Below are 288,358 nucleotides of genomic sequence, written 5' to 3' on the forward strand. Positions count from 1 at the left end.
GATTATTAAATAGAGAATACCAATATAAGAAAATTTATCTAAAAGTTTAAATGAAATCTTATACTAATACAAAAGATCTCTTAATATTACAAATCTACACTATGTACATCTTATTATTGTGAAAACAGACAGAGAAGCAAAGAGAAAGTAAATTTTGTTCAGCTACCAAGATGTGACGATACTTGTGTTTTTGTGCAGTATGAATTGAAATTTTTACGTGAAAATCCACATCAGAACTATTATTCGAATCCGTTTGACATGGGTAGGGTCCGGGAGGAAAGGAGAAAAGTTTAAAAGGTGATTTTAGACATAAATACAGGACAGAAATGTAAATTTAAACATGTTAGTACCTCGTAACCGAGATAAAGCTAGCGGTAGTTTCAAATGAATTGTCACCTTAAAATTTTAATAAACTACTTCTCAAAACTTTAAATTTATTAATTTATAATTTGTATACTATTAACTTTATCTCCATAAATTTTCTTAGAACTAAATTCTCTACAATTTTATGCCATGGACTTAATGCATTTGATAGCCATGTAATGAAATTATAGTACCTGAAACGTAAACAACTTGTTTTAGATATTGAATAGAATAAAATCTAAATTCCAATCTAAAATAGAATCTAGAAAAAAACCTAGAATCTAGAATAGAACCTAGAACTAGAATAGAACCTAGAATATAGATTAGAACATAGACTCTAGAATATAACCTAAAATCTAGAATAGAACCTACATCTATAATATAACCTAAAATCAATAATAGAACATAGATAAAATCTAGAATAATTAGAATCTATGATAGAGTTCACTTAGTTTTACAGCTTTTCACGTATTAAAAATCCCTCAAGGCAAGTGCTACCATTGGTATTGGATCTCAGGTAATGTTTGTGTCAAAGCTTGGAAGCATACGGAGTCCATGATAAATTGTACACTCCATGTGTCGTAAACGTAGGGAAACTGCAGGTCATTCCATACAAGCTACAAATGAGGTACTTCATCAAACTATGCAAACTAGTATATAAGACTATGTTAGATTACTGAACTAACCATTTTTAATAATTACGTAGATTTCATTTACATTTTGTCTTTTTTAGTCTGATAATATAAACATTTATTTATAAATACCTTTTACTAGCTACCCTTTAAAATCGAAGTCCATAGTATTCTTAGTGAATGACTTATGATGAAATAAGATAAAGCCCAAAAAGTTAATAAGATTATTTTCATGCGTAAGTAGTCATACTTAAGGTACACATTATATCACTGTTCATCGTTGAGGATCAGATGCTAAGCTCAACTTTGACGGACATGTCAGAATTTGTGCGTGTAGAGCATCTTTGTTTTAAATGGGTTATAATTTTTATGAAAAAGCTGAGTTTCACTGGTTGCTATAGAGAACAATACTTTTACACAAAAGCGCGTACTTCCAGCAGCATAAATATTTCCGGTCTAATGTCAAATCAAATCAAATCAAATTCTTTTATTGCAAGGACAAACATGTATGAGTTGCATAGCAAACGTCAATAATTGTATGAGTCTATTCTAAAATTTTAAACATTCATACCACATTACCTCATTCAAACATACAGTTTTACAATCCCGCATCTTTCATTCCTGGCCAATGAAACCCACTTCAAACATTGGAGTCAGTCATTCCAATTGTGTGGTCTCCCAGTCGAATTCAAAAAACTCATCTGCATTATAAAATGTATGCGACACCAAAAGGCGTTTGAGACGAGCTTTGAAACGCCTTGGGCGTTGGGGTAGTTTTTATAGAGTTGGGCAGTCTGTTGAGGAAATTAACACCTGCTTGCGAAGGCAAGCGTTCACAAAAACTACCGTTCTGTGTCTTCCCGTACGGTAGTTTTCTCTGCCTCGTGTCTCATACATGTGTATGTCCCGGCCTCTGGTTAAGGCACATTTGTACATACAAAACATGGTTGTTTCTAAAATGTAGAGACACGGCAAACGTCAACAGCTGCAATTTCTTGAAAACCGGCCTGCACGACTCTCTGTAATTTGATTTTTGCGATGATTCGAATCGATTTTTTTTGAAGTCTGAAACTCTCTGGAAGAGAGTGTTTGCACACGCTCCCCACAGAACCAGACCGTAGGACAAATGGGGATAAATCAAGCCGTTAATACGCCGGTTATCAGTACCTGACTCGGGCAGTATTTTGCTAAAGACCTCAGAACGAAAATTCCTGAGGAAATTTTGGCACAAACGTGGTCAATATGATCATTCCAAGTCAACCCTCTATCAAGGTGTATTCCCAGGAAATTTTTGAAGAGCAGACTTCGTCCAGTGTGTAGTCCCCCAAGAAAAACTACGGGTTCACCAAGGTTTTCCACCACACGCAAAGAAAAATTCAAAACATTTGATTTTGATGAGTTTGCTGTGAGATTGAGGCTGTTGAAAGTGTTGGACACAGTTGTTGATGTCAACAAAAAGCCTGTTGTTCCAAAACTTCACTGGATTTCCCACTGAAACAGAGAGTCGTATCATCAGCATACTGCACTAGTTTTCCATGCCGAAGTGATGATCCTATGTCGTTGATATAGAGCAGGAAAAGCACAGGACTGAGTATGGATCCCTGTGGGACACCATATTTCAGTTTTATTGGCCTGGACAGTTGATTTGAAATTTGGACAACTTGGGATCTGTGGCTTAGGAATGAGCTAAGCCATTCAAGGGGCACGCCTCGAATGCCATGAGACTCAAGTTTGTCTAGCAGTGTGTTATGGTCAACGCAGTCGATGCTTTGGACAGGTCAAGAAAACACACTCATTGTGTGTTTCCGATTTTCTATCCCCTCCACAATCATATCAAACAAGACTAACAACTGCGTCAGTTGTCGATTTGCCCTTTCTGAACCCAAATTGTTCATCAGAGAGCTGATTGTATTTGTCCAAAAAAGAAAGCATTCTTATGAGAAAAAGTTTTTTCAAATATTTTGCTCAATACTGGCAAAATTGAGACAGGCCTATAATTATTGATAGACAGCGGATCGTCTTTCTTAAATATTGGGACAACTTTAGCGACTTTCAGGAGGGAGGGGAAAACTCCACTTTGGAATGAAGAATTTATCAGTTGGGTTAATGGCCTCACTAAGTGCTTGAAGACACTTTTAATGAGCCATGTTGACATCAGATTTAGATCGTTTGATTTTTTGGCTGGGAGCTGCTGAATAATTCGTTTAAGCTCATCCTCAACAACAGGCGCCAACACCATGGAGTGTGTGGGGCTCTGTCTTCGCGAGGGGCGTACTTGAGGTTCAGATGGTCGAGGACTCAGTCCCACCAGCAACGGTTGCGAAAAAACCCGTTAAACTGGTTAGCAATCTCAGTTGCATCTTCCTCAAGTTTGTCCCCCAATTTTAATTTTGATTTGCTTGTGAACTTGTGATTTATTGTTAATGATGCTCCAAGTTGTTTTTGAAATGTTTTTGGAAGAGAGAATTGATTTGGAGACATCATATGCTTTTGCAGCTTGGATCACTTTTCTGTAAATGCTTTTATATTTCCTAACAAAAATTTTGAAGTTATCATTTGAAGTATTTTTATAAATTTCCGAGAAAAACTTTAATTTTTCTCTAGAAACCAAAATGCCTTTAGTGATCCAATGTTTGTTGTTTGATTTTTTTCGCAAACACTAATTTTTCTGGTAGGGCAGCAGAGATGTTAAAATGAAAATTTTAGAGTGTCGTTAAACGTTTGAATTGCTGCTCTACAGGATCAGATGAATTTAGAAAATTCCATGTCTCTTTAGACAGGGAAAAGGGGTGTTGAGGTGAGCGATGTTTTCTGGCCTTACGTCTCTTACTGTTTGTGTACTTTTGGGCTCCTTTCTAATTTTATTCCACTTATTATGACCTCTTGGCCATAGTGGTCGGAAAATCGCTGTGTTTACCACAGACACTGCGAACACTTGAGTGATTGGAGAGATGACGTTGTCGATAGCCGATTTAGTTGTAGCCGTAACTCTCGTCGGAGTGTTGACAAGCAACTCAAGGTTGAATGACCTCAATAAATCGACTAGTCGAATGGTGGACTGATGAATTTTGTCCAACGCGTCAATGTTAAAATCCCCATTACGACGAATTTTCTGACGTTGGTTAGTCAGTTTCGTAAGTAATTGTTCGAATTTTGAAAAGAAAGTGTCCTTACATCCGCTGGGAGACCTGTAAATTCGATCACTAACAATTTAGATTTGTTTGTTTGCAAATTGATTTCCTACTGCTTCAAAGTCTTTTTCGGCTAAATCTTGGATCGGAAAGGGGGATCGAAAATGTACTGTATATACAGTGATACTGTAAATGTAAAAATATGTGTAATCCTCCTTGACCAACTTAAGCTGAAATCATCACTTTGTTTTCGAATTTAATTAAATTTGTTCTATAAAAGTCTACCGGGAAACCTTTTTGACTGTCATCTTCTTATAATCTTTCTCCGATTTCAACGAGCATTGCAAAAAAAGAGAAATAAGCACAATTCCAGCGGTTCTCGATATTAGCAAATAACAACACATATTGTTTTATAACATTTCATTTACTACTTAACTAAAGTCAAGTATTCGTTTTCAAATTAAAGCGTTCTTAAATAAATAAAGTAATAAATTGAAATTAATTAATGTATATCCTGTACAGGAAACACAACATTGTCACCGCTTACACCGGACAGTTCATCACTGTCAGGAAGGCATTATCATACATATTGGCGACTGAGGTGCTCCTGTGTTCCCAGGACTGAGATGCGATGTGCCATCTCTGTAAAAGAAACATCACATCGCCACCACTTACACCTGACAGTTCATCACTGTCAGGAAGACATTATCATACATATTGGCAACTGAGGTGTTCCTGTGTTCCCAGGACTGAGGTGTGATGTGCCATCTCTGTAGAAGAAACATCACATCGCCACCACTTACACCGGACAGTTCATCACTGTCAGGAAGACATTATCATACATATTGGTAACTGAGGTGTTCCTGTGTTCCCAGGACTGAGGTGTGATGTGCCATCACTGTAGAAGAAACATCACATCGCCACCACTTACACCGGACAGTTCATCACTGTCAGGAAGACATTATCATACATATTGGCAACTAAGGTGCTCCTGTGTTCCCAGGACTGAGGAGCGATGTGCCATCACTGTAGAAGAAACACTACATCGCCACCACTTACACCGGACAGTTCATCACTGTCAGGAAGGCATTATCATACATATTGGCAACTGAGGTGCTCCTGTGTTCCCAGGACTGAGGTGCGATGTGCCATCACTGTAGAAGAAACACCACATCGCCACCACTTACACCGGACAGTTCATCACTGTCAGGAAGGCATTATCATACATATTGGCAACTGAGGTGCTCCTGTGTTCCCAGGACTGAGGTGCGATGTGCCATCACTGTAGAAGAAACACCACATCGCCACCACTTACACCGGACAGTTCATCACTGTCAGGAAGACATTATCATACATATTGGCAACTGAGGTGCTCCTGTGTTCCCAGGACTGAGGTGCGATGTGCCATCACTGTAGAAGAAACACCACATCGCCACCACTTACACCGGACAATTCATCACTGTCAGGAAGGCATTATCATACATATTGGCAACTGAGGTGCTCCTGTGTTCCCAGGACTGAGGTGCGATGTGCCATCACTGTAGAAGAAACACCACATCGCCACCACTTACACCGGACAGTTCATCACTGTCAGGAAGACATTATCATACATATTGGCAACTGAGGTGCTCCTGTGTTCCCAGGACTGAGGTGCGATGTGCCATCACTGTAGAAGAAACACCACATCGCCACCACTTACACCGGACAGTTCATCACTGTCAGGAAGACATTATCATACATATTGGCAACTGAGGTGCTCCTGTGTTCCCAGGACTGAGGTGCGATGTGCCATCACTGTAGAAGAAACACTACATCGCCACCACTTACACCGGACATTTCATCACTGTCAGGAAGGACATTATCATACATATTGGCAACTGAGGTGCTCCTGTGTTCCCAGGACTGAGGTGCGATGTGCCATCACTGTAGAAGAAACACCACATCGCCACCACTTACACCGGACAGTTCATCACTGTCAGGAAGGACATTATCATACATATTGGCAACTGAGGTGCTCCTGTGTTCCCAGGACTGAGGTGCGATGTGCCATCACTGTAGAAGAAACACCACATCGCCACCACTTACACCGGACAGTTCATCACTGTCAGGAAGACATTATCATACATATTGGCAACTGAGGTGCTCCTGTGTTCCCAGGACTGAGGTGCGATGTGCCATCACTGTAGAAGAAACACCACATCGCCACCACTTACACCGGACAGTTCATCACTGTCAGGAAGGCATTATCATACATATTGGCAACTGAGGTGCTCCTGTGTTCCCAGGACTGAGGTGCGATGTGCCATCACTGTAGAAGAAACACCACATCGCCACCACTTACACCGGACAGTTCATCACTGTCAGGAAGACATTATCATACATATTGGCAACTGAGGTGCTTCTGTGTTCCCAGGACTGAGGTGCGATGTGCCATCACTGTAGAAGAAACACTACATCGCCACCACTTACACCGGACAATTCATCACTGTCAGGAAGGCATTATCATACATATTGGCAACTGAGGTGCTCCTGTGTTCCCAGGACTGAGGTGCGATGTGCCATCACTGTAGAAGAAACACCACATCGCCACCACTTACACCGGACAGTTCATCACTGTCAGGAAGACATTATCATACATATTGGCAACTGAGGTGTTCCTGTGTTCCCAGGACTGAGGTGCGATGTGCCATCACTGTAGAAGAAACATCACATCGCCACCACTTACACCGGACAGTTCATCACTGTCAGGAAGACATTATCATACATATTGGCAACTGAGGTGCTCCTGTGTTCCCAGGACTGAGGTGCGATGTGCCATCACTGTAGAAGAAACACCACATCGCCACCACTTACACCGTACAATTCATCACTGTCAGGAAGACATTATCATACATATTGGCAACTGAGGTGCTCCTGTGTTCCCAGGACTGAGGTGCGATGTGCCATCACTGTAGAAGAAACACCACATCGCCACCACTTACACCGGACAATTCATCACTGTCAGGAAGACATTATCATACATATTGGCAACTGAGGTGCTCCTGTGTTCCCAGGACTGAGGTGCGATGTGCCATCACTGTAGAAGAAACACTACATCGTCACCACTTACACCGGACAGTTCATCACTGTCAGGAAGACATTATCATACATATTGGCAACTGAGGTGCTCCTGTGTTCCCAGGACTGAGGTGCGATGTGCCATCACTGTAGAAGAAACATCACATCGCCACCACTTACACCGGACAGTTCATCACTGTCAGGAAGACATTATCATACATATTGGCAACTGAGGTATTCCTGTGTTCCCAGGTCTGAGGTGTGATGTGCCATCACTGTAGAAGAAACACCACATCGCCACTACTTACACCGGACAGTTCATCACTGTCATGAAGACATTACCATACATATTGGCAACTGAGGTGTTCCTGTGTTCCCAGGACTGAGGTGTGATGTGCCATCACTGTAGAAGAAACATCACATCGCCACCACTTACACCGGACAGTTCATCACTGTCAGGAAGACATTATCATACATATTGGCAACTGAGGTGCTCCTGTGTTCCCAGGACTGAGGTGCGATGTGCCATCACTGTAGAAGAAACACCACAATCGCCACCACTTACACCGGACAATTCATCACTGTCAGGAAGACATTATCATACATATTGGCAACTGAGGTGCTCCTGTGTTCCCAGGACTGAGGTGCGATGTGCCATCACTGTAGAAGAAACACCACATCGCCACCACTTACACCGGACAATTCATCACTGTCAGGAAGACATTATCATACATATTGGCAACTGAGGTGTTCCTGTGTTCCCAGGTCTTAGAGGTGCGATGTGCCATCACTGTAGAAGAAACACCACATCGCCACCACTTACACCGGACAATTCATCACTGTCAGGAAGGCATTATCATACATATTGGCAACTGAGGTGCTCCTGTGTTCCCAGGACTGAGGTGCGATGTGCCATCACTGTAGAAGAAACAACACATCGCCACCACTTACACCGGACAATTCATCACTGTCAGGAAGACATTATCATACATATTGGCAACTGAGGTGTTCCTGTGTTCCCAGGACTGAGGTGCGATGTGCCATCACTGTAGAAGAAACACAACATCGCCACCACTTACACCGGACAGTTCATCACTGTCAGGAAGACATTATCATACATATTGGCAACTGAGGTGCTCCTGTGTTCCCAGGACTGAGGTGCGATGTGCCATCACTGTAGAAGAAACACCACATCGTCACCACTTACACCGGACAGTTCATCACTGTCAGGAAGGCATTATCATACATATTGGCAACTGAGGTGTTCCTGTGTTCCCAGGACTGAGGTGCGATGTGCCATCACTCAGATGTGTCTGTTCATAATATTCTGCTTCGTTCCGTAGAACACCGCCCTCCCTATGCATTCGAAATGTGTCTTATTTATCATCTTATTGTGTATTACAAATACTGTATACTACTTGTATTATCTTCGTTGGTATATTCTTTAATTTAGTACAGGTAACTCTCATACATCCATAAGCTGATGACGTATTTAAATTATCTGTCAGAGACTTCTGTGAGGTACTTATTAACAATAATTGTATGAATTCTGAGTTTAAATTAAAATATAATTATGCATAAGATGCTATTTATCAATAAGCACATAAGTCTTCTAACTGCCAGTGGTCTGTTTATGTGTAAAATATATAGCAGTATTATCAACCCAATATACATGTATATGCAGCTGTGTAAAATATGAATTTTTACTAGTAAATTAAAAAACTTTTTAACCTATTACAGCAGGTCATCATTTCTAAAGTGATTTAAATTACTGTGTTATTCATTAAAATATAACAAACCTTTGAATACGCTTTGTCTAAATTTTTGTCTGGCTTCCTTCACGATTAAGTAACCAAAAACACCGAAATGGGTTGGTTTATGTGTAATTTTTTTTAAACACGCTCTTTGCCTAGGTTTATTTAAACCTAAGTGACTGAAGTAAAGGTTATGATAGAATACCTCATAGAAAAGATCCTCATATCTTGCGTATCGCAAGCAAAGTATCCGTATTTATGGAAACAGCATAATATTTGAAGCTAAGCCTAAGGTCGAGATGAAAGTAATATCTTTTGTAGTAATCAAAATTTAATGATATGAATATGGGTTTTTTGAGGGCAAATTTGTTATTGTTTTTAAACTTATGTGATTTATTTTCTTTGCATGTTCGTTGTTCTAGTCAAAGTTGTTCCATTGTTCGAGTTGTTCACTTTGGCCTTGTTATTTGTTATACTGTTATTTATTATAGATATATTTATGGGGTATATAATATTTATTTTTGTGTAGGCTACTTGAGGAAGTTTATTGTTGTTGTTATTATTTGTTGCACTATTGATAAATATATATTTGTTGTTAAACCTTATTGTTATTTGTTATCGATTATGAAGTTTATAATTGCTGTTACCGTGTTATATATTTTATATCATATAATAATTATTTGTATATCTTGCTATAGCTGTTATAAATCACGTAATTACTGTCGTAAGGACATTGTATAAATTAATAGTTTATATAGTACATGTATAATAATTACTTCAATCCCACGCGCAACCTATGAGTTGCATGGGAAAAATAGAAAAATGTATTGCATGTTATTCCTGAATAAAGATGATTTGAACTTGAACTTGAACTTGAATGGCAATGGGCTAACAGACGTTTAAAGTTAAACCAAAATTAAACTTTGTATTTCCCAGGAACGTGTATTCTTGCTACTATTATTTTCTTAATAAGTATTAATAAACTAATTTAAATAAAAAATACATATATTAATAAGTAAATTATTTAATTAAGCTTATGGATGACATTAACATTTTTAAAGTTTTAAAAACCTGTCCGTCATGAACTGATTTTTTTTATTACAATTTCCTTTTTTAAATGATTTATATAGGTTTTCATGTACACCACGTAATGAATTTTTTAATGTAATATTTCACGTTTTTTATTTTTATTTCAGTAACTCTTATTTAAATTTCATTGTTAATCAAACGTAGAATTTCTGTTCTAGGGTATTAGGCTATAAAACCTACAGAATATGGCATATAATATAAGCGTCGGTATACACCCTTCCTGTCGTGGCATTACCGTTAGCAACACTTTACGTAGAATGTGTATCGCATGAGAAAGCTGTAGATTATTCCTCGATAATCACAACATCATAAATAATGATGTATGCAAAGAACACGATTCAAACAAATGTTAATATCTGTTTACGAATAGATAGGCAAATTCGTTACGACGTAAAAAAATAAATATATATTTCATCACGGAGTTAAAAAAAATTTTCTTACACAAAATATGATGAGGTAAATATAAAACAGTTAACCCAGTATTATGAGCAAACCAATTAACGTTTTGGTTCATAAACATGAATTATTATTCATTCATTTGATAACGAAAGAGTTATCCAATGAGATGAGTAAAAAGGCCAATCAAAAGCAGCCTGAAATGCATTAATGACTGAAACAACAATAGCTTCCGCTTTTTGTTTCGTTAGTTTCCGTTTCCACCCGCGCGACTGGGTTTCCCGCTCTTCCTCACAACTAGACTGCTGCATTTGAACCGCTTCTCCTCATGTTCCTTTATTCGAGTAAGTTTGATATTACTGATTATCCATAGATATTAGTCAATGTTCACTTGCAGATTTTTGACAAAATGGTACCGTACGCTGCATCTCATCCTTCGTGTGCTGCGTTTAAAAAGCGTCGGTTTCCATTATATTTTAACGGATTGCAAATTGGTATTTTTTTTACAGAAAACTACAGAAATTTTAATTTTTTTGGAAAGAATTTGTGAGTTTATACAGTATATGACAAAATAACATCGTAATAAAATACAGCTTACTATCTTTCAGGAATCAGATTTATTACAAGTTACGATTACATCACATCACGTACTTATATTGATTTTTCACTCTTTTTCTTTATACTACTAAAATAAAACTTACAAGTAGAAATTAAAATTTTGAGATTCAGTTTATCTACACATTTATTCTTTCAATAAGATCAACTTTAAAGATATTCGCTAAAGCTTATTCAAACCCATGGAGTAGCATGCACCATTATCGACCTCTGTTTTAGAGAAACATACAAAAAGGTTACAATTGTACAGACCCAAGAGTGACAGACTTTTCCTAAAGCTCAGCCAACTAATATTGTTGCCATAATATTATTATATTCTCTGTGCTTTCCGCAACATTAGAAAGTAATACTCGACCATATCTGTGATTTTTCTGGTTGTACTTAGTTTAATACCACTTAAGTACAAATTTAACTGATTCCTAATTGAAAGTGTTCTTGTTATCCTCATTATAAATAATACACTAAGTTTAAAATTCATCATCTGTGCAAAGATCAAAACTAAAATATAACTTTTTAGTGTTGAAGTATAAACCCTGACGTTTGGTTAAGTGTCACAATAGTTGTGTAGTCTTTTTACGTACATTTCATAAAGATGTTAAGCTTATATTCCAAATAAAATTTCGTAAAAACATTTATTAGTATCCTAAATATCACTTACATTTAAAACTTTATGTTTCTGAAAAACAAAAATTAATTAAACACAACCTAAGTTAAAATTAAGGGAAATGTGTACAAGATTAAATACTTGAACATTATATAATTACAAGAAGAAAAATTAATAAAAAAGCCATAATTAATAAATTATGTTCAATTAAGAAAGACACTTACACTTTTTTTAATGCATTGTCTTCTCCTTTACAATTTAATAGATTAAGAAATAAATTAATATATAAAATATATACAAGAACAAAAAGTAATGAAAGAAGCTATTATCTTCAATTAAGTGTGAAATTGTATAAAAAAACTGTCATATCCTTTACAGTTTATAAGTTTAAGAAATGAATAAAGATATAAATAGTTTACATAGTGTAACCCAATTATAGGATGCATTAAAATAATACTGTATATAATGATCTTAATTAATTTTTTAAATATTTTACCGTGTATTACGTGACCTGATTTAATGCAGATTTGTATAAACATTCCTTTGAATATTGCCTGAATAACATAATCTAGGACAGAAGTTCATACACATTTGATTCACTGCACCTTAATGGTTCCCTTGGCCTTTGAACAGGGAGTCTGGTCATATCTAGGCCATTAAGTATCAGCGCCATTTCATTAACATGGCTTTGGGTCACTGATTGGCTTCACGAGTAAAGGATAAATACTTTGCTTGTTTTCGCCCACTAAGTAAATATCGAATTTGAAACATTTTCTGAGTTACAGTGCTCAATACATTCCCAATTCAAAATTCAATGTTCTTTTGTTATATTATCAACCATTTTTATACTCAAAACACAATTATAAAAAGTGTAAATTTAAATAACAATGCGTATAAGTCGTATTGCATAATACGGACTATAATAATTAATTGCAAAACAAATGTAAATAAATGATAAAAGAATTTCCCACTCTATTCTTTTTATGAAATCTGATAGCAGACAGAATTTTCGTTGATATTTCGATGCAGTACGTTGACATAAACTGTAGAGTATATGTAATACATCCTAAAGATAGACGCATACATAAAGTGTTACAGTTATACGACACTACAACACGCTATGATATAACCGTACCATATCCTCTTTATCACTGGTTAGTGAGCATTAGACCAACAGTTTGATCAGTGATACATGAGCACAATTTTGTTCCGGTAGAATGAAGTAATTTCCGTGTCGTTTACGTTGCATTCTTCCTTGTTCCTGGCTTGGAGGACGTTGTTGTAATAATGAGATCACACTACAAATCCAATACAAAATTTAACCCAATAGTAATAATGTAATGTATTGTAAAACAATTTAAAATCTCAAACCTTTAATTGTAAAATATTGACTACGTTATAACTATAGAGGTTTTGTCTGTGTATTTTTGAAAGAACAAAAAAAAACGTAAAACAATTCAAGTACATATCCATGGACAGGATTAATAAACTGGCTTTGGTGAAGACCTACGGGAAACTGTCCTAACAATAAACTTCTAAAGTTAAGAGTCTTGCAACATTGTAACCATTGCATGCGGGGCTACACTAAGTTGTGGTGCTGTAATATTCAACACATCGCTGCAGCTTGCCGCAGTCCATTATTGGTTACCTTCATACTTACTGGCGTTTCTCCTTCACCCAAATTCACACGACAGTTTCTCTCAGAAGTATTGCAAACACAGTCATGTGGAGTTTTCTCAAAGAAATGCAAAGGGTTCTTGGGTTAAAGTAAGAGTAATGCGAGTTATTAGTCACACTGTTGTAGTATGACTTTATCGGTGGTCAGATTTAAATTTTATAATTCAAATGCAAACATTTTGGGTAGGTTACGATAAGCGGACCCGGTTTTTTTATATCGAAGAATATAGTCCTCAATAACAATCATATGTTTTAAATTAAAATACGAATTTAATATTTACAGCGATCAAACAAATTATTATAACCAAATTTAGGAAAACTAAAGACGCCCATATTATTTACTCCTGTCACAGTCACAGTTGTTTCTTTCCCAAAATTTCACATAATGGGTTTATCGGTACGAGTCCAACATGCTGAAGCCACGAAGCAACGTCGTGTAGTTTATAAAATCGACTGTCATTTTTAATAATCAGAATTACTTATGTAAAATTGAAATATTATCCTACGTGTATTATTTTAGAGTGTTTACTGCTGTTGATATATATTTAAGTTAATAGTTCAAAATAATTAATGAGTATCGATTGATTATATCGATGGTTATGATTAAGTAATATCGTTTGCCAATTTCGATATAAAAAAACCGGGTCCGCTTGTCGTACCCTACCCAAAAAAATTAATAATGAATGCGGTTTTGGATCAATTTATTATCTTACTATCAAAGTAACTCACCTATTAAAAAGAAGAATAATACTCAGCCTTTAACTAAGGACATCAACAAATATTTATTTACTCATGAGCACAATAATTCGAGAACAGTCTTAACAGTTTCAGCAATATTCAGTTTAATCTCCCGCCATTAAAAACAGGTTAACCTGACAGTTTAATTCAACCCACCTGAATATCAGGTACTCGGATTAAAAATCTTACTTTCCGGATAAGTCGGAAGTAAGATTTTATGTGAATCCCTCATATAGAAATGTATCATCAACTGAAAATGCATCATTCGTTACAAATTGGAACTTTACAATAATCATAACACCTTCAAGTCGAAAATATTGAAACCTTACAATAAAATAGTTGTATAACCATTTACAGCTTTATTTTAAAATTTGGACTTGATTTGGTTTCATTTCATCCAAAATTATAGTTGTAAACACATTAAACTATAACGGTCCAATCCTACAACTGTTATACATTTAAAAGGCCGCCATCATGAAATTTTAATTACAATAAAATAATGAACAAGGAATAAATGTTTATTCGATTTTTTTGGTGGGGGAAATTAATTTAGAATTGAATATATCTAATCATACTGTAATGAATAGTGATGTAGTACTAATAATAATGCGTACAATGAGACTAAGGTATTCTTTGCGTAATAAACTTACAAAATATAATAAGAAACTTATGTTAAAACAACCATAAGTTTTGTTGATTCAATACCTAGATGTGATTTGTTACTGTCGTATTCAACACATTGTGAATTTTGACAATATTACTACAAAATCTTTTATATATCTGACTGAAAATCTATGTAGTGAAAAATTTTTATTTGCCTATATCAAAGTTGTGTTCATAAAAATATTACATTAGAAATAATATTTTATAAAAGTTAGATGCACTTATTATAGGAAAACATAATTAACAATTAACTTTTTGTGGCAGCAACGCCATGCAGTTTTACTTTTTGCATAATGGAAAATCTCTTTTAACAATTCTAACAACACATGAATACTTTAATTAAATGTTATTGTTTGCGCTCCCGCGGTGTGTGCAGAGCTTTGCCAGGAAATACTGAACTCAACATTTTATATTCTGTTTTAATTAAAAGACACATTACCAGTAGCTTTATCCTGCATTTCATGCAAAAAGATGAAATGAAAGTAAAACGAAAATATAATATGTGAGGCTGGTTATATTCAGTACTAGTGCCAATATGTACAGAGTGTGGTACAATATACACATATTGTCCAGACCTGTTAAAGGTCCAGTTCCTGGTAGATCAATGATTGACCAAAATGGGATATGTTAGATATATGTTTTCAAACCAAAAATAAAGTAACAAATATTAAATTTAAGTTGCATCTGGTTTCATTTATTTTCTGAATTGATAGTATTAAAAATTCTTTCATTAATTTTACTAAACATGAATTATTTAAAAGGATAAGAGGATTCTTATGTTTTTAGGACAACAATCCTTACTTATGGATAAGAAGTTCTAGTTTAAAAATTGTTTAGTGTAAAATTAAGTATACTATATTCTTGAACTTTTATTTCTTTTATTTCCTGTTTACACAAAAATTATATACATTTTGGAAGCATACTACGTTTTTACTATTGCACAACGGAAATATACTCCGGTAATGAAATTGTTTACTTGATTTTATCACATTCTGTAATTTTACTATCTCGATTTTGCCTGTTAGCTTTTATGTGTTAACGCATTTTTCAGTTTTACTATACGTAAAATAATGACAGTATGAGATTTTCCTTTAATATTAACTAAAATTAGCTAATTGAATTAATTATTCACATATATTTTGATATTATTATTAGCACCTTGAGCATATTTATTTTAGATTATATTTTTAAGTCTCCTGACACATTTAGTATTCACTAAACGATACCAAAGTGCATTATTCACTTGGGATTTGAATTTACAGGACAGTTTTTTGGACTCTCAATTGGGAGAATGAAACAGATCTTACAAGTTCCTGTTAGACGACTCAAATTTCTTTCTAATATTCTTTGGTATTTTATTAAAATAAATATAAAAATAACTTCAGTAACAAATAAGCTTTAATATCCAGTTTGGAGGAATCCTAATGTATTCCTTATCCTTTCAGTTAATGCACTAATTATGTAAAAGACTGTTGAACGATATGTAAATTTAGTTTCAATTTATTACATATTTAAAATCCTGATATGATGTGGGAAATCTCGTCTGATTTATATTTGAGGCTTTTCACGTGGGTGGTTCGAATTATTTATTCCCGACGACATAGTTTAGTTTGCCTTGTACCCTTGATCATGAAAATATATACGTAGTACTGCAAAACTTAGATGGGCCAAAAGAGTATGTATTTATGGAATAAACATGACAAGTTATAATTAAACTTATGAACATATGCGTCACTAAGGGTCTTACTTTTGAGAAAATGTAACTTTCAAACAGCCCTTCGAGCTGTGTGCGTGTGTTCGTGCGTGCATGCGTACGGGTGTGTGTGTGCGTGCGAGCGTGCGTGTAATCTTATTGATGGAAGAAACTTGTAACTGATTTATTAAGAAGCGTTATAATAAGTTTCCAAAATATAAATTTATGTATCCACATAAAATAACTGTAATCTTATCACCAATTTTAAAAAGTTTTCTACAACGTTTATTTCATTATGTTTACGAGATTTTACTAAACATGGTTTATAGGTAGGGAGAATGTAGCAACTTATAAAGATGTTTTGGTTTTATAATACAAGAGTTTATTTGGATGGAGGACTGAGAAGTTCTGAAACTTTGAAGAGCGGTAACAGAAACTGACTGAAAGGTTATGTAAACTATTAGAAATTCTCTTTTGTACCGTAAAAATTAGCTTTAAAATATGTTTAGGATATTCAAATAAAATGTGATGCAATGATAATTACATCATGCAGTAATTACTTAGTGATTTATAACTACGCAATAATTACTATACAAAAATATAATCATCTTTTCGTGTAAACCTTTCAGGATGATTTATCATCTTGCGCATTTATTATAAAAATATTCTCGAATCATTAATTCTATAATGAAACATGTATAAGTTATATCTCGTGAATAAAAATTAAATAAATTTTAACATACTTTGCATGTAAACTATGATTAATAATACTAAAATGTTGCTATCAAGACTATATTCAGAACCATAAGAGCAACATAATCCCATTACTGTGATCATCGCACTAAATGTGTCAACACTAGAATTAAGTATGACCGTAAACCTTATTCTGACGTTGAATAATAACTCATCGTTATCAAAACTACTATTGCCTTCAATCAGGTCTTGACTGCAAATATGACATATTAAAAAGCTCTAAGCACTTAATATTTACAACAAAATAAGCTGCTGCTTATTAACGAAAGATTACATAATTGTTTTTAATTTTTCTTTAGTTTGTTGTCACTATAATTATGTTGTTGTGGTATTCATAATTATATCAAAGGAGAATAATAAAGAAGGAAAGTAGGTACAGAAACCCAAATTAATTATTATTTTTATATCAACTTTTTCATATACCAATTATTTATATGAACATGAGCTTTTGTATTTAGGAAATAGTTCTCAAAAATTTTAATTGTGAATTTCATACAGAGGTACTTTCAAAAAACCTGAACTGTTTAGTTTAAACTGGACGTAAGTAATCGAGATCGCCATTTACTTATCGAATGAAAGCAGAGTTAGTTAAAGCTGGGACACCCACTTTTACATTAGTACAAGGATAACTTTCTAACTGAACAGAGCACAACAGCGTTAGAACACATGCTTCTAAAGTTGGTGTTTAAACTAATTAATAAAATCTCTGAAGGTATTGAACATCTCAAATATCCTAAACAGTTTATACCGTAACAGAAATGATTCATGCTAACGTATGCGCTCATTAAATGTCGCTGTAGAAGAAATAATTGAAAATGTTTTATTGATAGAGAATCATCGCAGATACTGTATTTTAAATAACATTGTTAGTTATATTGTCATTACTTACTTTGTTGTCTTTGCATTATTTCACAAACTGCAAAATATGTTTAATATGCAAGTATTAGAATGGGTGTCTGTTATGAAAAACAACTATCGTTATAACGTTTTGTTACTTAGGAACCGATAAAAACGAATTAAGGTCTATTAGTACAGAAATTCAATTACGTTTTATTACTGCTTATGAATTAAAATATACAACATTTGAAACAAATAGTAAAACGATACAACGGAACATTAAAGGATCCAACATCACGCAACGAACGATTTTTGTAATTACAGATTAACTGTAGTTTCCTTGTAACCTCAAAATCAGTAGAGCGTCCTTGGATCAATAGCAACCTGTTTACCAAGTTTTATGTCTATATAACCTTATCTATATAATCTATTAAGGGGTGAAAAATAACGGGATTTCGGATTTTTTCCATCGTTATAAATTATAAAATTTATAACACAACGTTTCGAAATTGGGATCTATCCTCTTCGTCAGGTGGGAGAGGTAATAAAAAGAATAAAGAACAGAAATAATTAAATAATGGAAATAAAAGCGATCAAACGTACACATAAGCTGCATGGAGTCCAGTCCAGGCGTTGTACTGCACATGAATAGAATTTCAAGAGTTTACGCACACAAGGATAAAAATGCGAACAGACAAACAGACAATTGAAATAAAAAAGCACAGCTCAAAGACCGATAATATTTTCCATGCAACTAACCTGCTCTAATTCTAATCCATATGATTGAACAAACATTGACATATTCATGTGAGGGTGGAACTTAAACTTAGAACTAAGTTTGGAGCTATTGTGGCATAACCCCTGGGGTACCTTGCTTCACATAGAACTATCGTGGACCATAGTTTCATAACTGAGAGTTCGAGGGAACAAATATCCTCGATATTTCATGGAGACCTCAGAGGACGGAAAATGTTACGTTGAGATTCTAAAGGGCACTCGAGAAGCTTACTTATGCAGATAGCTCTTATAAAGGTTGTGAATCTCCTGAAGCTATAATTGTATACTACTAACTTTTAGTATGGAGAATGTTTGAAACTGAAAAATAATTTAAATAAGTATTATGTCCTTAATATTAGTGTGGAATGTTTTATTACAATATAATTAAAAGTATTGTTATAATTTATAACATTCATAGTAGGGGTATTCTAATAAAGTTATTATATTAATTTGAAGATCTCTTAAACATGAAATACTTTACAAGTTAACTCAACATCTCGAATACTATATTAATTACTAATTAATTTGTATGTTCTATCCTTACATTATTTGGAGTAAAAATTTAATATCAACCCTTATTGCCCATTTCTTAAAACAGATAGTATTAAAACGTTACAGATTATTTAAACTAAACATTTTCTATATTATGGACGAAATTGAGAGATTAATGAAGATAACCATTTCCCAGATAAGGCCAATTTACGGCCAACCCCATTTACATAGATGTCTCCCTCGAACAATGGTAAGGGTCTTTCCACGATTATCTGCATAAGTCCTTGATGTAGATTAGCTCACTATACTTGACAATAGACGTTGTCTCTTCAAATGAATTAACTTCCGTTTTTCTGGTATCTAGTAATTCGTGATTCCAACGGTATCATACAACACTTATTACAGTGGATCAATACTGTTTGTATTGATTGGCAACAATGACTTATTGAAGGTTGATAACTATTTGTTTCCCAATCAAACCTCAAAATACTATAGTCAAAATACAGCATCTGTTGCAATATCAGTAACATATCCTATATTTACATGGTAGGGGTACACCACACCACATGTAGCGTAACAGGCTTGGCGTGTTATAACGTAACATTTCAGGACTGTAACCAGATGGTTTATTATGAGACACGACGCTCTACCATTTACTGGGTTAGATTAAAAATTTATTTATTGTCCGATTTTATTATTGCCATGATGGTTATACATAAGAAAAATGTAACAATGTTCACTAAATCTCAGCAAACCCCAGGAGCATTCACTTTTGGCTAGTTTATACTTCTAGTTAAATCTACACTGGACTCAGCAGAAGCAGATGTGTCACTGAAAACTGGGCAAACTAATGACTTTCCAGGAGCGGCACATCACTAAACGCAAATTTCCAGGGTCTGGAGTATGAGATTATATCGATAGGTCTATCTAGTGCGGGAGATAGCTGTTAGAGTTGGTGGTGCTCCCAAAGTGTCAAAGGTTCTTGCTAGACTAGAGCTAAGGGCGTGCCACCTCCAGCTTGCTTAGACTGGAGAGGCTGGTTCAGAGCTGGCTTACTCTTTTCTATGGAGACATCACTGAGCTTAATACCCTAAATCCTCCGTCATGGATCTTGAAAACAGGCGGACACTACATCGATAATTATCCACCCAGAATACCCTGTCACTCCAGAAGCTGCGCAAAGGCTTTTTTAGAATAACGTGAAATTTGTAAGCTTCTTGTTGTAAGAGAACAACAACAACTTTCAGTTATAGCTATGGAGTGAAGTGTACCATTTTCAAATTCGGGTTTTATCGTATAAAAATTAAGCATGCCAGTTTTCCAGTCAATACGTCAGTTCGCTCTCATTATATCGTGCGGAATGGTTGACATGCTGAAATAAAAGAAAGTTTTTTAAGGCCCTCAAGTAATAGGTATTGCTCACTCTAGGCTACAAAATATTGGCAGCTACATTCAATCTGGCAACTATTCCCAAAAATTCAGTATCACTTAATGGAGTAATATAAAGATAGACAGAAACAAAAATACAATTTTTCAGCACTTCGAGTGATAGCCTTCGCGGAAGTAGAGCCAATAACTCATACTACTCAATGTACAACATACGAATCGTTTGTTTTTGACAGGCTGCATAAGATATAGGTTTATCGGAATGATAACGTTTCCCATAGTTTTAGATGTGATTTCCAAGTGAATAATAGGTACGTAACAGGAAATTTCCTTTTTAAATTACGTAAGAAACGCTGCAAAAATCCAGTGATGCTAAGTAAAAGATATTCCAGACTCCGGACCCACTTCAGGCCATTCAAAACAGGCACTTGGATTTTACACGGTTACTTGTGTCATGTTGAACGATTAAAGAAGCATTTCTGGTTTACACATAATATTAAAAGTGATGAAATTTTTTTTTAGAAAACATTAATATTAAAAATTTCCAAAAAAAACATTGAAAGCGGGTACAGTAAAGGTATAATCTACTTTTTCATATTATTAATACGAATTTTACGAAATTCTATAAGTCTAATCTTTTGTTATAGTAATTATAAAAATTAAGGAAATAAAGATGGCCTCATACGTTGAACCCTTAAGCGATGGATTTGAGAATCGCTACAACTTCATCTACAAAGTTCCAAAGTGTGATACGTTCGATTTTGAACCATTGAATGCAAATGATCTCTAATAGTAAATTGTATACCATTGAGTTGGTACACAAACACTCTCCTGTCTCACCAAAACAAGCCTTGAAACTCAAGAATAGTTACTCATTTAAGTGTTATAATGTACATAAATTATTTACAATATGTTTGAATTAAAGTCAATTTTTAAACAAACTATAATTCTGGTATTTAAAATTATAAAATGCACAGTGAAAAGGTGGTTTTTACGTTTTCTTACTTAATGCTATTTTGAGAAATAGAAAATACTCATTTAAAAGTTGTCAATGTTGTAGCGAAAAAGAGAATAAGTTTTATTAAAATTGAAAAAGACGTTCAACAGATTGAAAATCATGTTTTTTATAGACTTTTATTTAATTATTTTCCTTAGTTATGGATTTTTAGTCATAATTTTCTTTTATTATTATTTCTACGAAAATGCAAAGCAAAACCAACATTTCTAGAGGTTGTGTTCAATAATCCAACCCCCGAGGGTTATATAAAATAAAAGTCTGCGTTTCGCGTGTAAAATAGTAGGCTAGATACTTACTTAACCGCTGGTTATGTTTGCTACAAAAGCATTTATTTACAAATGAGTCTGTTTTAGCGGTAGTTAATTAATTAAAGGTCCCATTTGCACTAAGATCCACCCAAAAGGTTAGGTTTAATTACGTTCCCAGTGATTTGCTGTCGTCTGGTGAAACTTAATTTAACTTGGGATACTCGGTTAGTCGCCATAAAATGGAATGGTTATTGTTGCAATCATTTAACCAGGATTTGCAATATCCGTTGCCATTTTCCTCCTTATTGTCAGTTTTTCAAAACTAATATACAACACAGTGATTTTGTCGTAACTAAAGAAAAAAACCTTTATTAATTCTATTAATAATTCAATAAAACCTCATTTTAGACTCTTTTTTAGTGCTTATTCATGGGGAAGGGTTTTTATAGACCTCTTCCATCTTGATGGTGAAACTTTTACGGCCACTATAGAATTTAAACTTCATTTACAACAGGATCCATATACTACTGTATTGAATTTTGTAAAAGTTTTAATATAAATGTCTGCCCTAAAATAATCAGTATAATTTTAAGTGTGCATTAAGGTTTTTAACATGACCTTAAGAGCTTTGACTTATTGACTTATGAATCAGGTGAGTTTGACTTATCTTCCCCCACCACTACCCCTCCCACCACCTTATATGGTGGGTGCCATTGAATACTTCATAGAAAAGGCTTTAATTTCTTCAAGCAAAGTCTCACATAATGGCCCGCATTAATCAGTATGGATTTTTGAAAACTGTGTTTATTTTCCTTACCACACTTATCATTTGTGCTACTAAAATGAAGCAGAAAATTATTCCTGCATATATTTCCAACAATAGCCAACCCTAAATGTTTAGTTCTATTATGAATCGCACTAAGCTAGCTTTTATTTTTTCCGTGATAAGTAAAATAAAATTCTAGTGGCCATTGCAAAAATGATAAAATTAAAAGTTACGTATTCATATCTTCCTTGGCCACAAGCACATAGTGAGTGTTTTTTTATGTTCAGTGCTGAAGCTTAAAGAATACAATATCCCAAATTTAACTAACAAACCAATATATAAATAGTTAGAATATAAAATGAGTTATTCTTGTATGGCCAATGATGTTTTTAAAAACTTCTAAAAGGTTTTTAACATTGAGTGAAATTTGATTAATAAATTTTTCTTAATGTACTCTCTGCTATTACATTTTGCTTTGGAGTTGATTGACAAGTTTATTTAGAGAGATCTCAACGTGAATTTATAAAAGTATTTTCCAAAATATTTATCAGATAAAATTAGTTAAAGTTTCCTCGAACTCTAAAGAATAACGGGTTAAATACCTATTGAGTTTAAGAATTTCGTTATTACACTAAGGAATTTTATGAAATTTTTATTATACTATTTATTTTATTCAATACTTTCTCTCTAATTTCGGGACGAATTAACCATTTCTCACAATGAAAGTTATTAAAAATATACTTGTGAAAATATCGATTCATACAGTGAACAAACAATGTTACAAAATTGTCAAACTATAATTATTGGAAGTAAAATAAATAATCAATAATATAACTTTGCTTTAACCTACTTCGTATATAAAAAAGGTGCTTTGTGCTTCTGTATACTGTATATTGCTGTATATATTCTGTATACCGTTTCTGTATACACCAAGAAGTAAAATACAGTTGTTTTAACCTTACAGACCATTTGTAACTTTTTAGAACCATTAAAGTATATCAATAATGTTAGCTTAATCCCTACAGATTAACTGTATTTTTAATCAATGATATAAAAGATACCTCATTACCATCTCGATATACATGAAGATTGAACAAATCCATAAACAGCTTTAGCTTAATAATTAAAAATCTAAAAACAGAGAGGTTCGTTACCTGATTTGCGTCAATTTTATTTCTACCTTCACTATAATATTTCACAATATTTAAATGCAATTTGTATGGTTTTTTAAATGTGGGATGAAACGAAAACAAATTTATTTTAAAAACCAAATTTTGGTCAGGTCCTAAAAAGGTAAGATATTGGTTTTTTTTTCAAAAGAGCAAGAGCATGAAATATTAAATTGTTATTTTCCTTAATGGCCTCATAGTTATAACCTAAAAAAGTACAACTTCTTCATCTTCAAACTGAGGTTAAAGCTAAAAGTAATGTATCCCACGTGTTTTCATTTAAAGATTATAAACAGCCGTACGGGGTATACGAAGTAACTCGACTATAAAACTGAAATGGGGTGAATAAAGGGGAATGTTGTACACGGCTCGTTTATATTGAAATATGGCTACAATGAAATAGCTGCAATCTCTGCCAGTGTTCTGTACGGCAACAGTAGGACCCATGTAGGAACTTCTATAAACCGTGTGTGTTGCAGCAATATTGCATTACGACACAAAAAGCTATATTAATTGAGTTTTTTAAAAAGAACTGAAAATTTTAAATTATAATAAAACAATTCTTTTTCATTATACTTGCTATAGCGCATTGTTTTCAGCGATGTCGGGCTTTTTGTTCTCTCAGGACAGGACGCTTAGAAAATTGCACCTAGTCCTATAAGGTTTTTTACGTTGCTTCCGGAGTGACAGGGTATTCTGGATGGGTAAGGTTGGGAGTAGAGGCTGCCTCCTGTCAAAATTCATGAGGAAAAGTTTAGGGCACTTGTCATGTTCGCTCGAAAGAAGTAGAAGCAAGCTTTGAACCAGCCTCTCCAGTGAAAGCAGGCAGGGGGTGGCACACCCTTATGTCTATGCTGGCCAGAACGTTTGACTATTAGGGAACAAATGCACCAACTCTAACAGTTATCTCCCGCAGTAGACTAGACCTATAGAATTACCCTTGCACCCCAGAGTTTTGACATTTGCGGTGAGTGATGTCCCGCTCCTAGACATCCATAAGGTTGCCCAGATTGAGTGACACATCGTTTGTGGCTGTATCCAGTGTGGGTTCAAATCGAAGGTATAAACCAGCTAGAAACAAACCCTGCTGGGCTTAAGTTTCGTTAAAATCGTTTATTGCTTATGACTGGGATTTTCTGAGCACTATAACTACACAAAGCAGACATAAAAAGGAAAGATCTATATTCCATGTGCTTTTAAAGAGACCGCTTCAAAATGTGGACAGAATTTAAAATTATATTAAAAAATTAAGTTTTAGAGAAATATTATAAAACATTATTTTAAACTTTTAAGGATTTGTGAAGTCACTATGAAGCCGCATTGAAAACCCACAAGTAGTTTTTGTGTAAAATGAGCATTTGAATCGTTTAAGAATCAGAACTAAGTCTTATTCAGTTAGAGATAATGATGATCACTACCGAAATTTATGCTTCTCATAAGTCTTACCCTGTATTGGTCGGACACTGAATAAGTAATTAAAACAATTTTATCACTGTTTTGCTTTATTCTGTTGCACAAAATTAATTGCACTATAATAGTTTTTAAATACCATAGCATGTAATATTTCTTCAGTAAGAAAAAGATGAATGAATGAGCGAGGAAAAATGAATATGGAATAATTTACAATTCTGATACTTGTTTTACTACAGAGTTTTACAACTAAGCAGTGTTTTGGGTATTGCCATACACAAACAGGTTTTTTGGGAGACGAAAAGGATATTTTGTCAAATAAACAATATTGGCGTGCGATTAGTTATATTTATGTTACAATTTAGCTAAAAATTAACAAAATAAAATACCTGAATTAAGAACTAGAATAATGAATTTTATTGCGTGTCTACAGTATTGGCACACATCATTCCAAAAAATATGAGTTCAGTATACAATTTAGTTGCAATAGGGAAAACATAGGGGAGAAAAAAGAAAATTACGCTTAAAAATTAAAGAACACAAAAGACGCCCAAAAATCTGCTAACACAAAAGTAAAATATTGCACATCATTGTTGGTCCAAAGATCATCGTATGAATTGGTATAAAGTTAACATAATACATCGGGAACTTCATTTCTTCAGAGGGAAATTAATTGAGACTTCACGAATTACATTAAACTCACAAACCAAGCGATTAGTCGCCATCAGTTGAAATTAGGTCAATTCGGTTGTCAATACAGAAAAATTAACAAAACCTAAAGTATCGAAAATATTAGAAAAAAACCAATGCAGAGTCACAGTATAGTTTTAAAAAATTCAGCTAGCATTAACCAATAATAAAAAAGGGTCTTTCCTGTTCCTTCCTACTCCCCTCATTTTGTTTCTGTCTTGACGATCACCTTTTACTATTGGCCTTTACAAGGCCGTTATGGTTAGTGATTTATGCGTGTCGCAACGCTCTAGTATGTTTTTTTAATAATTTTAATCTATATTGCAGTTATGCACTAGTTTAGCTGAAAAATAGATCAGAATACAGATCTAAAATCGTAGTGTTAATGATTGCATTCTATCACTGAACAATGAAAAATGTCTGGACAAGTCCTGTTTCTTTTGGTAATGAGGTATTTAACATGCAAAGTAGTATTGTCATTTGCATTTCCGCTATAGGATCCTTTGATCGAATATCGTATCATCTTGGGGTGAACCTTGCATATCGGGCTAGTATTTAATCTTTTTTGGGGGTGGGGCATATTTAATAATAAGCGTAAATTATTCCAAGACAAAGATCATGATCAAGAAAAAACAACATTAATCTTATGTTTTTGTAAAATAAAAATTTATAATAAATATTAATAATTCTCACTTAAGAATATTAGAAGATATAGTGTAAGAATATAGTAAATTAGCCGTTTACGCGTTACTCATTAAAGTTAAATTACAATCAATTAAATATCTTTAGTTCGGTCTGTAATATTAAAACCTACAACGGTAAAAAACAGTAACACTATAATAAAATGACCGCAAAAGCATTAGAGTAAACAAAGTTGACTATGAAGAGTTGCTTGGTAACATTTCAGTTTAATATAAACTTTACTGTTCTTGTGAGGGTCTTACAGACCCCAAGTTTGGATTGGATTATCTGATAATGTTGTTGTAAACTCTAACCTTGACCACTTCTCCATCATTTCTTTATTTTCAGGAAAGTCTTATTTCGCATCTGTATAGGAGATAGTTTTCTCCTACCAAATATACAGTCTTGTTACTCATTTCTATTCAGCTAGGTCTTGTCTCTATTTACATAAATCATAGACCAATGCTAATTCTCGAGTTTAATTTTAAAGAAACATCCAACAGATATTTCCAAACTAATATTACAAGATGAAGTTTAATGCTAAAAAATCTTGACAGGTCTAACTCTGTCTGTTTAATAATTTAAATTAAATTTGAAATTTTTAAAGATCATATCACGCCAAAGAACAGGATCTTTCAGTTTGGAACAAAATGTCTTTTTTGTGACACCTGTAGGCCAGTTCGCCTAATATTATCCAATTTCTGAAGTTATGTACCTACAAATCCATATTAGTTATTAAGTACGCATGTTATTTATGAAATATTATTTTGTCCATCCTTTTTATGAATATTTATGAACGGCTTTACTCTGAAACTACTTACTTCAAATATTATATGAGGGTTTTTGTCAAAACGTGAACTGAATAAGTAATTTCGGGGTCAAAATATCAAATCTTAGTACGTATGTCTGTCCGTCTGACCATCTGTGGTACAACATTTGATAGAAAAACCTTAGAGACTTGAAACATAAGACTTAGGTTCTTCTAAGTCTAAGAAAGAACCCTATTGATTTTGTGGCCTTTCAGTAAGACAGTTAATTTTTAGTCTGTGAGATATGAAGCCCATAAATTTCATACATAGTAAACTGTGTATCACGTAATAAGGACTAGGGGTAATAATACATACTATTGAAAGTTTTGACGGATTTGTTACCATCATATCATATTAGTGGTCATTTAAAAATGTTTTTAATTTAACGTTTTGTAGAACTTGGCGAAACAGAATTCTTGATTGAAGAATCTTACATACTAATTCTTGCTCATTCCTTTGTTACCACTGTTCTAAAATGTCATGCTCTAATAAAATATTGGTTTTTGATAACGCATTCACTTAGTGAGATTTAGTGGTCTGTACGTATATATATATATATATATATATATATATATATATATATATATATATATATATATATATATATATATATATATAAGTCTTCAGAAGATTAGTAACTGCTGAGTCTGTTCAGATCACACGGACCTCTCATAATAAGGGATTTGGAGAGAATGCCGAGAAAAATAAGTAACTATTGTACTATATTTTACAATCATTCGTACACTTGTTCAAAAAACTATTATTACGTTCTGTTATTTAGAAACTTTATATATTATGAATTATGGAGTAAATTACAGAATACAGGGAAGCTATCATACAATATGTTACGTGTGTAACAAATGACGTCTGTAATGGAACAGTGATTGCGGCCAGATTAGCGCCATATATCAAGCTGGTAATCACACAAATATATGTGGCGAGATAAATACCGCTTTGTTGTGTCCGGTATTATTCAGGCGTTTGTCTTTAATTCAAAACATTTTTACTAAAAACCACCTTTGAAATTGTTAGTACAAATCACTATATAGATTACAGGTTCTAAAGGTCGCATAGCATAGCATATAAATATGTAGATATGTAAAGCACATAATATTCTGTATTTGATGGATCTAAACATCACAGTCTGTCACAAATAAAATAAGATCTGTTTAATCAAAGTATTTTTCCGCAAGATATATCCAAAACTAACATAATTATAAATCCAAAATTTCACATTAAACCTCATGAATAAACATTTTGCATCGAATACGATGGTGGTACATGACCCACTTAAATGTTTGGCTGAACGTTAGCAAAGGCTGTAACGAAAGATGATGATCAAGATTCAATTGAGCTGAGACTACAACATTTTTATATTTTTCTTAGCTATGACTCTATAACTCTTAAAAACTTCTCTTCTGTCCGTATATATACCATGTTCCGCTGGGAATTTCAAGGAAGATTTGTGCTTTGGAGTTAAAATATTGCATGTAACGTCAATTTTGTATTAAGTTCATGATTGATACTTTAGCTGAACCTTCTTTACATAGCTGTAACTATACATACTATATCTTGAGTAGACTTTAAATGCAGCATGAAACATTTTTGCGTTTCTTAATAGAAAATAATCAGTCCAATAAAGGTGGATTCATTGAATTGACTGAGCGTAACATTCATTAGACCAGCAGATTTTCTTTTGTTTTTGCCTGTGGGCTGAAAATTCCTAATGTCTTTGATTTACTATAAGTTGCCTGCCGCATGGCAAATTAAGAACGAATTGAGTTGTAGATAAGGGCAAAGCCTGTTAGATGGTGTGTCCATTCATACTTTCTACTTTAATGGTCTACATGTAACTGTGGATTCAATGTTTTAAGATGGTTAATAAATTGTCAATGAAATAACGTAAATAGTATTTATTCAAAATTACACAAAACCAATCAAATATTAATCGCAACCATTTTTACAGAATAAAGTTTTACTACATTAAAACATAGAGTATTGAAAGATTTTATGTGCAGACATGCAGCTATCTAATTATATTGAGGTTAAAGCTCTTTTTTATTACCGATTTGGATGCAGAAATCATACTTAAACTGTCTTACGCATTTTATATACTAGTCGATATAATACTCAAATATTTTCATGGCATGTATTATTCTAAATTTAATGTATTATTCATGTATTGTACCATATATAAAGTTGATCAAATTGCTCTGGTCTGGTCAGTCAGTATGCTCCCCACAGGAAATGCTTTTTGAAGTGAATTGAAGTAAAAGCAATTGTTACGTCGACAGCTGATAATTGATTAAGGTCGTTAACGTAAACCACTGACCACTCAGGACGTGAGCGGGGTTTAAAGGAGATTTCCCAGCTTTCCTGCAGGAACTGCCTTGAGAGTTGTAACCATTTCAGTGCTCTTGGTAATAGGCTAAGATAGCCTAACCAATTCTAATTCTCTCTAATCCCTATGTGTTCCTTAATTTTCAAAATTCTACAGATTTTTCTCTCCTAATAATTATAGCTTTAAGAGATTAACCAAATTGAAGAAATACGAATAATAAATATTTAATTTAAATCGTATAATTCTCATACTATAGGATAGGCATTTTTATAATCGATTCCTAAAAACATATAACCTCAAAGGGAAGAAGTAAGAGTAGTAACTTACGCGTGATTCATTATCCAATATATAACTGTAGATGGTATATAAAACACTAATAGTATAATTTTAACACAATTATTTCTTCAACAACATTATTAAATAAACACAACTTTAAATGTTTATATTTTTAAGTAAATTAATATTGCGTTTATATTAGAATAATTTCGAGTAGTGTTTATTACAACATATTTTAAACAACCACCATTCTGAATAGAGAATTTATAAAACTTCAGTTCAATTTATACGGGGTTAAAACATCGTTTAGAGTAGATTAAACTAAATTAATTCAGCTATTATTGCAATCTGATCGAGGTTTTAGAACCAATCGCGTTTATCGATAATGATACTTCTTTATATTTCTATGAACTGTACAGATACTATTTTAAGCACTTTTAAACGGTTTGAGATTAGAATTTGATTAAAATTACAATACACTCTCAAATAATGTTTTAATTTTTCATTGTGTATATTAAAACTGTATTTAAATATTGTCTTACTTAACTTATTTACTTACTTGTTAACTTTAAACCTGAAAAATAATGTCCTAAATTTAATGAATATAAAATAAATTTATTTTAATTATGCAATAGCAGAGGTAAGAACTTCCATGGGAGGAAATGTTTATTTATTTATATTTCATCGCAACCTATGACCATACTAACACATTTTGTTCTGAGCAAGTAAATATTTAAATGTATGTAACATGATTTATACATATTAGCACTCTAAAGTTTGGGTATTATATCTCATAATAGCTCTGTTATTGGATACTTATCTAAATATTATAACGGTCACCGCTTTGAAACTTTACTACATATAACTCAAACATACGTGACATAAAGTTTTACATAAGCTAAGATTTCTAAATCTAGCTTATTTATAAAAGGCAATTGAAAAATGTACTGCTAAGCGCTAATCTCGAGAATGGTTGGATCAAATTCTTTTTTATGTTACTTTAAATCCGAGAACGTTTACGTAGAAATTTAGATAAGACAAAATGCCTGTAATATTTTTAAATACTTTAAAATGGTACTAATTTTATTTTATGGTCCAAATTTAACGACCTTCCTTTACCGGACGTCCAAAAAATGGCTGAAACATCTGTTTACATTTAATTGTTATAAAATATTAGTTCTTCATTGTTTGATCGGTAGTCTGAGGCATGTTGTAGAGTTAATTTTTACTAAAGATAGAACAAATGTCAAATTTAACCTTCTAATGTATTGGAAATATTATTTACACACTGTTATAAAACCAACCTTAATCAAAAAAGCCGTAAATGTGTTCGCATACGGCACTCGAAACCGGTGTCTTTTCCTGACATTGCGACTTGGAATTGAAACAGTGGGACAAGGAAACACTGAACAATTAGCCCTAACATACCTCAAAAAACCATTCTTTTCCAGACAGAAACCATAAAAATAACAAGATTTCACAATGGAAACTTTATAAGTAGTTTTTTTTAGAAAGTTGAATTATCGATACAAATGTCCACCTTTACCAAAAGTGGAAATGAAGTTGATAGAATTTACCTATTGACTGAAATACACTTCTCAGTCCTACGTATGTATGCATATTGTTTTCATCAGGAAAACTATTTGTAAAAATAATGTTGTTTGGAACGATATTTGTAATAGAAAACATTAATATTTTCCTCATGAAACATTATTTTCCTACTGTTCGATATATACCGTACTGTATATTCGATATGAGTAACGCATGTTATTCACTCATAACATATATCATGAGAAGACCCTGCGTTGGGCAAATATATAAGTATTACCATAAGCTAGGCTTACCTTCAAGATATACTTTAGGGAAGCATTAATGCACTGCATGCTGTAACAGCTTTTCTTACTGAAGAAAATATTATACACCGACTTTGATGCGTAATATTTATCACTGCAGTACTAAAAGAAACGAGTGATCATAAAGGCACATTTATTTAGCTTACGTAAAACTCTTAGGTTACTGAAAACACGCATTGAGTTTTTTTCACATCTGCAACGTTTTTATACACGAGGAATAACATGAGACATATGTTTATGGAAGTTCAAGTTATGTTTATATCCTGAATAAAACCTAGAGTTCAATTCTTAACACACTATTAACTTTATAATTAAGTGAAAATTCCAAACCTAATCATTTAGAGGCCCTTCTATAAGACGTAAGTCTGTGTGACGTAATGCACTCTTGAAAAAATTACTTTCTCACTGATAACTAAATTAAATATAATTCCAAACATGTCTGAATTAATTTCATCAATAGCTATTTCCTTTTAGCATAGCTCATATAATATATACTGTAAGAATAATCTGAAAAATAGTGAGCAGTCCACATTTTCAGGCGTACTAGACAATCATTATGAGCAAAATTAACTGAGTTGATATTGAACAACTGCCTCGAAGAACACCTCTTTTATGACGTAAGTAATCTGTTTAGTAGCAGAAAAATAAGCTGAAATATTTAAGGAAATTAAATTTGTAAGTGAATTTTCGTTGCGTTGTGAAACAGAAACCTTGTATTATGACATCGTTCTTATAATACTAGTAAAATATTTTTCTATTAAACCTTTTTTATTCTTAGAAATGAGTTCAATTATGGATTGCAGTGAGAAATATTATTATGATATTATAAATGTATAGTAAAAGAAATAAGAAGCAAATCGTTATTTTGAACTTTATTGTTATAATTACTATATTTTTAATTATTTTCTTAAAATAATAATATTTGCTTCTTGCGACACGAACTACTCTTCAGAAATCCTTGGTTAATAATGAGAAGAAAGAGATATTGGTATTGAGCAACACAGCGTGCTTCACGGAAGGTTTTTAACTCTAATGAGCTGTCCGTCATTAGTTCATATCTACTGTTAAATGGTTGTTATTATAATGAGAACCAATACTACATATTTTTATATACTCAAATTCATTAATACTAAAATTATAAAAACTCCTTAAAAAGTATTCAAAATTAAATAGTTTTATTCTGAGATGGTTTGGAGTAATTATACTATTGTCCATAAACATTATTATACATTAGTGGCTTTGAGGACATTTATAGCCTTATATTTTAAACATGCTATATGTAAACATTCAATACAATTTTTTACATAAAAACCCGTTTGCTACTTAGGATCCTGTGTGGTGTAAATGAATTATTGCGTGTAGAAATTCTTATGAGGGTAAAAATATACTTAAAGCTTTACGTTATTACAGTATTAGGAAATTAATCAATATTAACTATATTACCTTTTACCAAATTTCGATTTATTTCAGAGAGTGAAAACGCCCTATTTTATATAAAATATGAGCTGTCATTCCCTTCGTTAGTAATTAACAGAAAATCAAGCGTCAAAGAAGAAATTTCCGGAGTAAAAACGTAATATAAAATGAGGTTTATTTTATGTACAGCAATACACGTACAGTGGGATACATTGTGTCATCGTCATAAGATGAGTAATGACAATATTAGAGCGAGATTAGTTCACGTAGTATCCGGGCGCAGCATTATCATCGCAGCTGCAATATATATGGTAATATTGCAGTTGACTGCGATAAAAGAAGCTAAAATCAATTTTTAATCGATCAATTTTAATTAGCCCTGTTACCAAAAAACTGTAAACTGAAAACTGTCAGATTTGGAAACAATCTTATAATTATTATACAGCTGATTTATGGAGTTATACTATTTATGTTGGTAATGCATAAGACAATTTAGGAACTTATATTTTCCATTAAATTTAAACTTTAGTATTTATGTTTAGGGATTAATTTTAAAAAGTTAAAGAATCTTCAACAATTTTTATTCTAAGACAGATAAACTGTAGTCTCTGCTTTAGATGTTGCCAAAAATGTTTGAGCATTTTGGGTTTTATGAGCAATGAATTAAACAACTTATAATTAGTGTAAAAAGTCTTCAAGTACTGCAACTATAAGGGAAATTTCTATTTTAGCGGGGTGGGGGGGTTGTATGAATAATGTTAGGTAAAAGATAACAGTAATTAGTTACGAGGCTGACCCCTTGGTTTTGTGAGCACCTTGTTTCAATGAATGATTTAAAACCACAAATTTAGAAGTAAGAGGTTATTTAATAAATAATTTTAATTTTATTAACACCTTGAATGAACAACCTTCCAATTTGGCATTATTAGCTTCAATTAAACTTGTAGTACAATGAAATATGATGGAAATAGTCAACATTCTATCTAATATTATATATGTACGTTATATTTTATTCCTCAAAGGTAATACAAAGTGGATTACTTTTATATCTTCCAAAATGTTTTACTGTTGTTACATAATAGTACTATAACTTCTATGGAAATATTATAACTACTTCTCTGAAACTCTTCTACAGTGCGTCACACGGATAAATTGTCCTTGGACCGTATATGTAACTTATAATTTGGGTATTCTTTGGTTGCTTCAAGTTTATAAATATTCTAGGTCTGCATAGACGTATTGTATTAGAAATTTCCTAAATACTTTTCAGAGGAGGAATTAAATTTAAATCATAGAAAATATAGAAAACCTATTGCAGACCACCTAGTTCACATAATTGTGCAATGTTATGAACCAGAAAAGGACTGTTAGACTCCAAAGAAGAGTATTAAAAATGTAGGTATATTATGAATTAAAATAATCCATCACTGTTGAACATTAGCAAAAATGACATATCCTGCAAACGTCAATCCATGTTAGCTCTTAAGAAATGTTACATTCTTTACTAAGTCTTGCTTATTAAGGGTCTATGAAATCGTGTCATTTTCGACCCGCTGTCTATTTTCCCGACTACCCGTATATGTAATAGCTTGTTATAGAAAGTTTCTGAGGACTTGAAACTTATTATCTTATCTTGTTTCAAAGTAAAGCTTTGTTGGTTTTAGGTCGAAAAGGCAAATTCAAGTCGTTCTATCTATGCAACAACTTATTCATCATATTTTATTGGGTCCTTGAGTATTCAAATATATTGGTTAATTACATTTGTGGTTTTAGTAATACATGTTGTTAATGTTGAGAGTAAAAACTTCTATTCCATGGTACAATATTTGCAAAGATATGCATAAGTATGTTAATCCATGCTGATGAATTAAATATGGACTGGAAATATCCCATAATCTCTGACCGAATGCTTGGCAGATGACAGTTAATTGACTTGCTGTAATGTTATTATCCTCTAGTTGTTCCAACAGTTTCCCGTTTAAAATTATGTGGGAAACGCATTGCCAGGATTTAAATATTGAAACAAAAGAAAATTAACTGCGCTATGGTAATACTATATGTGAAACTAATTGACATGACTCGGATCTAATTGTGTTGAGAAGAGAATTGACTGGGCTCAGACCAGAGTGGTTGAAAAGAATAATATGAGAAGCCAATAAATAGCAGACTTTAATAATACTAAGTGTAAAAGTACCTGTAAAAAATTATGTTTACAAAAATATTTTTAGGATTAAACTGATGGTTTTTTATTATTCGTAATATTTTTTTATCAATTAAATACTTAATTGAAGCAAAAAAGGATAAATATTATTAGTTAAACCAATTAAAAGCTCTATAAAACATACATGAGCAAAAAAGGATAATTGTTTCCTTTTTATTTAATCTTTTAAAAACAAAGTTAAGAGAAAATAAGCTATGTAATGTAATATTGTTAATTCTGTAGAGCTTTCATCAAATCTACTTTTTGTCGTTCAACATTTATCAAATTAAACGCCAGACGTCCAGTTTCTTTTTCATTATTGATATTTTAACGTAAACGTATTTAGTTATATGGGATTAAATGTCACATATAGTGATTGCGCACTAATAATTTTCAATGATTTATTAATTTTATTGTTTATTAAGTATTGCAAAGGTGTCTTAATTATTTATTAGGCGAAAAAAATACACTTTATAAAATTGTACTGTCTGATCACAATACAAAAATAATGTTCAGGCAATAATATGTGTTTCCCTAACCTTGAAAATATCTAAATATAGCCTAAATAAAATAACCGCAAAGAAAAAGTTTTTTCCAATATAAGTCTCATGGTTGCTTTTAACGATATAATTAAAATCACTTTTAAAACGTTATATTTATTTTATTACAATACAACTTTAATATGCCATAACTTTTCAGGTATGCAATTTTAACAACATTTTTAATTGCAAGAATAGTTTTATATTTACATTTTTTGATTAGGTCAACTTATACTATACAATTTTAGAAATTTTCAGAGGTAAAAAATACTAAATATTCATGTATCAATGTATGAAGATTGACATATACAAGGTACACCATATACAAGGATTGTATGTAAAACATAGATTTATTTTTTGAAAACTTTAATAAACAATTCTACAAAGCTTTGTTGTTAGTTGTAGCTTTTACTGTATATTATTTTAAATTGATGAATTTAGATCGTTTAACTTTAGTCTTAATGTTTGAAAAGTATTTTAAACTTGGGAGGTAAGCTGACTATAGTATTAACAATTATAGGGAGCCATATTGATAGCCTATATTGATCACGAGATATGGTACGTCTGCCTCATCTAATATTCCAGGAGCGGTATGGAGATGGCGGATCAATGTCAATTTGTACAAATTTATTGAGGGTAACCATTCTACCTAATACACCTTAGATATGGATACGAAGTAATCCAGTGTTATGCTGTTATCTTTACATTTTACATTTATAGTTAGTCATTTTTATTTCCCAGCTATTTATCATAATTTGTCATTTACGAGAATATTTGTTCAGTTTAGACAATATTTGTTTACAGAGGTATTTAAGTAAGATTAGAAATTATATACAAATCTAGTGCATAAACAATTGCATATATTTGCTTCAATGTAAAACACAATAAAAAATCCTTAACGATCTAATTAAGCTCTAGCCATCAACTCAATGTCAGGTGATTCTCTAGAAAGACAGCTCATTACAGTCAGGTTCTGGCGTGCAGCACGCTATGGTACTCAATATCAATTTTCCTTCTTCGACGTTGTTGTAACTGGCATTTACTGAAGGTTAATATCAATAAAAAATGTAAACGTATCACACGTTAAAGAGTAAGGATATTGAAAATCTACAGTAGATATTTATATCTATATCTTTTTACTCATCTTGTCATAAATATCGGGGAGTCATTAAAATTGCTATTTTAATTTTCAAAAATTTTTAATTATAAACTAAAATTACTCTATATTCCCTGCACCAGACTTATATTTTGTTAATGTTTACAAATTTGAAAAAGAACATTTGCCAGGGACAAGTGTAAAAATAAAAAAAAATGTATAGTAAATGGTTTAGATTTATACATAGGCTGTATATATTTTAGGCAGATTTAGATTTTGTGATTCTGTTTAACTCGCTGTCGTTATGTATAATTTAGGTAAAAAGGTAAAATCTTAAATAAGCTTGAACAGCAATACAAAATGGATAATTGAAAAGGATCTTTCGTTGTTATGTTTGGTCCGTATATTTCGGAAAAAAAATGGGTTATTGGTGCAAGTTTGTGTTTTCATATGTCATATGTTTTTAAGCCACTGTAAAATGAGTTTTGAATACATATATGCAGTTTCACAGCTTATGGGAAAACATTCACAGTTATCTTCTTTCTCGTTTTTAACAGCGTTTTAGTAGTGTTTCCAATGCGTTAGATGTATTTAATTCATCAATAGCACTATATATGGTAAAAATACATAATGAAGATCTACATACCTTTGTTATAGTACTTTTCAAAAACTCGTCTAGTGATTCTTGAGTACCAAGAGTGCTTCTCTTACCTGAAATTATGAACAACCATTTATTGTCAGTGTAATTCGGATTATGAAACGAAACTATTACCATTATGTATTAAAATTCTAAAGCGTTCCGGAAAACTGTTCCGATCCTTCTCTTCGTGGGCATTTCCTTCTAGTTCAACCGAATAATTTAGAAACAAAATTATCTAAAATGGTAAGTCTATTTTTGAAATTAGCGCTTAGAAACATTTAGGATTTTATGAAAAAGAAATAAATGTTGTGAAATTTAGAATGATGTTCTATTTATAAAAAAAGTTTTAATAAACTTGCAATATTTTAATGGGCAAGGGAATGGATATTATTAAATTTTAAGCTACCTTCAGAACATATGTACAATGGAAATCGTAGTTTTATTTTTAGTCTTATGCATTATGTGGAAATCACTACAGCAATGAACATCGTATCATTTATGAGCAACAGCGCCTTGCCAATAGCTTTGTGAAAACAAAGTTCAGTGCTCAAATAGCAGATTATCCGAGGTTAGGTGTAAAATTGCATTGTTAAAATAGATCTAGTTTTAGAAACATTTTACCATAACAGTAAAAAATACATTTCTAAACAGTACTTTCCGTTCATATTAAGCTTACTTTAAACGAGATGCTAGAATAACTTTGCTTACAGAGTCAGTAGCACAAATCCTTTGTATTTCTGCAAGGAAATATTTCAAAACGTTTATTTCAGAACATAGCTATAACAATAAGTTTCATACTACAGACTTTCTTTTCAAATTTTAACAGCTATTCAAGCCTAATTAGAGACAGCTGTAAGTTTTATTACATAAAAGGATCAATACATTTTTAACGCATATTACTCAAAAACTTGTATTATATTAATACATCGTTCTTATTCAGTAGCAAACTTAAAACTACAAAATTATATATGTCTGTAAAAATGCATTGTTTACAGCAAAATTTATCTCAAATTTATGCAACGAGAGTACTAGTTTAATCATTGCACATACCTTTACTAACTATTAGAAAGGAAACCTAAGAAAGATAGAAAGAGTTCCTTAGGATGCACTGGACACTTACTCATTCAATTTATCGAAAGGAGTTCCCGTCTCCCATAAAGTAAATATTGGGTTCCGCTTGCAGATTTCGTGAGCGTTCTCATTTCTTGACAGTCAATAAAGTGTAAGTTGGTAACTCATCGTCCTTTTTTATTTTCAATCTCCTAACTAACGATGCTGTATCATTGTACCTTTATTATACAACATAGTCTAACAGCTCTATATAAACGACAAGCATAGGCGTAGTGTGATGGGTATTATCTATTGCCTGCTATTATAAACCAATTGACTTGATAACAAGTGGATTTATGTGAGAGAAACCATTGTAGACATACACTAATGAACCACTAGCCTTTCACTAATTACGCAAGCTGAAAATCATGTGCATACTAGACTGTTACTATTTGATCCAGCACAAACAGCTGACATTATTCAATGTCGTGGCATTTAATCTAGATGATTGAATATGTAATGTGTATATCCTTCCACTTTCATGTAGGTCTGGATATTGAAAAAACTGATTCGACTGGATTATTCATATTTATTATGCACATATACTATTTGAATACTATTTCTTGTTTTACACATTTCTGAAAGATGGTCAAGGAGTAGTCAGAAGAAAACTATGTTAACCAAACAGACACACCAACACAAGCACGCACGTCACTCTAGTATGTATGCAGAAAATTTAGTACTGTATTCTCAAGTGTTAAAGTAAAGTTAATTTATAATTATTTATATAACTAAAAATATTGATTACTTTTTCATTTTTAAGCACATTTCTGATTATTCATCTTTTATTTCATATTTCTGGTTAAATGTTCTTACTTTTAATATGGTTGTTTGCTTCTTATTACATATCCAAAATGTATTAATTTTGAGATTTTGACATTTAATTACTTATTACAGTCATTGCCTATTTATTATTGTTTTGCTGATTGTTTGTTATTTAACTTTAATTTTATACTCATTCTTTGTTTTGTTGATCATTTATTTTTAACGCTGATGTTTATATCAGTAAATATAGTGTTTTTACTATAATATTAAACATTCTTTTTTTAACATATTTTATTTTACTACTGGTATATTTTCGTTAGAAGAATAAATAAATAAATAGATTTATTTTTGTCTTAAATATATAAAGACAGGGTGCGTACAATCCACTGTAGATTTTAGAATTGTAAAAACAAATTTCGACAGTAACTTCATTGCAAAGACACAATTATAGTGTTATTAATTGTTTACTTCATATAATTACAAGGAAATATCGAGTGCGTTAAATTATGTGGCAATTCTAAATTACACACGAGCACTGCAAAACTAACAACTTTATAGGTGATTTAAATTGTCAGTTCCACAACTGTTACTCATTTCCCTGTACCATAACTCTCTGTTGCGGTGTTTTATTTATCCCTGGAGACAGTTTGCGCTCTCGCTCTACTCTCCCAACATGTCAGTCGTTTCATAACTGTTAATATTTTAATACAAACGAAATTTAAATAACAAGAATATTAGATCTTCAATTAACTTTTTATAGTACTCAATAATGTGTTTGTGTAGAATTACACATTACTTAAACTACCCTATATATATATATATATATATATATATATATATATATATATATATATATATATCAAATCAAACTTTATTAGAAGGGCATCGAGCAAATCCCATAATAAACAAATTTGTAAAAAAACTGAGGGTTATTGAAGCCTATTACCTGGGGAAATAGAGAAATATCATGTATGCCTGCAGGATATCTTGAAAACGGAATAAAGTATATTGATAATTTATATGAGGCTTCTTTTCTATAAAAGCAACTCTGACGTCGATGGTGTTGCATCTGTCTCCGTGCAAAATTTAAATTACATTTTAAGAGAAAATTTCAATGACATAGTGTCCCGAGCAATGAAATGTATAACTTCAGTACGATTGAAAACTTAGTCAGGTTCAAAAGAGTCAGTCACGACGGATTAAATTCAATTCTGTTCTAATGCATTTAACGTTCGACAGTTGAGTGTGCTGCACTGACCATGAAAATAACAACGTGATATGCGGGTTTTAAATCCAACTTAAAATGAGACTCGTTTATTTCCTCTCTGCCATGATTGTATCTGGTGCGGTAAGTAATATTAATCTTTACCCCGACTAAGAAAATATGAGTATACATAACCTTCAAAAGTATATTTCAGTCAAAATGCATCTACTTCTGTCCCTTAAATTCTGTCTCTGATGTAAAGGGAAAACTTGTGCTATCACTTTGCTTTTCCTTTACCTACAGTAAAAGTATTAAGAGAGACAAACAGTTGCGATATCCTTATAGTAAAACATACACAGTTATGTACATTATGGTTGGTTTTGAAACACTGTTTAAATATTATTTTGAATGCATCAGATGGTTCACTCGTTAATAGTACAAGCTAAAAAAAATTTTGATAGTAAATGTTTCTTTACAACCTGCGTAACATTAATGGTAAAGCACTGTTTAACTACTCAATATGTTTTACACTTCAAATTGAAACAAATATTTCTTCTAAATTGGTGAATTTCAGCTGAACGTCTTAGCACTTGTTTGGGGTCATTTAACTTTGAATTACATGTCCAATATATTACAATTATTTTTTAATATTATTTAATATTCTGAGAAACCTTTATAATGTTTATCATCTTCTAAACCTTTCTTGGAGTTCTACAAATATTTCAAAACCAAAATTAGCCAAATCGGTCCAGCTTATCAGTTTTACAGAGACTAAAAAACTCATTTCACTTTAATACATAAATAGAGTCATTTCATACTAAATATATGCAGCATACTACTTCTACAACAGTCCAAGTAAGTAAATCCATTCAATTTGTTCTTGCAGTCAAACACAATTCCCTTTGTTCAATTACAGCTGAACCATTAAACTCGCGCTCCTCCGGGACTGACCACCCTTCCTTGTCACTACAAATCCCTTTGTGTACTTGTGGACCGCTAGTAAGATCTTTAGCAGCATTACCATTCTATAAGATATACGGAAGGCTATTATTTATATAGCTTAGGTTAATTATACTTGTTTTATACAACCATATATAGAAAGCTGCATAAACAATGTTTATAGTTTGCTAAAAATCTCAGCTTAAATGTGACAAACATCCCGTAATACGTATAAAATTTTAAAAATCTGCTTGATTTTGGTAATTTCTTTGTGAATATTTATATGTTTTAATTTTCTGTGTGAGCCACATATCTACGTTTTTTCTACCAAAGAATAGAATATATACAAATCCTAGAGAGTACTATTATAGTATAGTATAGTGCTATACACTAACGAACAGGAATGATAACTTTAACTTGTACGTGAGATGCAAGGGGTTACAATCATATAAACTTAGAATGTTTAATGAAATGTGATTCAACTCAAAAAAGCATAAGTACAGGAGGAAACTTCAGGGGTACCGCTGTACTAGGTTTAGAGGATAGTGATATCATGAAAACATCCACGTTGATAATATTATAAGAAGGGGTTGTAATGGTCGAATTATTTGTAAAGGAACCGTCCTGGTGAATGAAATATTATTTTTATTTATTATTTTTTTCTATTGTATATGATGGGTCACGTGATGACAATTTTAAGACATGAGATATTTTGACTAATATAAGATATTCTTTAAAATGAGATTCGTTGACTAAAATGAGATATTCTTTGAAATTAATATGCATGTCTTAACAGTTGGGCATAGTGAATATGATGCATAGAATGATATCTATAAATCATAGAAGTAATGGACGTACAGGCTGAAGAAAAGCAAACGTTACAGGACAAACTTCATTTGGTAAATGAAAATGTAAATTTCATACTAAAATACCAGTTTTTTCTAATAAGAACTGTAATTTAATTAGACCACGAGGTATTATACTAATTTTTATATTACCGTGATAAAACTCACCCAAGAAGTGATAAACAATGATAATTATTTTCTATGATAGCATATTATCATAACTCATGACTTGAGTCATTAAGAAAGCATTAAGCTCCCTGAAACTTTTTCTCTTCTTTAGGCCCATTCTTTATTGATATTTTTACATCCATTTGACAAATTTTCATCATATATTACACTTTAGGTTTATAAACAATTTTGTACAAAAATCTCATATTTAAACAACATTGTGTATAGTAGCAGTTACCCAGGACTTTGCACGTGATTTCCTATTGAATAACAAGAATAATTAGACTTTAAGTTTAAAGAGTAATGCTTGGATTATTTAAGTCCGTGAGGGAAAATATTGTATAAATACTAGTGACATGTCTCCACAATATCCCGTAATATTTTTATGAATAACTTGTAATATCTTATGATGCAGTAGAGTAATATATTTGTAAAATACTTCCGCTATAAGGTACTTCTGGTGCCCTAATGGCGTTTGCATTGTTGCCCCGATCAATAAAATATATACAAACGTGGATCTTAAAAGTCTAAATTGGTAAAAACCTGTAAACATCCGCGACAATAGTAATATACATCCGGTCTTTGTTATATCCGGTTCCTTAGTAACGTTTGCATTGTTGCAATTGTCAAGAAATATATACATACATAGTATAGACATCGGGAAGTTTGAAAAACATAAATATAGTTCTTCTACTCGTATTGTTTGGCATTAATATAAATCCCTATGGGTAGTAAACCTTCAAAAAATAGTATACCTTCATCTTTTATTCGTATTTTGGAAGAATAAGAGACGAGTGTATTACTTTTAATCTGTTGGGAACATAAGAAACGAGTGTTTTAAGTAATTTGATCTTTTGTGAGCATAAGAGATGTGTTTCACACATTCAATATTTTGGGAGCATAAGAGACGTGTGTGTCACATTTAATATATTAGGAGGATAAGAAACAGGTATGTGACATTTTACATTTTTGGATCATAATAGACGTGCGTGTGTGTGTGTCAGGGTTAATATTTTTGGAGCATAAGAGACGTGTGTGTCACATTTAATATATTAGGAGGATAAGAGACAAGTGTGTCGCATATAATATATTAGGAGAATAAGAGACTAGTGTGTCTCATTTTTTATTTTGGGATCATTAGAGATGAATGTGTCACATTTAATCTTTTGAAGCGTAAGAGATGTGTGTCACATATTTAATATTTTGGGAGCATAAGAGACGTTGTGTCACATTTAATATTTTGGGAGCATAAGAGACGTGTGTGTCACATTTAATATATTAGGAGGATAAGAATCAGGTGTGTCACATTTTACAATTTTTGATCATAATAGACGTGCGTGTGTGTGTCAGGGTTTATATTTTTGGAGCATACGAGACGTGTGTGTCACATTTAATATATTAGGAGGATAAGAGACAAGTGTGTCACATATAATATATTAGGAGGATAAGAGACGAGTGTGTCTCATTTTATATTTTGGGATTATTAGAGATGAATGTGTCACATTTAACCTTTTGAAGCGTAAGAGACGTGTGTGTCATACTTAATATTTCTAGGTCATCGATAAGTTTTAAAAAGAAAAATATAGTTTTTTGTAGGGGTTACAACACCATTTGTATTCAATAGGTAGCAGATCATATCGAATAAAGTTTTATCTATCTGTTGAGTTCATACGACACGTACGAGGCTCGTTTAATTTAATTTGATTATAGCACCATTTAACAACATGTACATTTGATCATTGTGGAAATGCTTTGGCTTTTCTGTTCATGCCAGGAAGCATAGAAGTGTAAAATATTAACTAGTGAGATACTGGAGAGTTTGAGAATTAATTAATAATTTGTGTACGTTTCATAATACATATACTTTAAACATAACACTATTACACCATTTCAAGTAAAGGTTCATAAGAATAATAGAAATTATTTTTACTACTCCCATCTCCCCCCATGAACTTCCTTCAATACTGCATAGATTTAATTCCAATATATTAATAAATAATGCTGCTACATATAAACTACTACTTGTGTTACAAATTTACTTATGAACTATACTTATACGAATAACAGATTAGGATTTGTGTCAATGTTATAAAATTTACCAAATGACACTGTTGACCCTAAAACAAAGCCGGGTCCAGAGACCGGCTCTCTCATTGTCTTTACGGGTCAGTGAACTGTTTAGTTTCCGGGCAATCGCACCCAGTTGTCGGCTGTGACGTTGACAATGTGACGCTCGACGGACGGTCACTCTATTCTTCGTGGATCAATCCGATTAACTAATTGTTAAAACCATTTTATCAAATGACTAGAAAGATCTATTTATGATGAATTTATTTATAATTACTATTAAGTTTTTAATTGAATCCATCTTACAAAATTAATGTTTTGTTGTATATGCTAAGTTTGAGTATAAAGTATATTAAAAAATATTCGAGTGTGTAAAAGAACTGCCGTGAGCAGAAATAAATAAGTGAAACATAAGGAGATTAAAATACTAAAAGTAAAATTTTCATATAATTTAATTAAGTTTTGGCCTTTGTAACTATTATACTTTAGATCAAGAAATATTATTTATATAAACAGTGAAATATTTGGACGGCCATGTTTTTAACTAGTCTGAGAAATTTCATAATTTATAAAACAAGTACAGTACTGCTATAGTATAAATAACTTTGAGATAATAGATTAATCTTTGCTTTATTTATGAAGAATTTGCGATAAGAGAATCTTTACATTTGCATAGGACAAATTAAAACTGAATAGTTTATAGTTACGTTCAACTGATATTTAACGATGTTTTATAGATATTTACTGTCGTTTAATATGTTAAATATATTTTATCTACATTTAATTATTAATTTCAGTAACAAATAATAAATTTTTAAGTCCTACTGATTTTAATACATGTGGTAATCCTAAATTTATGTTTATAAATAAAAAAACCTCTGATTTCTTTAAAGGAATATTTAAGGGAACTATATATGTATAAATTTAACTTTAACTAATTTTTCAATTTTATTATTGGGACGAGGTGAAGTAATTACACCTATTCGTAAGAGTTTGTTTAGATTTATAGATGTTATAAAATATACATTTACAGTAAATTAATACTACTGTTTTTTTAGATTATTTGCAGGTTCAGTAGTTTGGTTAACATTGAAAGAATACATTAAGCCATCTTTTCACATATATAATATTACAAAGAGTAAAAATATTGATAACTAACTGTTACCCGCTGCTTCGCAGGCAATTTTTAGAACCGAAGTCCTTATAAAAAGCAATTATGATGTAATATGATGGGAATCCTACAAACATTTTAAAACGTAAGTAGGCATATATAAGGTACATTTTATTAAGTTCATGGTAAATAGTATCAGAGTTCTAAATTAATTATATACATAACGTCCCAGCTGAATCTGCCTTGTAATCACGATCAAGAAAACACAAATCTTGGATCACACAGGTCTCGGAAACTTACTTTGGTAAAAAAGCGTATATTTCCAGTCCTTGTCATATATTTCAGATCTAAGATATTTCCAGTACCATAGTAGAGTTTGCCTTGTTGTTCTGACGAAGAAAAAATATATATACTTACATAGGACAGAGATGCCTACTTCGGTTAAAAAGTGCCTACTTAATACCGTTTAAATTCACTTACCTACTATGTCACAGGTTAGCTTGCCATATTGCATCGATTAAAATACTATATACTTTCGATTATATAGTTCTCGGAAAATCTATTTTGGTCAAAGTCGTGTTGGCATAGTTGAGTTTGCTAGGACTGAAAAGCCTATTACGACCTGGGGGGAAGTCCTATCTACTTCTTATGTACTTCCGGTATAAGGGGAATTCCTTATTCAGGTTAAGCAACATTCCAAAATAATCGTTATTAAAGTTTTGCGTAACACTAGTTTTTTTGGACTGTAGCCAGGAAAAGAATGAATCGTTAAGGTATGTTAGTATTCATTTCTCTGTTTTTTCGTAAGCCATTGTTAAAATGTAATATCATAATGTCAAGGAAGCCCACCAGTTTAAAGTAACTTATGTGAAAACATTTATAACTTTGTTCGTTAAGGTTAGTTTTATAACAGCATTTAATGCATTGATGATTTTAATTCGTCACTGGCGCAATCTGGAGTAAAATTTCTATATTAATGTATTATTTACTATCTGCATTACACTACCGATCAAGCACTGTTTACTTATTAAATAAAAGAATTTAAATATAAACAGATGTTTCAGAAAGTTTGTCGAATTGTAGCTGTCAACAGCTGTTTAGTGCCAGTTTCAATTGAATTATGAAACTTTAATACGTTTAGTTCTTATCATAACATTCGAATGTAAACAAACTAATTTTTCAATTTGAATTCGACTTTATTTGGTGATATGAATGAGTTATTGGTGGTAAAAAGCACTCTAAGTGTTAATTAACACCAAAAGCTACACCTGTTCCAAATTTCAGCACAATCCGTATAGCAGTTTCGGCGTTCAGCGTGATTCGAGGACAAACCCCCAAACATATAAACATACAAACATCCGAATATCCAAACATGCAAACTTTCGCATTTATAATATTAGTAGGATTGTAGTTTAGTTAAAGATCTAAAGTATTTCTAAAAATGATTTAACGTAGGACTTTCATTATAATAAGTTTAATTTGTGATTAAAAGCTGAAAAATGAATCATTGTCAGCATAGACTCAGTAATTAACTTGTGAAAAACAAAAATTGTTTATTAAAATAATTCTCACAATTACAGGTTGCTGTTATATAGGAGCATGTTTTACAATACGTCTTGATGAAATTTTTAACGCATCTTATTATTAATAAAATATTATGAAACCTATTTTCGTATAATTAAGTGGAGATTGAGTCCTTGTTTATAATATAAGCAAAATTTTGAAAGACGTTATAGGCAAGGTGTTTAGTGATTATATAATTACGTAATGAAGCTTCAATCAGTTTTAGGTTTATTTATAAGTATTTATACGTCAAAGAAATTACCTTTAAATTAACTGCACTAGGTTGAGAGAAAAAAAAACTTTTTTGGCTAATCAACAAAGAATTATAGAAGTTTAATGTAGCAATTTTATATATATGTGGTGGAAATATAAAAATGGTGGAATATGTGGGTGTGATAAGTTTATGTCATATATTTCAGTTATGACTTCAAATGTTACACGTTTTTAACTAATTAATATTTGAAGAAATATTCGTAATAGTTTGTCAATTCTTTCAGTTAAATTAAGTAATTTTCATTTTTGTTCACTTTCGCCTTGGGTAGCTAAGTACAAGATACTGTCAACCCTTTTAATCTTGCAACTCTTAAATAAGTCGTTAGAAGATGCAACTAAAAATCTATTTGCAATTAAATGTTTAAACACCCAATTACATATTGATTCACCATGGGGACTCTTTATAGCTGACTTGTAGTTTTTGTCAAGTTTTATTTCTAGCCATCAATTAGACATTAAAGGTAATTTTGATAGTAAACAGTAATGAGTCAGTTTATTTACCAAGATATAGTTATAGATGTTAAAACTACAAGGATTCTGAGTTAAATGAATCAATGTTGCAAAATGATAGTAGTTTAAACGTAATTGTACAATCTAATATAGCAATATTTGAAAGAAATACAATTAATATTTTATGTGGTCGTTACGAGTTCACGTAGGAAACAAGATAAAGCGTATAATCATGAGATATAATGTAACGTGTTATACAATGGACGTAATCACCATTAGGGATGAATATTGACCACAGAGAGGTCATGGACTTGGTAATCTCACTTTGCACTGATGATGTCACAGGAATGGAGTCATAACTATCTCACAAATATTGAAACACGTTAGTACACACAGTAACTTATAAAATTTAAACATAAATTTATCATATCAAAGTTGGATCTCACATAAAGTAATATCATGCGTACAATTCCCTTACTGTTAATTATAAACTATTTATCAGTTATATTTAAGTACACATTGAATTTTAATTGAATAACAACAAAACGTTTACTTACAAAATATTTTGTTAACAAAGAAAATTAACGGACATCTACGAAACATGTTTCCTAGCCAATACTGAACAGCTGTTCCTTCATAAGATCACAACCATACGTTTCGTTTTAAAATAATGAGCAACACAGACCTAATATACAGTAGTTCCAGCATATCAAGAAATTGACTTCATCTCTATTGGAGTAGCAGTGTGAATCACTCTGTTATGATGGAATGCGGTTCTGTTGTTATATGAGCAATAACAGCCAAATAGAACACAAGCTTCATTGCTTAGATACTCATTAAATACACTCCACAGATTTAAAGAGTAACACATTCCATTATTATTTATTGTAAATAACATTTAAGAAAATAATAATGGATACTCTTAGAAATTGTAGGTACGGACTCTCCACCAAGGAAGAGCTAGAAGGATACAAAAGTTCACTTGTTTCCCTCTTGGTAATCTATCTTGGAATTTCAATAGCATAGTAAGTCTGAGTGACATAAGATGACTCAAGTCTTGCTCCAAATGTTCATTTAATTTAATATTACAACGTTAATATTTATGTATACAAAAATTTATTTTCCGAGTCAGAGCTACCATTTGTAAATATATTCTATTCGATGAACTTAACCACTTTTACTGTCATAAAATAATTTTATTCAAGAACTTTGTATCGATTTTCCATCACGTTCAGGTCATCGCTTCATTTATGTACCGTATATATCTCAAGATGTCCTCTTTTAGTGTTGAATAACATATTTGGCACAATAAATCAATTATAAAGATATTAAATCGTATCTAATAAGTAATATATAGGATCATGACTTATCACCATATGGAAACGTTTTATCACACGGAAGAAAGTCCTGAACCTTAGATATTATATTCACAAACATACATTATGCTACACTTGCTGTACTAACCTTTGCGTTAAAATAAGTTAATTTGGATGTAAAGGAGTTAAGAATAAGACTCACAAAGGATTATAAGTGAAGTACCTACAAACTCCGTAATTTTCCGCAACAAAGATCATTTTAAAAACTACTCATAATACTTGTTCCAGTTGAAAGCCTTTGAAATCTTTGTGGTCAGAAAAGTGTGAAACTAGAGAATAAGGAAATCAAAAAAAGACTCACTTGCATCGCGTAAACTAGTGTGAGTGTCATGCCCTATTAATAGGCCATACATTAAAACAATAGCAATGTTTATGGGTTAATATGATAGTATAGTATCTATAATTGATTAGCATACATATAGGTTACCAGTGTGAAGCGATATAGGATTTCAATTTGAATAAATTCCTGTTAAAACTTTGTTGTTAAATGCAAAGAACTATTTATCAATGTACGTAATGTCGTCTCTATTACATATACCAAATTCTAAGCTTCAAGGTCGAATATTATATTTTAAACTCTATTATGAATACGATTCCTATGTTTATTAAACGTTACCATATGAGTGGAGGTGAACTGATAATGACATTTCTGTTGCTGCACAAGAATGAGGAGTCAATATTTACAAAACCGGGTTTAGTTGTACAACTGTTTACACAGTTTACAACTAGAACAAGTGTGACACAGTGCTGATGCGGGGAAGTCAGTTGCCATGCAGAGGTCACCGTAGCAGTGGTTTTACAACAGACAAGGGGGCCCTTGCTTGTTGACATATCTATTGCTGGGTTTGATTGAAGAGTCAATATTTACGAAACCGTGGTTAGTTGTACAACTGTGAACACAGTTTACAACTAGAACAAGTGTGACACAGTGCTGATGCGGGGAGGTCAGTTGCCATGCAGAGGCCACCGTAGCAGTGGTTTTACAACAGACAAGGGGGCCCTTGCTTGTTGACGTATATATTGCTGGGTTTGATTGAAGAGTCAATATTTATGAAACCGTGGTTAGTTGTACAACTGTGAACACAGTTTACAACTAGAACAAGTGTGACACAAAGCTGATGCGGGGAGGTCAGTTGCCATGCAACGGTGACAGTAGCAGTAGTTTTACAGCATGTGGGACCTTGCTTGTGAACAAACACAATAATAATGAAAACAATTTGTAGAGCTGCAGGGATGGTACGGAAATATAGTTGTAAGTAGATGTAAAGGAATAGTAATAAATCGAAATGACAAGACAAATGACACTAAAGTTTTGAATATTAAAATTAAAATACATGTTAAGTAAAGCGACTTAAGAAATTATGCTTTATTTTTATTTCCAAATTGAACATTTGAACAGTATGTATACCAATAGGAGGTTTTTAACGATAAATTCATATGCAGTGTACGCTAAAGTCTCCTCTAAACAATGGTATATCATATTTAATTTACTGCCTGTTGGTCTACAAGTGTTTATATAAGTAGTTAATAATTTTTAATCAATCATAGATCTCTATCAAAATCGTAGTAAACGCTTAAACCGAAACTGTATGTAAAAGACTGGTTGAATCTGATAATTTAATTTTAAAATGGCATTGATTTAAATGTTCATACTGAAATATGTTGAAAAGTAATAGTCTTTTTTTTATTCCTTTTTGTAGAAAATGTATCACGAATTAAAATCACAAATATTAATGCTGTAATTTGGTGAGACATAACTGATATTTTTCAGTTATAGTTCTACCATGTATATCCCATATCGAGTATTTTCATAATAAGCTAGCAATAGAAGAAAACTGAACAGTGTAAATAAATTATTAAATGTTAAAAATAATTTCTTAGTCGATATTTGTTGAATTCTTTAATTGTTATTTTATTATTAAGCAACGTGTGATAGAACTTATTGAATGTTGGTGAATTTGTATGATTAAGTTTCACAACATTTTATCAACTGGACGAATGGTGTAATTTCTTATGTCTCATGAAATAAATAACATAAGTCTCATATTTATTTATTGAAGAGTGATACAAACATTGCACTGAATTGATTTTGACCAAAGATATAAATAAAAGATATATAAATTTAATATAAAGATATAATAATATAAAGATATATAATGTGTTAGTTTAAATGCCACAAAATAGAAATTATTGTTTCCTCTACCATAAACTGTTCTATTATTTTTTTTTAGTAATGCAAACATGATAACTGTTTTATGTGGATAAAATTTATTTCCGTTTTGGCTTAACAAACAATAGAGAAGTCAGTATTTGTTTAATTTTTGATGTGTCTACAATGGCCGCGTAATGGGTGTTGTTTTGTTGTGGCCCTTGATTAAAAGAGATGACAAGTACAAAGCACTCACAGGATTATTGTTGATTTCTCTCAGCGGAATTTTACAATTAAAGTAAAAAAAAAATGTAATAAACATTATTTGCATTGCAGCTTATCGTATCAGATTGTGTAAGCCTCGTAAAATATTGGCTTTAATTACTCTCAGCAAAATTCTACACTTAGTCATGGCCACACAGAAGTCATCATTGTATATTTAGAGATATTCCACTGTTACAGAAGAAACCTTTCTCTACATTCTTTGCTCAATTTTACATACACATTCTATTTCATAGGCTAGGTAGTAAATAAAACAAAGTCAAAGTAAGGTATCACTTTAACCATACTTCGTATAACCACTTATGTTTCAAGACCACAGTGAAAAATAAACCTTTCACTAATGGTGAATTTCTTAAGAGGTTTTCATTTAGTGCCAATTGAGATCTGCCTTGTTAGAAGGTTATTAATACGTTTTAATTAGCTGTAATTAGAGTTGTATTGGACGTTTATTTTTATTACGAGTAATTCATATGATTTCTCTTTAGTAATACTAAACTATTTTTCAATAGTTGTTTGATAAACAGCATAAGAAGCTTTAGTATTAAACGTTATAGAATAATTTTAAAGTACTATCTCTGGTTAGGGATAAAAAGGGGGTTTTTACTAAAATTACTAATATTGTTACACGCTTTAAAAATGCTTTCTTGGTTCGTCTCAATAGTTTTCATGATCCGATTTGAAGGTGAGTAATGTTATACGTAATAAGGTTTCAGAAAACAACTTATTTACTAAGGTTTCACTGTAATACACTGTGCTGAACTAAATTCATTATAGAGACAACAAAGAGTAATACAGTTTAAACTTTTATTATAATGTTTTCTATTGAAAGTTTAAAGTGAGTAAAATCAAATTCCAGCCCGTTAAACGCAATTTTCAAAGGAGATAATCAATTACAATAAACTTTGATCAACAAGGAAAAATCTGTACGAGAGAACTCACATGAGTAAGGATTAGCCTAATATCGCATGCCGACACAACAGTCTTCAAGTAATTTCGCAAGAGAAAGGCACAACTTTCGACCTTACTCGATATAACATTCCTACCTTTCCTAGCTCTATTGTTTTTAATATAAGTTAATAATAGAAACTGTCATATATTATATAAAATTGAACGAACTATACGAAATCCAGTAACGTAATGTATTAATATATTAGGGGCAAATAGTGATAATATGGTTTCAAATACCTAATAATATAAATTATTATTAAAAACATCGTTTGATTCCTTTAGATTTTTGAAAAGCAAAGTTCATAAAACTATACAATATTTCAATCCTTTTTACCCATTTCCAATAAAATACGATTTATAAATTGGTACATTCATACAATGTAAGTGGTCACATTATTAAGTATCTTATTTATATTTAAGGATTAATATTGTGAAAAATACTATATTATCTCTATTTGCAGTACGTATAAATACACTTAATTACATTACAGTAATTCTTAACAACATTATAACACAAAAATAACATTGTGTCAGAATTGATTTACAGTGGTTGTTGTTTTAATACGTGGTTTTAGGACTTTCTGTATCATCAGACTGTTTAAAAAAAGTGAATTACCTTTTTATTTAACAAATTATATAATATGTTATGAGTATTATAATAGTAGTTTATTTTTAAGATAATATATTTTTAACATAATGCATATTTATATGAATTGGTAATACAAACGTCTGTACCCTATATCAGGACAGATGTAAAGATAAAGAAAAATAATTTGAAATCAGAAGTGGGTTTATAATAAATTGATTTTTAAGTAGAGTTGACTTCTGACCGAAACTAAATGTATGTACAAAAGAATCTTGTTTTTTTATAAATGCATGATTTTTAAGGACTGATATGACGTTGAGAAAAAAGTCTGTTACAACTATCTACCATTTAACTTAGTTTTTACAATCCTAGTCTTGCAACAGTTGACTTCCAATCTGTATTGTTACAGTATTCATACGCTACTCAAGATATTGTAGTCACCATCTAGAAACCCAAACAAATACAACAGTTTCCATGATCTCTAATGTTAAAAAAAGCCGTATCAGGATTTTCTTTGTACTAGGCTATATCGAATAATGTAAACACTTTGAACAAAATGAAACGGCCTTGCAGTTGAATGATTAGTAGTAATTTAATATAATGTTTTCGCAAACACTTACTTAATAAAGTACATTACAATTAGTTAAATATGTTTAGTACAGTCTGTAATATTAAAACCTACAACAGTAAAAACAGTAACCCTATATAAAAATGACCGCAAAAGGCTTAGAGTAAACAAAGTTGACTATGAAGAGTTGCTATGGTAGCAATTCAGTTTAATATAAACTTTACTGTTCTTTTGAGGGTCTTACAGACCCCAAGTTTGGATTGGATTATCTGATAATGTTGCTGTAAACTCACTTCTCCGCCATTTCGTTATTTTCAGGCAAGTCTCATATCGCATCTGTATAAAGTATCTCTTTGGTATTTATCAAACATCTAGCCTTGTTACACATTTTTATTCTCTATTTACATAACTCATAGACCAATTCTAATTGTAGAGTTTAATTTTAAATAAACATTCAACAGATATTTCCAAACTAATATTACAAGATGAAGTTTAATGGTAAAAAAGCTTGACAGGCCTAAGTCTGTGTCTGTTCAATAATTTCAATTAAATTTGAAGATTTTAAAGATCATATCACGCCAAAGAACAGGATCTTTCAGTTTGAATTAAAGTTTGTCTGCTGTGGCACCTGTAGGCCAGTTCACTTAATATTATACAATTTATGAGGATTTGTACATACAAAGCCATATTAGTATTAATTGCACATGTTATTAACATTTATGAAATACTTTTTTTCCATCCTTTTTATGACAATTTATGAACGGCTTTACTACGAAACTACTTACTTACTTCAAATATGATATAAGGGGTTTTTTTAACCGTGAAAGAAATAAATAATTTCAGGGTCAAAATATCAAAGCGTAGTACGTCTGTCTGTCCGTCTGACCATCTGTGATACAACTTTTGATAGAAAAACCTTAGAGACTTGAAACACGAGCCTTAGGTTCCTCTAAGTCTAAGAAAGAACCCTATTGATTTTGTGGCCTTTCAGTAACATAGTTCATCGTCTATCTTTCAGTATGTGGATATGATGCCCATCAATTTCATACATGGTAAACTGTGTATCACGGAATAAGGACAAGGGGTAATAATACATACAATTGAAAGTTTTGACAGATTTTAATTGTCATATCATATTAGTGGTCATTTGATCATTTTTTAAATTTAAGGTTTTGTAGAAATTTTCGAAACAGAATTCTTGAATAAAGCATTACATGCTAATTCTTGCTAATTCTTATGTTACCACTGTTCGATAATGTCATGCTCTAATAAAGTATTGGTTTTCGATAACGCATTCCATTATTTAGATTTAAAGGTCTGTCGATATATGTCTTCAGGAGCTTAGTAACCGCTGAGTCTGTTCAGATCACACGGACCTCTCATAATAAAGGATTTGGAGAAAATGCCGAGAAAAATAACTATTTTGCTAGATTTTACAATCACTCGTACACTTGTTCATAAACTATTATTACGTTATGTTATTTAAAAAGTGTACATAGTACAATTTTTGGAGTAAATTACAGAATATAGGGAAGCTATCATACAATATGTTACGTGTGTCACAAATGACGTCTGTAATGGAACAGTGATTGCGACCAGATTAGCGCCATACATCAAGCTGGTAATCACACATATAATGTATGTGGCGAGATAAATACCGCTTTATTGCGTTCGGTATTATTCAGGGATTTCTCTTAATTCAAACCATTTTTACTACAAATCACCTTTGAAATTTTTAGTACGAATCACTATATGCATTACAGTTTCAAAATGTCGCAAAGCATAGCACATTATAGGTAGATATTAAAAGCACATAAAATTCTATATTCGATGGATCTAAACATCATAGCCTGTCGCAAATAAATAACACATGTTTAATCAAAGTATTTTTCCGCAACATACATCCAAAACTAACATAACTATGAATTGAAAATTTCAGATTAAACCTCATTAATAAACATTTGATGTCGACTATGATGGTGGTATATGACCCACCAAACTGTTTGGCTGAACGTTAGCAAAGGCTGCAACGAAAGATTATGATCAAGATTGAAATGAGTTGAGACTACAACATTTTTATATTTTTCTTAGCGATGAGTAAGAGTTAAAAAACTTCTCTCCTGTCCGTATATCTGCCGTGTTCAACTGGGAATTTCAAGGAAGATGTGTGCTATGGATTAAAATATTGCATATAACGTCAATTTCGTATTAAGTTCATGACTGATACTGTAGCTGAACCTTCTTTACATAGCTATGACTAGTCATAGTATATCTTGAGTACAATATAATTAGTAGACTTTAAATGCAGCAGGACACTTTTTGCGTTTCTAAACAAAAAATAATCAGTCCAATGAAGGTGGATTCATTGAATTGACTGAGCGTAACACACATTAAACCACCAATTTTCTTTTTTTTTGCCTGTGGGCTGAAAATTCCTATTCTCTTTGATTTACTATAAGTTGCCTACCGTAGGGCAAATTAAGAATAAATTTGGTTGTAGATAAAGCCAAAGCCTGTTAGATGGTGTGTCCATTCATACTTTGTACTTTAATGGTCTACATGTAACTGTGAATTCAATGTTTTAATTAAGGTGGTTAATAATTTGTCAATGAAATAACGTAAATAGTATTTATTCCAAACTAAACAAAACCAATCAAATATTAATCGCAGCCATTTTTACAGAATACAGTTTTACTACACTAAAACAGAGAGTATTGAAATATTTTATGTGCAGACATGCAGCTATTTTATTAAATTGAAGTTAAAGCTCTTTTTATACCGATTTGGATGCAGAAATCCTACTTAAACTGTCTTACGCATTTTATATACTAGTCGATATAATACTCAAACATTTTCATGGCATGTATTATTCTAAATGTTATGTATTATTCATGTATTGTACCATATATAAAGTTGATCAAATTGCTCTGGTCTGGTCGGTCAGTATGCTCCCCACAGTAAATGCTTTTTGAAGTGAATTGAAATAAAAACAATTGTTACATCGACAGCTGATAATTGATTAGGGTCGTTAACGTAAACCACTGACCACTCAGGACGTGAGCGGGGTTTACAGGAGATTTCCCAGCTTTCCTGCAGGAACTGCCTGGAGAGTTATAACCATTTCAGTGCTCTTGGTAATAGGCAAAGATAGCCTAACCAATTCTAATTCTCTCTAATCACTATGTGTTCCTTAATTTTCACCACTCAACGGATATTTCTCTCCTAATAATTATAGCCTTAAGACGTTAACCAAATTAAAGAAATACGAATAATAAATATTTAATTTAAATCCTATACCTATCATGGTATAGGATAGGTATTTTAATAATCAAGTCCATAAAACAGATAACCTCAAAGTTCAGAAGTAAGAGTAGTAACTTATGCGTTATTCATTATCCAATTTATAACTGTAGACGGTATATAAAACACTAATAGTATAATTTTAACACAATCATTTCTTCGACGAAATTATTAAATAAATACAAATTTAATGACTGTAAGTGTTCACATTTTTAAGTAAATTAATATTGCGTTTGCATTAGAATAATTTCGAGTAGTATTTATCACAAAATAATTTAAACGACCACCATTCTGAACACACAATATATGACACTTCAATAGAATTTATACGGGGTTAAAACATCATTTAGAGTAGATTAAACTCAATTAATTCAGCTATTATTGCAATCGGTTTGGTTTTAATACCAATCGCGTTTATTTATACTGATACCTCATCATATATCTATGAATTATACGGTTACTATATTGAGCACATTGAAAATGATTAAAATTACAATGAGCTGTAAAATAATGTTTTTAATTTTCTTTGTGTATATTAAAACTGTATTTAAATATTATCTTAGCTAACTTATTGACTTACTTTTTACCTTAAAACCTGAAAAATTAATGTTCTAAATGTGATGAATATAAAACAAATTTAGTTGCATTATGCAATAGCAGAGGTAAAAACTTCCATGGGAGTAAATGTTTATTTATATTTATTTTAAAGTAACCTATGGCCATACTAACACATTTTGTTCTGAGCAGGAAAATTTAAATGTATGTAATATGATTTATACGTATTGGCTCTCTTTAGTTGGGGTATTATATCTCGAAATGGCTCTGTTATTGGATACTTATCTAAACATTATAACGGTAACCGCTTTGAAACTTTATGACATATAACTCAAACATACGAGAGATAAAGTTCTTTTACATTACCTAGGATTTCTAAATCTAACTTATTAATGAAAATGAATTGAAAAATATGTTGCAACGCGCTAAAAGAACAGTTGGATCGATTTCTTTTTTATGTTACTTTAAATCCGAGGACGGTTTACGTAAAAATGTAGATTAGAAAAAATACATGAAATATATTTTTAAATACTTTAAAAAGGTATTATTTTTATTTTATGGTTTTTATTATAAGGGGCAAAAAACGCTGCGGTTATCATCGCCCTCAAGCAAGAATTGACACCTGCTCGTATTTGGTGGTGTCAAGTATGTAAATAAAGATTACATTGTATATAACAAAAGAAATTGGAATCACAAGTAGTTGGGTAAATATTTTATACTTAAAACTAGATAACAATAAATGTAACAAGGGAAAGACTGTAGAGAGGTCATAACCCATATAAAGGCTAAAAGGATAAATAGAACATAAATAAGGACAAGGTACATAACATTAATTGAATAAACTATAAAAACTTAACAAATTTTACTGCCACCATGGTAGCTGTAAAGGGGCTAATTTGGCAGCTGTAATGAAAAATAAAAATAAAATACTAAAATTAATAAATATTAACAACAATGGATAATCAGAATAAATAAACTTAACACAATACTATATTTTATTAATCAGCGACGTTTTATTTAGAAAACATAGTAGTCTTTGAGTTGCCGTCTCGTCATCACAGAGAATATCGTTCAACGAAGCCGGCAGATTCGAGTTGCGCCTATGTACCGAGTAGCGAGGGCAGTCAACAAGCACATGTTTGGCAGTAATGACAGTGTCACATGTGTCGCAGACCGGGGGATCATCTCTACTCATGAGGAAGCCATGTGTGAGAAGCGTGTGGCCTAGCCGCAGGCGACACAACACAACCTCCTCACGACGACTCGGGCGGTTCGCTGTCTCCCAGAGTCCAACGCAGTCTTTAATACGTCGTAACTTGTTGTTAACGACTGCCTGCCACTCGGTATTCCATTTCGCTTTCAGTTTGCCCTTCACCACCGGGATAATATCGGAAGAAACCATCCGTGCGGTGTAAGGCTGGAGTTTCAATGCTTCTTTGGCTCCTCTTTCTGCCAGCTCGTTTCCGGATACTCCAATGTGACCAGGTACCCAGACAAGAAAGACAGCAACACCTTCGGACTGAAGGGAAGACAAAGAGTGCCATATTTTGCGGATGATAATGTGTTTTGAAAACATGTCGCTGATGGCTTGTAAACCACTAAGGGAGTCGCTGCAGATAACCAATTTTTTAGTCATAGGAAACGTTATATTTAGGGCCTTTTTGATGGCTGTTAATTCGGCCGTGAAAATGGAAGAGTCGTTGGGTAGACGAAATCCGTATCGTTTAACCCCAGTGACGAAAGCACATCCAGTTCTACAACGTTCCTTTGACCCGTCAATATAGACAACGTCGCAAGGTGCGAGGCTGCCTAGTATTTGACGGAATTCTTGTTGGTAGACTGTTTCTGGAGTGGAGACTTTTTTAAACCTAGAAAGATTTAAAATAATTTTTGGCAATGAGACACTCCAGGGTGGGATATCACATTGATGAACGACTTTAAACTCGTAATCGTTCAGGCCTATTTCATAGGCGTAGGATTTGGCCCTAACGCCTAAGGGTGAAGGATGATTTGGTCTCGCTAGGAAAGAATTATGAAGTGGGTTTCGCAGGACCGGTTCAAATGCAGGGTTGTCTGGCTTTCCTGAAAGAGCGTGAACATAGTTTAGGGACAGTTGTTGTCGTCTATGCGAAAGACGGGGTTCTCCCGTTTCTGCGAGAAGACTGTTAATAGGAGAAGAACGAAAAGCTCCAGTGGCCAGTCTTAAAGCAGAATTATGGACTGGGTCAAGCATTTTGAGAGCACTGGGTCTTGTGGACCCATATGCTTGACATCCATAATCTAGACAGGAACGGATAGTGGCTTTGTAAAATCTGAGCATACATGTCCTATCAGCCCCCCATTTCGTTCCGCTTAAAGCTCTCAGTATTTTCAAGCGCTTAACGCATCGATCTTTTAGGTTTCTCAGGTGAGGCACCCAAGTTAGCCGGGTATCAAATGTGAGACCCAGGAATCTGATATTGTCACAAGTAGAGATTCTCTGACCCAGCAAAGAGAGCGTTAGCTGCTCAACATTACGCATTCTGGAGAAAACGATGGCTTTTGTTTTAGGTGGCGAGAATGAAAAACCCGTAACTCCGCACCACTGCTCAAGCCTGTTGATGGTAAGCTGTAAAGCTCTCTCCCCCACCGCTAACCTCTTTGTAGAGATGTAAATAGAGAAATCATCTACAAACAAAGAACAGCGCACAGGAGGGGTAACGCAGGATGATATTTTATTGATTGCAATGGCAAACAGAGTGCAGCTTAGTACGCTACCTTTTGGAATACCATTTTCCAGCGTGAATGAATCGGAAATGGTTGTCCCAAGTTTGACCTGTATGATTCTTTCCGACAAGAAGCCCTGTATGAAAGAAACCATGTGGCCCCCTACACCCCAAGATATTAAAGCATTTAATATCCCCCTTCTCCAAGCCTTGTCATAAGCCTTGGAAATGTCGAAGAATACCGCGATCATCTGTTTTCTTTCAATAAAGGAATTCAGGATTGCCGATTCCAATGCAAGTAGATGGTCACTTGTAGACCGGCCTTGTGGGAATCCGCACTGGGAAGGTAAAAGAAGGTTATTTTTCTCCAGAAACCAGACAAGACGTCTGTTGACCATCCTTTCGAGTACTTTGCAGAGACTGCTAGTAAGCGAAATTGTTCTATAGCTTTCTGGAGAAGTTCTATCTTGGCCCAGTTTATGGAGAGCAATAACGTGTGAACGACGCCAAGAATTAGGGAATGTGTTTTATAAATAGATTCTATTATATAAATTTAGAAAATCTTGTTTTCCATCCTCCGTCAGGTTCCGCAACATGGCATAATGTATGCTATCGGGACCTGAGCTGAATTTGATGTCGCCTTTAGTGATGAATCGAGTTCATCAATGGTAAAGGGAAGGTTTAGAGGAGAGTTGTTATTAATATTTAAATCTAGAGGATGTCTGTCTGTATTTATTTTGAAATTTTGAAACTCCCTATTGTAAGATGACGTTTTTGAAATTTCCGCAAAATGTGAGACGAGTAAATTGGAAACTGTCAAGGGATCAGTTACCACATCGGTACCATTTTTCAGAGCAATAAGAGAAGGTGGGGAGGTCTTACAGCAAACAGATCGAAGCTTCCTCCAAACATCAGATGCAGGAGTAGTTCGTTTTATTCGATCTGTGTAATCCAGCCAGGACTGCCACCGTCTCTGTCTAAATACCTGTCTTGCTTTTGCCCGTGCTCTTCTGTACCTACTTAAATTTTCTTCAGTCGGTGATCTGTTGAACTGTCTTAAACATTTTCGACGTTCCTTTAGAGCCGCCCAACATTCTTCAGACCACCAAGATACCTGGCGTTTGTTTGGTGAACCCGAGGATTTTGGAATGCTCCGCTCTGCGGATGTTATAATATTGGATGTAAATAGTATAGTGGCTGTATTTATGTCGTTTGATTGGATATTAATAGTTTGAGAAATTATGTTCTTTTTGTACTCGTTCCAGTCAGCCCTCTTCATTTTCCACCTGGGACACCTGCCTGTCGACGACGGAAAGGATTGAAAAGCCACGGCAATGGGCGCATGGTCACTCCCTGACAGGTCGGGAAGTACGAACTAATGCACTCGAGTTGCCACGACCGGACTGCAGATTGACAGGTCAATTGCCGACCATATGCCAGTACTAGGGCACATGTAAGTTGCCGACTCGTCATTGAGAACGACCGCTGCCACTTCATCCCACAATACCGCAACCATGCTACCCCTCCGATCAGAATGGCTGGAACCCCAAGAGCGATGGTGTGCATTTAAATCACCAACCATCAGGAAAGGAGACGGGAGTTGGCTGTAGAGATCACGTAGATCATCAAGAGATAAATCAAAAGGGGAAGGTGGAATATATATGGAGCAGATGGTTAATTTAAAAGGAACGTCTATTGAAACTGCCACTGCCTGGAGGTTTGTGACGATGCTCAAGGCTCTAGCATTAACAGAAGAATCTGCTAGAATAGCCACACCTCCACAGCAATTTGTTGGTGATGATCTAGGCGAAAGATGTCATAACCATTTTGTTTGAAATGAGTATGAGGAGAGAATTTAGTCTCTTGTAGGCAAATATATTTAGGGTTTCTCTATTTAGGGTAAGTCTTCAAAGTGGCTTCTCAAACCATTAATATTCCATTGTAACAGCATTTTATATTATATTATATATTTTATTTTGTGCTAGTTCATCGTAATTTTTTTCTTTGTTTAGATACAGGACGGAAGTTACCATGAACAGTTTGGAACTCGGTCTGCATCCCCAAAGGGTCCTCAACCATATCATCATCAAGTGATAATTGGGAGGATCTGGACGAGGATGAGTTAGTCTTTTTTACTAGGGATTTGGATCTATTTTCTGATTTTGTTTCTATGTTCTTTTTTAGTTTGTCGGCGAGTTTTTTCCTCTCTTCCAAAGATAAGGTGGGTTTCGTATTTTGTTGCACCTTATCTCTGAATGTAGAAGTAGCTGTTGGGCGAGCTTGAGTCTGTGTGTTGGACTTAAAATGGGGCGTGTGGACTGCTTGGGAAGGCTTACTGGTGGATGCCAACGGATGTTGTCCGGTACCGGCTGCAAGCTGTTTAACCAAAGCGGCAACCTGCTCTGTTAAATTGAGTACCATACCCTCTAGAGCAGTACATGACGGGCACTGTGCGGATTGGACTGGGGCTGAAGCAGCTTCGGAGTACGAGACTCCCTTTTTAGGGGTTGGAGCGATTCTTCTCCTATACTCTTTACGGGCTTCGTTAAAGGAAAGTTTGTCTAGATTAACTATCTTCAAAACTTCCTTTTCCTCTAAGTAAACTCTGCATTCCTTAGAGGTCGCCGCGTGTTTACCCTTGCAGTTCACGCATCTGACGTCGTTCTTGCATCCGTCTTCTTGGTGGCCTTCATCGCAGCAACGGGAACATGTCTCCGGTCCCGAGCACGTCTTAGTAGAGTGCCAGAATCTCTGACAACGGAAACACCGCTGCGGATTTTTGAAGTAAGGCCGTACCGTCAAGGATAAGTATCCAGCCTTAATAGTTTTTGGGGGTTGGGGAAATGAAAAGGTCAGAATTAGACCGGGAGTAGTGACCTTTCTCCCATACTCCGTCCGAAGCATCCTGACCACATCGGTTACCATTTCACACTGCAGCTCGTCCTTGATTTCTTCCTCACTACATTCCATCAGGTCACGGCAGAAGACGATCCCCTTGGAGGTGTTCAGTGAGGAGTGCGGTTGAACGACGACTTCCACCTGATCGAAAAAACTCGTCATCTGAAGGAATTTTTTGACTTGGATGTGGTTCGCAGCCTCCACCAAGATAGTTCCATTCCTTAATTTGCTCACAGCTTTAGGTTGACCACCTGAGGAAACAAACGCTTTGTTAATAAGGAAAGGACTAACCTTCGTTAGAGTTTTGCCCTCATCCTTATGACTAACGATTAGATATAGTGGAGTTGGAACGTTCATATTTTCAGCTCTTACTTTTTCTTCCACTTTCCTTTGTTTGATATACGATTCATTTTCAGAATCTGACAACTGTCGCTTTTTCTCTGGATCGTTGTATCTTACTCCGAATTCTTGCCCTAAGGGTGGGGTGGTTTGAGTTTCCATAGATTAGGTCACCAGCGCATCGTGTTTAGTAGTGCGGGCCGATTCACCGGGAGCGGGCATGCCCTCGGGTGTCCCACAAACCATAGCTTGGGGGACAACCCTACCTCAGTTCCCCGAGGCCCGGTTTCCATCGATTACCAAGTCGGGAACTTGGACTCGCACGTGGCAGCAGGGGCTCCGACACCCCTGCCTACTGAACACTTCCTGACCAAGGACCGAAGTGGCTGGCTTCTGAACGAATACAGGACTTACGCCTCGGCAGAAACAAGCTCACATCAGCTCTCACTCACACCAGATAGGGCATCTAGTGCCGGCTTAAGCACTCCCAGCGAGCCATGCACTGGAACGGTCAGAGGACGGGTACTTAAAAGACACTGGAAGGGGGTTTGGTAGGAATGAGGGAATGGTTAGGTGGGAAGAGGCAGTTTAACGTCATACCCAGGACGGCTTTATTTTATGGTCCAAATTTAACGACCTTCCTTTACCGGACGTCCAAATAATGGCTGAAACATCTGTTTGCATTTCATTGTTAAAAAATATTAGTTCTTCAGTGTTTGATCCGTTATGTGACGCACGTTATAGTTAATTTTTACTACTGAAAGAACAAATGTGAAATCTAACCATCTAATTTTATTGCAAATATTATTTAAAACTGTGATAAAACAAACCTTAATCAACAAAGCTGTGAATGTTTTCGCATACGGCACTCGAAACCGGTGTCTTCTCCTGACATTGCGACTTGGAATTTAAACAGTGGGACAAGAGAACACTGAACAATTAGCCCTAACATACCTCAAAAATCCATTCTTTTCCAGACTAAAATCATAAAAATAACAAGATTTCACATTGGACAACTTTATAAGTAGTTGTTTTGGCAAATTGCGTTACCGATAAAAATGTCCACCTTTACCAAAAGTGGAAATGAAGCAGATAAAATTTACCCATTGACCGTAATAGACTTCTAAGACCTAAATTTGTATGTACATTGTCGTTATCATGAAAACAATTTGTAAAAATAATGTTATTTGGAACAGTATTTGTAATAGAAAACATTAATATTTTCCTCATGAAACACTATTTTCCTACTGTTAGAAGTATATTCGATAAGAGTAAAGTGTTTTATTCACTCATAACATATCTCATGAGAAGACCCTGCGTTAGGCAAATATATAAGTATTATCATAAGCTAGGCTTACCTTCAAGATATACTTTATAGAAGCATTAATGCACTGTATGCTGTAACAGCTTTTCTTACGAAAGAAAATATTATACACCGACTTTGATGTGTAATATTTATGACTGCAGTACTATAAGAAACGAATGATCATATAGGCACATTTCTTTAGTTTGCGTAAAACTCCTAGGTTATTGAAAAAACGTATTGAGTTTGTTTCACATCTGCAACGTTTTTATTCACGAGGGAATAACATGAGAAATTTGTATTTGGAAGTTAAAGTTATGTTTATATCCTGAATAAAACCTAGAGTTTAATTCCTAACCAACTCTATTAACTTTTCCATTAAGTGAAAATTCCAAACCTTATCATTTAGAGGCCTTATATAAGACGTAAGGCTGTATGATGTACTGCACTCTTGCAAATTTTTAATTTTTCATTGATAAATAAATGAAATATATTTCCAAAGATGTTTGAATTAATTTCATCAATAGCTATTTCCTTTTATCATGGCTAATGTAATATATACTGTAAGAATAATCTGATAATAAGTGAGCAGTCCACATATTCAGGCGTACTAGACAATCATTATGAGCAAAGTTAACTGAGTTGGTACTAATCAACTGCCTCGAAGAACACCTCTTTTATGACGTACATAATCTGTTTAGTAGCAGGAAAAGAAGCGAAAATTAAATTAGTAAGCAATTTTTCGTCGCGTTGTGAAAGAGAAGCCTTGTGTTATGACACCGTTCTTATAATACTAGTAAAATATTCTTCTAACAAACCTTTTTTATTCTTTGAAATGAGTTAAATTATGGATTGGAGTGAGAGATATTATTATGATATAAATGTATAGTAAAAGAAATAAGAATCAAATCGTTATTTTGAACTTTATTGCTATAATTAATGTATTTTAAATTATTTTCTTAAATTAATAGTATTTGCTCTTTGCGACACAAACTACTCTTCAGAAATCCTTGGTTAATAATGAGAAGAAAGAGAGATTGGTATTGAGCAACACAGCGTGCTGCACGGAAGGATTTTAACTCTAATGAGCTGTCCGTCATTAGTTCATATCTATTGTTAAATGGTTGTTAAATATAATGAGAACCAATACTACATATTTTTCTATACTCAAATTCATTAATACTAAATTAGAAAAACTCCTTAAAAAGTATTCAAAATTAAATAATTTTATTCTGAGATGGTTTGGAGTAATTATAATATTGTCCATAAACATTATTATATATTAGTGGCTTTGAGGACATTTATAGCCTTATATTTTAAACATGCTCTATGTAAACATTCAATACAATTTTTTGAAATAAAAAAACCCCGTTTGCTACTTGGGATCCTGTGTGGTGTAAATGAATTATTGCGTGTAGAAATTCTTATGAGGGTAAAAATATAATTAAAGCTTTACGTTATTACAGTATTAGGAAACTAATCAATAATAGTCTATACTACATTTTACCAAATTTCTATTTATTTCTGAAACTGAAAATTACGTTTTTAACATATAATATGAGTTGCAATTCCATTCGTTAGTAATTAACAGAAAATCAAGCGTCTAAGAAGGATGTTTCAGAGTAAAAACGTGATAGGAAATGAGGATGATTTGACGTACAGTGGGACAAATTGCGTCAACGTCATAAGATGAGTAATGACAATATTAGACCAAGATTAGTTCACGTAGTATTCGGGCGCAGCATTATCGTCACGGCTGCAATATATATGGTAATGTTGCAGCTGACTGCGATAAATGGAGCTAAAATCAATTTTTAATTGATAAATTTTAATTAGCCCTGTTACCAAAAATCTTTAAACTAAAAGTTTTGGAAACAATCTTATATTTATTATACAGCTGATTTATGGAGTTATAATATTAATTGAATTAATGCATAAGACAATTTAGGAACTTATATTACTTTTAAAATTTAAACGTTAGTATTTATTATTAGGGTACAATTAAAAAAATTTTAAGAACGTTTAACTATTTTTATTCTAATACAGATAAACTTTAGACTCTGCTTTAAATGTTTTCAAAAATGGTAGAGCTATTTAAATTTTATCAGCGAAGAATTGAACAACTTATAATTAGTGTAAGATGTTTTCAAGTACTGCAACTATAAGGGAAAATAGAGGGGGGGGGTCGTGTCAGTAATGTTTGGTAAAAGAAAACAGTAATTATTTACGATCCTGGCCCCCCGGTTTTGTGAGCACCTTGTTTCATTGAGTTATTAAAACCACAATTTTAGATGTAAGACGTTATTTAATAAGTAATTTTAATTGTATTAACACCTTGAATGAACATCCTTCAAATTTGGCATTATTACCTTCAATTAACAAAGAAATATGATGGATTCTTTAGTTACTTCAAGTTTAGAAATATTCCAGGTCTGCATAGACGTATTGTATTAGGAATTTCCTAAACACTTTTCAGAGGAGGAATTAAATTTAAATCATAGAAAATATAGAAAACGTATTGCAGATCACCTAGTTCACATAATTTTGCAATGGTATGAACCAGAAAAGTACTGTTAGACTCCAAAGGAGAGTATTAAAAATGTAGGTATATTATGAATTAAAATAATCTATCACTGTCAAAAATTAACAATAATGACATATCCTGCAAACGTCAATTAGCTCTTAAAAAATGTTACATTCTTTACTAAGTCTTGCTTATTAAGGGTAAATGATATAATGTCACTTTCGACCCGCTGTCTATTTTCCCGACTACCCGTATATGTGCTTGTATACTTGTGATGGAAATTTTCTGAGGACTTATTATATTATCTTGTTTAAAAGTAAAGCTTTATTGATTTTAGGTCGAAAATACAAATTCGTCTTTCTATCTATGCAGCAACTTATTCATTTATTCACTTATTCTATTGGGTCCTTGAATATTCCAATATATTGGTTAATTAAATATGCCGTTTTTAGTAATACATATTATTAATGTTGAGAGTACACACTTCTGTTCCATGGTGCGGTATTTGCAAAGGATATGCCTAAGTATATTAATCCATGCTGATGAATTAAATTTGGACTCGAAATATCCCATAATCTCTGACTGAATGCTTGGCATACGACAGTTAATTAACTTGCTGTAATGTTATTATCACCTAGTTGTTCCAACAGTTTCCCGTTTAAAATTGTGTAGGAAAAGCATTGCCAGGATTTAAACCATATTGAATCATTTATTATTCATTATACTTTTATATCGATTTAATATTTATTAAGTAAAAAAGGATAAATATTATTAGTTAAACAAATATAAAGCTCTATAAAACATACATCAGCAAAAAAGGATAATTGCTTCCTTTTTATTTAATCTTCTAAAAACAATGTTAAGATAAAATAAGCTATGGAATGTAATATTGTGAATTCTGTCGAGCTTTCATCAAAGCTACTTTTATGTCCTTCAACATTTATCAAATTAAACGCCAGACGTCCAGTTTCTTTTTCATTATTTATATTTTAAACGTAAACGTATTTAGTTATATTGGATTAAATGTCACATATAGTGATTGGACACTAATTTTTTCAATGATTTATTAATTTTATTATCTGTTAAGAATTGCAAAGGTATCTTTATTATTTATTAGGCGAGAAAAATACACTTATAATATTTTATAGTCTGATCACAATACAAAAATAATGTTGAGGCAGTAATATTTGTTTCAATAACCTTGAAAATATCTCACTATGGCCCATATGAAATAACCGCAAAGAAAAAATTGTTTCAAATATAAGTCTCATGGTTGCTTTGAAAGATATGATTAAAATCCCTTATAAAATGTTATAAGGAAAAATGTTGTCCTTTATTACAATACAACTTTAATATGCCATAACTTTTTACAGGTATGCAATTTTAACAAAATTGTTAATTGCAAGAATAGTTTTATATTTACATTTTTTTTATTAGGTCAACTTATCTATACAATTTTAGAAATTTTCAGGGATAAAAAAAATACTAAATATTCATGTATCAGTGTATGAAGATTGTTATATATAAGGTACACCATATACAAGGATTGTATGTATAACATATATTTATTTATAGAAAACTTTAATAACAATTCTACAAAGTTTTGTTGTTGGTTGTAGCTTTTACTGTATATTATATTAAATTGACCAATTTATATAGTTTCCTTTGTTAGTCTTAATGTTTGAAAAGACTTTTATACTTGGGAGGTAAGCTGACTATAGTATTACAATTATAGGGAGCCATATTGTTAGCCTATATTGATCACGAGAGAGGGTACGTCTGCCTCATCTAATATTCCTGGAGCGGTATGAAGATGACGGATCAATGTCAATTTGTACAAATTTATTGAAGATAAGCACTCTACCTAATACACCTAAGATATAGATACGAGATAATCCAGTGTTATGCTGTTATTTTTACATTTTACATTTATAGTTATTCATTTGTATTTCCCAGCTATTTATCATAATTTGTCATTTACGAAAATTATAAGATATTAATGTATATGTTGAACACGTATAGTTCATTCATTTCCATCACCTGAAGACTTGAGAAAATTACAATATAAATTATTTAAAATGCGATAGGACTTGAAATAGTATTCTATAAAGGTTATAAGCTATAAAGCTCATAGTCTTTCTAATTCCATATCCTACAAAGTAGTTACCCCTTTTGAGATACCATTTATTAGGGAACTTTTTGTTACGTAGGAATCCCTAAATTAAAGGTCAATTTTTATTTATGTTTCATATTTACCATAGCTGTCTGTTATAATTTTGTCTTTGAATCTGTGCGCTTTTGTGAATGTTCCATTCAGTATAGACAATATTTGTTTATAGTGGTATTTAAGTAAGATTAAAAATTATATACGAATCTAGTGCATAAACAGTTGCATATATTTTCTTCAATATAAAACACAATAAAAAATCGTTAACGATCTCATTAAGCTCTAGCCATCAACTCACTGTCAGGTGATTCTCTAGAAAGACAGCTCATTACAGTCAGGTCCTGACGTGCAGCACGCTATGTTACTCAATATCAATTTTCCTTCTTGGTCGCTGTTATAACTGGCATTTACTGAAGGTTAAGATAAATAAAACATTTAAACGAATCATATGTTAAAGAGCATGAATATTGAAAAGCTACGGTATATATTTATATCTATATCTTTTTATTCATCTCGTCATAAATATCTGGGAATCGTTCAATTTGCCATTTTAATTTTCAAAACTTTTTAAATATAAACTAAAAATTACTCTATATTACCTGCATCAGACGTATATTTTGTTAATGTTTACAAAATTGAAAAAGAACATTTGCCAGGGAGAAGTGTAAAAATAAACAAATTTTATAGTGAATGGTTTAGATTTATACATAGGCTGTATATATTTTAGGCAGATTTAGATTTTGTTGATTTTGTTTAACTCGCTGTAGTTATGTATAAATATGTAAAAAGGGGAAATCTTAAATAACATTACAAAATGGATAATTGAAAAGCATCTTTGTTGTTATGTTTGGTCCGTACATTCGGAAAAAATGAGTCATTGATGTCAGTAAGTGTACTCATCTGTTTTTTAAGCCACTTTAAAATGAGTTTTGAATACATATATGCAGTTTCACAGCTTATGGGAAAACATTCACAGTTATCTTCTTTCTCGTTTTTAACAGCGTTTTAGTAGTGTTTCCAATGCGTTAGATGTATTTAATTCATCAATAGCACTATATGTGGTAAAAATACATAATGACGATCTACATACCTTTGTTATAGTACTTATCAAAAACTCGTCTAGTGATTCTTGAGTACCAAGAGTGCTTATCATACCTGAAAGTATGAACAAACATTTATTGCCAGTGTAATTCGGATTATGAAACAAAACTATTACCATTATGTATTCAAGTTCTAAAGCGCTCCGGAAAACTGTTCCGATCCTTCTCTTGATGGAAATAGTTCAACCGAATAATTTACAAAAAAAATTATCTGAACTAGTAGATCCATTTTTGAAATTAGCGCTTAGAAAAATTTAGGATTTTATGAAAAAAAATGTGAAATTTAGAATGATGTTCCATTTATAAACAAAGTTTTAATATACATGTACTTGAATATTTTAATGAGCAAGAAAATGGATATAATAAAATTATAAGCTACCTTCAGAACATATGTACACTGGAAATTGTAGCTTTAATGTCATTCAGTATGTGGAAATAACTACATCAATGAACATCGTATCATTTATGAGCAAGAGCGCCTTGCCAATATCTTTGTGAAAACAAAGTTCAGTGCTCAAATAGCAGATTATCTGAGGTAAAGTGTGAATCTAGATTGTTTAAAATAGATCTTTTGTTACAAACATTATAGCATAACAGTACAAAAATATATTTCTCAACAGTACTTTCCGTTCATATTATGCTTACTTTAAACGAGACGCTAGAATAACTTTGCTTAGAGAGTCAGTAGCACACATCCTTTGTATTTCTGCAAGGTAACATTTTAAAATTTTTATTTGACAACGTATCTATAACAATAAGTTTCATACTACAGACTTTCTTTTTAAATTTTAATAGCTATTCAAGCCTAATTAGACACAGCCGTAAGTTTTAATATATAAAAGGATCAATAAATCTTGTAATATATATTACTCAAAAACTTGTTTTATATTAATACATCGTTCTTATTTAGTAGCAAACATAAAACAAAAAAATTATATATTTCTGTAAAAATACATTGTTTACAGCGATATGTAGCTCGAATTTACGCAACGGGAATACTAGTTTAATCATTGCACACAGTGTTACTAACCTATTAGAAAGGAAACCTAAGAAAGATAGAAAACTTTCCTTAGGAAGGACTGGACAATTACTCATTCAATTTAACGAAAGGAGGTCCCGTCTCACATAAAGTAAATATTGGGTTCCGATTGTAGATTTCGTGAGCGTTCTCATTTAGTGACTGTCATTAAAGCATAAGTCAGAAATTCATCGTCCTTTTTTATTTTCAATTTCCTTAGTAACAATGCTGTATCATTGTACCTTTATTATAAAAAATAGTCTAACAGCTCTATATAAACTCCAAGTATAGGCATAGTGTGATGGGTATTATCTATTGCCTGCTATTATAAACCAATTAACTTGATAGCAAGGGGATCTATGGGAGAGAAACCACTCTACACACACACTAATGAACCACTAGCCTTTCACTAATTACGCAAGCTGAAAATCATGTGTATATTAGATTGTTACTATTTGATCCAGCACAAACAGCTGACATTATTCAATGTAGTGGCATGTAATCTAGATGATTGAATATGTCATGTGTATATCCTTCCACTTTCATGTAGGTCTGGATATCGAAAAAACTGATTCAACTGGATTATTCATATTTATTATGCACATATACTATTAGAATACTATCTCTTGTTTTACACATTTCTGAAAGATGGTCAAGGAGTAGTCAGAAGAAAACTATTTAACCAAACAGACACACCAACACAAGCACGCACATCACTCTAGTATGTATGTAGAAAATTTAGTACTGCATTCTCAAATGTTAAAGTAAAGTTAATTTATAATTATTTATATAACTAAAAATATTGATTACTTTTTCATTTTTAAGCACATTTCTGATTATTCATCTTTTCTTTCATATTTCTGGTTAAATGTTCTTACTTTTAATATGGTTGTTTGCTTCTTATTACACATCCAAAATGTATTAATTTTGAGATTTTGACATTTACTTACTTATTAAAGTCATTGCCTATTTATTATTGTTTTGCTGATTGTTTGTTATCCAACTTTAATTTCTTACTCATTCTTTGTTTTGTTGATCATTTATTTTTAACACTGATGTTTATATCAGTAAATATAGTGTTTTTACTATAATCTTTAATATTATTTTTTTAACATATTTAATTTTACTACTGGTATATTTTTGTTAAAATAATAAATAAATAAATAGATTTATTTATGTCTTAAATATATAAAGACAGGGTGCATACAATTCACTATAGATTTTACAATTGTAAAAACAAATTTCGACAGTTACGTCATTGCAAAGACACAATTATAGTTTTATTCATTGTTTACTTCATATAATTACAAGGAAATAACGAGTGCGTTATAATATGTAGCAATTCTAAATTACACACGAGCACTGCAAACCTAACGACTTTAAAGGGGATTTCTATTGTACTGTCAGTTCCACAGCTGTTACTCATTTCCCTGTACCATAACTCTCTGTTGCGGTGTTTTATTTATCCCTGGAGACAGTTTGCGCTCTCGCTCTACTCTCCTAACCTATCGGTCATGAAATGTTTCATAACTGTTAATATGTTAATACAAACTACATTTAAATAACAAGAATATTAGATCTTCAATAACAACTACCCTATATATATATATATATTATATATATATATATATATATATATATCAAATCAAACTTTATTAGAAGGGCATCGATCAAATCCCATAATAAACAAATTTGTAAAAAAACTGAGGCTTATTGAAGCCTATTACCTGGGTAAATAGAGAAATATCATGTATGCCTGCAGGATATCTTGAAAACGGAATAACATATCTTGAGAATGTACATGAAGCTTATTTTCTATGTAAGCAACACTGACGTCGAAGGTGTTGCATTTGTTTCCGTGCAAATTTTTAATAACATTTTAAGAGACCATTGCAATTACATAGTGTCCCGATGAAGGAAATGTTTAACTTCAGTACGATTTAAAACTTACTCGGGTTCAAAAGAGTCAGTTACGACGGATAAGATTTAATTCCTTTCTAATGTATTCAACGTTCAACACTTGAGTTTATGTTGTTCCATTGACCAAGAAAATAAAAACGTCATATGTGGGTTTTAAATCCAAATTATAATTAAACCCGTTTATTTGCTGTCTCCCATGTATCTGGTGCTGTAACATTGATTTTTACCCCGACCGAGGAAATAAGAGCATACATAAGCTTAAAGTCTATTTTAGTCAAAATCCATATACTTCCGTCGCTTGAATTCTGACTCTATTATAAAGGTAAACGTGTGCTATTACTTTGCTTTTTCTTTACTACTGTAACAGTATTAAAAGACACAACCATTTGTGACAACCTTGTGTAAAATCATTCACAGCTTTGTTCATCAAAGTGGATTTTAACCACAGTTTAAATATTTTTCAATTTATTAGATGTTTAGTTCGTCAATAGTGCCAACTAATATTAAATTTTGATAAAAATGTTGTCCTTGTAATCTGAATAATACTGCTAACTAAGCACTGCATAATTATTAAATATTAAAAAATTTAAATGTAACAAAGTCTCCGTCACTTGGGTGAACCGTCAGTTTTTTCGATTTCGTAAATATTATAAACATCTTCTAGAACTTAGAAACCTTTCCAATCTTTCTCATCTTCTAAACCTTTATTGGAGTTCTACAAATATTTCAAAACCAAAATTAGCCAAATCGGTTCAGCTTATCAGTTTTTATAGAGACTAAAAAACTCATTTCACTTTAATAGATAAATAGAGGCATTTCATACTAAATATATGCAGCGTACTACTTCTATAACGCTATAACTTTTTGAAAAATTAATCCGTTCCCGCCTGATTTCTGCCGTGGTAGCTGTCGGGGACCTTTGCCCTCGTCAGTACGGCTTCAGAAAGGGACGATCAACAATCGACGCGATTACGGAAGTACAGAAAGCAGTTGAAAGAGCCGAGAGCCACAACCATTTCTACCGCCGAGTAGTACTTCTTGTTACGCTTGATTTCAAGAATGCCTTCAACTCGCCGAGATGGGTCGATATGTTGGATGCACTTCGTGACACCTTCCGAATTCCAACGTATCTGTTGCGGCTCATCGAGGACTACCTCCGTTCTAGGCGTCTGATATATGACACTCGAGACGGAGCGGGGACGGTGGAAGTCACCTCTGGTGCCGCGCAGGGTTCAATACTCGGCCCGGATCTCTGGAATATCGCTTATGACAGCCTCCTGAGATCCGAGATGCCAGAGGAAACCGTCTTAGTTGGGTACGCCGATGACGTTGCGGCTCTCATCGCCGCACGCAACGTTGAGCTGGCCCAGCTAAAGTTGAACCAGGTCATGCGAGTGGTCAACGCCTGGATGTCCGATCACGGTCTTTCGCTTGCTCTGAGCAAGACGGAGATCGTGATTCTCACAAAGAAGAGAATTGACACCGTCGTCCCGCTGCGAGTGGGAAGGGAAGTGGTCCAGTCAACGCGTGCCGCCAAGTACCTCGGAGTCATGATGGACAATAAGTTAAGCTGGAGAGACCAGATCTTCCGTTCGGCGGACAAGGCTGCTAAGGTGGTCTCTTATCTTAGTAAGCTGATGGCCAATGTTGGGGGTCCTCGGTCCAGCAAAAGACGGTTATTGATGTCCGCAGTCCAGTCTGTACTCCTTTATGGGGCAGAGGTGTGGGCAGACGCCCTTAACAAGGAATGTTATAGGTTGCGACTTGCCCGGGTTCAGCGTCAAGCTGCGCTCCGGGTGTGTTCCGCCTATCGGACAGTATCCGAGCCTGCCGTCCTGGTGGTTGCCGGAGTCATCCCTGTCAAGCTCTTGGCAGGGAAGAGGAAGGCGATTTATCAGAGACAAGGCGAGATCGGCAAGGACGCAGCAAGATCCGAAGAGCGTGCCCGAACCTTCCAGCAGTGGCAACACAGCTGGGAGCACGAAACCCGAGGACGATGGACTGCGCGACTCATCGAGCAGGTTCAACCATGGGTCGAAAGGCGGCATGGCGAGGTGGATTACTAACTCACGCAGTTTCCTGACAGGTCACGGCTATTTCAAGTCGTACCTGAACTGGATGGGCAAGACCGATTCACCGGATTGCACCTACTGCCCGGGCGTTCCCGACGACGCGGAACACACCTTCTTCCGCTGTCCGCGTTGGGAAAGGCCCCGACTTGAGGCCACAAGAAAACTCGGGGTTTTTTCGGTGGATACGGTCTGCGAAAAGATAATTGAGGATGAGGGGAACTGGGATTGTTTGTCACAGTTTCGTCCGGGGCATCCTCCTGGAAAAGAAACCCGATCTGGACCACGAAGTGGCCCAGATCCCTTGACCGAGCGGCTGGATAAGGAGCGAGCCCCACGGGCTTAAGCCAAATTTAGGCCTAGCCTGAAGTAATGTGATAAACAATCCCAGGTTAGAATCCTAAAGAGTAGAGGAGGTCTTTTAGTGGGTAAACCCGTTTTTATGGGAGTCCCACACTACAGGCTGGCCACCTGTGTGCGTAATTGCATTTTTCATGCCTCTCCCTAAAAAAAAAAAAAAAAAAAAAAAAAAAAAAAAAAAAAAAAAAAAAACTTCTATAACAGTCCAAGTAAGTAAATCCATTAAATTTTTTCTTGCAGTCAAACACAATTCCCTGTGTTCAATTACAGCTGAACCATTAACCTCGTCCTCCTCCGGGACTGACCACCCTTCCTTGTCACTAGCAAATCCCTTTGTGTGCTTGTGGACCGCTAGTAACATCTTTAGCAGCATTACCATTCTATAAGATATACGGAAGTCTATTATTTATATAGCTTAGGTTAGTTATTCTTGTTATATACAACCGTATTTTGAAAGCAGCATACACAATGTTTATAGTTTGTTAAAAATCTCAGCTTAAATGTATAATACGTATCAAACTTGAAAAATCTGATTGATTTTGGTGATTTCTTTGTGAATATTTATAAGTTTTAATTTTGTGTGTGAGCCACATCTATCTATCCTTTTTCTAACAAAGAATATATCATGTACCGATCCTAGAGAGTACTATTGTAACGGACAGGAATGATAACTTTAACTTGTACGTGAGATGTAAGGAGTTACAATCATATAAACTTAGAATGTTTAATAAATGTGATGCAATTTAAAAAAGCGTAAGTACAGGAGGAAACTTCAAGAGTACCGAAGTACTATGTGTAGAGGATAGTGACTTCATGAAAACATCCACGTTTATAATATAAGAAGGGGTTGTAATGGTCGAATTATATTTAAAGGAACCGTCTTGGTGAATGAAATATTATTTTTATTGTATAATTTTCTTCTAGTGTATATGAGGGATCACGTGATGACAATTTTAAGACATGAGACATTTTGACTAATATGAGATATTCTTTGAAATGAGATTCGTTGACTAAAATGAGCTATTCTTTGAAATGTAAATGCATGTCTTAACAGCTGGGCATAGTGAATATGACGCATAGAATGTTAATATCATAATATATAAATTATAGAATGTGACGAGTACTGGACGTACAGGCTGAAGAAAAGGCAAACGTTACACGACAACTTTCTTTTGGGAAATTAAAATATAAATTTAATATTAAAATACCAGTTCTTTCTAATAAGAACTGTAATTTAATTAGACTACATGGTATATGGTACTTTTTAACCTATTAATTTTAGAAAAGGCAAACGCTGAAGGACAACTTTCATTTGGTAAATTGAAATATAAATTTCATATTAAAATACCAGTTCTTTCTAATAAGGACTGTAATTTAATTAGACTACATGGTATATGGTACTTTTTAACCTATTACTTTTAGAAAAGGCAAACGCTAAAGGACAAATTTCATTTGGTAAATTGAAATATAAATTTCATATTAAAATACCAGTTCTTTCTAATAAGGACTGTAATTTAATTAGACTATATGGTATATGGTACTTTTTAACCTATTACTTTTATATTACCAAGATTAAACCCACCCAAGAGGTGATAAATAATGATTATTATTTTCTATGATAGCAGAGTATCATAACTCATCACTTGAGTCAACTTTCATCAAATATTACACTTTAGGCTCATAAATAACTTTTACAAAAATCTCGGATTAAAAGAACAGTATCGTTTGAAGTCCCATGTGTACCGTATATACTAGCAATTAGCCTTGGCTTTCCACTTGATTTCCAATTAAATAACAAGGATAATTGGACTTTAAGTTTAAAGATTAATGCTTGGATTATTGAAGTCCGTGAGGGGAAATATTTTATAAATTCTAGTAGTTACGGACATTTTTCTACAATATTTCGTAATAATTTTATGACAAGCCTAACGATTTCATTAATAATAACTTTTAATATCTTATTATACAGTAGAATAATACGATTGTAATATACTTCCGGTATAACGAATTTCTGGAGCCCTAGTGGTGATTGTTGCCCCGATCAAAAAAAAGATCTTGAAGGAGCTAACCAATTCAACTCATATTATTAGTTGAAGATTCCAAAAGTCTGCACTTCTATACGTAGTTATTTATTTACGTTAGTATGTATTTAGAACTTACATATTTGTATTCTAAAATAATTTGTAAAGTTTACAAATTAAAAAAATCCTTGGATTTTAAACCGTATGTTTTCATATTCATGAATATTCTTTTATTTTTATAGTTCTTTAATAGAGAATATTTGTGAGTGTGAAAATATTTGAAAGCAATAAGTTTAACAATAATAATTTAATTGTTTTAACAGTAGCAACACTATTTAAGTCCCTATGTGTAGTTGATATTTATAAATATGTTTTTATTTTTTATTTCTGTGACGAGGCACGTGTTTGTCAAAATTCATCTTGCTACGACATCGCGAAGTTAGAAAAACATAAATTTAGTTCTTATATTGTTTGGCAATAATATAAAGCCATATGGATAGTAAACCTTCATAAGTAGCATACCTTCATCGTTTATTCAAATTTTGTGAGCATAATAGACGAGTGTATCACTTTGAAACTGTTGAAAACATAAGAAACGAGTGTTTAAACGTAGTTTGATATTTTCGGAGCATAAGAAATGTGTGTCACACATTCAATATTGTGGGAGCATAAGAGACGAGTGTCACTTTTAATATGTTTGGAGCATAAGAGACGTGTCATATTTCATATTTTGGGAGCATAAGAGACTAGTGTCGATGTCAGATTTAATTTTTTGAGCATAAGAGACGAAATTCACTCTTAATATGTTTGGAGCATAAGATACATATCACATTTAATATTTTAGTAGCATAAGAGACGAATGTGTCACATTTAAAATTTTTCCATTGTAAGAGACGTGCGTGTGTATGTCAGATATAATAGTTTTCGAGCTTAAGAGACTAGTGTGTCGCGTTTTATATTTTGGGATCATTAGAGATGAATGTGTCACATTTAAACTTTTGGAGCTTAAGAGACGTGTGTGTCATATTTAATATTTCTAGGACCTCGATAGGTTTTAAAAATAAAAATTAGTTTTTTTTGGGGGGTTGCAACACCCTTTGTATTCAATAGGTAACAGATCCTTTTGAATGAATTTTTATCTATCTGTTGAGTTCATATGACACGTACGAGGCTCATTTAATTTAATTATAGCTCCATTCTAACACCATGCACATTTGAACATTATGGAAATGCTTTGGGTTTTCTGTTCATGGCCGAAACCATAGATCAGTAAAATATTAACTTATTGGATACTGAACAGTTTGAGAATTAATTAATAATTTGTGTGCAGTTCACAATACATATACTAAACGCAACACCATTTCAAGTACAGATTTATACGAATAATAGAAATTATTTTTACTTTTCCTATCTTCCCCCATGAATTTCCTTCAATATTATATAGACATTATATTAATGCTAATACATGTGATACAATTTTACTTATGAACGTTACTTATATGAATAACAGATTAGGATTTTGTGTTAACGTTATAAAATTTACCAGATGACCCTGTTGTCTGTCACACAAAGCCGGGTCCAGAGACCGGCTCTCTCATTGTCTTTACGGGTCAGTGAACTGTTTAGTTTCCGGAAAATCGCACCCAGTTGTCGGCTGTGACGTTGATATTGTGACACTCGACAGTCACTCTTTTCTTCGTGGGTTAATCCACGATAATTGATAATGTTTTATTTGCAGAGAGTTATAGATGATAAGGTATTTTAAATTAACATTGTTATTATTATTCTTATCATTACTTACTTTTTTGTCTTTTATTGACTCATAAAAGGCAAAAGATAAAAAAATCTGCATTATTATTATTGATTTATAACGTGTTGGAATGGTTGATTGTTCTAAAATTATAAATGTATTGAAATAACATTGAAAAAATAACAATTAAACCAATAAAACAAATAAAAATCAATTAACAAAGAAATAAATTATGATTTAATACTGCTTACGAATTGTAACATACTATATTTGAAACTAATAATAAAACAATACAACGAAGTGTAAAGGATCTGACAGAACGTAGGGAAAGATTTATTGCAAAGACGGATTATCTGCCTTTTCCTTGTCTTTTATTTCAAAAGACATTTGAAATAAAAGAGCAAAGCTCAAAGAACAAAAATATCCTCCATGCAACTACCCGGCTCTAATTCTAACCCATATGATTGAACCAACATTGACATATTCATGTGAGGGTGGAACTTTAACTTAGAACTAAGTTTGCAGTGTAAGACTTATGTAATTATTAGTAATATAAAATTCATAGAATCAATGTACAGATAGTTGCTGGAAAGGAAGTCTTGTATTACAATTCGATACAAACATCCTCCGGATGTAACTAGATACGCACATCCGCCCAGACGCCGATGGTGAACAAACAGGAAATGCTTATTTGTAAAAACCGTGCGACAATGTAAGGGACAGCCATGCTGATATGGAAAATTGTTACTCACCAATTATGATGGAGAGATTTGGCAGAGGCGTGGTCAATGAGCTGGCGGGAGAAGAACATCAAAACTGAAGAACAAGGAGGAGAGGAGGAAGTCGAGGCCGGGAATTCGAAAAGTGAAGTTCGGGAGTGTTTGTGTTCGTGTGCGGAAAAATATCTCTAGGCGTAATAAGTGTGATGTGAAATAAAATGTAAGTAATTTTAAGAACTTAGTATATTTTAGGGTTCATTAATCATTTTCAATTCCATATCTATTTAAATCTTCACAATTTCGAAAATGTAAATTCATGTAAATGTTTAGCTATTTTAAAGAAAGTTTCTCATGTTAGTCCATGAACTCATTATTATTGCAACACTACAAAATTACTAGTAAATGTTATAATGAATTAAATTCAAAATAAATTGTAATGAATAATTTAATATCAAACATGTTTTCAAAGTATTAAGGTATTAAGGTTTGTGCTTAATATGTCGATTGACGCAATCAATTAATCAATTTAATGAAATGTTGTCACAAATAAATGTGTTGGTTCATTTGAGGGTATTTGTACTGCCAATCTAACCTATTATTAAATCCTCTCACAGCAACCCTTGCTCAAAATATGTCACAACCTTAATCTTAAACTAAACCAAACTACAAAACCTTACATGGTGGAGGCGCTAAAACTCGATTGGCATTCAAATTCCTCACATGGGTAAGCACATAGTTTCATAGGCTAGGTATAAATTAGAACTAAATAATATTCATAAGAAAGTATTTAACTAAAATAGCTTACTTCAGTGACAAACCACTCATTTACCTAAAAGACAAATTAAATTTCCAATAACTCAAAAATATTTTCAAACCCGTAATTAGAGTAAACGCCAAGTAAACTAACGAGGTACGTCAATGGACATGTATAATTAAATCGAAACCATACTACATGAAGATTTAATACCATAAGACACAGTACATAACCCTGAGGCGGACATCAAGACACAAGCACCCCCAACCTTAGCACAACATTACGAGCCACTCACACTACCTGACAGACCTAACACAGCAGCCATGGGGGAAAACATACCGCTAATATCAGCTGGGACTTACACAGGTCTCCAGAGCGAAAATCCACAAGAGTTTTTAGACAAATTCTTAGTTGCAGCAACTTCAAACAGATGGACAGATAACACTAAAGTTAATTTATTCCCAGCCCATTTATCAGCCACAGCACTAACTTGGTTCAAATACTACAAGCAAAAACAACGAGGGGAAGCCATACAATGGGACCAACTTGCTAAAAGTTTCATAGAGGCTTTCACTCCATTAGCACAAACCCAGAGTCTACAAATTATTTTAGAACACAAAATACAGGGAGAGAACGAGCCAACACTAACCTATTTTTTAGATATATTAACAACATGCCGAAGATATGACCCCACAATACAGGACAAGCAAATTATACATTTTATCATACAGGGACTAAAACCAGAAATCTGTGAACGAGTTATAGGCCTGAAAAACGACACCTTAAGTGATCTAGAGAATAATTTAAAAATTACAGAACAGCTAGTTCTAACACAAATGAAAAACAAAGAAAGGTACAATAGGGTTGCAGCAAACAGACCCTATAGTACACCCTTATATGAACAAAACATCATCCATAAACTACAAGCAGAAGTTAACACCCTAACCAATTTAGTAGCTACCCTAACTACAAACCAAATTTCAAATCATAACCACAGGTACGAAAGGTCTCCATCCCCGTATGAAAACTCAAAATATAAGCCAAGATATGATAGAACACCTAGCCCTCACCAGAATAGACATATGGAAAGCCCAAACTACCCCAAACAAACCCAAAGGCCACCTATGATTAAACACGTTACTTTCAGTGATAGGAGAAGACAAAACCATTCCCAAACACAACCTGCTAGACAAAATAGGTATTGCACTATTTGCCGTAAAGACAACCATAATACTGAACAATGTTGGTTCAAGCAACGTTCATTAACTTCTCAACCCCAAAGTAACCGCTTAGCACCTAAAACCAACAATACACAAGAGCTGTTCTGCAGGTACTGCAAGCGAACAAACCACAATATCGAATAATGTTACAAGTCTAATTATTATAAACAGAATCAACAAAAAAAACGGGAAATAGGGGGAGGTTATACTAACCCTTACCGAACTTCCCCCTTATCAAAAGCGAAAACAAATAACACCATAGATCTTAACCAAAGGAATCGACAAACTTACAAATGTATAAAGTCTATGACATTTACTCCAACTAACCCCAAAGTACTACCACTATCAACCCCTGGAAAGACCAGTTCAGAAGTGATATTTAAAGCCATAGATTATAATCAAGAATTCCCACCCTTATAGAAGATGCAAGAAATTGAACAACCTATTATGCAGAAGCCTATAGACACCATGAAACTTCAATCTGCGTTCAATCCAACCCCAACCCTAAGTGAACCAAACCCCTCGGGGACAACAAATATAAATAAACCCAGCTTTACAAGAAACCTTGCAGTCTCAGAAAATTTCACACGGCAGATAAAACCTAGTGTATTAAAGGGGGTAGCGCACGTAAAACAGGACCCAGATTGTAGTATGGGGGAGGTAAACACACATACTGGATTGGAAGAAACCATTGAGATAGACACTATACAGATTTTAAATCACATAGAGCAACAGAAGAAACAGAATATGATAGATTGTACTAACTTGCAAGAAATAACGCAAGACAGGATACACAGACCGAGGAAAAATAAAACATTATTATTAGAGGATATTTATGAACTCATATTTAATTGCGAAAATAAAACCAAGAAGAAGATACCTGTCCTAACAATAGACGTAGCCTTGACCACAAACCCTCGACATCCAGTACCCTGCATTATAGATACAGGATGTAACATAAACATTATTAGAGCAGACCTAGTTTGTGAAACAAAATTAAATACTAGCAACATACCCTCGTTGATATCGGCTAACGGTATATACCATTAACAGTTTTGGGTTCAACAAAGATCGCCATAAAAATTGGCAAAGTAATACTTGAAGACACGTTTTATGTGACACCTGATCTAAACAGCCCTATATTGGTAGGAAACATATTCCTCTTTCAGAACTGCGTGGAGTTAAACTATAAAAATAAAACAATAAAAATTACCAAATATCAGATTGAACATATAATACCTATGAATGAACAGTGGCAGTTAGACATCAAGAATTTTAAAAACACACAGGAATTAGAAGTACAGCAAGTAACAGAGGTAACAGCCCCACAAGACATAATTATAGCACCACATCAGCACATTAGGATTAGCTCTTTAAAAGGTATAGAGTCTCGAACAGCCATCGAAACAGATAGGAATCTAAGAATAAAAAGAAATGTCATGCATATCTTACAGAAGGGGAAGATGGTAGAGATACAATTGTAAATATTTATAATGCATCAAATTTCCCAAAAAGGATACCCGCACATACTACGATAGGACATATACATTACCCAACTCTTGAAGCACAGCCTACCCTGGAACACCATCCCACTAAAAGTGACACAGGAAAAGCAATATTGACAGATAAGGACGGCATAGTATTTGATATCTCACCACATTTAACCCTCCAAGAACACAAACAAGTCCTTGACGTTTTACAAAAATACAGACACATATTTACAACAAAGGTAATCGATTTAACTCCTGCAAACATACCTCCTGTTCAACTCGAATTAAAACCAAATACGAAACCTGTAAACTCACCACCGTATAGGCAGAGTAAAACAGAAAGGGAAAAATTAAACAAATTATTGGACGATTTAGTACAAGCAAAAATATTAGAGGAATGTCAGGATTACACAGAATATGCAAGCCCAGTATTTTTAGTGAAAAATAAAGATGGAAGCGACAGAATGGTAGCTGATCTCAGGAAGGTTAATGCACAGTTGAAAACAGATGCCCACCCCATTCCTTCAGTAAACCTGGTTTTAAGCTCTTTGAACAAAGCGCACACATTTACAAAATTAGACCTTAAAAATGCATTTTATTCCATGGAGGTTAGGAAAGAAGATAGGCACATCCTAGCCATAAAAACACCTGATAGACTTCTACAGTTTTGCCGACTGCCGATGGGACTTTCAACTTCAACCACATTATTTAGTAAAGCCTTGAATGCGATATTAAACCGTCACCTTTATAATAAAGTCATCTGTTACGTAGATGACCTAATTTGTTATGGTGACTCATTTGAAAATGACTTACATAATCTAGAAACTATATTAGAGGAACTAGAAAAAGCTAATTTGAAGCTAAATACAAAAAAGTGTAAATTTCTCTACAAAAGTGTAAACATTTTAGGACACGAGGTATCAGGGGAAGGCATTTTACCCCAAAAACAGTCATTAGAAGCTATCACCGAATTTAAAAGACCAACTTGTGTAAGGCAAGTGAGACAATTTTTAGGATGCTCAGGATTCTTCCGCAGATTCATCCAAAATTATGCCAAAATAGCACAACCCCTTACTGAGATAATAAAAGATTCAAATAAAAACATGGCATTTAAATGGACGGATCTATGTGAACAGGCTTTTATAAAAATCAAACAAATTTTGACAAACCCACCATTACTATCACATTGGAAGGACAACAGGGAAGCACACATTTATGTAGATAGCAGTTTGATTGGATGCGGAGCAGCGTTAGTACAGTTAGATGAAGAAAATAATAGAATGTACCCAATTTATTACATGTCAAAAAAATATTCAAATACCCAAATGCGTTACAGCAATGCTGAACGTGAAATGCTAGCGCTAACCTATGCTGTGAACTACTTCAGAGAATTCACGCTTGGTAGACAAACAACAGTTTATACGGACTGTGCCGCATTACAGTTTTATAAAAATTTTAAGCACACTTCCACTAGATTAAACAGATTAGCACTGTCATTAACAGACTACGACATTGTAGTAAAAACATAAACGTGGTGCTACAAACGTGTTAGCAGACGCCTTAAGCAGAAATCCTTTAGAACAACCTTTGGATGAAGAATTTACGGACGTGTGTTTAGCTGTCAATACTTTAATACAGACAAATCTACCCCTACTACAAGCTCAAGACAGTTATTTGAAACAAATACGCCTTGCGATGACCTCACCTGAGGCGGTAAATAAAAAAATCAGACGGGCTTCAAGACATTACGAAGAAATAGATGGATTGTTATATTTCAAAACTTTCAACGGACAAGAAACTAGAAACTTATTGGCTATACCCCAAAAACAAACACAAGAAATATTAAAAATATTCCATGACAACCCCTACACGGGTGGACATTTATCACATTACAAAACAGCTTCAAAAATAAAATTACGATATCACTGGCCGAATATGTACCGTGATATCCTCCAATATACAAAATCTTGTGAAGAATGTCAACTACGTAGGCCAAAAACGAACAAAAATTACGGCCTACTACAACCTATTCCACCCTCCATAAAACCCTTTGACAGAATAACAATAGACTTTGTAGGTAATATTACACAAAGTAATGGTTACAAATATATCCTAGTTGCAAACCGATGCCTGCACTAGAATGGCATTTGCAACCCCTTGTAGAAATGCAGATGCGAACACAGTAGCGCAAAAATTATTAAATCTATTCTGCACATTTGGATTTCCTAGAATTATTAATCATGACAGAGGAACGCACTTTATGAATTCTGTAATTTCACAGTTACTAAATGCACTCGGGATTGAACAAAGGCCAGGCGCTGATTATATGTCACAAGTACAAGGTGCGGTTGAAAAATACAACCACACGCTAATCAAGGCAATATCTCATTACGTTGTGGAAAAACCCCAAACTTGGTCAAAATACGTACAAATAGTTACCTTTGCCTACAACACGTCTGTAAACATTTCAACAGGATACACACCGCACTACCTCATGTTTGGTTACGAAGCTAACTTACCGTCTGATTGTATATATTTACAGGTTAATCCCGAAAAAATGGTGTTGGAAAAATATAGAAATTTTAGAGCAAATACGCAAAGATATGCCGAAAATCATGAAAAAAGCCCAGGAAGCGCAAAAGAAATACTTTGACCGTGACAAAACTCATTTGGATTTAAACCCCGGCGATGAAGTCTTGGTCCATTTCCCGAAAGACCACACAAAAAAATATAGTAAATTTCAAACACCATTTAGAGGTCCTTTCGTTGTCAAGAAAAAAATTAACGAAGTGACATATGCAGTAGAAATTTACCACAGGGGAAGGTTAACAGAACAACCAATACATGTTGCTAGAATGAAATTATTCTATAAGAGAATATAAAACAAATATGAAGGGACTTGAGCAATAATAAAATATTCAAGAATAATATATGCAATATTTCTCATGAACATCACTATGCACTCACTGCCTTGTAGAAAAAATTTGAAGAGAGTGAAAAGTATCTTCGCAATACTTTCATAATATATGAGGTTAAAAAGCTACCACATAGTCACGCAAGAATCGCTTTAAAGAATAGGTATTATACTCCAGGAGTTGAGAGACCGGTTAACTTGATTACGGTTTGAATGATTCATTATAACGTTATATAACCTTGAGAGTCACTGAAGTAAGTCTAACAGAAATAAAAATGTATATTAAAATCTCGATGTTGTGTCGGGAAAACGATAGAGAATAAAGACATAAAAGTTTTAGAAAATTAAAACGCCTAACTTTGTATTTTAATGTGAGGTTTACTGTAATGTAGTGATTAAGTGATAGGTTACACGTACCAAAGATATTGGTATAGATAATCCCAATACACAGGACACTAACACAGCACACACGACACGATACGAGCAGAGCCTGTAACCCACGGTAACCGTACTTAGACTGGCTAGTAAGACTTGACCGTGACTCTGGTATGTCTCCCAGGCAGATAAGTTTTCTGCTAACTCAACTAACTTCCCACGCTATACTACACCGACTGTGTTGTGACTATGACTAGGGGGCATTGCCTTGTACCAGCGGTCTGGGTCGCCAAGGGCCCTGGTGGTTCAGACAGCTTAGTATGCAAGTAATGTTTCCCACGTACTCGTTTACTACAGTAACAAAGCGTACTCTAACTTGACACAACGTACATATTATACTTACCTGAGGGATACGTGTATACATAGCCTAGTAATAAAGAATATAAAATATGATAAAGTGTACTACATATACCATATTTATTTAAGTTAGTAGATAGCAGTGTTAACATAATATATCCTACAAGGACTCAATTTTCCTGAGATGCATCTCAAAGAAAGAGACATAGATTTTCTATATTATATAATCCTAGGATAAACAAATACTTCAATATATGACATGTAAATGACTCAACTGACATGTTTAAATATTACATAGTTAATATACCATTGAAGGAAAGTAACATATATCTAAATAGCATGTATTAACACGGCAATATTGCTCATTAACAAACTATACAGCCTTCATTTGGCAACATATATTATGATCATAATAATGACTATAGACATTAAGCACAAAGAAGGGATATTACACATTCCTCAGAAACAAAGGTGCGTAGTATCGTTTTGTAATATAATAAATTAACATAATATCGAACCTTATTTAAGAACACTAGAGATCAAGATGCTTAGTAAATATTATTACATAGAGCTAGGGAAATACGACACACCATCGAGAGGTCATTCAAAGATTTCTGTAAATAAAAACCTTAGGCATAAATATGTATTAATTATAAAATATTAAACTAAAATGTATATGTAACCTGTAGATATTAAGTTTTAGAATTATGACACCAGAAAAACCAACCACAACCTGAGAAACCAGTCTACAAGACACCAATCTACAAGACACCAGTCTACAGCACTCTAACCGTCCCGACCACCCACGAGACAGATGAAGTCCTTACAGCACTTCCTACTACTACTACTGACAGCACTTGCCATGCCTCTTTTGACCACCTTTGCCAGCACATCAACCCACAACATAGAAGAACCCAATAAGCCTCTAGTACAAATCTTCACAGGAGCGTACTTTACTCCAATGCCTCAGACACTACCTTATATCAGTTCCATCCCTATTACATAAAAAATTCCTTTCAACACACAGCAAAATTTACCTAAAAACGAACCCTCTTTAAATTTCTGCCCTAAAAACCTCAACAACTCCCAAACCTATTTCAAGATACAGAACAACCTTTCCACATTACAAACCCTCATACATCAACAAATGGTAGCACAACACCTCCCATTCATCCAAAGACAGCAACCAGATAGAAACAGAAGATCGCTCACGTTCGTCGGAGATTTCTTCGAATGGTGTTGTGACATTGCGACATAACACCAAATACATGACTTGGCAGACAACAAGGAAGATGTCTACACAGCATTCTCAACACAACAACACTACCTACTCTCCGAGCTACCTGCGCATTCACCTGCTTTGTTCACAATCTACAAAGACAACACCACTTCCAGCTAAAGCACGACGACAAAAACATAGTAAACAACATGGAACTCATTTTGTACATTTTATTAGCCTGGACTTCTATAATAACACTACTTCTTTTTATAGACCTCTACTTCATCCACATTAACAACATCAAAATAAAATTCCTGAAGCCTACAGTACATGAACGTGACTACCCAATGGATAACCTAAATTAGACAATAAGTACGATTCGTAGGTAGAATCGTCATTAAGCCAGGGGAATGTAAGACTTATGTAATTATTAGTAATATAAAATTCATAGAATCAATGTACAGATAGTTGCTGGAAAGGAAGTCTTGTATTACAATTCGATACAAACATCCTCCGGATGTAACTAGATACGCACATCCGCCCAGACGCCGATGGTGAACAAACAGGAAATGCTTATTTGTAAAAACCGTGCGACAATGTAAGGGACAGCCATGCTGATATGGAAAATTGTTACTCACCAATTATGATGGAGAGATTTGGCAGAGGCGTGGTCAATGAGCTGGCGGGAGAAGAACATCAAAACTGAAGAACAAGGAGGAGAGGAGGAAGTCGAGGCCGGGAATTCGAAAAGTGAAGTTCGGGAGTGTTTGTGTTCGTGTGCGGAAAAATATCTCTAGGCGTAATAAGTGTGATGTGAAATAAAATGTAAGTAATTTTAAGAACTTAGTATATTTTAGGGTTCATTAATCATTTTCAATTCCATATCTATTTAAATGTTCACAATTTCGAAAATGTAAATTCATGTAAATGTTTAGCTATTTTAAAGAAAGTTTCTCATGTTAGTCCATGAACTCATTATTATTGCAACACTACAAAATTACTAGTAAATGTTATAATGAATTAAATTCAAAATAAATTGTAATGAATAATTTAATATCAAACATGTTTTCAAAGTATTAAGGTATTAAGGTTTGTGCTTAATATGTCGATTGACGCAATCAATTAATCAATTTAATGAAATGTTGTCACAAATAAATGTGTTGGTTCATTTGAGGGTATTTGTACTGCCAATCTAACCTATTATTAAATCCTCTCACAGCAACCCTTGCTCAAAATATGTCACAACCTTAATCTTAAACTAAACCAAACTACAAAACCTTACAGCAGCTATTGTGGCATAACCCCTGGGATACCTTGCTTTATATAGAACTATCGTGGACCATAGTTTCATAACTGAAACTTCCAGGGAAATCCTCAAAATGCCTGAAGACCTCAGAGAACGGGAGATTGTACGTTGAGATTCCAAAGGGCACTACAGAAGCTTCCTTATGCTGATAGCTCTTATAATGTTTGTGAATCTCTTTTTGCTTTAATTGACTACTAGCTTTTTTATGGAGAATGTTTAAAGTTGAAAAATAATCCAATTAAGTATTATGAAATGTTTCATAAGAATAAAATTAAAGTTTCCAATTATTTTACAACATTCATAATACGGGTATTCTTATAGAATATATTATTTTGCATATCCCTTAAACAAGAGATATTTTACAAGTTAACTGACAAATTTTTATACTATATTAATTTTTAATTCACTTGGGTTTAATATTTTTAAATTATATGGAATAAAAATCAAAAATACAACACACATAGTATTAGAAAAGTTACAGATTATTTAAAATAACCCTTTACTACATCGGAACTAAAATTAAGAGAGTAATGGTGAGAACCATTTCCCAGATAAGCCCAATTTACGGCCAACCCCATTTACATAGAGGTCTCCCTCTAACAATGGCAAGGGTGTTTCCACGATTATCTGCATAATTCGTTGATGTAGATTACCCCTCTATATCTGACAATAGATTTTGTCTCTTCAAATGAATTATCTTCCGTTTTTCTGGTATCCAGTAACTCGTGATTCTAATGGTATCATACAACACTTATTACAATGGATCAATACCGTTGATAATGCTTGGCAACAATGAATTATTGAAGCTTGATGAATATTTGTTTCCCAATCAAACCTCAAGATACTAAAGGCAAAACAAAGTATTTGTTACAATATCAGTAATATATCTTATATCTACCTGGTAGGAGTACACCACACCACATTTAGCATAACAGGCTTGGCAGGTATGGCAGGTGACTGTATCTAAATGGTTTATTATGAGACACGTTAATACGCTCTACCATTTACTGAGTTAGATTAAAAATTTACTTATTGTCCGATTTTATTATTGCCATGATGGTTATACATAAGAAAAATGTAACAATGTGCACTAAATCCCAGCAAACACCAGGAGGATTAAATTTTGGCTGGTTTATACTTCTAGTTAAATCTACACCGGACACAGCAAAAGCAGATGTGTCACTGAAAACTGGGCAAACTAATGAATGTCCAGGAGCGGCACATCACTAAACGCAACTTTCGAGGGTCTGGAGTATAAGGGTATATCGTTAGGTCTGTCTTGTGCGGGAGATGGCTGTTGGTGGAGCTCCCAAGTGTCAAAGGCTCTTGCTAGACTAGAGCCAAAGGCGTGCCACCTCCAGCTTGCTTAGACTGGAGAGGCTGGTTCAGAGCTGGCTTTCTCTTTTCTATGGAGACATTACTGAGCTTAATACCCTAAATCCTCCGTCATGGATCTTAAAAAAAACAGGCGGACACTACATTGAAAATTATCCACCCAGAATATCCACTTCAGAAGCTGCGCAAAGGCTTTTTTAGAATAACGTGAAATTTGTAAGCTTCTTGTTGTAAGAGAACAACAACAACTTTTAGTTATAGCTATGGAGTGAAGTGTACCATTTTCAAATTTGGGGTTTCTCGTATAAAAATTAAGCATGCCAGTTTTCCAGTCAATACGTCAGTTCGCTCTCATTATATCGTGCGGAATGGTTGACATGCTGACATAAAAGAAAGTTTTTCAATAATAGGTATTGCTCAATCTAGGCTACAAAATATTGGCAACTACATTCAATCTGGCAACTATTCCCAAAAATTCAGTATCACTTAACGGAGTAATATAAAGATAGACAGAAACAAAAATACAATTTTTCAGCACTTCGAGTGATAGCCTTCGCGGAAGTAGAGCCAATAACTCATACTACTTAATGTACAACATACGAATCGTTTGCTTTTGACAGGCTGCATAAGATATAGGCTTATCGGAATGATAACGTTTCCCATAGTTTTAGATGTGATTTCCAAGTGAATAATAGGTACGTAACAGGAAATTTCCTTTTTAAATTACGTAAGAAAACGCTGCAAAAATCCAGTGATGCTAAGTAATAGATATTCCAGGCTCCGGACCCACTTCAGGCCATTCAAAAAAGGCACTTGGATTTTACACGGTTCCTTGTGTCATGTTGAACGATTAAAGAAGCATTTCTGGTTTACATACAATATTAAAAGTTATGAAAATTCGTTTTTGGAGAAAACATTTATTATTACAAAGTTACAAAATAAAACATTGAAAGCGGATACAGTAAAGGTATAATCTACTTTTTCATATTATTAATACGAATTTTACAAAATTCTGTGTCTAAGCTTTTGCTATGGTAAATATAAATAAAGGAAAAAAAGTCGGCTTCAAGCGTTGAACCCTAGAGCGATGGGTTTGAGCATCGGTTTAACTTAATCTACAAAGTTCCAAAGAGTGATACATTCGATTTTGAACCATTGAATGGAAATTATCTCTACTACTAAGTTTTATACCATTGAGTTGGTACTCAAACACTCTCCTGTCTCACCAAAACAAGCCTTGTAACTCAAGAATAGTTACTCATTTAAGAGTTATAATATGCTTAAGTATTCACAATATATTTGATATTATAATTAAAGTAAATTTTTAAATAAACTATGATTCTGGTATTTAAAATTATAAAATACACAGGGAAAAGGTGATTTTTACATTTTCTTAGTTAATGCAGTTTTTACAAATAGAAAATACTCATTTTAAAATTGGGAATGTTGTAGCGAAGAAGAGAATATGTTTTATTAAAATGAAAAAGACGTTCAACAGATTGAAAATCATGTGTTGTATAGACTTTTCTTTAATTATTTCCCTTAGTTATGGATTTTTAGTCATAATTACATTTATTTTATTATTTCTATGAAAATTCAACGCAAAACCAACATTTTTAGAGGTTGTGTACAATGATTCAACCCCCGAGGGTTATATAAAATAAAAGTCTGCTTTACGCGTGTAAAATTGTAGATACTTCCGTAACCACTGGTTATATTTGCCAAAAAAGCATTTATTTACAAATGAGTCTGTTTTTGCAGTAGTTAATTAATTGAAGGTCCCATTTGCACTAAGTACCACCCAAAAGGTCAGGTTTAATTACGTTCCCAGTGATTTGCTGTCGACTGGTGAAACTTAATTTGACTTGGGATACTCGGTTAGTCGCCACAAAAATGGAATGGTTATTGTTGCAATCATTTAACCAGGATTTGCAATATCCGTTGTCATTTTCTCCTTATTGTCAGTTTTTCAAAACTAATATACTACACAGTGATTTTGTAGTGCCTAAAGAAAAAAACATGCTTAATTCTAGTAATAATCTATTAAAACCTCAATTTAGACTCGTTTTTACAGCTTATTCATAGGGAAGGGTTTTTATAGTCCTCTTCCATCTTGATGGTAAAACTTTTACGGCCACTCTAGAATTTAAACTTCATTTGCAACTGAATCCATATACCACTGTATTGAATTTTGTACAATTTTTAATATAAATGTCTGTCCTAAAAATAGTATAATTTTAAATGTCCATTAAGTTTTTTAACATCACCTTAACAGCATTGAATCTGAAGAGTTTGAATTATCTCCCCCTCACTTCCCCTCCCGACAACTTCAATGGTACGTGCCATTGAATACTTCACTGAAAAGGCTTTAATTTGCCCTAGCAAAGTTTCACATAATAGCTCGCACTAATCACTATAGATTATACAAACTGTATTTATTATCCTTACCACCCTCACCATTTGTGCTACAAAAAGAACCAGAAAATGATTCCTGTAAATATTTCCAACAATAACAAACACTAAATGTTTAGTTCTATTATGAATCTCACTAAGCTAGTATTTATATTTTTTCCGTGATAAGTGAAATAAAATTCTAATGGCCATAGCAAACATTATGAAATTAAAAGTAAAGTATTCATGTCTTCCTTGGCCACAAGCACATAGTGAGTGTTTTTTTAATCTTCAGTGCTGAAGCTTAAAGAATACAATATCCCAAATAAACCAAACAAACCAATATATAAATAGTTAGATTATCAAATGAGTTATTCTCGTTTGGCCAATGTTGTTTTTAAAAACTTCTAGGAAATTTTTAAAATTGCGTAAAATTTGATTAATAAATTTTTTTAAAAGCACTCTCTGCCATTACATTTTACTTTGGAGTTCATTGACAAGTTTATTCAGAGAGTTCTTAACTTGAATTTATACAGGTATTTTTCCAAAATATATTTCAGATTAAAATAGCTGAAGTTTCCTCGAACTATAAAGAATAACGGGTTAAATACCTATTGAGTTTAAGAATTTCCTTATTAAACTAAGGACTATTATGCAATTTTGCATTATGCTATTTATTTTATTCAAAACTTTCTCAAAGTTTGGGACGAATTTACCATTTCTCACAATGAAAGTTATTAAAAATACACTTGTGAAAATATCGATTCATACAGTAAACAAACAATGTTACATATTTGTCAAACAATAATTATTGGAAGTAAAATAAAATCATTAATATAACTTGGCTTTAACCTACTTCGTACATAAAAAAGGTGCTTTGTGGTTCTATATACAACGAGAAGTAAAATACAGTTGTTTTAACCTTACAGACCATTTGTAACTTTTTAGAACCATTGAAATATATCAATATTGTTAGCTTAATCCCTACAGATTAACTGTGTTTTAATCAATGATATGAAAGATACCTCATTACCGTTTCGATATACAAGAAGTTTGAACGAATCCATAAATAGCTTTAGCTTAATAATTCAAAATCTAAAAACAGAGAGGTTCGTTACCTGATTTGCGTCAATTTTATTTCTACCTTCACTATAATATTTCACAATATTTAAATGCAATTTGTATGGTTTTTTAAATGTGGGTTGAAACGAAAACAAATTTATTTTAAAAACCAAATTTTGGTCAGGTCCTAAAAAGGTAAGATATTGGTTTTTTTTCAAAAGATCAAGAGCATGAAATATTAAATTGTTATTTTCCTTAATGGCCTCATAGTTATAACCTAAAAAAGTACAACTTCTTCATCTTCAAACTGAGGTTAAAGCTAAAAGTAATGTATCCCACGTGTTTTCATTTAAAGATTATTAACAGCCGTACGGGGTATACGAAGTAACTCGACTATAAAACTGAAATGGGGTGAATAAAGGGGAATGTTGTGCACGGCTCGTTTATATTGAAATATGGCTACAATGAAATATCTGCAATCTCTGCCAGTGTTCAGTACGGCAATAGTAGGACCCATGTAGGAACTTCTATAACCGTGTGTGTTGCAGCAATATTGCATTACGACAAAAAACTTTATATAAATTGCCTTTTTTTAAAACACAACATTTAAAACTTTATTAAAACCATTTTTTTTCTTTTTTCTTGCTATAGCGCATTGTTTACAGCGATTTCTGGCTTTTTGTTATCACAGGACAGAAAGCTTAGAAAATAGCACCTAGTCCTATAAGGTTTTTTTACGTTGCTTCCGAAGTGACAGAATATTCTGGATGGGTAAGGTTGGGAGTAGAGGCTGCCTCCTGTCAAATTTCATGAGGAAAAGCTTAGGGCACTAGCAATGAATACAAAACCTTATAAGAAGCGCAAAGCTTATGGAGAATAGTCTGCCAAGTTGGTTTCCCGCCAAAACGAGCTTAGCGCGTCCGCCGCTAGGAGCGCTTGTTTCCCCCTCATTCCCTCTCGCTCTAGCTTGTTCTCTCTCTCTGTCTAACTGGCCGCGCGCTGTCTTCCCATTCGCTCCCGCTCTGTCTTCTGTCTCACTCTAGCTCGCCACGCCACGAGCGCCCTTCACGCTGCCTAGCGGTGGACGCGCTAAGCTTGCCAAATTCAAATAAAAATTGGCAGACTTTTTAACATTGGCTTTGCGCTTCTTATAAGGTTTGTATTCATTGGCACTAGTCATGTTCGCTCGGAAGAAGTAGAAGCCAGCTCTGAACCAACCTCTCAAGTGAAAGCTGGCAGGGGGTGGCACACCCTTATGTCTTGGCTGGCAAGAACGCTTGGCTATTAGGGAACAAATGCACCAACTCTAACAGTTATCTCCCGCAGTAGACTAGACCTATAGAATTACCCTTGCACCCCAGAGTTTTGACATTTGCGGTGAGTGATGTGCCGCTCCTGGACATCCATAAGGTTGCAATGATTTAAGTGACACATCGGTTTTGGCTGTACCCAGCGCTGGTTCAACTGCAAGGTATAAAACCAGCCAGAAGTGAATCATTCAAGGGGTGAATTTTGGTTGAATAGTTTATTGGTTATGACCACTAATTTTGCCAATGGCGTAGTGTAGCGGGTACGGCGGTTATCGCAAGATAACCAGATCAAGCAACGTCGAGCGTGGCTGCTGCTTGGATGGGTGATTGCTGAGCGATCCTGTCCTTGCAAGCAGCCTGCCTGCCCGGCCATTGGTGGTGGTTCGGAAGTCACCTCTAAGTGGTCCCCAGGTTAAGTGTTAGAGAGGGCTTCTTAGCCCTAACTTCGCCTGGTAAAATAAGACATTCTTTACTTTACATTTTTCACTAATTTTATGAACACTATGAGTACAAACCAGACATAAACAAAAAAGGAAAAATATTCACTCTATTAGTTTTTTTAAGTGATCGCTTCTAAATATGTACACAACTTTAAACTGTATTAATAAATTAGTTTTTGAGGCCATATTACAACGTTTATTTTAGACGTTTAAGGATTTTTAAAGCAACTATCCAGCTGCATTGAACAAGCACAACTATATTAATCTAAAACAAAAATTGTCATCTCCTTAGATTCTCTGAACCACTTTTTATTCAATTACAGATAATGATGAACCCTATCAATAATACTTCAGATGATCATAATTCTGTAATGTTCGGAAATTGAATAAGTAATAAAAACTATTTTATCACTCTTCTGCTACATTCTGTGGCACAAAAGTTCGTAGTTGCACTACAGTAATTTTTAAACCTAGCATAATTTTTATTTCAACACAAAAACCAAAGAATGAATGAGAGTGCAATAATGAATATGGAATAACTTACAATTCTGATACTTGTTTTACTAAAGAGTTTTACAACCTAGCAGTGTTTTGGGTATTTCCATACACAAACAGCTTTTTTGGAGGCATAAAAAATATTTTCAAATACACAATATTGGCGTGTGAATGGTTATATTTTAGTTTAAATTTACCTAAAAATTAACAAATTCGAATACCTCAATTAAAAACTGGAATAATTATTTTTATTGCGTGTCTACAGGATTGGCACACATTATTCCAAAACAATGACTGCAGTATATAATATATTTGCATTAGGGAATACATATGGGAGGAAAGAAACAGAAAATTATATTTCAGGGTAAAAGAACACAAAGCAAACCGAAAAAATGTGCTAACAAGAAAGTAAAAAATTGCACATCATTGTTGGTCCGAAGACCATCGTGTGAATTGGTATAAAGCTAACATAATAAATAGGGAATTTCATTTCTTCAGAAGGAAAATTAATTGAGACCTCATACATTTAACTCACAAACCAACCGATTAGTCAGCCATCAGTTGAAATTAGGCCAATTTGGTTGAGAATTCTGAAAATTAACAAAACCTAAAGTATCAAAATTATTAGAAATTACCGATGCTGAGTCACAGAATAGTTTTAAGACATTCATCTAGCATGAACCAATAATAAAAGAGGGTCCTTCCTGTTCCTTCCTACTTCCCCCAATTTTGTTTCTGTCTTGACGATCATCTTTTACTATCGGCCTTTACAACGCCGTAACTGATTTATGGTTACTGATTTATGCCTGTCGCAACGCTCTGGAATGTTTTTTTGTTATAATTTTAATCTATATTGCAGTTATGCACAAGTTTAGCAGTTTACCTGAAAAATAGGTTAGAATACAGATCTCAAAACTGTTACTGATTGCATTGTACCACTAAAACAATGAAAAATGTCCGGAAAAGTCATATTTCTTTTGTTAATAAGATGTTTAACATGCAAAATGTTATTGTTATTTGTTTTTCCGCTATACAATCTTTTGATCGAATATATATTTCTATATTGGTTGAACCTTGCATATCGGGCTAGTATTTAATCTTTTTTGGGTTGGGGCATATTTGATAATAAGAATAAATTTCTGCAAACAAAAACCAAGATCAATAAAAAAACTCTATTAATCTTATGTTTCTGTAAAATAAAAATTAATAATAAATATTATTACTTCTCAGTTAACAATATTATAAAATATAGTATAAGAATATTTATTACAAGATGTAGTAAATTAGCCGTTTACGCGTTACTTAATATAGTAAATTACAATTAAGTTAATATGTTTAGTACAGTCTATAATATTAAAACCTTCAACAGTAAAAAACAGTAACCCTATAAAAAAATGACCGCAAAGGCCTTAGAGTAAACAAATTTGACTATGAAGAGTTGCAGTGGTAACAATTCAGTTTAATATAAACTTTACTGCTCTTATGAGGGTCTTACAGACCCCAAGTTTATATTGGATTATCTGATAATGTTGCTGTAAACTCTAACTTTGACCACTTCTCCACCATTTCGTTATTTTCAGGAAAGTCTCATATCGCATCTGTATAAAGGATCTCTCTGACATTTATCAAACATCTAGCCGTTACTCATTTCTATTCAACTAGGTCTTGTCTCTACTTACATAACTCATAGACCAATTCTAATTGTCGAGAACAGATATTTACAAACTAATATTAAAAGATGAAGTTTAGTGGTAAAAAAGCTTCACAGACCTAACTCTGCCTGTTTAATAATTTCAATTAAATTTGAAGATTTTAAAGATCATATCACTGCAAAGAACAGGATCTTATAGTTTGAAATAAAATTTCCCTGTTGTGACAACTGTAGACCAGTTCGCCTATTATTATCCAATTTATGATGATTTTTACCTACAAATCCATAGTAGTTATTTACATATTACACATGTTATTTACCATTATTAAACAATGTTTGGTCCATCCTTTTTATGACGATTTATGAACGGCCTTACTCTGAAACTACTTACTTCAAATATGACATGAGAGGGTTTTTGTTAAGCCGTGAAAGGAATAAATAATTTCGGGGTCAAAATATCAAAGCGTAGTACATCTGCCTGTCCTTCTGACCATCTATGATACAAATTTTGATAGAAAAGCCTTACAGACTTGAAACATGAGACTTAGGTTCCTCTAAGTCTAAGTAAGAAACCTTATTGATTTTGTGGCCTTTCAGTAAGTCAGTCCATCGTCAGTCTGTCAGATATGATATCCATCAATTTCATACCTTTTAAACAGTGTTTCACGGTTTTTTGACTGTCATATATTAGTGGTCATTTGATAAATGTTTTTTAATTTAAGGTTTTTTAGAACGTTGCGAAACAGAATTGTCGATTAAAGAATCTTACATACTAATTCTTGCTCATTCCATTGTTACCACTGTTCGATAATGTCATGCTCTAATAAAATATTAGTTTTTAATAACGCATTCAGTTAGTGAGATATAGAGGTCTGATTATATCTCATATATATATATATATATATATATATATATATATATATATATATATATATATATATATATATATATATCATATTTGAAGTAAGTAGTTTCAGAGTAAACCCGTTCATAAATCGTCATAAAATGGATGGACAAAATGTATTTCATAATGTATATTTATATAAATTTATTGAAATTATATATATATATATATATATATATATACATGTGGTTTTCAGGAGCTTAGTAACTGCTGAGTCTGTCCAGATTACACGGACCTCTCATAATAAGGGATTTGGAGAGAATGCCGGGAAAAATAAGTAACTATTTTACTAGATTTTGCAGTCACACGTACACTTGTTCAAAAACTATTATTACGTTCTGTTATCTAAAAACTTTACATCGTACGAATTATGGAGTAAATTACAGAATACACGGAAGCTATCATACAATATGTTACGTGTGTAACAAATGACGTCTGTAATGGAACAGTGATTGCGGCCATATTAGCGCCATACATCAAGCTGGTAATCACACAAATATATGTGGCGAGATAAATACCGCTTTAGTGTGTCCGGTATTATTCAGGGGTTTCTCTTTAATTCAAAAAATTTCTACTGCAAACCACCTATGAAATTTTTGTTACAAATATAGTTTCAAAATGTCACAAAGCATAGCACAAAAATAGGTAGATATGTAAAGAACATAATATTCTGTATTTGAAGGATCTAAACATCACAGCCTGTCGCAAATAAATAACATATGTTTAATCAAAGTATTTTTCCGCAACATATAACCAAAACTAGTAAAACTAAACTTTTCACATTTAATCTCAATAACAAAAATTTGACATCGAATACGATGGTGGTGCATGACTAACCAAAATGTTTGGCTGAACGTTAGTAAAGGCTGCAACGGAAGATTATGATCAAGATTCTATTGAGTTGAGACTACAACATTTTTATATTTTTCTTAGCTATGACTAAGAGTTAAAAAACTTCTCTCCTGTCCGTATATCTGCCGTGTTTAACTGGGAATTTCAAGGCAGATGTGTGCTATGGACTTAAAATATTGTATGTAACGTCAATTTCGTATTAAATTCATGATTGATACTGTAGCTAAACCTTCTTTACATAGCTATAACTTATACATACTATATCTTGTGTAAGATATCATTAGTAGACTTTAAATGCAGAATGAAACTTTTGGCCTTTTTTAAATAGAAAATAATTTCTCCAATAAAGGTGGATTTATGGAATTGACAGAGCTTCACAGTCATTAGACCAGAAGATTCAGTTTTGTTTTTTGAATGTGGGCTGAAAATTCCTATTCTCTTTGATTTAATATAAGTTGCCTGCCGCAGGGCAATTTAAGAATGAATTGAGTTGTAGATAAGGGCAGAGCCTGTTAGATGGTGTGTCCATTAATACTTTGTAATTTAATGGTCCACATGTAACTGTGGATTCAACGTTTTAAGATGGTTATTAAATTGTCAATGAAATAACGTAAATATTATTTATTCAAAATGCCGAAAAACCAATCAAATATTAATCGCAACCATTTTTACTGGATAAAGTTTCACTACTTATTAAAACAGAGAGTATTGAAAATGTGCAGACATGCAGATATCCAATTATATTGAGGTTAAAGCTCTTTTATACCGATTTGGATGCAGAAATCATACTTAAACTGTTTTAAACATTTGATATAATAGTCGATATAATACTCTCAAACATTTTCATGGAATGTATTATTCATGTATTTTACCATATATAAAGTTGAATATATTACTCTGGTCTGGCCAGTCAGTATGCTCCCCACAGGAAATGCTTTTTGAAGTGAATTGAAGTAAAAGCAATTGTTACGTCGACAGCTGATAATTGATTAAGGTCGTTAACGTAAACCACTGACCACTCAGGACGTGAGCGGGGTTTAAAGGAGATTTCCCAGCTTTCCTGCAGGAACTGCTTAGAGAGTTCTAACCATTTCAGTGCCCTTGGTATTAGGCTAAGATAGCCTAAGCAATTCTAATTCTCTCTAATCCCTACGTGTTCCTTAATTTTCACCATTCAACGGATATTTCTCTCCTAATAATTATAGCCTTAAGACATTAACCAAATTAGAGAAATACGAATAATAAATATTTAATTTAAATCCTATACTTATCGTGGTATAGGATAGGTATTTTAATAATCAATTCCTTAAAACAGATAATTAAGGTCAGATGTAAGAGTAGTAACTTATGCGTTATTCATTATCCAATTTATAACTGTAGATAGTATATAAAACACTAATAGTATAATTTTAACACAATCATTTCTTCAACAAAATTATTTAATAAATATTAATTAAAATGACTGTAAGTGTTAACATTTATAAATAAATTAATATTGCGTTTCCATTAGTATTTAGTATTATATTATTAATAATTTATTAATAAGTAGTATTTATCACAAAATAATTGAAATGAACACCATTCTGAACACACATTATATGACACTTCAATAGAATTTATACGGGGTTAAAACATCATTTAGAATAAATTAAACTCAATTAATTCAGCTATTATTGCAATCAGTTTTGTTTTAATACCAATCGCGTTTATTGATACTGATACCTCGTCATATATCTATGAATTAGGCGGTTACTATATTGAGCACATTGAAAATGATTAAAATTACAATGAACTGTAAAATAATGTTTTTAATTTTCTTTGTGTATATTAAAACTGTATTTAAATATTGTCTTACCTAACTTATTGACTTACTTTTACCTTCAAACCTGAATAATTAATGTTCTAAATGTGATGAATATAAAACAAATTTAGTTGCATTATGCAATAGCAGAGGTAAGAACTTCCATGGGAGTAAATGTTTATTCTTATTTATTTTATCGTAACCTATGACCATACTAACACATTTTGTTCTGAGCAAAAAAATTTAAATGTATGTAATATGATTTATACGTATTGGCTCTCTTTAGTTGGGGTATTATATCTCGAAATGGCTCTGTTATTGGATACTTATCTAAACATTATAACGGTAAACGCTTTGAAAATTTATGACATATAACTCAAAGATACGAGAGATAAAGTTTCTTTTACATTACCTAGGATTTCTAAATCTAACTTATTAATGAAAATCAATTGAAAAATATGTTGCAACGCGCTAATCTCAAGAACGGTTGGATCGATTTCTTTTTTATGTTACTTTAAATCCGAGGACTGTTTACGTAAAAATGTAGATTAGAAAAAATACGTGAAATATATTTTGAAATACTTTAAAATGGTAGTATTTTTATTTTATGGTCCAAATTTAACGACCTTCCTTTACCGGACGTCCAAATAATGGCTGAAACATCTGTTTGCATTTCATTGTTAAAAAATATTAGTACTTCAGTGTTTGATCCGTTGTGTGACGCATGTTTATAGTTAATTTTTACTACTGAAAGAACAAATGTGAAATCTAACCATATAATTTTATTGCAAATATTATTTAAAAACTGTGATAAAACCAACCTTAATCAACAAAGCTGTGAATGTTTGCATACGGCACTCGAACCGGTGTCTTTTCCTGACATTGCGTCTTGGAATTTAATCATTGGGACAAAGGAACACCGAAAAATTGACCCTAACATACCTCAAAAATCCATTCTTTTCCAGACTAAAATCATAAAAATAACAAGATTTCACAATGGATAACATTATAAGCAGTTGTTTGGGAAAGTTGCATTATGGATTAAAAATGTCCACCTTTACCAAAAGTTGAAATGATGGTGATAGGATTTACCCAATGACAGTAAGAGACTTCTCAGTCCTAAATTTGTGTGTATATTGTGTTCATAAGGAAAACTATTTGTAAAAATAGTGTTATTTGGAAGGATACTTGTATTAGAAAACCTTCAAATTCTCCTCATGAAACACTATTTTCCTACTGTTATAAGTATATTCGATATGAGTAACGCATTTTATTCACTCATAACATATATCATGATAAGACCCGGCGTTGGGCAAATATATGGGTATTACAATAAGTTAGGCTTACCTTCAAGATATACTTTATAGAAGCATTGATGCACTGCATGCTGTAACAGCTTTTCTTACGGGAGAAAATATTACAGACCGACTTTGATGTCTAATATTTTTTACTGCAGTACTATAAGAAATGAGTGATCAAAAAGGCACATTTCTTCAGTTTACGTAAAACTCTTATGTTATTGAAAAAACGTATTGAGTTTGTTTCACATCTGAAACGTTTTTATACTTGAGGGAATAACATGAGACATATGTTTATGGAAGTTATAGTTAAGTTTCTATCCTGAATATAACCAAGAGTTCAATTCCTAACACACTCTATTAACTTTTCCATTAAGTGAAAATTCCAAACCTTATCATTTAGGGGCCTTCTATAAGACGTAAGGCTGTGTGTACTGCACTCTTGCAAATTTTTAATTTCTCACTGATAACTAAATGAAATATAGTTTCCAAAGATGTCTGAATTCATTTCACCAATAGCCATTTCCTTTAAGCATGGCTCATGTAATATATACTGTAAGAATAATCTAAAAATAAGTGAGCAGTCCACATATTCAGGCGTACGAGACAATCATTAGGAGCAAAGTTAACACACCTCTTTTATGACGTACATAATCTGTTTAGTAGCAGGAAAAGAAGCGAGAATATTTAAGGAAATTAAATTAGTAAGCAATTTTTCGTCGCGTTGTGAAAGAGAAGCCTTGTGAGATGACACCGTTCTTATAATACTAGTAAAATATTCTTCTATCAAACCTTTTTTATTCTTTGAAATGAGTTCAATTATGGATTGCAGTGAGAAATATTATTATGATATTATAAATGTATAGTAAAAGAAATAAGAAGCAAATCGTTATTTTGAACTTTATTGTTATAATTACTATATTTTTAATTATTTTCTTAAAATAATAATATTTGCTTCTTGCGACACGAACTACTCTTCAGAAATCCTTTGTTAATAATGAGAAGAAATAGATATTGGTATTGAGCAACACAGCGTGCTTCACGGAAGGTTTTTAACTCTAATGAGCTGTCCGTCATTAGTTCATATCTACTGTGAAATGGTTGTTAATTATAATGAGAACCAATACTACATATTTTTATATACTCAAATTCATTAATACTAAAATTAGAAAAACTCCTTAAAAAGTATTCAAAATTAAATAGTTTTATTCTGAGATGGTTTGGAGTAATTATACTATTGTCCATAAACATTATTATATATTAGTGGCTTTGAGGACATTTATAGCCTTATATTTTAAACATGCTCTATGTAAACATTCAATACAATTTTTTTACATAAAAAACCCGTTTGGTACTTAGGATCCTGTGTGGTGTAAATGAATTATTGCGTGTAGAAATTCTTATGAGGGTAAAAATATACTTAAAGCTTTACGTTATTACAGTATTAGGAAATTAATCAATATTAACCTATTACCTTTTACCAAATTTCGATTTATTTCAGAAACTGAAAAACGCACTATTTTATATAAAATAGAGCTGTCATTCCCTTCGTTAGTAATTAACAGAAAATCAAGCGTCAAAGAAGAAATTTCCGGAGTAAAAACGTAATATAAAATGAGGTTTATTATATGTACAGCAATACACGTACAGTGGGATACATTGCGTCATCATCATAAGATGAGTAATGACAATATTAGAGCGAGATTAGTTCACGTAGTATCCGGGCGCAGCATTATCATCGCAGCTGCAATATATATGGTAATGTTGCAGTTGACTGCGATAAAAGAAGCTAAAATAAATTTTAAATCGATCAATTTTAATTAGCCCTGTTACCAAAAAACTTTAAACTGAAAACTGTCAGATTTGGAAACAATCTTATAATTATTATACAGCTGATTTATGGAGTTATACTATTTATGTTGGTAATGCATAAGACAATTTAGGAATTTATTTTGCCTTTTATTTAAACTTTAGTATTTATGTTTAGGGATTAATTTTAGAAAGTTAAAGAATCTTCAACAATTTTTATTCTAAGACAGATAAACTGTAGTCTCTACTTTAGATGTTGCCAAAAATGTTTGAGCATTTTAGGTTTTATGAGTAATAAATTAAACAACTTATAATTAGTGTAAAAAGTCTTCAAGTACTGCAACTATAAGGGAACTATTTCTATTTTAGTAGGGGGGGGGGGGGGGGTTGTATGAATAATGTTAGGTAAAAGATAACAGTAATTAGTTACGAGGCTGACCCCTTGGTTTTTTGAGCACCTTGTTTCAATGAATGATTATTAAAACCACACATTTTGATGTAAGAGGTTATTTAATAAATAATTTTAATTTTATTAACACCTTGAATGAACAACCTTCCAATTTGGCATTATTAGCTTCAATTAAACTTGTAGTACAATGAAATATGATGGAAATAGTCAATATTCTATCTAATATTATATATGTACGTTATATTTTATTCCTCAAAGGTAATACAAAGTGGATTACTTTTATATCTTCCAAAATGTTTTACTGTTGTTACATAATATTACTATAACTTCTATGGAAATATTATAACTACTTCTCTGAAACTCTTCTACAGTCACACGGATAAATTGTCCTTGGACCGTATATGTAACTTATAATTTGGGTATTCTTTGGTTGCTTCAAGTTTAGAAATATTCCAGGTCTGCATAGACGTATTGTATTAGGAATTTCCTAAACACTTTTCAGAGGAGAAATTAAATTTAAATCATAGAAAAATATAGAAAACGTATTGCAGATCACCTAGTTCACATAAATTTTGCAATGTTATGAACCAGAAAAGGACTGTTAGACTCCAAAGAAGAGTATTAAAAATGTAGGTATAGTATGAATTAAAATAAACTATCACTGTCGAACATTAGCAAAAATGACATATCCTGCAAACGTCAACCCATTAGCTCTTAATAAATGCTACATTCTTTACTAAGTTTTGCTTCGTTCAAAACGTTCAATGAAATCGTGTCATTTTCGACCCGCTGTCTATTTTCCCGACTACCTGTATATGTTAATAAGCTGTGATAGAAAGTTTCTGAGGACTTGAAACTTATTATCTTATCTTGTTTCAAAGTAAAGCTTTGTTGGTTTTAGGTCGAAAAGACAAATTCAAGTCGTTCTATCTATGCAACCACTTATTCATCATATTTTATTAGGTCCTTGAGTATTCAAATATATTGGTTAATTACATTTGTGGTTTCAGTAATACACATTGTCAATTTTAGAGCACACACTTCTGTTCCATGGTACAATATTTTCAAAGGATATGCCTAAGTATGTTAATCCATGCTGATGAATTAAATTTGGTGTGGAAATATCCCATAATCTCTGATCGAATGCTTGGCAGATGACAGTTAATTGACTTGCTGTAATGTTATTATCCTCTAGTTGTTCCAACAGTTTCCCGTTTAAAATTATGTGGGAAACGCATTGCCAGGATTTAATATTGAAACAAAAGAAAATTAACTGCGCTATGGCAATAAAAATATGTTGACTAATTGACATGACTCGGATCTAATTGTTTCGAGAAGAGAATTGACTGGGCTCACGCGAAATTGGTTTGAGAAGAAAATTTACTGGGCCTCAGACCAGAGTGGTTGAAAGAATAATATGAGAAAACCTATAAAATGGCAGATTTCGTTATTACTAAGTTTAAAATTACTTGTAAAAAAGTCTGTCTTAAAAAAATAGTTTTAAGATTAAAGTGATGTTTATTTATTATTCATAATATTTTTATTTCAATTAAATACCTAAATGAAGCAAAAAAGGATAAATATTATTAGTTAAACCAATATAAATCTCTATAAAACATACATGAGCAAAAAAGGAATAATTTGTTTCCTTTTTATATAATCTTCTAAAAACAAAGTTAAGAGAAAATAAGCTGTGGAATGTAATATTGTAAAGTTTGTCGAGCTTTCATCAAAGCTACTTTTTTGTCCTTAAACATTTATCAAATTAAACGCCAGACGTCCAGTTTATTTTTCATTATTTATATTTTAACGTAAACGTATTTAGTTATATGGGATTAAATGTCACATATAGTGATTTCGCACTAATAATTTTCAATGATTTATTAATTTTATTGTCTATTAAGTATTAAAAAAGTATCTTAATTAATTATTAGGCGAAAAAATACACTTTAAAAAATTTTATAGTCTGATCACAATACAAAAATAATGTTCAGGCAATAATATTTGTTTCAATAACCTTGAAAATATCTCAATATGGCCCATATGAAATAACCGCAAAGAAAAAATTGTTTCCAATATAAGTCTCATGGTTGCTTTGAAAGTCATGATTAAAATCCCTTATAAAATGTTATAAGGAAAAATGTTGTCCTTTATTACAATACAACTTTAATATGCCATAACTTTTTACAGGTATGCAATAAAAAAAAAAATTGCAAGAACAGTTTTATATTTCAATTTTTTTATTAGGTCAACTTATACTATACATTTTTAGACATTTTCCGAGATGAAAAATACTAAATATCCATGAATCAGTGTAAGGAGATTTCTTTATATATAAGGTGTACGATATACAAGGATTGTATGTAAAACATAGATTTATTTTGAGAAAACTTTAATGACAATTCTAAAATGTTTTGTTGTTGGTTTTACTGTACATTATTTTAAATTGATGCATTTATATAGTTTCCTTTATTAGTCTTAATGTTTGAAAAGTATTTTAAACTTGGGAAGTAAGCTGACTATAGTATTACAATTACAGGGAACCATATTGATAGCCTATATTGATCACGATATAAGGTACGTCTGCCTCATCTAATATTCCAGGAGCGGTATGGAGATGGCGGATCAATGTCAATTTGTACAAATTTATTGAGGATAAGCATTTTACCTAATACACATGAGATATGGATATGAGGTAATCCAGTGTTATGCTGTTATTTTTACATTTTACATTTATACTTAGTCATTTTTATTTCCCCGCCATTTATCATAGTTTGTCATTTACAAGAATTATTAGACATTACATGTATAGATAATATGTTGAACACTATTGTTTATTCATTCCCACCACCTGAAGACTTGAGGAAATTACAATATTAATTTAGAATGCAATAGGACTTGAGGTAGTATTCTATAAAGGTTACAAGATATAAAGTTGGTAACCAACAAGTCTTTGGTATTGCCAATAAGTCTTTCTAATTCCATATCCTACAAAGTAGTTACCCCTTTCGAGGTACGATTTAATAGGGAACTTTGTGTTACATATGAATCCCTAAATTAAAGCTCATTTTTATTTTGTATGTATGTTTCATATTTACCAAAGCTGTCTGTTGTAGTTTTTGTCGTCGAATCTGTGCGCTTTTGTGAATGTTCCATTCAGTATAGACAATATTTGATTACAGAGGTATTTCAGTAAGGTTAAAAATTAAATACAAATCTAGTGCATAAACAGTAAAGTTGCATATATTTGCTTCAGTATAAAACACAATAAAAAAATCGTTAACGATCTCATTAGGCTCCAGCCATCTAATCACTGTCAGGTGATTCTCTAGAGAGACAGCTCATTACAGTCAGGTCCTGGCGTGCAGCACGCTATGGTACTCAATATAAATTTTTCCTTCTTGGTCGCTGTTATAACAGGCATTTACTGAAGGTTAAGATAAATAAAACCATTTTAAAACGAATCACGTGTTAAAGAGTAAGAATATTGAAAAGCCACAGTAAATATGTATATATATATCTTTTTATTCATCTCGTCATAAATATCGGGGAGTCGTTCAAATTGCTATTTTAATTTTCAAACTTGTTTAATTTAAACTAAAATTACTCTATATTGCCTGCACCAGACGTATATTTTGTTGATGTTTACAAAATTGAAAAAGAACATTTGCCAGGTAGAAGTGTAAAAATAAACAAATTTTATAGTGAATGGTTTAGATTTATAAATAAGCTGTACATATTTTAGGCAGATTTAGATTTAGTTGATTTTGTTGAACTCGCTGTCGTTATGTATAATTTAGGTAAAAAGGTGAAATCTTAAATAAGCTTGAACAACAATACAAAATAGATAGTTGAAAAGGATCTTCGTTGTTATGTTTGGACCTATATTCGGAAAAAAATGGGTCATTGAAGCAAGTAAGTTTTCTCATATGAGTTTTTAATACATATATGCAGTTTCAAAGCTTATGTGAAAACATTCACAATTTTCTAATTTCTCGTTATTAGCAGTGTTTTAGTAGTGTTTACAATGAGTTAGATGTATTTAATACATCACTAGCACAATATGTGATAAAAATATATAATGATGAACTACATAACCTTTGTTATAGTACTTTTCAAAGACTCTTCTAGTAATTCTTGAGTATCAAGAATGCTTCTCTTACCTGAAAGTATGAACAACCATTTATTGCCAGTGTAATTCGGATTATGAAACAAAACTATTACCATTATGCATTCAAATTCTAAAGCGCTCCGGAAAAACTGTTCCGATCCTTCCCTTGATGGATATTTTCTTCTAGTTCAACAACCGAAAATTTACAAACAAACTTTTCTAAAATGGTAGATCTATTTTTGAAGTTAGCACTTAGAAACGTTTAGTAATTTATGAAAAACAAATAAACTTAGTGAAATTTAGAATGATGTTCCATTTATAAACAAAGTATTAATATACTTGCAATATTCTAATTAGCAAGAAAATGGATATTATTAAATTTTTAAGCTACCTTCAGAACATATTTACACTGGAAATCGTAGCTTTAGAGTCATGCAGTATGAGGAAATCACTAAATCAATGAATATCGTATCATTTATGAGCGACAGCGCCTTGCCAATATCTTTGTGAAAACAAAGGTTCAGTGCTCTAATAGCAGATTATCCGAGGTAAGGTGTGAATCTGCATTGTTTAAAATAGATCTATTGTTAGAAAAATTATAGCATGACAGTAAAACAATATATTTCCAAACAGAACTTTCCGTTTATATTAAGCTTACATTAAACGAGATGTTAGAATAACTTTGCTTAGAGAGTCAGTAGCACAAATCCTTTGTATTTCTGCGAGGTAATATTTTAAAACGTTTATTTGAGAACGTAGCTATAACAATAAGTTTCATTCTACAGACTTTCTTTTCAAATTTTAACAGCTATTCATGGCTAAATTAGAGACAGCCGTAAGTTTTACTATTTAAAAGGATCAATACATTTTTTAACACATATTACTCAAAAACTTGTATTTTATATTAATACATCGTTCTTATTCGGTAGCAAAACTTAAAACTACAAAATTATATATTTCTGTAAAAAATTCATTGTTTACAGAAAATGTATCTCAAATTTATGCAACGAGAGTACTGGTTTAATCATTGCACATACCTTTACTAAACTATTAGAAAGGAAACCTAAGAAAGATAGAAAGAGTTCCTTAGGATGGACTGGACACTTACTCATTCAATTTATCGAAAGGAGTTCCCGTCTCCCATAAAGTAAATGTTGGGTTCCGCTTGTAGATTTCGTGAGCATTCTCATTTCTTGACAGTCAATAAAGTGTAAGTTGGTAATTCATTGTCCTTTTTTATTTTCAATTTCCTTAGTAACGATGCTGTATAATTGAATCTTTATTATACAACATAGTCTAACAGCTCTATATAAACGCCAAGCATAGGCGTATTGTAATGGATACTATCTATTGCCTGCTATTATAAACCGATTAACTTGACAACAAGGGGATCTATGGGAGAGAAACCACTCTACACACACACTAATGAACCACTAGCCTTCCACTAATTACGCAAGCTGAAAATCATGTGTATACTAGATTGTTACTATTTGATCCAGCACAAACAGCTGACATTATTCAATTTCGTGGCATTTAATCAAGATGATTTAATATGTAATGTGTATATCCTTCCACTTTCATGTAGGTCTGGACATTGGAAAAACTGATTGAACTGGATTATTCATATTTATTATGTACATATACTACTTGAATATTATCTCTTGTTGTTTCTGTTTTTTTGCTATTTCTGAAAGATGGCCAAGGAGTAGTCATAAGAAACCTATGTTAACCAAATAGACACAACAAACACAAGCACGCACGTCACTCTAGTATTTATGTAGCAAATTTAGTAATGTATGCTCAAGAGTTAACGTTAATTTATAATTATTTAGATACTTAACAATATTTATTACTTTTTTATTTCCAAACACATTTCTGATTATTCATCTTTTATTTAATAATTTCTGGTTAAATGTTCTTACTTTTACATATGATTGTTTGCTTCTTATTACACATACAAAATGTATTACTTTTGAGATTTTGACATTTCATTACTTATTACAGGCATTGTCTATTTATTATTGTTTTGCTCATTGTTTGTTATCAACTTTATATTTCATACTTATTCTTTGTTTTTTTTTTTGGTAATTTATTTTTAACACTGTTGGTTATATCAGTAAATATAGTGTTTTTTACTATAATCTTTAATTACTCTTTTTTCTAGACATATTTAATATTTTTAATACTGATGTAATTTCGTCAGAAGAATAAATAAGTAAATAGATTTATTTATGTCTTAAATATATAGAAAGAGAGGGTGTATGCAACACACTGTAGATTGTAGAATTTGTAGATAACAAATTTTAACAGTAACGTCATTACAAAAATACAATTATAGTTTTATTCATTGTTTACTTCATATAATTACAAGGAAATAACGAGTGCGTTATAATATGTGGCAATTCTAAATTACACACGAGCACTGCAAAACTAACGACTTTAAAGGGGATTTCTATTGTACTGTCAGTTCCACAGCTGTTACTCATTTCCCTGTACCATAACTCTCTGTTGCGGTGTTTTATTTATCCCTGGAGACAGTTTGCGCTCTCGCTCTACTCTCCTAACCTGTCGGTCGTGAAATGTTTTCATAACGGTTAATACAAACGAAATTTAAATAACAAGAATATTAGGTCTTCAATTATCTTTTTATAGTAACTGAATAATGTGTTTGTGTAGAATTACACATTACTTAAACTACCCTATATATGTATATATATATAAATCAAACATTTTTATAGAAGGTCATCGAGAAAATCCCATAATAAAATAAATTTGTAAAAAACTAAGGCTTATCGAAGCCTATTACCTGGGGGACTAGAAAAATATCATCTTGAAAACGGAATAAAATATCTTGAGGATTTATATGAGGCTTATTTTATTATATAAGCAACTCTGACGTCGATGGTGTTGCATGTGTCTCCGTGCAAAATTTAAATTACATTTTAAGAGAAAATTTCAGTGACGCAGAGTCCCGATGAAGGAAATGTATAACTTCAGTACGATTAAAAACTTACTCAGGTTCAAAAGAATCAGTTACGACGGATGAAATTCAATTACTTTCTAATGTATTCAACGTTCAACACTTGGGTTTATATTGTTCCCTTGATCAAGAAATTAAAAACGTCATATGTGGGTTTTTAAATCCAAAATTATAATTAAACCCGTTTATTTGCTGTCTCCCATGTATCTGGTGCAGTAACATTAATTTTTACCCCGACTGAGGAAATAAGAGCATACATAAGCTTAAAGTATATTTTAGTCAAAATACATATACTTCCGTCGCTTGAATTCTAGCTCTATTGTAAAGGGAAACGTGTGCTATTACTTTGCTTTTTCCTTACTACAGTAAAAGTATTAAAATACACAACAATTTGTGACAACCTTGTGTAAAATCATTCGCAGCTTTGTTCATCAAAGTGGATTTTAAACAAGGTTTAAATATTTTTTTAATGTGTTAGATGTTTTATTCGTCGATGGTGCTACTAAAGTAAAATTTTCATATAACTTTTGTCTTTGCAATATGCATAATACTACTAATTAAGCACTGCATTATTAATAGATATTAAAAACATTTTAATGCAAAAAAAGCCTCTGCCACTTTGGTGCACTGTCAGTTTTTAAGATGTCATAAATATTATAAACCAAATTGCAGAAATGGAGAAAACCATTTTCCAATCTTTCATCTTCTCCTTTCTTGGAAGATTTTTATAAATATTTCAAAATTACCAAAATTAGCCAAATCGTTCCAGCTGTTTTCGAGTTTAAGTTCGTCATTTCACTTTAATGTAAGAGTCATTTCGTACTAAGTATATGCAGCATACTACTTCTATAACACTCCAAGTAAGTAAATCCATTCAATTTGTTCTAGCAGTCAAACACAATTCCCTTTGTTCAATTACAGCTGAACCATTAAACTCGCTCTCCTCCGGGACTGACCACCCTTCCTTGTCACTTGTAAATCCCTTTGTGGGCTTGTGGACCGCTAAGTAAGATCTACTTTAGCAGCATTACCATTCTATAAGATATACGCAAGTCTATCATTTATATAGCTTAGGTTAGTTATTCTTGTTTTATACAACAATATTTTGAAAGCAGCATACACAATGTTTATAGTTTGTTAGAACATCTCAGCTTAAATGTACGGATAATACGTATCAAACTTTAAAATCTGCATGATTTGATGATTTCTTTGTGAATATTTATAAGTTTTAATTTTATATGTGAGCCACATCTATCTATCCTTTTTCTACCAAAGAATACAATCATGTACCGATCCTAGAGTGTACTATTGTAACGGAACAGGAATGATAACTTTAACTTGTACGTGAGATGCAAGGAGTTACAAACCATATAAACTTAGAATGTTTAATTAAATGTGATGCAATTTAAAAAAGTATAAGTACAGGAGGAAAACTTCAGGAGTACCGCGTGTACTAGGTGAAGAGGATAGTGATGTCATGAAAACATCTACATTTATAATATAAGAAGGGGTTGGTAATGGTCGAATTATTTGTAAAGGAAAACTGTCCTGGTAAATGAAATATTATTTTTATTTATTATTTTTCTTCTAGTTTATATGAGGGATCACGTGATGACAATTTTAAGACATGAGATATTTTGATTAATACCCCCCCCCCCCCCCACCCCCCCCCCCCCCCACCCCCCCCCCCCCCCACCCCCCCCCCCCCCCACCCCCCCCCCCCCCCACCCCCCCCCCCCCCCACCATTTTTTTTGTATTGTGTTGATATTGCCTACTGTTGTTTTCAGTGGACTTGTTCTGTGGAAGCTACATCCGACACAGCCCCGGGCAGTACTTTGTCACTGTCCAACAACCACATCAGTAGTATACTTTGGCCGTTGCTGGGGACAACGCACACCCGAGACCGGTTCTGGGACAAACCGTGTGAGACCGAATCTGGGACAGAAAATTGTTAGAGAGCGACTAAGAGTGTGAGTACGGGTAGTCAGAACCGCGCCCGCGCGAATCACCACGCATGTCATCGCTGTCCCGCCACCGACACCACGCTCAAATTACGTTTATACTTAAACGTCAAATTACGTTTATTACTTAAACGTTAAATTACGTTTATGAACGTTTAAATTACGTTTATGAACGTTAAATTACGTTTATGAACGTCAAATTACTTTATACTTAAACGTCAAATTAGGTTTATACTTAAACGTCAAATTAAGTTTATACTTAAACGTCAAATTACGTTTATACTTAAACGTCAAATTACGTTTATGAACGTTAAATTACGTTTATACTTAAACGTCAAATTACGTTTATGAACGTTAAAATTACGTTTATACTTAAACGTCAAATTACGTTTATGAACGTTAAATTACGTTATATACTTAAACGTCAAATTACGTTTATGAACGTTAAATTACGTTTATACTTAAACGTCAAATTACGTTTATGAACGTCAAATTACGTTTATACTTAAACGTCAAATTTACGTTTATACTTGAACGTCAAATTACGTTTATACTTAAACGTCACAAATTACGTTTATGAACGTCAAATTACGTTTTAAACTTAAACGTCAAATTACGTTTATACTGGTACGTTTTACAACGAAGTATTATTCAACACTTAGTTTCCTTTTTTAAATTGCACATATATTTCCTTTCTTGTGGTTTAGCTGTAGTATTAATAGATATGAATCCATGAGGTGTTTTCCAGCACTCAAAACAGAGAGCCTCAAATTGGTTGAAAAAGTCATGTCAGAACCTACAAAAGTCTGGAACACTCTCTTTGTATAGTACTTGTTCATTGTAAACAGACCACAACAGATTAACATTGTTTCGTATGACCTGCATATCAAACTCGACCATAGCTCTGACTCAGGTAGACACAAGAAATCCCTTTATGACGTCCTCTAATGAAATAGTCTTTGATTTTAGTTTGCTCTTCTAGGAGGCAGTCATCAAATACCACAAAGTGAGTTTGGTTTGCAGTCATCGATAGAAATGAGATCTTGACAGGACGAATAGAAAAACGCTATTTGTCTTCTAAGGTTTTTTTCTAATCTACTGTATTGTTCACGCAGATCTACATATGCAGGTTGTTCTATTGAACGACTGAACACGTAATAGATTCTTGAACGGAACTCCATCTTTGTTGTAAATGAAATTCAATAACAAGTTCGTTTTAACCACTCCCAGACGGTCCTACAATAAGACACCGTAACGGTCTAGGTAAAAATTGGTCTTCGAATTTATCTTTGCAATACACTTGAATTTCCATAGTATGTTCTCTTACATACATTTACAATTTAACAGTTTTCGCATATTCTATAATGACCCCATGCTAGGGTTTCGGATATTGTCTTCGAGTACGAATCGCTTGTCGTCCTTTGATGAAAGTACCACTTTATGGTGTTTCTACGCTGTAGAGATTGTGTGCTTGACTCCGAATTGTATTCATCGTTTTGTAGTGCTCGATGTTACTAAAACAAACAGTCTTTATAGTTGCTAAAGGTAATTTCATTTTCAACTACAGCTTTTTTCACGCCCTTAGACCTCTTTATGTAATGGTTGTCTTCTATATTGCTCGCATACATCTTGGATCGTAGTCCTACAAATTCTCGCATGATTCGACCATTAAGTTTCATCTTTCATTTTACCCAGAACTTTTTTGTTTACGTGGGGGAGCCCATATTGGTTGGGGTTGGGGTAGTCACTTGTATCAAATAATCCAATTATATGTTTCATGTCTTCGTAGAAAGTTTTTTTTTAGTTTTGATGTCATATATCAGGGAATCGGTATCGGTGTACACCATTTTTATATTAGATCCATACTTCTCTTTCATTACATTGTAGTGGAAATCATACATCAGTGTCTTTGATATGTCTAGAATACTCATACCTACGTAAATAGGTTTATTTAACAAAAGTTTTTTCTTACTAAAATGTACAGCAACTAGGTTTTTCTGTAAAGATGGTTCGACTCTTAAAGTTCGGTTTGCTAACCCATCTTTCCACTAATTTGGACTTAGTACCCAAACGAATGTCCACACGATTTCTCATATTTTCCATAGTTTTTCCAAAAAACTGAGTTGTTCATAAGTTTGAAAAAGTCTTTCTCTCAAAATCATTTTTCGCCTTTTTTGTACGCTCCATGGTATTCAGATTAATGTACGGTTGCAACCAATTGCTTTGACTGAAACTAAGAACTCTATGAACATGTTTTAGTTTCATACCCAGACTCAAATAAAGCTTTAAATTTTTGTAGTGTACGACATACTTTTCTTTGCCATAGAGAGTTGTCAGAAGCTTTGCCATTTTCGATCCTGGTGGGACTCTACGTTCTGGAGCGAGAGGTAGATCAGAGTGTACGTCGTGTAGTTCTTCAGGATATTCCAAATCAACTTCTAATATGTAGCCTGTGGGTGAATCGTCACTAACTTTCATTACATCGATGTCTGTACTGCTCCACTGAAAGTTTGCATATGGTAGTTTTTTACAGACATTGCCCACCCATACAGGTTGTTTGCATCCAAGTACATGAGGTAGTTGTTTTTGGTTTCGATTTGTCGTAGTCTTTCATGTAGGGATTGTTTGCCTTCGCATATCGATGAGAACACTGTGAAATACCACCACGAATACCTTTTTCAACCATGAGTACCATATCGATGTCAGTCAATAGGGACAGTTCAACTTTTGTAATTTTTAGCATTGCGTTCCAAGCCAACCCAGGTGCTGTGAAATACCATGCAGGATCTAATTTGTATGTATTGAGACATACATCCCTGAAGTTTTCCATAACATCTGCAAGCAGCAAGACATCGGTTTCGTTATATAGCATTGTATATTCTTTCATGTTCTGAATGTTAAAGGCGGTCCATACATCGCACGCATGTTTGTAATCTTCATTTGTTATGTGTTGTTTATTCAGTCTATTGTAAAATTCTTCTTGACTAGGTAGTGATGTTTTCACTATATTTTTCTATACTGTCCATGTAGTCGTAAGGGTACACTCCTTTTCGTAGCAATAAAATTGAGGTCCTTACCATTGTAATATGTTGAGATGTGTTTTGAATTGAGATCTAGTCAGATTCTTTGCCAACCTATCGAGACTTTGTGACATGAACTTGAATGAATCGATGAATCGTAGTTCAATTCCACCTTCCACACTGACCGTAAAGGAAATGTACCGCTCCTCGGTTGTTGGGTATCAATGATATGCGATTTTTGGAACTTACCAAACTCTTTAATGAATAGGTGAGTGTCGTAACCTGCTAAATTTATGAATGAAAACAGGAATGAACCTAGGTTTTTTGAAAATTGATGTTACACTTGTTGTGAGCTGCTCCTCTAAACAAAACCCGTCAAATGGTTATGGTCTCTAACACGATCATCCACCAAGAAAATTTCCACAGATATGACACGTAGTAGTAGATTCAAACATTTCCTGTTGCTTCTTTTGTCATCAACTGCATGGGGACTATTGCTTCACTCTTGTAAAGTTCATTAATCCTTATCGACTCCTCAATCAATGATTTTACAAATACATGTGCAGCATCGTCTCCAAAGTATTTAATCGGTGGTTTGGAAAAGCCGTCTTCTGACACCCCATACATACAGAAGGAAATGGCATTATGTTTCTGATATTTAATAGTGAACGATTGGTGATTACCATTACAATCCACTTTACACGGTTGACATGTTGAAATAGGTGCTAGACAGCATTCAAAGTCTGCGTAATACACAAAGGGCACTCTCATTGAGCAATTGAAATCTTTAAATCTAATTACAGTTCCTGGCTCTGGTAGTTCCAATTTCACAGCATCGTGTGTGTTACAGTCTTCTCTATGCTTGATGAGTAAATCCTCTCTCGTAAAGTGTTGCAAACACCTATTGCATATTCCACATCTTATGTCCATTTCGTGAGATCTGTGAACTAACCAAACGGGACATATTCTTTGATCCAGCAGTAGTGGAGTGTTTTGTTTTTTTTCTCTGATAAACAGTAGATTAACATGTTTTTCCATCTCGTTATCAGTTATTCTCAGCGGGAATATATCGAACTTGTCATCATAAGCATAGACATTAACAGAAATGCCACTAAGTCTTTCAAAACTTTGCTATATCATCAAGTTTCATGGGGCATTCGCAAGTTGCTAGTGCATGAAGCAGCTCTCGTTTGAAAGGTTCGTAATTGCTGATTCTTTCTGGATGAACCTTAACTGGATGTAAAGCTGCCAGAATAGACCACATAAAACATTTCCTGATCTTCGTTTTTTACATTAATAACAGCCTTTTTGGATTGAATCTGTTTTGGTAGAAACCACATAGCTGGATCCGTGAAAAGGAACGTATCGGTTGACTCTGATCTCCAAGTCTTTCACACTTTTTAGTGACCATTGAGAACCGTTTGCCTCAAACTCCTCCATCTCAACCAACATCTTAAGTTTTGCTGAGTTATAATAGTCAGACAGAGACGTTGTCGAGTAAAGAATTTCATTTTTCGTTTTAAAGTTCATGACTTGAGTCACCTCCACATCGTTTATTATTTTTTTGAATTCAGCATGATAAACCATGTTTTACCTTAAGATTTTTTTCTTTTACACCTTCCTGAAGTTTTTCAACAACGAGTGGTTTGCATATCTCAAGAAACATTTTTGGATCTTTGATCCCACGTTTGTTCATAATCACATACGTTTTCAATCTTCCGTGAATGCCGACTGGACTTCTGATATTTCATCAAGTATTGTCTGTGACTCCTCTGGAGTACGTACCGGAACCAGATGAGGTGTTGAAGGTGATTCTGTTTCAGACAGAAGCTGTCTCTCTTCCATGGTAGGGCTAATCGAATTCTCACTATTAATTGTACTAGTCGGTGTCTCACTAATAATCTTTTTCACACCTGTAGGAATCTTTTTGTGGTCTAGTCGGTTTTCGGATCATCGCTTCAAGAGCTATATCGTTTGTATTGACCTTCGGTACTTGTTTGACTTCCCTTGGTCGTTTTGGGTATTTCTTTACCAGCATGTTGATGTCTGGAGTGGGTGCCGGCAGTCTTGGTGTCAGTCTCGTAATGGGTAATATTTCACTCCTGTATCGAGGACCTTCATGAAGTGCTGACAAGCGGATATGGCGTTTCGATTGTTTGTGACGGTTCCAGTTGGATGACTCTATTGGTGTTTCACAAATCCAACACATTTTACTTTTAGGAGCTGGTTTGATTTCCATCTTTTTCAGACGTTCGTTATATGTCATACCATGCTGGTTTTTGGCACATTTCTGAGATTTTTGGTGCCGAGCCATGTTGGAAACCGTTATTTCCTTACTGCATTTTGGACATGGTTTCTTCTGGGGTTTTATTTGAGCACGTACATCGGTCGGACTAAGCACGTTGTATGTTGGACTCTCTGGGATATGTAGTGGTGAATTGTATACAGGACTATATGGTATATGCAGTGAATAGTCGGACTCATCCGGAACTTCAAATGGTGGTGGACCAAGTATTGATATAATTTTCGATGAATCGGGGTGTATCCTTTTTACTGGTGGTTTCAAACTTTTGGAGCGTCAGCTTTAGATGGACCAATTATAGCTCTAATTTTGGAATAGAAATCTGGAGTGTCTAACATAGACAAATCAAAATCAGCAATCGCGTCTTGTTCTTCAGGTCTGAGATTTGAATAGGACTCTGGCAACATAGACATATCAAAATCAGCAATCACGTCTTGTTCTTCAGGTCTGAGATTTGAATAGGACTCTGGCAACATAGACATATCAAAATCAGCAATCGCGTTCTGGAATTGATTGTCACTCACAGCATCAGCGTAGTTTTTCCAACATAGACATATCAAAATCCGGAGTTTGTCTGTCTAACGTAGACATGCATTTCTTTGTTTTTTTATGGCGGGACATGGAGGAGTTCCTGACTTCAGCACCACACACCTTGAACATACTTGTTTCATCGAAGGAGGTTTTTCATTGAATCCGTTGGAAGAAGCGTAAGCTGGTGGATTTGACGCTGACATACACTTCTTTGTTTTTTTGTGGCGGGATAGGTTAGATGCAGTAACCTCTGCTCCACAAATTCGGACATTTCTTCATTGATGATCTTCGAAGACCATCCGTAGCATTGAGAAATGCTGTTTGGTTGCTAGCAGGAGAAAACGCCATTATTACAGAGCTGGCTACTCTCTTACTGTATGGGCGATTGACGATGGAAAAGGATGAGGTATGGATACACTTCTTTGTTTTTTGGTGGCGGGATAGGTTAGATGCAGTAACCTCTTCTCCACAATTCGGACATTTCTTGACTGATGATCTTCGAAGACCATCCGTAGCATTGAGAAATGCTGTTTGCTTGCTAGCAGGAGAAAACGCCATTATTATAGAGCTGGCTACTCTCTTATTGTATGGGTGATTGACGATGGAAAAGGATGAGGTATGGATGGATGAGAATAGGAAGAGGAGTAGGAAGAGGGTGGGATGAGTGGAAGGAGGGATGAGAGCATTATTAATACATTTGACTCTCAAAGGAAGAGGAGTAGGAAGAAGGTGGGTGAGTGGGATGAGTAAGGTGCGGTGTCTCGCGGCGCGGCGGTGACTGGACAGTGACGAGGCGCGTACCGATTGTTTTGTATACTTATAGAAACAACACGCAGTGTCTCACACGGCGCGGTGGTGGTGACGGTTCAGCAGTCGCTCGGCGCGGTGATGACGAGGCGCGTGCCAATTGCTTGGCGGTGACGGTTCAGCAGTCGCGCGGCGCGGTGCTGACGAGGCGCGTGCCGATTGCTTGTACACTTACAGTAACAACGCGTGGTGTCGGTGGCGGGACAGCGATGACATGCGTGGTGATTTCGCGCGGCGCGGTTTCTGACTACCCGTACTCACACTCTTTAGTCGCTCTCTAACAATTTTCTGTCCCAGATTCGGTTCTCACACGGTTTGTCCCAGAAACCGGTCTCGGGTTGCGTTGTCCCAGCAACGGCCAAAGTATACTACTCACATCCTTGCTGTTCACCGCTCAGAGCCAGCGCTGTGCTCATTGTAGTTGATATTGCCTTACTGTTGTTGTCAGTGGACTTGTTTTGTGAAGCTACATCCGACAGCCCCGGACAGTACATTACCACTGTCCACAACCATTGTTCGACACCTCAATAACTAATTGTGTACGTCAGAGTTTTGAACATAGATCGTGGTTATTGAAATGTTGAACATTACGAAGTTCTGTGTTGTTATCAGTGGACTTGTTTTGTAATGTTACATCCGACAGCTCGAGGCAGTACTTTGTCACTGTCCACAACCACATCCTTGCTGTTCACCGCTCAGTACCCAGCGCTGTGCTCATTGTAGTTGATATTGCCTACTGTTGTTCTCAGTGGACTTGTTCTGTGAAGCTACATCCGACAGCCCCGGGCAGTACTTTGTCACTGTCCACAGCCACATCCTTGCTGTTCACTGCTCAGTACCAGCGCTGTGCTCATTGTAGTTGATATTGCCTTACTGTCGTTGTCAGTGGACTTGTTTTTTGAAGCTACATCCGACAGCCCCGGGCAGTACTTTGTCACTGTCCACAACCACATCCTTGCTGTTCACTGCTCATTACCAGCGCTGTGCTCATTGTAGTTGATATTGCCTTATTGTTGTTTGCTCAGTAGCTACATTTTATACTCCGTATTTTCAACTTGTAGAAACTGGATCAAACCACAACCGGAATATAAAATGTACACGCTGAAACACCAGATACGATTAAATTTTCGATTTAATTATTCTTTTCTTAACGCCTAAAATAAAAAAGTTTTTTATGGTGAATAGCATCACCTTTTAACGATCAATTTATGCCACTTTTAATTCGTTATGTCTATATTACCGTTTAGATAAAATAGACAAAAGTAAGTCCTCGTTTGTTTTATGAACCTTCGATTTTAATATATGGAAATATGAAATTAAGTCATGCTTTGATAAGTAGTTGTAATTGTGTTACTTCAATTTTCACATAACAAGCTCGCTGAAGTTGCGTGTAAACTGTCAAATGTAGAGCAACACATGTTACTACATCATATGTTAAAATGCCATAATATGCACTCACTTTGTTTAAAAGTCAAATAAGTTCTACGCCATCGTGGTAACAAATTTAAAATCTTCACTAACGCTGAGCTGAACCTATGGAGTAACATGCACTACTATCAAACTTAATGTCTATAAACCGGTTCTCGAGATATCTTGCGGAAAGATAGATAGAATCATTAAAAAAATGCAATTATTATATACCCTCGAGTGATAGGCTTGTGTAACACTTACTCAATTATATACCAAATGATCTCATACTAATAGTTACTTCATGATGACGTAAGTCATTAGTATAACTGAAACAAAATTCACGTTGCAAGGCACATCTTGTTTTTTTAGATATAGTCTTTTAAGTATAATAATAAATACCTTACAATTAATATAGATTTGATTAAGTTGAGTAAACAAAAGGATTTCAAGAGTAAGTATGCATAAACGAACTAAATTCAGCATTTTTTTTATTAAAAAAAGGCAAACAGCTCCCCAGTTTATTCGGTCAGGTAATGGAGTAGGGCAAATTTTTTATATCTTGTAGATGATTTCTTGAGGAACTCCCGTAGATGGAACATTTGAGATAAATTAACAGGATGTTAGTTTTAAGGCTTTTGTTGGACCTTTTTTTAGTGAAAACAAAAGGCATCAAACATAAGTAAATACAGAATGTAAATTTTTTTTGTACTTTTTGTCATTTACGTACCTTAAACAGTCAATGTTTAGTGTAATTAAAATGTGCAGGAGATGAAAGAGTGATGAGAGTGATTGTAATTGAGAAATTTACAGATTCTGGATGAATACAATTGAAAGAAATATATTTACATATTTCATTATGTATTTAAATTAATGCTACGTAAACGTAACTGTGATTTCGCTACAATTGAAATTAGATTATAAAAGTGTAAAGCTATTAAAAAAAGCTGTAAATAAACAAATTCAGCAATGTTTTAAATGTAGAAACCTTGTGTTACAAGTTGGGGTCCAGGTGTGCGAGGTTCGCCCTCTGATCTTATCACTACGTCATTGTGAAGGCCTCTGTCAAGCCTTGTCAAGAAGTCATATAAACATAACATGCAGACCTAACATTGCTTGTTAAAGCCACTGGTTGTATAAATTCTCCTTATAATGTGTATAAATCTGTTTCAAAACTTATGTAATAAACTTTAAAAATATTTTTAATGAACGTGCATAAATACTCCTAGAAGAGGATGTATTGTAAATTTTTAATAAACGAGGTTCTTTAGTATCTGCATTCATGTAATGCAATAAATGCGTAATAAAGTGTATTTTTTTGGAATATTATAGTTAATGATGGATAATCGAGTAAGCGATAGTATACTTTATGACTGAAATATTACAACTAATAAACAATGTCTATGATAGAGCTTGTATTAGCTATTCTTAAATTAATCACTAAATTGAAAACACACTAACCTATAATAGTAAATTTTTATTTAATTAACCAATTAAAGTCAACAGAAAATGAAAATTGGTCGTCGCACACCACTGTAATTAATACTGAACACGCTACATGAAAAGAAAACCTAAAATTATTAAAACACATTAAAACACCTAATTTAAATGCATGCGATCCTTTAAAGTAAATCAAGCATATAAAGAAAATGTCAAGAAGATGGACCAATACAAAACTCAATATTATCGTACTTTCACAAAGAGTACAAAAATAAATTTAAAACTTTATATAGTATAATTCAAGTAACTATATAATCTTGTTTTACCCTCTGCGCTACAACGGACAAATTAATATTAAAATCACATATGTTTAACTATTATTAAAAAAAAAAATACTTTTTGTATTTACTTTAGTGATGTGTCTGATGAAGATAGGCTTGCTATCAAAAAAGATCTCACAAAATAAAAAGTTATTAGTATTGATAGGTGTGTTTTTCAATGTAGTAATTACATTAAAAGTAAACTATTAAAGCTATAACATTAAAGCTATTCTTAAATTAATCACTAAATTGAAAACACACTAACCTATAATAGTAAATTTTTATTTAATTAACCAATTAAAGTCAACAGAAAATGAAAATTGGTCGTCGCACACCACTGTATTAATACTGAACACGTTACATGAAAAGAAAACCTAAAATTATTAAAACACATTAAAACACCTAATTTAAATGCATGCGATCCTTTAAAGTAAATCAAGCATATAAAGAAAATGTCAAGAAGATGGACCAATACAAAACTCAATATTATCGTACTTTCACAAAGAGTACAAAAATAAATTTAAAACTTTATATAGTATAATTCAAGTAACTATATAATCTTGTTTTACCCTCTACGCTACAACGGACAAATTAAATATTAAAATCACATATGTTTAACTATTATTAAAAAAAAAATACTTTTTGTATTTACTTTAGTGATGTGTCTGATGAAGATAGGCTTGCTATCAAAAGATCTCACAAAATAAAAAGTTATTAGTATTGATAGGTGTGTTTTCAATGTAGTAATTACATTAATAGTAAACAGTGAGTTTGAAAAATATATTACTATATAGAACAATAATTAGTCAATTTCAACTATTGCAAAAATCCATTTATACGAGTAGTAAAGGATATGCATATGAGATATATCAATTATAGAAAGCAAATTCCTGGGATTCTCAAAGCGTTTCAAGAGCTGAGTATGAATGTGAAATAAAGCGGAGGATTCCGTTCAGAGAAAATAACCAGGGATTGTTCATCTGAATAAAAAATACTTATTACTTGGATAAATATATTTTTATAAGCTATTGTAGAAAATGTGGGACAAAGTATTTTGCTGTATGTTTAATATTCCATATACAAAATGAATTATATCTGAGTAAGTAACTCTCTTACTATTTGTTTTATACATGTTATTTATTATATAGCTGCTAATAATTTATTATTGAAAGCATTGCATAACTGAATACATAGCTGCCAGTAAATAACTCTAATATGCCTAGTTTTTTATCCTACATACGTGGTATTTTAAAAGTAAAAAGCAAAAATACAACAAAGAGTAATGAACAGATAATAGTAATGACTTATAAGTGGTATTATAATATTTAAAGAACATTATTAAAATAACTTGTGTAATAACGTGAAAAACCGAAAGCAGTCTGAAACAAGAGAAGGGACCCCTCACCTCTCTGAGCCACACTCCACTGTAATATCTCGTATGTTTTCATTATGGAGATAAAGGGTCATGATGGAAGTAGAGGTAAGCTCTCTTAAGCTCCACTCCCCTCCCTTTGGCCCTACAATGGCCCTCGTCAACCGCTTACCATTTACCGCGTATCCGTATACAAAGTAATTTTATGCATACCTTGTAATCCTTTATGTTAATTCCAATTATTCCGGTAAAGCCTTTACCCACTAATAACTGAAATTTATTATAAGAATGTACACACTCTTTGGAAGATGGTATTATACATATTTTAGTATATTTCCATGCAAAATAAATTAAATTTTTTTATATTTAAATTTGAGAGTTTTTTGGAAAATTAAATGGATTTAGAAATTTTTTAAAAGAAATGTAGCTTTATTAAATGTGCGTTTTGTATAATTTTACACTTATTTTGACATCTGATAATAATTTTAAAATGAATACGCCAAAATCATTTTTAGTCCTGTATCAATACAATGTCAGTATAAATACCGGATTGTATATTATTGTGGGTTGTCTTACATTTGTAAGCCTACATTTAAAGGAAATTTGGAAAATATATATAGAGTGTGCCGTAACGCTATGGACATAGGTACACCACGCTATAGCTCAGTTGAAGGTAAACATATTTCACGATATGGTCTCTGATGCTTAGTTTTCTCATCTCTCTGCCTGTATGTGTTTATTAGAAAAGAAGTTTAAATATACAAAATTCAGTTTAAATACATTCTTGAATCTCTTTTCTTATTGGAAATTAGATATTAATTTCAAACAAACATTCCAATAATATAGGTTTTTATTTTTGTGAAACCTTTCGTACTCAATGAGAACATCTTCAGACCCACATAACTGAATTGGTTTTTTAAAATATTAAAATACAAGGCCAAATACAAAAAAAATTATTATGAAATTATTTTTAGTATATCAAAAATGGCGGCCATTAAAACTTTTAAACTTTGAATATCTTTTGATTCTTGAAAGCAGTTTTTCTCAAGAGTTATATGAATAGCAGATTTTATGGGCTATTGTCGCAAATCTAATGACATCACATTTATTTAAACCTAATAATAAATAACTGATTTACAACAAATGTACTGTGACAAGACATGAACCACATTGAGGTTCTCAGCGAATAGCTAACAAAACAAAAACTGGATAAATTGCAACTCTAAAGTGGTATACCTTTGTCCAGAGCGTTATGCAGGGCACCTTGATAAGTTTTGAGGGCTACGTCTGGACACATAACACGTTTTTTCATTGCCACCGGAAACTGGATAGTTTTATTACAAAACTAGCAGTAACCCACGGTTTTGCACCTAATATCCAAGGTCGATGGGTGTAGCTTCCAAATCTAAAGAATTTATGATGTATTATTTTGGAGCTTTATTATATTTTAAAATGTAAATAGGCAATATTAGGCACGTACTATTTCATGGTGTATGGATAGGAGAACGAGAGAGTACGCGACATTATGATCGAATCTTATATCAGATGTGGCCCTTTTAAGAGCATATTGGCTTGGAATGAACTGTATGCGACACCACAGCAGAAAATGTCCTTTTTATCCCAAACAAGAAGATAAATACTTAGGCCTCTGAAACCCTCTTAGGACAAATAGAAATCATTTCCTCTTAATCTACTCCCGGTATGAGGTATTTCTACTGCCATAGTTTATTTACCTTAATGTTCTGATAAAAAATACGTAACTTATATGTAGGAAAAGTACTTATTTAAAAAAAATGGTCTGCTTCAAACTTTTTAGATTTATTAACTGTATTGTACTTGAATTTGAATTAATGTCCCAATTAAAACAATATATACATTTGTGACACCTCGGTGTTAACGCCCCAAAATTTCAACAAATAAATTAGTTTAACCTAATACTACTACGGAAAATGTCTTATTGCTACTTTATTGATTATTTTAACCACCTTTATACTGGTAAAACCTCCACAATATGTAACAATGCTGCCGTACACATCAAGTGCCATCCGGATTAATATAGGAAAATATAGGCGTTAAGGCCACTTCAGAAGAAAGGAACAGGAGTTCTGCCACAGCCTGTATATGCATTAAATTGAAGCCCGCGGTGATGCGACAACACCGGTGTTGTCGCAGCCACGTTTACGGAATGCGCTGAAATCAGCAATAGTTGTGTTGTACGCAGGCCTTGAGCAGTCTAAAAGCACCATGTACTTTGTTAATTACTAAATGAATCGCCTAGGCGGGCGGCAGCACCTCTCAGAGTACCATCCTAAGACGAAACGCGCTCTGATTGGTCTGGAGCCTTGGAAACGGGAGGATCGGGCGATGTTGAGGGCATGCTCGGGGAGTCGGATAACTTGTGCGGAGGAACGCGACAGACGTTAACTTAGGCCCTCTCACCCTCTCTCTTTCTCTATCCATATTTTAACTTTCCGAAGCCAAATTCTAAATTCTTAATTATGTATTAATCAAACCTAATTATTTTATTAATCTAATCCAAAGAGTGTGCTAATTTTAATAAACCATATATTAGTTCGACTCCGTTGTTTTATATTTTGAAAAGTTTATACAACCTTCCTCGCTACGAACCCAAGAGAAGATCTTTCGCCTCCCACTGGGCAAACGGAGGCACCTACCACACATATACATGTATCGAAAACCTCCTTTGCCCAAAAACGTTTATTTTTCGGTCTAACATATTTCCAGTGCATTAGTTCAGTTAGATTTGCCATTATGAGGAAAATATACTGTGTAATTGAAACTAAAATTCCTACTTCGGTTATGAAGAATCTGCTTTCTGTAAATGGGGATATCCGGACCATCTTTATGCAACATTTCTAAATAATCGTTTATAGGGTTTGGGTATTGAAAGTATTTTTTCGGACGGTAGTCTGGTAATGGATAGCTCGGTATGATAGGTTTAGTGTTAATTATAAAAGAGCTTTACCACGGTGTCAAGAAAGTCAGCCAGCTTCTAGCGGTATAATTGGTTTTATTTTTTACTCCAGTGCATTATGTAAACTTGAATCAACCACTTAGGTCCGAAAGATCTAATTATGTTGCTTGTGTTCTACTCCCAGTATAAGTGAAAGAGTATGCCGTCCCTTGTTTTACCTTAAGCTACAGTAAAAATGTCATACGCAATGTCAAGGGAGCCAGTTAATTATATTTTAAAATTTGTGAGTGGTGCAGTATGCGATAAAGTCTTAGATAGTAACGTCGTCTGTGTGTAATACAACTGATCAAGATTGTACATTTAATATTTCCTAAAATTTAAATGTAAGCATAGGTTTCTGCCACTTGAATGGACTTCAGCTGAATGTATCAACAGCAGTTAAGGTCTCTCAATTTTAGAAAAAATTCTATAAATATTATAATTATTTAACCAATTTATAAAATATTTCGGAAAACATTTTACGGTTTTTCTCCTCATCAAAACCTACTTCGTTTACAATGAATACTCATAGAATTAGCCGACTAGGTCGAATCGTTCTCAAAATTAGCGCTTTTTCAACATGTTTAGTGATTATTTTTAGTTAAAAAATGTATTAATTAGTATCCTGAATCCTCATTTTCTACAAAACGCATCAATTAAATCCTTGTCTACTAACTGTACAAAAAACCGTAAAATACTTATAGCATAGTAAACTTATAATATAGTAAAGTATAACATAGGAGGTGTAAGTTTACTGGGGTTTTGGCTCTGAACTAGACGGTGGCTTTTCTAGAAATAAGAAGAGAAAGACAAAAAGGTCTGAAAAACAAGCTAAGGCTGTTGTCTGAATAAATTGGGCTAATCTAGGGTGACTCCGAGTCGCCCACCCTCCCAACCACCCTTTCCATTGTGCATTGGCAGAGGGTGCTCTTGTTTTGTCGATATCCTAAAGTAAAGCAAATAACTTCTGGATGACAAAGGTTTCCTAAAAGTTTATAAATACAATTAAAGCAAATGATTTATAATCTAACAATCTGTATTTTGGTATGATGGTTTTACTGCATTGCCGATTGTTGTAATCTTATTGGGTAAGAATTTTAATTTAACTATATTTTATTAGAGTATTAAGCAAAATACACATGTATTCCTAAGACAAATTCAGGAAAACTCAAAATATACATTAAAATAATAATTAATGCAGGCGTACAAAGATATATTCCTTAATTGTGCAATTTATAATACCAAAAGTTTTTTTCAAAGAGAGGTTTATGTTATTTTTAGTAAAGTTATTCCAGAATTATTGACAAGGTTTGAAAACACACATTGCTTTTTAAATCAAGTATCTCTTATGGACACTTAAAGCGTATAGGAATCTAATTACTGATAAAAATTAAACGTTATTCATAAAATAAAGTATAAATACTGTTGCTGTAAATACGTAGAACGTTTACAACTACAAAATTTACTCGTCTGACGAATAAACACTCATTTAGAAAAGTATTTTCGTTATGTGAGGCAATATAATCTACGTATTTATTGTAGTATCACTAATATAAAGGAATACAAACATTTTCCAATATGATATTTTCTTTTGTGCAAGGCCTTTCTGACTCAAAGATTCCATCATCAGGCACTTCACAAATTACTAAAATCTAAAATAAAATATTATATTGGGAAATGTTGTATTCCTGTATAATAGTGATACTACAATAAACCGTTTTTCCAATGCTCCAAGATTCTACATACATAATCTACGTACATTAGGTGGCATATGAACCAAAGTCTTGGTCTGAAATCCAAAAGGTTCGTACACGCAGGGGTATACGTTTAATGAAAATGCTTTCCCCCAAAAAATTCAGACCACCTGCGAGTTATTGACGTAAGAAATTGAGTTAAAATGTTACAAAATTTAAAATATATACAAATTCGTACATGTACATTATATATTACATAAATGGACATTTTTTATTTATGAAAATTTTACTAATTGTTGTATATAAAGTTAATAAAAGTTATGCCAATATAGCTTTATCTAAATAGCGTTTCCCAAAATTACTCTGCAATACATTGCATTTAAAATTCCGTTTATAATAAAAAAGTTCCAACGATTTTAATAGGTCTGGAACTATTTTACACCAATGTCAAGAAACCTTTATGTCGATTTTCTTAATTCTTAGTGAACGCATTTATGTCATAATATGATAGAGTGAAAATGGCCGCAGTGTCTTTCGTAGATTTTATATCACTCAGAAATTGCGTTTAGTGTTAGTCTTTTGATTCAAATTGCAGCTATCAGCGGCTTAACACATAATTTCCTAGGCTTTTCACGTGTATCAGCACTCCGGGGTTGACTGATTTTTTATTTCCGACGCCAATTTTTAGTTTGCCATGTTACAAATATTAAGGGAATCTGTCAAAAGTTTATATTTAAGCCCATTGTAATTTACTCAGGTCTCGTATTCTCAGGTCTAAAAAGCCTAATTCTGTCAAAAGGCACCCAAGATGGGGTTTATAACATTCTTTAAATCTGTATTAAAAGTAAAATAGCTTTTAAATATGTATTTTATTATAGATCAAGCTTCTCTTACTATTTGCTCAACTATACGGTTAAAAGTATATGTTTTTACTAATACTAATTTTATTTTGTACACGTTGTCTTACTCTGTGCTCAACAGCTTTTGAAGAAAAGGTTAAAATAAGAATTGTCGTTACTGTCAAGCTTACTCTATTGCTTTCTCACTATATGTTGAAACAAATAGGATATAGTGGTTAAATTAATTAAACACGTGGTTGTGGTGTCATAAACATTGTTTACGCAGAACAGTTCATTACATTTAACAGGCTATTTCAATTACTAATATTTGCCAGCTGTAATGCAACAGCAGAGACTAAGATGGAATTTATTTGCTGTTTTAGACACTAGTGGAGCATAGTCCGGAGAGGTTTCCGAAGTAGGATTAGACCTTTATCCTAAACAGATACACTAAGAATATCAATTAACAATTTCAGTACAATCGGTTGAATAGTTCATGTGTGAAAGTGTACCAAGAACAAATTCACTTTAAATTTTTTATTATAAAATTATCAATATAGATTGGTAAAGTAATTTAATAATGCTGAGTGATTATGTATTGTAAATATCAGGTTTTTATTATTACCTTAGTTTTCTTTTACTAAATATCGGTAACTTTTTAGCCTTTTTATTAAAATGTTATTTCAATTACTGGATAATTAAAGTAAGAATTAAAAAAACACTTTTAACCAAAACTCTTAAAAAAACCCTTACACCAATGTCAATAATTAGAATCCTTGTCAACCTAGCAATTATATTTGCACTAAATAATTAGTCTCCAATGAAAATTGTATAAACATTTCTCTGTAACATATATTTTGAATTTCATCGATTTTCATGTGATTTAACATATTTAATTCATAGAATTTAAAAATCTGCAACACTTCTTATGATTTCTTAGGTTATATATATGTTTCGACTTATACAGGGTGACCATACAGTCTTAGGACGACTTTATAACTTTTAAACGACAGGAGATATCGCAACTAAATTTGGTATACCGTTACTAGAAATTTTAAGCTACTTTTGTGTGTACATGGTGGTCAGATTTCACCTTTGGGGGATGGACCGTCGGGGGTTACAACAAAATCTTTAATGACAGCCTATGTTGATTTGTACATCATTTTTAATGTCTACTTGACTTAAAAACAATGCCGCAAACTGGACTTCAAAAGGTTGATCCAGTCGAAAGAAATCGCTGTTCAAAGTTTAAAAAATGTTTAATACCATTATTACATAAGAAATAACTACTTACTGAAAGTCTTTCAAAGTAGGTGTGTACCGTTAGTTAGTTAAATTTTATATAATGTACATTTCACAACCTAGTCAGCCAGTATAATTTAATATTATTTTTTTATCCAATGTTCCGGGACTAAATTATCGGTGGAGTAACTACCTAATTGGCACGCGTATGTCCGTAAGTAAAATTTATATTTTCGTATTATTAAATTAGCCCTTTGATGCCAAACATATAAGAATGTATGTAACGTAAAGTAAAGTTGTAAATAGTAAAGTAACTTACCATTAAAGATCTTTTATTTGCTTGATTGAAATAGATACAAGTTGTGACGTCGTCCTTCTGACGACCACGTTGTTGTAATAAGTTTTTTGTCTCATTAATTTTTTGTCTAATACCGTCGCGAATCTGTTTTAGGCGAGCTCACATATCTCACGTATTATTTGAGTAGATGGCTACCAGTTTCATAACTTCTACTCCTCTTCTAGTAATTACCGACTAGAAATAACCCTTCTTAGACTACAACTTCAACGTCTCGTGCCAAGACGCCGACGCCCGGGTTGTGAGTCTACATATTGCGAAGGGAAGTGAAATCTTAATGTTTTATAAAGTAAAACAGGTAGGCATAATTCCATAGAACGGGATATTTTAGGCCCACCTATCAGATATACCTTTTTAGTTCTTGTACTCTAATTGGCAGCAACGTGGCAAGTCATACATTTAATTTACCAACTAAAAGTGGTGCTTGTAAGTTTCACTGATTAAATTGAACTTATAAGTAAACTTTTGCAATTCGAGTATTTATTACTACGACCTCAGAAGTCACCACCCCCATGTGTTATCGTCATTCGGTACAGGTGTTCAAAATGTTCACCATCGGTCGTCTGGCAATGTGTTTAACCGGTTATAAAAGCCGGCTACTGCATTTTGTATGTATTCTCGTAGAATAGCTTGAGCTTCATGTGATATCCTATGTCTGAGTTCGTTCAGATATGTAGGCTGAGTTCGATACACTTTGTCCTTGATGTAGCCCCATAGGAAGTAGTCAAGCGGAGTTAGGTCAGGGGAACGAGCCGGCCACTCAATCGCACCACGTCTTCCAATCCACCAGTGTAGGAATACTGCATCTAAGTATTGCCTTACCTGAACACCATAGTGTGGCGGTGCTCCGTCTTGTTGGAAAAAACATGTTTGGAAGTCAGCGCCCAGAGTAGCTTGTAAAGTAGGAACAATCTCATTTTGGAGCGTATCATGATACTTGTTGGCATTTAAATTTCCATCGATGAAAAATGGTCCTATAATTGAATTATGTACGATAACTGCCCATACGTTTAATTTTTTGGGGATGTTGTGTGTGACACTCAATCATCCAGTGTGGGTTAAAATTATACCAATACCAGCAGTTATGCCTGTTAACATGGCCATTCAACATTAAAGTCGACTCATCTGAGAATACAATACCGTCTAAAAGTATTTGGTTTTGGTCAATTTTATTCACTGAATTCCATCCGGCGACCAAAATCACCTTCGCTTAGTTCCTGCAACAGGGTAACACTGTATGCTTTGAAACCAGATTTCTTTAATAATTTGCGAGCTGATTCACAACCTATTCAATGAGATTGTGCTGCTAATCTAACTGATTCGTTTGGATTTTTCAAGGAAAGACTGAAGAATGTCCCAATGAGCCGTCTTCGTCTGTCACAGTACTTGGTCGTCTAGATTTGGCTCGATCCTGAACACTACCAGTGTCTACAAAGCGAGCAACTGTTGTACTGTGTTGTGGGTTTAGAAATAGGAGCTCTATCAGGAAAAGTAGCATTGAATAAATGTGTTACTTCTGTAAACGGTCTTACATTATCACCCCAGCCGCGCATCATTAAGAAGTGTAATTCATTCACGCTCACTAAGCGACATCTCTTAAAACTTATAACTTACAGTAACAGGATATGGCTGCAAAAAGTACTCTAAGCTTGAGTGGAACTTATAAAGTGAACTGATAGACAGATAACAGCCATTATGGGGAAGTCCAGTGGATGGGAAACCCTGACCTAGAGGCACTGCTTTCACTTTTTTCATTGTAATTCTTAATGCAGCAGGTTTTTCTGATTACACGTAGCACATTGTCAGATGGCAGAAAGGAAACATTTTGAACATCTAATTTTAAATGAGTTCACTAAGTATTCCCCTTAACTTGTAACATCTACAGTATTAGTTAATTTCTTATGTAATAATGGTATTAAACATTTTTTTTTAATTTGAACTGCGATTTCTTCCGACTGGATCAACCTTTTGAAGTACGGTTTGCGGCATTGTTTTCAATTCAAGTAGACATTTAACATTATAATTTACAACTCAACATAGGCTGTCATTAAAGATTTTGTTATAACCACCGACGGGCCGTCCCCCAAAGGTGAAATCCGACCACCATGTACACAGAAAAGTAGCTTAAAACTTTCAGTAACGGTATACCAAATTTTGTTATGATATCTCTTGTCGTTTAAAAGTTATAAAGTCGTCCTAAGACTTAATGGTCACCCTGTATAATGTTTTTAACTGATTCATCGTCCAGACTTTGGTTTTGGATACAAACTGAGATTTTTCTTTTCTGTCTCATAAGTGTTTTTTAAATTTTATCTTCGTGACGTAAAAGACTTATTTCAATACTTGAAATTTAATCTTGTACTTATAAGTTTCCTCTTTATATCAAGAATCTAGATTAATGATCAATGTCTAATTAGTAATTAAGTGCACAAAATTTCAAATTCTTCAACTAAAAAATTTACACTTATTCCTTACTAACGCTCATCCTATCAATGCGATCACGCAACTATTCATCAAGTTTTATTTTTATATAAGCGATATTAACTTCAATTATGGTGCATTCACAGGAGTTGATGTTTGTAGCCTCGTTTTGTCTGCCTGTCTACAGAACAAATCGTGAAAGAAATTAGCTAGAGGCCTGAGTATAGCCGGCTACTCGACTTATGTGCCCAGATGCGTCTTCATACCCTTATTATAATGTAGCAAGAAATAATAGAATGGATAAGAATAATAATGGTCATGTTGGAAAGAGTACTTTTTAAATAGTTTATTTTTTAAATCGTCAAATCTCAAAGACCTATTCAAGAAAATTATAACATAATAGTGCTTTTACGGTCCACAGTGAGATTTAATTGAAGTCCACTAGTACAGAACAAGACTCAAGATAACGTCGTATATAATACACAGCAGCTTAGTAGCATCTACATTTATTTTACCTTAAATTGTGGACTTTCTAGATATATTAATAAAACATAAATTTAAGTATGACGCTACCTTTGATAAAGTGCTCTCAGATGGCTAATTCTTCCGAATCGATTGGCGAGTTAATTTAAAGCCACTAAACAGTTTAATTGGAATTGATTTTAACTGCCACTTACTTCCGTTACGCAAACAAACTCAAGTACTCATGTCGTGTTACCCACGGCACAGCAGCACTAGGATTCACGGTCGCCACGGACTAAAATTTGAGAACTTTAAAAAAATGTTCAACATCAGAAAAGATCTCATTTTCTGCCCGAGCAATCTTAGTAAAGAATATAACTCCTGTTCCTTTTGAACAATAACTCGTTTGACATCATTCCACTCACACGCTGTGTTGCAAACTAAATCTACTCCGGACTTGTAGAAAAATCCGCTAAACCTACAAAATCTCTTTATATAATATTTTGATTAGATTATTTAAAATTGTGTGTTTCCAGTTTTAAAATTATTTAATGATACTTATTGGAGAATATTAGGCAGGAGACTACTTTGTCGAATTACTGAGGTACTGAACGTTTTATATAATACAACAGTTCATTGAAACTTCTAAAATAAAATATGTATTACAAAAATGTCTAATAACGTTTTCTCAGTTCAGATTTTCTTACAAAATAATTTAAATCAGAGCTAACTTATTGGGAAAAATGAAGATTAAGCATTTTTTTTTTTATTTAAATAAATAAAATTTTCAAGTTTAGTTCAGAATTAAATTCAATTACTCCCTTTTGCAAGCGGATTTGAATAAAACAGATTGAATACTTTGCAGAAAACGTGTATTTACCATGTGTATCACTTCCTGCTACAGTTGGCACAAATCTGAAGTGAAAATTATTGTTAAATTATATTTTCCACATATTATTTACTAAAAACTTGATGAAATTTTGATGTATCACCATTATTTTCACTGTTGAATAATAAATTTCAATTGCAATCAATCCTTAACTAATACGAAAGTTGAAGCGTTCAATTAAAAAACATCATGCTTTATGAACATACAATCTTGCGTAATCAATTAAATATTCCTACAATTTCTTTCTTAATATAGTTATATAAAGATAATAAAATATTCTCTGTAAAAGTGAGCTAAGAACACCATTTCATAGAAAAATCGGATTTCGAATATGGCCAAATTGCCTCTTAGGATCATGATAAAATATTTGTTACGTCAACAATGTATAAATATTTTTAAAACATCTGTTACTTGATTCTCAATGTAAGTAATGTAGATCAAACTTCATGTCTAAAGGATTACAAATCCTTCTCTAGATTGATTCAAGTCCATAGGAACGGTTGTTTTATATATATATAAATTGGCTTTAGAGTCACAGAGTACCTTGATTAGTTAGGATTTTCATCTTTAATATCAGAACAACAAGAAAACGCTGTTTACCATAAAATGAAGCAATAAAATCACGAATATAGCGTATGTTACTAAATAAGTTTTGAAATGTGCTGTAGTAATTACAGTATTTTCATTACTTTTCACACTAAAGTCAATTGTCTTGTATATCAAACATAATCGTAGCTTAAGAGTAAATGTGGAAATAGCTCTGTGTTGTATTTTCCACCAAACACTTTTAGATTCTACTCAGCGCAGAAAGCTTGTTTTATTGGACATTACATCTCCCTTGATGTGTTACGTTATATTAGTAGACGCGTCGTAAAACAGGAAACAGCTTTTACCATGATGTTACATTTGGTCGTGAAGAGTACATTACTGCAGCACAGCGTGTGGGTTAAGTCTGTGGCTCAGTTTTATGCTGTATGTCACTTAACCAAATGTATAATATATAATAAAGTTTCATATCATCTCTTAAAACTTAAGTGTTCGAAGAGAATATTCCTTAATACAGGTTTTCTCTGTATTTCATGTTTCGTTGATCCGAATTAATACCAAATGTTTGATTTAGCATGCGAAACAACGAAAATAAATCGAAGTAAGTAATAATTACTGCTTTTTGATTTATTATTTTAATAATGCACCTTGATTCATTAGGAAAATCAATTTATAGTCGTGTAAACGATCATTTAACTAGAACATAAATTTCATTTAATAATTAGTATGTGGCAACTATAATTTTATATGTCTTCTTACTTTGATTATTATTGCATAATTGAATTTTTTAATTTTGAAACCTGTGCAGGTCCCCATACTAGTAAGTAAGCGTGAATCGCTATAATTTTTTTATTTCATTAATTCACTTGAATTTATGCTGAATTAATTAGAAAATTTCTTATAAAACTTAGGAATGCCTAACGGTAAACTGTTAAAATAGTATCCAATTTTTCTTTACAGTTATCCTGATATAGCAATTAGATGGAGGCAATGATTCTAATAATCTGTGATCATACACGTTTATAGAGTTACTGTCTGTTTACATTTGTTGAATTAGGAAATTGTACAAACAGTTCCACAACTTATTATTATAAAAGTTACATGTATCCTATTTCAGAAATGACACAGATCTGTTATAATAAGGAAATAATTTCCATAAATCTTTCTATGGTCTGCCTGCACACTTGCGGTATGCGAGCGGAAACTTTAGGGCACCAAATGTCGTGTTTCTGTGGAAGAACAACTGCAATATCCACAAGCCGCAGTTGGAGGAACACATTATACCTCACATTATGGGTGTTCCTGAATGTGTCAAGCAATTCCATGTGTCCTTGCGATTGTGACTACCAGCTTATACCATTTAGATGGTCATAAAAACGTTATGTTGAAATGACTAGATTGGAATGAATTATATTATATAATTATCAATGACTGTGAGTAATTTTTGTAACATACACAGCCATATTATTTAATATAAAAACGCATTAACTATTGACACACGGATAGAACAATAATTATGTTACATACTGCTTTTAAATTAAAATCGTACTAAAATATTACACACAAAATTTTAGTTTGAATATTATGTGAGTTATAATATTATAATCAGCATAATTATTTAGCTGGTTTAAAAGGCAGTTCATGTATAGGTTTATTTTTATAATCGTTATTATTTTGTAAATTGTATCGATGACTATAATTCAGAAGGTCTACTCACCTTGTTTAAAAATATAATATAATACAAATAGAATACAAACAAACTTCCCAGTATTCCTTAAACTGTTACAACAAAGTATGATGCAATGTGAGAAGTCATTTATGCATAGAATGATTAATCCTGGTGATATTGAATGCTGTAAATATAAGAACGTATATTTAAACTTTAACAAACAGTTATTCTAAGGATATGAAATAAAGATATCACATATTATATTTACTACATAATCTTGTTTATAGAAAGAAAAGTTTATTCAAGACTCCATGTGCCATGGTTGTTTTGTATTTAAACCTCATGTACAATTATTTAGAAGGAAATCAAACCAAAAATATTTAAAACTATTCTTATAACATATTCTTGTTATATACATAAACGTTTATTTACGAATTCCATACCCTATGAATTATATTTTTTCATTATTTTTATCAATTATATATTGGATATTTTGCAGCGAAATAATGAGTAGTGTTTCTATGTTCGGGAAGTGGTTACGAGTATATATTAAAAGGAGTGGTTGAAAATATTTAATAGTTCCAATCGTAAAAGGCAATTTATTTAAACGTCTAACTGAAACAAATAAATGTATTTTTAGAGGAAGTTATTTCTCAGTAGGTGTGAAAATAAGAGTCCAGCGTGTTAGGGGTTGACCCACTGTTTGGTTGCGTGTAATACAACGAGGGTAACTTATCACATCACAAATCTAGATACCATCTACCCTCGCTGACTTATAACCATAGCTAGTTAATGGTTCAGTGGAACCGTAAACTTGTTGTCGTGGGAGATATTTAAATATGTATATAATATTGATTAAACTACTATGTTTAATGGTGAAAGCTTTTGTAATATATGAGTATTAATTATTAATAATATGGCGGATCGTAGCTAAACAGTACAATGTGATTGTTTTGTTTTGTATATACAAAAGGTTTATTGAAGGAACTATTTTATGGCGATACTATTTTCGGCCACAATTCTTTTTGAACGTTAGCGAAGCCTGTAACGTGTGGGGCTTGGAAAGATTTCATTTCTTCTTGCTCCCTGTCCTGCTGGTAAGACCACAACACAGGAACCATTGTATTATAGAGAGACTCCAAGTATAAGGAACCGCAGAACAAGAACAAAAATCACTGACAAGAAAAGAACAAGAAAAAAGAACAATAATTAAGATTATACTGGTAAGCCTACAATAACGGAAGAGTTTTATTAAAATGGCATGCTAATCTATTACGAACAAGAAACCTGACCAAGAGCAGGATCAAGGACAATAACAAGAAATTATGAACAAGAACAAGAAAAGCCCCACCTCCCCGAAGGTTAGGGACGGGCAACGAATACCAGGCTACCCACTGTCAGAGGGCAATAAGAATCCAGAGAACGGCCAAGAGGGTACAAAATAACAAGTAATAAACAAGATAGTATGAATAAAGCTGCAAGAAATTTTATATATATACTTGTCCAAACACTTAACACTTGGCCAAAACAAAAAACCCGATAATGACATAATACTGAGCAGAACAAAGTGAGAGAGAGACTGTATAATTGATCGAGAAAAGCAAATGAAAGAGACTGAGAATAACAAGAAAAATAAATCTACGAACGAAGACGGAGAAGAAAGAAGAAAAGACGAGAAGATCAAGAAGAGGAAGAGAGAAGATTAAGAAGAAAACTAAATTGTAAAAAGAAGAAAGAAGATTGACAAAGATAATTGTAAAGGACCATATATTTAAATATTGAATTTGCCACTCTGGTATGCCGCAAGGCTGGTACAGGGTTTAAGTCTTGTGTTGGTCAATGAAAAAAATGCTCCCTGTCTATCTCTTTACGAGATAACTCAATATCAAACTAACGAACGGACCTTATATACTTGACTCTGCAAAGTTATATTTATATTAGTAACTATGGGTTTAATGAATTATCAACGCTATCATATTCAACAAACCCTATTAGTCAGATTGGTTTTATATTGGGAATCACGTGTTTTTAATTGTACTGTAAAGTAATCTCTACAAAAATTATAAAAATATTCTAAAAACATAAACTTAACGCAAGGTGTAATTTAATATCAATATAGTATCTTGGAATCCAGTAATAAATTTTACAATTGTAGGGATTCAATTTAATTGTATAAGTTCTCAAATTCCTATGCATGGTAATGTAATGATTCAGAACTAATTCCGAATACGAGTAATCATTATAACGGTTATTTTTTTTTTTATAAAGCGTTTATAAATGTTTTTATAGAGATTGCACTGTCCTTATATAACTTACTTAAAAAACGCTGGTGGCGAATTCTGCAAATATTATTTATATGGTTGACTAGAGTAGGGAGTGGCTAAATTATATAAAAATGTACGAGTATAATAAGGATGTACACCAGATGTGCTGATAACAAAGATATCTTGTGTAAACTTTGCGCAATTGATGTCACGCTGTTAGGAATGTCTTAATGCCAAGCCAGTAATTTACTGTCACTTAGGGAACAATGTTTTAGTTTACAGATATAACTTAGTTAATTCTGATAATTATACATATGTGTCGGTATATATTGTTTACTAATCAAGTAAAATTAATATGTACTCTTGCAGTTTCTTAAGTTTGTAACATATTATTAAATATTGAAGACAGGAATGTATAGGATTATTTTAAAGTACGTTCTCTTTTACGGTAATCGTTGACACAGACCTCGAGTCTTTCTCAACTGCCTTTCCTTATGTTGAAGCCACAAACTCGTTGCGGTGTAACAGTGTATGTTGGTTGTACTTTGGATGGGTATACATATTGTAACATATAATTCAATCTACAGAAAGATCTACTAACCTATATTAGTACAGACGAAAACAGCACCGAAGTACTATAACACGTTCACCAATAACATTATTGGTGAGTTAACAATTACAATTTGAATAGTGAAAACAATTTCACTAGAAGGTGCAGTTGTGTCATATCACGTATAAACTGTTATAACCAATCGAACAACATGATTGTTTCAATAAAACACTACATGGCAGTAGAGTATGAATGTTGAGTATTTATTGAGGGGCACTTCTACATTATTGAATAGCATGTTGAACTATGAACAAAATTACTCTTTGTTATATTCGTATCAACATCGATACTTTATTAGAAATACTAATAGCATTGATAGCCTCTCATATGTAGCTTTTTAATTATTATTTAATTTGATTTTAGAAGTTCAGTAATAAAAGCAAAACAATTAAGATACTGTACACAATGTTATCAGCTTTTTAATTTTAAAATTTTAATAAAATTATTTATATAAATATGGTTTATAGAATCCATAATTTTATGGGTGCTCTAGGAATTTTTAGTATTATAAGATCAAAGGGAGCGATTAAAAATCTTAGCCAGTATCTTATTTCAATTCTCTAAGGAATCTAAATTAATGCTTATATGGCATTGTTATAAGAAGACCGACACCTACATTTCCTATATTATTTTAAATTTAAACAGTTATTGTACAACTAACTCTCAGAATATCCTAACTACTGAGTGTACTGAAAAAATAATATGTTTTGAGACTTGCTAGAAGTTATTACTTCGACTACATTACGTGCATCATTAAAAAATAATTGGCTTCATACTGATGTTCCTGGAAACGCTAGGGAAACAATTAATTCGTTTAAATGAACACCGATTTTGATAGTAATGTGTAGAGGTCTATAGTTCCCTATTCTTCAGTTTACAAAATATCAAAAGAAATCATTGTATGGTTATGAAAAGCTAGTCTGTTTCACGTGATGAACTTATAAATTACATTTTTATTTTCTTTTATTTTTTCTACATTTTTTTTATTTTTAACGGCTCTTATATTATTAACTAAATAAGTGTTTATAGTCTTCAGAAAGTTATGGTGTAACTGGAGATAATTACCGTGCGCGAACAAATATTATTGTAATTCTCGATATAGCCCCACACATGTTTTGTCTAATAAATGAATAAGGAAATTAAAAAAGTTTAAAATGCAGGCAATATGTATGACAGGCTGATAACGTTGCTTAAACAATGATATCAATGCCACGTGTGGTGCGCGACCACACGCAACAGAACTTTTTGACTGTGATAGTTTCGAATCTCTGGAGGGGGTGGTGGGGCGGTATCTGTAACATACAGGCTAGCTATACATAGTTAGTTCTGCTGTGATTTCAGAATGAGCAACAGTGCCTGTTTCCTCGTCAAGCGAATTACAATAACCCCACTGTCGAGTGAGTGGATCTTTCAGGAATATATGGTATCATAAATTTGTATGGTAACTTTAAATAATTATTCGTCCAATATCAAACTTAAATAATTTAAAATAAAAACTTGGTGGCTAAAATATGCAAAATATCTCCTTGATAAATTGAGATGTTTAAAGTTAGACATCTTAAAAAGTTAATGATTGATTTCTTATTAGTTGTATTTGGAAACAATTTGAAATAAAAAAGCAATGACTACGTTGTGCAAGTTTGATCTAAAACAAGTTATAAATGTTCTCTTGCAAGCTAGGTAGAATTACCACGACTCTATAATTAACGCCGACACACAATCTTTGTTATATAATACAAAACAACTAAACGTGATAGTGGTAGCTTTGAAAATGTAAATAACACGAGTAATACTCTAGCGTCAGTATACCGGTGATTAATCAGTTACCCTGCTGAGTGACCAATCTCAAGACTGTAAGACTGTGGCTTGTTTTCTGTGAGTGATAACATAGTTCTTAAATATGCTAAACCCCATTTCAACCCCAGGAATTTATTAAATGTTTATGATTACTTGAGTTCTTCTGTGTCAGTCCATGAGGTCGATGTGTGCTAATTAAAAACTTTCTGAGATATAGGGAAGTTGAAGAAAGTGATGAATGAGTCAGACATTGAATGCTTTGTATTTTATATATAGATATTTAGTAAACATATAGTGTATATATATGTGTGTGTGTGCTTGTGTGTGTGTGTGTGTGTGTGTGTGTGTGTGTGTGTGTGTGTGTGTGTGTGTGTGTGTGGTGTGTGTGTGTGTGTGTGTGTGTGTGTGTGTGGTGTGCGTGTGTGTGCGCGCGTGTGTGTGTATTTACTTTCGTCTGTACTGTTTTATTTTATATTTTATACAATTTATGCACCTGAAGACGGTTTTCACCGAAATATGGTGCCAATGTTTTAAAAACACTTTATTTTATTTGTACAGTAATTTCTAAGAATAATATATATATATATATATATATATATACTAATCTTCAATAAGAATTCTTCAAAATGTATTAAACAGTTTTTATATTTCGGCTTAAGCCGTCTTCAGGAAATTACAAAAATATAAATAGGGCTATGACAGAATAAACATAAACCATTAACACAGAACATGAAAATTAAGAATCTTTATTTTCATATTAACAATTAATATATTATATATATATATATATATATATATATATATATATATATATATATATATATATATATAATATATTTAGAACATGATAATATGGAATATGTGTAAGTGGCAATCAGTGTTAACCATTCCCATGTTTATAATATAATATAGTATTGTATATATTTGTGCAACATTCCAGTGTAAAGGTTTTACAGTTTAAGATAGAAAACTGGCTTTATATTTATATTAAGAACGACCAGCACGTGAATTGCGCAATAGTTTCGATAACTTTGACATGTTAGCGGCAGCAAAACACTGTTTGTACCCAGGATTCCGCGCTGATTCTCTTGAACTATCCCTTCCAGTTTATGTGGGCACATTTTCTTATTTAGATATGCTTCTCTCCATGGCAAAAAATAATGTGTAAGGTCAATCTTTGGAAGTGGCTCTAAAGTAAATTAAATTATATATATATATATATATATATATATATATATATATATATATATATATATATAATATATATATATAATATATATATATATTAATTTTAATTATAGAAGTAATAATTATTTAGTAATAATTATTAAATAATTATTACTTCTCCCGTGGCCGATAACCTTTTTTTTTGGTTTGTAGAATTCCAGAAATATAAGATTATATTACTATCAGCACAGTCGTACATGTTAGGGCTTGTCACATACAGGAACACCCGTAATGTGAGGTGTAATGTGTTTCTCCAACAGCGGCTTGTGGAAATTGCAGTTGTTCTTGAACACAAAACATGACATTTGTTGGATCACTGTCTCCGCTTCCCTCTCATCACAGTGAACAAAGCCTCGCCATGTTCATACCATTGTACGAGTATTTCGTAATCATCTCTGACTATTCTACCTTTAATTATTTTCCAATTTAAATAAAATTTGATATTAGCATTAATATCCACAAATTTACTATAATATTTTAATTTAATGGACATTCTCTTAGGAAATAAATGATGTAATAATTTTATGAGTATCCAAAAAAGATATATCTTTTATATCTTATATATATAAAAATCTTGAGTCACGATGTATGTTGCCAATAAACTCCAAAACGACTGAACCAATTTCAATCAAATTCACATGTATCCGTAATTTAGTATAACTTAGAAGATAGGATAGTTATTATCTGAATTATTCGCTTATGTCGTGAATATAAACGAATAAAATGAAGAAAGGTTTTCAAAGCGCCTGCACATTATAACCTGCAATTACGAGATAGATACGTATATTAAACAGTGAAACACTATTTGAAGGCGCTAAGTTATGATGTATAATTGTCTAAAACAAATTTTTGTTGAACTTAAAGGTTGAGTGGTAGACCACTTTGTAATAAAATACATTATGCATGTACAATACATTTTTGACATATTTTCTTGATCGTGACATCAAGGTAAAATCTACATCGGGGTTGGAAATATAAATTTACTTCAACCAGAAATGCTCATACGCGGGCAAAACTTACGAAAAGCGTGCGAAGCCGCGGGAAACAGATATAATCTTTTATATATATATATATATATATATACACACACATAATATAATATATATACATATATATATATATATATATATATATATATATATATAATATATATATATATATATATATATATATATGCACTTATGCATTTACTATGAACAATATTAAAACAATCATTTTTATTTCGATATTTTTTGTGTTAAAAATTTAAAGAATTGTGACTATTATGGCAATAAAAGTTTACACAGGTCTTGAATTTGGTTTCCTTGTAATTGATATATTAATTAAATTTATTTTGAGTGGTTTACAAAAATTAGAATTTTCGTTATCGGGGGTTTATGTATGATAATTACTTGTACAGTTAGCCTAAATAGTAATCTATACACATATATGTTAAATTGTCGAAATAATGAAGAATATAGCGTACAATTCTTGGAAACAAGTGTTAGAAGCAAAATTATACTAAGTTTTGCAAATTGTATTCCAATAGAACAGTCTCTACAGCATGTTGTATTAATTTGAAAAGTATTGTTTCTTTGTACTAGCACTTATTGCTTCATTTGATATCAACAATAGTCAATACTACTTAAAGGTACAGGTATTGAATTAAATATTTCATTAATACTACAATAGTGCATTTATAGAGCGTTATAAAATAATCTTAATCTATGGTTTAAAATATTGTAATTTATTGCAATTAACATAATTTAATTTCAATTACGTCATTACGTTGTATAAATTTTTTCCACTGTTTGGAAATAACAAACTGATTACAATCAATTCATAATATATACAGTTTCCATCTCTGATTTTACTATATTCGGGAAGGAACTTAGTGCAAGGGAGGAAGCAATGCTTTACCAGATAAGCCCTATTAATGTCCAACTACAATAACATTTCAGTCTACTTCCAACAATGGTGAGGATCTTATCGTAATAATCTGCACAGTTCTTTGTATAAAAAGATTTTGCAAATTCATGGCTATATTATCCTAGATGAAACCTTTACAATTGTCAATATTATACTTAGTTTAAATTTCTAATCTAATTTTTATAAGTAAGGGTTCAGACCAATTAAAACATAAATAAGAGTTAAATTATTTGCTTATTGAGATGTAATAGCCCAAAATCATTTGTGTTCACTACTTTATTACACCACAGACATGTTTAGTAATAGCTTTTGCACGTAAGTATTCACTTAAGCAAGTCATAAAGTACAATGAAATTCTCATATCATACAAAAACATAAACCGAATGAATGCAATCTAATGGGATAATGAGAGTACTCCACCATCTAAACTACACAATATTTCATAGTCTACATGTTTCTGATGTCGGGGCAATGTGAAGTATTCATTTAGAGCTTCTTCGTCACCGAATTTTGAGGAACTCTTTATAAAATCATAATACGGGATTCCAAGAGTCAGTATGTGACATTGTCCCTTTCGAGCGCTAAAGGTGAACTGTAGCTGAATTCAACATTCACAAATACCAGCTACCATCATAGTGTGTAACAAACAATAGTATTATCTAATCAATATTAAATAGTATTATCTATATTGTACATTGCAGCAATAACCAATTCAAAATAGTTTGCAATCGCTGCAATAGGCTGCAATCGCAAAGCCCAACGAGCCAGACGTCCTGTCGGGTCCTTCAAGTTACTTAGCCAAAGAAAACTATAGTGGTCTGTCACGACCGTGAACCTGGTTCCTTCTACGTAAGGCCGGAATTTCTCCACAGCAAAGATCACCGCATGGCACTCCCTTTCAGTGGCCGAGAAGTTCTGCTCTTGCCGAGTTAATGTGCGGCTGGCATAAGCAACAACACCTTCTCCTTGCTCACTGTCTTGGCTAAGAACAGCGCCGATCCCCACGCCCGAGGCGTCACAGGAGATTGTGAAAGGCTTCGAAAAGTCTGGACAGGATAATATCGGAGCGCTAATCAGGCAGGACTTTATGTCCTGGAAGGCCATCTCGGCTTCTGGAGTCCCATTCGAACTGATTTCTCCGTTTCAGTAAGGAAGTCAAAGGAGTCATACGTGACGCGAAGTTGGGAATGAAGCGTCTGTACCACGAGGCCATTCCGGTAAATTGACGAACCTCCTTTTGGTTCCGGGGTATTGGGATATCCACAATCGCCTTTACTTTTTCAGGGTCGACTCGCAAACCCTCCCCCACTGACAATGTAGCCCAGGTACTTCAGTTCTCTCCTGCAAAACTTGCACTTTTCTCTATTGAGGGTGAGCTTTGCTTCACGAACTCTTCTAAATATCTATTTCAAGGTTTTAAGATGGGACTCAAATGTAGATGTCACAACTATAATGTCGTCTAGACAGACGAAGACATTCGGCTCCAGCTCTGGTCCCAAGACTGTGTCAACGAAGCGCTGCCATGTTGCGGGAGCTCCGCACAGACCAAAAGGCATCGTGACGAACTGGTATAAGCCACGACCCGGTATTGCAAACGCGGTCTTCTCCTTACTTGCCTCGTCTAGTTCAATTTGCTAATAGGCGCTCTTAATGTCCAGGCTAGATAAGAATCGAGCGTCCCTCAGTCCATCCAGGATAGCGGTCACCTGTGGTAGAGGGTAGGCGTCCTTTCGGCTCACTGCATTCACCGCCCTGAAGTCCACAACAAAACCTTTTACTGCCATCAGGTTTATCCAGTAACATAATTGGCGAGGACCAGGCGCTTTGTGAAGGCTCTACAACCCCTAACTGCAACATGCGGTCTAGCTCCTCATTGATGAGTTTTTGACGAGCAGGGGATACATTGTAGTACCGCTGTTTGATTGGTGGCACACCCCCAGTGTCGATGACGTGCTTCACACGGTCTGTTCTACCCAATGTTGATGGCTCATCCTCGAAATGCTCCTCGAGAAGATCTTGTAGCCGTTTTCTCTCTGCTAGAGTTAGATTGTCTTCCGATGTGATTCCCCTCAACATAACTACAAAATAAATCCACACTCTTCGTTGCAAAGTCCCACTTCCGATTGCGCTTATCCGCAATAATGTGCATTATTTCCCAGAAGTCGATGCCTAGGATTAAGGTATGCTGCAGTGATGGTTTAGACCAACGCAAACCTTTAGACTTTTAGTACGGCCCTGTAAAGTTATGGGTAGATTGACAAAGCCCTGGACCTCATGGCGTGTTGTGTCGGCTGTTTCTACAAAACGTTCACTGGCCACCTGAAGGCGAGCGGGAAACTTATTCAAAATCCACATTCCATGTCCACCTAAAAAACGTTTGGGAAGCTCCCGAGTCTAAGAGAGCGGTAACTTCACGGCCAAACACCCTCCTCACTTTCAAATAAGGCCTATGGTCTTCTTGTTGGCTATGAATGACATAGTTTATGGCCGGGATGGTCTCAGTATCCATGGAGCCAGAACCACCTACTTCCTTTCTGACCCCTTGCCTTGCCCGTTTTTTTGAGCTGCATTTTACACAGTCTCGTTTAAATACGTCCTCCTTTCCACAACCAAAACAAAACCTTCGTTTTTGGTTTACTACAAAACCTGAAGCGGTGGCCCTTATCTCCACAATTCCAGCAGACAGGGTCTCGGCGGTCTGAATTTGAAGACTGTACGCTGGCCACACGTCCGGATGAAGGTTTTCGTGGGTGGTTCTGATCGTGATAGGCAAGGTCCGGTTCAAGGGTATTTTTCCCTTGTAGTTGCGGGCCTTATTCTAACCATACTGAGTCCGGCCCGCTTCGGCTCTACGTCCCATGGATCGCAGCTGTTCAAGAGTTTGAATGCTGCAAAGTGCCAATCGATCTTGCAGCTGAGGGTGCAGGTTATTATAGATCTGTGCTAAGCGAGTAGGTTCAGGAACAGCTACTGCTAATCTTCCATATAAGCCCTCCATAGCGGCTATATACAGATCTATCGGCTCATTATCTCCCTGCAGCCGGTTAAAGATTTCCTGATGAAGTCTTATGTAATAATCCGCAGGCTGAAAGACTTCTTTGAGCTCCCTCGTCAACTGATGCCATGACTGAATCCGAATAGACGCAGCACGGTACCAGACAAGCGCTGATCCGGCAAATAAATCAACCGCAGACTCATATAGCTCTTGATGTGTGGACTCCTCTTGCCCGACGAAAGTTCTTCTACTCTCTCAAGAAATGCAGCGATACTTGGTCCGGAATTGTCAAACTTTAGCCCCCACTTGTAGACTGGGACATATCTGGGCCGGGAACCAGCGCTTGTGTCGTTTCGAGTTAGTGAAAATCTGGGAAGGTAGTCGTCCTCTGGAGGTCCTCTTCTTTCTTGACCTCTCAAATCCTCTTGCGGGTATTCTTTCTTTTGTTCTCTGCTGAGGTCCTCGAAGTCGCACTTCTTCCAATTTCCATTTCTCTTCTTGCTGTCTTCGGGCTTCTTGCAGTCGTCCTTCTTCTTGTTTTCCATCTTGCCTCCTGTTTTCTTCTTTCTTCTTGTAGTTTTCTCTCTTCCTTTTGGAGCCATTCCTCTTGGTGATGCCTTTCCTGTTGCAGTTTTCTTTCTTCCCTATTCCGCCATTCCTCTAGAAGTTTCCTTTCTGTCGCCAGGTTCTCGTCGTCTTCAGTGGTTTTATTTGGTTTAAATGCCAACTCTAAAAGTTTTGGGCAGTTCAAAATTAGTTTTCTTGCGCTCCATCCTTTGGTCGTTGAAGCTGTTGGAAATCACCTGCTGATGTCCTGGGATCCCGGTTGGTTCTTCAAATCAGAAGTCCCTCTAAAAGAATCCAATAGCTCCTTACTTCTACTCAGCAACTTTTCCTTACTTTCCGCTTGCTCACTATCGGAAGATGCCCCAATCGGAATTCTCTCCACTCGGAGATACAGATGCCAAAGACGAGCCACAATACGGGGAAACTCGTTGTCATTATTCGTGCCTTCTTAATCACTTACTAGCGAAGATAAGTCCTGGTACTTCCCTTCGCATTCCTCCAATTCCGCATCAGCATCAAAAGAGTTTACAAACGGTTTCATCAACCTGGGTATCAGCCGAAAAACATTGAGTCAGACGCTTCCTCAGTTCATTAGCGTTGCCATCGGTATCAACATTCCTAATTTTAAGTTCGTAGATAACCTCAGTCTTACGAAGATGATACGCATTCATCGTGAGGTAGGATACTAAATTCACCAGATGACCAGAATAATTCATACAGCCCACATGGAAAATATCACCTCGCACTAATTTTAGCCAATCCTAAAAATGCAGTTCTTACCAACCAAATAACAACACTAGAATGCAAACCAACGATTATGTGAGTTCACATCATCCTCAGTTTGTCATACCGGGGAAAGTTCAAATCCAAAACAAAATTATTTATTTTTATGTTTTGCAAAGAGATTTTTTTCCAATATTTAACTTAAGATCATGAACACTAGCAAAATTTAACACATAACCATTAACAAGACATTACCAGTGTTTCCTAATACTAAACAAACTACAAAAATACTAAATACTATCTTTCAAAAATATTTACACCACAAGTTCAATAAAATTTTATATTCTGTGAAAGTCAGGTGCTAACACAAGGCCCCACGTTGGATCGCCAGTTTGCCACCCCTCCTCGAGGGTTAGCAATATTGTCGGCCTCGCTCAGTGGAGAAGGGCGTGAGTATTGGTAGAGCGCCGGGACAACCAAGTTCTTGAGCAGTGATAGAGGACTACTAAGATTGAAGGATACCCAGATGGGTACGGTTTTGCTCGGTAATAAGGGCGCCACCTTGTTGATGGGGTGTGATAGTTGCAGGTCTCCAACAAGGAACAGTTTCCATGCCCTCAGGTATGCTCAATCGAGACCACTACCATGCACGCAAGAACTATTATGTTTACGACACTAAGCCTTAGGTACTTAAATTAGCCACAGATTTCGGTTGATTATTTTCTAATAGTAAGTTGCAAGGTCTCTAAGTAAATATCAGGCAATTAGAAATTAAAACCAATATTTCACGTATTTCAATCTGTATTGCCTATTTATCTCACAGAGCTAAGGTCTTAAACTAAATATTTAGTAAGCGTAGTTAGTATCAGCACCTATAGTGCTTTAGCAATGAATAAACAAATAATTATGCAAACTTAAACATAACTCGTTGGCCAAGTTGAAATAAAAATACGAAAAATTTATTACGGTAGGAGCGCTCCAATTATTAATACAAAATTACAGTGGCCAAAATCATGATGACCACATTCCTGAACTACAAAATTACAAAACAATAATACACATGAATACAGAATGGCTAGACATTAAATTAAAGTTGAGCCACATTTGTTAAAGTTCGGAACTGGATCCACACTAATGTAGTTATTCAGGCCTAGTCCGATAGGTAGAGGCTCCACAATGACATTGACGGAGTTAGTCCGACCTCCCAGGGGAGCACGATCGAATAAGTAGTGTAAAGTCTACTCACCAACTGGGCGGACACAAAAACACACACACGAGCCGTCGATTGTGTCGTCCGTGCGATCCACGCTCGAATCACGGCGCGTATGGAATTCGCGCAGAATGTCCGGTAGGCGCGAGTGAGACACAGGGCGCGAGTGAGACACAGGGCGCGAGTGAGACACAGGGCGCGAGCACTCGCCGTAGACCACCAAGTAATTGGGCCGGTCCTGCAGAAAAGTCGACTCGTGGGTCAGCAGGACTACCAGTGCTGAGTGACAGGTCCAGTAAAAGCCCTTAAACATAATCACTCCGAAATAGTCTTCACTCCAACAATATCGTATAAACTAAATGCATTTGTGATATACAGTTCCATATAACATAGCCTATTCATATATTTTAATCTCTAGATTACCTAATATTTATTACAATTAGTTTACATTAGTCGGCCCATTTTTGTTTTGTTTTTATTATTTTATTATTTTTTTTTGTACAAAGTAAGCACTAGCTTTGTAGTTTTCAACAGTAACATATTTGCAATACAATAACCTAGAAACTTTTCTTTAAAGGCTAATATAATAACAATCATTAGTATGATTATTATGGGTATAAAATACGTTGTTAAAATTTTTACAACCACAAGGACATTACCTACTCACAGGCAATAAAGATAATACATAAATGTATACATGTTTACAGAATGTCTGTATAAACTTCCAAGATTAACACAAGAAATTGTTTTCATTCGGAAAACGTTATTATTTACGCAGATAAACCCGTAATAAACTATGAAACAGACAAAAGCATCTCCACGCTAAAATTTAAATTTATTGTGCTATACATATTTATTACGTGCACTATGAGCAGACTATAAGTTCAAATAATCAGCAGGACGAGTATTTGTTTACTAACGTAAATGCATCTTTAAATACATTTCTAGGTCCGATGTAAGCCTGGAACAATAATACCACCAGCCTAATAATAGTAGGTTTCAAACGGGCGTTGAGAAATAACTTAGTTACCCTAATCAGGAAAATGCCGATATGGTCGGTTGTACGGAAAATAATTGAACAGGTCTTGGAACATTTAGCTTGGATATAAAATATTGGTCTTAAACACAAAGCATACTTATTCTGACACAGGAAAAAATTAATTACGTTTGTTCTTACTTAAACTAATTAATTACAATAATTATAGTAAAGTGTATTGAAGTATTAACATTATGTATTAATGTATGCACTTACACGGCAATGGTGGGTATAAATTTCATGACAACTGCCTTTAAATTATTCTGACTAAAAATAAATAATATACAAACATTAGGACATAAAGTTACTGATTCAATTATTTATAGAACAGTTAAACAAGTTTAGTAAGGAAATTTATGAGAGACGATGCAATTGTTACGAGATAATATCTCGGCCTAATTATGTACAATTTACAGAAACAATTTGTGGTTACAGTATTTGACACTATTAACACGTATTTACAACTATTTTATCTCCGTGAATTATTAAAAGACTAGATTAGTATTAATTTATAACAGATAACTTATTAATTTCCTACGTTTATCGACAGGACTAGACAATCTTACTACGAGGCCCAAGGCTTAGTTTACCGCAGATATTTAATTCTGTAAAAACAAAATTATTAAACTGAAAATTTTACTAACTGACATACGCAAGCGATAAAATATTAATGGCATGGTAATGGCTCACCTCGGCCTAACTCCTTTATCCAGGCTCTCAAAATCCAGCGATGCTGAAGGGCTTGATGTCGGATTCACCACGCACTAGCACAGCCAAATCCAGAACTGAAATCCAGTCCGTTGCCGACTTGTCGCACGGCACGAGTTCCACAGAACAGCTGTCGGTGATCAACGATCATGTCGTTGGCGTCCTTATCGCTTACCGTAGCAGCAGTCGAACCTTTATTTGAACAGCTGATTGGCGTCTAATCAGTGACCGTTCTGTTATTGCAGCAACAATGAATGCGCGCTTCTTCATTTGGATGTAAAATTACGTTATGTAGAGTGATCAGTTCTACATAACAATTGCTCAGGTAAAACAGAAAAGTACACGTTTTTTTTCATTTTTTTATTTCAATACGAATAAAACATATTTTAAATCGATTTATTCTTAAATACACCGGGAGATTATCATATCCCCGTGTGACCATCACTTATCAATGTTCTTTGTTATGCCATCTAAAGAAGTACATGGCTATTACATCCCTAATATTTAACAGAACATTACATGCCAATCCGTGGTTAACCGTTCATAAATTATAAAATAATAATATAAACCAGTCTAATTATATCTTATGATTTAAATAGTAACGGAACTATACTACTATGTTTATTCTGTTTAAGTATTTTAAAATTAAGTATACAATTTCAAATAATGTATAATTAAAATAATGTTTTCTAATACGTCACTTTAGAGTTTAGAGAGAAATTTTCAGCTTTATATGTCTGCCTGTTCCAGCGTAAATGCCATGATGGAACTGAGTATGTCCATGGCAGGTCACATGTTTGTGGTATAAATCTTTCTCAGTCACAAAATGACATTTAAAATCACGTATTTCCGCGGGTTTCCGTTACTACCGTGCAAAGCCCACCTCCGCCAGTTTGTTAAGGCCACTCTCCTGCACAGGTACACGTGACCACTCAGTACCTGGTTGGGTAGGTTGGCCTATCCTTACATACGGATAGAGGACACGGTGAGTTGTCCGATACCTCCCTTGAGGCCGCAGTGCAACTACACTCTATGTGTACTATCTATAGTCTATGTGTAGCAAGCCAGTGCGTCTAGCCCACTCTCCTGCACAGGTACACGTAACCACTCAGTACCTGGTTGGGTAGGTTGGCCTATCCTTACATACGGATAGAGGACACGGTAAGTTGTCCGATACCTCCCTTGAGGCCGCAGTGCAACTACACTCTATGTGTACTATCTATAGTCTATGTGTAGCAAGCCAGTGCGTCTAGCCCCACTCTCCTGCACAGGTACACGTAACCACTCAGTACCTGGTTGGGTAGGTTGGGTAGGTTGGTACAAAGATACATTCCTTAATTGAGCAATTTATAATACCAAACGTTTTGTTCAAAGAGAGGTTTATGTTATTTTTAGTAAAATCAATTCAGAATAATTGACAAGGTTAGAAAAACACACATTGTTTTTTAAATCAAGTATCTCTTATGGACACTCAAATCGTATGGGAACCTAATTACTGATAAAAATTAAAGGTTATTGATAAACTAAAGTATAAATACTGTAGCTATACATACGTAGGACGTTTATGACTACAAAGTTTACTCATCTGAGGATAAAACACTCATTTTACAAAAGTATCTTCGGTATGCGAGTCAATATAACCTATGTACATTAGGTGGTACAGGAACCAAAGTATTGGTCTGAAACCAAAAAAGTTCGTACACGCAGCGGTATACGTTTAATGAAAATGCTTTTCTCCAAAATAATTCAGACCATCTGCGAGTTCTTGACGTAAGAAATTGAGTTAAAATGTTACGAACATATAGAGCATTTAAATACACACAAATTCGTACATTTACATCACTTTTTACATTTAATGGGCATTTTTTATTCATCTAAATTTTGCAAATTGTTGTATGTAAAGTTAATAAAATTTAAGCCAATAGAGCTTTATCTAAATAGCGTTACCCGGATTACTCTGCACTCAATAGCATTTAAAATTCCTTTTATTTTATTGAAAAGTTCCAACGAATTTAAAAGGTCTGGAACTGTTTTTAGACCATTGTCAATAAACCCTTATGTCGAATTTTTTTTATTCTTAGTGAACGCATTTATGTCATAATACGATGGAGTGAAAATGGACGCAGTGTCCTTCGTAGATTTTTATATCATTCAGAAATTGCGTTTAGTGTTAGTCTTTTCATTCAAATTGCAGCTACCCCCGGCTTTACACATACTTTCCTAGGCTTTTCAAGTGTATGAGCTCTCCGGGTTTGACTGATTTTTTATTTCCGGACGCCAGTTTTTAGTTTGCCATGTTACAAATATTAAGGAAATCTGTCAAAAGTTTATATTTAAGCCCATTGTAATTTACTCAGGTCTCGTATTCTCAGGTCTAAAAAGCCTACTTCTGTCAAAAGGCACCCAAGATGGGGTTTATAACAGTCTTTAAATCTGTATTAAAAGTAAAATAGCTTTTAAATATGTATTTTATTATATATCAAGCTACTCATACTATTTGCTCAACTATACGGTTAAAAGTATATGTTTTACTAATACTAATTTTATTATCTACATGTTTTCTTACTCTATGCTCAACAGCTTTTGTAGAAAAGGTTAAAATAAGAAATTTTCGTTACTGTCAAGCTTACTCTATTGCTTTCTCACTATATGTTGAAACAAATAGGATATAGTGGTTAAATTAATTAAACACGTGGTTGTGGTGTCATAAACATTGTTTACGCAGAACAGTTCATTACATTTAACAGGCTCTTTCAATTACTAATATTTTGCTGGCTGTAATGCAACAGCAGAGACAAAGAAGAAATTTTTTGATGTTTTAGAGACCAGTGGATCATAGTCCAGAGAGGTTTTCGAAATAGGAGTAGACCTATATCCTAAATAGAGACACTTACAATATAAATGTACAATTTCAGTACAATCGGTTGAATAGTTTATGTGTGAAAGTGTACAAAAAACAAATTCAATTTCACATTTTTATTAGAAGATGACCCATATAGATTGCTAAAGTAATTTAATAATGCTGAGTGATTATGTATTGTAAATATCAGTTTTTTTGTATTATTACATTAGTTTTGTTTTTTACTAAATATCGGTCATTAAATGTAAGAGAGAGTTTTTTAGACTTTTTATTACAATGTTATTTTAATTACTGGATAATTAAAGTAAGAGTTTAAAACACACTTTTTAAACAAAATCTCTTAAGAAACCCTTAAACCAATGTCAATAATTAGAGTCCTCGTCAACCTAGCAATTATATTTGCACTAAATAATTTAGACTCCAGTGACAATTCTATAAACATTTCTCTGTAAGATATATTTCGAATTTCATTGATTTTCATGTTATTTAATAAGTTTAATTCATAGAATTTAAAAATCCGCATCACTCCTTATGATTTCTTAGTTGATATATATGTTTCAACTTATGTAATGTTTTTAACTGAATAATCTTCAGACTTTGGTTGGGATACAAACTGACATTTTTCTTTTCTGTCTCATAAGTGTTTTACCTTTTATCTTCGTGACTTAAAGGACTTATTTCAATACTTGAAATTAAATCTTCTACTTATAAGTTTCCTCTTTATATCAAGAATCTAGATTAATGATCAATGTCTGAGTAGTAATTAAGTGTACAAAGATTAAAATTCCTCAAATAAAAATGTACATTTATATCTCACTAACGCTCAGCCTATCAATGCAAACGCGCAATTATTCATCAGTTTTTTATTTTTATATAAGCGATATTAAGTTCAATTATGGTGCGTTGACGGGAGTTGATGTTTGTAGCCTCGTTTGTCTGCCTGTCTGCAGAACAAATCGTGAAAGAAATTAGCGAGAGGCTTGAGTAAAGCCGGCTACTGGGCTTATGTCCCCAGATGCGTCTTCATACCCTGGATAATAATGTAGCAAGAAATACTAGAATGGATAAGATATTTATGGTCATGTTGGAAAGAGTACTTTTTAAATAGTTATTTTTTAAATCGTCAAATCTCAAAGACCTATTCAGGTAAATTACAACAAAATAGTGCATCGACGGACAACGTGAGATTTAATTGAAGTCCACTAGTACAGAACAAGACTCAAGATAACGTCGTATATAATACACCGCAGCTTAGTAGCATCTACATTTATTTGATCTTAAATTGTGGCCTTTGTAGATATATTAATAAAACATAAATTTAAGTATGAGGCAACCTTTGATAAAGTGCTCTCAGATGGCTAATTCTTCCGAATCGACTGGCGAGTTAATTTAAAGCCACTAAACAGTTAATTGGAATTGATTTTAACTGCCAATTATTTCCGTTACGTAAACAAACTCAAGTACTCATGTCGTGTTACCCACGGCACAGCAGCACTAGGATTCACGGTCGCCACGGACTAAAATTTGAGAACTTTAAAAAAATGTTCAACATCAGAAAAGATCTCATTTTCTACCCGAGCAATCTTAGTAAATAATATAACTCCTGTTCCTTTTGAACAATAACTCGTTTGACATCATTCCACTCACACGCTGTGTTGCAAACGAAATCTACTCCGGACTTGTAGAAAAATCCGCTAAACCTACAAATTCTCTTTATATAATATTTTGATTAGATTATTTTGAAATTGTGTTTCCAGTTTTAAAATTATTTAATTATATTGGAGAATATTAGGCAGGAGACTACTTTTTCCAATTACTGAGGTAGTGAAGGTTTTATATAATACAACAGTTCATTGAAACTTTTAAAAATACAATATGTATTACAAAAATGTCTAATAACGTTTTCTCAGTTCAGATTTTCTTATAAAATAATTTAAATCAAAGCTAACTTATTGGGCAAAATTAAGATTAAGCATTTTTTTATTTAAATAAAATAAAATTTTCAAGTTTAGTTCAGAATTAAATTCAATTACTCCCTTTTGCAAGCGGATTTGAATAAAACAGATTGAATACTTTGCAGAAAACGTGTATTTACCATGTGTTATCACTTCCTGTTACAGTTGGCACAAATCTGAAGTGAAAATTATTGTTAAATTATATTTTTCACATATTATTTACTAAAAACTTGATGAAATTTTGATGTATCACCATTATTTTCACTGTTGAATAATAAATTTCAATTGCAATCAATCCTTAACTAATACGAAAGTTGAAGCGTTCACTTAAAAACATCTTGCTTTATGAACATACAATCTTGCGTAATCAAAAAAAATATTCCTACAATTTCTTTCTTAATATAGTTATATAAAGATAATAAAATATTCTCTGTAAAAGTGAGCTAACAACAACATCTCATAGAAAAATCGGATTTCGATTAATGGCCAAACTGCCTTTTAGGATCATGATAAAATATTTGTTACGTCAACAATGTATAATATATTTTTAAAACATCTGTTACTTGATTCTCAATGTAAGTAATGTAGATCAAACTTCATGTCTAAAGGATTACAAATCCTTCTCTAGATTGATTCAAGTCCATAGGAACGGTTGTTTTATATATAGATTGGCTTTAGAGTCACAAAGTACCTTGATTAGTTAGGATTGGCATCTTTAATGTCAGAACTACAAGAAACGCTGTTTACCATAAAATGAAGCAAACTATTTAAAAAAATCACGAATATAGCGTATGTTACTAAAAAACTTTTTAAATTTGCTATAGTAATTACAGTATTTTCATTACTTTTCACACTAAAGTCAATTGTCTTGTATATCAAACATAATCGTAGTTTAAGAGTAAATGTGGAAATAGCTCTGTGTTGTATTTTCTACCAAACACTTTTAGATTCTACTCAGCGCAGAATACTTGTTTTATTGGACATTACGTCTCCCTTGATGTGTTACGTTATATTAGTAGACGCGTCGTAAAACAGGAAACAGCTTTTACCTTGATGTTACATTTAGTCGTGAAGAGTACATTACTGCAGCACAACATGTGGCCGTGTGGGCTAAATCTGTGGCTCAGTTTAATGTTGTATGTCACTTAACCAAATGTATAATATATAATAAAGTTTCATATCATCTCTTAAAACTTAAGTGTTCGAAGAGAATATTCCTTTATACGGGTTTTCTCTGTATTTCATGTTTCGTTGATCCGATTTAATACCAAATGTTTGATTTAGCATGCGAAACAACGAAAATTAATCGAAGTAAGTAATAATTACTGCTTTTGATTTATTGTTTTAATAATTCACCTTGATTCATTAGGAAAATCAATTTATAGTCGTGTAAACGATTATTTAACTATAACATAAATTTCATTTAATAATTAGTATGTGGTAACTATAATTTTATATGTCTTCTTACTTTGATTATTATTGCATAATTGAATTTTTTCATTTTGAAACCTGTGCAGGTCCCCATACTAGTAAGTAAGCGTGAATCGCTATAATTTTTCAATTTCATTAATTCACTTGAATTTATGCTGAATTAATTAGAAAAATTTCTTATAAAACTTAGGAATGCCTAACGGTAAACTGTTAAAATAGTAACCAATTTTTCTTTACAGTTATCCTGATATAGCAATTAGATGGAGGCAATGATTCTAATAATCTGTGATCATACACGTTTATATAGTTACTGTCTGTTTACATTTGTTGAATTAGGAAATTGTACAAACAGTTTCCACAACTTATTATTATAAAAGTTATATATGTATCCTATTTCAGAAATGACACAGATCTGTTATAATAAGGAAATAAGTTCCATAAAGCTTTCCATGGTCTGCCTGCACACTTGCGGTATGCGAGCGGAAACTTTAGGGCAACAAATGTCGTGTTTCTGTGGTAGAACAACTGCAATATCCACAAGCCGCAGTTGAAGGAAGACATTACACCTCACATTATGTGTGTTCCTGAATGTGTCAAGCAATTCCATGTGTCCTTGCGATTGTGTCGACCAGCTTATACCATTTAGATGGTCATAAAACGTTATGTTGAAAATGACTAGATTGGAATGAATTATATTATATAATTATCAATGACTGTAAGTAATTTTTGTAACATACACAGTCATATTATTTAATATAAAAACGCATTAACTATTGACACACGGATAGAACAATAATTATGTTACATACTGCTTTTAAATTAAAATCGTACTAAAATATTACACACAAAATTTTAGTTTGAATATTATGTGAGTTATAATAATATAATCAGCATAATTATTTAGCTGGTTTAAAAGGCATTTCATGTATAGGTTTATTTTTATAATCGTTATTATTTTGTAAATTGCATCAATGACTATAATTCAGAAAGGTCTACTCACCTTGTTTAAAAATATAATACAAATAGAATACAACAAACTTCCCAGTATTCCCTAAACTGTTACAACAAAGTATGATGCAATGTGAGAAGTCATTTATGCATAGAACGATTAATCCTGGTGATATCGAATGCTGTAAATATAAGAACGTATATTTAAACTTTAATAAACAGTTATTCTAAGAAAATGGAATGAAGATATCACATATTATATTTACTACATAATCTTGTTATAGAAAGAAAAGTTTATTCAAGACTCAATGTGCCATGGTTGTTTTGTATTTAAACCTTATGCACAATTATTTAGAAGGAAATCAAACCAAAAATATTGAAAACTATTCTTATAACATATTCTTGTTGTATACAATAAACGTTTATTTACGAATTCCATACCCTAGGAATTATATTTTTCATAATTTTTATCAATTATATATTGGATATTTTGCAGCGAAACAATGAGTAGTGTTTTTATGTTCGGGAAGGTGGGTTACGAGTATATATTAAAAGGAGTGGTTGGAAATATTTAATAGTTCCAATCTTAAAAGGCAATTTATTTAAACGTCTAACTGAAACAAAATAAATGTATTTTTAGAGGAAGTTATTTCTCAGTAGGTGTGAAAATAAGAGTCCAGCGTGTTAGGGGTTGACCCACTGTTTGGTTGCGTGTAGTAGTACAACGAGGGTAACTTATCACATCACAAATCTAGATACCATCTACCCTCGCTGACTTATAACCATAGCTAGTTAATGGTTGAGTGGAACCGTAAACTTGTTGTCGTGGGAGATATTTAAATATGTATATAATATTGATTAAACTACTATGTTTAATGGTGAAAGCTTTTGTAATATATGAGTATTAATTATTAATAATATGGCGGATCGTAGCTAAACAGTACAATGTGATTGTTTTATTTTGTATATACAAAAGCTTTATTGAAGAAACTATTTTATGGCGATACTATTTTCGGCGATAATTCTTTTTGAACGTTAGCGAAGCCTGTAACGTGTGGGGCTGGAAAGATTTCATTTCTTCTTGCTCCCTGTCCTGCTGGTAAGACCACAACACAGGAACCGTTTTATTATAGAGACACTCCAAGTATAAGGAACCGCAGAACAAGAAAAAAAATCAATGACAAGAAAAGAACAAGAAACAAGAACAATAATTAAGATTATACTGGTAAGCCTACAATAACGGAAGAGTTTTATTAAAATGACATGCTATCTATTACGAACAAGAAACCTGATCAAGAGCAGGAACAAGGACAATAACAAGAAATTATGAACAAGAACAAGAAAAGCCCCAACTCCCCGAAGGTTAGGGACGGGCAACGAATACCTGGCTACCCACTGTCAGAGTAGTGATGAAAGTATTTTTTTCGGACGGTAGTCTGGTAATGAATAGTTCGGTAAGACAGGTTAGTGTTCGTTATAAAAGAGCTTTATCACGGTGTCAAGAAAGTCAGCCAGCTTCTAGCGGTATAACTGGTTTTATTTTTTACTCCAGTGCATTATGTAAATTTGAATGAACTACTTAGGTCCGAAAGATCTATTTACGTTGCTTGTTTTCCACTCCTAGTATAAGTGAAAGAGTATGCCATCCCTTGTTTTGACTTAAGCTACAGTAAAAATGTCATACGCAATGTCAAGGGAGCCAGTTAATTATATTTTAAAAATTTGTAAATGGTACAGTATGCAATAAAGTCTTAGATGGTAACGTCGTCTGTGTGTAATGCAACTGATCAAGATTGTACATTTAATATTTCCTAAAATTTAAATGTAAGCATAGGTTTCTGCCACTTGAATGGACTTCAGCTGAATGTATCAACAGCAGTTAAGGTCTCTCAATTTTAGAAAAGATTCCATAAATATTATAATTATTTAACCAATTTATAAAATATTTCCGAAAAATTTTACGGTTTTTCTCCTCATCAAAACCTACTTCATATACAATGAATACTCATAGAATTAGCCGACTAGGTCGAATCGTTCTCAAAATTAGCGCTTTTAAACATGTTTAGTGATTCATTTTTAGTTATAAAATTTATTAATTAGTAGCATGAATCCTCATTTTCTACAAAACGCATCAATTAAATCCTTGTCTACTAACTGTACAAAATACCTATAGTAAACTTATAATAAGTAAAGTGTAATATAGGAGGTGTAAGTTTACTGGGGTTTTGGATCTGAAATTGACGGTGGCTTTTCTAGAAATAAGAAGTGAAAGACAAAAAGGTCTGAAAAACAAGCTAAGGCTGTTGTCTGAATAAATTGGGCTAATCTAGGGTGACTCCGAGTCGCCCACCCTCCCAACCACCCTTTCCATTGTGCTTTGGCAGAGGGTGCTCTTGTTTTGTCGATATCCTAAAGTAAAGCAAATAACTTCAGGATGACAAAGGTTTCCTAAACGTTTATAAATACAATTAAAGAAATTGACTTATAATTTAATAATCTGTATTTTGTATGATGGTTTACTGCATTACCGAGTGTTGTAATCTTATTGGGTAAGAATTTTAATAAACTATATTTCATTAGAGTATTAAGCAAAATACACATGTATTTATTATTCATAAGTCAAATTCAGGTAAACTCGAAATAGATATTAAAAATAATAATTAAAGCAGTTACAAAGTTATATTCCTTAATTGAGCAATTTATAATAGCAAAAATTTGGTTCAAAGAGAGGTTTATGTTATTTTTAGTAAAATTATTTCAGAATCGTTGACAAGGTTAGAAAAACACACATAGCTTTTTAAATCAAGTATCTCTTATGGCCACTCGAAGCGTATGAGAATCTAATTACTGATGAAAATTAAAGGTTACTGTTAAACTAAGGTATAAATACTGTTGCTGTAAATACGTAGGACGTTTATAACTACAAAATTTACTCATCTGGGGATAAAAGACTCATTTACAAAAGTATCTTCGTTATGCGAGGCAATATAATCTAGTACATTAGGTGGTATAGGAACCAAAGTATTAGTCTGAAACCAAAAAAAGTTCGTACACGCAGGGGTATACGTTTAATGAAAATGCTTTCCCCCAAAAGAATTCAGACCATCTGCGAGTTATTGATGTAAGAAATTGAGTTAAAATGTTACAAACATTAAAATATATACAAATTCGTACATGTACATCATTTATTACATAAATGGACATTTTTTATTTATGTAAATTTTACTAATTGTTGTATATAAAGTTAATAAAAAGTTATGCCAATATAGCTTTATCTAAATAGCGTTTCCCAAAATTACTCTGCAATACATTGCACTTAAAATTCCGTTTATTTATTAAAAAAAGTTCCAACGATTTTAATAGATCTAGAACGGTTTTAGACCAATGTCAAGAAAACCTTATGTCGTATTTCTTAATTCTTAGTGAACGCATTTATGTCATAATATGATGGAGTGAAAATGGACGCAGTGTCTTTCGTCGATTTTATATCACTCAGAAATTCGTTTAGTGTTAGTCTTTTGATTCAAATTGCAGCTATCAGCGGCTTAACACATAATTTCCTAGGCTTTTCACGTGTATCAGCACTCCGGGTTTGACTGATTTTTTATTTCCGACGCCAATTTTTAGTTTGCCATGTTACAAATATTAAGGGAATCTGTCAAAAGTTTATATTTAAGCCCATTGTAATTTACTCAGGTCTCGTATTCTCAGGTCTAAAAAGCCTAATTCTGTCAAAAGGCACCCAAGATGGGGTTTATAACATTCTTTAAATCTGTATTAAAAGTAAAATAGCTTAAATATGTATTTTATTATAGATCAAGCTTCTCATACTATTTGCTCAACTATACGGTTAAAAGTATATGTTTTACTAATACTAATTTTATTTTGTACACGTTGTCTTACTCTGTGCTGAACAGCTTTTGTAGAAAAGGTTAAAATAAGAATTTTCGTTACTGTCTAGCTCACTCTATTGATTTCACCTTATATATTGAAACAAATTGGGTTATAGTGGTTAAATTAATTAAACACGTGGTTGTGGTGCCATAAACAATGTTTACACAGAACAGTTCATTACATTTAACAGGCTCTTTTAATTACTAATATTTGCTTGCTGTAATGCAACAGCAGAGACTAAGATGGAATTTTTTGCTGTTTTAGAGACCAGTGGATCATAGTCCGGAGAGGTTTTCGAAATAGGAGTAGACCTATATCCTAAAAAGAGACACAGAATATAAATGTACAATTTCAGTACAATCGGTTCAATAGTTTATGTGTGAAAGTGTACCAAAAACAAATTCACTTTCACATTTTTATTAGAAGATGACCCATATAGATTGCTAAAGTAATTTAATAATGCTGAGTGATTATGTATTGTAAATATCAGTTTTTGTATTATTACCTTAGTTTTGTTTTTTACTAAATATCGGTCATTAAATGTAAGAGAGAGAGTTTTTAGACTTTTTATTACAATGTTATTTTAATTACTGGATAATTAAAGTAAGAATTTAAAAAAACACTTTTTAAACCAAAACTCTTTACACACCCTTAAAGCAATCTCAATAATTAGAATCCTGGTAAACCTAGCAAATATATTTGCAACTAAATAATTAGTCTCCAGTGAAAATTCTATAATCATTTCTCTGTAAGATATATTTCGAATTTCATTGATTTTCATGTTATTTAACAAGTTTAATTCATAGAATTTAAAAATCTGCAACACTCCTTATGATTTCTTAGGTGATATATATGTTTCGACTTTATGTAATGTTTTTAACTGAATCATCGTCAGACTTTGGTTTGGATACAAACTGAGATTACCTTTTCTGTCTCATAAGTGTTTTACCTTTTATCTACGTGACTTAAAGGACTTATTTAAATACTAGAAAGTAAATCTTGTACTTTGAGTTTCCTCTTTACATCAAGAATCTAGATTAATGATCAATGTCTAAGTAGTAATTAAGTGCACAAAATTTAAAATTCCTCAACTAAAATATGTACATTTATTCCTCACTAACGCGCAGCTTATCAATGCAATCGCACTTTATTTTTATATAAGCGATATTAAGTTCAATTATGGTGCATTTGACGGGAGTTGATGTTTGTAGCCCCGTTTGTCTGTCTGTCTGCAGAGGAAATCGTGAAAGAAATGAGCGAGAGGCTTGAGTATAGCCGGCTGCTGGGTTTATGTGCCCAAATGCGTCCTTGTACCCTGAATAATGTTGTAGCAAGAAATACTAGAATGGATAAGATAATAATGGTCATGTTGGAAATAGTACTTTTTAAATAGTTATTTCTTCAATCGTCAAATCTCAAAGACCTATTCAGGAAAATTATAACATAACAGTGCTTTGACAGTCACAGTGAGATTTAATTGAAGTCCACTAGTACAGAACAAGACTCCAGATAACGTCGTATATAATACACAGCAGCTTAGTAGCATCTACATTTATTTGATCTTAAATTGTGGCCTTTCTAGATATATTAATAAAACATAAATTTTAAGTATGAGGCAACCTTTGATAAAGTGCTCTCAGATGGCTAATTCTTCCGAATCGATTGGCGAGTTAATTTAAAGCCACTAAACAGTTAATTGGAATTGATTTTAACTGCCAATTATTTCCGTTACGCAAACAAACTCAAGTACTCATGTCGTGTTACCCACGGCACAGCAGCACTAGGATTCACGGTCGCCACGGACTAAAATTAGAGAACGTACTTTAAAAAAATGTTCAACATCAGAAAAGATCTCATTTTCCAGCCCGACCAATATTAGTAAAGAATATAACTCCTGTTCCTTTTGAACAATAACTCGTTTGACTTCATTCCACTCACACGCTGTGTTGCAAACGAAATCTACTCCGGACTTGTAGAAAAATCCGCTAAACCTACAAAATCTCTTTATATAATATTTTGATTAGATTATTTGAAATTGTGTTTCCAGTTTTAAAATTATTTAATGATACTTTATTGGAGAATATTAGGCAGGAGACTACTTTGTCGAATTACTGAGGTACTGAAGGTTTTATATAATACAACAGTTCATTGAAACTTCTAAAATAAAATATGTATTACAAAAAGGTCTAATAAACGTTTTCTCAGTTCAGATTTTCTTATAAAATAATTTAAATCAAAGCTAACTTATTGGGCAAAATTAAGATTAAGCATTTTTTTATTTAAATAAAATAACATTTTCATGTTTAGTTCAGAATTAAATTCAATTACTCCCCTTTTGCACGCGTATTTGAATAAAACAGATTGAATACTTTGCAGAAAACGTGTGTATTTACCATGTGTATAACTTCCTGTTACAGTTGGCACAAATCTGAAGTGAAAATTATTGTAAAATTATATTTTCCACATATTATTTACTAAAATCTTGATGAAATTTTGATGTATCACCATTATTTTCACTGTTGAATAATAAATTTAAATTGCAATCAATCCTTAACTAATACGAAAGTTGAAGCGTTCATTTAAAAACATCTTGCTTTATGAACATACAATCTTGCGTAATTAATTAAATATTCCTACAATTTCTTTCTTAATATAGTTATATAAAGATAATAAAATATTCTCTGTAAAAGTGAGCTAACAATAACATCTCATAGAAAAATCGGATTTCGATTATGGCCAAACTGCCTTTTAGGATCATGATAAAATATTTGTTACGTCAACAATGTATAATATATTTTTAAAACATCTGTTACTTGATTCTCAATGTAAGTAATGTAGATCAAACTTCATGTCTAAAGGATTACAAATCCTTCTCTAGATCGATTCAAGTCCATAGGAACGGTTGTTTTATATATAGATTGGCTTTAGAGTCACAGAGTACCTTGATTAGTTAGGATTGGCATCTTTAATGTCAGAACTACAAGAAACTCTGTTTACCATAAAATGAAGCAAACTATTTAAAAAAAATCACGAATATAGCGTATGTTACTAAATAACTTTTGAAATTTGCTATAGTAATTACAGTATGTTCATTACTTTTCACACTAAAGTCAATTGTCTTGTATATCAAACATAATCGTAGCTTAAGAGTAAATGTGGAAATAGCTCTGTGTTGTATTTTCCACAAAACACTTTTAGATTGTACTCTGCGCAGAATGCTTGTTTTATTGGACATTACATCTCCCTTGATGTGTTACGTTATATTAGTAGACGCGTCGTAAAACAGGAAACAGCTTTTACCATGATGTTAAATTTAGTCGTGAAGAGTACATTACTGCAGCACAGCGTGTGGGTTAAGTCTGTGGCTCAGTTTTATGCTGTATGTCACTTAACCAAATGTAATACATTTAATATATAATAAAGTTTCATATCATCTCTTAAAACGTGTTCGAAGAGAATATTCCTTTATACGGGTTTTCTCTGTATTTCATGTTTCGTTGATCCGATTTAATACCAAATGTTTGATTTAGCATGCGAAACAACGAAAATTAATCGAAGTAAGTAATAATTACTGCTTTTGATTTATTGTTTTAATAATTCACCTTGATTCATTAGGAAAATCAATTTATAGTCGTGTAAACGATTATTTAACTATAATATAAATTTCATTTAATAAATTAGTATGTGGTAACTATAATTTTATATGTCTTCTTACTTTGATTATTATTGCATAATTGAATTTTTTCATTTTGAAACCTGTGCAGGTCCCCATACTAGTAAGTAAGCGTGAATCGCTATAATTTTTCAATTTCATTAATTCACTTGAATTTATGCTGAATTAATTAGAAAATTTCTTATAAAACTTAGGAATGCCTAACGGTAAACTGTTAAAATAGTAACCAATTTTTTCTTTACAGTTATCCTGATATAGCAATTAGATGGAGGCAATGATTCTAATAATCTGTGATCATACACGTTTATATAGTTACTGTCTGTTTTACATTTGTTGAATTAGGAAATTGTACAAACAGTTCCACAACTTATTATTATAAAAGTTATATGTATCCTATTTCAGAAATGACACAGATCTGTTATAATAAGGAAATAAGTTCCATAAAGCTTTCCATGGTCTGCCTGCACACTTGCGGTATGCGAGCGGAAACTTTAGGGCAACAAATGTCGTGTTTCTGTGGTAGAACAACTGCAATATCCACAAGCCGCAGTTGAAGGAAGACATTACACCTCACATTATGTGTGTTCCTGAATGTGTCAAGCAATTCCATGTGTCCTTGCGATTGTGTCGACCAGCTTATACCATTTAGATGGTCATAAAACGTTATGTTGAAATGACTAGATTGGAATGAATTATATTATATAATTATCAATGACTGTAAGTAATTTTTTGTAACATACACAGCCATATTATTTAATATAAAAACGCATTAACTATTGACACACGGATAGAACAATAATTATGTTACATACTGCTTTTAAATTAAAATCGTACTAAAATATTACACACAAAATTTTAGTTTGAATATTATGTGAGTTATAATAATATAATCAGCATAATTATTTAGCTGGTTTAAAAGGCATTTCATGTATAGGTTTATTTTTATAATCGTTATTATTTTGTAAATTGCATCAATGACTATAATTCAGAAGGTCTACTCACCTTGTTTAAAAATATAATACAAATAGAATACAACAAACTTCCCAGTATTCCCTAAACTGTTACAACAAAGTGTGATGCAATGTGAGAAGTCATTTATGCATAGAACGATTAATCCTGGTGATATCGAATGCTGTAAATATAAGAACGTATATTTAAACTTTAATAAACAGTTATTCTAAGAAAATGGAATGAAGATATCACATATTATATTTACTACATATAATAATAATAATAATAATAATAATAATAATAATAATAACCTTTATTGCGTCAAACAATTATTACATTGCATGCATGCGTCAAGTACATTCATAATAATATACAGTTCCATTGCAGTTATTTCTATTTAATTGTATAACAGAACTGGGGGTTTATTTTTATTCGTGTTTTCAATAGTTTTCAATAATTTTAATCCCAGCAACTCAACATGAACTCTTCAACGGAGTAAAACGCCTTTGACACCAGGAGGTGTTTTAATCGAGATTTGAATAGTTTAGAATCAATGAGATGTTTTATTCCCTCAGGCAGCTTGTTTATCAGTTTCACACCAACTTGGGACGGCAAGTGTTCAAATGCACTCGTTCTATGTTGAACAATCCGAAAGTTGTCCCTGCCTCTTGTCTCGTATTGGTAGACGTCACTGCCTTGGATCAACTCGCATTTAAGTCGACAGTATAGAACGACGTCGAGAATATAGAGACAGGGTAAAGTTAACAATCCAAGCTCTCTGAAGGCATCTTTGCACGACTCTCTGAAATTCAATTTGTAAATAATTCTGATAGCTTTCTTTTGACCTCTAAATACTCTTTCGAATTTGTATTTAGAACAGCTGCCCCACAATCTTAAGCCGTAAGACAAATATGGATGTATCAGGCCAAAGTAGGCAGTTTTTAATACATCAATAGAACAGAATTTTGCAAGGTTACGCAAAACATAAATGCCAGAAGCAACCTTGGAGCAGATGCTGTCAATGTGAAAGTCCCATGTCAGTCCTCGATCAAATTACATTCCAAGGAACTTAACGGATTCGGCCTCTTCCAAGAGAACATCGTCCATCATTACTGCGGGACGATACTCCTGTTCTTGTCGATGCCGAAGGCAAAAATTTATTGAGTTTGATTTTGAGCTGTTTGTTTTCAGATTGAGTCTTGAGAAATGTTCGATGCATGAATTTAAATCGATAAATGATTTCACTTCAAGATCAGTTTTATATTTCGATTTAATACAGAGAGTCGTGTCATCAGCATATTGAATCACCTTTCCATTCTGGATTGATGTATTCAACTTGTTGACATAAATAAGGAAGAGAACTGGCCCTAATATTGATCCCTGAGGGACACCATAGGGCATTTTGATCCTATTAGACAGAGCATTCGCAATCCGTACGCATTGTTCTCTATCTTTAAGATACGACGAGAGCCAATCGTACGGCAAACCCCTAATACCACTAGTCCATAACTGGTGCAGCAGTGTCGCATGATGCACACAGTCAAAGGCTTTGGAGAGGTCGAGAAATATGCTCATAACACGTTCTCTTTTCTCCAGGCCATCGACAACATTATGAATAAGTTCAGTTACGGCATCGATGGTTGATTTGTCTTTCCTAAACCCGAACTGTTCGGGACAGAGAATTTCGAAGCGGTCATGGAATTTTTCAAGCTGATTGAGGAAAGCTTTCTCAAAAACTTTGCTAAGAACTGGGAGGATAGAAATTGGACGATAGTTGCTAGAGGAGCAAGGATCATCTTTTTTGTAAACTGGAATCACAGTGGATATCTTCAGTACGGACGGAAAGACACCCTGTGCAAACGAGAGATTGATTAATTTTGTGAGTGGTGTCAAAATATGCTTAAAGCACTTTTTGATTAACCACACAGACATTCCATTAATGTCACAAGATCTCTTAGGTTTGAGATCCTGCATGATACGGGCCACCTCCACCTCACTCACAGGACGAAGGAACATGGACGAGGCCGATCTAGTCAATAACCCTCCGCAGGGTATATTCTGATTCAAAGAACTGTCTGTTCCAGCAACAGTTGAAACATAATCTTGTTATAGAAAGAAAAGTTTATTCAAGACTCAATGTGCCATGGTTGTTTTGTATTTAAACCTTATGCACAATTATTTAGAAGGAAATCAAACCAAAAATATTGAAAACTATTCTTATAACATATTCTTGTTGTATACATAAACGTTTATTTACGAATTCCATACCCTAGGAATTATATTTTTCATAATTTTTATCAATTATATATTGGATATTTTGCAGCGAAACAATGAGTAGTGTTTTTATGTTCGGGAAGTGGTTACGAGTATATATTAAAAGGAGTGGTTGGAAATATTTAATAGTTCCAATCTTAAAAGGCAATTTATTTAAACGTCTAACTGAAACAAATAAATGTATTTTTAGAGGAAGTTATTTCTCAGTAGGTGTGAAAATAAGAGTCCAGCGTGTTAGGGGTTGACCCACTGTTTGGTTGCGTGTAGTACAACGAGGGTAACTTATCACATCACAAATCTAGATACCATCTACCCTCGCTGACTTATAACCATAGCTAGTTAATGGTTGAGTGGAACCGTAAACTTGTTGTCGTGGGAGATATTTAAATATGTATATAATATTGATTAAACTACTATGTTCAATGGTGAAAGCTTTTGTAATATATGAGTATTAATTATTAATAATATGGCGGATCGTAGCTAAACAGTACAATGTGATTGTTTTATTTTGTATATACAAAAGCTTTATTGAAGAAACTATTTTATGGCGATACTATTTTCGGCGATAATTCTTTTTGAACGTTAGCGAAGCCTGTAACGTGTGGGGCTGGAAAGATTTCATTTCTTCTTGCTCCCTGTCCTGCTGGTAAGACCACAACACAGGAACCGTTTTATTATAGAGACACTCCAAGTATAAGGAACCGCAGAACAAGAAAAAAAATCAATGACAAGAAAAGAACAAGAAACAAGAACAATAATTAAGATTATACTGGTAAGCCTACAATAACGGAAGAGTTTTATTAAAATGACATGCTATCTATTACGAACAAGAAACCTGATCAAGAGCAGGAACAAGGACAATAACAAGAAATTATGAACAAGAACAAGAAAAGCCCCAACTCCCCGAAGGTTAGGGACGGGCAACGAATACCTGGCTACCCACTGTCAGAGTAGTGATGAAAGTATTTTTTCGGACGGTAGTCTGGTAATGAATAGTTCGGTAAGACAGGTTAGTGTTCGTTATAAAAGAGCTTTATCACGGTGTCAAGAAAGTCAGCCAGCTTCTAGCGGTATAACTGGTTTTATTTTTTACTCCAGTGCATTATGTAAATTTGAATGAACTACTTAGGTCCGAAAGATCTATTTACGTTGCTTGTTTTCCACTCCTAGTATAAGTGAAAGAGTATGCCATCCCTTGTTTTGACTTAAGCTACAGTAAAAATGTCATACGCAATGTCAAGGGAGCCAGTTAATTATATTTTAAAATTTGTAAATGGTACAGTATGCAATAAAGTCTTAGATGGTAACGTCGTCTGTGTGTAATGCAACTGATCAAGATTGTACATTTAATATTTCCTAAAATTTAAATGTAAGCATAGGTTTCTGCCACTTGAATGGACTTCAGCTGAATGTATCAACAGCAGTTAAGGTCTCTCAATTTTAGAAAAGATTCCATAAATATTATAATTATTTAACCAATTTATAAAATATTTCCGAAAAATTTTACGGTTTTTCTCCTCATCAAAACCTACTTCATATACAATGAATACTCATAGAATTAGCCGACTAGGTCGAATCGTTCTCAAAATTAGCGCTTTTAAACATGTTTAGTGATTCATTTTTAGTTATAAAATTTATTAATTAGTAGCATGAATCCTCATTTTCTACAAAACGCATCAATTAAATCCTTGTCTACTAACTGTACAAAATACCTATAGTAAACTTATAATAAGTAAAGTGTAATATAGGAGGTGTAAGTTTACTGGGGTTTTGGATCTGAAATTGACGGTGGCTTTTCTAGAAATAAGAAGTGAAAGACAAAAAGGTCTGAAAAACAAGCTAAGGCTGTTGTCTGAATAAATTGGGCTAATCTAGGGTGACTCCGAGTCGCCCACCCTCCCAACCACCCTTTCCATTGTGCTTTGGCAGAGGGTGCTCTTGTTTTGTCGATATCCTAAAGTAAAGCAAATAACTTCAGGATGACAAAGGTTTCCTAAACGTTTATAAATACAATTAAAGAAATTGACTTATAATTTAATAATCTGTATTTTGTATGATGGTTTACTGCATTACCGAGTGTTGTAATCTTATTGGGTAAGAATTTTAATAAACTATATTTCATTAGAGTATTAAGCAAAATACACATGTATTTATTATTCATAAGTCAAATTCAGGTAAACTCGAAATAGATATTAAAATAATAATTAAAGCAGTTACAAAGTTATATTCCTTAATTGAGCAATTTATAATAGCAAAAATTTGGTTCAAAGAGAGGTTTATGTTATTTTTAGTAAAATTATTTCAGAATCGTTGACAAGGTTAGAAAAACACACATAGCTTTTTAAATCAAGTATCTCTTATGGCCACTCGAAGCGTATGAGAATCTAATTACTGATGAAAATTAAAGGTTACTGTTAAACTAAGGTATAAATACTGTTGCTGTAAATACGTAGGACGTTTATAACTACAAAATTTACTCATCTGGGGATAAAAGACTCATTTACAAAAGTATCTTCGTTATGCGAGGCAATATAATCTAGTACATTAGGTGGTATAGGAACCAAAGTATTAGTCTGAAACCAAAAAAAAGTTCGTACACGCAGGGGTATACGTTTAATGAAAATGCTTTCCCCCAAAAGAATTCAGACCATCTGCGAGTTATTGATGTAAGAAATTGAGTTAAAATGTTACAAACATTAAAATATATACAAATTCGTACATGTACATCATTTATTACATAAATGGACATTTTTTATTTATGTAAATTTTACTAATTGTTGTATATAAAGTTAATAAAAGTTATGCCAATATAGCTTTATCTAAATAGCGTTTCCCAAAATTACTCTGCAATACATTGCACTTAAAATTCCGTTTATTTATTAAAAAAGTTCCAACGATTTTAATAGATCTAGAACGGTTTTTAGACCAATGTCAAGAAAACCTTATGTCGTATTTCTTAATTCTTAGTGAACGCATTTATGTCATAATATGATGGAGTGAAAATGGACGCAGTGTCTTTCGTCGATTTTATATCACTCAGAAATTCGTTTAGTGTTAGTCTTTTGATTCAAATTGCAGCTATCAGCGGCTTAACACATAATTTCCTAGGCTTTTCACGTGTATCAGCACTCCGGGTTTGACTGATTTTTTATTTCCGACGCCAATTTTTAGTTTGCCATGTTACAAATATTAAGGGAATCTGTCAAAAGTTTATATTTAAGCCCATTGTAATTTACTCAGGTCTCGTATTCTCAGGTCTAAAAAGCCTAATTCTGTCAAAAGGCACCCAAGATGGGGTTTATAACATTCTTTAAATCTGTATTAAAAGTAAAATAGCTTAAATATGTATTTTATTATAGATCAAGCTTCTCATACTATTTGCTCAACTATACGGTTAAAAGTATATGTTTTACTAATACTAATTTTATTTTGTACACGTTGTCTTACTCTGTGCTGAACAGCTTTTGTAGAAAAGGTTAAAATAAGAATTTTCGTTACTGTCTAGCTCACTCTATTGATTTCACCTTATATATTGAAACAAATTGGGTTATAGTGGTTAAATTAATTAAACACGTGGTTGTGGTGCCATAAACAATGTTTACACAGAACAGTTCATTACATTTAACAGGCTCTTTTAATTACTAATATTTGCTTGCTGTAATGCAACAGCAGAGACTAAGATGGAATTTTTTGCTGTTTTAGAGACCAGTGGATCATAGTCCGGAGAGGTTTTCGAAATAGGAGTAGACCTATATCCTAAAAAGAGACACAGAATATAAAATGTACAATTTCAGTACAATCGGTTCAATAGTTTATGTGTGAAAGTGTACCAAAAACAAATTCACTTTCACATTTTTATTAGAAGATGACCCATATAGATTGCTAAAGTAATTTAATAATGCTGAGTGATTATGTATTGTAAATATCAGTTTTTGTATTATTACCTTAGTTTTGTTTTTACTAAATATCGGTCATTAAATGTAAGAGAGAGTTTTTAGACTTTTTATTACAATGTTATTTTAATTACTGGATAATTAAAGTAAGAATTTAAAAAACACTTTTTAAACCAAAACTCTTTACACACCCTTAAAGCAATCTCAATAATTAGAATCCTGGTAAACCTAGCAAATATATTTGCACTAAATAATTAGTCTCCAGTGAAAATTCTATAATCATTTCTCTGTAAGATATATTTCGAATTTCATTGATTTTCATGTTATTTAACAAGTTTAATTCATAGAATTTAAAAATCTGCAACACTCCTTATGATTTCTTAGGTGATATATATGTTTCGACTTATGTAATGTTTTTAACTGAATCATCGTCAGACTTTGGTTTGGATACAAACTGAGATTACCTTTTCTGTCTCATAAGTGTTTTACCTTTTATCTACGTGACTTAAAGGACTTATTTAAATACTAGAAAGTAAATCTTGTACTTTGAGTTTCCTCTTTACATCAAGAATCTAGATTAATGATCAATGTCTAAGTGCATCTAGTAATTAAGTGCACAAAATTTAAAATTCCTCAACTAAAATATGTACATTTATTCCTCACTAACGCGCAGCTTATCAGTGCAATCGCACTTTATTTTTATATAAGCGATATTAAGTTCAATTATGGTGCATTTGACGGGAGTTGATGTTTGTAGCCCCGTTTGTCTGTCTGTCTGCAGAGGAAATCGTGAAAGAAATGAGCGAGAGGCTTGAGTATAGCCGGCTGCTGGGTTTATGTGCCCAAATGCGTCCTTGTACCCTGAATAATGTTGTAGCAAGAAATACTAGAATGGATAAGATAATAATGGTCATGTTGGAAATAGTACTTTTTAAATAGTTATTTCTTCAATCGTCAAATCTCAAAGACCTATTCAGGAAAATTATAACATAACAGTGCTTTGACAGTCACAGTGAGATTTAATTGAAGTCCACTAGTACAGAACAAGACTCCAGATAACGCCGTATATAATACACAGCAGCTTAGTAGCATCTACATTTATTTGATCTTAAATTGTGGCCTTTCTAGATATATTAATAAAACATAAATTTAAGTATGAGGCAACCTTTGATAAAGTGCTCTCAGATGGCTAATTCTTCCGAATCGATTGGCGAGTTAATTTAAAGCCACTAAACAGTTAATTGGAATTGATTTTAACTGCCAATTATTTCCGTTACGCAAACAAACTCAAGTACTCATGTCGTGTTACCCACGGCACAGCAGCACTAGGATTCACGGTCGCCACGGACTAAAATTAGAGAACGTACTTTAAAAAAATGTTCAACATCAGAAAAGATCTCATTTTCCAGCCCGACCAATATTAGTAAAGAATATAACTCCTGTTCCTTTTGAACAATAACTCGTTTGACTTCATTCCACTCACACGCTGTGTTGCAAACGAAATCTACTCCGGACTTGTAGAAAAATCCGCTAAACCTACAAAATCTCTTTATATAATATTTTGATTAGATTATTTGAAATTGTGTTTCCAGTTTTAAAAATTATTTAATGATACTTATTGGAGAATATTAGGCAGGAGACTACTTTTGTCGAATTACTGAGGTACTGAAGGTTTTATATAATACAACAGTTCATTGAAAACTTCTAAAATAAAATATGTATTACAAAAAGGTCTAATAACGTTTTCTCAGTTCAGATTTTCTTATAAAATAATTTAAATCAAAGCTAACTTATTGGGCAAAATTAAGATTAAGCATTTTTTTATTTAAATAAAATAACATTTTCATGTTTAGTTCAGAATTAAATTCAATTACTCCCTTTTGCACGCGTATTTGAATAAAACAGATTGAATACTTTGCAGAAAACGTGTATTTACCATGTGTATAACTTCCTGTTACAGTTGGCACAAATCTGAAGTGAAAATTATTGTAAAATTATATTTTCCACATATTATTTACTAAAATCTTGATGAAATTTTGATGTATCACCATTATTTTCACTGTTGAATAATAAATTTAAATTGCAATCAATCCTTAACTAATACGAAAGTTGAAGCGTTCATTTAAAAACATCTTGCTTTATGAACATACAATCTTGCGTAATTAATTAAATATTCCTACAATTTCTTTCTTAATATAGTTATATAAAGATAATAAAATATTCTCTGTAAAAGTGAGCTAACAATAACATCTCATAGAAAAATCGGATTTCGATTATGGCCAAACTGCCTTTTAGGATCATGATAAAATATTTGTTACGTCAACAATGTATAATATATTTTTAAAACATCTGTTACTTGATTCTCAATGTAAGTAATGTAGATCAAACTTCATGTCTAAAGGATTACAAATCCTTCTCTAGATCGATTCAAGTCCATAGGAACGGTTGTTTTATATATAGATTGGCTTTAGAGTCACAGAGTACCTTGATTAGTTAGGATTGGCATCTTTAATGTCAGAACTACAAGAAACTCTGTTTACCATAAAATGAAGCAAACTATTTAAAAAAAATCACGAATATAGCGTATGTTACTAAATAACTTTTGAAATTTGCTATAGTAATTACAGTATGTTCATTACTTTTCACACTAAAGTCAATTGTCTTGTATATCAAACATAATCGTAGCTTAAGAGTAAATGTGGAAATAGCTCTGTGTTGTATTTTCCACAAAACACTTTTAGATTGTACTCTGCGCAGAATGCTTGTTTTATTGGACATTACATCTCCCTTGATGTGTTACGTTATATTAGTAGACGCGTCGTAAAACAGGAAACAGCTTTTACCATGATGTTAAATTTAGTCGTGAAGAGTACATTACTGCAGCACAGCGTGTGGGTTAAGTCTGTGGCTCAGTTTTATGCTGTATGTCACTTAACCAAATGTAATACATTTAATATATAATAAAGTTTCATATCATCTCTTAAAACGTGTTCGAAGAGAATATTCCTTTATACGGGTTTTCTCTGTATTTCATGTTTCGTTGATCCGATTTAATACCAAATGTTTGATTTAGCATGCGAAACAACGAAAATTAATCGAAGTAAGTAATAATTACTGCTTTTGATTTATTGTTTTAATAATTCACCTTGATTCATTAGGAAAATCAATTTATAGTCGTGTAAACGATCATTTAACTAGAACATAAATTTCATTTAATAATTAGTATGTGGCAACTATAATTTTATATGTCTTCTTACTTTGATTATTATTGCATAATTGAATTTTTTAATTTTTAAACCTGTGCAGGTCCCCATACTAGTAAGTAAGCGGGAATCGCTATAATTTTTCTATTTCATTAATTCACTTGAATGTATGCTGAATTAATTAGAAAATTTCTTATAAAACTTAGGAATGCCTAACGGTAAACTGTTAAAATAGTATCCAATTTTTCTTTACAGTTATCCTGATATAGCAATTAGATGGAGGCAATGATTCTAATAATCTGTGATCATACACGTTTATAGAGTTACTGTCTGTTTACATTAATTTGTTGAATTAGGAAATTGTACAAACAGTTCCACAACTTATTATTATAAAAGTTACATGTTTCCTATTTCAGAAATGACACAGATCTGTTATAATAAGGAAATAATTTCCATAAAGCTTTCCATGGTCTGCCTGCACACTTGCGGTATGCGAGCGGAAACTTTAGGGCAACAAATGTAGTGTTTCTGTGGAAGAACAACTGCAATATCCACAAGCCGCAGTTGGAGGAACACATTATACCTCACATTAGGTTTGTTCCTGAATGTGTCAAGCACTTCCATGTGTCCCTGCGATTGTGTCGACCAGCTTATACCATTTAGATGGTCATAAAACGTTATGTTGAAATTACTAGATTGCAATGAATTATATTATATAATTATCAATGACTGTAAGTAATTTTTGTAACATACACAGCCATATTATTTAATATAAAAACGCGTTAACTATTGACACATGGATAGAACAATAATTATGTTACATACTGCTTTTAAATTAAAATCGTACTAAAATATTACACTCAAAATTTTAGTTTAAATATTATGTGAGTTATAATATTATAATCAGCATAATGCTTAGCTGGTTTAAAAGGCAGTTCATGTATAGGTTTATTTTTATAATCGTTATTATTTTGTAAATTGCATCAATGACTATAATTCAGAAGGTCTACTCACCTTGTTTAAAAATATAATATAATACAAATAGAATACAAACAAACTTCCCAGTATTCCCTAAACTGTTACAACAAAGTATGATGCAGTGTGAGAAGTCATTTATGCATAGAACGATTAATCCTGGTGATATTGAATGCTGTAAATATAAGAACGTATATTTAAACTTTAACATACAGTTATTCTAAGGATATGAAATAAAGATATCACATATTATATTTATTACATAATATTGTTATAGACAGAAAAATTTATTCAAGACTCCATGTGCCATGGTTGTTTTGTATTTAAACCTTATGCACAATTATTTAGAAGGAAATCAAACCAAAAATATTTAAAACTATTCTTATAACATATTCTTGTTGTATACATAAACGTTTATTTACGAATTCCATACCCTATGAATTATATTTTTCATTATTTTTTATCAATTATATATTGGATATTTTGCAGCGAAACAATGAGTAGTGTTTATATGTTCGGGAAGTGGTTACGAGTATGTATTAAAAGGAGCGGTTGGAAATATTTAATAGTTCCAATCGTAAAAGGCAATTTATTTAAACGTATAACTGAAACAAATAAATGTATTTTTAGAGGAAGTTATTTCTCAGTAGGTGTGAAAATAAGAGTCCAGCGTGTTAAGGGTTGACCCACTGTTTGGTTGCGTGTAGTACAACGAGGGTAACTTATCACATCACAAATCTAGATACCATCTACCCTCGCTGACTTATAACCATAGCTAGTTAATGGGTCAGTGGAACCGTAAACTTGTTGTCGTGGGAGATATTTAAATATGTATATAATATTGATTAAACTACTATGTTTAATGGTGAAAGCTTTTGTAATATATGAGTATTAATTATTAATAATATGGCGGATCGTAGCTAAACAGTACAATGTGATTGTTTTATTTTGTATATACAAAAGCGGTATTGAAGAAACAATTTTATGACGATACTTTTTTCGGTCTCAATTCTTTTTGAACGTTAGCGAAGCCTGTAACGTGTGGGGCTGGAAAGATTTCATTTCTTCTTGCTCCCTGTCCTGCTGGTAAGACCACAACACAGGAACCATTTTATTATAGAGATATTCAAAGTATAAGGAACCGCAGAACAAGAACAAAAATCAATGACAAGAAAAGAACAAAAAACAAGAACAATAATTAAGATTATACTAGTAAGCCTACAATAACGGAAGAGTTTTATTAAAATGACATGCTATCTATTACGAACAAGAAACCTGATCAAGAGCAGGAACAAGGACAAGAACAAGAAATTATGAACAAGAAAAAGAAAAGCCCCACCACCCCGAAAGTTAGGGACGGGTACCGAAGACCTGGCTACTCACTGTCAGAGGGCAATAAGAATCCAGAGAACGGCCAAGACGGTACAAAATAACGAGAAAAAAAACAAGATAGTATAAATAAAGCTGCAAGAAATTTTATATAAAGACTTGACCAAACACTCAACACTTGACCAAAAGAAAAAAACCCGATAATGACATAATACTGAGCAGAAGAAAGTGAGAGAGAGGCTGTATAATTGATCGAGAAAAGCAAATGAAAGAGACTGAGATAACAAGAAAAATAAATCTACGAACGAAGACGGAGAAGAAAGAAGAAAAGACGAGAAGATCAAGAAGAGGAAGAAAGAAGACGAAGAGAGAAGATTAAGAAGAAAACTAAATTGTAACAAGAAGAAAGAAGATTGACAAAGATAATTGTAAAGTACCATATATTTAAATATTGAATTTGCCACTCTGGTATGCCGCAAGGCTGGTACAGGGTTTAAGTCTTGCGTTGGTCAATGAAAAAATGCTCCCTGTCTATCTCTTTACGAGATAACTCAATATCAAACTAACGAACGGACCTTATAATACTTGACTTTGCAAAGTTTCATTTATATTAGCAACTATGGGTTTAATGAATTATCAACGCTATCATATTCAACAAACCCTATTACTCAGATTGGTTTTATATTGGGAATTACGTGTTTTTAATTGTACTGTAAAGTAATCTCTACAACAATTATAAACATATTCTAAAAACATAAACTTAACGTAAGGTGTAATTTAATATCCATATAGTATCTTGGAATCCAGTAATAAATTTTATCATTGTAGGGATTCAATTTAATTGTATAAGTTCTCAAATTCCTATGCATGGTAATGTAATGATTCAGGACTAATCCCGAATACAAGTAATCATTATAACGGTTATTTTTATTTTATAAAGCGTTTATTAAATGTTTTTATAGAGATTGCACTGCCCTTATAAAACTTACTTAAAAACGCTGGTGACGAATTCTGAAAATATTATTTATATGGTTGACTAGAGTAGGGAGTGGCTAAATTATTACTAAGAACAACTTTTACTCGGATAAACTGATTAGCTGTAACGGAGATTCATCCAAACAATGGAAAATAATAAATAACTTGACTGGTGGGAATTCCAATAAACACGTGGAGAATATTGAGTTGATAGACGGAACAGTTATCGGTGAGCCGAGTGAAGTAGCTGATAAGATCAATGACTATCTTATCTCTGTACAGGCCTGACCGGCCCAGAGCGGTGCCGTCTTGTGAACTTGCCACCGTTACCTGCTTACCCACATTCTTTCTTTATAACACCTACAACTGAAAATGAAGTAAAAAAAACATTGTAAAAGGCCTCAAAAATAAAAAATCTACTGGCTTTGACAACATAAGCGTGCAACTGTTAAAATTTATTGTCAATGAAATTGCACCTGCATTAGTATACATTGTTAATAATAGTTTTAGTAAGGGAATTTTCCCTGAAAAGTCTAAAACTAAGCTCTGTAGTGCCAATCTTAAAAAGCAGTAATTCTATAAAAATTAGATTCACTTAGACCAATAAGCCTATTGTCAGTTTTTTTCTAAGTTAATTGAAACTATTATGTTGGTTAGATTACAAAAATATCTTGATAGGTTAAATTTCTATAGTGCTTACCAATTTGGCTTTATAAAAAGGTAAATCCACTGAAGACGCTTTAATAGCAGTAACGGAAAAAAATATATAATAGCCTTAATTGCAAATTTAAAAACCGCTGGACTCTTTGTTGACTTTAAAAAGGCCTTCGATCTAGTGGATCATGACATTCTATTAAATAAACTAGAAACTATTGGAATAAGAGGAATTGCATTTAAATTGGTTTAGGAGTTTCCTTGTGGGTAGAGAACAGCGGGTAAAAATAGCAAATGTTTATAGTGCTCCAAAATTAGTAGAATCTGGTGTGCCACAAGGCTCAGTTAACCTCTGCAGTTTTATTTCTAATTTTCATTAATGATTTGCTTAATCTCAATTTCAAGGTAAAATCAGTGCTTTTGCCGATGATATTGCTCTTTTTTATTCCCACAGCGATTCTCTTGGAATTGGTGAACTAATAAATAATGATCTGTTGCTGTTAAGAGGGTGGTGTTTAGCAAACCGAATGCAGGTCAATGTAGACAAGACCAAATACATATTTTTTGATTTTTATGGTTTAACATACCTGTTCCTTTAAAATTTCATTCAAGATTTTGTAATTTATTAAATTGTAAAACTGTAAAGCTTTAGAAAAAGTAAGCAATATTAAATACTTAGGAATTATATTGATGAAAAAAATTTACATTTGAATCTCATATTACGAATCTGCATAGTAAAATAAGATTATCAATTAGAAAGTTTTATTTTTTAAGAAATTTTTTTGTAGCATTAGTCTTCTGAGAACACTTTACTTTGCACTGGTAAACTCAAGACTGCAGTATGGGCTGGTATGTTGGGGAGGTACATATAAATACTTAATAGAAAAAATTACGAACAACTCAAAAACTACTACTTAAGAATAATTTTAAACAAACGTAAAATAGAAAGTTCCATTTCCCCCTTTTTCAACAACTGCACATTTTACCAATTCAACATCTTTTCATTTTTAAAGTTCTTAGGATTTTTTTTTATCAGAAGTGGAAATATGGGAACTGACAACTTGTATTATAACACCCGATATGTTTTAAATAAGAATTTTCGGCTTCCTAAGGTAAATAAGTCAATTTTTCGTCACTGTTTTCTTTATTTGGGGCCCTAAATTATACAATCAACTTCCATCCAGTGTAAAAAAAATAGCTGTTCCTTAAGGGCATTCTGCAAGGATACAATTACCTGGCTTTCTTCTATTCATGATGTTAACTTCCTATTTAACGTTATTGCATAAATGTATCCTTTCTGTAACTTCTAGGAATAATTTAAGTATTTTATTATTATATTATTATTATATTATATTATATTATTATATTATTTATTCTTCATGGCCATCTTTTGTTCTTCTTTTTTGCTTATGTTATGTACTTGTCCTTAGTTGTCTTTATTGTCTTTTACTGTCCATGATTTGTCCTTATATAGAAGCCTACATAGAATAAAAAATAATCAGTTTTCGCTTCTTACTTTATATAAATAAACCATAGATGTAAGTTTATACAGATACTGCAGATGTAAGCGACATGTATTTTTTCTTGAGACGCTAGACTCAACGTTTTAGTTTTGTTATTCAGTGGTACTTTATTTTTATTTTAGCTGGTCACATTACTTGTACAAGTGACCAGTAATATTTCCAAAAACGATTTACAAGTATTGTATTTTATTATATTATTATTATATAAAAAAACTGGAAATAAATCATTTTATTCATTTAATTCAATTATATAAAAATGTACGAGTATAATAAAGATGTCACCAGATGTGCTGATAACAAAGATATCTTGTGTAAACTTTGCGCAATTGATGTCACGCTGGTAGGAATGTCTTAATGTCAAGCCAGTATTTACTGTCACTTAGGGAACAATGTTTTAGTTTACAGATATAACTTAGTTAATTCTGAAAAGTATACATATGTGTCGGTATATATTGTTTACTAATCAAGTAAATTAATATGTACTCTTGCAGTTTCTTAAGTTTGTAACATATTATTAAATATTGAAGATCCTGTCGTCCTGAATAATCCTGTTTAATGTATAGGATTATTTTAAAGTACGTTCTCTTTTACGGTAATCGTTGACACAGACCTCGAGTCTTTCTCAACTGCCTTTCCTTATGTTGAAGCCACAAACTCGTTGCGGTGTAACAGTGTATGTTGGTTGTACTTTGGATGGGTATACATATTGTAACATATAATTCAATCTACAGAAAGATCTACTAACCTATATTAGTACACGAAAACAGCACCGAAGTACTATAACACATTCACCAATAACATTATTGGTGAGTTAACAATTACAATTTGAATAGTGAAACAATTTCACTAGAAGGTGCAGTTGTGTCATATCACGTATAAACTGTTATAACCAATCGAAGAACATGATTGTTTCAATAAAACACTACATGGCAGTATAGTATGAATGTTGAGTATTTATTGAGGGGCACTTCTACATTATTGAATAGCATGTTGAACTATGAACAAAATTACTCTTTGTTATATGCGTATCAACATCGATACTTTATTAGAAATACTAATAGCATTGATAGCCTCTCATATGTAGCTTTTTAATTATTATTTTAATTTGATTTTTAGAAGTTTAGTAATAAAAGCAAAACAACTAAGATACTGTACACAATGTTATCAGTTTTTTAATTTAAAAATTTTAATAAAATTATTTATATAAATATGGTTTATAAAATCCATAATTTTATGGGTGCTCTAGGAATTTTCAGTATTATAAGAACAAGGGGAGCGATTAAAAACCTTAATCAGTATCTTATTTCAATTCTTTAAGGAATCAAAATTAATGCTTATATAGCATTGTTATAAAAATACCGACACCTACATTCCTACATTATTTTTAATTTAAACAGTTATTGTACAACTCTCAGAATATCCTAACTACTGAGTGTACTGAAAAAAATACTATGTTTTAAGACTTGCTAGAAGTTATTAGTTCGACTACATTACGTGCATCATTAAAAAATATATTGGCTTCATACTGATGTTCCTGGAAACGCTAGGGAAACAATTAATTCGTTAAATGAACACAGATTTTGATAGTAATGTGTAGAGGTCTATATTTCCCTATTCTTCAGTTACAAAAAATCAAAACAAATTATTGTATGGTTATGAAAAGCTAGTCTGTTTCACGTAATGAACTTATAAATTACATTTCTATTTTCTTTATTTTTTCTAGAATTTTTAACGGCTCTTATATTATTAACTAAATAAGTGTTATAGTCTTCAGAAAGTTATGGTGTAACTGGAGATAATTACCGTGCGCGAACAAAAATTATTGTAATTCTCGATGCAGCCCCACACATGTTTTGTGTAATAAATGAATAAAGAAATTAAAAAAGTTTAAAATGCAGGCAATAAGTATGACAGGCTGATAACGTTGCTTAAACAATGATATCAATGCCACGTGTGGTGCGCGACCACACGCAACAGAACTTTTTGACTGTGATAGTTTCGAATGGCTGGAGGGGGTGGTGGGGCGGTATCTGTAAAATACAGGCTAGCTATACATAGTTAGTTCTACTGTGATTTCAGAATGAGCAACAGTGCCTGTTTCCTTGTCAAGCGAATTACAATAGCCCCACTGTCGAGTGAGTGAATCTTTCAGGAATATATGGAATCATAAATTTGTATGGTAACTTTAAATAATTATTCGTCCAATATCAAACTTAAATAATTTAAGATAAAAACTTGGTGACAAAAAAATGCAAAATATCTCCTTGATAAATTGAGATGTTTAAAGTTAGACAACTTAAAAAGTTAATGATTGATTTCTTATTAGTTGTATTTGGAAACAATTTGAAATAAAAAAGCAATGACTACGTTGTGCAAGTTTGATCTAAAACAAGTTATAAATGTTCTCTTGCAAGCTTGGTAGAATTACCACGACTCTATAATTAACGACGACACACAATCTTTGTTATATAATACAAATCAAATAAACGTGATAGTGGTAGCTTTGAAAATGTAAATAGCACGAGTAATACTCTAACGTCGGTATACCGTTGATTAATCAGTTACCCTGCTGAGTGACCAATCTCAAGACTGTAAGACTGTGCCTTGTTTTCTGTGAGTGATAACATAGTTCTTAAATATGCTAAACCCCATTTCAACCCCAGGAATTATTTAAATGTTTATGATTATTTGAGTTATTCCGTGTCAGTCATGAGGTCGATGTGTGCTTATTAAAAACTTTCTGAGATATAGGGAAGTTGAAGAAAGTGATGAATGAGTGAGATATTGAATGCACTGTATTTTATAATATATAGAATTTAGTAAACATATAGTATATATATATATATATATATATATATATATATATATATATATATTAATCTTCAATAAGAATTCTTCAAATGTATTAAACAGTTTCTATATTTCGGCTTGAGCCGTCTCCAGGAAATTAAAAAAATATAAATAGGGCTATATAAATATAAATAAGAACAGAATAAACATCAACACAGAAAATGAAAATTAAGAATCTTTTATTTTCATATTTAGCATTTATATATATATATATATATATATATATATATATATATATATATATATATATATATATATATATAATATATATATATATATATATATATTTAGAACATGATAATATGGAATACGTGTGAGTGGCAATCAGTGTTAACCATGCCCATGTTATAATATGATATGTGTTACTCTCAGGCACCTCGCTGACTTAGTCTAATTTATAGTATTGTATATATTTGTGCAACATTCCAGTGTACAGTTTTTACAGTTTAAGTTTTGAATAGGTTAATAATTAAAACCTTTTTACATATTATAAATTTTCCTGTATTTCCCCAAGGCTCGAGATATTCACAAATCAAAAGTCATATGTAAGCTATTATAAAATCAAATTTTTATTTTTCATTTTGTTAGATCTACTTTACGTAATAAAAAACATCATTTTGTCTTTCATGTCTTAGATCAATAATTTTCTCTAATTTCAGACATTAGCTCTGAAATTGTAATCACAGACTCTTCGACTTACTGAAAAATATCAAATGTATAAAATAATGTTTCAGATAATAATTATAGATCACTATAACGCGGTTTTGTTACAATATATGTATGAAACCCAAAATTACACAACGAAAGGTAGAACTTTTTAAATAACATTCAACTTATTGGATTTCTTATACATAAATATTTAATAATCGCCGAGCGTTTTTGCGCAATATACATGCAGTGGACGTCAATCACTCAGCGACGGTAAAAAAACACAAAATTATTAAGTTCGCGTCTCCAAATTTGTGTAGTTAAACAGCAGATATATCCTCTATAGATTTACATGTTAATTTGTATTAATATTTTTATCACAGGTAGCATGTTTTGAAAAAAAAAATTAAAAATACAATTTATTTAGGTAATATAATTACACGGCCATATTTTCAAGTAAAATACATGTATCCTGGGAGCCCATTTTAGAATGTATGAATTCTGGGTAAAAGTTGGAGGATGTGTTTCGTAGTTCTTTAGAAAAAGTCATATTTCTCAGCCTCTATTATTCTATAAAACAAATACATTATCTTAAAAATTCCTTTGTGGTATCGGGCAGAATTTTAAACTGATTTCTATCAGTTAAAAACACTATAAAACCTATAAAACCATTCTTGTAAAACATATAGTGAGCCTTTTCAGACGACATTCAGGAGTTACAGAGGAAGTGCCTTGAAGTGAGTTTAATACAAATGTAAAATAAAACGTACAAGTGGACGGAAAGATTATTGACATCTAATTTAAATCTTTATTTTTCAAACGTTAATTTTTGTGACGAAGAAAAGGAATTCATAATTTTATACGGGTGTTTACCAGCACTAAACATGATGCAGTTTTCCAAGTCTCAATGTTGTTTTACGAATCAAACAAAACCATAATTTTAAAACTATTATTGAAAGGTACTTAAGATTTCAAATAAATTCTGCACAAGGATAGTAAATCCGCAGCTACAGGTTGATAACCATACGGAAAGGTTCTGTGCCCTTTGAGCCGCAAACGTTAGGGAGGTTTTACAGAAAGGGACATCATTACCCTCAGGCGCAATAACGCATTGATGCATATAATAAAATCACACGTTCTACGAAATTCCTTTAAATTAATGCATCTTAATTTTCCATGGCATCAAATATGGGTAGGCTATAATTCTTTTGGCGTAATGTAAAGAACTGAAAAACTTGCTCTGTCAGAGGCTCTGTTTGCATCATGGATAGGAGTGGCGGAAACTTATCATATAGGCCATGACAGTAGAATAAATGAAATATTGTCTAATATTTGTATACTGTAATAGCTTACCAATGACTTTTAAATTATTTTCTATTCTAATGTTTTCATGGTTAACATGGATTCCAATACAGTAAGATAGACACAATCTAGAAATGTTTGCGTAATCCCAGGAACATTGAGTACATTTCTGAAATATTTATATCGCTAACCTATTTTCGCAGGTGAGACTTGTTATGATTTCAACAATATAGTGATTCGATGTGACGTGAAAATTCAATATGCTTAAATGATGCAATAATGTTTAACTTTAGAGTTCAACGCTGTTTGGAATTTCATTATTTTGTTGCGTAGTTGTTCGGAAGTCACCTATTCGTTGGTTAAGTGTCTGAAAGGGCTCGTTGGTCCTAATTTTGCCTGATAATATAAGACATTTCCTTACTTTATTCATATTGCTTATTTGTCGGACTACTTTCAGGTCAAATAACTGAATAATATATTATATATTTATTAGTATATTATAAAAAGGGTTCAGTACGGCCTATCTTTGTAATGCTAATAATTATGAAATATTGTGTACCATTTTCTAAGGAAAACTCCTGGCCTATCACAGAAATACTTTAGGAAATTATTATTTGGGGATTTCTTAACAGTTAAGTGTGGAAACAATGTTTTTATATATGCATATATACATATATATAATATTATATTATAATACGTTATAGATAATTTTTGACAAAACAATAGTTTTTTACAAAAAGTTGTAATTTTTTAATGCCTTAGGTTCTAAATGTGTGTAATAGTTTAAAGTGTCAAATTTAAATTTTTTGTCATAGCCTAATAAGTATCTCCTGAGAAAAACGTACATATGTGGGGAAAAATTTAAATTTCGGGAAATCGCTGATAAAAACATACGTTTATACGTGAGTTCACTAACCTGCAAGATAACATAATGACATCCAACTCCATAACCAGGTTATCAGGATCCTCTAACTCTACCCACTGGTCTTTCAATATTTTTTAGTACTTGCCTAGCGTTTTGGGTTACATCGGTAACGATGCGCTGGGCTTGGTTTCAGATGTATCTAAAGTTATGGCCACCTATCATTCATTACTGAGTGTTTTAAAACCGTGTATCTTGCAATATTTCCTTTTTTGAGGACATGTATGGCATCAAACACTCATAGGTGTAGATTATGTATGCTTACGAAGACGGATTTTGAAAAGCAACCAATTTATTTGGTTTGCAGACTCATTTGAATTCTGCGATCTACCGTGGACATATTTACCAAATTCTTTTCCATCAGTTCGTTTTGCTTTTCCTTCTTTCTGCTGCAAATTCTTTAGACGGGATCCTTTGTGCTTCTGCAACTGTCCCTTGCACTTTAATTTCTTCACTGTCCTGTATAGCTTACCTTCCACAACATTAGTACTATAATAAATAATTAAAATAAGTTTCCCTGGTTACCTAACATTTTCAAAGTTTAGTATATTAATAAATACAGGGTGTCAATTAAGTCTGGAACCTCTTTTTTTAATTTTTGAACCATAATAGAAAGAAATACCAAAGTTCACACATGCTTACTGGTGATAGTAACGCACACATATGCCCAATTACCGACCGGATAATCCCTTTGGCGGACGGTCCACAAGGAGTCAGACAAAATTCTTAAATATCAGCATAGGTCAAGTTTGGTATCAAATTAAATATCTTACTTAGCAGAGTACAATACCGCAAACCGGACTTCAAAATGTGGATTCATTCAGTAGTTATAGCTATTTGAATTTTAAAACAATTGAACAATGTAAATTATTCAAACTTATACCAAACTTGACCTATGCTGCTATTTAAGAATTTTGTCTAACTCCTTGTGGACCGCCCCCCAAAGGGATTATCGGGTCGGTAATTGGGCAGATATGTGCGGTACTATCACCAGTAAGCACGTGTGAACTTTGGTATTTTTTTATATTGTGGTTTAAAAATTAAAAAAAAGAGGTTCCAGACTTATTGACACCCTGTATAATTTAAACTAATATGCAATTAAATTAAATTAGTTCCGTACATCGGATTGTAATAAATTTTGCAACAAACTCTTCATAAAATAAACTAAAATATAAAATGTAAATAAATTAAAATTGAACTTTTTATATTTTTCCGTACTAGACCTCATTAACAAAATATTCCTTTTCAAAACTGAAGTTAGCATGTAATTAGATATCAAAGTTATTTTAGATAACCTTATTTATTTGTGACATACTAAAACCACCGTTGCCCTTGATGCTCCCTACTTATAGTACTCGGCCATCCACCGCTTCCTGAATGTACAAAATCCGTAACTTTTCCTTTCCGTGGCTCCTTGAGTCACTCACTGGTGGGTTTTCTTGATCAAAAACTGGACCAAAACGTACGGTGATGCTTCTGACTGACGCGAATGTGGGTCAAAAACTGATATTGCAGGTGGTACTCCATCTAGGACGAGGTAGTTGTGCAGTTTATTGGCAAATTTACACGTACAGAAAAAAAAGTTTCCACTTTTTAGTTTTTGTTATAATATTGTATAAATTACATAGCTATTTACAATCATGGTGTTTATAGTTACGTAGAATACAGACTATTTCAACGGCATTCCTAATTCCTGTGTCTGTGAAGTGAATGGGCCTATAAAAATTTCGCCATTTATATTAATGTGTCATCCGGTGTTTTTCAAACCACTTTATACTCGTCTCAAGGTCAACCGTAAAGTTTTGGAAGGACGAGTTAAAGCGAGCTATATTCCTATCTGGGATAGAAGTGAAATGGCTGCCATCGTGTGACAGACGACCTGTTAGGGTTCTAGAGCTTAATATTCATTATATTTATGAACACTTACTTTGATCACAGGTACTTAAAAATTGGTGTTTTACTTGTAATACTTAATAATTTACATTATTCAATTGTTTTAAAAATTCAAATAGCTATATCTACTGAATAAATCCACCTTTTGAAGTCCGGTTTGCGTTATTGTACTCTGCTAAGTAAGACCTTTAATTTGATACCAAACTTGACCTATGCTGCTATTTTAGAATTTTGTCTGACTCCTTGTGGACCGTCCCCCAAAGAGATTATCCGGTCGGTAATTGGGCATATGTGTGCGTTACTATCACCAGTAAGCACGTGTGAACTTTGGTATTTCTTTCTATTGTAGTTGAAAAATTAAAAAAGAGGTTCCAGAATTAATTCTCACCCTGTATATCAACTAAATGTATAAGTATGTAGTAACATGCTATAACAAATTGGTTTGTTGGTTATAATATAATCGGACGACTTGTTACAATTCAAACATTATTAATTCTAGAAATATCTTCAGCACTAGATTATTTTGAATTAAAACCCATATTAAGGTCTTCTGTGTGGCTTTATATTTATATTAATGACGGCCAGCACGTGAATTGAACAATAGTGGCGATAACTTTCGCATGTTGGCGGCAGCAAAACACTGTTTGTACCCAGGATTCCGCTGATTCTCTTGAACTATCCCTTCCAGTTTATGTGGCCACATTTTCTTATTTAGATCTGCTTCTCCATGACAAAAAATAATGTGTAAGGTCAATCTTTGGAAGTGGCTCAAAAGTAGATTAAATAAATATTACTTCTCCCATGGCCGATAACCTTTCTTTGTTTGTAGAATTCCAGAAATATAAGATTATATTATTACTATCAGCACAGTCGTACATGTTAGGGCTTGTCACATACAGGAACACCCGTAATGTGAGGTGTAATGTGTTTCTCCAACAGCGGCTTGTGGAAATTGCAGTTGTTCTTGAACACAAAACATGACATTTGTTGGCTCACTGTCTCCGCTTCCCTCTCATCACAGTGAACATAGCCTCGCCATGTTCATATCATTGTACGAACATTTCGTAATCAACTGTGACTCTTATAATTATTTAACATTTTCCAATTGAAATAAAATTTGAGAAATGCCACCCGTATTAGCATAAATACCCACAAATTTACAATGATATTTTAATATAATGGACAAACTCATAGGAAATAAATAATGTAATAATTTTATGAGTATCCAAAAAGTTACTTATTGCATTTAACTATAAACAAAATTAAAACAAAATTTTATAATCACAATATTATTTGTGTTAAAAAAACAAAGATATTGTGACTATTATAGCCAGGATAAAAGTTTACACAGGACTTTAATTTGGTTTTCTTACACATTTAAAAGGAAGAAAATGGAATTATTAAAATAATTTATATATTATTTAAATTTATTTTGAGTCGTTTACAAAAATTAGAATTTCTGTTATCGGGGGTTTATGTATGATAACTACTTGTACAGTTAGCCTAAATAGTAATCTATCGCTACACAAATATGTTAAATTGTCGAAATAATGAAGAAGATAGCGTATAATTCTTGGAAACAAGTTTTAGAAGCAAAATTATACTAAGTGTTACAAATTGCATTCCAATAAAACATCTCTACAGCATGTTGTATTAATTGGAAAAAGATTCTTTCTTTGTACTCGCAGCAAATATTGCTTCATTTGATATCAACAATAGTCAATACTACTTAAAGGTACAGGTATTGAATTATACATTTCATTAATACTACAATAGTGCATTTCTAGAGCGTTATAAAATAACCTTAATCTATGGTTTAAAATATTGTAATTTATTGTAATTAACATAATTTAATTTCAATTAGGTCATTACGTTGTATAAATTTTTTCCACTGTTTGGAAATAACAAACTGATTAAAATCGATACATAATATATCCTGTTTCCATCTCTGATTTTACTATATTCAGGAAGGAACTTAGTGCAAGGGAGGAAGCAATGCTTTACCAGATAAGCCCTATTAATGTCCAACTACAATAACATTTCAGTCTACTTCCAACAATGGTGAGGGTCTTATCGTAATAATCTGCACAGTTCTTTGTATAAAAAGATTTTGAAAATTCATGGCTATATTATCCTAGATGAAACCTTTACAACTGTCAGTATTATACTTAGTTTAAGTTTATAATTTAATTTTTAAAAGTAATGGTTCAGATCAATTAAAATATACATAAAAGTTAACTAATTTGCTTATTAAGATGTATTAGCCCAAATTCCTATGTGTTCAGTATTTTATTACACTACAGACATCTTTAGTAATAGCGTTTATATACATAAACATTCACGTAAGCAAGTCACAAAGTACAACGAAATTGTCGTACCGTACAAAAGGTAAAACGAATGGATACATTATAATGGGATAATGAGAGTACTTTTTCACCTAAACTACACAATAATTCATAGTCTACGTGTTTTCTGATGTCGGGAAAATGTAAATTATTCATTTTGAGCTTCTTCGTCACCGAATTTTGAGGAACTCTTTATAAAACCATAAAACCAAATTCCAGGAGTCAGTATGTGACATTGTACCTTTCGAGCGCTAAAGGTGAACTGTAGCTGAACTCAACATTCACAAATACCAGCTACCATCATAGTGTGTAACAAACAATAGTATTATCTAATCAATATTAAATAGTATTATCTATTATACATTGCAGCAATAACCAATTCAAAATAGTTAGTTTATTCTGGATATATATATTTTTTACAAAATATTGCTGTAACATTCAACTCAATAAGCAAAATTATTGTGAATTTGTACATGCAAGGTTTGCTCGATGGCTACAATTTAAGGGAACAAATGAGTAAAGTGAACATAAATGGCAGAAAATCGTCGAGAGGACTGGGCGTCCGTTTTAACTGATGAGAGACACGATACTAGCAAGCCATATAAAAAAAGTGTACATTGAATAACCCAAGGAAATAGGATGATATAGCATATAGATATTGAAAAGGAAAGGCATACTATGTACTGTATCAGGGCTACGTACATTTATACTTTGAAGAACTAATACCGATGTTAAATACAAAGAAAGAGCGCCAGGAAAGTAGTCGTTTATTTCAGTGGTTAAGCAACTTTTTTAATATTATAAGTCGAAATGGACTAAAAGGTCTTTTCTCTGCGAGCGCGCGCGCCCGTGTGTGTGTGTGTGTGTGTGTGTGTGTGTTTGTGTTTGTGTGTGTGTGTGTGTGTGTGTGTGTGTGTGTGTGTACGCACAGGATCTCAAGAACAGTTTGATATAAACTGGAGAGATTCGGTTTCACTGTTGGTGTATTGAAGAATAAGACACAACCAGAAGTTTCGATTTTCACTCTTTCCCTTATAACGGAAATAGATGCTTTTTGAACGAATGAAAATTCCCATGCCTCGTACATGCTTTTTTGATCAGAGCCAAATGCAAACCCAACTAGGCTATCTAAATACATTAGCCCACAAATAGAATATAGAGGCCGGGAGTAAACGTTTTCATACTGAATTTGACTACCGAGACCTATTTATATTCTTACGATTCAGGCAAAAAGGCAAACTCCACTGTATAATTATAAATATAGTATATTTGAACCAAAATTGTGCTCCAAACGTGCAAATATGAAGTAAGATCCAGTCACAATATCGTGAAACTTCTGATCCCCTTATCCAGTTGCCATGAAATAATCTATGTATAATCTGTTTTAATATAATAAGGCAATAGTAACGCAATAATATGTGGCATTTGAATCTTTTACTCATTTGAGGTAAATATCCAAGAGGCACAAAACATCTCTTGCAAGTATGTCACTATAATTATGTTAAAGTTACCTCTTCATTTCAAACTTATCTACCTTCTCTATTGCTTGTTTTGTTCCAGCAGTTTACATTTAAAAATATTTTATGTTACTATTTTTACACAATGCAGTACCACAGCTTTATTAACAATATGTACCTAATGTATGTTTTTAATACCTGCCGCCTTTCAAAAATTATTACAGTGCTCCATTTTACTACATCAGAAGTGTTCCTCTAAAAAGCTAAGCCAATAATACTTATTTACACTGGCCTTAAATAGCTTTATTGTTATTAAAATAGTTGTAACTTTTCAAGCTAATTTCATGGAATGTAGAAGAACACTTTTGTTTTGTACAAATCTATTTATGCCAAAGGTAGTTACAAAACTGGCTTCACTATTCAAATTTCCCTAACCCCCATTATTTGTTTATTTAAATACGAATAAAACATATTCAAAATCGATTTATTCTTCAATAAACCAAGAGATTATAATATCCCCCAGGGACCATTACTTTCACTGTTATTTGTTATGCCAGCTAAGAAGTATATGGCTATTACATCCCTAATATTTAACAAAACATTACGTGAAAATCCGTGGTTAACCATTCATAAATTGTAAAATAATAATATAAACCAGACTAATTATATCTTATGAATATAAATAGTAACGGAACTATAATACTATGTTTATTCTATTTGAGTATTTTAAAATTAAGTATACAATTTCAAATAATGTATAATTAAAATAATGTTTTCTAATATGTCACTCAAGAAGCGTGTATTAAAACCATCTAATTAGGTTTAGGAAATCAAGTTTAGAGATAAATTTTCAGCTTTATATGTCTGCTTGTTCTAGTGTAAACGTCATGATGGAACTGAGTAGGTCCATGGCAGGTCACATGTTTGTGCTATAAATCTTTCTCAGCCACAAAATGACATTTAAAATCACGTATTTCCGCGGTTTTCCGTTACTACCGTGCAGAGCTCACTCCCGCCAGTGTGTCACGGCCACTTCTCTGCACAGGTACACATGACCACTAAGTAACTGTATAGTTGGCCTGTCCATACATACGGATAGAGGACACGGTGAGTTGTCCGATACCTCCCTTGAGGCCGCACTGTGACAACATGTTCTCTATGTGTACTATCATTAGTCTATGTGTAGCAAGCCAGTGTGTCCCTTGCCCTACTCTCCAGCACAGGTAACAGATCGTAACCACTCAGTACCTGTAAGGTTGGCCTATCCATACGTACGGATAGAGGACAACGGTGAAGTTTTGTCCGATACCATCCCTAAAAGACCGCAGGGTGACAACATGTTACTCACATGTGTACTATCATTAGTCTATGTGAGGGCAAAGCCAGTGTAATATCGTGGATTGTAAAATAAGATTAGACTTTTTGAACTAAGCCAATACCATCATCTATTCAGTAGATATTAAATACATTATTTTAACTTATTTCAATGAATGGTAAGGATTAACAAATTATCCGTCAAACTTTTAAAAACTTGGAAACGAAGTATGCTTTATATGGAATATTCAATAGTCCCGATTTATTTTAAATTATTCTTCCTTAGGTGTAAATTGAAGACTATAATTTACAATTTAATACATTATGTAGTACAATGTACGTATTCACAAAGTAATTGGTGATATAGCGGTGCAAACAATGCCCTCTACAGAAACTACAGGAATTTGTTCATTTGGTAAAATGAAGCAAGAGTCTTGTTCAACCAATTAGTCAATCTCTTTCCGTTTAGCCTCTCTCTGTGTTGTCTGTTTAAAAAATAAAATTATTAAATTTATAAACCGGAACTTTACCTACCTTTGCATAAATTGGCAACGTATGTCAATAAAAAAATGTTTAGCCAAAATTTGCGAAATAAGTTTTATGATGGCTGCCAACATATTGAAACTGAAGAATCTTAATAGTACTATAATACAAGAAAATGAGAAATTTAACTTTTAGTAGTACATGTCCTGCCCAATCCACACTTTGATTGTTGAAATCGGTATACAAATAACTGACCTAATTAATTTATACATTATTAGAAAACTGTGATAACCGTGGTAACTAATACATTTTGGATACTATTCAGGGAAGTATTCAAAATAATTCTATCAACATATAAATGTATTATTACTCATAAAGTGTCTTTATTTCATCTAAACAAAACACTCCCCTCATTCTACAATTTTACCTTTATTGGATGGAGATCAAAGTGTTTATATTTGAAGTAGGCCATAACTTTTTTCAAGTATTCAATCTATATTCCAGGAAAGCATCATGATTGTTATACCATAATAACTAAACAGGAGAATCCACTGCAAAGGTTTACCTCGCAGTCAAAATAATGGGGAGGATTTAGTTAACAATCAGGGTAGTTAGGTAGAGCACACCGCATCGTTAATATCGCCTCTAGCCATTAGCTTCCTAACCCCTGGGTCAGCTTTACGTATTTACCCCGGACAGCTGTGTGGCTGCTTGTTTCACATGTAAACGTACGTTCCACCCGTGCATTCTAAAGTTCTTCGCATTAACATTCATATGACCTTTACGACGCAAACAACAGAAATGTACAGTAAATGATTTAATTTAAAATTTGTCAGTAATAGAATGTTTTTTTTTTTAGCTAAATTCTTTTCAAAATTTAAATTATCATTGCTTTCAATAGATATTGCCTTTTTACACAACACACTTATACGATATATAGCATAAGCACAGGCTTTTAACTAAAATTGATTATGAATAGTGTACGAGAAATCAGACACTGTACGTGAAAATCCCATTATTGGCTCACTTATTTTTTGTAGATAGAAGCGAGTTTACAATTTTACTAAAATTTCATCACTACCTGTCTGATACCTATGTCTGTCCACATTATATCTCCAAAACAAATATACCAAATTACAGAACATTACTTGAAGCTTAATTTCTATATAGACAACACTGGTTACAATAATAGCTAATGCGTCTCCATTGAGTTTGTATGTGCGTTAGCGAATACTATCAGGATATAATATTTTTAGTAAAGTGTTCTTAAAGGGCTTAATGATAAGGAAAAGGAAATAATAAAGAACATCTAACAATGAACCTAATCTCTCATACCCTATGGCACATGCTTCACCTATACTTATAAAAAGGTTTCTAGCTTTTAGGTTTAAGGCATCCCATATTTTCCAAACCTATCACATAAGGCGTTCTAGAATTGTTCAGTAACTTTTTTAATTCTTACATTTTAATATAATTTAAAAAAGTACAATTTTGAAATCTATAAAATTTGTAATTTAACCCATGTTTAGTAATATTATTATGAAATATTATTGTATAATTATAAAACAGGCTAAAATGATGCGTATTTGTATTGTTTTTTTTCATACTTTCGATAGGTTTATATAAACCAACTAAAGGTAGGACGTGTTTGATGGCAGAGGAAAGCCAAGTGTAAATTGTACAGTAAGCCCTGTTAAGGACAGACGTAGGGCCGAGGGAAAAATTTGCCCTCACCTGCATCATAACCCTTCATCCCTCTAATGAAAACAGGCGAGACATTACAGTGGTGTGTGGCCAAGGGAGGTAAGTGTCCCACCTCACTTTCTGTAATATCTCTTTATTTTATAGGATGTTTTATTTTATCATACTTTACATATTGAGCGTAGTAAATATGAGAATCGATTTATAATTTTCTTGCCTACTAAGTTACAGGCTAAAGCAAAATTAATCAACAGTATATTCGGTAGATTTAATAAAAGTTTGTAGATTCAATCGCCCTCATGATGGAATTTCCACGAGAAATTTTGTATTTTATACGATCACGACCCCAGATTCCAGAATAACAATAGTCCGATGATTTACATCCGAAATTACACTGATAATGTAATACACTAAAAAATATTTACTTAACAAGGCATTGTATTGTAAGGTAATGTATAATTAGAAAATTTCTAATAATTATTGGTTAAAAGTGTGACGATAGAAGTTATAAAATCAAAATAGGATTTCGGACATTTTCTAACTCTTTATGTTACAAAGCGTATAATAATTTCTTCGAAATATGCAATCTGGTCTCTTCCTCCGGTGAATAACGAACCTAATACGTACCTTTAATCTAAGTTAAAATAAACATACTGTACCAGAGCTGCTTGTAGTCCAGTCTAGACGATGTTACTGCGCAGGATGCAAGTCGCGAGCACAAGTCACAAGCACGAGAAGTCAAGCTCACAATCACACAACACACCAGCACAGGCGAAAGCACTGAAGTGTTGTACATTTTGTAACATTATAACGATGGTAAATGTTCGAAATCCTATTATCCATTTGTAGTAATCTACTTATTGACTACAATACTAAAACAAATATTCCTACACAAACCGTTTAGTCATTGTAAGTTGTAACTATCACTCTAGTTCTAAAAATAACATCATATAAGTATAATACTTCTTGAGCGCAAAACTTAGGATAAATTACGTTAGTATCAGATATTATTAAGGATTATCTTTACTCCCGTAAGAAGCAAACCAATAAAAATTACTTCAAGGAACCTCTTACCTACAGAAGCAAGAAAACTCTGTCTACATCTTGGTTAAAATTTAAATATGTGCAGTACTGATAATATTACATGAACAAATATTTATTTCATCATAGATTATATGATGTAAATTATGAGTAAACTTGGCTGCAACTTCAGGTTTAAATTAATGCAATTAATATTAAATACCAACATTTGAACTTTAACAAAATTACGATTTCTAATGTAGTTACTAAATAAAACTGATCAACAAATTATATCACACTAGCTGAAGTTCTTTAAATGTTATTTAAATAATGATTTAAAATTACATTTTATACGTACTCTGGATGTTGGAAAAATAAATGTTCAAAAGTAAAGTTTTACATAGAAGATTAAATTTAGGATAATTCGTGTTTGTCAACCATCACAAAACTTGAAATTAATTAATTATGAATCACACACATCGTTCCAGCTTAAAATTACGTTGGAAATTGGACTATTTAGTTTGAAAGAAAATTAAGCATATAGACAGCGTCGAAGGTATATAAACACTGGTTTGGAATTACTTTGATTTGTGTTTTTATAGATCCTGGTAAACGTAAATCAATATTTGACAGTTATTCAAAGTTAAATATAGTATGGTACCATTTGTTATGATAACGATTGATTTGTAAAAATGTTTTAATTCAGCATTTTTCATATGAAAATCTTTCCAATAACTGCTACTAAAAGATTCGCTATAACTAGTAGACGGTAGATGGTTCAGACGGAATAATGAAAAAAAGATGTTTAATGTTTTGGATCATAGGATTAATACGAGCAATAAATTTTCAGACCTAGTTGAGAGATGGGTTAAGCAATGATATCAAAGCAATCACCGAAACCAATATCATGTTTCACTAATTAACGTATCGGCACGTTGATGAAGTCGAGTGAGGTCTCGCGTGTTGATCAAACAAGAAATGTGTAATTAAATACTCGGTTGTTTTGTTGCTTTTACACCATTGATTATTTGTATTTAATTAAAAATTTACAACTATTCTTCATATAATTATCATTTTGCATTTTTCTTTGTATGTTTGCTCATAAATATTTATGAATTAATATACATATTTGTTCTTTATAAGGATAGACAAGAAAACCTTACATGTCAATTTATTATTAGAAGTTTCATCCAGATTTCTAGAAAGACTCGTTTATCAATACGATTTTATAATTTTTCACAGTGGAAGCTAAATAATTGAATTGAATTAAAGATAGTTGTTAAAAGCACATTATTTGGACAAAAGCGAAATATCGTAGATCCAAAGGTCTAATGTAGCACATTGTATATGAGGGTTTTTGTTTACTTGGGTATATAATGAATAACATAATTGAGGGTACATATCAAGAAATTGAATACTAAGCTAAAAAAAAACAAATTAAAACAGTTTACGTTATTTTAAACTTAATTCTTAAAAATAATTTTATTTTAACCTTAGGTGTATTAGTACTACGAAAATGAAAAATGCAAGTTTATAATAAAACATATTTTATGTTAAATGTAAAAATATTTTTTGACACGACATTTTCTAACGAGTAAATTTAGTTTTAGAAACTTGATGCTAAGCCATATATATATATTTTCGTAACATACGTTTCTACATTAGGCAACACCTAAGTATGTAATGTGTTATATTGGTACAGGATGACTTACTCAGCCTAGTCTCCTGATGTACAGTATATAAGCTTGATTTGTGACTTGGTGCAGACATGGTTCACACTAGGGTGCTTATTTGTTATGTACATTCAAAGTACATAGAAGATACCATGCTTACCCTCCAGAACAAAACTATAAAAAGTGTTATAATTAATTCTACATGTCGTAAGTGTAATAGTTTAGATTATTTAAACGTTACGATTTATTTATTACAGAAATCATGGATGAATAATTATTATTAACATTAATTAACATAGTAATACATATGAATTACTTTAATTAAATAATAATGGTTTTAATTAAATAATAATTATTTAAATAATATATTTTTTATTGAAAATAATACTTGAATTAGTGAATTAAAACATAGATTTAATATAAATTTACTGAAATTTACTTTTACTATTGTGATTATTAAGTTTTTATTAAATAAGTTAATAGTATAACTTAATTTGTTTGTGACAGTAAAGTCTTCCAATATAAAAAAAGTGTTACTGATTTTTTTGTAGTTACCCTCATAACCAATATTTTCAATCACGAAATGTTTTTATTGCTACTTTATTCCCATGTACAGTATACAGGGTGCGGCAAAATAACCTCCCTATTTTCATTGCTTTATTGTGAGTAGAGGGAGGCACTCAGAAATGGTGGGGATAGCCGCAATCGACGCAGGAGAGGGGGAAATTTAAGTGACGCTCCGCCCGTAGGCACCAGTCGTCAGTCGCCATCATGGTGTGGACCAGTGCACAGAGAGCGTTTGCGGTCGAAGCGTTTATTTCGTAACAATGAATTAGTTATCATGGCCAACGCGAATTCCGAACGCGGTTTCAAATTCCTCCTCGTGATTCAGTACCGGACTCGCAAGTCTATTGTGCTGTGGGTGAAAAACTTCAGAGAAACTGGTTCTGTTGTGAAAAAACGAGGTGGAAGACCTCGTAGTGCTCGTACACCAGAAAACATTAATGCGGTTAGGCAATCAGTTTTGCAGTCTCCTCAACGATCAGCTCGCAAACATGCAGCCGCCCTTCGAATGTCCGAACCGTAGCGTTCGTCGAATTCTACACATGGATCTTCATTTCCATCCTTACAAGATGGTTGTTGTCCAAGGGCTGTCTCAACGTGATTGGCAGAGTCGTATGGAAAGCGTGTCAAATAATCTTGGATAGTCTCCCACCAGACGCTGTTGTTTTTTTCAGTGACGAAGCGCATTTCCATCTGTCTGGAAGTGTGAATAAACAGAATTTTCGCTATTGGAGTGAAAACAACCCGAAGGAAATCCATGAGAGGCCTCTTCATAGTGAACCGTGTGACTGTTTGGTGCGCGTTATCACGATGTGGAATCATTGGCCCTCATTTTTATGAAGAGGATGGCAATGTTGTTACTGTGAACTCAAACAGGTATGCCAACATGCTAGCAGAATTTTTTGAACCTGCCCTACAACAGAGGGCTTTCGAGAATGTGTGGTTCCAGCAGGATGGTGCCACAGCACATACTGCCCGAATAGCAATGAACATTTTGAGGCAAATGTTTCCTGGCCAGTTGATTTCTCGGGGAGGGGACATTGTGTGGCCAGCGCGATCAGCCGATTTAACCCCATGTGACTTTTTTCTGTGGGGGTTACTTAAAGGCCGAGGTGTTCAAACATCGCCCCAGAAACCTGCAAGATCTGAAGCAAGCTATACGCGAGGAAGTTCTGCGCATACCCCAAGCCATGCTTGAGAGAGTCCACGACAGTTTCAGAATTCGCTTGCAACAATGCATTGATAACCACGGCCACCACTTATCTGATATTCTGTTTAAAATAATAAAGTAGGAAAAAACTTCCCATGTCATAGAATAAGTTAAAATGAATAAATTTGTTTTTGGAAAAAAAACTGTGGTTTTTTATTAGCATAACCCATTGCGGATCGTGAAAACGGCGCGCGCGGGCCTTAGAGTACGAATTAATCCGTATTACAACCCAGCACCCGCACGGCAGTGTTTGCACGCCTACCTGCCTGCTTAGCGCGCTCGCTAATTATACATGTTTTGTTTGTTATGTTGTTATTTATGTTATATAAACATTATACAGATCATATTAGACAAGTATATTATACTAGAAGTATATTCAAGTATATTCATAAATATCCTCGGAAGCACTACTTTGAGCGTTTTTATTTATATTGAAATGATGTTGAAATAGAGTTTCCACATCCGGTGGTGTCCCGGGAACAATTTCTGAAATAGTCTGAACATCTGAATCATGGTCACTAGCCCGCTCGTCACTGTCAACATTAGTATCCGCGTAATTATGAAAACGTGGGACAAATACGCGTGATAGAACCGTCTCCATCCTCAATAACACTATCGATATCACTTTCGTCACTTCCACTTTCTAATAATAGTCTATCTAATTCAGATGATCGTAAATCGTCACCCATTTTATTTACGTACACGCACACGAGGCAAAGGAAAATCGAACGCCACGACTGTACGCCTCAGACAAACAATTTGTCGCAAATAATAACGTTATTGACCGATAACGAGGGGGAGTGTTTGTGGACGAGTACCAGAGATAAGATAGGAAGCCAGTCCAGGAAAACTGAGGATAAATATCTCCGAGGCTTTATAACAGCGATAAGCGTTCAAAACAAATGAGTCATCCGTACCACGTCATCCGCGTGAGGGTCACGTCATTGTGCTTTTGGTCCACGCCTCGCTCCGCGTCACCCTCACGTCGTTGATCCGCAATGGGAAATAGGGAGGTTATTTTGCCGCACCCTGTATAACAATAATTAAAATTTGTCTCTCAAAGTGCAGGGTCATTATGGGAAATATCGCATATTAAATGTGTATGTATATTGTGTTGTACCTTAACTGTCAATGAAAAGATCATTTGCAGCAACATAAAAAAATATTTCATATATGTAAATTTTCATAACACTCAAGGATCTGGCAGCCAGTTACAAATAATGTGAAATATCGGTAAGGGTCTACATATTGGGCCTACTATACTAAAACAATATATTTCCTTAGAGTGTGAAGTGAATCACTAGGAAATAGAATTTCGTCTACAATATGCTTCGAATTTATATAACGGCATTATATACCCTTATTTAAATAATGTGGTACAATATATAATTATTTAAATAGAAGGCCGACATAATCATACGAAGCTCATTGATAAAGATAACATCCAAAGTATTAAGGTAACTTCTAAGACTATTTTAGATGTTACGTTGCTTATATCATAATTTAATCTCACTATTTCAGTTTTCCAAATAGCCTATGTGTGTGTGTGTGTGTGTGTTTAATTTAACGATTAGACTTACGAAAGTTGTTATTAGGTATAGTTATTATATCAGGCTTTTTATATTTGTATTTATAACATACATAAATAAAAATTAACTGCTAAATAACACATTATTTTACATGAGCTCTAGAATATCAAGAATGACTAATTCGGAACTTTTTTTACGTTCAATAAAAGATTCTTTAAACTGAGAAATTACTGAAAAATAGTAACGTGTAAGCAAGGGTAACGGCTAGTGTTCAATAAAAACGGTATTACCCTAAACTCTTTATTTATATGTCTCATTAAAAGCACTACAAATAATCACTCCCACAAAGATCTCAAAACAGAGAAAAAAAATGTTGTTTTGTATCTCGAAATTTAAAGACTACGAATGATAACTTTCATTACTGAGAAAAATGTATAATTTTAAATGGAAAATCTTCCTAAACAATATTAAATTTGTTTAAATCACTGATAACTTATTTTTGATGTAAATTAATTTATAGTAATAACTTTATATTTATCAAGGCATCTTATAAATTAATTTTACTCAATAATACGATGAGTGCCCAATATGTTAATTTCTAAATATTAGAAAACCAATCAATGTTTTAACGTTGTTTGGTTTTGGTATAATTACATCTATTATTTATTTATCTGCCTTTTACTATCCATTATAGAAGTTGCCTTAGGCATAGTTTTTTCGTGGGATGTGTACTTGAAATAAATTTCATGAATAATATAAAGAGCCAATAAGGGTAAAGTTTACAATCGATGGAATTCTTTATGTTCAAAGAGCGCTTAAGAACCGATAAGAACTAAGCTTATCTTTACAGCTTGAATAACAGATTAGACAACCAGTCAATATTCCTCCACACATTACAAGCGTATTCGTTCCATTAAGATGGCGAAAAATCAATTCATTATAAAACTAAAAAAATTCGTTTTGTAATACTTTTTAAACACTTCCCTCCTAGCCAAGTCGGAAGAGAGATGGATTTACATGTAGAAGTAAAGTAATCTGTTCTTTAGTAAACTAGTAGCTGTAAAGGTTAAAATATCAGAAATAGTATGTAACATGTAATTTTGTGATTCAAATCAACTTGGACTTACCTTGAGAACAAATAAGTATGGTACAAATGATATACCTGGTAATTTATAAAGCAGAAAATTTAAGAATGTTTTAAACAAATGGAAGGATTAATTTAGTTGTGCTTTTACACTGATTGCAATGCAGTACTTTTGAACGAAAGTAAATACAATTTATTCTCCAAGGGTTGGAATAGTATGCGTGAAATTCCACTGTTAAATACAATTAGAGCTTAAAATTCTTCGGACTTACTTCATATTTTATTTTTTATCAGCTATTAAGTAATGTTGGCCACACTAAGCGATGCAGTGGAGATGTGATACAGGTGTGATTTGTGTCAAGACTGGATGAGTGGGGAATTTGCTCCTGTTATCAGTTCGTGTGCGTTATCTCGTCTATCTTTTGATTGGTGTCATCGATGCGTCGTAAATCATATTGGGTTTGAACGTATGAAAAATCGATACAACTTGATGAACGATTTTCTAATAAACGTTTTAAATAAAAATTGCTTAAAAGTGTACTATTTTGGCAAAATGTTATTCAAATAATATGCGAATGTTTTATTTCAATGCAAATAGTTACAAGTACGGATATTGAAATAAAACTGTAAATACTAAAAAGTTATAAAGTGAAATAATATAATTGGAAAATTATCCGGTTTTTTGGTTTAGTTTAATAATTAAATGGTGTTATTATTGGTCATTATATCGTCAGAGGGATTAAATAACATTTAATACTAAATCGGCATTTTAAATATTGCAAATATAATTTTCCAAAACGTTAAACCCTTTGATGGTGCCTACTGTATCAAACAAAGTTCACATGAATAATCATAGCCCGCGGTGACGCAATTGAGACTGGGGAAGTCAACAATATAGTGGGAGGAAACGGAAACCAACGAAACAAAAAGTGGAAGTTATTGTCATTCCGGTCATTTATCTCTGGCATTGCTAATGGCTTTTATATCGAACTCAACAATAAATTGACCATCAATAGATTATAAAACATCATCATCAATTATTGGCAGTAAAATTTCAAGGAAATCTTATAGCGATAGCTATTTCGCTATTATAATGTTGCGGTGTTATATTACTTTAATAAGGAAGACGGACAAAAACTTAACTACAATGAATGATATCATGAAACCAAAACTAAAATCTAATTAACTAATACAACGTAACATAAAAAAACCAAAAAAAGAAAAAAAAAGATTTTATTGAAAGATTCAAGAAAATTTCGTTTAAGATGTAGCACACTGACGAAGACAGGATTAACCTTCTACCCTTGTAATTTTCACCTAACAATGTACAGTTCTTCCATAGACTATAAGAGGAATCTGTGTGCCAAGTTTGTATTAAGAATTATGGAACAGACACATGACGACATGATAGCGATAAGGTCAGGTCTGGCTCTTTATAATTGAATGAGTACATTAGATTTTCATGGCGATTTCGATACAAGGATTGTTATGGAAACAGGACGCTGTTTTCTTGACATTTATCATCATTCAGTGATATCACTAAACAATTTCAAATATTCAGAATATTTTTTTGTAACTAACATAAAAAGGAGAATTTGATACATTTATACGTGTTCCTATGTTAATTTCTTACGTATGTCCATAATGTTTTTTTCCGAAAATTATTTGTATGGATCTTTTTTAAGCAAAAAAAGCTGTCCCATAGCGGACCGACTTAGGTTTTATAAATTGGACAAGTATCTGGCCCGGAACTACTTTATAGATTTGACATGAAACACCATTCGAAGAAGCAATATAAAATAATATATGCAATATTTTCTAAATTAAAAGAAATTGGCTCAGATTTCTATGAAAATTTTAGTAATATGTATTATACTGTACTTCCATAGAACATAACGGCTAATTTAAATTCGACACAGTTTCAAAGTATAATGTGTAATATTTCAGAATTAGAACTTTACAGTATATAAATTTATACATTCGATGATTAAAATTTTGATAGGTACACCTAGATTGGCCAAGGTTCAATAAATGTATAACACATATTATTATACGATATTTTTATGCATATAACATGTTTCACCCTTTATCAAAGTATGAATAGAAGGTACTGGTTTTTAATCTGCCTTGCCGGCAAAGTAATTCAGTAACATCTTTAGTTTGTGAGACCATATTGTAAGAAAACCATATTCCTTTTAAGCTTGCTTTAAATAACTTCAGTCTATAATCATATTCTTCCAACAGTAGTCCTGTATTAATAGTATAAATTATGGCTTTAGTAATATACATCTTTTTGTAATGATTACCAACAGAAAACATTTTACGTTTTCTTCTTTCCCAACCAAGTTATGTGGTATAATTTCTAAGAGATTCAGTTCTAATCTTTATTCTCGGCCCAGATGAATATAAATATATATATATATATATATATATATATATATATATATATATATATATAATATATAATGAATTTGATAAAATAGTGTTTTAATCCTAATTTAAACAAGAATAAAAAAACTAATCAGTAAACATCAAACAATATCTTTATCTCATTTTGAACTAAGTTGCCATTATAATTTATTAATATAGGTATGTTTCAGTTACTGTGAAATAAATATTCCTTTACCTTATTATTATTATATGATGTGAAAATTAGTATGATGTGTCAATGTATGATCATTCATAAACCTTACCATATTTTCAGAAACGTCACCACATCATAGTATCTGAGATTACATTTTAAGTTATAAACTATCTCTTAATTAATAAGTTTAGACTTTTACAAAGTGTATAAAGTTTTCACAGTATCCTGAACCAGAGAGTGGATTTGAATAGTCTAAACGTATTCTTATAATTTTTTAGTAACAAATGAAGATGACAAATGTCAGAGATCTCACCGTCCCTTTAAATCATCAACTGTCAATAAAAAACTTCAAACAAAAAGAAATATGTCTAAAATCACCCTGCAGGCTACTCAGTAGAGTATGGAGTTTGAACAAATCATTAACCTAATACATGAAATTATTAATAGTTTCAGTACGCACAGTTAAAGTTATCATAAGTAATCAAAAGCGTCTTACTACAAAAACACTGAACAAACACACATTATTATTTAATTGGCTCATAATGTTGTGTGTGTTTGTGTTCATGTGGTCATATTATGTTTGTCTACATAACTATTTTGGGCTTAATCGGACGAATTTTCTGTTCATTATAGCGCGAAAAATCGGAGATAAATGAAACTCTTCCAGGCCTGAGCCGCTTCCAACCCTTCCCACGGGAACTGAGGTTGAGCTGGGCAAAGCAGTCACTAAAATGGTTTATTTCTTTTCAAAGTAAGAACTACTGCCATTAATGTAATAACATGGTTACCTATGCATTATAAACTATTTCTCTTGACCATATCTGCTTTATAAGTATTCAGAAGGAGACATAATCGAGATATCTCCGTCTTATTTATTCACATTGCACAGAAACTGACATACTTTCTAAATAAAATCCTTAGAAATTAGAGTTATAATACCCTTCATTCAAAACAAACTTTCTATCCAGTAATGAATCGCTACAAATAAAATAACATAGAATATAAACTATTTGCATAAACAAAAACTTCTTATTGTATTATAAACAACTTGTGACGTTATTGTATGTTGCAACAATTAGTTTTTAATGAATGTTTATTGTGTATAGTTAACTTCTTCAGTTGAAGTCCATAATCCTGTACTTCAATGTTTAAATAATAAGCGTCACAACTGAATCTAAAGTAATAGGATAATAGTTGAAATTATTTTGTTTTTTCGGAAAGTTTTGAAATAGAACGAAATATTCGGTTTAATTACAAATGAAACAAATATTATCTCTAAGTTTCATAGAACAACAAAGCTATTAAATTCTGTCTAGAAACCTCCATCTTTCTATAAAAACTATTAATCCTTATAGTATTATAAAAGCGAATGTACCTTTGTTTGCTTATTTTGCATTCACAAGTAAACCAATTTTACTGATATTTTTAAATGGAAAATTTTAGGGTCCCTCGGATGAATATAGGCCTATTCTTATTTCGAAAATGCTTTTTGACTACGCACAACAATTCTCTAGAATAGTTCAAAATCCCATTTTGGTCCTTAAAGGTGCGAAATATTAAGTGAAATAACTATTGATATATAAACAACTGTTATGTGTAAACATTGTATTATAACGTCAAGACCATATGTTTAATTAATTTAACCACTATTTTAAATTTGTTTAAATTCATACTGTGACAACTAACACTGAATGAATGAAAAACGTTTATTCCAGAAATTTATACATACATATATACAATCTTTCTTAGATGAAATACCTATTATTTTATATATACAACAGCTTATATATAGGAGAAATGTAAAATAAGTATAACGAATAGAAAAATAAATGTAACAATACTGGAAAGTCTACGTGGGCAATCTGCCTGTGCGTAGGCCTAGTTGCATCCAGCCGCCAACATAAAATGTAAATAATACGCTGGATATGTTAGTAATAGAATACGGTAAAAAAAGATAAAGGGATGTATGTCTATTGCTTCTTGAATTTACTGTAAGTGATTGGTTTTATTCAAGCATTGGAAAATAAATGAAATAAAAATGGTATGTGTGGCTAAAACTAAATGATCCATTTATGACGGGGTGAGATGAGAGAGTGTGTGTGTGTGTGTGTGTGTGTGTGTTCGGTTAGTAATAGTAACAACGTCATGGTCAAAGGTCAGGTCCCCTGTACCCGGCAGTGATAATGATCTCCGCCTCTGATACGCCTAATTTGCAATAGCCACTCATTGATTAGATTTTTAAAAACTGACAAGGATTGTGCGTTAAAGAAACTATAAGCGTGAAAGAATCTAGAAACATTTCTGAATAATATATTTCATATGTAGTACGAATTAGTTGTGGAGAAAGATCTATATAGTTGTAAAGTGGCTATTCCTGTGTCACGGGCATATCGGTTGTTGTGAATGGGGAATTTCTGAAAGGATAGAGTGAAAGTGTGAGAAGGTGTGAACTATGAGAGATTTTATAAATAACTGACGAACTGTAAGGATTGATAATTCTTTAAATAGAGTGTCAGTAGGGTAACGGCGTTTTTTTATGAAAGGCAAGTTTTAGCAACTGTTTCTGGCATAAAAACAGGCTATTTAGAGTTGTTTTACTAGCTCCCCCCCAAGCGATATTTCCAAATGATAGCATAGACTGAATGTAAGCGTAGTACGCCAGCTTTATCTCACTTGCACCAAGGACATCGCTCAGCTGTCTGAAAGCAAAAATCAACCGACGTAATTTTTAAACTAAATAATCTATATGATATGACCATGTCATCCTATGATCAAAAATAACTCCAAGACATTTGTAAGCTATTGTTTTATCTATGCTTTCACATGTGCATAAATCATTCAGATAATTTCCACAGCTATGAATTGTCAAATTTTTCAAATGGTAGTCACAAATAGGCGAAGAGATATTGGCAAAAATCTTGTTTTTAAAATATTAAGCGTTAATAAGTTTTGAGTTTACAAAAATTAAAGGGTCATCAGCAAATAAAAAAGTGTACCGTTTAAATTTATTATATAAGAATAAAATTGGTCCGAGAGTATTTTTGAAAACTAGAATGGACAGAACAGTTTTTGAAAAATTCACTTTGAAACGTGTTTATTTTAGTGCGACTTAAAATGCACGTAATCTCCTTCTATGTAAGCCAGAAAATAATAAACTTAATAGGTCTAACGTATATTTTAAACTTGACATTTCAGAAACACATCTTGACATTGTTATAAAATGAATAATGTCCGTACTTTAAGGGAGATTTAAGGAAGATGGAACCCAGAGGATGTGTTTCTCGAATTGTGATATGTACTTAAGAACCTAACTGACTGAAGAGTTTAACTGATAGTTCAGGTTAGTTCAGTTTAATTTTAATTTATTTCTTTCAGGTTATTAAAGTTTTTGCATCTAAGTCCTATGACAGAGAAATCTACCACAATCTTGTAATAAGTTTTTAATAAAGTCGTGAAGTCTTGCTTTTTTCATCCTAATGTTTTCTACTTTTGAACACATTTTATCAACTAGTATATTCAATTACTCTTGGTTTAGACGATTTAAGTTAAAACCACATATTACGGTATTTAATTCATACTTTTCGTAAAGTAAATAATGTATCTATTTGAAAACAAATAGCATCTCATTTTTTACTTCAGTTTCTCGCATCGGTAAGACTTAAGCTGTTACTATATTATATGTACTTATAAGATTAGTTATCATGTATCTGTATGTGATTTTATATTCTAGTGCTGACTTTATTTATTAACATAATAAGGTTATTAAAGACGAAGGAAACCTTGGTAACAGTTTAAACATCCTCCTCGTAGCTGCATTACAGACTTAAGTTTTTATATTCCAAACAGAAAATATAGTGGTAATTTTTTTTCGTAGTCTAAAGTTGGATTTCCACTAATATTTGTTAAATTTCGACATGATGAAAGTTTTAAAGAAGATAGACATACAATATTATTACTGTAACACGGATACGAATAATTCCACAAGTTGATGTTGAAAGAAGATATCACCCAAGTTTCCGATAATGTCATTCTGACAGTGACAAACTGTCCTCTGGAGTGGAATTTACATGTTTTATGTATTACTCATCCAGTCCTACACACATTGGGGCAAGGGCTTAACAAAATATACACGATCCATCTTTCTAGTTAAAATGGTTTGTTCTATTGATATTGGTTCATTATGAGAATTATATTTATTCATAGTATTATAATTACAGTTCTCTCTTGAATTCGGATTAAGTAGATAATTATCAATAAACTGGGTATTATTTAACCCTCCAACTGGCGGTCATTTTTTCTGTAGTGGCGGCATGTTTTCGAGCCTCGTGCAAGGGTTTTTTAAAAAATGTATTAAAAATATAAATTAAAAGTAATATATATAGAAGTATATATTTTTGTGTTCAGAAATAAACATAAAATAATATTAGTATTTAAATTTGGCCTTTAAAAAATTTTTACTAAAATTTTTTTTCCATGAAATTCAAAATTAAAATTTTTTTTTTTAATTTGGGGGGACCATACCTAGCAAACCAAGTTATAGTAAGAAAACTATAAAAGTGAGATAGCCATTTTGTGTCAAATTTATTCTAGTTTCAGAAACACATAAGCATTATACAAATTTATGAAACTATAATAACACTAGATAACAAAAAGCAGCGATGCGCATAAATTGTGAAAATAGGGTGCATATGTAAGAGTTTGCTAATAAAAGTTTTACTAATATAGTTTTACTTCAATACATGTTATATTGCATATTTTATTACTTAGAATGAAGTAAACTATACAGCAGTAGTAAAATAAATTCCATAACTTTTTTTGAAGAGTCGAAAAAAGTTTCATTTTGTCATTACTCAAAACTTTTGCGAAAAATCTTCGAGAAATTTATTTATTCTAAAATATACTTATTTGCACTACTTCAATATTTAACAATTCACCACACACTATACACAACAATAAAACACAAATAAACCTACTAAAACCTACTAATAAACACGACTCGTCACATCAACAAATCAGACGGCATCGACCACATGGCGGTCACAATGAATTGCATCATCTTCTTTTACGTTCCAAACTACGGTACGTTGCAACTACAATACAAAGAGGAATAAAACTATAGTATTCCTTAGGCTTTTTTTCCCGAATCCAATGGTGCATGAATCGAATCGATACGTTGCCGGAATATACTGTAATGAGTGATTATGCAAGGGAATGTTTGTTCATCAAAATTTTGACGAACAACAATCCACAATGGGTTGTGATCATCAAAATTTTGATGAACAACAGTTAGAGGCTTAAAGTGTTGATAGCTAACCAATATCACAGAATGTTTTATAGGCTATCACGGTCTGGCATATCGTTGCGGATAAGCTGGCGAGACGATCTTGAGTTAGATGGGCAAAACAAGAAAGGTCATGGTCAAGTGATGAGAAGGGTATGAAATTTGTGGTGTTGGATCGCCCCAGTTTTTTTTTTTTCATTTCTGGAGTGTTACCATTGAATGTAATCGATAAAGAAAGAGAAATAACTTATTTTTACATACATAATCCAGATAAATGAGAGTTATTAAACGTGCATATATTTAGTATATCAAACTTATAGCACTTAGATTACAAGTTTAATCTAGGCCGTGAATTATACTTTTATTATTTAAACATTTCTTCTCTGTATAACATGCAGCAAGGTAAGCTTGATATACAATTTATATATTCTTTTGACTCAAGCTGATAGATAAGTATTGATATTATTGATTTAAGGGATTTATAATAAATAGTTAGCTTGTCTCCTGGTTTTAATAAACAATAATAGAAGCAGGCCAACCTTTCCCTGAGAGTATATTACTGAGCCTGCTATAATATACGTGCATCTATCATAGAAACGTATGCCACTACGGACACATAATACGTTTTCTGAAAATCTTTAGAGTGCAGCCACATATAGTATAATACTAAAATTAAATATCTTGAGCGAAAGTCATTGCATTTTAAAAGCATTAAAAATAATTGTATTGTTAATTCGGTTTAAAATGTATGTATCTTAATTCTACATGAAACGACTGTTTTATGATTGAAAATATAGAAATGTAATAGAAAAGAAGCGCTTTTATTAATGAAAAACATTTCTTTACCTGCAAATGTTGGTCGGTAGTGCACATAAAAAAGACTCGGGCCGTTCAATTTAAAAATAACTATATTTATTTTTAATCTTGAAAAAGTATTGGGTATATTTTAGAGCAAACGCTACGTGTTATTAATTATAAGAATAAGTTAATCCTATAAGACCTAATGAAAAATGTTTTCTTTACAGCGGATCTAACAAGACTCATGTTTTTTAAGGAATATACGAGCATTGCGATAGTAAAATAGGTAAAAATTGTTATTTCTTGGAAAAAAGTGAAGGGAACTTGTTTTTGTCCTTTTGACATGTAGAGATAATAATAACAAGTCACTTCCAACATTTCTCAGTTTCCTCATACTCGTTATGATTAATTCATAGCTTTAATTGTGCTCCATTTTGCCATGTTTAGTTTCCAGGTTCCTGTGGTTTATAAATTAATAGTTTGGAAACCGTTTTAGGAAATTTTGACAGTGTAAAAGAAAATGTAAAAAACGTCATATTATGCGATTATTACACAACTGTTTTGGGTATGAATTTGTGTAGGAAGCGTTTAGAACGAAAAAATGAAGTAACGAACAGTATTATGCATTTATGGCACCTAATACAAGGTAAATCCTCTTTCTGTTTAATATTGATATAGTTGTACATTATATATACTGTATTGTAAAAATTGAGTTTTTGGATTACGTAGTTATTCATCGGACCATAATAATAGAATATATATACTTAGAAAATAACGTTCCAGATTATTTCTAATATAAAGAAGTTAACGATTCGTTTACTTATCGTTATAAAAAAAAATAATTTAACAGAACAGAACATTCTAAATACACAAGAAATTGAAGAAATACTTGAACTCACAAAAGTAACTCTAAGACAAAATTACTTTACATTTAACAACAATTACTACATACAACATGAAGTATTACCAATGGGATCACCACTATCCGGATTATTGGCTGATATATTCCTTGACAACATAAAAGACAAATTCATACTAAGCTATAAAAACAAACATCTAACACAAATAATTTATTATTACAGATACGTTGATGATATAATATGTCTATTCAAAGGAAATGAAAGACAAATAGACATGTTCAAAAACTACTTAAACCAAATCCATCATAATCTAAATTTTACCAGTGAAATTGAAGAAAATAATGAAATAAACTACCTTGATTTGACTATAACCAAGATCAACAGAAAGCACAATTTCAAAATTTACAGAAAACCGACATACACAGATTTAGTTATTCCTTCCTCATCGAATCACCCATATCACCAAAAAATGGCTGCATTCAAATCAATGATCGACAGATTACACAAAATTCCAATGACAACTGAAGATTTTTATAAAGAATTAAACATTATTAAATGCATAGCCCAAAATAATGGATATAAACCAAAGCATGATTGATGTATTATTGAAGAACTACAAAAAGAAAGAAAATAAGAAGAAAGAAGAAAGAGATATCAAATACATTCAATCAGACTACCTTGGTAAACATTGTCACAAAATTAACAAATCATTTTATAAACAAGGATATCAATTGGCATGCAAAACATCGAACAACCTTGGACTTTTAATTAAAAACAAAAGCAATTCAACAAACCAAAATCAAAATTCAAAATTCAACAATAGTGGAGTATACAAATTAAATTGCAACGATTGTCAATCCCACTATATTGGACAAACCGGCCGATCCTTCAAAATTAGATTTAATGAACACATAAAGGCATTGAAAACATCATCAAATTCAAAATATGCAGACCATTTAAATAACACCGGCCATACATACACTAACATTGAAAACAATATTGAAATTTTACACACAAGCAAAATAAGTCGCTTATTATCTACTTTAGAACATTTTGAAATTTACAAAAGTGCCGAAAATTAATCATAATATATTATGAAATGACAATGATTTTTCTAACAAAAAAGTTATTATTCGATAGACTTTTAAACAATATACATTGATCTCACATAAAATTAAATACAACATATTTAGCTACCAAGGTAGTAAAAAACACATGAAAAATTGGTTTTAATTATTTATTTTTATAATTAACTTAACCTTATTTTGTACCTGAAGATGAAATCAGATTTCGAAATGTAAATCGTAAGAAAAATAAAAGTTTAAAAGTGTTAAAGGTTTATTCATATTATGTTATTTATATAATTTTTATTCCATCAATGTTCATTTTTTTAGTAACATTACCAACCAAACTAAGTCCACAACATGAGAGGCTTATTATTATTATCGTTCAAGCGATTCTATATAGGTTTAAAATTGTTTAAACAGGTGTATTGAGTTTTCAGTACTTCACCTACAGACTTACTTATTACATACCGTCATGATGTTTTCACAAAAGCCTGTATTTTTATCACAGATTGTTAATTTGTTTGTTTTTACAGTGTAAAAAGGATGTAGTTACATTTTATACAACCCATAACTCACATATAACTTCTTTAAGTTTAAGTTCTTAAGTTTAAGTTTAAAATGATTATCGCTTTGCATATGTTTCCTAGATGATGTGAAAGGAAACTGCCAGACAAAGAGGCAGGAAGTTTGGACATTGATTCGAATACCCAATTAATAATGAGAGATTACGGTAGTTTACTCTTCTGAAAAATAGGTATATAGTGCTCTTTGTACAATATGGATTTTTTTAAATAGTTTTACCTTTAAACCTATAATTTTTATAAAATAAAAGCCGAACTATATATTTTAGAATAATAAGAATTTTACCAACTAGAAGTGGTGCTTTTATATTTGCTAATATTAAACATATAAGTAAACTTCGAATTTCGAGTATTCATTACTACGATATCAGTGGTATCCAACCCCATGTGTATTGTCCATTCAGTACACAGTGTATTGACCCTTCAAGTACTCTACTACTACTTTGTGCCTCATATTTATTTAACGAAATTTCACAAGACAGTTTTCAAAAACACCTTGACTTGATATAGCAAGGTTAAAGGAAGGAAGAACGGCAGTAAGTATGAAGGTAAGCAATAATGGACTACGACAAGCTTGAGAGATATGTTGAATATTACATCACCGCAACTCAGTGTATACTCAAGCAATGGTTACAATGTTGCAAGACGTGCTCTTAACTATACAAATTTACTATAGGAGCAACTGCAACCTGTTTCTATTGAAACAGCAGTGTTTATATACCACACGATGGCCTACTTAAGTTATATAGCTTGTGTATATTAATAACCAAAATATAAAACAATATACAAATCGAAGAAACATGCAGGGATTTACATTTACCGATTAAAGAAACTGACAAAATTTGAAGGTCATATTTGAAAAGTTATTTCACCCAAGATTAATGCTCTTATACAATGATTGTTATATTGAAGTATTTTCATTGTGTTGTTTATATCACATTCATAATTAAAAGAGAAAATAAAAATTAGATTTATCCACAAAACATGTCTATTACAGTTTGAATTTGCAATAATGAACATGAGAGGATTGTTTAAATATTGAACATAATAAAGTAACAAACGTACATAGATATTAAATATTTTACACCCATGGGGAGCAATCACCTGATTATACGCCATCGTCTGCATCGTGCAGTGCAAGCAGCTAATTGATTATTAGATAGAGAATACCAATAGTAAATAAAATTAATCTAAAAATTAAAATGAAATCTTATAGTAGTTGAACAGAGCTCTTAATATTATACATATACAATGTACATCTTATTATTGTAAAGACAGATAGAGAAGCAAAGAGAAGCATTTCGGTTATAGCAGTAAGAGAAGCAGCTCCCAAGGTGTGACGATACTTGTGTTTTGTGCAGTATGAATTGAAATTTTTACGTTAAAATCCACATCAGAACTATTATACGAATCCGTTTGAAATGGGTAGGGTTCGGGAGGATAGGGGAAAAGTTTAAAAGGCGATTTTAGACATATATACAGGACAGAAATGTAAATGTAAACATGTTAGTACCTCGTAACCGAGATAAAGCTAGCGGTAGTTTCAAATGAATTGTCACCTTAAAATTTTAATAAACTACTTCTCAAAACTTTAAATTTATTAATTTACAATTTGTATACTATTAACTTTATCTCCATAAATTTTCTTAGAACTAAATTCTGTACTATTTTATGCCATGGACTTACTGCATTTGATAGCCATGTAATGAAATTATAGTACCTCAAACGTAAACAACTTGTTTTAGATATTGAATAGAATAAAATCTAAATTCCAATCTAAAATAGAATCTAGAAAAGAACCTAGAATTTAGAATAGAAACTAGAATATAGATTAGAACATAGACTCTAGAATATAACCTAAAATCTAGAATAGAACCTACATCTATAATATAACCTAAAATCAAGAATAGAACGTAGATAGAATCTAGAAAAATTAGAATCTATGATAGAGTTCACTTAGTTTTACAGCTTTTCACGTATTAAAAATCCTCAAGGCAAGTGCTACCATTGGTATTGGATCTCAGGTAATGTTTGTTTCAAAGCTTGGAAGCATACGGAGTCCATGATGAATTGTACACTCCATGTGTCGTAAACGTAGGCAAACTGCAGGTCATTCCATACAAGCTACAAATGAGGTACTTCCTCAAACTATGCAAACTAGTATATAAGACTATTTTAGATTACTGAACTAAGCATTTTCAATAATTACGTATATTTTATTTATATTTTGTCTTTTTTAGTCTGATAATATAAACATTTATTTATAAATATATTTTACTAGCTACTCTTTAAAACCAAAGTCCATAGTATTCTTAGTGAATGACTTATGATGAAATAAGATAAAGCCCAAAAAGTTAATAAGATTATTTTCATGCGTAAGTAATCATACTTAAGGTACACATTATATCACTGCTCATCGCTGAGGATCAGACGCTAAGCTCAACTCGACATGTCAGAATTTTGTGCGTGTAGAGCATCTTTGTTTTAAATGGGTTATAATTTTTATGAACAATCTGAGTTTCACTGGTTGACATACACAACAATACTTTTACACATACGCAGGTCTGTAAAGTCTACATTTGTAAAAAGCGCGTACTTCCAGCAGCATAAATATTTCCGCTCTAATGTATGTACAGTGATGTAAAAATATGTGTAATACTCTTTGAAAAACTTAAGCTGAAATCATGACTCTGTTTTCGAATGTAATTAAATTTGTTCTATAAAAGTCTACCGGGAATGTTTTTTTACTGTCATATTCTTATAAATCTTTCTCCGATTTCAACGAGTATTGCAAAAAAAGGGAAATAAGCACTATTGATCCAGCGGTTGTCGATATTAGCACATAACAACACTTATTGTTTTATAACATTTCATGTACTACTTAACTAAAGTCAAGTATTCGTTTTTAAAATTAAAGCGTTCTTAAATAAATAAAGTAAGAAATTGAAATTAATTAATATATATCCTGTAGAGGAAAAACAACATCGCCACCTCTTACGCCGGACAGTTCATCACTGTTAGGAAGACATTATAATACATATTGGCAACTTAGGTGTTCCTGTGTTCCCAGGAATGAGGTGCAATGTGCCATCACTGTAGAAGAAACACCACATCGCCACCACTTACACCGGACTGTTCATCACTGTCAGTAAGACATTATCATACATATTGGCAACTGAGGTGTTTCTGTGTTCCCAGGAATGAGGTGCAATGTGCCATCACTGTAGAAGAAACATCACATCGCCACCACTTACACCGGACTGTTCATCACTGTCAGTAAGACATTATCATACATATTGGCAACTGAGGTGTTCCTGTGTTCCCAGGTCTGAGGTGCGATGTGCCATCACTGTAGAAGAAACATCACATCGCCACCACTTACACCGGACAGTTCATCACTGTCAGGAAGGCATTATCATACATATTGGCAACTAAGGTGCTCCTGTGTTCCCAGGACTGAGAAGCGATGTGCCATCACTGTAGAAGAAACACTACATCGCCACCACTTACACCGGACAGTTCATCACTGTCAGGAAGGCATTATCATACATATTGGCAACTGAGGTGCTCCTGTGTTCCCAGGACTGAGGTGCGATGTGCCATCACTGTAGAAGAACCACCACATCGTCACCACTTACACCGGACAGTTCATCACTGTCAGGAAGACATTATCATACATATTGGCAACTGAGGTGCTCCTGTGTGTATCACTCAGATGTGTCTGTACATAATATTCTGCTTCGTTCCGTAGAACACCGCCCTCCCTATGCATTCGAAATGTGTCTTTTAATTATCATCTTATTGTGTATTACAAATACTGAATACTACTTGTATTATCTTCGTTGGTATATTCTTGAATTTAGTACAGGTAATTCTCATACATCCATAAGCTGATGACGTCTTTAAATTATCTGTAAGAGACTTTTGTGAGGTACTTAGTAACAATAATTGTATGAATTCTGAGTTTAAATTAAAATATAATTATGAATAAGATGCTATTTATCAATAAGCACACAAGTCTTTTAACTGCCAGTGGTCTTTTTATGTGTAAAATATATAGCAGTATTATCAACCCAATATACATGTACATGCAGCTGTGTAAAATATGAATTTTTACTAGTAAATAAAAAAACTTTTTAACCTATTACAGCAGGTCATCATTTCTAAAGTGATTTAAATTGCTGTGCTATTCATTAACATATAACAAACCTTTGAATACGCTTTGTCTAAATTTTTGTCTGGCTTCCTTCACGGTTAAGTAACCAAAAACACCGAAATGGGTTGGTTTATGTGTAATTTTTTTTAAACACGCTCTTTGCCTAGGTTTATTTAAACCTAATTGACTGAAGTAAAGGTTATGATAGAATACCTCATAGAAAAGATCCTCATATCTTGCGTATCGCAAGCAAAGTATCCGTATTTATGGAAACAGCATAATATTTGAAGCTAAGCCTAAGGTCAAGATGAAAGTAATATCTTTTGTAGCAGTCAAAATTTAATGATATGTATATGGGTTTTTTGAGGGCAAATTTGTTATTGTTTTTAAACTTATGTGACTTATTTTCTTTGCATGTTCGTTGTTCTAGTCAAAGTTGTTGTATTGTTCGAGTTGTTCACTTTGGCCTTGTTATTTGTTATACTGTTATTTATTATAGATATATTTATGGAGTATATAATATTTATTTTTGTGTAGACTACTTGAGGAAGTTTATTGTTGTTGTTATTATTTGTTGCACTATTGATAAATATATATTTGTTGTTAAACCTTATTGTTATTTGTTATCGATTATGAAGTTTATAATTGCTGTTACCGTGTTATATATTTTATATCATATAATAATTATTTGCATATCTTGCTATAGCTGTTATAAATCACGTAATTACTGTCGTAAGGACATTGTATAAATTAATAGTTTATATAGTACATGTATAATAATTACTTCAATCCCACGCGCAACATATGAGTTGCATGGGAAAAAATAGAAAAATGTATTGCATGTTATTCCTGAATAAAGATGATTTGAACTTGAACTTGAACTTGAATGGCAATGGGCTAACAGACGTTTAAAATTAAACCAAAATTAAACTTTGTATTTCCCAGGAACGTGTATTCTTGCTACTATTATTTTCTTAATAAGTATTAATAAACTAATTTAAATAAAAAATACATGTATTAATAAGTAAATTATTTAATTGAGCTTATGGATGACATTAACATTTTTAAAGTTTTAAAAACCTGTCCGTCATGAACTGATTTTTTTTATTACAATTTACTTTTCTAAATGATTTATATAGGTTTTCATGTACACCAGGTAATGAATTTTTTTTAATGTAATGTTTCACGTTTTTATTTTTATTTCAGTAACTCTTATTTAAATTTCATTGTTTATCAAACGTAGAATTTCTGTTCGAGGGTATTAGGCTATAAAACCTACAAAATATGGCATATAATATAAGCTTCGGTATACCCCCTTCCTCTCGTGGCATTACCGTTAGCAACACTTTACGTACAATGTGTATCGCATGAGAAAGCTGTAGATTATTCCTCGATAATCACAACATCATAAATAACTATGTATGCAAAGAACACGATTCAAACAAATGTTAATATCTGTTTACGAATAGATAGGCAAATTCATTGCGACGTAAAAAAATAAATATATATTTCATCATGGAGATTAAAATATTTTCTGACACAATATATGATGAGGTAAATACAACACAGTTAACCCAGTATTATGAGCTAACCAATTAAAGTTTTGGTTCATAAACATGAATTATTATTCATTCATTTGATAACGAAAGAGTTATCCAATGAGATGAGTAAAAATCCAATCAAAAGGAGCCTGAAATGCATTAATGACTGAAACAACAATAGCTTCCGATTTTTGTTTCGTTAGTTTCCGTTTTCACCCGCGCGGCTGGGTTTCCCGCTCTTCCTTTACAACTAGACTGCTGCATTTGAACCGCTTCTCCTCATGTACTTTTATTCGAGTAAGTTTGATATAACTGATTATCCATAGATATTAGTCAATGTTCACTTGCAGATTTTTGACAAAATGGTACGCAACATCTTATCCTTCGTGTGCCGTGTTTTTAAAACGCGTCTGTTTCCATTATATTTTAACGGATTGCAAATTGGTATTTCTTTATAGAAAACTACAGAAGTTTTAATTTGTTTTTGAAAGAATTTGTGAGTTTATAAGAGTATTTGTCAAAATAACATCGTAATAAAATACAACTTACTATCATTCCGGAATCAGATTTATTACAAGTTACGAGTACATCACATAATTGATTTTCCACTCTTTTTCTTTAACTACTAAAATAAAACTTACAATTTTAAATTAAAAATAACGAGATTCAGTTTATCTACAAATTTATTATTTAAATAAGATCAGTTTTAATGATATTCTCTGAAGCTTAGTCAAACCCATAGTAGTAGCATGCACCATTATCGACTTCTGTTTTAGAGAAACATACAGAAAGGTTACAATTGTACAGACCCCAAGAGTGACAGGCTTCCCTAAAGCTCAGCCAACTAATATATATATTATTATATTCTCTGCGCTTTCCGCAAAATTAGAAAGTAATAATCGACCATATCTGCAATTTTTCTGGTTGTACTTAGTTTAATACCACTTAAGTACAACTTTAACTGATTCCTAATTGAAAGTATTCTTGTTATCCTCATTATAAATAATACACTAAGTTTAAGATTCATCATCTGTGCAAAGATCAAAACTAAAATATAACTTTTTAGTGTTGAAGTATAAACCCTGACCTTTGGTTAAGTGTCACAATAGTTATGTAGTCTTTTTACGTACATTTCATAAAGATGTTAAGCTTATATTCCAAATACAATTTCGTAAAAACATTTATTAGTATCCTAAATATCACTTACATTTAAAACTTTATGTTTCTGTAAAACAAAAATTTAATTAAAAACAACCTAAGTTAAAATTAAGGGAAATGTGTACAAGATTAAATACTTGAACATTATATAATTACAAGAAGAAAAATTTATAAAAAAGCCATTATGTTCAATTAAGAAAGACACTTACACTTTTTTTAATGCATTGTCTTCTCCTTTACAATTTAATAGATTAAGAAATAAATTAATATATAAATGGTTACAAGAACAAAAAGTAATGAAAGAAGCTATAATCTTTAATTAAGTGTGAAACTGTATAAATGTATTGTCTTATCCTTTACAGTTTATCATTTTAAAAAATGAATAAAGATATAAATAGTTTACATAGTGTAAGCCAATTATAAGATGCATTTAAACAATAAATACTGTATATAATGATCTTAATTACTTTTTCCAGATTTTACCGTGTATTTAATGCAGATGACCTGATTTAATGCAGATTAAAAAAAATTCCTTTAAGTTTTGACTGAATAATATAATCTAGGACCGAAGTTCATATACGTTTGATTCACTGGACCTTAATGATTGCCTGGCCCTTGAACGGGAATCTGGTCATATCTCGGCCATTAAATATCAGTTCCATTTCATTAACATAGCTTTGACTCACTGATAAGTATCACGAGTAAAGGATAAATACTTTGCTTGTTTTCGACCAATAAGTAAATATCGAATTTGTAAAATTTTCTGAGTTGCAGTGCTCAATACATTCCCAATTCAAAATTCAATGTTCTTTTGTTATATTATCAACCATTTTTATACTCAAAACACTATTATATAAATTTAAATAACAATGCGTATAAGTCGTATTGCATAATACGGACTATAATAATTAATTGCAAAACAAATGTAAATAAATGATAAAAGAATTTCCCACTCTATTCTTTTTATCAAATCTGATAGCAGACTGAATGGTCGTTGATATTTCGATGCAGTACGTTGACATAAACTGTAGAGTATATGAAATACATCCTAAAGATAGACGCATACATATAGTGTTACAGTTATACGGCACTACAACACGCTAGGATATAACCGTACCATATTATCCTTTTTATCACTGGTTAGTGAGCATTTGACCATCAGTGTGATCAGTGATACATGAGCACAATTTTGTTCCGGTAGAATGAAGTAATTTCCGTGTCGTTTACGTTGCATTCTTCCTTGTTCCTGGCTTGGAGGACGTTGTTGTAATAATGAGATCACACTACAAATCCAATACAAAATTTAACCCAATAGTAATAACGTAATGTATTGTAAAACAATTTCAAATCTCGAACCTTTAATTGTAAAATGTTGACTACGTTATAACTATAGAGGTTTTGTCTATGTGCATTGTTGAAACAACAATTGTAAAACAATTCAAGTACATATCCATGGACAGGATTAATAAACTGGCTTTGGTGAAGACGTACAGGAAGCAATTCTAAAAATAAACTTCTAAAGTTAAGAGCATGTCTTGCAACATTGTAACCATTGCATGCGGGGCTACACTAAGTTGCGGTGCTGTAATATTCAAGACATCGCTGCAGCTTGCCGCAGTCCATTATTACTTACCTTCATACTTACTGCGGTTTCTCCTTCACCCAAATTCACACGACAGTTTGTCTCAGAAGTATTGCAAACACAATCATGTGGAGTTTTCTCAAAGAAATGCAAAGGGTTCTTGGGTTAAAGTAAGAGTAATGCGAGTTACTAGTCACACTGTTGTAGTATGACATTATCGGTGGTGAGATTTAAATTTTATAACTCAAATGCAAACATTTTATTAATGAATGCGGTTTTGGATCTATTTATTATCTTACTTTCAAAGTAACTCAACTATTAAAAAGAAGAATAATACTCAGCCTTTAACTAAGGACATCTACAAATATTTATTTACCCATGAGTACAATAATTCGAGAACAGTCTTAACAGTATCAGCAATATTCAGTTTAATCTCCCGCCATTAAAAACAGGTTAAACTCACAGTTTAATTCAACCCACCTGAATATCAGGTACTCGGATTAAAAATCTTCCTTTCCGGATAAGTCGGAAGAAAGGTTTTATGTGAACCCCTCATCTAGAAATGTATGAACTGAAAATGCATCATCAGTTACGAATTGTCACTTTACAATAATCATAACACCTTCATTTATTAAAAAAGTAAAAAATCTTGAAACCTTACAATAAAATAGTTTTATAACCATTTACAGCTTTCTTTTAAAATTTGGACTTGATTTAGTTACATTTCAGAAAACATTAAGAGTTGTAAACATATTTAACTATCCACAATCCTTCAAATGTTTTAACTTTAAAAGGCCGCCATCATGAAATCTTAATTACAATAAAATAATTAATGAGGAATAAATGTTGACTGGATTTTTTAGCGGGGGATATTAATTTAAAATTGTATATGTCTAATCATACTGTAATGAATACTAATATAGTACTAATAATAATGCTTAAAATGAGAGTAATGTGTTCTTTGCGTAATAAACTTATAAAATATAAGAAGAAACTTATGTCAAAACAAAAAGTTTTGTTGATTCACTAGCTAGATGAAATTTATTACTGTCGTATTCAACACATTGTGATTTTTGACAATATTACTAAAAAACGTTTATATATCTAATTGAAAAACTATGTAGTGAAAAATTTGTATTTTCATACATAAAAGTTGTGTTTATATAAGTATTACATTAGAAATAATATTTTCTAAAAGTCAGTTGCACTTATTATTGGAAAATATAATTAACAATAAACCTTTTGTGGCAGTAACGTCATGCAGTTTTGCATAATGGAAAATCTCTTTAAACAATTCTAACAACACATGAATACTTTAATTAAATGTTATTGTTTGCGCTCCCGCGGTGTGTGCAGAGCTTTGCCTGGCAATACTGAACTCACCATTTTATATTCTGTTTTAATTAAAAGACACATTACCAGTAGCTTTATCCTGCATTTCATGCAAAAAGAAGAAATGAAAGTAAAACAAAAATATAATATGTGAGGCTGGTTATATTCAGTACTAGTGCCAATATGTACAGAGTGTGGTACATATATACATATTGTCCAGACCTGTTAGAGGTCCAGTTCGTGGTAGATCAATGATTGACCAAAATGGAATATGTTAGATATATGTTTCCAAACCAAAAATAAAGTAATAAATATTAAATTTAAGTTGCATCTGATTTCATTTATTTTCTGAATTGATAGTATTAAAAATTCTTTCATTAATTTTATTAACCATGAATTATTTAAAAGGATAAGAGGATTCTTATGTTTTTAGGACAACAATCCTTACTTATGGATAAGAAGTTCTAGTTTTAAAAATTGTTTAGTGTAAACTTAAGCATACTATAATCCTGAAATTTTATTTACTGCTTATACAGAAATGATATACATTTTTGAAGCATACTACGTTTTCTACTAGTGCACAACGGAAATATACTCCGTTAATGAAATTGTTTACTTGATTTTATCACATTCTGTAATTTTACTATCTCGATTTTGCCTGTTAGCTTTTATGTGTTAACGCATTTTTCAGCTGTAATATACATAACATAATGACAGAATGAGATTTTCCTTTAATATTCACTAAATTTAGCTAATTATTCACATATATTTTGATATTATTATTAGCACCTTGAGCATATTTATTTTAGATAATATTTTTAACTCTCCTGACACATTTAGTATTCACTAAACGATACCATAGTGCATTATTCACTTGGGATTTGAATGTATAGGACAGTTTTTTGGACTCTCAATTCGGAGAGTGAAACAGATCTTACAAGTTCCTGTTAGATGACTCAAATTTATTTCTAATATTCTATGTTATTTTATTAAATATAAAAATAACTTCAGTAACACATAAACTTTATTATCCAGTTTGGAGGAATGCTAATGTATAATTCCTTATCCTTTCAGTTAATGCACTAATTATGTAAAAGACTGTTGAACGATATGTAATTTTAGTTTCAATTTATTACATATTTAAAATCCTGATATGTTGTGGGAAATTTCGTCTGATTTATATTTTAGGCTTTTCACGTGGGTGGTTCGAATTATTTATTCCCGACGACATTGTTGAGTTTGCCTTGTAACCTTGATCATGAAAATATATACGTAGTACTCCAACACTTAGATGGGCCAAAAGCGTATATTTATGGACATAAAATGACAAGTTATAATTAAACTTATGAACATATGCGTCACTAAGGGTCTTAATTTTGAGAAAATGTAACTTTCAAACAGCCCTTCGAGCTGTGTGCGTGTGTTCGTGCGTGCATGCGTACGGGTGTGTGTGTGCGTGCGTGCGTGCGTGTAATCTTATTGATGGAAGAAACTTGTAACTGATTTATTAAGAAGCGTTGTAATAAGTTTCAAAAATATACATGTATTTATCCACATAAAATAAATTTAATCTTATCACCAATTTTAAAAAGTTTTCTACAACGTTTATTTTATTATGTTTACGAGATTTTACTAAAAATGGTTTATAGGTAGGGAGAATGTAGCAACTTATAAAGATGATTAGGTTTTATAATACAAGAGTTTATTTGGATGGAGGACTGAGAAGTTCTGAAACTTTGAAGAGCGGTAACAGAAACTGACTGAAAGGTTATGTAAACTATTAGAAATTCTCTTTTGTACCGTAAAAATTAGCTTTAAAATATGTTTAGGATATTCAAATAAAATGTGATGCAATGATATTACATCATGCAGTAATTACTTAGTGATTTATAACTACGCAATAATTACTATACAAAATATAATCATCTTTTCGTGTAAACCTTTCCAGATGATTTATCATCTTGCGCATTTATTATAAAAATATTCTCGAATTCGTTAATTCTATAATGAAACATGTATAAGATATATCTCGTGAATAAAAATTAAATAAATTTTAACATATTGTGCATGTAAACTATGATTAATAATGCTAAAAGGTTGCTATCAAGACTATATTCAGAACCATAAGGGCGATATAATCCCATTAATGTGATCATCGCACTAAATGTGTCAACACTAGAATTAAGTATGACCGTAAACCTTATTCTGACGTTGAATAATAACTCATCGTTATCAAAACTACTATTGCCTTCAATCAGGTCTTGACTGCAAATATGACATATTAAAAAGCTCTAAGCACTTAATATTTACAAAAAAATAAGCTGCTGCTTATTACCGAAAGATTCCATAATTGTTTTTAATTTTTCTTTAGTTTTTTGTCCCTATAATTATGTTGTTGTGGTATTCATAATTATATCAAAGAAGAATAATAAAGAAGGAAAGTAGGTACAGAAACCCAAATTAACGTAATACATTTTTCTTATATTTTTATATCAACTTTTTCATATACCAATTATATATGAACATGAGCTTTTGTATTTAGGAAATAGTTCTAAAAAATTTTAATTATGAATTTCATACAGAGGTACTTTCAAAAACCTGAACTGTTTTAGTTTAACCTGGATGTAAGTAATCGAGATCGCCATTTACTCATCAAATGAAAGGAGAGTTAGTTTAAGCTGGGACACCCACTTTAAAACTAGTGGAAGAATAACTTTCCTACTGAACAGAGCATTACAGGGTTAGAACACATGCTTCTAAAGTTGGTGTTAAACTAATTAATACAATCTCTGAAGGTATTGAACATCTCAAATATCCTAAACAGTTTATACCGTAACAGAAATGATTCATGCTAACGTAATTTTCCTCCATTGAAGCGCTCATTAAATGTCGCTGTAGAAGAAATAATTGAAAATGTTTTATTGATAGAGAATCATCGCTGATACTGTATTTTAAATAACATTGTTAATTATATTGTCATGACTTACTTTGTTGTCTTTGCATTATTTCTCAAACTGCAAAATATGTTTAAATGCAAGTATTAGAATGGGTGTCTGTTATGAAAAACAACTATCGTTATAACGTTTTGTTACTTAGGATCCGATAAAAACGAATTAAGGTCTATTGGTACAGAAATTCAATTACGTTTTATTACTGTTTATGAATTAAAATATACAACATTTAAAACAAATAGTAAAACGATACAACGGAACATTAAAGGATCCAACATCACGCAACGAACGATTTTTGTAATTACGGATTAACTGTAGTTTCCTTGTAACCTCAAAATCAGTAGAGCGTCCTTGGATCAATAGCAACCTGTTTACCAAGTTCTATGTCTATATAATCTATATAATCTATTAAGGGGTGAAAAATAACGGGATTTCGGATTTTTTCCATCGTTATAAATTATAAAATTTATAACACAACGTTTCAAAATTGGGATCTATCCTCTTCGACAGGTGGGAGAGGTAATAAAAAGAATAAAGAACAGAAATAATTAAATAAGGGAAATAAAAGCGATCAAACGTACACAAAAGCTGCTTGGAGTCCAGTCCAGGCGTTGTACTGCACATGAATAGAATTTCAAGAGTTTACGCACACAAGGATAAAAATACGAACAGACAAACAGACATTTGAAATAAAAAAGCACAGCTCAAAGACCGATAATATTCTCCATGCAACTACCCTGCTCTAATTCTAATCCATATGATTGAACCAACATTGACATATTCATGTGAGGGTGGAACTTTAACTTAGAACTAAGTTTGGAGCTATTGTGGCATAACCCCTGGGGTACCTTGCTTCACATAGAACTATCGTGGACCATAGTTTCATAACTGAGAGTTCGAGGGAACAAATATCCTCGATATTTCATGGAGACCTCAGAGGACGGAAAATGTTACGTTGAGATTATAAAGGGCACTCGAGAAGCTTACTTATGCAGATAGCTCTTATAAAGGTTGTGAATCTCCTGAAGCTATAATTGTATACTACTAACTTTTAGTATGGAGAATGTTTGAAACTGAAAAATAATTTTAATAAGTATTATGTCCTAAATATTAGTGTGGAATGTTTTATTAAAATATAAATAAAAGTTTTGTTTTAATTTATAACATTCATAGTAGGGGTATTCTAATAAAGTGATTATATTAATTTGAAGATCTCTTAAACATGAAATACTGTACAAGTTAACTCAACATCTCGAATACTATATTAATTACTAATTAATTTGTATTTTCTATCCTTACATTATTTGGAGTAAAAATTTAATATAAACCCTTATTGCCCATTTCTTAACACAGATAGTATTAAAACGTTACAGATTATTTAAACTAAACTTTTTCTATATTATGGACGAAATTAAGAGATTAATGGTGATAACCATTTCCCAGATAAGGCCAATTTACGGCCAACCCCATTTACATAAATGTCTCCCTCGAACAATGGTAAGGGTCTTTCCACGATTATCTTCATGAGTCCTTGATGTAGATTAGCTCTCTATACTTGACAATAGACGTTGTCTCTTCAAATGAATTAACTTCCGTTTTTACGGTATGCAGTAACTCGTGGTTCCAATTGCATCATACAACACTTATTACAGTGGATCAATACAGTTTATATTGGTTCGCAACAATGACTTATTCTAGCTTGATGACTATTTTTTCCCCAAATCAAACCTCAAAATATACTGGAGTCAAAACACAGCATTTGTTGCAATATCAGTAACACATCTTATATTTACATAGTAGGAGTACACCACACCACATGTAGCGTAACAGGCTTGGCGTGTTATAATGTAAAATTTCAGGACTGTAACCAGATTGTTTATTATGAGACACGTTAATACGCTGTACCATTTACTGAGTTATATTGAAAATTGAATTATTGTCCGATTTTATTATTGCCATGATATTTATACTTAACAACAATGTAAAAATGTTCACTAAATATCAGCAAACACAAGGAGGATGCACTTTTGGCTGGTCTATACTTTTAGTTAAATCTACACTGGACATAGCAAAAGCAGATGTTTCACTGAAAACTGGGCAAACTAGTGACTGTCCAAGAGTACATCACTAAACGCAAATGTCGAGGGTTTGGTGTGTAGGGTTAGATCGATAGGTCTATCTAGTGCGGGAGATGATGAAGTGTCAAAGGTTTCTTGCTAGACTAGAGCTAAGGGCGTGCCACCTCCAGCTTGCTTAGACTGGAGAGCCTGGTTCAGAGCTGGCTTACTATTTTCTAAGGAGGCATTACTGAGCTTAATACCCTAAATCCTTCGTCATAGATCTTGAAAACAGGCGGACACTACATCAGAACTTAACCACCCAGAATATCCTGTCACTCCAGAAGCAGCGCAAAGGCTTTTTTAGGATAATGTGAAATTTGTAAGCTCCTTGTTGTAAGAGAACAACAACAACTTTCAGCCATATCCTATGGAGTGAAGTGTACCATTATCAAATTCAGGTTGTCTTGGGTAAAAATTAATCATGCTAATTTTCCAGTCAATATGTCAGTTCGCTCCCATTATATTGTGCGGAATGGGTGACACGCAGACATAAAAGAAAATTTTTCAGGCCCTCGAGTAATAGGTTTTGTTCACTCTAGGCCACGAAATATTGACAGCTACAAACTATTGCCAAAAATTCAGTATAATTTGTAGTAATATAAAGATACACAGAAAGAAAAAATAAAATTTTTCAGCACTTCGAGTGCGGAAGAACAACCCAATAACTCATACTACTCAATGTACAAGATACGAATCATTTACTTTTGATAGAGTGCATAAGATATAGGTTTATCGGAATGATAACGTTTCCTGTAGTTTTGCATGTGATTTCCTAGTGAATAATAGGTACGTAACAAGAAATGTCCTTTTTAAATTACGTAGGAAACGCTGCAGAAAATCAGTGATGCTAAGTAAAATATATTCCAGACTCCGGACCCACTTCAGAACATTGAAAATAGGCACTTGGATTTTACACGGTTACTTGTGCCATGTTGAACGATTAAAGAAGCATTTCTGGTTTACATATCATATTAAAAGTTATAAAAATTCGGTTTTGGAGAAAACATTTATTATTAAAAAGTTACAAAAAAAAAAACATTGAAAGCGGATACAGTAAAGGTATAATCTACTTTTTCATATTATTAATACGAATTTTACAAAATTCTGTAAGTCTAAGCAATTTAAAAATTTAATAATTTATAGTAAATATATAAATTAATGTGATAAAAACGGCCTCAAACGTTGAACCCTAAAGCGATGGATTTGAGCATCGGTTCAACTTCATCTACAAAGTTCCAAAGAGTGATTACCTTCGATTTTGAATCATTGAATGCAAATTATTCTCTACTACTAAATTTTTACCATTGATTTGGTAATAAAACATTCTCCTGTTTCACGAAAAAAAAACCTTGAAACTCAAGTATAGTTACTAATGTAAGGGTTATAATATGCATACAGTATTTACAACATATTTGATATTATAATTAAAGTCAATTTTTAAATAAACTATGATTCTAGTATTTAAAATTATAAGATGCACAATGTTCATCCTTCTATTGTGAAAAGGTTGTTTTTAGGTTTTCTTAAATAATGCTATTTTCATAAATAGAAAATACTCATTTTAAAATTGGGAATGTTGTAGCGAAGAAGAGAATATGTTTGATTAAAATGAAAAACACGTGCAACAGAATGAAAATCATGTGTTGTATAGTATTTTGTTTAATTATTTCCCTTAGTTATGGATTTTTAGTCATAATTAATTTTATTTCTTTATTTCTACGAAAATACAACGCAAAACCAACATTTCTACAGGTTGTGTACAATAATTCAACCCCCGAGGGATATATAAAATAAAAGTCTGCTTTATGCGTGTAAAATTGTAGATACTTCCGTAACCACTGGTTATATTTGCCAAAAAAGCATTTATTTACAAATGAGTCTGTTTTAGCAGTAGTTACTTAATTAAATATCACATTTGTACTAAGCACCACCCAAAAGGTTAGGTTTAATTACGTTCCCAGTGATTTGCTGTCGACTGGTGAAACTTAATTTGACTTAGGATACTCGGTTAGTCGCCATAACATGGAATGGTTATTGCAGCAATCATTTAACCGGGATTTGCAATATCCGTTGTCATTTTCTCCTTATTATCAGTTTTTCAAAACTAATACACAACACAGTGTTATTTTTGTACCTAAAAAAAACATGCTTAATTCTAGTAATAATGTATTAAAACCTCAATTTAGACTCTTTTTTTACAGCTTATTCATAGGGAATGGTTTTTATAGTCCTCTTCCATCTTGATGGTAAAACTTTTACGGCCACTCTAGAATTTAAACTTCATTTACAACTGGATCCATCTACAACTGTATTGAATTTTGTACAATTTTTAATATACATGTCTGTCCTAAAATAATATATAATTTTAAGTGTCCATTAAGTTTTTTAACATCACCTTAAGAGCATTGAATCTGGAGAGTTTGACTTATCTCCCCCTCACTTCCCCACCCACCGCTTTCAATGGTGCGTGCCATTGAATTAATACTTCACTGAAAAGGCTTTAATTTGCCCAAGCAAAGTTTCACATAATAGCTCGCACTAATCACTATAGATTATACAAACTGTATTTATTATCATTAATACCCTCACCATTTGGGCTACAAAAAGAACCACAAAATGATTCCTGTAAATATTTCCAACAATAACAAACACTAAATGTTTAGTTCTATTATGAATATCACTAAGCTAGTATTTATATTTTCTCCGTGATAATTGAAATAAAATTCTAGTGGCCATAGCAAAAATGATAAAATTAAAAGTAAAGTATTCATGTCTTCCTTGGCCACAAGCACATAGTGAGTGTTTTTTAATCTTCAGTGCTGAAGCTTAAAGAATACAATATCCCGAATATACCAAACAAACCAATACAGGGTGTATATTATGTCTGGAAACACCCAAATATATCCTTTAATAATTTAAATATAAATTTGAAACCTCTTACAATCGTGATAGAGATTGGGCATCTACTTTTTGGAACAATGTTTTGTTATGTCACACCAACGGGGGACGTCCTGCCGAGGGTATCGTGAATATTCTTAATGGAAGCCTATACCTTGTGATACATAATTTTAAAGGTAATAGCTTACTGAATTGAATGCCACAAACCGCATCTCAAAGGAATTATTCTATCAGAAAATAGAGCATTTTTAGTATTGAAAATTTACTGATGTTCAACAATGTAATTTTAACATGGTTCTTGCCACAACATGTGTTACAACTAATTTTTTAGCATTTTTTAAATTTTCAATTAAAATAAAATAAACAATTTATTTTTAAGCTGGTTTCATTAGTACAAATTTACCAGTTTTTATTACAATGAATAAAACTTATGAGGCACTTTCTCTGATTACTTATGAATCTGTACTTGGTGTTTTCCAGTCAGCAGGAAGGTTTAAAGAGACAAAGGTCACTAGCCTATGAGAATCATTATTGTGTTATTAATCATCTGGTCTACAGGTTTCAGTTTTTGAGCATGGAGCTTTCACTAGACAGGTCTAAGCTTGGGAATTACAAATGGACAAAGGTCATATCATTCCTGTCGAGTTAATCAGTGTCTCTGAAGCATTGCTGTCAATAAGTTATCTAATTACAGTAGTTCAGTTTTTATTTGGCATTTTAATGGAATTGTCTGAAAGAGAACGAATTACTCTGTTGATGATGCGAGGATATGGCGATCGTCAAAGATCTTATCGGGAAGTTTGTAATTTGTTTAATGACACTTTCCCAGAAAGGAATCCCATAAGTGTTTCAACAATATCAAAAACTATTGAGCGTTTTGAAATGACAGGGAGTGTACGTAATCGGCCAAAGTCGGGTAGGATACAATCTGCAACAGATGAAGAACATGCACTAGATGTTTTGCAAACATTTATTGAATACCCACATACATCGCTCAGAAAAGCTGCACAGCAACATGATATGCACCCTATGTCTGTGAGTAAGATTTTGAAAATTAACAAATGCAAACCATTTAAAGTTCATTTAGTCCAACAGTTAAGTGAGGATGATTACGACAGAAGAGTTGAGTTTTGTGAACTTGTGATGCGCAAATGTGATGACAATAGAGATTTTCTGACCAACATACTATTTTCTGATGAGGCAACTTTTTTCCTAAATGGCAATGTTAACAGGCACAATTGCCGTTACTGGGCTAGTGAAAACCCACATTGGATTTACTGAGTCCCATTCACAGCAACCACAAAAACTGAACGTATGGTGTGGAATTTTAGGTAACAAAATTGTTGGACTCTTTTTCATCAATGGAAATTTAAATGCCGAACTTTACTACAATATGCTCCAAAATGAAATAATCCCAGCTATTCAAATTGCATCAGGAGAATACTTTGATAATGTATGGTTTCAGCAGGATGGTGCTTCCACCCCATTATGGGAGACAGGTAAGAGAGTATTTGGATTTAAGGTTTCCTCATAAATGGATTGGCCGAAGAGGAGAAATCGAATGGCCTCCAAGATCTCCGGATTTGTCACCAATCGATTATTTCCTATGGAGACATTTAAAATCCAATGTTTATAGAAGAAAGCCTCATAATTTGGAAGACCTAAGAAACAGGATTATAGAGGAGATTGCTTTGATAACTGAATAAATGTAATAAATAGGCAACTCTGTCGAATCATTTTACACAAGATTGGCTCATTGTCAAACCGTAGAAGGAACACAGTTCGAACAAATTGCTTTGACACCAAATGCAGGTAAAACGTTTGTTGTAAGACTTTTCTAACAGCATACATTATTTTTTATTTGTAATAAGAAATCAATAACATAAGTATTTCCATAATTGTACTGTAATAAAAACTGGCAAATTTGTGCTAATAGAACCAGCTTAAAATGAAATTTTTGTTTCATTTAATTGAACATTTAAAAAAATGCTAAAAAATTAGTGTAACACATTTTGTGGCAAGAACCATGTTAAAATTACATTGTTGAACATCAGTAAATTTTCAATACTAAAAATGCTCTATTTTCTGATAGAATAATTCCTTTGAGATGCGGTTTGTGGCATTCAATTCAGTAAGCTATTACCTTTAAAATTATGTATCACAAGGTATAGGCTTCCATTAAGAATATTCACGATACCCTCGGCAGGACGTCCCCCGTTGGTGTGACATAACAAAACATTGTTCCAAAAAGTAGATGCCCAATCTCTATCACGATTGTAAGAGGTTTCAAATTTATATTTAGATTATTAAAAGGATATATTTGGGTGTTTCCAGACATAATATACACCCTGTATATACATAGTTAGATTATCAAATGAGTTATTCTCGTTTGGCCAATGTTGTTTTTAAAAACTTCTAGGATATTTTTAAAATTGCGTAAGATTTGATTAATACATTTTTTTTAAAGCACTCTCTGCCATTACATTTTACTTTGGAGTTCATTGACAAGTTTATTCAGAGAGTTCTTAACTTGAATTTATACAGGTATTTTTCCAAAATATATTTCAGATTAAAATAGCTGAAGTTTCCTCGAACTCTAAAGAATAACGGGTTGAACACCTTTTGAGTTTAAGAATTTCCTTATTACGCTTAGGACTTTTAAGAAATTTTGTATTATACTATTTATTTTATTCAATACTTTCTCAATGTTCCGGACGAATTTACCATTTCTCACAATGAAAGTTATTAAAAATACAGTTATGAATATATCGATTCACACAGTGAAAAACAATGTTACACATTTTTCAAACAATAATTATTGGAACTAAAGTAAATAATCATTAATATAACTTGGCTTTAACCTAATTCATATATAAAAAAGGTGCTTAGTGGTTCTATATACACCGAGAAGTAAAATACAGTTGTTTTAACCTTACAGACCATTTGTAACTTTTTAGAACCATTGAAATATATCAATATTGTTAGCTTAATCCCTACAGATTAACTGCGTTTTAATCAATGATATGAAAGATACCTCATTACCGTCTCGATATACATGAAGATTGAACGAAACAATAAATAGATTTAGCTTAATAATTGAAAATCTAAAAACAGAGAGGTTCGTTACCTGATTTGCGTCAATTTTATTTCTACCTTAACTGTAATATTCTACAACGTTTAAATGCAATTTGTATGGGTTTTAAATGTGGGATGAAACGAATAAAAATTTATTTTGAAAACCAAATTTTGGTCAGGTCTTAAAAAGGTAAGATATTGGTTTGTTTTTCATAAGAGCATAAAATATTAAATTTGTATTATTTTCCTTAATGGCCTCATAGTTATAACCTAAAAAAGTAAAACGTCTTGAAACTAAGGTTTAAGTTCAAATTAATGTACCCCACGTGTTTTCATTTAAAGATTATAAAGAGCCGTACGGGGTATACGAAGTAACTCGACTATAAAACTGAAATGGGGTGAATAAAGGGGAATGTTGTACACGGCTCGTTTATATTGAAATATGGCTACAATGAAATAGCTGCAATCTCTGGCAGTGTTCAGTACGGCAACAGTAGAACCTATGTAGGAACTTCTATAAACCGCGTGTGTTGCTGCAATATTACATTACGAGACGAAACGTTAAATAAATTGCATTTTTTTAAAGAACATAACATTTAAGACTTTAATAAAACCATTATTTTTCTTTTTTCTTGCTATAGCGCATTGTTTACATCGGTTTCTGGCTTTTTGTTATCTCAGGACAGAAAGCTTAGAAAATTACACCTAGTCCTATAAGGGTTTTTACGCTGCTTCCGGAGTGACAGGATATTCTGGATGGGTAAGGTAGGGAGTAGAGGCTGCCTCCTGTCAAGATTCATGAGGAAAAGTTTAGGGCACTTATCATGTTCGCTCGAAAGAAGTAGAAGCTCTGAACCAGCCTCTCCAGTGAAAGCAGGCAGGGGGTGGCACACCCTTATGTCTAGGCTGGCAAGTAAGCTTGGCTATTAGGAAATAAATGCACCAACTCTAACAGTTATCTCCCGCAGTAGACTAGACCTATAGAATTACCCTTGCACCCCAGAGTTTTGACATTTTCGGTGAGTGATGTGCCGCTCCTGGACATCCATAAGGTTGCAATGATTTAAGTAACACATCGGTTTTTCCTGTACCCAGCGCTGGTTCAACTGCAAGGTATGAACCTGCCAGAAGTGAATCATTCAGGGGGTGAATTTTGGTTGGATAGTTTATTGGTCATGACCAATAATTGTATGAACACTATGAGTACAAACTAGACATAAAAAAGAGGAAAGATATTCACTCTATTAGTTTTTTTTAAGTGATCGCTTCTAAATATGTACTCAACTTTAAATTGTATTAATAAATTAAGTTTTGAGCCCATATTAAAACGTATGTTTTAAACGTTTAAGGATTTTTAATGCAACTATCCAGCTGCATTGAACAAGCACAACTATATTAATCTAAAACAAAAATTGTAATCTCCTTAGATTCTCTGAAGCACTTTTTATTTAATTACAGATAATGATAAACGCTATCACTAATACTTCATATGAAAAACATTCTTTAATGTTCAGAAATTGAATAAGTAATAAAAACTATTTTATCACTCTTCTGCTACATTCTGTGGCACAAAAGTTCGTAGTTGCACTACAGTATTTTTTAAACCTAGCATAATTTTTATTTCTTCAACACAAATACCAAAGAATGAATGAGAGTGGAATAATGAATATGGAATAACTTACAATTAATTCTGGTACTTGTTTTACTAAAGAGTTTTACAACCTAGCAATGTTTGGGGTATTTCCATACACAAACAGCTTTTTTGGAGGCAAAAGAATAGTTTAAAATACACAATATTGGCGTGTGAATGGTTATATTTAAGTTTAAATTTACCTAAAAATTAACAAATTCGAATACCTCAATTAAAAACTGGAATAATGATTTTTATTGCGTGTCTACAGGATTGGCACACAACATTCCAAAAACAATGACTGCAGTATATAATATATTTGCATTAGGGAATACATATGGGCGAAAAAAAACAGAAAATTATATTTCAGGATAAAAGAACACAAAGCAAACCGAAAAAATGTGCTAACAAGAAAGTAAAAAATTGCACATCATTGTTGGTCCGAAGACCATTGTATGAATTGGTATAAAGCTAACATAACAAATCGGGAACTTCATTTATTCAGAAGGAAATTAATTGAGACATCATAAATTAAACACACAAACCAACCGGTTAGTCAGCCATCAGTTTAAATTAAGCCAATTTGGTTGCAAATGCTGAAAATTAACAAAACCTCAAGTATTAAAAATATTAGAAATTACCGATGCGGAGTAACAGAATAGTTTTAAGAAATTCATCCATCCTGAACCAATAATAAAAAAGGGTCCTTCCTGTTCCTTCCTACTTCCTCAATTTTGTTTCTGTCCTGACGATCGCCTTTTACTACTGGGCTTTTACAAGGCTGTTATGGTTACTGATTTATGTGTGTCGCAACGCTCTGGTATGTTTTTAAATAATTTTAATCTATATTGCAGTTATGCACTAGTTTAGAGCCGTTTACCCGAACAATAGGATAGAATACAGATCTCAAAACTTAGTGTTACTGATTGCATTCTATCACTGAGCAATGAAAAATGTCTGGACAATTCCTGTTTCTTTTGTTAATAAGGTATTTAACATGCAAAATTGTATTGTCATATGCATTTCCGCTATAGGATCCTTTGATCGAATATATATTTGTATATTGGGTGAACCTTGCATATAGGGCTAGTATTTAATCTTGTTTGGAGGTGGGGCGTATTTCATAATAAGAATAAATCTCTCCAAAAAAAGATCATGATAAAAATAAACTACATAATCTAATTTTTTTGTTAAATAAAAATTGGTAATAAATATTAATACATCTCAGTTAAGAATATTAGAAAATGTAGTATAAGAATGTAGTAAATTAGCTGTTTACGCGTTACTTAATAAAGTTAAATTACAATTAATTGAATATCTTTAGTACAGTCTGTAATATAAAAACCTACAACAGTACAACAGTAACCCTATAATAAAATGACTGCAAAAGCTTTAGATTAAACAAAGTTGACTATGAAGAGTTGCTATGGTAACAATTCAGTTTAATATAAACTGTACTGTTCTTTTGAGGGTCTTACAGACCCCAAGTTTGGATTGGATTATCTGATAATGTTGCTGTAAACTCTAACTTTGACCACTTCTCCACCATTTCCTTATTTTCAGGAAAGTCTTATGTCGCATCTGTATAGGATATCTCTTTGTCCTACTAAATATACAGTCTTGTTACACATTTTTATTTAGCTAAGTCTTTTTTGTATTTACATAACTCATAGAGCATTTCTGGTTCTGGAGTTTAATGTTATAGAAACATTCGAAAGTTATAACAAAAACTAATATTACAAGATAAGGTTTAATATAGAGGTCTGTATATATATATATATATATATATATATATATATATACAGACCTATATATATATATATGTCTTCAGGAGCTTAGTAACTGCTGAGTCTGTTCAGATCAAACGGACCACTCATGATAAGGGATTTGGAGAGAATGCCGAGAAAAACAAGTAATTATTTGACTAGATTTTACAATCATTCGTACACTTGTTCAAAAACCATTAACGTTCTGTTATTTAAAAATTTACTTAGTATGAGTTATAGAGTAAATTACAGAATACAAGGAAGCTATCATACAATACGTTACGTGTGTAACAAATGACGTCTGTAATGGAACAGTGATTGCGGCCAGATTAGCGCCATATATCAAGCTGGTAATTTCACAAATATATATGTGGCGGGATAAATGCCGCTTTATTGTGTCCGGTATTATTCAGGGGTTTCTCTTTAATACAAACCACCTTTGAAATATTTAGTACAAATCACTTTATGCATTACAGTTTCAAAATGTCGCAAAGCACATAAATAGTTAGTTATGTAAAGCACATAATATTCTGTATTTTATGGATCTAAACATCACAGCCTGTCACAAATAAATAACACTCTGATTAATCAAAGTATTTTACCCGCAAGACATGTCCTAAACTAACATAGATAACTATAAATTTAAAATTTCACATTAGACCTCATTCATAAACATTTGACATCAAATATGATAGTGGTGCATGACCCCCCAAATTGCTTTGCTGAACGTTAGCAAAGGCTGTAACGAAAGATGATGATCAAAATTCAATTGAGCTAAGACAACATTTTTATATTTTTCTTAGCTATTACTAAGAGTTAAAAAACTTCTCTTCTGTCCTGTAATGATGGGAATATTCCCTGCCGTGTACCGCTGGGAATATCAAGGAAGATTTGTGCTATGGCCTTAAAATATTGCATGTAACGTCAATTTCGTATTAAATTCATGATTGATACTGTAGCTGAACCTTCTTTAAATAGCTATAGCTATAGCTATAGATACTATATATCGAGTACGATATCATTAGTAGACTTTAAAAGCAGAATGAAACTTTTTTTCCGTTTCTTAATAGAAAATAATTAGTCCAATGAAGGTGGATTCAATAAATTGAGTGAGCGTAACCCTCATTAGACCATCAGATGTTCATCGTGTTGAAAATTCCTATTCTCTTTGATTTACTATAAGTCGTCTGCCTCAGGGCAAATTAAGAACGAATTGAGTTGTAGATAAGGGAAAAGCCTGTTAGATGGTGTGTCCATTCATACTTTTTACTTTAATGGTCTGCATGTAACTGTGGATTGAATGTTTTAATGTGGTTAATAAATTGTTAATGAAATAGCGTAAATAGTATTTATTTAAAATTACACAAAACCAATTAAATATTAATCGCAACCCTTTTTACATAATAAATTTTTACTACATTAAAACAGAGACTGTTGAAAGATTTTATGTGCGGACATGCAGCTATCTAATTATATTGAGGTTAAAGCTCTTTCTATACCGATTTGGATGCAGAAAGCATACGTACACTGTCTTAGACATTTTATATATTAGTTGATATAATGCTCAAACATTTTCATGGCATGTATTATCCTAAATTTAGTGTATTATTCTTGTATTGTACCATATATAAAGTTAATCATATTGCTCTGGTCTGGTCAGTCAGTATGCTCCCTACAGGAAATGCTTTTTGAAGTGAATTGAAGTAAAAGCAATTGTTACGTCGACAGCTGATAATTGATTCAGGTCGTTAACGTAAACCACTGACCACTCAGGACGTGAGCGGGGTTTAAAGGAGATTTCCCAGCTTTCCTGCAGGAACTGCCTGGAGAGTTCTAACCATTTCAGTGCTCTTGGTAATAGGCTAAGATTCGTTTGCATTAGAATAATTTCAAGTAGTATTTATCACAAAATAATTTAAACACAATATATTACAAATCAATAGAATTTATACGGGGTTAAAACATCATTTAGAGTAGATTAAACTCAATTTATTCGGCTACTATTGCAATCAGTTTGGTTTTAATACCAATCGCGTTTATTGATACTGATACTTCATCATATATCTATGAACTATGCGGTTACTATATTGAGTACACTTCCAAATAGTTCGGGATTAGAATGTTATTGAAATTACAATGAACTGTAAAATAATGTTTTAAATTTTCTTTGTGTTTATTAAAACTGTATTTAAATATTGTCTTACCTAATTAATTTATAAACTTACTTTTTAACTTCAAACCTGAAAAATTAATGTTCTAAATGTGATGAATATAAAAAAAAATTAGCTGCATTATGCAATAGCAGAGGTAAGAACTTCCATGGGAGTAAATGTTTATTTATATTTATTTTATCGTAACCTATGACCATACTAACACATTTTGTTCTGAGTAAGAAAATCTAAATGTATGTAATATGATTTAAAATACATATTGGCTCTCTTCAGGTGGGGTATTATATCTCGAATTAGTTCTGTTATTGGATACTTATCTAAATATTATAACGGTAACCGCTTTGAAACTTTATGACATATAACCCAAACATACGAGAGATAAAGTTCTTTTACATTACCTAGGATTTCTAAATCTAACTTATTAATAAAAAGCAATTTAAAAATATGTTATAACGCGCTAATCTCGAGAACGCTTGGATCGATTTCTTTTTTACGTTACTGTAAATCCGAGGACAGTTTACGTAAAAATGTAGATTAGAAAAAATACGTGAAATATATTTTGAAATACTTTAAAATGGTAGTATTTTTATTTTATGATCCAAATTTAATGACCTTCCTTTGCCGGACGTACAACAAATGGCTGAAACATCTGTTTGCATTTAATTGTTATAAAATATTAGTTCTTCATTGTTTGATCCGTAGAGTTTTATAGAGTTACCTTTTACTACAGATAGAAAAAATGTTGAATTTAACCGTGCAATGAATTGCAAATATTATTTAAACACTGTGATAAAACCAACCTTAATCAACAAAGCTTTGAATGTTTTCGCAAACGGCACTCGAAACCGGTGTCTTTTCCTGACATTGCGGCTTGGAATTTAAACAGTGGGACAAGAGAACACTGAATAATTTACTGTAACATACCTCAAACATCCATTCTTTTCCAGACTGAAATCATTAAAATAACAAAATTTCACAATGGACAATTTTATAAGTAGTTGTTTTGGAAAGTTGTATTATCGAATAAAATGTCCACCTTTACCAGTGGAAAGTTTAAAAGTGGAAATGAAGCAGATAGAATTTACCCATTGACTGAAATACACTTCTTAGTCCTATGTATGTACGCATATTGTGTTCATCAGGAAAACTATTTGTAAAAATAATGTTGTTTGGAACGATATTTGTAATAGAAAACCTTCACATTTTCCTCATGAAACACTATTTTCCTAATGTTAGAAGTGTATTCGATAAGAGTAAAGTGTTTTATTCACTCATAACATATATCATGAAAAGACCCTGCGTTGGGCAAATATATAAGTATTACCATAAGCTAGGCTTACCTTCAAGATGTACTTTATAGAAGCATTAATGCACTGTATGCTGTAACAGCTTTTCTTACGAAAGAAAATATTATACACCGACTTTGATGTGTAATATTTATGACTGCAGTACTATAAGATATGAGTGATCAAAAAGGCACATTTCTTCAGTTTACGTAAAACTCTTATGTTATTGAAAAACACGTATTGAGTTTGTTTCACATCTGAAACGTTTTTATACTTGAGGGAATAACATGTAACATATGTTTATGGAAGTTATAGTTAAGTTTCTATCCTGAATATAACAAAGAGTTCAATCCCTAACACACTATATTAATTTTTCCATTAAGTGAAAATTCCAAACCTTATCATTTAGAGGCCTTATATAAGACGTAAGGCTGTGTGATGTACTGCACTCTTGCAAATTTTTAATTTTTCACTGATAATTAAATGAAATATATTTCCAAACATATCTGAATTCATTTCATCAACAGCTATTTCCTTTTAGCATGGTTTATGTAATATATACTGTAAGAATAATCTTAAAAAAAGTGAGCAGTCCACATATTCAGGCGTACTAGACAATCATTATGAGCAAAGTTAACTGAGTTGGTACTAATCAACTGCCTCGAAGAACACCTCTTTTATGACGTACATAATCTGTTTAGTAGCAGAAAAATAAGCTGAAACATTTAAGGAAATTAAATTTGTAAGTGAATTTTCGTTGCGTTGTGAAACAGAAACCTTGTGTTATGATTCCGATCTTATAACAATAATAAAATATTCTTGCAACAAAATGTTTTCATTCTTTTAAATGAGTTAAATTATAGATTTGAGTAAGAAATATTATTATGATATTAAAAATGTATTGTAAAAGAAATAGGAAGCAAATCGTTATTTTGAACTTTATTGTTATTAAAGATATATTTTATAGTATTTCCTTAAAATAATAATATTTACGACACAAACTACTCTTCAGAAATTCTTGGTTAATAATGAGAAGAAAGAGACATAGGTATTAAGCAACACAGCGTGCTGCACGGTACGTTTTAACTCTAATGAGCTGTTTCGTCATTAGTAACATTTATTATTACATTATTGTTAAATATAATGAGAACCAATACTAGATAATATTGTTTTGTGTTCAAATTCATTAGTACTAACATTAGAAAAACTACTTATAAAAGAATTCAAAATCAAATCATTTCACTCTGATATGGTTTGGAGTAATTATACTATTGTCTATAAACAGTATTATATATTAGTGGCTATGAGGACAGTTATGCCCTTGTATTTTTAAACATGTCCTATGTAAACATTCAGTTAAATATTATTTAAATGAAAAAACCGTTTGTTAGTTGAGAACCTGAGTGGAGTAAATGAATTGCTTATAGAAATTCTTATGAGGGTAAAAATATACTTAAGGCTTTACGTTATTACAGTATTAAGAAATAATTAGCTATATTAACTTTTACAAAATGTTGATTTATTTCTGAAACTGAAAAAGGCCTTTTGAATATAAAATATGAGCTGCCATTCCATTCGTTACTAATTAACAGAAAATCAAACGTAATATAAAACGAGGCATAATTAATTGATCTCCGCCAATTTAGAGACGTGATCTCTTTTTCGTTTCACGTAGAGGCCCAAAGATCTTACTAGTTTGGTCTATTTTATCCTTTTTGAAATGAAGCCAACTATTACGGTCCCGCTGATGAACGAGTATCTATTTTATTACGGAAAAAACCCAGTCATGCACTTAGTATTACATTTTAATACAAACTGGTATACAACTTATGAGCCATATGCTGTGTTTATATTTGACTCTGTCGTAAGTTTATTGTGATATAACTTTTCCTCTTGGGAAAGAAATGCTTTGATAAGAATTGATCCATCTCTAACTGATAATTCTGCTACTTCACTTTCTAACGTGATTTCAGATGTGTTCTTGTTTGTTTCATCTCTAATAATGTAATATAAAATGAGGTTGATTTGATGTACAGCAATACACGTAAAGTTGGATACATTGCGTCAACGTCATAAGATGAGTAATGACAATATTAGAGCGAGATTAGATCACGTAGTATCCGGGCGCAGCATTATCGTCACGGCTGCAATATAAGTGGTAATGTTGCAGTTGACTGCGATAAATGAAGCTAAAATCAGTTTTTAATCGATCAATTTTAATTATCCCTGTTACCAAAAAACTTTAAAATTAAAACTGTCACATTTAGAAACAATCTTATAATTATTATACAACTGATTTATTGAGTTATACTATTTATTGAAGTAATGCATAAGACCATTTAGGAACTTATATTTCCGCTAAAATTTAAACGTTAGTATTTTTGTTTAGGGATTTATTAAAAACATTTTAAGAATCTTCAACTATTTGTTTTCAAATACAGATAAACTGTAGACTCTGCTTTAGATGTTGTCAAAAATGTATGAGCTTTTTAAGTTTTGAGAGCAATGAATAAAACAACTTATAATTAGTGTAAGTTTTCAAGTACTGCAACTATGAGGAAAAGTGGAGGGGGGTTGTGTGAGTAATGTTTGGTAAACGAAAACAGTAAATAGTCACTAGCCTGACCCTCTGGTTTTGTAAGCACCTTGTTTCAATGAATGATTTAAAACCACAAATTTAGATGTAAGAGGTTGTTTAATAAATACTTTTAATTTTATTAACACCTTGAATGAACAACCTTTCAATTTGGCATTATTAGCTTCAATTAAACTTTTAGTACAAGGAAATATGATGGAAATAGTCAAGATTCTAATTATATATGCAAGTTATATTCTATTCCTCAAAGGAAATACAAAATGGATTACTTTTCTATCTTCCATAATGTTTTACTGTTGTTACATAATAGTACTATAACTTCTATGGAAATATTATACATACTTCTCTGAAACTCTCCTACAGTGTGGCACACGGGAAAATTGTCCTTGCACGGTATATGTAACAAGTTTAGAAATATTCTAGGTCTGCATAGACGTACTGGATCAGGCATTTCCTAAACACTTTTCATAGGAGGAATTGTATTAAGTCAGAGAAAATATAGAATGGGTATTGCAGATCACCAAGTTGACATAAAACTGCAATTTTATGTACAAGAAAAGGACTGTTAGATTCGAAATTAGAGTATTAAAAATGTAGGTATATTATGAGTTACAATAATGTATCACTGCCGAAAATTAACAATAATGACATATCCTGCAAACGTCAATCCACATTAGCTTTTAAGAAATGGTACATTCTTTTCTAAGTCTTGCTTATTAAGGGTCAATGAAATCGTGTCATTTTCGACCCGCTGTCTATTTTCCCGACTACCCGTATATGTAATAGCTTGTGATAGAAAGTTTCTGAGGACTTGAAACTTATTATCTTATCTTGTTTCAAAGAAAAGCTTTATTTATTTTAGGTCTATAAGACAAATTTAAGTCAGTCTATCTATGCAACAACTTATTCATCATATTCTATTGGGTCCTTGAATATTCCAATATTGCGGTTTTAATAATACACATTGTCAGTGTTTAGAGTACACACTTCTGTTCCATGGTACAATATTTGCAAAGGATATGTCTAAGTATGTTAATCCATGCTGATGAATTAAATTTGGTGTGGAAATATCCCATAATCTCTGACCGAATGCTTGGCAGATGACAGTTAATTGACTTGCTGTAATGTTATTATCCCCTAGTTGTTCCAACAGTTTTCCCGTTTAAAATTATGTGGGAAACGCATTGCCAGGATTTAACCATATTGAATCAAAAGAAAATTAACTGCGCTATGATAATACTATATGTGAAACTAATTGACATGACTCGGATGTAATTGTGTTGAGAAGAGAATTGACTGGGCTCGCGCGAAATTGGTTTGAGAAGAGAAATGACTGGGCTCGGACCAGAGTGGTTGAAAAGAATAATATGAGAAGCCATTAAATAGCAGACTTTAATAATACTAAGTTTAAAAGTACTTGTAAAAAATTATGTCTTACAAAAATAATTTTAAGATTAAAGTGATGGTTTTTTATTATTCATAATATTTTTATATCAATTAAATACTTATTGAAGCAAAAAAGGATAAATATTATTTTTTAAACCAATTAAAAGCTCTATAAAACATACATGAGCAAAAAAGGATAATTGTTTCCTTTTTATTTAATCTTCTAAAAACAAAGTTAAGAGAAAATAAGCTATGGAATGTAATATTGTTAATTCTGTCGAGCTTTCATCAAAGCTACTTTTTTGTCCTTCAACATTTATCAAATTAAACGCCAGACGTACAGATTCTTTTTCATTATTTATATTTTTAACGTAAAAGTATTTAGTTATATAGGATTAAATGTCACATATAGTGATTGCGCACTAATAATTTTCAATGATTTATTAATTTTATTGTTTATTAAGTATTGCAAAGGTATCTTAATTATTTATTAGGCGACAAAAATACATTTTATAAAATTGTATAGTCTGATCACAATACAAAAATAATGTTCAGGCAATAATATGTGTTTCCCTAACCTTGAAAATATCTAAATATAACCCAAAGAAAATAACCGCAAAGAAAAAATTGTTTCCAATATAAGTCTCATGGTTGCTTTTAACGATATAATTAAAATCACTTTTAAAATGTTATATTTATTTTATTACAATACAACTTTAATATGCCATAACTTTTCAGGTATGCAATTTTAACAAAATTTTTAATTGCAAGAATAGTTTTATATTTACATTTTTTTTTATTAGGTCAACTTATACTATACAATTTTAGAAATTTTCAGAGATAAAAAATACTAAATATTCATGTATCAGTGTATGAAGATTGACATATACAAGGTACACCATATACAAGGATTGTATGTAAAACATAGATTTATTTTTAGAAAACTTGAATAAACAATTCTACAAAGCTTTGTTGTTAGTTGTAGCTTTACGTATTACAATTATAGGGAGCCATATTGATAGCCTATATTGATCACGATATGGTACGTCTGCCTCATCTAATATTCCAGGAGCGGTATAGAGATGGCGGATCAATGTCAGTTTGTACAAATTTATTGAGGATAAGCATTCTACCTAATACACCTGATATATGGATACGAGGTAATCCAGTGTTATGCTGTTATTTTTACATTTTACATTTATAGTTACTCATTTTGATTTCCCCGCTATTTATCATAATTTGTCATTAACGAAAATTATTTGACATTATATGTATATGTTGAACACGTATAGTTCATTCATTTCCATCACCTGAAGACTTGAGAAAATTACAATATAAATTATTTAGAATGCGATAGGACTTGAAATAGTATTCTATAAAGCTTATAAGCTATAAAGTTCTTAGTCTTTCTAATTCCATATCCTACAAAGTAGTTACCCCTTTTGAGATACAATTTAATAGGAATCTTTTTGTTATGTATTAATCCCTAAATGAAAGCTCATTTTTTATTTTGCATGTATAAAAAATATGAAATACTTATTTTGAGGTTGAGTGGTAGAGAGGGCTAAATAGCCCTAACTCCGCCTCTGGAATAAAGGCATATTTCATTTCATTTCATTTTTAAAAAATACTCTTTTCATATTTACCAAAGCTGTCTGTTATAGTTTTGCCATTGAATCTGTGCGCTTTTGTGAATGTTCCATTCAGTATAGACAATATTTGTTTACAGAGGTATTTGAGTAAGGTTAAAAATTATATACAAATCTAGTGCATAAACAGTTGCATATATTTGCTGCAATGTAAAACACAATAAAAAATCGTTAATGATCTCATTAGGCTCCAGCCATCAACTCACTGTCAGGTGATTCTCTAGAAAGACAGCTCATTACAGTCAGGTCCTGGCGTGCAGCACGCTATGTTACTCAATATCAATTTTCCTTCTTCGACGTTGTTGTAACTGGCATTTACTGAAGGTTAATATCAATAAAAAATTTTAATGAATCACATGTTCAAGAGTAAGGATATTGAAAATCTACAGTAGATATTTATATCTATATCTTTTTACTCATCTTGTCATAAATATCGCGGAGTCGTTCAAATTGCTAATTGCTAAGTTTTAATTTTCAAAACTTTTTAATCATAAACTAAAATTACTCTATATTCCCTGCACCAGACTTATATTTGCTTAATATGTTATCAAACACTCCAATAAAAAGAAAAAGTTTTTATTGGAGTGTTTGATCACATATTAAGCATTTAGAATTTCCAATAAGAAGACGCTGGTAAAATGTAGACATATATTTTGTTAATGTTTACAAAATTGAAAAAGAACATTTGCCAGGTAGAAGTGTAAAAATAAAAAAATTTTATAGTGAATGGTTTAGATTTATACATAGGCTGTATATATTTTAGACAGATTTAGATTTTGTTGATTTTGTTCAACTCGCTGTCGTTATGTATAATTTAGGTAAAAAGGGGAAATCTTAAATAAGATTGAACAAGAATACAAAATGGATAGTAGAAAAGCTTCTTCGTTGTTATGTTTTGGACTGTATATTCGGAAAAATGGGTTATTGATGCAAGTTTGTGTTTTCATATGTCATATGTTTTTAAGCCACTATAAAATGAGTTTTAAATACATATATGCAGTTTCACAGCTTATAGGAAAACATTCACAGTTATCTTCTTTCTCGTTTTTAACAGCGTTTTAGTAGTGTTTCCAATGCGTTAGATGTATTTAATTCATCACTAGCACAATATGTGGTAAAAATACATAATGACGAACTACATACCTTTGTTATAGTACTTTTCAAAAACTCGTCGAGTGATTCTTGAGTACCAAGAGTGCTTCTCTTACCTGAAATTATGAACAAACACGTATTGTCAGTGTAATTCGGATTATGAAACGAAACTATTACCATTATGTATTAAAATTCTAAAGCGTTCCGGAAAACTGTTCCGATCCTTCTCTTCGTGGGCATTTCCTTCTAGTTCAACCGAATAATTTACAAACAAAATTATCTAAAATGGTAGGTCTATTTTTGAAATTAGCGCTTAGAAACATTTAGGATTTTATGAAAAAGAAATAAATGTTGTGAAATTTTGAATGATGTTCCATTTATAAACAAAGTTTTAATATAAACTTGCAATATTTTAATGGGCAAGGGAATGGATATTATTAAATTTTAAGCTACATTCAGAACATATGTACAATGGAAATCGTAGTTTTAGTTTTAGTCTTATGCAGTATGTGGAAATCACTACAGCAATGAACATCGTATCATTTATGAGCAACAGCGCCTTGCCAATAGCTTTGTGAAAACAAAGTTCAGTGCTTAAATAGCAGATTATCCGAGGTTAGGTGTGAATCTACATTGTTTAAAATAGATCTAGTTTTAGAAACATTTTAGCATAACAGTAAAAAATACATTTCTAAACAGTACTTTCCATTCATATTAAGCTTACTTTAAACGAGATGCTAGAATAACTTTGCTTAGAGAGTCAGTAGCACAAATCCTTTGTATTTCTGCAAGGTAACATTTTAAAATGTTTATTTGACAACATAGCTATAACAATAAGTTTCATACTACAGACTTTCTTTTCAAATTTTAACAGCTATTCAAGCTAAATTAGAGAGAGCCGTAAGGTTTACTATATAAAAGGATCAATAAATTTTTTAACACATATTACTCAAAAACTTGTATTTTATATTAATACATCGTTCTTATTCGGTAGCAAACATAAAAACTACAAAATTATATATTTCTGTAAAAATACATTGTTTACAGCAAAATTTATCTCAAATTTATGCAACGAGAATACTAGTTTAATCATTGCACATACCTTTACTAAACTATTAGAAAGGAAACCTAAGAAAGATAGAAAAAGTTCCTTAGGAAGGACTGGACACTTACTCATTCAATTTAACGAAAGGAGTTCCCGTCTCCCATAAAGTAAATATTGGGTTCCGCTTGTAGATTTCGTGAGCGTCCTCATTTAGTGACTGTCAATAAAGCATAAGTCGGAAATTCATCGTCCTTTTTTATTTTCAATTTCCTTAGTAACGATGCTGTATCATTGTACCTTTATTATAAAAAATAGTCTAACAGCTCTATATAAACTCCAAGTATAGGCGTAGTGTGATGGGTATTATCTATTGCCTGCTATTATAAACCAATTAACTTGATAACAAGGGGATCTATGGGAGAGAAACCACTCTACACACACACTAATGAACCACTAGCCTTTCACTAATTACGCAAGCTGAAAATCATGTGCATACTAGATTGTTACTATTTGATCCAGCACAAACAGCTGACATTATTCAATTTCGTGGCATTTAATGTAGATGATTGAATATGTAATGTGTATATGTCCTTCCACTTTCATGTAGGTCTGGATATCGCAAGAACTGATTCAACTGGATTATTCATATTTATTATGCACATATACTATTTGAATACTATCTCTTGTTTTACACATTTCTGAAAGATGGTCAAGGAGTAGTCAGAAGAAAACTATGTTAACCAAACAGACACACTAACACAAGCACGCACGTCACTCTAGTATTTATGTAGCAAATTTAGTAATGTATGCTCAAGTGTTAAAGATAATTTATAATTATTTATACAATTAAAAATATTGATTACTTTATTATATTTAAGCACGTTTTTGATTATTCATCTTTTCTTTCATATTTCGAGTTAAACGTTATTACTTTTACATATGATTGTTTGCTTCTTATTACACATCCAAAATGTATTACTTTTGAGATTTTGACATTTACTTACTTATTACAGTCATTGCCCGTTTATTATTGTTTTGCTGATTTTTTGTTATCCAACTTATATTTTTATACCCATTCTTTGTTTTGTTGCTTATTTATTTTTAACACTGATGTTTATATCAGTATATATAGTGTTTTTACTGTAATATTTAATACTCTTTTTCTAGACATATTTAATTTTAATACTGGTGTAATTTAATTAGAAGAATAAATAAATAAATAGATTTATTTATGTCTTAAATATTATAGAAAGACAGGGTGTATGCAACACATTGTAGATTGTAGTATTTTAAAAACACATTTCGACAGTAACGTCATTGCAAAGACACAATTTTAGTTTTATTCATTGTTTACTTCATATAATTACAAGGAAATAACGAGTGCGTTATAATATGTGGCAATTCTAAATTACACACGAGCACTGCAAAACTAACGACTTTAAAGGGGATTTCTATTGTACTGTCAGTTCCACAGCTGTTACTCATTTCCCTGTACCATAACTCTCTGTTGCGGTGTTTTATTTATCCCTGGAGACAGTTTGCGCTCTCGCTCTACTCTCCTAACCTATCGGTCGTGAAATGTTTCATAACTGTTAATATGTTAATACAAACTACATTTAAATAACAAGAATATTAGATCTTCAATTAACATTTTATAGTACTCAATAATGTGTTTGTGTAGAATTACACATTACTTAAACTACCCTATATATATATATATATATATATATATATATATATATATATATATATATATATATATATATATATATATATATTTATCTATATATATATAAAAATGAATGTTTGTGTGTTTGTCCTTTATAGATTCAGAAACTATTTGACCGATAATTATGAAAATTTGTATGTATATGTATTTTTCCACGTAGAAGGTTTATATGCTGTGCCCATTGATGTAACTCACCACCAGGAGGCGCTGCAAAATATATAAGTTATCAAAGCGCCTGCGCATTGTAAACTACAATTACGAGATAGTTGTGTATAATAACCACACACTATGTGAAGGCGCTAAGTTTTTATGGATATTTGTCTTTCGAATGAATTTCTGTTTGGCCTTATAGCTTGAATGTTAGACCACTTTATTATTAAGTATATGAACGTGTACAATGGCTATAAACATACACTTTCGGCAGATTTTCTTGATAGTGTCAACAAGGTAAACTCTACATCGGCGTTGACAATATAATTCACTTGAAACAGTGCTCATACACGAGCAAAGCTTACAAAAAGCGTGCGAAGCCGCGGGGAACAGCTAGTATATATATAAATCAAACATTTTTATAGAAGGTCATCGAGAAAATCCCATAATAAATAAATTTGTACAAAACTGAGGCTTATCGAAGCCTATTACCTGGGGGACTAGAAAAATATCATGTATGTCTGCAGGACATCTTGAAAACGGAATAAAATATTTTGAGAATTTACATGAGGCTTCTTTTCTATATAAGCAACTCTGACGTCGATGGTGTTGCATGTGTCTTCGTGCAAAATTTAAATTACATTTTAAGAGAAAATTTCAATGACATAGTGTCCCGATGAATGAAATGTATAACTTCAGTACGATTTAAAACTTAGTCAGGTTCAAAAGAGTCAGTTAACGACGGATGAAATTCAATCACTTTCTAATGTATTTAACGTTCAACACTTGGGTTTATGTTGTTCCATTGACCAAGAAAATAAAAACGTCATATGTGGGTTTTAAATCCAAATTATAATTAAACCCGTTTATTTGCTGTCTCTACCATGATTGTATCTGGTGCAGTAACATTGATTTTTACCCCGACTGAGGAAATAAGAGCATACATAAGCTTAAAGTATATTTTAGTCAAAATACATATACTTCCGTCGCTTGAATTCTAGCTCTATTATAAAGGGAAACGTGTGCTATTACTTTGCTTTTTCTTTGCTACAGTAAAAGTATTAAAAGACACAACCATTTGTGACAACCTTGTGTAAAATCATTCGCTGCTTTGTTCATCAAAGTGGATTTTAAACAAGGTTTAAATATTTTTTCAATGTATTAGATGTTTTATTCGTCAGTGGTGCTACTAAAGTAAAATTTTCAAAGAAATTTTGTATTTGCAATCTGCATAATACTACTAATTAAGCACTGCATAATTAATAGATATTAAAAAAAAAATTTAATGTAAAAAAGTCTCTGCCACTTTGGTGCACTGTCAGTTTTTAAGATGTCATAAATATTATAACCACATTCCAGAAACGAGAAACATTTTCAATGTTTCTCATCTTCTAAACCTTTCTTGGATTTCTATAAATATTTAAAAAATAAAATTAGCCAAATCGGTCCAGCTTATCTCGAGTTTTCAGTGAGACTAACAAACGTCATTTCACTTTAATATAGTAAGATATGTAGAATTACTTCGTACTAAATATATGTAGCATACTACTTCTATAACAGTTCAAGTAAGTAAATCCATTCAATTTGTTCTTGCAGTCAAACACAATTCCCTTTGTTCAATTACAGCTGAACCATTAAACTCGCTCTCCTCCGGGACTGACCACCCTTCCTTGTCACTAGCAAATCCCTTTGTGTGTTTGTGGACCGCTAGTAAGATCTTTAGCAGCATTACCATTCTATAAGATATACGGAAGTCTATTATTTATATAGCTTAGGTTAGTTATTCTTGTTTTATACAACCGTATTTTGAAAGCAGCATACACAATGTTTATAGTTTGTAAAAAATCTCAGCTTAAATGTATAATACGTATCAAACTTTAAAAATCTGCTTGATTGTGCCGATTTATTTGTGAATGTTTATAAGTTTTAATTTTATGTGTGAGCCACATATCTATCTTTTTCTACCAAAGAATATATAATGTACCGATCCTAGAGAGTACTATTGTAACGAACAGGAATGATAACTTTAACTTGTACGTGAGATGCAAGGAGTTACAATCATATAAACTTAGAATGTTTAATAAATGTGATGCAATTTAAAAAAGCATAAGTACAGGAGGAAACTTCAGGGAGTACCGCTGTACTAGGTGAAGAGGATAGTGATAACATGAAAACATCCACATTTATAATATAAGAAGGGGTTTTAATAGTTTAATTATATTTAAAGAAACCGTCTTGGTGAATGAAATATTATTTATATTGTATGATTTTCTTCTAGTGTATATGAGGGATCACGTGATGACAATTTTAAGACATGAGACATTTTGACTAATATGAGATATTCTTTGAAATGAGTTTCGTTGACTAAAATGAGATATTCTTTGAGATGTAAATGCATGTCTTAACAGCTGGGCATAGTGAATATGACGCATAGAATGTTAATATCATAATGTATAAATTATAGAATGTGACGAGTACTGGACGTACAGACTGAAGAAAAGGCAAACGTTACAGGAAACTTTCTTTTGGTAAATTAAAATATAAATTTCCCTACTAATAATACCTTTCTTTTTAATAAGAACTTAAAAAGACTGTAAAACAAAATTATTTAATTAGACTACATGGTATATGGTACTTTTTAACCTATTACTTTTAGAAAAGGCAAACGCTAAAGGAAAACTTTCATTTGGTAAATTGAAATATAAATTCCATATTAAAATACCAGTTCTTTCTAATAAGGACTGTAATTTAATTAGACTACATGGTATATGGTACTTTTCAACCTATTACTTTTAGAAAACGCAAACGCTAAAGGACAACTTTCATTTAGTAAATTGAAATATAAATTTCATATTAAAATACCAGTTCTTTCTAATAAGGACTGTAATTTAATTAGACTGCATTGGTTTTATACTACTTTATAACGCATTACTTTTATTTTACCATGATTAAACCCACCCAAGAGGTGATAAATAATGATTATTATTTTCTATGATAGCAGAGTATGATAGCAGTATCATAACTCATGACTTGAGTCATTAAGAAAGCATTAAGCTCCCTGAAACTTTTCCTCTTCTTTAGGCCAATTCATTATTGATATTTTTACATCTATTTCACAAACTTTCATCAAATATTACACTTTAGGTTCATAAAAAAATTGTGAACCGGTCAAATAAATGTTCGGTGTTTTTATTTCTTAAATTAGTATCTGCATTGTTATCCTGATTAAGAAAAGATTGCGATTGTTTTACGTAACGTAATCTGTTGCATAATAGATGTGTGTCACACATTTCATATTTTGGGAGCATAAGAGACGATTGACACTTTTAATATGTTAGGATCATAAGAGACGAGTGTGTCACATTTTTAATTTTAGGAGCATAAGTGGCTAGTGTGTGTGTGTGTGTGTCAGATTTAATATTTTTGGAGCATAATAGACTAGTGTGTCAAATTTTTTTTAGGATCATAAGAGGCATGTCTAATTTGATATTTTGGGAGCGTAAGAGACGTGTGTCTCACATTTAATGTATTAGGAGGATAAGAAACGAGTGTGTCACATTTAAAATTTTAGGAGCATAAGAGACGAGTGTGTCATATTAATTAATCTTTTATGAGCGTAAGAGACGTGTGTGTCAAATTAAATATTTATAGGACATCGATAAATTTTAAAAAGAAAAATATAGTTCTTTTAGGGGTTGCAACACCATTTGTATTCAATAGGTAGCAGACCCTATTGAATGAATTTTTATTTATCTGTTGAGTTTATATGACACGTAAGTCTCATTTAATTTAATTACAGGTTCGTTTCAACTCCTATGCATATTAAAACATTATAAAAATGCTTTGGGGTTTCAGTTCATGCCATGAAGCATACAAGAGTAAATAATAACTTCTGGGATACCGGAAAGTAAGAGAACTATTTAATAATTTGTGTGCAGTTTCACAATACTTTAAACTTAATATACATTATATACTTTAAACTTAACTCTATTGCATCATTTAAAATAAAGATCCGTAAGAATAACTAAAATGATTTATACTACTCCCCCCTCGCATCAATTTCCTTCAATACTATATAAACATTTTAATCCAATATCTTATTAATAAATAATTCTACTACACATAATCCGCCACGTTTGAAAAAAAACTTCACTTATGGACGTTATTTATAATATAAATAACAGATTAGCATTTGTTACATATTTGTGTCAACTTTATAAAATCCACCAGATGACACTGTGTTGACCCTACAACAAAGCCGGGTCCAGAGACCGGCTCTCACATTGTCTTTACGGGTCAGTGAACTGTTTATTTTCCGGACAATCGCACCCAGTTGTCGGCTGTGACGTTGAAATTATGAAGCTCGACGGTCACTCTTTTCTTCGTCGATCAATCTATTTGAAAAATGGTTAAAACCATTTTTACAATATGGGTAATAAGATCTTTGTATTATGAATTTATTTATATTTATTATTAATTTTTGAATTCACGCTGTCTTATGATATTATTGTATTGTTATATTAGAGGTTGTAAATAGTAATGCCGTTGATAGACACAAACGATGAAACATAAGGAGATTTTATCTACTATAAATAAAATATTCCAAGAATTTAATTACATTTTTGTTCCTGAAACCTGTAAAATTTTAATTCAAAATATGTTATAAGCGAAATATTCCGATAGTAAAGTTTTTATCTCTATCTAAAATTTCATAATTTACAAAACAATTACAGTCCTATTTCAGTGTAAATAGATTTGAGATGTTTGGTTAATATTTGCTTTATTTATGAAGAATTTGTGATAAGATAATGTTTTACATTTGCATAGCACAAATTAAACTGAATAGTTTTTAGTTACGTTCTACTGACATTTAGCGTTATTTTATATTTACTTACTGTTGTATATAAAATTAAATATGTTTTATCTACATTTAATGATTAACTTAGCTAACAAATAATAACATTTAAAAATTCCTAGTTATTTTAACACATGTGGTATTTCTACATGAATCCTTATAAATAAAAAGAAACCTTTGATTTTTTTAAAGAACTATTTAAGGAAACTATATATGTATACATGTACTTAAATTGCGAGTTAATGCTTGAAAATACTTGTGGCAGTGATTCAGTCAGCGGTTATTTAAGTAATAATGATTTGAATCTTTTAGCTTTAACCAGTTTATTTTTTTAATTTATTAATAGTGACGAAGTGAAGTGATTACATCTATTCGAAACAGTTTTTAAATGATACAAGTCTATACGTTGAACACATGTTTATTGTTATGGTTTTTAAAATATATCTGTACAGTAAATTGATACTACTGTTCGTTTAATTTATTTGCAGGTTTAATAGTTAAAAATATAATAAAAGAATATATTAAGTCAACTTTTTACATATATATTATTCAAGAGAGTAAAAATGTGTTCAATTTTAGTTTAAATATCTAAAGTATTTTGACAAATGATTTAACGTAGATCTTTTATTATAAGAAGCTTTAATTTGTGGTTTAATGCTGAAAAAGGACTCAGTCACTTTCAGCATAGACTCAGTAATTAACTTGTAAAAAACAAAACTGTTTATTAAAACTCCTCACACTCACAGGTTGCTGTTATATAGGAGCATGTTTTACGATAAGCCTTGATGAAATTGTTAACGCGTCTCATTAACAATAAAATATTATAAAACCTATTTGGTTAATTACAAAATACTATTACTGAAACTAGATGCACTGGGAGTAAGAGGAATAGCCCTAAATTGGTTTAATAGTTTTCTACAGGGCAGAACCCAACAAGTACAAATTTAAAATAGTTTTAGTTCACACCTCTCTGTGAAATCAGGTGTGCCGCAAGGCTCTGTCCTGTCGGCTACTCTGTCTTTGATTTTTATTAATGACCTTTTAGGGTCTAATTTTAATGGCGTCCCTAGCGCGTTCGCGGACGATATTGCTCTGTTTTATTCTAAAAAAAATATTTTACCGCTCTGGAGACAAATAACAGAAGACCTAACAATTTTAAGAATCTGGTGCGATAGTAATAAAATGGAAATAAATGTTAACAAAACTAAATATATAAATTTTGATTTTAGAAGTTTTCATTTCCAATCTGAATTGAAGTACCACATCCTAAACTGTCCTCAAACTAATTATTGTAACTGTCTAAGTATAGGGAAAGTAGACAGCTTCAAATATCTTGGAGTATTCTTAGATACAAAACTAACGTGGGAAAATCATATTAATTATTTATATAAAAAATTAAAATCATCATTACGAAAATTTTATTTTTTAAAAAATATTTGTGGTGAAGAGCTGTTGAGAAAACTATATTTTGCACTAGTTGACTCTAGGCTGCAGTATGCGATACAATGCTGGGGAGGAACTTTTAAATATAAAATTTAAAAAATACGTGTTATTCAGAATCATTTTTTTAAGAATAATTTTACAAAAACGGAAGCGTGAAAGTTCTTTTCCCCTATACTGTCAGCTAAGATTATTACCTTTACAACATCTTTTTGTATTTAAAGTGCTAAGGCTCTTCTATTTAAGAAGTGGTAATACAGCCACAATCCATTTAATGTACAGAACGAGAAACTTAGTACAAAACTTTTTTAGAACGCCTAAAGTAAAGAAATCGTTGTTTAGACATTCTTTTAAATATGTTGGGCCGAAATACTTTAATCAACTGCCTTCTGAAGTTAAAGACTGGAGCACAGTAAAATTGTTTAGTATTAAGTTGAAAAAAATGGTTATTTAAAAATAGTAATATCAGTTTCTTAAATAATACTCTTGTATAATTATTCATTGTATGTTGGCTTATTTATTGGTTTCTCGTCGTTATATTTATTTTGTTAAACTGTAAATAGTATGTGTATTTATTTATTACCTTATTATTATATTATTTATTTGTATATGTGTATTATATTTATTTCTATATTTGTCTCTGTTAAAAATTTTGTTTCCTTAATATAGTAACACGACTAAGTTTTAATATCTAATCAATCGAAAATACATAATCAAATAAGGCAATTTGTATTGATAAGATTAAGTACAGTTATTAGTAGGCGGCACGGAGTGAGCAGTATATAAAGAAGAGTTTGGACTCTCGCTAATAAACATTATTTTTCTGTTATTGCGCTGCCACACTACTGGATGAAGTGGCAGTGTATATTCCTAGAATGTAGATTGTTGTCGAACTGTATTTTTGTGGAGGAATAAACTCTTTATTTATTTCATTATTTATTTTATTTCATATTTTAGTATAATTAAGTGGAGATTGAGTCCTTGTTTATAATATAAGCAAAAATTTTGAAAGAAGTTATAGGCAAGGTGTTTAGTGATTATAAAATTACGTAATAAAGCTTCCATTAGTTTTAGGTTCAATTATAAGCTTTTAAACGTCAGAGTAGTTAGTTATCTTTAAATTAACTGCATTAGGTTGAGAGAAAATAAAACTTTTTGAGAAAATAATCAACAAGGAATTATAGAAGTTTAATGTAGCAATTTATATATATATATATATATATATATATATATATATATATATGTTGTTGAAATAGAAAAATGGTGGAATATGTGGGTGTGATAAGTTTATGTCATATATTTCAGTTATGACTTCAAATGTTACACGTTTTTAATTAATTAATATTTGAAGAAATATTTGTAATAGTTTGTCAATTCTTTCAGTTAAATTAAGTAATTTTCATTTTTATTCACTTTCGCCTTGGGTACCTAAGTACAAGATACTTAAATAAATCGTTAGAAGTTGCAAATAAAAATCTTTTTGCAATTAAATGTTTAATCACTCAATTATATATTGATTCACCATGGGGACTCTTTATAGCTGACTTGTAGTTTTTGTCAAGTTTTATTTCTAGCCATCAATTAGACATGAAAGGTAATTTTGATAGTAAACAGTAATTAGTCAGTTTATTCACCAAGATATAGTTATAGATGTTAAAACTATAAGGATTCTGAGTTAAATGAATCAGTGCTGCAAAATCATAGCAGTTTAAACGTAATGTTACAATCTAATACGGCAATATTTGAATAAAATATTAAGATATATTAATAAGATATTAATATTTTATGTTGTCGTTACGAGTTGACGTAGTAAACAAGATAAAGCGTATAATCATGAGATATAATTTAACGTGTTATAAAATGGATGTAATCACCATTAGGGATGAATATTGACCACAGAGAGGTCATGGACTTGGTAATCTCACTTTGCCCTGATGATGTCACAGGAATGGAGTTATAACTATCTCACAAATATTGAAACAGGTTAGTATACCAGTAACTTATAACACTTAAACATGAATTTCTCATATCTAAGATGGATCTCACATAAAGTAATAGCATACTTACAATTCTGCTACTGTTAATTATAAACTATTTATTAGTTATATTTAAGTACACATTGAATTTTAATTGAATAACAAGAAAAAGTTTACTTACAAAATATTGTAAGTTAAAAATAAAATTAAAGGATATGTACGAAACATGTTTCCTAGCCAATAATGAACAGCTGTTCCATAATATGGTAACAACCATACCTTTTAAAATAATGAACACCACAGACCTAATAATACATTAGTTACAGCGTATCAAGAAATTGACTTGATCTCAGTTGGTGTAGCAGTGTAAATAATCTATGTTATGATGGAATGCGGTTCTGTTGTTAGATGAGCAATAACAGCTAATCGGAATACAAGCCTCATTGCTTGGATACTCATTAAATACACTCCACAGATTTAAATAGTAACACATTCCATTATTATTTATTGTCAATAACATTTATGAAAATAATAATGGATACTCTTAGAAATTGTAGGTACGGACTCTCCCCCAAGAAAGAGCTAGAAGGATACAAAAGTTCACTTGTTTCCCTCTTGGTAATCTATCTTGGAATTTCAATAGCATAGTAAGTCTGAGTGACCTAAGACGACCTAATTCTTGCTCCAAATGTTCGTTCAAATTAATATTAAAACATTAATATTTATGTATACAAAAATTTATTTTCAGAGTCAGAGCTACCATTTGTAAATACATTCTATTCGATGAACTTAACCACTTTTACTGTCATAAAATAATTTGATTCAAGAACTTGGTATCGATTTTGCATCACGTTCAGGTCATCGCTTCATTTATATACCGTATATTTTTCAAGATGTCCTCCATTAGTGTTGAATAAAAAATTTGGCTAAATAAATCAATTGTAAAGATATTACATCGTATCTACTGAGTAATACATAGGATCATGACTTATCACATGGAGATCTAAACGTTTTATCACATGGAAGAAAGTCCTGAATCTTAGATATCATACTCACAAACATACATTATGCTACGCTTGCTGTGCATACTTTTGCGTTGAAAATAAGTTAATTTGGATGTAAAGGAGTTGAACATAAGTCTCACAAAGGATTATAAGTGAAGTACCTTCAAACCCCGTCATTACCACAAATATAATATTTAAAACTACTCCTAATACTTGTTCCAGTTGAAAGCCTTTGAAATCTTTGTGGTCAGAAAAGTGTTAAACTAGAGAATAAGGAAATAAAAAAAAGGCTAACTTGCATCGCGTAAACTAGTGTGAGTGTCATGCTCTATTAATAGGCCATACATTAAAACAATAGCAATGTTTATGGGTTAATATAATAGTATGGTATCTATAATTGATTAGCATACATATAGGTTACCAGTGTGAAGCGATATAGGGTTTCAATTTGAATAAATTCCTGTTAAAATCTTGTTGTTAAATGCAAAGAACTATTTATCAATGTACGTAATGTCGTCTCTATTACATATACCAAATTCTAAAGTTTAAGGTCGAATATTCTATTTTAAACTCTATTATGAATACAATTCCTATGTTTTTTAAACGTTACCATATGAGTGGAGGTGAACTGATAATGACATTTCTTTTGCTGCACAGGAATGAGGAGTCAATATTTACAAAACCGGGGTTAGTTGTACAACTAGAACAAGTGTGACACAGAGATGATGCGGGGAAGTCAGTTGCCATGCAGAGGTCACCGTAGCAGTGGTTTTACAACAGACAAGGGGGCCCTTGCTTGTTGACATATCTATTGCTGGGCTTGATTGAAGAGTCAATATTTACGAAACCGTGGTTAGTTGTACAACTGTGTACACAGTTTACAACTAGAACAAGTGTGACACAGAGCTGATGCAGAAAGGTCATTTGCAATGGAACGGTGACCGTAGTATTGGTTTTACAACAGACGGCAAGTAGAACGTTGCTTGTTGACGTTTCTGTTACTGGGCTAGATTAAAGATTCAGTATTTGTGAAACCGTGGTTAGTTGTACAACTGTGTACACAGTTTGTAACTAGAATAAGTGGGACACAAAGCTGATGCGGGGAGGTCAGTTGCCATGCAACGGTGACAAAGCAGTGGTTTTACAACGGACGGCAAGTAGAACGTTGCTTGTTGACATTTCTATTGCTGGGCTAGATTGAAGAGTCAATATTTACGAAACCGTGGTTAGTTGTACAACTGTGTACACAGTTTACAACTAGAACATGTGTGACACAAAGCTAATGCGGAGAGGTCATTTGCAATGGAACGGTGACCGTAGTAGTGGTTTTACAACAGACGGCAAGTAGGGCGTTGCTTGTTAACATTTCTGTTACTGGACTAGATTAAAGAGTCAATATTTACGAAACCGTGGTTAGTTGCACAACTGTGTACACATTTTACAACTAGAACATGTGTGACACAAAGCTAATGCGGAGAGGTCATTTGCAATGGAACGGTGACCGTAGTAGTGGTTTTACAACAGACGGCAAGTAGGGCGTTGCTTGTTAACATTTCTGTTACTGGACTAGATTAAAGAGTCAATATTTACGAAACCGTGGTTAGTTGCACAACTGTGTACACAGTTTACAACTAGAACATGTGTGACACAAAGCTAATGCGGAGAGGTCATTTGCAATGGAACGGTGACCGTAGTAGTGGTTTTACAACAGACGGCAAGTAGGGCGTTGCTTGTTAACATTTCTGTTACTGGACTAGATTAAAGAGTCAATATTTACGAAACCGTGGTTAGTTGCACAACTGTGTACACAGTTTACAACTAGAACATGTGTGACACAAAGCTAATGCGGAGAGGACATTTGCAATGGAACGGTGACCGTAGTAGTGGTTTTACAACAGACGGCAAGTAGGGCGTTGCTTGTTAACATTTCTGTTACTGGACTAGATTAAAGAGTCAATATTTACGAAACCGTGGTTAGTTGCACAACTGTGTACACAGTTTACAACTAGAACATGTGTGACACAAAGCTAATGCGGAGAGGTCATTTGCAATGGAACGGTGACCGTAGTAGTGGTTTTACAACAGACGGCAAGTAGGGCGTTGCTTGTTAACATTTCTGTTACTGGACTAGATTAAAGAGTCAATATTTACGAAACCGTGGTTAGTTGCACAACTGTGTACACAGTTTACAACTAGAACATGTGTGACACAAAGCTAATGCGGAGAGGTCATTTGCAATGGAACGGTGACCGTAGTAGTGGTTTTACAACAGACGGCAAGTAGGGCGTTGCTTGTTAACATTTCTGTTACTGGACTAGATTAAAGAGTCAATATTTACGAAACCGTGGTTAGTTGCACAACTGTGTACACAGTTTACAACTAGAACATGTGTGACACAGAGCTGATGCGGAGAGGTCATTTGCAATGGAACGGTGACCGTAGTAGTGGTTTTACAACAGACGGCAAGTAGGGCGTTGCTTGTTAACATTTCTGTTACTGGACTAGATTAAAGAGTCAATATTTACGAAACCGTGGTTAGTTGCACAACTGTGTACACAGTTTACAACTAGAACATGTGTGACACAGAGCTGATGCGGAGAGGTCATTTGCAATGGAACGGTGACCGTAGTAGTGGTTTTACAACAGACGGCAAGTAGGGCGTTGCTTGTTAACATTTCTGTTACTGGACTAGATTAAAGAGTCAATATTTACGAAACCGTGGTTAGTTTGCACAACTGTGTACACAGTTTACAACTAGAACATGTGTGACACAGAGCTGATGCGGAGAGGTCATTTGCAATGGAACGGTGACCGTAGTAGTGGTTTTACAACAGACGGCAAGTGGAGCGTTGTTTGTTGACATTTCTGTTGCTGGGCTAGAATGAAGATTCAATATTTATGAAACCGTGGTTAGTTGTACAACTGTGTACACAGTATACAACCAGAACAAGTGTGACACAAAGCTAATGCGGAGAGGTGAGTTGCCATGCAACGGTGACAGTAGCAGTGGTTTTACAGCATGTGGGGCGTTGCTTGTGAACAAACACAATAATAATGAAAACAATTTGTAGAGCTGCAGGGATGGTACGGAAATATAGTTGTAAGTAGATGTAAAGGAATAGTAATAAATCAAAATGACAGACAAATGACACTAAAGTTTTGAATATTAAAATTAAAATACATGTTAAGTAAAGCGAGTTAAGAAATTACGCTTTATTTTTATTTCAAAATTGAACAGTTGAACATTATGTATACCAATCGGAGGTTTTTAACGATAAATTCATATGCAGTGTGTACGCTAAAGGCTCCTCTAAACAATGGTATATATCATATTTAATTTACTGTTTGTTGGTCTACAAGTGTTTATATTAGTAGTTAATAATTTTTAATCAATAATAGATCTCTATCAAAATCGTAGTAAACGCTTAAACTGAAACTGTATGTAAAAATCTGGTTGAATCTGATAATTTAATTTTAAAATGGCAGTGATTTTAAATGTTCATACTGAAATATGTTGAAAAGTAATAGTCTTTTTTTTAAATTCCTTTTTGTAGAAAATGTATCACGAATTAAAATGACAAATATTAATGCTGTAATTTGGTGATACATAACTGATATTTTTAAGTTATAGTTCTACCATGTATATCCAATATCGAGTATTTTCATAATAAGCTAGCAATAGAAAAAATATGAACAGTGTAAATAAATTATTAAATGTTAAAAATAATTTCTTAGTCCATATTTGTTGAATTCTTTAATTGTTGTTTTATTATTAAGCAACGTGTGATAGAACTAGTTGAATGTTGTTGGATTTGTAAGATTAAGTTACACAACATTTTATTAACTGGACGAATGGTGTAATTTCTTATGTCTCATGAAATAAATAACATAAGTCTCATATTTATTTATTGAAGAGTGATACAAAAATTGCACTGAATTGATTTTGACCAAAGATATAAATGTGTTAGTTTACACGTCACACAATAGAAATTATCATTTCCTCTACCATAAACTGTTCTATTATCTTTTTTTTAGTAATTCAAACATGATAACTGTTTTATTTTGATAAAATTTATTTCCGTTTTGGCTTAACAAACAATAGAGAAGTCAGTATTTGTTTCATTTTTGATGTGTCTACAAAGGCCGCAGATTGGCTGTTGTTTTGTTGTGGCCCATGATTAAAAGAGATGACAAGTACAAAGCACTCACAGGATTATTGTTGATGATTTCTCTCAGCGGAATTTTGCAATTAAAGTAACAAAAAATGTAATAAACATTGTTTGCATTGCAGCTTATCGTATCAGATTGTGTAAGCCTCGTAAAATATTGGCTTTAAATACTCTCAGCAAAATTCTACACTTAGTCATGGCCACATAGAAGTCATCATTGTATATTTAGAGATATTCCACTGTTACAGAAGAAACCTTTCTCTACATTCTTTGCTCAATTTTACATTCACATTTTATTTCATAGGCTAGGTAGTAAATAAAAAAAAATCAAAGTAAGGTATCACTGTAACCATAATTCGTATAACCACTTATGTTTCAAGACCACAGTGAAAAATAAACCTTTCACTAATGGTGAATGACCTAAGATATTTTCATTTAGTGCCAATTGAGATCTGCCTTTTTAGAAGGTTACGTTTAAATTAGCTGTAATTAGCATTGTATTGGACGTTTATGTTTATTACGAGTAATTTATATGATTTCTCTTTAGGAATACTAAACTATTTTTCAATAGTTGTTTGATAAACAGCATAAGAAGTTTTAGTATTAATCGTTATAGAATAATTTTAAAGTACTATCTCCGGTTAGGGATAAAAAGGGGTTTTTACTAAAATTACTAATATTGTTACATGCTTTAAAAATGCTTCTTTGGTTTGTCTCATTAGTTTTCATGATCCGATTTGAAGGTGAGTAATGTTATACGTAATAAGGTTTCAGAAAACAACTTATCTACTAAGATTTCACTGTAATACACTGTGCTGAACTAAATTTATTATAGAGACATCAAAGAGTAATACAGGGTAAACATTAATTCCAATGTTTCCATTGAAAATTCAAAATGAGCAAAATCAAATTCCAGCCCGTTAAAAGCAATTTTCAAAGGAGATATTGAATTACAATGAACTTTGATCAACAAGGAAAATTATTATCAGCGAACTCACGTGAGTAAGGATTAGCCTTATATCGCATGCCGACACAACAGTCTTCGGGTAATTTCCCAAGAGAAGGGCATGACGTTCGTTGTTACTAGATTTAACATTCCTAACTATCCTAGCCCTTTCTTTCTTAATATTTTCTTAGAAACTGTCATATTTTACATTAAAAAATACGAACTATACAAAATAAATTAACGTAATACAATAATATGTGAGGAGCAATCAGTGTTAATAGAGATTCAAAATACCTATTAATATCACTTATTAGTAAAAACAACTTTTAATTTCTTTAGTTTTTTGAAAAGTAAAGTTCAAAAGCTATAAAATATTTCAATCCTTTTTACTCATTTCAAAAAAATTACGATTTATAAATGATTTCATTTGTACAATGTATGTGGTTACTTTATTAAGTAATTTATTTATATTAAAGGACGAATATAGCGATAAATCCTACATTTTATTTAATACGCAGTACGTAAAATAACATGTAATTAAATTACATTAATTCTTACCAACATTATAACACAAAAATAACATTGTATCAGAATTGATTTACAGTAGTTGTTGTTTGAATACGTGGTTTTAGGACTTTCTGTATCATTAGGCTGTTTAAAAATAACTGAATTACCTTTTAATTTAACATTATATATAATATTTTACGAGTATTACAATAGTAGTTTATTTTAAAGATAATATATTTTAACATAATTTATATTTATATGAATTGGTAATGCAAACGTCTGTACACTATATCAGGACAGATGTAAAGATAGAGAAAAATAATTTTAGATGGGAAGTGGGTTTAATAAAAAAATTGTTTTTAAGTAGAGTTGACTTCTGACCAAAACTAAATGTATATTCAAATGAATCTTGTTTTTTATAAATGCATGATTTTTAAGAACTGGTATGACGTTGCCAAATTTAAAGTCTGTTGCAGCTACCTATCATTTATTTTAGTTGCTACAATCCTAGTCTCGCAACAGTTGACTGTGAATTTGTATTGTTACAGTTATCATACGCTACTTAAAATATTGTGATCACCATCTAGAAACCCAAACAAAAATGAAAGTTTTCCATGATCTCTAATGTTAAAAAAACCCATATCAGGATTTGTTTGTATTAGGCCATATCGAGTAATGTAAACACTTTGAACAAAATAAAACAGTCTCCCAGTTGAATCCTTAGCGGTGATTTAATATAAATTTCACGCAAACACCTGGATCTACAAATCCCCCTATCAGACGAATACTCAGCTATCATATTGTTAAAAGACTAATTTTGACATTGGGGAATGTTTCAATAAATCATTGTTAAAATAATAACTGAAATGTGGTTTTTTGCAATCCTACCTTTACAGCAAAGGCAACTTTGTTTAAGTTAAATTGTTTCCTTGATAGCTTTATTTTACGTGCACCTAGTGTCTACTAAAGGTGATACTAGCTGACGGCTCGGATTTTATCTCAGATATGTAATAGATAATCGCCTGTAAATCGTTTAATTTATATAATTCGTACATTTTCTTTTTTTACATTACCTTTATATGAATTATACATAGTTATATCTTTATTTGACCGTTTACCAACACCTTAAATTGGTTTTCGATATGGAATTTTCCAGTAGCTCTTGCACGTTTTTGTATTATCCGCTGGAAATAGATTCATGGTTCTCATATTCATATTAAATGTTTCTCGCCACTATTTGTCACCTAATATAGGTACTGAGTATCTATTGTCGAAAAACTACAACACATTTTCTTCATGCTACCATTTTTCTTTCGTCTTTCATAATTGCTTACCAAATTACGGTTACACCTTGATTACTGTTAGCCTTTACTTTATTTTATCACATCCAATCAAATACTTCCTCATTGTTTAGACATTCAATACAAAACTAACATCTTCGCTTGTATCAGTGATCCAATAGAACAAATTCTATTATACTTTCTCTTTCTTATATCTGTGACTTTGCATTAAATGCAAATAAGAATTTATTTATTTTTATAGAATAGAATTCATTAATATTTTCATTTTTTATCTATTATACATTTTGAAATCAGTTTTTATACAGATACTTTGATCTTTTTTCTTAGAGTGTAATTTTACTTATTTACTTGTTTGAGATGCTGAATTAAGTGTAACTTTCAGCTTAAAATCTCCAGAATTTATCTCCTGCCATCACAAGTATTCTTTGCAATACAACACACGCCATACAGTAGTTTTATGTCAATATAAAATGAATTTAGTAGGCTAAATAGATTCCAAGATTCTTCTAGAGTAGACTTCAGCCACGAGACATGTAAGCCTTTACTGTAAGTGAAATAATATAAACAGCCATACCTCTGTGTTTTTTTTTCTAATTGTTCTTTGGATTAAATAACATCACATCTTTTCAAAGACACATCTCCAGACGATTGATTTAGTGGCTTTCTTAAGGTTATTTGGATTCCTGAATATTAATAAGTAATTTAATAACTTAAAGATTTCTTGCACGATTAATTTATTGAGCAAATTTTAACGTTATATAAAGCGAGTAAAATTAATTGCCGATTCCATGTATTTATAGGACCTTCCGATAATAACACGTGAAACTGGTATAAAAATAAAATTATTTGTTCTATGTTAATGTCAATATTATATAGTTATCCTTTGTGAAAAATGAGTTATCTAAATTCGATTGAAACCAGGCTCAATAATACGCTTCCAAATACAAGTACTAATTACTTGGCTACATCAGTTAAATTTTTTCAATATTAATTTTATATAAACCCATTTGCACATAATCATACAAAAAATTAAGTTGTACGTAAATATTTTAATAAATTAAATATATTATATTATAATTGTAAAGAAAAATTGTTTTTCAAACAAAGGAGCTTGTTTTCATTGTTCGAAGTATTTGCTGACACAGTAGATTGAATGTCAAAGCTTCATCAATAACGTGTTGCGGCTTTGACATTTCTATGCGTATGATGAATTGTTCCAGCTCAGGAGATTGTTCGGGAGTAATAATTATTTTCCTTCGATAAAGCACTAGATCATAATGAAAATAAATGGTAGAGTATACAAAAAATACAATTAAGATCGTATAGTGAACTAATTACTTATTTAAGAAAACAATGGTAATGGACATAAAATTTACATAATGGATTTGGAAATTATAGCCGACTAAAAATGCGTGTAAACAACCACATTAACTTTTACAATTTATGTTTGTGCTTATCTAATTTTTTAAGTCGCTATAATATACATAGTGATACGTATTTTTATATGAAATAAAAGAATGTATATTATTTATAAATATTTATTTAAATTTAGTTCATTGCTAGAGTTTTGTATTTGTAGTTTGCTTTGTTCGCAACGAAAAACAATATCGATAGATCACAAGACAAAATTGGTGCTAACTCTGTCAAATCTGTTGAACGTAGGTTTGAATGGCAAATAAATACTCACTGGTTTTCAATTACGTATTTTAAAAATCTTGTAAAACATTAATAATACTAGGCATAATTGTTTTGAATAAACCTGTTGTTTTGAAATGTGTCTCAGTATGCACTAAGTCTGAGGTGATTTAATTACTGGAAGTCAATGGCCATCCTATGTACAACTAAATCTGTCAGCTGTGACATACTGTCTTTAGTAGCTATGGTTATTTAAGCTCTAGAAGGCTACATTTTAGAACCACAGTTTTCTTATATATTTTTTTCTAGTCTCTGGAATTTACTGATGTCTTCAATTGTGCTATACCTGATAGTATTACCTTGATTATTTCAATAAAGTACCTCGTTTCACTTTTCGTGAATAGCAGCTTTCATGCCCCTCCGCTCACTTCAAGCGGTCCATTTGGTGTAACAGACCTCTAAAAATTTCACTTCTCTGAGAGTTCTAGCTTATAAGGGTGGTGGACATCTACAAACCTAGACGGCTATACAATATGTTCCTACATGCATAGAATATGCATGACCTTCATGTGTTAAAGAGCTCAATGGATAACTCAGCCAAGCCCCATTGAATTCATGCGCAGTCTTCGAATTTTCTCTTTTCTACGTATAAAAATTAGTTTTGTATAAATTTTCAATATGTATATCTCAATTACCTTTCAAGATATTGTACTTAACAGACTGCTTGAGAAATTACGGAACAATAATTATATCTTACCCTTACGAATAGGCTTCACTGAAGCTCAGACAATCATCTATACAATAACCTGTTTAAATGTGCTATTTAATTAAATTAGGCATGCAATGAAAATAAATTATTAACAAATTAAACTAATCATAACCAAAATTGTATCTTTAACCAATCGTAGTCTTTTTAATATCTTATTTATATTAATTTCCATAAATATTCACATCCCAGTTATGATATTTTCGTGATCATTGCTCGTATAAAAAATACCATGGTTTGGTTGAGTGATGTACTTTTAATGGTTGCCATCAGAGAACATTAATACAGGGCTTGGGTCACATCTATTGTGTTTAACATCATCAGGAGCCGCCTTTCTTCGTCCTAATGAGCACAATGATTTACTCTGTCACATTTGGTAACGATTTCATCAATGATAGTGTTTTTTTACCTCGTTGTTGCCCGTTAATGATTAGATGTCTTATTAGAAAAGAGTTTGTCAGTTATATTATTTTGCTTCGATGTCACTAAATTAATGGTCAGTTACAAATAATTACTTTATCTAAGTATCATGTTACTTAATAATTACAGCTAAATTATGTTTATAATAAGATTTAAACTTCAAAATTCAACTTATTAAACGCTATATAAAGAGGAAATTCAGGTTTCAAATATTTTATAAACTAAATCACAATTTGTTTCACCCGAGTGATTTTTTCAGCACATAAAATTTGGGTTGATAAAATTAAAAGCAGGATTATTAAAGTTTCTTGGTACTTTTAATGTAAAAATAGGATTTATCATTGGATTTCCTAAAAATCTGAATCTCTCTAAAGGAAGCAGGATTTACAGCCTTTATTTAATGTGTATTCCATAACAACATTAACAATAATCAAGATCGATAAGCTTTCCTTGAGCTCAGATATTTGCATTTACAAATATAAACTCTGAAACTGTTCTTGTTAGAATATCCAAGAGCTCAAAAAGATCATTTCACATATACGTGAACACCATGTTCACATTTTAAGGTTTCTTTGACGCTTAAGCAATACCAATGATATGAGGTAGAGTTAAGTTTTTGCTCCTGTTCTTCAGTTAGAACTGTATGAGGTAATTTAGTTTCTGGTCAAAGGTTGAATATAAAGTGAAATGTAATGATATTTATGAGGATTCATAAATCGTATGATAAAAGATAAATCTTAATATAAGGGAAGGCAAATATTTTTAACTACTTTAGAATCACACAAATAAATTTTAAAATGTTATTCTGGGCTGGTAAATCATTTAGAGTCTGTTATTTAACAGGTTTTTAAAACTAATCCCCGAATAACCCACATGGGCAGATGGTGTTTTGTTCATTCTCTAAACAGGAGAGTTCTGTCCACAATATGTTGTCTATAACAACTATATTTCTTTTTAATAAAACATTATATTTGTAACCATAACGGTACTTATAACGGTATGGTTACAGCTTTAAAATTCCAGCTTTATACTGTTATAACTTTAAGTGGTCACTATCACGAAACCTTTATTACAATGAACAAAATTAATAGTAATAGATGGTGATTGGAATTATTTCTAAGTTTGTTGAAAAATTTCAATTTTAAATTTATCTAGTGAAATACTCGATATACAAATTTTCACTAAACACGAAGGACTAACATTTAAGTTTTTTTTATTCTTTAAAACATGCTAACGATTTCATCTAAAATTTATACAAATAATGCACATTTTTTGTGTTAATGCATGGGAACATTTTATGTCAGTATGAAAAAACCCCACGGGTGTGTGCAGAGCTTTGCCTGGAAATACTGAACACGCCATTTTATAGCTTGCTTTAATTAAAAGACACATTACCAGTAGATTTATCCTGCATTTCATGCAACGAGATGAAAGGAAAAAACAAATGTGATGCTGGTTACATTCAGTACTAGTACCAACATGTACAGAGTGTGGTCAATCCTTAATGCTCGGACCTCTGAGAGGTCCTAGTTTCTGATAGATAAAAGATTGTACGAAATTGGATATGTTTAAAAAGCAAATATACAGTCAAAAATATTGAATTTAAACTGCATCTAATTTCCTTTAATTTCTGAAATAATAGTATTAAGTAATTCTTTCATTAATTTTAATATTCATGAATTATTTAAAAGGTTAATAGGATTCCTGTGCCATCGTTGTGCTACATAAATATATAAATATGTTTTTAGAATTGCAATCCATCCTTATGGATAAGAAGTTCCAGTTTAAGGATTTTCAAGTATAAAATTAAGAATACTATTTTCCTGCATTTTTTCTTTTATTTACTCTAAACACGAAACATAATATAAACATTTGTAACAAACTATCTTTTACTGATTTACAAGGCAAATATATTCATGGAATGAAATAGTTCACTTAATTAATCTAATTCTGTAGTTTTACTATCTCAATGTCATCTGTTAGCTATTTACCTAACATAATGACAGTATGAGATTTGACTTTTACTATGCAATTAGCTAATTATTCTCATATATTATGGTATTATTATTAGCACCGTGAGCATATTTATTTTACATGATATTTTAACTTTCCTGACACAAGTAGTATTCACTAAACGATATCAAAGTTTATTAATCATTCAGAATTAAAAAATTTAGAACAGTTTTTTGGACCCTCGATTCGGGAGAGAGTTAGATGACTCAAATTTTTTTCTAAAATTCTATGGTACTTTAATAATATCTCCAAACACGTCAGTAACAATTAAGCTTTTAAATCCAGTATAGAAGAATCCTAAGGTTATAATTCCTTATAGTTTCAGTTAATATACTAATTGTGTAAAAGATTGTTGAACTACATGTAATTTTAGTTTCATTTTATTACATATTTAAAATCCTGATATGTTAAGGGAAATTTTGTCAGATTTATATTTGAGGCTTTACACGTGGGTGGTTCGAATTATTTATTCCCGACGACATTGTTGAGTTTGCCTTGTAACCTTGATCATGAAAATATATACGTAGTACTCCAAAACTTAGATGGGCCAAAAGTGTATATTTATGGACTTAAAATGACAAGTTATAATTAAACTTATGAACATATGCGTCACTAAGGGTCTTACTTTTGAGAAAATGTAACTTTCAAACAGCCCTTCGAGCTGTGTGCGTGTGTTCGTGCGTGCATGCGTACGGGTGTGTTTGTGCGTGCGTGCGTGCGTGTAATCTTATTGATGGAAGAAACTTTTAACTGATTTATTAAGAAGCTTTGTAATAAGTTTCAAAAATATACATTTATTTATCTACATAAAATAAATTTAATCTTATCACCTATTTTAAAAAGTTTTCTTACCGTTTATTTCATTATGTTTACGAGATTTTACTAAAAATGGTTTATATGTAGGGAGAATGTACCAACTAATAAAGATGTTTTGGTTTTATAACACAAGAGTTTATTGGGATGGAGGACTGAGAAGTTCTGAAACTTTGAAGAGCGGTAACAGAAACTGACTGAAAGGTTATGTAAACTATTAGAAATTCTCCTTTGTTCTGTAAACATTAGCTTTAAAATATGTTTAGGATATTCAAATAAAATGTGATGCAATAATAATACATCATGCGATAATACTTACTGATTTGTAAGTACGCAATATTTACTATACAAAAAATATAATAATCTTTTCGTGTAAACCTTTCCAGATGATTTATCATCTTGCGCATTTCTTATAAAAATATTCTCGAATTCTTTAATTCTATAATGAAACATGTATAAGTTATATATCGTGAATAAAAATGAAATAAATTTTAACATACTGTGCATGTAAACTATGATTAATAATGCTAAAAGGTTGCTATCAAGACTATATTCAGAACCATAAGGGCTATATAATCCCATTACTGTGATTATCGCACTAAATGTGTCAACACTAGAATTAAGTAAGTCCGTCAACGTTATTCTGACGTGGAATAATAACTCATTGTTATCAAAACTACTATTGCTTTAATTCAGGTCTTGACCTACGGATTGCTAATATGACATATTAAAAAGCTCTAAGCACTTAATATTTAAAACAAAATAAGCTGCTGCTTATTACCGAAAAATTCCATAATTGTTTTTAACTTTTCATCAGTTTGTTGTCACTATAATTATTCTAGTTGTGGTATTCAACATGAGTTTATCGTAGAAGAATAATAAAGAAGGAAAGTAGGCACAGAAACTCAAATTAACGTAATATATTTTTCTTATTTTTTACATTAACTTTTTCATATACCAAAACATACCTAACACTTTCACGGAGCTTTTGTATTTATGCAAATGTTCTCAAAAATTTTAAGTGTGAATTTTATACAGAGTTCCTTTCAAAAAACCTGAACTGTGTAGTTTAACCTGGATGTAAGTAATCGAGATCGCCATTTACTCATCACATGAAAGGAGAGTTAGTTTAAGCTGGGACACCCACTTTAAAACTAGTGGAAGGATACCATTCCAACTGAACAGAGCACTACAGCGTTAGAACACATGCTTCTAAAGTTTGTGTTAAACTAATTAATACAATCTCTGAAAGTATTAAACATCTCAAATATCCTAAACAGTTTATACAGTAACAGAAATGATTCATGCTAACGTATGCGCTCATTAAATGTCGCTGTAGAAGAAATAATTGAAAATGTTTTATTCATAGAGAATCATCGCTGATACTGTATTTTAAATAACATTGTTAATTATATTGTCATTACTTACTTTGTTGTCTTTGCATTATTTCTCAAACTGCAAAATATGTTTAAATGCAAGTATTAGAATGGGTGTCTGTTATGAAAAAACAACTATCGTTATAACGTTTTGTTACTTAGGAACCGATAAAAAACTAAGGTCTATTAGTACAGAAATTCAATTACGTTTTAATACTGCTTATGAATTAAAATATACAACATTTAAAACAAATAGTAAAACGATACAACGGAACATTAAAGGATCCGACATCACGCAACGAACGATTTTTGTAATTACAGATTAACTGTAGTTTCCTTGTAACCTCAAAATCAGTAGAGCGTCCTTGGATCAATAGCAACCTGTTTACCAAGTTTTATGTCTATATAACCTTATCTATATAATCTATTAAAGGGGGGGAAAATAACGGGATTTCGGATTTTTTTTATCGTTATAAATTATAAAATTTATAACACAACGTTTCTAAATTGGGATCTATCCTCTTCGACAGGTGGGAGAGGTAATAAAAAGAATAAAGAACAGAAATAATTAAATAAGGGAAATAAAAGCGATCAAACGTACACAAAAGCTGCTTGGAGTCCAGACCAGGCGTTGTACTGCACATGAATAGAATTTCAAGAGTTTACACACAAAAGGATAAAAATACGAACAGACAAACAGACATTTGAAATAAAAAAGCACAGCTCAAAGACCGATAATATTCTCCATGCAACTACCCTGCTCTAATTCTAATCCATATGATTGAACCAACATTGACATATTCATGTGAGGGTGGAACTTTAACTTAGAACTAAGTTTGGAGCTATTGTGGCATAACCCCTGCGGTACCTTGCTTCACATAGAAACTATCGTGGACCATAGTTTCATAACTGAGAGTTCGAGGGAACAAATATCCTCGATATTTCATGGAGAACTCAGAGGACGGAAAATGTTACGTTGAGATTCTAAAGGGCACTCGAGAAGCTTTTATAAAGGTTGTGAATCTCCTGAAGCTATAATTGTATACTACTAACTTTTAGTATGGAGAATGTTTGAAACTGAAAAATAATTTAAATAAGTATTATGTCCTAAATATTAGTGTGGAATGTTTTATTAAAATATAAATAAAAGTTTTGTTTTAATTTATAACATTCATAGTAGGGGTATTCTAATAAATTTATTATATTAATTTTAAGATCTCTTAAACATGAAATACTTTACAAGTTAACTCAACATCTCGAATACTATATTAATTACTAATTAATTTGTATTTTCTATCCTTACATTATTTGGAGTAAAAATTTAATATCAACCCTTATTGCCCATTTCTAAACACAGATAGTATTAAAACGTTACACATTATTTAAACTAAACTTTTTCTATATTATGGACGAAATTAAGGGGGGTCGGGAGGTCAAATGGGTCAAAAATTACTTTTTTGTGTTTTTATTCAATATTATTCTGCTTTTCATAGCGGTTAATTCAAGACCTATTTCATGAAAATCGGTCAAGTAGTTCTTGAATACAAATTTTTTTTCTAAAGGCTGTACTTCAAATTTTTGGTGAGAGTTTTAGCATTGAGGAGACAGTATTTTATATTGTACTATAACTCTTTATGCGAAATAGAGCTGTATTACTATTACGTTTTTTTTTGCTATTGGTACAGTTGTTTGTCACCTGTTTTTTCTTTCATTACCTTGTTTGTTATTGTTTTCTTCTGTTTATAATCAAGAATAACATTTCAAATGTCACAGTTTATTTTCTGAAGTTCATGGTGTTTTCTGTGTGTTAGAAGTTTTATTTCAAAGGTATTGCAATGCCTAGATTTTGTAACAGTCTTTAAAAAACGTAAGCAAGTATGGAAGCCTAAAGTGGTGTTTGTAGATAGTGACTGTGTGAGAAGCCTAGAACCAAGGTCTAGTACACAAAGCCCAGAACCTAGGACTAGTGCACCAAGCCCAATTCCTCCAGAGCCTCAAAAGGAGAGTTTGTCTAGTAAGAAAATTAGTTCTTGTCTTGCAGATTACAATAATTACTAAGGTAACTGTGGCACTAATGACATTGTAAATTTGCAAATTCTTCAAAACCTGCTTGAACAGAACCAAAGTGAATCGCTCAATAACGTGATTTAGGCTCGTATTCCCAAGCGAACTTTTGTCATGCTATCAACTCTAGAATTAGGGGTATATGATGCTATTGCTGTCTTCAAAAAAGGCAATATAGTCAGATGCGAAGTGTTTGCTAAATTAGGGATTGTACCTGGGGTAAACTGTGTATATGTGCTTCAAGACATGGACATGCTACGCATCAAAAAAAGCGAATAAAGCCGTCGATGAAATAGAAAAAAAGTGTCGAAGACAGACTACACTGGCAAAAAAGAGGCTAGAAGACGACTATGAAGCAGAGGAAGCAGACAATCCCTCATATGGTGCAGGAATGCATATGTAAAGCAAGTTTAGTTGCTAAGGTAATGGATGTTCCAAATAAATGGCCTTTTCCGAAAATGAACTTTTTCGGTAAATAACATTATCTTCAAAACTGTAAATGATCGATAAATAATTTTTTTATATCTTGGAGAGGGCATTATTCTACACATTTTAACACATGGATTTAAAAAAATTTCAATCAGAAAATTTTTTATTGCAACTAATTTATAAAAATTACTGGTAATTTTTAGAGTATTTTTTTAAAAATTGCCAAAAATCCAAAAAATATTTTTTTACAAAATCCTTGTGTTAAAATGTGTTTATTGTTGTGCGTTATCAAGAAAAAAAAAGTTCTAAGTGCTATCATTTATATTTTTTTGGTAAATGTTCCTTAAAGTTTGAGAATTTAACATGGGCTTAAATGGAGCTCCCGACCCCAGATTAATGGTGATAACCATTTCCCAGATAAGACCAATTTACGGCCAACCCCATTTACATAGATGTCTCCCTCGAACAATGGTAAGGGTCTTTCCACGATTATCTGCATAAGTCCTTGATGTATATTAGCTCTCTATACTTGACAATAGACGTTGTCTCTTCAAATTAATTAACTTCCGTTTTTCTGGTATCCAGTAATTCGTGATTCCAACGGTATCATACAACACTTATTACAGTGGATCAATACCGTTTATATTGATTGGCAACAATGACTTATTGAAGGTTGATAACTATTTGTTTCCCAATCAAACCTCAAAATACTATAGTCAAAATATAGCATCTGTTGCAATATCAGTAACATATCTTATATTTACATGATAGGAGTACACCACACCACATGTAGCGTAACAGGCTTGGCGGGCTATAATGTGATCTTTCAGGACTGTAACCAGATGGCTTATTATGAGACACGCTCTACCATTTACTGGGTTAGATTAAAAATTTATTTATTTTTCGATTTTATTATTGCCATGATGGTTATACATAAGAAAAATGTAACAATGTTCACTAAATCTCAGCAAACCCCAGGAGCATTCACTTTTGGCTGGTTTATACTTCTAGTTAAATCTACACTGGACTCAGCAGAAGCAGATGTGTCACTAAAAACTGGGGCAAACTAATGACTGTCCAGGAACGGCACATCACTAAACGCAAATTTCGAGGGTCTGGGGTGCAGGGGTAGCTCGATAGGTCTATCTAGTGCGGTAGATAGATGACTGTTGGAGTTGGTGGGGCTCCACAATTGTCAAAGGTTCTTGCTAGACTAGAGCCAAGGGCGTGCCACCTCCAGCTTGCTTAGTCTGGAGAGGCTGATTCAGAGCTAGCTTACTATTTTTTATGGAGACATTACTGTGCCTAATACCCTAAATCCTCCGTCATGGATCTTGAAAACAGGCGGACACTACATCGAAACTTATCCACCCAGAATATCCTGTCACTCCAGAAGCAGCGCAAAGGCTTTTTTAGGATAACGTGAAATTTATAAGCTTCTTGTTGTAAGAGAACAACAACTTTCAGCCATATCCTACGGAGTGAAGTTTACCATTATCAAATTCAGGCTTTCTTGTGTAAAAATTAATCATGCCAGTTTTCCAGTCAATATATCAGTTCGCTCTCATTATATTGTGCGGAATGGTTGACATTGCAGACATAAAAGAAAATTTTTCAGGCCCTCGAGTAATAGATTTCGTTCACTATAGGCTAAAAAATAGTGTCAGCTACAAACTATTGCCAAAAATTCACTATCGTTTGGAGTAATATAAAGATAGACAGAAACAAAAATACAATTTTTCAGCACTTCGAGTGATAGCCTTCGCGGAAGTAGAGCCAATAACTCATACTACTTAATGTACAACATACGAATCGTTTGTTTTTGACAGGCTGCATAAGATATAGGTTTATCGGAATGATAACGTTTAGCATAGTTTTAGATGTGATTTCCAAGTGAATAATAGGTACTTAACAGCAAATTTCCTTTTTAAATTACGTAAGAAACGCTGCAAAAATCCAGTGATGCTAAGTAAAATATATTCCAGACTCCGGACCCACTTCAGGCCATTCAAAACAGGCACTTGGATTTGACATGTTTAACCATTAAAGAAGCATTTCTGGTTTACACATAATATTAAAGGTGATGAAATTTTTTTTGTTGAGAAAGCATTTAATATTAAAAAGTTACAAAAAAAACATTGAAAGCGGATACAGTAAAGGTATAATCTACTTTTTCATATTATTAATACGAATTTTAAGAAATTCTCTAAGTCTAATCTTTTGTTATAGGAATTATATAAATTAAGGAAATAAAGATGGCCTCAAACGTTGAACCCTTAAGCAATGGATTTGAGAATCGGTTCAACTTCTTCTACAAAGTTCCAAAGAGTGATACGTTCGATTTTGAACCATCAAACACTCAAACACTCTCCTGTCTCACCAAAACAAGCCTTGAAACTCAAGAATAGTTACTCATTTGTTATAATGTACATAAATTATTTACAATATGTTTGATATTAGAATTAAAGTCAATTTTTAAACAAAACTATGATTCTGGTATTTAAAATTATAAAATGCACAGTGAAAAGGTGGTTTTTACGTTTTCTTAGTTAATGCTATTTTGACAAATAGAAAATACTCATTTTAAAGTTGTCAATGTTGTAGCGAAAAAGAGAATAAGTTTTATTAAAATGAAAAAGACGTTCAAACAGATTGAAAATCATGTGTTGTATAGACTTTTGTTTAATTATTTCCCTTAGTTATGTATTTTTAGTCATAATTAATTTTATTTTATTATTTATACGAAAATGCAAAGCAAAACCAACATTTCTAGAGATTGTGTTCAATAATCCAACCTCCGAGGGTTATATAAAATAAAAGTCTGCGTTACGCCTGTAAAATAGTAGATACTTACTTTACCGCTGGGTATGTTTGCTACAAAAGCATTTATTTACAAATGAATCTGTTTTAGCGGTAGTTAATTAATTAAAGGTCCCATTTGCACTAAGATCCACCCAAAAGGTTAGGTTTAATTACGTTCCCAGTGATTTGCTGTCGTCTGGTGAAACTTAATTTAACTTGGGACACTCGGTTAGTCGCCATAAAATGGAATGGTTATTGTTGCAAATCATTTAACCAGGATTTGCAATTTTGTCGTAACTAAAGAAAAAAAACCTTTATTAATTCTATTAATAATTCAATAAAACCTCATTTTAGACTCTTTTTTAGTGCTTATTCATGGGGAAGGGTTTTTATAGACCTCTTCCATCTTGATGGTGAAACTTTTACGGCCACTATAGAATTTAAAACTTCTTTTACAACAGGATCCATATACCACTGTATTGAATTTTGTAAAAGTTTTAATATAAATGTCTGCCCTAAAATAATCAGTATAATTTTAAGTGTGCATTAAGGTTTTTAACATGACCTTAAGAGCATTGACTTATTGACTTATGAATCAGGTGAGTTTGACTTATCTCCCCCACCACTACCGCTCCCGCCACCTTATATGGTGAGTGCCATTGAATACTTCATAGAAAAGGCTTTAATTTGTTCAAGCAAAGTCTCACATAATGGCCCGCATTAATCAGTATGGATTTTTGAAAACTGTGTTTATTTTCCTTACCACATTTATCATTTGTGCTACTAAAATGAAGCAGAAAGTTATTCCTGCATATATTTCCAACAATAGTCAACACTAAATGTTTAGTTCTATTATGAATCGCACTAAGCTAGCATTTATTTTTTCCGTGATAAGTAAACTAAAATTCTAGTGGGCATTGCGAAAATGATAAAATTAAAAGTTACGTATTCATATCTTCCTTGGCCACAAGCACATAGTGAGTGTTTTTTTATCTTCAGTGCTGAAGCTTAAAGAATACAATATCCTAAAGTTAACTAACAAACCAATATATAAATAGTTAGAATATAAAATGAGTTATTCTTGTATGGCCAATGTTGTTTTTAAAAACTTCTAAAAAAATTTCTCACAATGAAAGTTATTAAAAATACAGTTGTGAAAATATCGATTCATACAGTGTACAAACAATGTTACATATTATTTGTCATACGATAATTATTGGAAGTAAAATAAATAATCATTAATATAACTTGGCTTTAACCTACTTCATGTATAAAAAGGTGCTTAGTGGTTCTGTATATACCGAGAAGTAAAATACAGTTGTTTTAACCTTACAGACCATTTGTAACTTTTTAGAACCATTGAAATATATCAATATTGTCAGCTTAATCCCTACATATTAACTGTGTTTTAGTCAATGATATGAAAGATACCTCATTACCGTTTCGATATACATGAAGATTGAACGAATCCATAAATAGCTTCAGCTTAATGATTCAAAATCTAAAAACAGAGAGGTTCGTTACCTGATTTCCGCCAGTTGTATTTCTACCTCAACTATAATATTTTACAACGTTTAAATGCAATTTGTATGTTTTTTTTAAATGTGGGATGAAACGAATAAAAATTTATTTTGAAAACCAAATATTGGTCATGTCTTAAAAAGGTAAGATATTGGTTTGTTTTTCATAAGAGCATAAAATATTAATTTTGTATTTTCCTTAATGGCCTCATAGTTATAACCTAAAAAAGTAAAACGTCTTGAAACTAAGGTTTAAGTTCAAATTAATGTATCCCATGTGTTTCAATTTAAAGATTATAAACAGCCGTACGGGGTATACGAAGTAACTCGACTATAAAACTGAAATGGGGTGAATAAAGGGGAATGTTGTGCACGGGTCGTTTATATTGAAATATGGCTACAATGAAATAGCTGCAATCTCTGCCAGTGTTCAGTACGGCAACAGTAGGACCTATGTAGGAACTTCAATAACCGTGTGTGTGTGTTGCTGCAATATTGCATTACGACACGAAACGTTATATAAATTGCTTTTTTAAAAAAACATAACATTTTAAATTATAATAAAACCATTCCTTTTTCTTTTTTATTGCTATAGCGCACTGTTTTCAGCGATTTCTGGCTTTTTGTTATCTCAGGACAGTAAGCTTAGAAAATTGCACATAGTTCTATAAGGGTTTGACACATCGGTTTTGGCTGTATCCAGTGTGGGTTAAACTGGAAGGTATAAACCAGCTAGATACGAACCTTGCCCGGCTTAATTTTTAGTTAAATTCTTTATTGCTTATGACTGGGATTTTCTGAGCACTATAACTACAAAGCAGACATAAAAAGGGAAAGATCTATATTCCATGTGCTTTTAAAGAGACCGCTTCAAAAATGTGGACAGAATTTTAAATTATATTAAAAAATTAAGTTTTACAGGTAAACTAAAAAACATTATTTAAAACTTTTAAAGATTTGTGAAGTCACAATTAAGCCGCATTGAAAACCCACAAGTAGTTTTTGTGTAAAATTAGAGATAATTATGATGACCACCGAAATTTCTGCTTCTCATACGTCTTAAACTGTATTGGTCGGACACTGAATAAGTAATGAAAACAATTTTATCACTTTTCTGCTATATACTGTTGCACAAAATTAGTTGCACTATAATAGTTTTTAAACCTACCATAAAGCATGCATATTTCTTCAATACAAAAAAAATGAATGAATGAGCGAGGACAAATGAATATGGGATAACTTAAAGTTCTGAAGTTTTGACGGAATTGTTACTGTCATATCATATTAGTGGTCATTTGATCATTTTTCTAATTTAAGGTTTTGTAGAACTTGGTGAAACAGAATTCTTGATTAAAGAATCTTTCATACTAATTCTTGCTCATTCCGTTGGTACCACTGTTCGATAATGTCATGCTCTAATAAAATATTGGTTTTTGATAACGCATTCACTTAGTAAGATGTAGAGGTCTGTATGTGTATATATATGTGTGTGTGTGTGTGTGTGTGTGTGTGTGTGTGTGTGTGTGTGTGTGTGTGTGTGTGCGTGCGTGCGTGCGTGTGTGCGCGTGCGTGTGTTGTGTGTGTGTGTGTGTTCAGGAGCTTAGTAATTGCTGTGTCTGTTCAGATCACACGGACCTCTCGTGATAAGGGATTTGGAGAGAATGCCGAGAAAAATAAGTAATTATTTTACTATATTTTACAATCACTCGTAAACTTGTTAGAAAACTATTATTACGTTCTGTTATCTAAAAACTTTACATAGTACGAATTATAGAGTAAAGTACAGAATGTCGAGAAAGGTATCATACAATATGTTACGCGTGTAACAAATGACGTCTGTAATGGAACAGTGATTGCGGCCAGATTAGCGCATACATCAAACTGGTAATCACACAAATATATGTGGCGAGATAAATACCGCTTTATTGCGTCCGGTATTATTCAGGGGTTTCTCTTTAATTCAAATCATTTTTTACTACAAACCACCTATTACATTTTTAGTACAAATATAGTTTCAAAATGTCACAAAGCATAGCACATAAATAGGTAGATATGTAAAGAACATAATATTCTGTATTTGACGGATCTAAACATCTCAGCCTGTCGCAAATAAATATCATATGTTTAATCAAAGTATTTTTCCGCAACATATAACCAAAACTAGTATAACTAAAACCTTTCACATTTAATCTCAATAACAAACATTTGAAATCAAGTACGATGGTGGTGCATGACTAACAAAATGTTGGGCTGAACGTTAGTAAAGGCTGCAATGAAAGATTATGATCAAGATTCAATTGAGTTGAGACTACAACATTTTTATATTTTTCTTAGCTATGACTAAGAGTTAAAAAACTTCTCTCCTGTCCGTATATCTGCCGTATTCAACTGGGAATTTCAAGGAAGATGTGTGCTATGGATTAAAATATTGCATATAACGTCAATTTCGTATTAAGTTCATGACTGATACTGTAGCTGAACCTTCTTTACATAGCTATAACTGGTCATGGTATATCTTGAGTACAATATCATTAGTAGACTTTAAATGCAGCATGAGACTTTTT

Source organism: Homalodisca vitripennis, chromosome 5 (genome assembly GCF_021130785.1).
Source record: "Homalodisca vitripennis isolate AUS2020 chromosome 5, UT_GWSS_2.1, whole genome shotgun sequence".
In the NCBI taxonomy this organism is placed as follows: Eukaryota; Metazoa; Arthropoda; class Insecta; order Hemiptera; family Cicadellidae; genus Homalodisca; species Homalodisca vitripennis.